This window comes from Acartia tonsa, chromosome 12 (assembly GCF_053477335.1).
Source record: "Acartia tonsa isolate MP-2025a chromosome 12, ASM5347733v1, whole genome shotgun sequence".
In the NCBI taxonomy this organism is placed as follows: Eukaryota; Metazoa; Arthropoda; class Copepoda; order Calanoida; family Acartiidae; genus Acartia; species Acartia tonsa.
In genome coordinates, this window is record NC_137271.1 from 16,273,125 (window position 1) to 16,521,308 (window position 248,184).

Below are 248,184 nucleotides of genomic sequence, written 5' to 3' on the forward strand. Positions count from 1 at the left end.
AAATCAGATTTTATAATATACTTCCATTTGGATAATGCAGCATATACTTCATTAGGTTTAGTGACTTTTGTGGGTATGTTTTTTAAATATTTGCTCAGTTCAGTTGTGTTCACTACTAGACGAACATCTGATGGTTTTAGCTGGTTGGGAGATTTATCCTTTGCTTTCTGTTTCTTTCGTAGAAAACAGGGACTAACATGTTGAATAATCACACCATCTTCTTGTGGAACACCTAGTACACCAGCATTAGTAAGTTCATCACAAACTTCTTGAAGTAAGTAGTTCAGATTTGTATTGTAGTTAGGACAAATCACTTTTCTTGATATAGGTTTCTCTTGATTAGCCCAATTAAGATTGCAATAATGTTTGCCTGATGATTGGTTATATCCACCAGTGAGATCTTTGTTAAAGATTTCTTTGCAGTTTTGAATATTATGCAGAAGTTTAGATTTTTGAGCATTATTCAAGATTTTGTAGTTGATTTCAAGATCCTCAACTTTAAATTGATTTAATCCTTGTGTATCTTGTGACCTCTCATAATCTTCAGAGGGTTTGATGGATGTTGATTGTTCATTAGTAGATATAATTTGCAGCTGATGTTCCTTCCCTTTCAGGTGTACAGGTTTGTTAGACATGTTGTTGATTTCAACTGTGCCATTTTTAACCAAACATAGCTGTGGGGTAGGCCAGTGTTTCATAGAATTTTCTATTCTAGGTTCAACTATTATCTGTTTACCATCTTCAAGTGGAACTTTGACAGATACAGACTGATTTTGCAATAAAACTTGTGGCATGACAGCTGAGACAAGTATGTTATTGATTTGGGAAGGTAACTTGACATTTCTATTAGTTTCAGGTACAACAAATTTATTGTGTACAGTTATAGTTTTGTTTACTATACTCTGTTCTATGTTGTTGTCTTTGAAGAAGTTATTACCACCAATAACATCTGTGTGCAGTTCAGTTATAACTAATGCTCTGTAATTTACTCTCCAGTTGTTTCTACTGAAGGTTTCATTGATCTCTCCAACTGATTTGAGGATAGTCTTATCATCAGCCAACTTGGCTAATTGTGAGTTAGGTAGAATCTTCCATTTCATTTTCTTAACAAATTCTAGTTTTGCACATGATACCCAGCAACCTGAGTCTAGATCTATATGCACAATCTTATTTTCTTGAAAAAGAGTTAATATTTGGGACGGTACTGGGTTTATGTAAGAAATTTTGGAATTAAAAATGACATTTTCCTGAGTAGGTTCATATTCATCAGCTTCAGCTGATTCAGTGCCATAACCATGAAGCATTGCCAACTCTTCAAGATCATCTTTTGGAGTGACAACAGGAGCTAGGCGTCCAATCTTCTGCTCAAGTGCAGTTTTGTCCTTAGATGACAATGATGGACAATCAAGGTCTCCAATTTCATGACTGGTAACTTGGTTTCTTGACTTGCGGGTTAGATGACATAGTCTGCAAAATTTACCTCCTGATTGTTTGTTTTGGCCATAGTTTTGTTTAGTTTTTGCAAATCTGGAAGGATTTTTAGCTTTGTTGAATTGCATCCAACTCAGCTGTGTTTCAACAGATTCCATATCTTCAAGCATTTTAGAAACATTGGTTAAAATGTCTTGCTTAAAGTCCATTAAAAACTTGTTGTCTTCCATACGAGGTCCATAAACTTCTCTAACTTTGAGAGGAAGTCTAGAATCAATCAGTTGCAGAACAGAGAGTAGAATATGGTCTTCAAAAGTAGGAGTTAGTGCTTCCTGTGATTGCATCATGAAGTTATTTTTCCACTTTACTTTAGTTCCTTTTGGCTTAAGGTTCTCCATGATTTTTGACCTGTAGGCATTGTAGACAGATGTAGCACTCATAGTTGAAGCATCAAATCTTATGTCAACTATGTTCAAGAAGTCTTTGCCTACATGAACTATTTGATATATGTTCTTTAGTTCATTAAAGATCCATTCAAAACTGGTAGATTGTTCTATGACAGTCATGTAATGATCTTTGTAACAGCATCCAGCAGTGATGGTAATGAAGTTATTCAACTGTTTTCTTCTCTTTGCAAGATCAAGTTCTGTGTCAGGCAGAACAGCATTAAGAATTCTGTGCTTACTTGTTTCAGAAGCTTCCCAGGTTGAATAGGGACCATCGTCACTGAACTTCTCGAAGTTGTCATCTTGAGAAAGATAATTGAGAAGTTCATTTTTCCAGGTATTCAAATCTATGTCTGTTATACCATCTCTTGGAAGCCTTTCTGGCTTACTGATTTTAATTCTACTCATTTCACTTGTGAAGAGATTGCGTAAATTAATCCTTTCTATTTCTTCGCTGAAGAATAGATGGGGGCTGGTTCAGAGTTTAGTTCGCTGCCACCACGTTATACAGTAGAAATGACTCACCTAAATGAGCTTGTGAAGATTCCTATGTACTAGTTGGCTAAGGGTATTCTGTTCTTGATGTTAGATAGTCAGACCTCGCAAGGTCTCTACTATATACAGTCAATACAGAAGTTCTTAGCATTTATCAGTCAGATCTCGTAAGATCTCTACTGATTAGACTTAAATAACTTTTCAATAACACCGAGCTGATCCGGGACAATATTACGCATATGATATAGGTAGGATGAAGAAGACATCTAAACCCGCTTATGTCATGCTTATCTGAAAGCAGTATTCCTCTTCTTAAGGTTATCTTCCGGGAGTTCTTAATCAACATGATCATGAGAGATTCAGAATATTATTATTTATTATTTTCACTATCACAATAAGGTAAACACATATGCATATTAAGGAATCAATCATGATATATAATTAGGACACCCCGGGGATATTCACAAGAAGAACACTACAAACAGATCCAGGTAGGAAGAATAGAATCTGGGTAGGGACATCAGTTGTCTGATTCAGATTCCTAAAATGATATGTCATTTAAGGAAGTTGTAATCTAACGTAGATAATACCATCTATAAAGAAGCTACTTTTGTTTAATAAGTTTTGTTCTAACTTTTAAAGTAAAAATTTTCAATTTTTACCCGTCCAGGATCTACCTGGATGCCTGCAGTACCTGAACCTGGAGCCCAATTTCAAAATTTTCTTTAAATTAGTTAATACCATCCATAAAGTATCAACTTTTGTTAAATAAGTTTTGTTCTAACTTTAATAGAAAAAAATGTCAGTTTTTACCTGTCCAGGATCCATCTGGAGGCCTGCAGTACCTTGACCTGGAGCCCGATTTCAAAATTTTCTTTAAATTAGTTCCTACCATCCATAAAGAAGCCACTTTTGTTAAATAAGTTTTGTTCTAACTTTTAAAGTAAAAAAAATCAATTTTTACCTGTCCAGGATCTACCTGGAGGCCTGCAGCACCTGAACCTGGAGCCCGATTTCAAAATTTTTTTAAAATTAGTCAATACCATCTATAAAGAAGCTACTTTTGTTAAATAAGTTTTGTTCTAACTTTTAAAGTAAAAATTTTCAATTTTTACCTGTCCAGGATCCACCTGGAGGCCTGCAGTACCTGAACCTGGAGCCCGATTTCAAAATTTTCTTCAAATTAGTTAATACCATCTATAAAGAAGCTACTTTTGTTAGATAAGTTTTGTTCTTACTTTTTAAGTAAAAAATTTCAATTTTTACCTGTCTAGGATCTACCTGGATGCCTGCAGTACCTGAACCTGGAGCCTAATTTCAAAATTTTCTTTAGATTAGTTAATTTTTTTTTTACTTGTCCAGAATCCACCTGGAGGCCTGGAGTACCGGAACCTGGAGGCCGAATCCAAAATTTTTTTAAAAAAAGGAAAACTACATCCGAAAAGGAAACTTTTTTGTCAAATAACCTATCCTCTCACTCCAAAGACAAAGCCTATAATCACTGTTTACGCAAAAGTGTTAGAACTTCCCCCCCCCCCTTGAATAGAAACTTTGAAGACAAATCTTGAATAGTTTGAATAATTCAACTTCTGGTACACCATTCTTGTCCAAACTGGTTCCCGTGAAATCTAAATGTAACTTACAAATATTATAATGATACAGAACAAAAAATGGATCATGGAAAGAAAACGAAGTTGCCGGTTTCATCGTATTTTTTCACAGCAGCTTTTGAAGGGTTATTTTAGGTTAGGTTAGGTTAATTAAATGTCAATGATTGCCCCGCAGGGTTAGAAAATATGCCCCGCAGGGCTAGAGCCCCCCCCACAGGGGCTAGAAATAGGAGAAAGGCTACTGTGAAAAAAACGACGAAACCGGAAACTTCGTTTTTTTCATGATCCCAAAAAATGATACATTTTACTTAATTTTTAAAGATAATACACTAATTATAACACCATGCTCGGAAATTCCGTACACCAAAATGAAAAATCCGTACAATCCGTACAATTTTTTAGCACTTTTTTAAAAATCCGTACATTTCCGTACATTTCCGTACATCCGTACATTGTGGCCACCCTAAGCTTAAAACCACCCAGGAAATTCCCTGAAATGCCCAACCTTCAGACAGATAGACATGTGTACGTACGTACAAGTACTACTTTGTATTACAGAGAGGGATGAGATCATACAAAAATGAAAGCACTAAACAAACAAAAAATAATAAAGAGGTATTTCAATTGTAAAAAATATCACAAAAAATAAATAAAAAACAAGGTAACAGGTACAAAAAGACTAAATAAATCACAAAACAATATTTGTACTGAAAAAAGTAAAAGTAAAGGTAGGTTATGACTAGATCAGAGCAAAATTAATAAATAAATAGGTACAATTGTTTTCAAAGCTCTTAAAATAAAGAAAGTGTTTGTTTTTGGTTGGACTAGGTAAAGGTTAATTTTAAAATAAAGTTTTCTTTTTGTATGCATATTAGCCCATTCCGGATTTGAAAAATTTTGTTAAAATTTTTGCCCCCAGCCAAATTTTGCATGGATCATTTTTTTGCATAAATCAACCATATTTTGGCTGGGGGCAAAAATTTTAACAAAATTTTTCAAATCCGGGACAGGCTAATGTATATATATATATTGAGATTCTTTTCCTATTGTTCAAAAGTAAACAAGGATGACAACATCCATAAAAGCGAAGCACTGAAACGGTAGGACAAACGGACATTATCACTTGTACAGTGTCAGAACTGAATAATCATAATATAAATGTATAAGAGTCAAAGCAAAATTGTAAGTAAATTTGTTGAAAAACTGCTTGATTCAGGATAATGTTTATGGACATACTAACATTTTTAGGACTTGATTATAGAGTTGCTTCGCTGATTATATTATACTTTGTTGTCCCAGGAATCAATATACCAAAAATCAGATCAATCGAATGATTAGATCACATAAAAATTTGTTGTTAAATTTTTTTAAAAATCAACATGTTTAAAATGGACGTACGGACATTTTAGTGATGATTATAGAGTTGCTACGCTTTCTAAATCGTACCAAACTATTAAAGGAATCACCATGCAAAATTTGAAATCGATAGGACAATTCTAACATGCCTAAATTAACGAAAAAAGCTATCCGTTACGGACGTACGGACGGACGGACGGACCGACCCTAATTATAGAAAAGCTTCGCTTTTAAAAAGTATAATAGCAAATAAATAATCTTTGGTTGACAGTAAGAAATCATAAAGAATATACAGAAATTTTTATAGTAGTATTTAAATTTTTTAAAGAGTTTGTTCAATTTTCCTGAGTTAAATATGGTTAAATTTTGAGTGATTTCACATACATGACATGTTGAGCAATGATAACCCCCCCCCCCCCCTTCCCTACCAACCCCCAATTTTGAAATAAAACAGATAATTAGGGGGGATGGAGAAAAGTCCTTCTTTTGTTTGTTTAATACTTAGAGTCTAGTCAGATTAGGCTAGGATACCCTGATACTGCCTCAACACCTGCCCCCTTTCATTTTAGATTTATTTTGGGATGGCTTGTGGGGTTATCAGTGCTCAATAGGCATTTTATATGAAAGTACTGATTTTACTAGTTAGAAATCATAATCTCTGGCAGGGTGATCATGACTGGCTGGAGGTTCATAATACTTGGTCTGTACAGGTTTATTTAGAACAGTCACGTCGTCCTCAGCGGGTAAAATTACCTCCTCTTGCATGACTGCATCCAATAAACTAAAAAGTGAGTTATAGAGCATAAGTTCAGTTCTCAGAACAAAAAAAAAGGAGAGAACATGGAAAAACACTAAGAAAGTCACAAAACCTTTAAAGAATAACATTAACTTATATATTTTGGAGCATGACCGACAGAAATACGGACAAAACTATGTATATATTGGATGCACAATGCGCATATATCATAGGAATCAATGGAAAAGGAAAAAAAATCAGCAGTCTACTTTAATAGCAGCCGAGAAAATCATATTTCCCCCATACCGTTACGGACTGACGGACGGACTTGATTGATATGCAAGAGACTTTTCTTCTACTGCCCCAAAAATGAATTTAAAGGCATTTTCTCTGCAAAGATGATAGCTACTGAGACAAAACTATCTGAAATATGGTTAAGCTCACGAAATATTTTTTTATGCCTAAAAACCATCTAAATTGTTAAACAAACATACATAAACAATTGATAGTGTATCAAAGAAAAGTTTTTTTAGTCCTTAAATAATACAAAATTTATTTTTTTCATTTTGACTTTAGCAACGCCATCAACTTTACCACATTGAAGAGGAGATACTAATTTTGTTCTAAAACACACAATTTTCAGAGTTAAAACATGATTAATACCTTAATCTCTTCCTTTAAACTTGCTTGACAATCGGAAACCTTTAATTCAACACATTTATTAATGTGTAGGAGAACAGCTTTTCACAAGTCATTTTTACCTGGAGGTCGATTGTGGAAAAACCTTGGCCTAATATCAAATTTTTTTTTCATAAATGGAATAGTCCATACTTGGGTAAAATATGGTATCAATGCTAGATTGGAGACGTTATTCTAACTAGTTCTATAACTGATTAATCTGTTTTTAAAAATCTAACTTTCTTTCTTTGCACTTCTTTGTACTTGTTTTTTTTGTCAAAATGATAAAATGTTTTAACAAATATTCTTAAATATATATGGTAATATAAATAGAAAAGGATATACAGGGAGGTTGGCTAAATCTTCCCTTATTACCTCTTGGCAGATGAACTATCCCTTCCTGTTAAACCTACATAAATGGGACACAAAAAAAAAACATTATGCATAAAAACAACTTTACAGTAGCGAAGCAACTTTAAAATTAATTTGTTTAAACCATAGGGTGTGTTTTAGTTAATTATGAGAAAATATATCAACAGTAACGAAAAACTGTTGAGCTGCAAAATATTTATTGATAGCCACAGCCAGCGGCTGGTAGTTTGCAGCTCAACAGTTTTTTGTTACTGTTGATATATTTTCTCATAATTAACCAAAACAAACCCCCCCAAAAAAAACAAGATTACATGTTCAATATTACAAGTTTAGATGAATAATTGCACCAATGGTCAGCCGCCAAACCGCCAAATTAAAAGTTTTGCAGAAGATTTCTAGACTAAACCATAGAATTAAAATTCAGAGCTCTATCTTGTATATGGGCCTCAGAGCACACTGTTACTGTGAAAGTGTACAACCCCCCCCCCCCCTTATTTAAGTTTAATGAAGACTAAGAGTCATTCTAAATGTTTTAAATTACAAATCCACTTATAAATACTGAATTTTGACACTATACTGTTAAATAAAAAAACAAGGTTCACAACATCCAAAGGTAGCGAAGTACAAAATCTATTGTGAAATAGACAAACGGACAAAGTGAGTTATAGAGCTGATTATCTGTTATAAAAAGAAAGAAAAGAAAGAGCAGTCTGACCGCTACAGATGTGTTATACTTAATTATGCTCCATATTTATGTGAATAGCTACAAGAATTTTCAGCCTTCTATCTTTTACAGGAGCTGAGAAAATCACGTTCCCCCACCCCGTTTAGTCTCTAACAGATGGACTGATAGACGGACATTTCGAATTTTAGAGTAGCTTTGCTACTAAAAAATGATACATTGAGAAAATCAGTTGTGAAAAATATAAGCGGCTTAAAAGCAGTCCGACTGCTATGGATGTTTTATACTTAATTATGCTCCATATTGATTGAATGTTTACAAGAAGTTTCTGCCTTCTATCTTTTATAGGAGCTGAGAAAATGATGTTTTCCCCTTTTTGTCTCTAACAGACATTTGAAATTATAGAGTAGCTTCGCTACTAAAAAAATAATACATTGTTAAATTGTATTTAATAAGGATGACAAAATTCTTCAAGCGAAGCCCTTAAAATTAAAAAGAAATTGATTTAAAATCATGGTTGCCGTTTAAGATTTGTAATATTTTCTATACCTCATATTAAACATATAGAGCTGTGAAGCATATCATGGATGCTTATATTCATCACAATCATTAGATCTTCGTTTAGGAAGGCCTAAACAGCTATTTGTTAAATCATTTTATCATTTTGACAAGAAAAACAAGTACAAAGAAGTTCAAAGAAATAAAACTAGATTTTTGAAACAGATTAATCAGTTATAGAACTAGTTAGAATAACGTCTCCAATCTAGAATTGATACCATAATTTACTCAAGTATAGACTATTCCATTTATGAAAAAAAAATTATATTAGGCCATGGGTTTTTTCACAATCAACCTCCAGGTAAAAATTACTTCTGACTAGCTGTACTCCTACACATTAATAAATGTGTTGATTTAAAGGTTTCCGATTGTCAAGCAAGTTTAAAGGAAAAGTTTAAGGTATAAAACTCATGTTAACTCTGGAAATTGTTCAAATGAGAACAAAAATACGATTTTAACATTCTTGTGTTGGCAGCCATGTCTTCACCTAGGTGTATAAGAAAAATAAAAAAATCCCTTTATATTGTTGGAAAAAATATTTTTTTTCAACACACCATCATTTCTTAATGTATTTTTTATAATCTAGGATAGTTTTTAGGCTTTTTCCGTTCATGCGTGATATTTTTGTATAAGGAAGTAAGAAGTGCTCTTCTTGGATTTATAACTTTTAGTGAAATTCTTATAACTTTACTATATCTTTGGTGAAAATACAGAAATATGAAATATTTTCCAGTATGGCTTCGAAACCGATTAATGTCCGCTGGATTAGAAACGGTTCTCAGCCAAACTAGAAAATGTTCAATAAATTTCAAAATAAAAGTCCTAAAATGAACAACATTTTTTTAGCCAAGGCCTTCGGTTTTAATCTTTAAATTTTTCTTTTCAATATCCGCGGAAAGCTGTCTATAATATAATACGATGAATAACTATTTCTGGTCTATTCTGGTCTTAACAATAAATATTAAAAACACTTACCAGTATAAATAAACAAAGAAGGAGATCATTTGCCAAGCCAGGTGCAGAGAAACAAAGATCATGTGGCGCCGCAGTTGACCTAGTAACAATGGATATATTATTACTTGGATGTTTCACCAGAATTTCATGTTATCTAAAAGAGTGAAACTCGCAAATGGCTAAAATAATGCCAACCCTCATCCACCTCATTCCTATCCCCTCCCCTCCTAATGGATGAACGAACTGACAAATAAATGAGTTCCATGTTAACAACATAAATTGACGACAATTTTTCCCCTGTCATAATATCCCCGTATATCCAGTCAGATATTATAAAACTACAATATGCAGCAATGCATCTATGGAGTATTTTAATGAACTAGATAGTAAATATAAGCTTTTCAATACCTGCATTGTGAATTTCAGCGGGATCATATTCACCTAAATAATATTAAGAATTTTATTAATTTTACTATAAAACAATCCTATTGATGTTTCCTGTTTGAAAAAAAATGGATAAAGAGATATTGCTGCAAAAAATACACTTCATCCTAGTTCTATCTAGCTCATAAATTTTTTTTTTTGGGGGGGGTGGGGAGTGAAAGATTAATTAATTAATATTGCACTTTTAATATATATTTGTATTATTAGTTTTAAAACATCTTACCTATGTTTCCTCTCTTGATGAAATGGAATTGTCTAAATTGAAAAATATCATTAAGTTGGATTAGGTAATAATAATAACAAAAGAATTTTTTTCCATATTTTATTATGTAATATACAAATTGCTAATTGAATAAAGGGGACTATCCACGAACAAGAGCAAGTGATTCTAAGTACCTTCCAGCATTGACCAATAGTATTTTTTTTAGTGAATATACTAGGTTTATGTCTAATATTTGGTTTATCGAATAAAAAGTTAGGTTTCACCATGGTTTTATATGAAAAAACTTTGAAATGTAAAGCATTTTAAAAGCAATATAATCGAATGCTTTGTTGAGTTCAAAGGACAAAATAAAATAACTAGGCAGAAAAGCATCAAATGCTCTAAATTACAAAAGTACATTAATTAAACTGTTTACAATATTATAAGTTACAAACCCTTTTTCTAAATATACATATCACAATAATATACTTTTATGTCAAAGCTTTTAAACAACAGTTTGAACTCATCAAAACATTTGATAACATTGCACAAAAAAATGCTTAACATTTCAAAGTTTTTTTCATATAAAACCATGGTAAAACCTAACTTTTTAGTCGATAAAGCAAATATTAAACATAAACCTAGTATATTCACTAAAAAAATACTATTGGTCAATGCTGGAAGGTACTTAGAATCACTTGCTCTTGTTCGTGGATAGTCCCCTATAGCTACATATATTTACATTGGAAATTTCCAAAGAAACTTTTAGAATGATGATTCTATAATAATTTACTAGTGGGGGGGGGGGGGGGAACCCCTAACTTTCAAGAAAAAGGGTTAATTTTTTTCTAGGTGTAATTTATCTTCCCTAAAATAGTTACTAACCTTCCATGGACCTATAAGAAGCTTCATTGAAAGGAGAACCATATCTGTTCTGCGGTTAGCAAAATCCTTTTCGGTAAACACAGACAGAGGTCCTGTTATTTTTCTATAAGGATGTATAGAACAATGTTACCTGACTAACCAAATACAAATGGGAAGATTGAATGCTACAAGACCAATGTGACCTAAAATAAATTTGTTTTATATTGATTTTCATAAGAAAAAACAAGATTCAAATACACTTAAATAATTGAATTTGTGTCTGTCTAAGAGTTACAAGATATATAAAACAACTGAAACTTTGCATTGTTAAAAAGCAATTTTTATGTTTTTCTATCCTCAAAGAAATATGCACTTGTAAGAAAACTTACCATTACAAAAATAAACATCTATTCCGCTTTCCCTGACTAAGGGATGCTTAAACTTTTATAAAATTACCACACCATTTTTTTAAGCTGACAAATACCAGAACGCAAGCTGCTTTTTGGCGGCTTTTGCCTTGGATAGCTTTTGGGGGCTGGATCCACAACAAGATCTTATTTAGTATATCTCTAAACCAAACCTCACTTAATGATGTGCATAGTTAAATGATCAAACGTCCTTGGATTGCACTAATTTTGTCTAGAAGTCCTAACTGAGCATGGTAATGAGTTGCGCCTGTTTTGGACCAAGGCATTTATCTTTATCTAACTATTTATGTGGCGCACCTGACAAAGCAGTAGAAGGAACAATTTTTAACGTCTTTAAGTTAAGATGCGGTGTTGGACCGAGATTCGAACTTATCACCTTCCCGACAACGTATTACACCAAAATACAAAAAAAGACAAGCTGACCTGACAAGACTAACATAATGAAGAGGAGCAGTTGGCTCCATAACTTGGGTATGTTCCAGAAATTCAACCGAGCACAACATTCTTGAGCATTCAGATAGTCACACTCTAAATCTAAATAGATAGATAATTGGATATCATAAATAAATGAATATAAAGATGATAGAAAATAACATGTATAGAAACATAATTATTAAAAGTTCATTAACTTTGTACTTAGTTAAACTCTTAACTAAAATAACAGAGTAAGGTTTTCATGGGGTTATATACTAGCAGCAATAATGTTAATAGCAAGATACCAATATTATTTTTGGTTAGTAGTGGCAATATTACCTCATTTCATTGTTAATCTAACAATGTAATGATAAATCATAAAGTTACTAGTAGCAATTTGATTTCTTTACAGTTACAACTAAACATAAACTCAATCTATCTGCCTATCTATCTATCTATCTATCTATCTATCTATCTATCTATCTATCTATCTATCTATCTATCTATCTATCTATCTATCTATCTATCTATCTATCTATCTATCTATCTATCTATCTATCTATCTATCTATCTATCTATCTATCTATCTATCTATCTATCTATCTATCTATCTATCTATCTATCTATCTATCTATCTATCTATCTATCTATCTATCTATCTATCTATCTATCTATCTATCTATCTATCTATCTATCTATCTATCTATCTATCTATCTATCTATCTATCTATCTATCTATCTATCTATCTATCTATCTATCTATCTATCTATCTATCTATCTATCTATCTATCTATCTATCTATCTATCTATCTATCTATCTATCTATCTATCTATCTATCTATCTATCTATCTATCTATCTATCTAGTATTACCTGACAATGTAATGATAAAGAATACTAGTAGAAAGATGAGTGCTCCAGTAATAACCAAACATAAACTAGTCAAAAACAAAACAAATAAAATCATATTTATGGATATAATTAAATTTTTTAAAAACTTTTTGACCGACACTTTTATCTTACTTTTTTTCGCTGATGGTAAAGTTTAGTATTTTATTTTTATTTATCGCATCGCATTATAGAATAAAGCTTTTCGCGGCTATAAAAAGTAAAAGATTAAAACCAGTTTTGTTAGACATGAGGGGCCAAATGGTTCTAAAATTAATTTGTTTTGTTTTCCTGAATAGAAGAATATCTCCCATTTTGTGCTTTTAAATATTATTTTAGATAAAAAAATATTAAGCTACCATTTTTATCTGAAAATAGAATTCATATTTTTTTTTCTCCATATTTTGTAAGTATATTTAGATCATTAATATTTTATTTTTTTTTATTTTTAGTTATGATTGAAATATTCTTATTAAAATTTGCAAAGGGGGGGGGGGGGGGCGAAAGTGACACTTTTTGAAACCAAAACTAAAAGTCAACAAAGGAACTCAACTAAAAAAAGAGTTACAGGTCTGAGATTTTGCATGGCAGTTGCCTTATAGGGGTAAAATATGGAACTGTGAAGAAACGGCGGCGCAACCGCCGAAAACCGCCGTTTCCTGCCGAATTTTTTTTTGCCTTTTCTTGGCGGTTTTCGGCGGTTGCGACGCCGTTTCTTCACAGTTCCATATTGTACCCCTATAAAGCAACTGCCATGCAAAATGTCAGACCTGTAACTCTTTTTTTAGTTGAGTTCCTTTGACTTTTAGTTTTGGTTTCAAAAAGTGTCACTTTCGCCCCCCCCCTTTATTTCTTACGACGATTTTTCTTTCTTTTATGTAGGCATTGTTCAAAAATACTTGATAAAAATATTGCTACATAATTATATTGCTTTCTTGAAAATAATATTATCAAAATAAAGTTTTCCAGTATGGTTTGGAAACCGATTAATATCCGCTGGATTAGAACCAGTTCTCAATCATACTAAAAAATCATGTAGTGCATCGAATTACAGACAATTTTCCACGAATAATAAAATAAAAACCTTAAAATGGGTACCAGTTTTATAATTCCCGAGTTATAATTTTTCCTTTTAATATCAGCTGAAAGCTGTCTAAAATACGATGCGATAAATAACTATTACAATAGTAAATAAAAAATTCAGGCACTTATTTGAAGCGATTTTTATTACTTACAATATTATATATTAATAATCTTTTATAATTTTTTCATTGTTTTAACCCTTTGTTAACTTTGGCTTAACTCTTTGTCTATCTTATTTTACAAATTGTTCTTTACAATAATACATAATGATTAAAATACATTTTTAATACATTTAAAAATAACTTCGGATTTCTTCCAACTTCAGGGCATCATAAATTTCCTTCCTCTTTATGGAAATAAATTTCAGCCTTATTAGTAGCGAAGCTACTCTATGATTTGAAATGTCCGTCTGTCTGTCCGTCTTAAACGTTTTGTGGGGAAACGTGCTTTTCTCGGCTCCTATTTAAGATAGACAGCTGATTTTTTTAGTGTAGATTCCTAAGACATATGCCCATGTAATCTATACATTGTTTTGTCCATCTGTCTGTTGTTTGGGGTGCTAGATCGATTCCTAGATTTTCAAGTTTTCGTGATTTTCTCAATACCTTTTCAAGATAGAGGGCTGAAATCATCAGGGATTGAATAATAATAGGATCATATTCTACATATTTCCATCAAGTTTCATTGTTTATAAATTGTGGTGCTAGATCGATTCCTAGATTTTTAATTTTTCGTGATTTAAAGGTTGCGTGATTTTAAAATTTTCGTCATTTCCCTATTTAATCAAATATATTGGATTTCATCAAATATATAGTAAATATATTCCTGATAACCATTAATAATTTTTGAGCTTTGCTACTTATGAATGCTGTCATCCTTGTTTTTATATCAAACTGTAATTGCAATAAGAATCTGACCCATAACATTAAAAATTTCAATATGTATAGATGTGGGGCACTTGCTATAACAAACTTTATAATGCTTTTACATAAACCCTTTTCTTGACCATTAAAAAAAATAGTCCTCCCTATTTTTAATTTAATAAAGAATATTTCTAGTTCTTTCGGTACCCTATTCCTTTAGGGTAATTTCCCTTTGGGGTTCTATCCCTGCGAGGCTCGTCTGATCTTAACTTAACTTAACCTAACCTAATCTAAAATAAGCATAAAAAATATGTTTTTACAAAAAAAAATTTGCGGTCAGCAATTTGAGGGGAAACCTCTAACATTATTTAATTATTTATCAGGCTGAACTAACTCCCAGCCCTCGGAACTTCCATTTGATCCAGATGTGTTTACAATCCCTAAAATGTAAAAGAAAAAATCTTCTAAGTGAAACTTTTAAAATCCACCAAAAATATAACAGTAATATTTTTGCAGATAATTACTTTAAGTAATATGTGTTGGGTGTTTTTATTTATTTATAACATAAATTAGGACAAAGAACGAATGAAACCCATTAATATCTCGTAAAATAAATCATATGATATTCCAAACGGTTTCCGAATATTTAGGTCCTTTTTTTAAAAGTGACAATTTAAAATTTTTAACAAGTTTTTAATTTTTCATTGGAATAATTTTTTTAATTTAAATGCATATTTAAACAATTCATATTTATACCTTCATTTGATGTATTTTGTGTTCCATTGTTCTTTTGACTAGATTGATTAACTTCTTTAGCTTTTATATCTAAATGAAAATAGATATTTATCCTATTTTGGTATTATTGATTAAAAAGGAAAATTAAAGAAAGAAAATTCATTAGGTATAAGGTACACTTATAAAGTAAAAGAAGAGAAGGGCCATGCGCTATATGTAAATCTGCTTACAGAGCGGGGACACAGTTCCGATTTTGTATAGTGTCTTTGTAATCAGTAAATAGCGTCGGAAATATAAACACAGTCGAGTTCCTACATATGAACAAAAAGCAATCTGCTCGCAGACCAAAAGGGTCTCTGACATTTGGGCCAGGTAGTTGTCTGGATTATGCATCTATACTTATACATTTAATACGAAACTAAGGGTGCCCTAATTTTTTCTTGTTTATAATACATTTAGAATCCTTACCTATTTCAGTATTGTTAGCACCAATAGTTTCTGATGTATCATTGTCATCATTCTCCACAGAGTCATTGTCATCAGAATCCTCAAAATCCTTTTTGTTTATGTTCTCATAATTATAGACTCTTTGTATGTGTGTAACTATTGTTTCTTAGCGTTTGGACTTATGTACTAATGGAGTCATGGAGTAGGACTAGACACTTAGGTATAGCCACTAGGGCCATCAAGCTCCACGTTCAAGTACACTATGACTGTCTCATGGGAGCTACTCTTTATTTGTAAAATTTAACGCCAATTAACATAGAATTTTTGTTCCTAATTTCAATTCAGTTATCATGTTTCTTTGGCTGATTTGTTGCAATCTCTTTTAAATTAACTTTAAATAAAATGACTTGCTGGCTCAAAAACTTTACCTAGTACTTTTACTTAATTTTGCTTTTTTCCCAATCTAGAATTGTGTAGATTTCAAAAAATAATTTTAAACTACAGATAAGGTAATTTTGTTAATCATCATTGGGGATGTACATACATGAATTTATTTTCCATTGTTCTATCCCTTTAGATCCATGATGAGAACTTTCCTGAAAGCCAGCAGCGTTCATAAGCTCAAGTTCCTCAGCCAGTTCTTCTCTCATGGAGAGAAGGGCTTCTTTTTGATACTTCAGATTGTTGTATTCCTCTAGTCGTTCTAAATATACATTTACTGTGAAAATAAAATAAAAACACTTGAAGCCAAATTATGTGGTCAAAGAAAACCTTTAGTTGAAAATGTAAGAAAAATATTGAAAACTGCCTCAGATCATCCCCTCATTTTTTAAATGGGTTTTAAGAAAAGAGGTGGGTAATTTATTTTTCTAATCCTGGAATTGCGCTACTAAACCTACCTACAGTTTTGTTACCCTACAGCCCACAATGATTTCGAAGGTGCTTTGACTTTTGTGTCAGAACCTAAATTGGGACATAGTGCATTTCATTACCCTAGGTTAGGTAACTTCAATTCACTTTTCAATAAAATCTAAAATGCAGCGGTTTTTGAGAAAATTAGATTTGAAAATTTCAAGTTTAATTTTTATCCCCTAGGAGTTATCGTATAATCATGACAAGAAAAGCAAAGATTATTTATTTAAAATTTTGAACAACTTTGCTTTAATAAAGTTCTTCATAAAACCACTCCTGAAGGGAGTTAATTAATGGCCATTTTTATCAGTTGCTTTGCTAAGGTCACGGAAATTCAGCCTTAAATAAATCATATATAGAGAGGTTTTATGAAAGACTTTATAAAAGCAAAGTTGTTCAAAATTTTAAATAAAAAATCTTTGCTTTTCTTGTCATGATTATGCGATAACTCCTAGGGGATGAAAATTTAACTTGAAATTTTCAAATCTAATTTTCTCAAAATCCGCTGCATTTTAGATTTTATTGAAAAGTGAAATAAAGTTACCAAACCTATGGCAATGAAATGTGTGCAGTCCAATCTAACGGCTGTCCATTTTTAGGTCGAGCCAGAACAGAAGGTTGCTTTCAGTCTACTGCGGCAGATATTATAAATAATCGGTCTGTTCTTTCTTTTTTCCAATCATTCAAAAACAAAACTTTTTTCAGACCGTCTATCTATAATGTCTGCCGGCTCTTAAGAGAAATCTAGGCTGGCACTATCCAATATACAGGTAGAGCTGCCATTTCTCTTTTACTGTACCTTAACCCTTAAAGTATATAAAATACGGGATGGGAAAACTAAGGCTGGTAGCTAGGATAAAGTTTTAGGTTTCAACTGATTTATTAAACATATTAATATTTAATTCTTTCAGCAAACCAACATCAACCTGCCCCCTACTTCCACGACCTTGATACTTGCAGAAACAAATGCCCGGACAACCACAGTGGTAACCCGGGATACTGGAAGACCAGAGGCTGGAAAGAACAGGAAGCAGATTTGAAGAACACACTGTATAAACAGCAGGTACAAAATTTATTCCAGCAAAGTGCCTAGAAGTCTTTGTGTCTGTCTGTTAACAATATCTATCTTAGCCAACAATTTGACTTCGACAAAATGCACTATGTCCCAATTTAGGTTCTGACACAAAAGTCAAAGCACCTTCGAAATCATTGTGAGCCCCTTCCCCCTCTATTCTCATTTTTTTCAAAATAATAGTGGGAGGGGTGGCGGTGCTCAAGTTGTTTAGTGTCCAAACGTTTCATCTACTATGTAATCTACAGAAGGGATAATTTTGTGCATACACATTGTAGACGTGCATCAATTTATCACCCATTGTCTTATCCCTTTAGATCCCTGAAAGAAAAGCTTGACTAACCTGGAGTAATAGTTTCAGTTTCAGCATAGGCAAGTTGTTGCATCAGTTCCTCTTTACATCTTCGCAATTCATCAGCTTCAAGTTTCACATGGAAATATTCTGCTGCCAATCTAATATATCAATAGTTATTAATCACATCGTACGGTATTATAGACAGCCTTACGCGGATATCAAAATGAATGAAAAGTTTTAAGATTAAAAACTAGTTTTGTTATCCTTTGACCCCACGGAGCTTTCAAAACTAGTATTATGATTTTTATTCAAATATTCAAAATTAGAAATTTTAAACCTTAAACATTTTCTAGACATCTAAATTTACAAGATTTTTTTGTTTGGACATTTTCTGTGTTAAAATTATTCCTTGATATGGGAAGTTTTCAAAAGAAGATATTTAAAGACATAAATAACAAATAAATATATGTATTACAAAACCCACATTCAATAGTCATTTGGTAGCTACGCTAATCAAAACACAAACATGATTACCTTCTATGATTTTCAAAGATATTCATTGATTGTGGACAATTTGGTTGGGGCGGGACAGGCCGCAATTCTAAACAAAATTAAATTTACTTGTAGTATAAAGCTTGAACTCTATAATTGGTTAAAAATCAATAGATGTTGTGTAAGGGTATTAGATCCATTTTGAACCATTAAAACTTTTTGTTGTTTACCCAGATGCAATAATGTACTTAACTCAAAAATAAGTAGGTATAATTGTGTTAATTCTAGAAAAACATTTCAAGAATTTACAAGGATAGTCCCTCAAAATAATCTGAAATTAGGAAAGACTTTTCTTTCAGAATTCAATTAGTTATTGCAGTTGGTTACAGATGCATATAACTTTCTAACTATGTTTTGCATAAAAAACGATAGCATTTACATTATTCATATCTAAATATTAAAAACAGCAAAAAGCAACATTGTGTAGGTCTGTATACCTGGATCTAGCAAGTCACAAGCCTGATCCAGCTGACAATCAGCCCTAACCCTGTAAAACTTCTATACCTGGAGCTAGCATGTCACACGCCTGATCCAGCTGGCTGTCAGCACTACCCCTGTAATATCTTCTATACCTGGAGCTAACATGTCACACGCCTGATCCAGCTGGCTGTCAGCCCTACCCCTGTAATATCTTCTATACCTGGAGCTAGCATGTCACACGCCTGATTCAGCTGGCTGTCAGCACTACCCCTGTAATATCTTCTATACCTGGAGCTAACATGTCACACGCCTGATCCAGCTGGCTGTCAGCACTACCCCTGTAATATCTTCTATACCTGGAGCTAACATGTCACACGCCTGATCCAGCTGGCTGTCAGCCCTACCCCTGTAATATCTTCTATACCTGGAGCTAGCATGTCACACGCCTGATCCAGCTGGCTGTCAGCACTACCCCTGTAATATCTTCTATACCTGGAGCTAACATGTCACACGCCTGATCCAGCTGGCTGTCAGCACTACCCCTGTAATATCTTCTATACCTGGAGCTAACATGTCACACGCCTGATCCAGCTGGCTGTCAGCCCTACCCCTGTAATATCTTCTATACCTGGAGCTAGCATGTCACACGCCTGATCCAGCTGGCTGTCAGCACTACCCCTGTAATATCTTCTATACCTGGAGCTAACATGTCACACGCCTGATCCAGCTGGCTGTCAGCACTACCCCTGTAATATCTTCTATACCTGGAGCTAGCATGTCACACCCCTGATCCAGCTGGCTATCAGCCCTGCCCCTGTTATATCTATACCTGGAGCTAGCATGTCACACGCCTGATCTAGCTGGCTATCAGCCCTGCCCCTGTTATATCTATACCTGGAGCTAGCATGTCACACGCCTGATCCAGCTGGCTGTCAGCCCTACCCCTGTAATAAAATTCATCAGAATGTGCTCCACTCAGGTTAGAACAGCTGGCCCCTGTTCTTAACTCATCCTTTAATAAAATTTACACATTATTTTCAGCATTTGAGCACGATCCTTGGGCGGGGAGGGGGGGGGGGTACAATGGACTCTAAATCATACTGGTACTCAAAGTTTCATAAACACGCTCTCTCATTTGTAGACTGTAAAACTTTTGGTACTTTTATTAAATATTGATTAGTGGATTCTTACTTAAAGTATCCACACTTTTTAACTAATAATTTTACACAAGAAGTAATTTTGTTTACCATCATTGGAGAATCTTTAATCCTTTAATTGTGTAAATTCCTGATATCTATTTGCGTGATGTTTATATATTTCTTCGCTTCCATACGAGCTAGATCTTCGATGCCCTTTACAAGTTCAAAATATAAAACACTTTTTAGAATGGTACCTAGGTAATAAAGGTTAAGATACACAAAGAATAGCCTAAACCATGCAGCAAAACCATTAAAAGCTACCCTAAAAATTAGAGCCATCATAGATCAATATAATTATACAAAAAATCTAATTGAGCTAACTTAGAGTGTTTTTATTTCCTTTAGTTTTATTTAATTGTGCAGACGAATGTTCACTTCCCTCACACCCCTCCTGAACAGAAACCAACCTTCCACCCCCCAGATCTGTTGAGTAGGGGCGGTGTGTGGTCCACTCCACCCTTCCCCCACCACCACCACTTTTCTGGGAGCCAGGACTGATGTGCGGCGCGCTTGGTGGCACTAGGATATCATAGTCTTTGTTTGCTATTAACAAGTATTAAAACAAAGTTAAATATTTAAAACTTTTTACTATTTCTTTTTGTTATTACATTAAATCAGAGATTAGTATGCCAGACAGAATTTAAGATACAGCGGATGTGCCCCTAGCACGGGACCTATATAAAGCCCACCTAAAATTGAGATCCCAATCAGTTCAGTAGTTATTGAGAACGTATGCTTCAGACAAAAAAACGCTTAGATACTACTTTATATAATAGGATTATTATTTTTTAAGGGGGGGGGAGGGGCGAATGTGACACTTTTTGAAACCAAAACTAAAAGTCAAAGAAACTCAACTAAAAAAAGAGTTACAGGTCTGACATTTTGCATGGCAGTTGCTTTATAGGGGTACAATATGGAACTGTGAAAAAACGGCGGCGCAACCGCCGAGAAAAGGCAAAAAAAATTCGGCGGAAAACGGCGGTTTTCGGCGGTTGCGCCGCCGTTTCTTCACAGTTCCATATTGTACCCCTACAAAGCAACTGCCATGCAAAATCTCAGACCTGTAACTCTTTTTTTAGTTGAGTTCCTTTGTTGACTTTTAGTCTTGGTTACAAAAAGTGTCACTTTCGCCCCCCCCCCCCCTTTTAATAAATTAAATATCAACTACTTAAAGATCATATTTCCAGACCAAACTCAGCAGTAGAGATTTTTTTTGTGGGCGGCCACAGGGACATTCTATCTTTTAATTTTGAGGGATGGTAATCTGATTACTTTTAACAACTTTTGAATGGGGTAAAACAAGGGGGTTTTAAAGTTTAAGTGGGTAAACATCCCTTTACCCTCACCCTTGAACGTCCATGGAGGGACACAATCATAGAGTAGCTGCACTCAAACAAGAACAATGCCTGCAGAAGCGGGTTGGCTGGTTGGTTGTGAAGAGTAGGGTGAGTGATGCACAACTTGGTGGCGGGGTAAATAATCACCCAGTCCTAGGGCTCCTTAGGTTACACGACAATGGGTTATTTTTCTTTTGAGGCTAAAAAATTGTTAACAGGTGAAGCTACTTTATACCTAATTCAATTTTTCTGTACGTCCGTCCGTAATGCTATTGGGTAAATCAAATGTTGCTGCAATTCAAGATATTCGTTTTTTGTGTAAATTCCCTTAACCAATATGAATTTATTATATAATTGACTTGGTCTGTCAGTCAAGCTAAAAAAAAGGGAAATATAAAACCCATTTATCAAAATCAGAAAGGTTTTGTGGTTTATTAAAATTCTATTCTATTTTATGATTACTGAACATCTGCTCTGTAATTCACTTTGTCCATTTATAACGTCTATAATATAAATACATTTCTTATCTTTACCATGGTAATTTACTAGGATTTAAATAACACATTCTAACCTATATTATTACGAGGTGCAGGACGAGAGTAAATTGGGGTGGCGTTGGGGAAATAATACCCCTCCCCAGGCGGAAGTCCCCCGTACCCATATTGATACTGAGGGGTGTAGTTTCCTCCACCCGCTCCGCCCATAAGGGGTTCATAGTGCCTCTGATTTCTTCCTAAAAGAAGTACATGTTAAATATTAACTTTCAATTAATAGTAAGTTTCTATGCGTAAGTTCATTTTATATTTGTCTATTAATTTTAAGGCAGTAACCCTCATGGAGTCATGTGCTTAGTCGAGCAAAGAAATTTTCCTCCTAAATTTGAAAAAAAAATTTTGAGTTAAGGGGGAGGAGGGTAATTTTGTTTGTTTGTTTATTACTATCATCTAGGTTAGGACCGGCTATATTGGGTACCTGGGCACAGTGGTAAGGCATATGACAAATATCCACCTCATTTTCAAATTATTCAAAAATAAGGGAGAGGGTTTGAGTGCTCGAGAGTAAATTCTTTTGGATGTTGCTACCTTTTACATGTATTCTCACCTTCCCCTCCATACCTTGGAATGGTTCATTTATTTTACTTATACAACTAACCTGCAAAACTCTTATCTTCTTCTGGGTATTGCTGCCTTTTATCAGAATTCTCACCTTCCCCTCCATCCCTTCGTGGAATAGTCCATTTATTTTATTTAGGTATTTTTTAAGTGTTTTTTTGGAGGATTTTATTTTAGGATTTAAGTTTATTACCTAATTACGAATGCTTTCCCTTCACTCAAAAAATACCTCATATCTTTTCCTTGAAATGTTTTCTTCAGATTTGGATTCATTCAAAACTAAAGAGAGTAAACTGTTTGTCTTTTCAGCGATTTATTTTGATTGGAATAATACAAGTTTTGAATAACAAATAGACAGACATAGTACAGTATACGTTACAAAAAATGACCGGTCTTTAAAATGGTCTATCCACCCCTTTAATGAAATTGTAACCCTATTTTTTTCTGTGATCTTTATATGCATGTATGATGGTGTTTGTGTCGGTCAATTAGATCAAAGAACATTTTCCAACTTTCAGCAGGCTATAAGAAGATATTCAAAATGTCAAAATTCCACTGATTCTATATTTTAAGTGAATTTTACTTAAGGCGAAAAATCATAGATTTTGAGTTCTCGAATTCGATACATACTTTTTGGCCTCAAATGAATTGTATGAGAGCTAGGAAGCTGGGTAAGGTGTCTATGGACGCAGAATTTTATGCTGAAGATAAAACTTTGAACAAACCCTGTGCTAAAATCAATTTTATTATGTGATTCTTCGGCTTTAATGTCTTTAAATGTTCTTTGATCTAAATGACCACAACAAACACCATTATACTTGTATATAAAGATCACACAGACAAAAAATCGGGTTACAATTTTATTAGAGTGGGAGATAGACCATAGTATAGACCGGTCATTTTTTGTAACGTATACTGTAAATCTAGATGATTGGCTTCATAATCCATCAAACTTAAAAAAAAGAAATTCTAGCAGACAAACACACAAATGGCCCTTGTGTGCCAATATCTGGACGCAACTTAACCAATAACATGACTCTATTGTTCTTCCACTGTTATACTATTAGCTGATTAAGAGAGCGTGTCTCTAGATTAACTCTATTGCGTAACACTATTAAAACATAAAATATTAATGGACATTCCTTTCCCATAGCCAGTTAGAATCCTCCCCGGCGGGATCATGGTACACTGATCCTATTGGGTTCTAAAATAAAAAATTGTAATAAAATTAAAGTCTAACAACAACAAGGATGACAACATCCATAAATGGCGAACAAGCATGAATTGACAAACGGGCAAAGTGAATAAAGCAAATATTTTAAAAATCGAAGCAAACACACAGCAAGATATGTGTGTTGCCATAGTTTCTTAGTGTTTGGACCTAAGTAGTAAAGATATGTAATATACTGAAATATGCACCATAATAATTGCAATGTTGACAATAAAAGCAGAAGTCTTGCTTTGATAGCAGCTGAGTAAACCTCATTTCCCCCATAGCGTTAAGAACTAATGGACAGACAAAGTGAAAAGTCTTAAAGAGTAGCTTTACTACTGAAAATTAATAATGACATTGAGGATCTAAAGAAGCTTAACTCATAAACCTTGGATAAACAAGGATGACAATATACATAAAATCCAAGCTCCAAAATTCAGTGGTAAGGACGAAAAAACACTTTTGTAGAGTGTTAGAATTTAATAAGCAGAACATTAATTGTAAGTCTAAACAACATTGTATATAAATTTGATGCAAAATTGCGTAAATGAAAGAACATGCTTTCAATTTTAGAATTTGATTATAGAGATGCTTCACTTATAATATTGTACATTATTGTCCCAAAAACTAATATTCCAAAAATCCGATGAATAGGATAATTTTATCATACAAAGAAATGTCAAAAAAGTAAAAAATCAGCAGGTTTTAAATAGACAGAAGGACTTTCTATTAAAAATAAGAAGTTTTGAGAAATATTGATACCTGAAAAGATCTTTGTGCATAGTGAGGGTATCTTCTTGCTTGTGGCGACCTTACAAAAATAAAAATTGTGAAACAAGGAAAATTAGATTAAGTAATAGGACAAGAACGATAAGTTGATATACAACCACAATGATAATAAACAAATCACACCTTCTGCATAATGGTTGTGCACTGCTATAAATGTTTAATAAAAAGTACCCAAAGTTTTTAAGTTAAAAAGAGAAAATGTGTTAATAAATTTTGGGAACTAAAGTACTAGTGTAATTAAGAGTCCAATGTTTCCTTCTACCATGACTTTTTTGTTAAGCTATTGCTTTGAAAATTATCGTTACCAGGTTTTCTTTATTTTAAAATAAGAAATCAATTACATAAACATTCTCTATGGAAGAATCCAAAGGATCTAGAGGGATAAGACAATGGCCGATAAATTGTTGTACATCCCCAATGATGATGCACAAAATTACCCTTCTTTACGTAACAATTAGTGGTTGAAACGTTTAGACGCTCAACTTAATAAACCAACAAATCAAAATTCAATAAAAATCCTCAAAGTTGGTATGCCAACAAAAAGCAAACGGAATAATAAAACTTTAGGGATACAGCTAATGTCCCCGTCCTCCCTGCAGAGTCCTCTTACCTTTGAGGTGACCTGCTGGCCTCTGAAGCATTTGACCCAGCCGCCGACGGCTGCAGAAAACTTCTACCACCTTAAAAGATTATTGATTGTTATTATTTACTCAATAGCGGTGCAATAACATTTCATAAAAATATAATCTGGCCTCTAGGGGAGGGTGGGGAAACTAAGGTAAGAAAAATAGCCTAAACCCCATTCATATAATGCTCCTGTAAATCGTATAAGTACATCATGTTCAAGACAAGAATTTTCCCAGATTAGACAAAAACTTTCTACTTGATATTATGCCAGATGCTTCGCCCCTAGCCTCTAGGGGAAGGCGGGGGAGCTAGGTCAGAAAAAAAACCTAAAGCCACAACAAGACAGGCATTTTCTGAGATCTTTAGCATCAAACCAAAAAAACCTTGGAAACTATGTTATATAATAGGGCTATAGGATTTAAAAGTAACTGGATAGCTCTTACCTGGACTGGAGCCACCTTGCTGGGGGGTTGGAGTGCCTGGTGAATGTTTCTGCAGGGGAGAATTTTGCTTGTTGTTTGTGCAGCTGATTGGTTTAGAGCCAGGGGCACCACTCACCCGAGTACCACGTGTTGTGTAGTTGTCTATATCTCTATAGGATAGGATAATCTTTAATAATGGTAGAGGTGCCGTAGGACGGTACACAATTCTTGGTGCTCTCATACAAAGCGCCTGTCGAGCACTAGACCCCAAATACCCTACCTTACAAATAGAAAATAAAGGAGGGGGGGGGGGGGGATCGAATAAAGAAAAAGAAATTTTTATACACTTTATACACTTTAAAAATAAGATTATCCCTGAAATATTGTCTGCTATATCCGCAGCCACCATAGAAAGACCTTCTAGAAGCCTGGGTTCAAAGAAAATATATTTAAAATCTATCAAATAGATATAAACAACAAATTAAAGACAAAAAAGCTCATATATATATTTCACAACAAGGATGACAACATCCATTTAATCTTTATGCAATTCCCCACAGACACTGTAAAAACCAACTTGTTCTTTCATCTAAAGACACAAAAATCATTTAAACGCAACCTGATGTTTTATACTTGATATGCTCCATAATTAATGTAATGATGACAAAACGTTACGGTCATATATCTTAAATAGGAGCCGAGAAAATCATGTTTCTCCCATTTAACATATTACGGACGGACATTTTTAATTATGATGTAGCTACACTACTAAAAATGCAAACTTCTACTAAAAAGGTTAATACTTGGTATTGTGTTTTATATAGTACAAAATATTTTGAATTCTATGTATGTATAATCTTATCTGCCCCTTCTTGCCGGAAATTAATTCAAGATTTGCATATTTAATTTTCCTGGGATCCAGCATCACTGTGTCCACCTCCCGTCTCAAATATTGGATCAAATTGTCTACAATTTTAGTATATTTACTAAAAAGCAAAAAAGAGAGTGGGTAATTTTCCTCAAATTGTCTTGTCGAGCACAGAAACCCCACCATTATTATTGAATTCGATAATAAGTAAGACAGGGATAGTTTTTCATTTGTTTGTTTATTCAGGTTAGGTCAAGTTATGTTTACATTATATTGGGTACAGGTGTATAGCCTCCCGCAAGGGTTAGGCATAAATAAATCCCCCCCCCCACACAAACTTTCAATTTAATATTTTTTAAGGATGGGAGGAATTCTGTTCTCGTATCATGGGTGATTTTAAATTAAACTTTTACTTTTAAGAGAGAAATTCAAATTTAAAGGATTTTAATTATCATTTGTAATGAAATTGCATTTGCTGGCGCGGGTAAATATATTAAACCTGGCGGGGTCTTCTGAAAGCCTGAGGTTGGACAGGGAGGTGTTGAGGTCCAGGTACTGACCACCCAGCTGTTGTGGAGGATGGGACGAACCTGTAGTCAAGGACGTGTTGTTGCTATTTTTTTAGACGGGGGGGGGGGGGGGGGGGGAGAAGTGGTGGACTGGAATTAAAAATATGACAAGTTAGATTTGTCTTTAGCCATTTTGGAAAGGAACAAAATTACTTTCCAGTTTGGCTTCAAATCATTCCCAATGGATTAGAACCGGTTCTGAGTCATAATGAAAAATCATACCTAGACAAGTTCAAAAAACTTTACAAAAAAAAGATTATTTCCAAGAAAGACATATAATAATGCTTACAAAATAACTGGATAATTTGTAATACAAATTACAGCAAAATAAAAAGTTTAGAACCCCCCCCCCCTCACCCCAATTTAAATAGTAACTACGTCCTTACCTTCAATGACTAGATCTGAGGGAAGACCTGTTAATCAAAGATAAGGATTAACATTCAGATTTGATTTGATTTTAAAATCAAATTGAAACCTTTGTCTGCTCTGCTTGTTGATTTTAAGAAGCAATTTAACAAGACTTAGTTTCTTTAGTTTTTAGTTTGCTAGTAGGACATCATTACTAACTAGTCACAAAAATACCTATAGGGTTAGAATCCAGTAAGAATAGGGACTTTAAGGTGCTAGAAATAAGATTTTAAATATAAAAAGGGGGGGGGGGGTTGTTATTGTGATTGAATCTTTTATTAGAATGTTTATCCTTAATCCCTGGATAAGGTTCAGCCACCAGCATATGGTCTTGAGAATACAGGGTTGGCATATCCCAATGCATAGGTCCTAAGTTTACAGATTAATTTATGTATGTATTAAAAAAAGGTATTTTAAAACAATAATGTAACAAAGAAAGTTGAGAAAGTAAGTGGCATTTTCCTTGTTGCCTTGTTAAAACACAAAAAAAACACTTATCTAATAAAAGCTGACCAATAACGTTATTTCATGCATTTAAAATCCTTGTACAAAATGTCTGTCTTTGTGAAAGATCTTATTAAATGCTTAACCGATAGACTTTCGTTTACAGCGAAGCTTCATATAGACCCAAGGAAAGTTTTAACTATTTTAATAAAACAAGAAAACTCGCATCCAAATCTTATACTATCTTGATGCGTTTTTTTCGGAGAAATCACACAATTTTGTTAACATTAAGTTGACAAATATGTTCATCAATGTGTATTTACCTAGATTGTGACTAGTAGGTAGATAGTGGTGTCCTCCTCCATGTTGATAATTATGCCCTTCGTAACATTCAGGTTATTAAATAAAGTTCGTGGACTTTACAAAAAGTGGTTGGGAGATTTTTACAATTTCAACTTTTTTATTACAATGTTCAGGTAAGGTTAGTTTATATGGCTAAGGGGTCCGATTGCCCGCGGCTTGTCAGCCAAGGGGACCTAAAGCTCCGACCATGCAATATTATCAGCTATTTTGTCCAAGATACCTTTCACAATGAAATTAGCGTCCTCTGCCGATTAAATAGGCAAATTAGAAACATTTTACTTTGTTTTGAGATTTCCAATATTGCAATCAAAATGACAAGTTTAACTTTTTTTTGCAATTTTAAGAATTAATTAGTTGTTATTTTGTAGAATTAAAAATTGTTATAACGTTATACTTTAAAAAGAGTAACAATATAATATCTATCAAACGCTCTTTTTAAATCAAAAAATCTTGCAAAGTTCAGATTAAATATGATTTTGACTTTTAATGGAAAAAATGGTTATACAGGATATTTTGCAAACAAAATAGCATGGCAAATCTATGAATACAATTATATGACCATTATATTAATAACAAAATGCCTGGAAAGCCATCTACAGTATCATGTCCTCCATAGTTACCTCCCCGAGGATTAAGCAGCGCTTCTGATAGTCAAATACACAATTTCATATTACAATACAAGAGGTCATTTTATAAAAGTAAAATTGTGTGTTACCGTTTGGTCAAAAACGGTTATTAAGTCAAATTTCTTAATTATGACCATTTATATATTACAGTTGGTCTTATTTAAGAATAGTTCGACTTAATAAGCACATTTGACTAAAACAGTAACACACAACTTTACGGAAAATACGTGAAAAAAATTACCCACTTTAAAAAGTCAAATAGTAAAATGTATAACTTTACTAAATGGGGAAGGGTAATAAATGCCGATTCTCCGTAAAGTGAGGTAAAACATTCGTAAAATGTGTAAGAAACGGTAGATCAAAAACTTTGGGAACTTTTAATGAATTTTTTATTTGTTGGTTGCAAATTGGTATTTTAAAAATTTGTAAAATTTGTAAATTCCCAAATTTTGATTACCAAGATATGGATGAAAATTATTGGTAGAAAGTTTAAGCAAAGCTAGTTTAAACCAATCAATCAAACAAAAGTACCCAAAGCTTTTAAGCCAATGAATCAGTGAGCGGTATGATTTTCGGCCAAATGTCCCCTCCCACTCTCTCTGAATAGTTTTTTCTTAAATTGTAGTAACCTGGAGCGTGTAGAAGACTGTTGGGGTGCATGTCGGGCAGGTTAAACTGGATTTCGTCCTCGGGGGGTGTAAAATACCCACCTTAATCCACGAACAGGGATAAGGAAACAAGATAAAAACAAGGATGACAAATGCCTAAGTAGCGAAGTACGAAAATAAATCATAAATGGACCTACAGTAGGATAATGTAACTTAAAGAGCATTATCCAGTTGCCATTAAACATTCCACTTATAAGCTTCCAGTCTATAATATCCTTTGTCCGTCGGTCAGTCAGAAAAAGCTTCATAAGACTTATCAATTTTAAAATAGATTTGTTGTGTACACTCCCATCCTTTTTCTTTTTGTTATGACAACTGAACATCTGCTTCATAACTCACTTTGTCCATGAGTCAAACCATGTTTTTGGTGCTTTGCTCCTTATTCATGTTGTCATCCTTGATGGCTTTATTTAGCTTATCAATGAAGATAGAATATACGTGGATATATCGACATGAGAAAGTTTTTTTCGTCAATAGGTATAGCTTGCTAATATAAAATCTCATTCATCGGTTATTTCATTCGGAAGGAAATGAGATAAAAGGTTGTGGATGGGGGGTATCTTATTGAAGCCCGCTACAAGTTTTACTTTATCAGAGTACATGAAAATCTGGTACAACATCCAAGTAATAATATATCGATTATCATATCATTATCCCAGTGCCTGACCTTGACTGCTTTCATCAGCTGTATTGAAGCTAGCTATGCTCTCACTACCAACTGTGTCCTTGTTTCATACAATAATTAACAATAGAATAGAAACATAAGCAAGTATAAGAGATCCTTATAATAAAGTAACAGAATCATTGTCTGTCTGTCTATACCAAAGGCTCTCGCTATCCGCTGAACCGATAAGGTTCTCCTTTACAATGTAGCTTATCATAGGTCTTGGGAAAGTTTTTACCTTTTTTTTTAGAGGAGGGGACCATTACCCTTCTGAGAAAAATCGCCCCTGGAAAAAAATAATGGCGGCGACACTTACTAAACTTCCCTTAAAGAATGTCGAAACTTTTTCTTTATAAAACTAAAATTTTTAGTGGGAGCGTGGTCGACTTCACCATTACCTCATCCACCTTAAGGCCCACTAAAGGCCTCTAGTGGCGTAGTCGCTAGTAAAAATAGAAAATCGCGCATTACCCTGGCAAAACCTGTGCACGCCACTGCTCTTAGCTTGGGGAATCTACAATTTCCTCGTTACATCGCAAAAAAGTAAATACTGTTTGGGACAAACTAGTTAGAAGGCAGCTATGCTGCTAACACCTATAAATCTATTCTATAAATTATTTTATGCCTGGTCAATATCTTTATGTGAATCAAAGATGGGTTCGTCTGCTCCCGGAAAGTAAATTTGTATCGCCGACATTTCTTCCACAATTGTCTGCATTGTAGGTCTACAAATATTAAGATTTTCTTTACTACCGGCTACGCCACAAGAGGCCTCTAAGGGCAAGTAAAGGTTTTTCTTTTAAATCTATGTTAAGATCAGCTGATTACAAAAATATATCCGTTATGCGGCGTTATATCTAGTTATACATTTGAGGATTAGGATGGTTTTATGCTTTTTTCTAATACAGAACCTAAAATCCTAGGGGCGCAACTGCTAGTTACTTTACAAATATATAATTAATGAAAATAACCAACCCAATAATTCTTTTAAAATCTACCTTAAATCTGCCTCCTTCTGCCATGCCATAGTCATAAGCTCGTCCAAAACCGGCGGACAGCCGGCTATAGGAGGCGGCCGTCTGTTCTCGTGTATTGCCCACATCACTCTTAACTCGTTGCCGCCAATTTCTTCAAATGGCAGCCGCCTTGTGTAAACATTTAGTTTATACCTACCTTGTGCTTGTTTTGCCTTCTTAAGTTAAAAATATTTTAACTATGTGATGACCATTTATTAGGTAACAACCTTAAAGTTTTGTAATAAACTAAATATTTTTTTATATGCTTAGCATCTTCTTAAGAATCAGCTTCCCCCACTGACTGAATCAACGCTTTCATTTGAAAAGTGGAAGAGCGCTATTATTATTAGAGTGACTATAAAGTATATATAATTAGAGTATATTAGTGTGATTAATTATCTATTTATGTATGACCGTTTTCGGTCTTGTTTCAAATATCAGGGGAAAATGGCTGTTTTTGGCCAGGCAAGGGCAATTCTCACGCTTCTGACATTGATATCAGCACTAGGCACTATTTGTAACGACTAAAGTTATGACACGTTTGTTAAGCTAATATTCGAACCAATACCTTCCCGACGACGGGTATTAGGTATAAACTGTGTTGCCTTGTAAGCATTTCCCAGAGTATTATCCCCCAACTGAAAACATCACATTTCTCGGTGTATTTGTTACTCTCAAAAACCTAAATAAAAATCTATCCAGATATACCGGGTTTGATAAGAGATAAGACGCTGTGTGATAAACAAAATAACCATTACATAGATACAATGTTTGGTTACAAAGTTTTGAGCCCAGCAAAAAAGTAACCAAAGTTTTTGGCCAACGATTAGGATTATGCAGTTATAAAACTTTGGGTACAATGCAAAGTCCCATCTCTCCCTGGTATAAACACGCGATCCTATTCTATAATTAACTATGTCGGTCCTTCCGTTGGTCCGCAACGCTCAAGGGGAAGAATTTTTACTCAGCTGATTTTTCTTGTCCAAATTCTCATCATTAAAGCGCATAGGTAAAATAAATATGACATCTTCAATTACCTCATACGGGCGGGATTGCAGTCCAGGACCTTATCGACTTGATGTACTGTCCAGGTCCTGGTCCAGCAATCAAGGAGAACTAAGGATGACTGGTACGCACCCTTCTCTGTCCAAACACCCAAGGATATTAGGTTAAGTAACATCCAACAGACAACCAACTCTCTGTGATGCACGACCTTTGTCTGAGAAGTCCCAACTGTGCATGGTAACGAGTTGCGCCTGTTTTGGGCCAAGGCATTCCCCCCCCAAAAAAATATGACATCTATTGCAGTCCGACTGCTTTTAAGCAACTTTTTCGCTTTCCCCCCCTCTTTTTACTGATTTCCAAATATCCTAAAAGGGGGTTATTTTTTTCGCGTATTTTCCGTAAAAGTTGTGTGTCAAATGTTTTCATTAAGTCAAACAATTCCTAATTATGAGCATTTCTTGTATATACATTAGGGCGGGTTTATATCGGAATTAGACAAAGAGGGGATATGCAACAGATAAAATTAGCCTTTAAAACATTTCTTACCAAAAAAGAATTTTAAAAATTGAGTTTTAGAACGCGACCACTAAAAAATATATATGATTACTTATTAATATGCAAAGACGACATTCAAAAAAAATTTTTAATCAGAATTATGGCTTCATGGTGCTCCCTGGAAAGGCCTTGAGGAGCTGAATCAGGAACTTTTGTCCGTTTCAAAATATCTCGTTCCTAGCCTTAGAAATCACTAAAAAAACCACATCTTTAAAGGTTTATTGAGAATTGTCCAATTTGTAGAGGTTTTTTAGATTTTCTCAGGCTAGGAACGAGATTTTTTGAAACGGTCAAAAGTTCCTGATTCTACTCCTCAATGCCTTTCCTGGGAGCACCATGAAGCCATAGTTTTGATTCAATAAATTTTTGACTCCCATTTACAAATAGCTATACAATTGAATGTCTGGTCGTCAGCGGTTTTAAGACTTAGGATAAATTTTAAATCATCCAGAGGTATATTATACTCATACAAATTATTTGCAGATCCCCGCTTTGGCCTCAGAAAAAAATGTCGAAAATCGACCCACCCTAATATACATTTGGTCATAATTAGGTTTGATTTAATAAGCGCATTTGACAAAAGGTTAATATACAACTTTATGGAAAAAACTTGAAAAAAAATGACCATTTTTATTCTGAAAACCCTACCTCTGGAGCCATCCAAGCTGCGCTGCCTCGCATATTTGTCATAATTGTGCTCTTGTCACATGCGGTGCCGAAGTCACAAATTTTCAGTGTCAGCCCTTGGTTTACTAACAGTAGGTTTGGCGGTTTCAGGTCCCTAAAAATATATCCAATTTTTAAAAACACAACTATTTCATCAAGTTCATCATTAATAACGTACTATCTTAATAATTTTTTAAAAAAATTTACACATCTAAATATTGTTCTCTTTTAGTGAAAACAAAATTTAAATGTTACCATTCATTATATTCTAAACATGTACCATGCCAATTCTTTTAATGTACATCCTTTTTCTATTTTTGTGACATAATATTGGTGTAAAACTTGTTTTGTGCTTTAACTAAAGGGAAATGGGTAAGAAAAGAGGGGGGGGGGTGGCCGGGATAGTGGGGAAATTTTCACTCAAAATTATTTGTCAGAATCCTGGTCCTGCCGGTAATAAATAAAATATAAGTGACTAACCTGTGAATTAAAGGTTTAGGTTTGAGTGAATGAAGGTATGTGACTCCCTGGGCACATTGCAGCGCCCAGCTGACCGCATGACCGGCATTGTAGGCTGGCGGAGGCTTCATCTGATGTAACACCTGAAAAAGTCGCATCCAATCAATCTTTATGTGTAAAAGTAACAGGATGTGTGTGTGTGTGAAGCATTGGATCTCGCTAACCACTAAATTTTCTGATATCTCGAGATTCAGACAAAAATCTCCATACTACTTTATATTATAGGATGAGATAATAACTAGCTACTACTGCGCTACTTTGTGGACCTATTAAAATTATGGATCTCGTGCAGTTCACGGTAAAATGTTCCTGGTACTGATTATCTCCAAATTCTCTAAACTTTAATGGCTACTACCGGCCAAACAGCTAAACACAATGCTAGGCGGCTTAAAAACCTATAATAAGTGATCTGGAATAGCCAAAATCAAATAATGCACAGGGAAAGCATCACTGAAGAAAAAAGAGAATTGACAGTTTTGGAATTAATCGATACCAGAAACATTCTAAAATTAACTGCTCTTGATACAAAATATTTAATGTTTTTCCCTATCTACAAAGTAATAAATTACCTTGTATAAAGAGCCACACTCTGCATACTCCATGAGCAGAAGGGCAAATGGTTCCAGACACACATCCTGTTATTTTATTATATGGATAACATACCTTGTATAAAGAGCCACACTCTGCATACTCAATGACCAGAAGTACAAATGGTTCCAGACACACATCCTGTTATCTTATTATAAGGATAATCTACCTCCTTGTATAATGAGCCACACTCTGCATACTCCATGACCAGAAGTACAAATGTTTCCAGACAGACATCCTGTTATCTTATTATAAGGATAACATACCTTGTATAAAGAGCCACACTCTGCATACTCAATGACCAGAAGTACAAATGGTTCCGAACAGACATCCTGTTACTTTATTATAAGGATAATATACCTTGTATAAAGAGCCATACTCTGCATACTCCATGACCAGAAGTACAAATGGTTCCAGACAGACATCCTGTTACTTTATTATAAGGATAACATACCTTGTATAAAGAGCCACACTCTGCATACTCCATAACCAGAAGTACAAATGGTTCCAGACACACTCCATACATGGAGATTATATTCGGATGGTTCACACGGGACAGCTGTTTTCTTTCAACCTATAAAATATGGATTACTGAAAGATGGGACTAGAAAAACCAAGAAGAAAGAGGACAATGGAATGTTTAATTTAGTTTAGCTTAGTTTGGGGTGTACGAACATATATCCATGTAGCGTCCTTTTTCATAAGGCCCATGAAAAAAGGCATAAAAAGGGCAACAAATATCATTTGCTATCTTGTAGATTTTTATCATGTTTTGATTAAGGGGGGGGGGGGGAAATGTGGTGACTCGTGCCACGACATACCAGCAATTTTATTTTGGGTGCTACTCCCTTAGTTTTAGAGATAATTGGGTGAAATCTTTTGGGCTGGGTCACTAATTACCCCAACTAGAGGTATCTTTCAAAAAAAACGGCGGCGGGTCCGCCGCTCCCGCCGTTCGCCGCCATTTTCCGCCGCCGCCAAAAAAAAAATTTTTATTGCATTTCTCGCCGAATTAGGCAATTTGGAATCATTTGAGACCATGTTATTTTTTTCAAAAATTTTTCCCCTTATAACCAACCCTGCGGGGGGACTTAGTCATTTTTTTTCAAATTCTCGTTTATCAAGGTATATCTTAAATTCAGTGCCTCTCCTAAGCTTTTAAAGATATTGAGACAAAACCTTTTGAGGTAGATCAGTAAAAAATATTTGAATAAAAAATGGCGGCGGTACCGCCGCTCCCGCCGTCCACCGCCATTTTCCGCCGCCGCCAAAATTTTTTTTATTGTATTTCTCGCCGAATTAGGCAATTTGGAATCATTTGAGACCATATTATTTTTTTCAAAAATTTTTCCCCTTACAAGCCGTCCTGTGGGCGGCGGAAAATGGCGGTGGATGGCGGGGGTATCGCCGCCATTTTTTATTCAAATATTTTTTTGCTGATCTACCTCAAAAGATTTTGTTTCAATATCTTTAAAAGCTTAGGAGAGGCACTGAATTTAAGATATACCTTAAGAGTCCCCCTGCAGGGTTGGTTATAAGGGGAAAATTTTTTGAAAAAAATAACATGGTCTCAAATGATTCCAAATTGCCTAATTCGGCGAGAAATGCAATAAAAAAAATTTTGGCGGCGGCGGCGGAAAATGGCGGTGGACGGCGGGAGCGGCGGACCCGCCGCCGTTTTTTTTGAAAGATACCTCTAGTTGGGGTAATTAGTGACCCAGCCCAAAAGATTTCACCCAATTATCTCTAAAACTATCTCTAAAAAATGGCGCCGCTCCCGCCGTCCACCGCCATTTTCCGCCGCCGCCGCCAAAATTTTTTTTATTGCATTTCTCGCCGAATTAGGCAATTTGGAATCATTTGAGACCATGTTATTTTTTTCAAAAAATTTTCCCCTTATAACCAACCCTGCAGGGGGACTCTTAAGGTATATCTTAAATTCAGTGCCTCTCCTAAGCTTTTAAAGATATTGAAACAAAATCTTTTGAGGTAGATCAGCAAAAAAATATTTGAATAAAAAATGGCGGCGATACCCCCGCCATCCACCGCCATTTTCCGCCGCCCACAGGACGGCTTGTAAGGGGAAAAATTTTTGAAAAAAATAATATGGTCTCAAATGATTCCAAATTGCCTAATTCGGCGAGAAATACAATAAAAAAAATTTTGGCGGCGGCGGAAAATGGCGGTGGACGGCGGGAGCGGCGGTACCGCCGCCATTTTTTATTCAAATATTTTTTACTGATCTACCTCAAAAGGTTTTGTCTCAATATCTTTAAAAGCTTAGGAGAGGCACTGAATTTAAGATATACCTTGATAAACGAGAATTTGAAAAAAAATGACTAAGTCCCCCCGCAGGGTTGGTTATAAGGGGAAAAATTTTTGAAAAAAATAACATGGTCTCAAATGATTCCAAATTGCCTAATTCGGCGAGAAATGCAATAAAAATTTTTTTTTTGGCGGCGGCGGAAAATGGCGGCGAACGGCGGGAGCGGCGGACCCGCCGCCGTTTTTTTTGAAAGATACCTCTAGTTGGGGTAATTAGTGACCCAGCCCAAAAGATTTCACCCAATTATCTCTAAAACTAAGGGAGTAGCACCCAAAATAAAATTGCTGGTATGTCGTGGCACGAGTCACCACATTTCCCCCCCCCCCCTTTATACAAACTATAGAGCAGTGTCCAAACTTTTCCACCAATAATATAGATCTGCAGATGAGGCAGTTTTACATCAATTCATCATTCTATGTCTTATCCCTTAAGATCCCTGTTGATACACCTCTAGTGGGATATATTCATTTACCTGAAATTCTGCTTTCTCATGTTCAGTTTCAAAATATTTGATAGCGACATCTCTCCTGCCCTCCGGAGAGTGCCAAGTAGCTCTATAACAAGGATAATTAAATATAAAACTATGTCAAATTATGATAAGGTAGGCAAAGGACTTTGCATAGTAAATTGCACTTTAACCCAATGTTTTATAATAGTTATTTCTTTCATCGTATTATAAACCGCTTTCCACGGATATAGAATGTACAACAATTATAGGATTAAAAACCTGTTTTAATCTTATGATTGTACATTTTTATATTCGTAGAAAGCGGTTTTTAATAGGATGCTAGACATAGTTTTTTCGTATGGATGAGAACCGGTTCCTATCCACCGGATTCGAATGAATACGAGAAAAACGATTTATTATTCGCGAATCGTGAGCTTCAAAACTTTGGTTAATTTTTTATTTTGATTGGTAGGTTCCAAACTATTAGTATTCAAATTTTTCAACCAATAACAATCAATAGAAGGATTACTTTTGTTTATCATCATTGAGGATGCATAGAAATTTAGAGATTTGAATGAAGTATGGCTTCGAAACCGATAAATATCCGCTGGATTAGAACCAGTTCTGAGCCATGCTAAAAATTCTTGTAACGTATTTAATTTAGACAATTTATCACGAATAATAAAATGAAAACAGTAACATTAATGCTAGTTTTGTTGACCCTGGACTTAAGGTAATTAATCTTACCATTTATAATTTTACTATCCGCGGAGAGCTGTTTATGAAACCAACCTGAAAACTGTGCCAAAAGATCCCTTGCCAAGAATTTCTCCTCTCTCAATATCTTTGAAATTTATTCTTTCTATAAATTTGCCAGGATCATTGCCACTTACTATGAAACAGGCGCAACAATTATTTTTATTAAATTAATACCTATCTCCTCCAGTTTTGAAAGTATAGTTTTAATTAACTCCTTTTAAAAAAATAAAAGTTCTAGGCTCTATCCCAGTTTTATTGAAGACATGCTTAAACTAAATCATCTTATTCCTTCTTCAAAATTTAGGAAATTGCGAATTCTTTTACATTTAGGCAAAAAAAAACTATGAACCGCTAAAACCAATGGAAATATGTTAAAATCAGGGCTCAGCAGCCGCGACTCAGGTATAAGGTATAACCAACAGCTGAAAAACACGTATAGATTTCGTGATTTTTTTCCCGAATTTATTACGTTATTGGTATAAGCTGGCCGCGACTAAGCCTCAGATGAAAACCAGTTTGTAGGCTTTGGAAGTTTTTGAAAAGAGGGATTGCCATATTTGTGTTAAGTTTAGACTTCAAATTTTTAAAATTGTAAAAGGTTGATTTCAAAGAGGCTTACAGGCGGCTGATGCACGGCTGCCGAGCCCTTATTAAAATAAGATACAAATAAGAACTTATGCGCTTTCCTGTAGTGGACTGAACCATATTGGATTCTTTATATAGGTTACACCCTTAGCAATCACATTTTGAAAATCTGAAAAATTTTATTTATGAAATAGTGAACACAATTTGTAGGATTATTTGTGGATTTTATGCAATATTTACAATGATTTAAAATAAAATTTACAATTAAATGTTTGGCGATATATTAATATTACGAAATGTTTAAACTTTTGATTAATATAATAAGCTCTAAATAATTAAAGGGTGAACACAATTTAAATCATTAAAAACTAACTTGAATATTAAGTTTTAAAATGAACAATAAGGAGAAATTTTTAATAAGTTATGTGCATCAAGTGCAATTTTTAGTATTTTAACACATATAATAAGGTTTGTATCTATATTCTATAATAAAAGACATCATGACATTTTGTTATAATTTTCTTTATAAACTCCAGATGAATAGTATATTGATATAAATTTTCTTTTCAATGTTTCTTTTCAACTGACTTGCCACTGAAAAATAAGAATAATAAAGTACAATACAGTAAAAAAAATCTGGCAATTTATTTCAAAATTCGGGTATAGTCCCTTTCGTAACATCGCCCATTAAGGGGCGTTTCGTCGTATTATTAAAATGACTTTTTTATAGGTTATTTTAGGTTAGGTGATTGCCTCACAGGGTTAGGTAATTGGCCCCGCAGGGTTAGAGCCCCCAGCAGGGGCTAGAAATAGGAGAAAGGCTACTGTGAAAAATACGAAGAATCGCCCCATAAGGTGCGATGTTACGAAAGGGACTATACCCCAAAATTCTTATAGGTAGATAAAAAAATACATGTTTTTGTTTACCTTTAGACCTCCTTCAGGGCCTTCTTTGGCTCTTTGATCTGCCATTTTACTGTACTTTTCAGCCTAATTAATAGATTAATATAAAAAGTCATTGAAATCTATCATATCCAATCCATATATTAGAATGCATTTCGTGGAACTTCCTCTTTAGGAAATATAAAAATAAATAATTTTACACCATTATTAATTTTTTGATGATAATTTTATTTTTGCAGTCTAACCTGTTCCTGTTTTCTTTTCAATGCATCTGGATCTTTTATACCTCTAGCCTACAATATATATTTTATTTATTTTAGTATTCCATTGTTTTTGCACAATGAGTCTATCAATTATCGATTACTAGCGGCTACACCCCTAGCATCTATGGCTCTATTTTCGAAGGGGTAAAGAGGGGATAGAAAAATAGCTTAAATCCATACCATGACTTTTATCTAAAATTAAAATGGACTAAAACCATCAGATGACCTATGTGAAGATTAACTAAAATAGATAATAAAATAGATAATAGCTAATCGGTTGAGTATTTATTGAGAAATTATGCTTCAAACAAAATAAACTTAATACCTACTTTATATAGTAGTATAAGTCCCTTTAAATAGATACTTTATATTATCATTATTTATCTCTTTAATTACCTCTTGGTCTTTTAATCTCTTCTCAGCGGCCTCAGCCTGCAACCTTCTTCTTTCTTCCTGAAAATAAAATAGTCCAGTGTTTTTTTTTCTCGGAGATTTTTATATAAAATTTTCGTTGTATTTGATTTTTTCTTCACTCATTGGGATTTGATCAAGTATTCTAAAAAAGAATAAGGATTACCTAGCAAATAAGCAATTGAACTTATACCAAATTATTTTTCAAAATACTTGTTTTATCCTTTAGGTATAACATCAATAAAACAGCTATATCATAAACATTAAAGTACTAATCTTAAATTTTGAGTAGGTACATATAAAAATTAAGGGCTTATTTTCTGAAAGCTTAATAAATTTAAGTAGTCTTAAAAAATGTAGTAATTCCATTGTAAATTTTGCATTGTAAAGAAAAAAATTAAAGTAAGTTATTAAAAAGTTAATAATGAGCAATAATTTTAATGCAAGTAAAATGATTTCGTTGAGTATGCCAAAGCTAATGTTGTAATCCAAAAGGGTGCTTTAACACAAAGTACCTTGTTGAGCAATGACCACAAAGTGAAAATAAGGAGAGTTTAGTAATGGATTTGTTATTACTTGAATCTTGAACCAGTTTATCATTTAATAAAGTGAAAATTGTAACTTGCTATAACAACGACCCCCCACTCCTCCGTCCACCCCGTTTAACACATCCCCTCCCCTCTTACTGGATGAACAAACTGACTAATTTATATATGATGTCCATGTTAGCAACTAAAATTATAGACAATATTTCTCCTGTCATAATTTCCCCGTATATCCTATATCCATTGATGTAGTAAATCTTACTTTAGTTCATGTGAGGTTTAATTGTTGGACCTTGCAGAGTCTTAACTCCCCACTGGGCTTAGGCATACAAACAAATCCTCCCCTCTTGATTTTCTTTTATTTTAAAATATAAATGCTCAATAGGTACTTTATGAGAGAAAGTCCCAATACTGATTTAAAACTAGCTATTTTATAGAGGAATTATTCATCATCTAATTTGACATACTAAATAATATATTAACCCTACCCTACTTAAAAAAATCATAAAAATAGATAATACCTACATAATATTGATTTTTTCAACAGTTTTGGCATTAGTTAGATATTGAAACTTAATCACAGATTCTATAATTCGTTGGTACAAATTAAATAAGAGTTTGCATTACGGGCGGGTTTCTTTGTGATTCTGAGGCATTTGTAAAATATAATTATCATAACATAATAAAATCATTTAAAAATAAACATAAAAATAATAATTTTATACTAATAAAAATATAGGAAAGTAGGTATTGTTATTTAACAAATTATATTGATTAAATGTTTTTCTGAAGTCAAGCTGTAGTAAAAATACTAAAATCTTGCTGAATTCTATGACAACATTAGATTAAAAATGTAATAAAGTATTATAACTTCAATTAAAGCACAAGATTTATTAGTTTGAGTAAGGCATAAAATAAGCCACAGACAAGTAAGAAGAATTATGAAAAGCAAAATAAATTTAGTTTTAGCTTTAATAAACATTTTTTCAATTCGGAAAATAAAACAAGTTCTTTTGAAAGCTGTATCTGACTAAATAAAGTTAATAAATATTATAAGTATATAAGTTTCTAAGATCTGACTAAGCGTTGCATTATTTGATATAATAATATTAATATAGCATTTGCAATAAGCGAATAATAGTCATTCAGAGCATCGTACTATAGACAGCTTTTCGCGGATTTAAAATAAATTAAAACCAGTTTTGATAGACCCGAGGGTCCGAAGGCATGGGGTAACAAAACTGGTATTATATCAATTTTTTAACTTGTATTTTAAATTCGCGGAAAATTGTCTGTAATACGATGCTATAAATGAGTTTTAAGTACAGCTGAAAACCAGTTTTAATCCAGCGGATATATATCGGATTCGAAGACATACTGGAATATTTATAACTATCGTAGACTAAAAAGCACTTCTATAAAAGGAATAAAGCACATCTAATAAGGGTTGTAAATTTTTGTGTCAAATAGACGGAAATATTTCAAAAGCGTGCCAATTTCGGGGTTTGAAAATTGAGGCAAAATATGCCGTAACATTTTTTTGATTATTTTCCTGTACACGACTCTGCAATCAATCAATCATCATCCTCGTCATCAACATAGAAAAGCTCTGAATGTTCTAGAAACTGGACCATACAAACAGCCAGGTACGCGCCGACACTCATGCCGCAGGCAGACTAAATAATATATATTTATAGATATATATTATGTATACCCATTGATGATAAACAAAATCATCTTGAATGCAGATTAAAATTATTGGTTGAAAATTTTGAATTGTTTTGAAAAGTAACCAAAATTTTATCCAAATGAATAACATTAGGTACTAGGTAAAAAACTTTGGGTACCAGTGTAACTTTAAGTCTAATGTTCTTTTTCTGATTGTATTAAATATAATTTTTTGTTCAACTTACCACTGCAAAAACTTTGAGCAATCCAAAGGAAGTTTTCTGAGGCCTGGGCTGTATTAGTCTTGTGGAAGGATGAAATGAACACAACAAGGACGGGCTCGTGTGCAACAGTCTAAGCAATTCTTTTGTATTATAAAAAATTTATTAAAAGGGTCAAAACTATTGAATATACTAGGTCATAAAGATAAAGGATTAACTGAAAAAAAAACTTTAACCCATCGTAATACTTTGATAGAAGACAAAATAACGGATTCCACATAACCCCCCTCCCCTTTATTTGAAATACTTTTAAAATTAGGGTAGTTGGTTAGTTTCTTATGGGCTTATTGCCCCCAACAGAAAAAAATAACCCTTACTTTAAAATTTTTTAAAAATAAGGTAAGGCGGAGTTCAGTGGTCGCTAGGCAATTTGAGGAAAGCTGATACAATATTTAATTTTACTATCTTGGTTGAAGTGATTAACTGTCAACAAAGAGTATTAAAATTTTTAAAAATCTTAAAAATAGTTTTTTATCTTGATCAAAGACATGCAGCTTAAACTTTTACTGTGCAAAGCAGGTTTATTTTTTTACAGGGTGCTGATCATTCAAAAGAACAGAGATAATGATTCTAAAAAAACTTTGAAATAGCTTATGGGATGTTTAAGGCTATTTTTCCACTTCCCTTTTATTACAATGTCTAAGCTTCCAAAAATTAGTAATATTCTACCTACTGAATCAACCTGCTTTAACTTTAGGCAGAAAGTAAAATAATTCGATAGGAGTTGTAGTTTTTCACAGAATAAAAACTAAGAGGCAAACTAGATATTATTTTCAGTGCTATCTCTCTAACTTGATTAAAATTAAATTGAAAGCATTTTTAGGCAAGGCTCGGCAATGGGCAGCCAAAGCAGAGCAGCAACTCAATTAGGCAGCTGCCAAACATCATATTAAGTTAGCAAGAAAAAATGGTAAACATTTCCAAATTTTTTTTATAGAAAAAATCATCCCTGTTACTTGAAACATTCAATTTACAACATAAAAAGCTTTTTATACAATAAACTTAAACAAAAGGCGCATTCCTATTAGAAATTTTACTAGTCCTCACCAATCTAAATACAGTATTCAACATTTTTTAAATTAAAACTATAAAATCTGAAAAATGAATGAAAAAAAGTAGGATTTATCACAGAATGAGTTATTTTGATTTCACTATTAAAAAAAAACATATTGAGCAATATGTGGGAAAGGGTTGTCTTTAATTAAACCTTGGGCATAGTTATTCTAAACTAAGGGGTGTTTATATTTTGAAAAAGATTAATCTTTTCCCTCGGCTGCTGCAATTTTTTTTGGGAGACATGAAAACATGTTTTCAGTACTCGTTATCCCCACCCCCCTCCCACATATTTGTCTAATTTTTTTCCAAGGAGGGGAAAATAATGAAACGTGTTTTCATTACTCTTTATTTTTGATATTTTCCCCTCTTACGCATATTTATAATTAATTTCCCAAACAAGGAATCGTTATTATAAGACTTTGGGGACTAGTGTAAAAAATACTAAACAGCCCAATATCCCCATCCTCCCTGGCCTTAGAGGCACGTTAATAGTTTAAAAAATCCTTGTATATTCCATCATCATTGCCATTTCACCAAATAATTGTCAATATAGCTTAAAACAGCTGATGTAGAAGCCAAAGAATTGAACAAACGTCTTTCAGACCTGAAATTTAAAAACCACAATGAATGAAAAGTATCAAAATTTTTCACAACTAACTACTTATTGTCTAATGCAAACATACGAGTGCCTAATTTGTGTGCATTTGACTTGAACAAAGCATTTAATAATGAAATAATTGTACTTACTGATTAATTATTTAAATCTAAATGGATAGTTGCACGAAGTGCATTTAACGAGTTGGGGTACTTGGATTAGTAGACCTATAAATTTTTTTGGGAAATATGATAAATTTAGGGTAGCCACGAAGATAATTGAAAAAAAACTTTAGCCGGTGGTTTTTTTTTCAAATCCAAAAATGTCTAAATTCTGTATTCTAGGTTACATTACAAACTGACCCGAAATTATCGTGGAAGTTATTCTCTAGATATAGAGTAGATGCGCTACCGTGATAAAATTCTTACTTTGGTAGTGACTTCTCTAGCATGTATATAAGATGGTGGTGCATGGTATTAAAACTTGTGCCACGGGACAAAGATATATCCACCCAATCTCGAACACACTAGAAAAAGATGTATTTTTTTGTTAGCAAAGCTGCTCTATAATTTACTTTGTCTGTCCGTCACAATCAGTCAGTCCGTAAAATGTGGTTTTCTCGGTTGGTATTAAAGATAGTCAGTTGAAATATTTAGTTAAGATACAATCCTATGAAATATGCGCATCTAATCTATACATTGTTTTGTCCGTCTGTCTGTCGGCCATGCTTTAAAAAGACATAAACGTTATTTTCTTAATGTTTCTTTGAGATTTTGCATATTCTCTCTTTTTGAGAACTGAACATCTGCTTTATAATTCAATTTGTTTGTTTGCCCATTCATGATTTTTTTGTGCTTTGCTATTTATGGATTTATCATATTGTCATCCTTGTTTTCCATATATCTTGAAAAATGAAACTTAAATAGATTTAGAGAAAAGTATGGAGTAAAGGTAAGGATGGAAACAAAATTTTAAGATCAATCATTGTCGGTTTCCCTCAAAGTTCCATGTCGCACTTAAGAACCTTACCCAACTTATTTGAAATGAAGGGTGCCATTCTTTAGTAGCGAAGCTTCTCTAATTGTCAATGTGAGTCTGTCTCAAATGATTTTAGAGGAACTTGATTTCCTTCGATCCTATATATGATAAGCGGCATTTGAGGCCCTTCTAACCTGATCTGGGGTGATATTGTAGCCAGCATACATAGCTGGATTTTCTAGCAAGCCTCTGGCGGCCATAACACCTTGCACTCCAGTTTTCTCACGGACATGGGCTACGTCATCTAAAAATGGATATAGAATATAAGTGAATATTATGACAAGGAGAAAAATTGTCATCAAGTTAGGTTGCTAAAATGGACAATGGGGGTAATTTTTTATTTTAATATCCGTGAAAAGCTGTTTATAATACGATGCGATTTAACTATTAAACTCACCTAATGATTTAATATCACCATTAGCAACCAAAGGAACATCTAAACTTTCTTGAATTGTTTTTATTGCCTACAAAATACAAAAATACTGTTTAAAAGAAGAATGATAACTACAATGACACATTCAGATCAAATAGCAGCCAAGAAAATCACAACCCCCCCCCCCCCCCCCCAAAGGAGGGAGGGGGGACATTGACCTGTTTATATCACAAGTCCCCAAAGTTTCATAATAACGTTTTCTTGTTCGTATAATAACTTTTGGGGACCTACATACATAAATTCCTTTAGTAGATCCCTGAAAAAGTATCGTATACCTGTAAATTAACAGGTTCACCACGCTGGGTTCGGGTTCTACCATGTACTGTTATAAAGCTAACTCCTGCACTCTAAATATAACAAGGATGACAACATCCATATGTAACGAAGTACTATAAATATATGGAAGAACAAACAGACAAAATGAATTAAGTAGGGAGAAGATGTTAAGTTGATAAATATGCAATAATTCCTGAAAAATAATAAAGAAAAATATTTCTAATATCTTTTTATGCATGACCGACAGACTGACGGACAATGCAAATTATACACTTCATGCTTTTGATATTTGGAATCTTCGCCAAAAATTTCAGCCGTCTATCCTCAATAGCAGCTGAGAAAACACCCACCCCCCCAAACAATTCAACTGCATATATCCCACTTTAGCATAAATATGAAATTTTACCCCCCCCCCCCACATCCACCAGGAAAAAAGTAAACTAAGTACCTGAACTTGGCGGCAAAGATCTACAGTACGACGAATATCATCGTGAATTCTTATTTTCACTGACACACTAAATTTGAGGTTGCTGATTTTTCTCCTAAATGAACATTTTTAAAAGTTTTTAAAGGACATTGGCTGTTTATTACACTAGTCCCCAAAGTTTTTTAATGTTTTCTTATTTATTAGCTTAACATTTTGGAAACTTTTATCAAATTTTAATTGATTGGTTCATTAAGTTAAGTGTCCAAACGTTTCAACCACTAATGTAATCTACAGAAGGGGTAATTTTGTGTATTATAATTAGAAATGTGCATCAATTTATCAAGGTCCAACCCAACCCGTAAAAACCCTGGGTTTTTAAGTTTTTTTTTGTTTTTTTTTACATTTAGGAGTTAAATACATTTGATATATTGATAAAATATTAATGTTTATGTTGTTGTAGGTAAAAGGTAAGCAAGATTTCACAATAAACAAGATAGATAATGAAGAAAGCTGGCATTCCGATCAATTATAAACCCTTATTAGCAATGGTGCACAAATATTCTATTAAGGGGGAGGGGAGATTAAAAGCTTCAAAACATAAAACATGAAACCTTCTCCTCTATTCTTAAGCTGTCAACACCACCCCCCCCCCCCCCCTCCCAGAAATTATTAAGGAATTCCCTTTTTTGCATCCTCTTAATAAAACACTCTGCACGCCACTGCAACTATTTCCTTTCATAAATTGTTAGGTTTTAGTTTAAAAAATCAATTATGATTATGTAATTTTGTGTTTTTTTTGTATGCCAACCCTGCAATTTATCGGCTATTATCTTATCCCTTTAGATCCCTGATAATAAAAAATAAAATATATGCTACCTGGTTTGTTTAACTGCATCCGCAACAAATTCTGGATTATCAATCAGACATGCCCCTATTCCCTCCTTAAATTAAACACCACGTCAATTGGTCCTTTATCTTTCTTAAGATATGAATAGAGCAACTAACAATATTGTATTGTAGAAAAAGTGTTAAACAAATTTTGAAGTTTGAAAAAAGCAATTTTGAAATGATTTATATTTTGGTTAGGTTTATTTTATAGATATGTGAACTTGAGAAAAGGGGTAGGGTTCGACATTTTAGTTTCAAAATATATAAATATTACAAGGGGTATTTTCTATTTTTCTTTCAGAGGGAATTTCTCTTGTTAGTTAAGGTACCCTCCCCTAAATTAGCAATAAACCTAGGAAATAAACATACAGGATGTTTGGTTTATAAAAGTATACAGAATTCTATAGTCCCAAAATTTTGGAATCAGCTAAAAAAAATAGAGTTCTCAAAGTTGGCCAATTTACAAGAAAGTAATTTGAGTACCTTCCTCTGACAACCACACAGATATGCCTTAAATGTAGAGAGTTGTGTTTAAAAATGAGTCTAATTTTCAGGAAAGCTCTCTTATTAGTAAAAAAATTATAAAATAGCCTCGGCAGCCGCGACTGTGTCAGTGCCTCAAATTTAAACCCAATTGAATGATTTGAAAATTTTGTTGAAAAGAAATATTCGACTCTGGTTTGGACTTCAAGCCGATTTTTAAAATTATTTCCATTTAGCTTACAAGCAACTGACACGCGTCTGCCGAGCCCTGAAAAAACCTAACCTGGGCAGCCCATTTCTGTGGACATCCACAATTAAGATCCACACCGTCAGCATATTTCTCAACCAGTCGAGCACTTTCTAGAGATAACAATGATGATAAAATCTTTAAGAAGGAAGGACAAACAAACAATGAATCTTGAAATTTGTAAGTCTGAAACATAATTGTACATGGAGTGGCAAAATATATTACAGGATACAGTAAAGGGACATTTCATTTTTTGGATTTGATTATAAAGATGCTTCATTTAATTATAGTATTGTACCTTGTTGTCCAAAGTATCATTATACCAAAAATCAGATTAATAGGAAAATTAAATCATACATAATGTTGTTGTCAAAAAAGGTAAATTAATCAGCATGTTTTGAATGAATGTGCGGACTTTCAGGTAACGACAATAGAGTTGCTACACTTCCTAAATCGTACCACCTGTTTTAGAAATCAGCACGCAAAAATCTACCTGAGAAATATATTGACTCTTTGGCTGCAAACTGGACAACTAGTGGTCGATCGTCCTCAGCTAGAAAAGAAAAGAAATTTATTTTCCAGTATGGCTTTGAAACCGATAAATATTTGCTGGACTAAAACCGTTTCTAAGCCATACTTAAAAATCATGCATAGCAAACAATTTTTCAAGAATATTAAAATAAAATCATAAAAATAATATCACCTTTGGTAAGCCGGGCCTAAAAAGCTGGTTTTAATCTTATATTTTTAACATTTTTAATCAGCGGAAAAGCTGTCTATAGTACAAGATAAATAACTATCATTTACCTGTGACAAATTCGCTGTTCCGAGCTCTTTGTGAGCTGTAAAAAGAATCCGCTAGAATCATTGGAGAGAAGGCAAGATCACAGCCATACTGACGGACCAACACTCTAAACATGACAATTGTATCAAATGACGTCACAGCAAAAAACGCTATTGACATTATTGATTAAAACATCAAAATGCGTATGACTTTTAAGTAAATGTAATGTTTAAACAAAATCTTTTAAAATCGAAGCTTTTCTATAATTAGGGCCAGTCCGTAAGTGAAATATATTTTGCATTAATTTAGGCATGTTAAAATGGTCCCATAGATTTTAAGCTAGACATGGCGATTCCTGTAACAGTTAGGTGTGATTTAGAAAGCAAAGAAACACTATAATTTTCAACAGAGAGCAATACCTTGATTTTCAAAATACCTATTTGTCCGAATTATAGGTATGTTTTGTTAAATAATGATTCCTAGGACAACTAAAATGTTAAAAACGAAGCAGGTCTCAATCAAGTCCCAAAAGTATACGAATGTCATGTGTTTAGGCAATTTTGGAATACATTGTTTGGACTGAATAAGTGTTAATTTTCTGATTTTAGAGCTTAGCTTTTAAAGATGTTATCATACTTTGAGACTGTGACAATGGTGTTTTTTTTGTCAAAGACTAGGCATAAGCTTTGTTGTTACATACATACCTAAACGGAAGCTTCGAATATCTGACCATAGGAGCACAAATTTTGACACAATCCAGATTTTCAAACAGGTCCATTTTTGGTTTATGCTTCTTAGTATCTCACAACCTTGTTTATTGGTTACTGTTCATGTTTGAAGTATATATAAAAATAACAATGTTATATAAAATAACAAGATATTACAATTTTATACACAATAAAAAATACCTCAGAATCACAAACAAAAGACGACATTTAATAAAAAGCGCGCCAATATTGTTGCAAATAAACGCGGCAAATAAATTTAAAACACGTGACTCACAGGATTGGGTGCATCTTCGTCTTTATCACTGCTGCTTCCAAAGCAGTTTCCCATTTTTTTAAATCTGAAAAAAAAAACAATTCTTTTGATTCTTAAAGAAAAAATAACAAGTTTTACAAATGCCATATTCCATACTTAGTCAGTCATAACATACATAAATTTAAGTGTATCACAAAAACGATAAATAAAAAATAATTACAATGAGATATATCAATTTTTTTGATCACAAGTTATGTGTCTGTTGGTCTTTTTAACAGTATTCTGTAAAGCTCAACCCCTCTCACTATTTGCGTAACTATGTAACTTTGTATATAATGCTATTTTTTCAACAATATAGCTCTGTTTGAATCCTCACAAAAAAAAAACATTTAATTTACTTAAAATCTATGAATTCTCTTAATACCTAATTGTTTTTTTCAGGGTTTAATGGGCCGATTTTCTTGCCATTTGTTGGAATTTAAAATACTCCTTTAACGCCCCATTTCCTATCCCCTCTTTTCTGAATATGAATTATTTTTTATTGAAAATGGATTTTGAAAGATAAATTAATGTAAATCGCCGATAATAACAAAAAATACTCCTTATGTAGACTAGGATAATTGGTAGATCAGGTAAGACACTGTTAGCTTGAATTAACAAATGAAAAACTAATTGAAGAACATAAAGATTTTTAGCCAACAAATGGAAAAAGACGTGTTAATAAACTTTGAATACTAGCATAATTAACAGTCAAATGTCCCTTATTGTATGTTTAAACTTTTACTTTTCATGTTATCTTTGCGTGTTATTACCATATGGCTTTTTTTTGTTGCATGTTTGAGCTGTGGCCCCTAAAAAATAACAACATATATTAATAAGTTAAAGTTAAAATATACAGATTTAAATGAATTAAGGGGGGTCATTTTTTGGCGTATTTTCCGTAAAGTTGGGTGTTGTGGTGCATTTGACTAAACCTCAACACCCTTTTCTCTTTACGGAAAATATGAGAAGAAAATGGCCCTCTTTATTTCATTTAAAGAAAGAGTTGCTTGAAATCTGTTTGGAAAGTCAGACAGATACATAGAAGCAGCAATGCCAGTAGAGGGCACTTGAATGAGAAAGGGTACGGGATATCGACCATTCAAATTCGATTTTAGTTTGAAAAGAAGAGGAAAGTAATATTTTCTATGGACGATTTCTCTAAGGAGGGCACCCTTCATTTAAATAGTAACAATCATTCTTTTGACCTAAGAAAAACTTAACTGTAATTAAACTATATTTTTTCAGCAGTTAGTGAGAACCTACGCTGCAGGCAAACAGGCAGACATCCTGTTAATTCTATATCAGGATAAATTATCAAAAGCAAAACATTTTATTTGTAATTTCAAACAATAGCAAACCTTCTAAATTGCAAACCCTCTTCATTTTTATAAAGTTGTTCTCCTTTTTTAACACTAAAAACAAATAAAGTAACAGAAGACATAAAGAATCAAGTATGATCATAACAATAGAATTGCTAACAAATAAATTGAAAATATATAAAAGTTGGGAGTAAATGTTATTAGATGAGAAAAGTTTATCTTATTACATTTTTACAAGGATCTAAAGGAATGAGACAATGGGCGATAAATTGATGTACATCCCAAATGAGGAAACACAGAATTACCAATTCTGTAGATTAAAATTTGTGATGAAAATGTTTGGACGCTCAACTAAATGAACAAATAAAAAATTAATAAAAGTCCCCAAAATTGTTAAGCCAACGAATAAGAAAACGTTATTATAAGACTTTGGGGACTAGTGTACACAGCCCAATGTCCCGTCACTTCCTGCATATACCTAGTACCTATTTTAATTTCTAATAGGCCCAATTTCCAACTGACATTACCTAATTTTGACAACATAGGCAGGTGGCAGGACACATAGTTCTTTCCTGGCCTTTGCCTGCAGGTCGCACCAACAAGGATTCTCACTTCTGCAAAACATTGATAAAATATAATCAACTTAATAATCTATCCTTTTCTGTCCAAACACCCAAGGTATTAGGTTAAGTAGCTTCCAATAGACAACCAACTCTTTGTTTTCACGACCTTTTTCTGGAGGTGCCAACTGTGCATTGTAATAAGTAGCGCCTTTTTGGGACAAGGCATCCCCCCTACTCAAACTATTAATGTCGTGCATCTGAAATAGCAGCAGTAGGAACCCTTTATAACATCTTTAATTATGGTGCGGTGTTCAGCCGAAATTCGAACCTATCACCTCCCCGATGACGAGCAGATGCGCTACGTGTTGAGACACGGTCGCGGGTAACTTAGAGATACAGGGATGGACATAAAATTCAATAGTTTGCAAAAGCAAAATGCCGTAAATAGTTATTCTTATAGTATACGAAGCTTAGTGAAAATAATCAATAGGTACAAACAATAGAGAACAAAAAAGTTTAAATTTCAATTTGATAGATATATTATACATATACACTAAGATATTACTAGGTTTTAAACAGAGGTGCTAAAAGAAAATATTCTCTATTATAATAAGAGATTTGCTTTAATAACAAAAATATGGTATGAAAACAAATAGGAAGGTATATACCTTAGTAAATGTGCTCTATTGATATCTTCATCCTCTGGAATTTCATCATCTTCTAACCTTTCTTCTCCATTGTTATATTCTCCCTCTATGTGAACAAAAAGAAATATATGTCTATAATTGAGAAAATTAATTTGTAAAACAAAAATGCAGCGTTTCAGAGCCGGAGCCAGGAGCAGCAACATTTTTGGTGGAGCTGGAGCCGTATTTTTCGTTAAAAACGGCTCCGGCTCCGGCAGATAAGCTAAAAATGTTTTTTTTAAAGTAATATTATAATTTGGCAACGGTCTATTTCTATATAACAAACTGAAAAACTATTGTTACTTAACAAATAGACACACATCCTTCTACTTTTATATAGCTTTAATCAAATAAAAGCAAAATATTTTATATTATTTAATTTATTTTATCAAATTCAATAATAATAATAATTGATATATTAATTTTAAGGTAGGAGCCGGAGCTGGAGCTAGAGCCGTAGCCGCATCAAAATTATACGGCTCCGAAACGCTGCAAAAATGTAATTGTCAAGTAACAATTAAATCAATTTCATGTTAATAAAGTGCTTTCTAATTTAGAACAGTTTTTATCCCAAACTTAAGATTTCAACTACTTAACTGATTGAGTTCTTCTTTTAAGGGATGTTCCACATCGGGCCAGATTGGTTTTCGGCTATTTTCTGCGCTTTAGTTTTTTGGTATTTGTCCGCAAAGTTTGAGATAGTTCACATGGTCTACATATTGGTTTTAGGATGTTTTATTTAAAGTTTAGCCATTGGATTGTTTTAAGCAAATTAACTGCCAACCTCCCACCCCCCCTTCCCCTAGATGCTAAGTGCGCATCCGTAAGTATAAAATAATTTGAGAATTATTTATTCTAATAACATTACCTGGTCTTAAAACTGGTATAAATGAAACTGTATATAAATCCTAGGAAAAAAAAATCAGCTTACCGCTAGCAAAAATAGTTCAAATAATAATTAGATAAATGTCTTTGTATCTGCTGGACATTAAAGCTGATTATAGGCTTCTAATAGGTTAGGCAAAAAGATACTATTAATACTATTACAGGGGTGTATATTTTCATATTTGACCCTGCTGAGGAGGGGGGGGGGGGGGGGGAATAAAAAATATGTGGTTGGGGGGAAAAAAGTAAAAATTAAGAGAACTGAAAGCATTTTTACCCCCATTTTTCTCACCTTTTTGGTGAAAAAAAACTAATAGAATATGTGGGAGGGGAGATATTATGAAAATAAAGAGTTTTGAAAATATTTTTCCATTTTATTCCCTTCCTTGCTGGAAATGACTAGGAAAAAAAAAAAAAATTGCAGCAGGGGAAAAATTGAATCTTGTGCAGAATATACACCCCTGTACTATTATAAAGATTTAGATTACTAAACCCTACCTTAGTAACGCGTGGTTGAAACCTATTGAACATGTCTACAATAGCCATCCTAAAATTAGTACAGTAAAGAACCCGACAAGGATAGTAACCCGTCCCTTGGTGATAAGGACCAACCCTTATAGCGTTAGAGCCCCATGCGGGGACTAGACAAAATCATGGTAATCTGACAAAGTATATCTTTGTAAATATTTATAAATCTTATTTTTTTATAATATCAAAAAAATATTACGATTTAATGAATTTTTATTTTATAGATTATTGAGTTGCTACTCTTACAAATTTGTTCCTAACCCTTACAGGAATCATCAAACAATGTTTGAAATCGATAGAACGGATCTAGCATGCATAAATTAACAACCAGAGCTATCCTTTACAAATAGACGAACTATCCTAATTTAAGAAAATAGTTGCTTTTAAAATTCACCTCATATGAAGTTTTTGATAAATTGTAAGGTGTATTCCTTTCACATAACTTTTGTCACTTATTCCAACTAATAAACAACCTCCTGAATTAAAAAAAAGTAAAAGTTTCTTATTGAGCAAAGACTTCCTACTGAAATAAGAGGGCGTTTGTGGGGTCAAGCAGATTTTCGGTTTTTTATTACTTTAGGTTGTCTGGTTGGGAGACAAAAAGTCCCTTCCCTTTATTTAAAAAATAAGGATAAAGATGAGTTTAGAGCTCATCAGACACTTTCAGGAAAGCACAAACAAAATCATTCCATTAAAAAGTTTTTGCACGGTTACTTTTTCAAAACTTTAGCTCTTAAAATCTCCGTTGTTAATTTAGGTAAGAAAATTAAAATTTTTATCTGTTCTGGTGTGGGAAAGTATAGAGAACAAGTATTTTTTATACTTTCGATGATAAATTAGGACATACGGCGATTGTAAAGTTAAACCCTTAAAACTAGTTTTAAGGGGTCATGCTGTAGTATAAAGTAGACGCGCTACAAAAATCGTGATAACTTACCATCAGAATTCAAGAATGCATTAAGAACGTTTGAATAGGGCTTTGCAGATCCCTTCTTATGCTGTGGTAACATACTGTCTGTTACAGCTCTAAAAAAACATCAATGGTATAAAAATTGTCATCAAAACAGTTAAAAATAAACATGTTTTAAATGGACTTACGAAAATTCTGGTAAAGATTATAGAGTTGCTTTGCTTTCTATAAAATATTTAACAATTACAGACTATCCATTTCGAAAGAGCCGAACCTAATTATAGAAAAAATCAGAATATAACTTCATTTCCAGGAATAAGGTATAGCCAACAAGCGAAATAAATTTTAAATAATATTTGGGGGGCAGATAAAAAGGACGATGCGTTGACCCAAAAAATCTTTAAAAAAACAGCTGAAATAACCAAATATTTTTTCGAATTAATCCACTAGTTGATTACAGCTGGTATTACAAAACTAAAGTGCCTACCTATGGTTCTTAAACTCTAGACAGGAGCCTTCTGCGCAATCAATTTTGTCTCCCAATCTTAAAATATTAACTTGTTTATCTAGAGGCTTTATAGGAGCCATCTCTAAAATTCACTCCTGTTTTATTTATTGAACAACCAATCCTTAAATTTGTCTGGAACTGTGTAAGTTGAAGAGATGCGCCTGTTTTGGGCCAATGATTTCCCCTACTTTACTATTTATGTCGTGCAACTGACATAGCAGCAGTAGAATCCACTTTGGGTATAGCGCGGTGTTGAACCGAGATTCGAACCTATCACCTTCCCGACAACGAGCGGAAGTACTACGTGTTTCGCCACAATTGCGGGTTATCACCTGAAGGAGGACATTTTATCTATTTGTTCGTAAATATATCTGAAAGAGAATTTATAAATAAATAAGTTTGTTTTTATATCACAATTCTAAATGGTTACAATTCATCATCATTTGGTTTACAAAATTAAAATTTATGGTAAAATCCTTTATAATGCTAGCAGCTAGTGTGACCAGAAATATATACCCCAACCCAGGGGGTGTATATTCTGCACAAGATTCCTTTTTCCATCTGCTTCAATAAAGGGGGGGGGAGGCGGAAGTGACACTTTTTGAAACCAAAACTGAAAGTCAAAGGAACTCAACTAAATAAAGAGTTACAGCTCTGATATTTGACATGGCAGTTGCTTTAAAGAGGTACAATATGGAACTATGGAGAAATGGAGACGGAATCGCCGCTCCCGCCGAAAACCACCGTTTCAAGCCAGTATGATTTTACTAGAAGTATGATGCCGTTCAACATAATTGCACTTGACACTTGCGATTTTTTTCCAATATTGACAATGACATATTTGAAATATTGCAATTGTGAAAATATTAGGGAAATTTTTATTTGGCGAGAAAGACAAAAAAGTTCAGCCGCCGATTCTTCACAGTTCCATATTGTACCTCTTTAAAGCAACTGCCATGCTAAATCTAAGAGCTGAAACTCTTTATTAAGTTTAGTTCCTTTGACTTTTAGTTTTGGTTTCAAAAAGTGTCACTTTCGCCCCCTCCCTTTAAAAAACAAAACTAAAACAAGAAGAAGCAAAACTTGCACTCATTTGAAAATTTCAAAGGTTAAAATACAGAGCGGAGGTCAACTGGCAAAATATTGTATTACTACAATATTTTAAGTGAACAAAATAAAAGATAATTATCTTTTAAGATATTGAGTTACATAAAATAGTCTTAAATTGTTTTCATAATAGATAAAATTTTCATACAATAAAAAAGGCTTTTGGTTGATAAAAACAATGCATTATAATCAGTGATCTTTTATATAGATGAATATTATTGGCGGAAAAGTTTAAACACTAAATCTAAACTCCAAATATTTTCATCCAACAAATGGCAGAACGTCTTAAGAAACTTTTAAAAATCAGTATAAATTCAAGTCCATTGTCCCCTGGTCCATGATTAAAATAGGTAGATATGAGTAAATAAAATAACTTATTCTTAAACATGTCACTGTTCTATAACATCTCTTCGATGTCTCTAAATTACTAATATTCTAAAATTCTAAGCTCCATTTGCTATTTGTTTTTGTATTCTCTTATAAACAATGTGATCAAGCTGTTTTTGTCGCAGGTAAACCATACTCGCACTACAACAACCTAAAAAGAATTTTATAAGGTTATAAAATACTGTTAATGCTAAGAGAAGGAATTTATTAACTATAGGTATATGGCATAAAAATCCATGTGTTCCAATATCCATAAAGTACTTTAGAATGGCGAGTTTCTTAAATCGGTATTAAGGGCTTATTGGGAATCTCGATAAAATATGCACCTTCTTTTAGTTACATTTCAGAGAATTTTGTACTCAGCGAGGGTGAGGTAGTAGAGAGTAGCTCTCATGAGACAGCGGGCCAAGTCATAATGTGCTTAAACGTGGATTTCGGTGGCCCTATACATAAGTGTCTCGTTCGTCCTATGATTACCTATCTATAGTTTGTAATATTTATGAGATGTTATTTTTTTAAGATGTAATTTAAAAGGAAAAGGTGGGGTGGGGGGTTGTAGTAAACCCGCTCTCCTTAACTAAAGATTAACCTACCTAGAAAGAACATGACAGTTTCAAATATCCAAAACCTCCTCTCCTCCACCCAAATAATTTTATCACACGCGCGATAGGTCTCATTACCCGAGGCGCACTTGACGCGCTCCTTAAAACCGCGCGCCGCGCACACGACTGGGCTGTGCGCTGCTATCTCTCCGCTACTACAGTGGTGACAACTTTCAAGAACCTCAAATTTTTCTCTGAAAAATATGAAAAGTTTTGAAAACTATCGAAAAATTGGTCTGCTGCAAGACCACTAATAAATATGTAGCTGGAGTGTAAATATGTTTTAAATGTCTAAAAAGTTTATAGGACGATTGAGAATGAAAACTTCTGTTTTTGAAATATATATATGGCCTGTACAAAGATGTTAGTTTGATAAAGTAGTCTTGGGTTGAGATGGATCAAAAGCTTTTAAAACTATCGAAAAATTGTGTATGTGTGTGTAGGTATATATACTACAGTACACACACATACCTACAATATGAACGTTCTTAAATCATCAGACTTATCAAAACAAGATTTCTAAATTGTTAATGCAGAAAGTCTAGGGTGTCTTTTAAATATAAAAATATCATTAAACGGGTAGACCGAAAATGAAAAAAATTGAACTTTTTGAGATTTGTATGAAAAACTACCTCTGCCAACATTTTTCCTCCGGCTTCATCTTTTCTTTTAATATTGGATCACTAAAAATACAAATGTAAGTCTAAACAAAAATGTACATAAATTTGTTGCAATAGAGGACTATACACAAATGAAAGCAAGTGATTCTAAGCACCTTCCAGCAGTGATTCTAAATGTTTTTTTTAGTGAAATACTAGGGTTATGATTAATATCAATATATCAATTTAAAAAAATAAGTTTTATCATGGTTTTATATGAAAAAAGCTTCAAAATGTTAGAAATTTTTATGACTATAGGTATATCATCGAATGTTTTGTTGAGTTCAAACTGATGTGACACAAAAATAAACTTCTTTAATGCAAAGTGTTAATTAAATTTGGATAAAGGGATGGTAACTTGTAATAATGTTAACAGTTTTATTAGTGTACTTTCGTAATTTACAGCATTTGATTATTTGAACCGTTAAACAAACATTTGATGATAAGTATTTCATAAAAAAATACTTAAAATTTCAAAAAAAAATTTTAATAGAAAATCATGGTAAATCTTTTTTTTTAATTTGATATAACGATATTGAACATAACCCTTGTCAATGTCTATTCACCTAAAAAACATTTACAATCAATGTTGGAAGGTGCTTAAAATCACTTGCTCTCGCTCGTGGATAGTCCCCTTTCGTTAATACAGGAAACAGTTGAAGAACATAACTACATTATAGGATTTGATTATTGATTATGCCTAGCTTATAATATTGTACCTTGTTGTCCTAGGAATTATTTTTCTAAAAATTTTGAAGAATAGGATAATTGTACTATACAAAAAGTTGCTACGCTACTAATCCTGTAGGACCAACCTTTCATGAATATCCACCTGGCTGCTTTCAAGATGACTTGATTCTAGAATTATTATTATCACAGTTGTGGCTCCTACGACCAAGGATTTTCTATTTTTAAGTTACAAAATTAAGGATTAAACTAAATGTTTATGAAAATTAGTCAAGGAATGAATATACACCCAGGGATCTTAATGGACGATACATTGATTACATGCCCCCAATGATAACAAACAAAATGGAACTAACCATTTATAGTTGTTTGAAAGTACACAAATTTTTGAGCCAGCGATTAAGATAAAGTGGTTTTTATAGAACTTTGGGTACCTGAGTAATTTAAGAAGGGGTAGTTTCACGAAATGCATTTGAACTTAATTTAGTGAACCGCATATTTTTTGCTAGTTAATGGGTTAAACTATATTTATATAGCATATATTTGAAAGAATTTTAATTTTCTACCACGTAGTTTTGAAAATATCAAGACTTGAAAATTATCTTTTTTTGTGATATATGCAATTTAAAAAGACGATTTTCAAGTCTTGATATTTTAAAAACTACGTGGTAGAAAATTGAAATTCTTTCAATTATATGCCATATAAATGCAGTTTAACCAATTAACCAGGAAAAAATATGCGGTTCACTAAATTAAGTTCAAATGGATTTCGTGAAACTACCCCTTTAATATCCCCCTTTGGATAAACCAGACTTACTTACTCAGATTAAAATGTACAAAAGTAAAAACTTTCCCAACATACCTACAAATAATGAGAGGATAATGGATGTAGAATATAATTGGATATTATGACAAGGGAAAAATTTTCTTCAATTTAGGTTGCTAACATGGAACTCGTTTATTGGTCAGTTCGTTCGAGCACTCAGAGAGTAGGATGAAATCATTATTATAACCAGCTGCGAGTTTCAATTTATTCGATAACTTGAAAATCTGGTTTAAGATCCAAGAAATAATATATCCACTGAGAGGATATAGTTTATTTTAGCCTTTACAATTCAACAAAGTTGTTTTCAACCATATTGCGTAAAAATCCTTGCCTAGCAAAAAGATAGCGAGCATCATTCGTCTTTTCGAACAACTCTCAATCATTTTCACAGATTTAATGTCTTTTCCTTCTATACTTTTTCGTAGATTTTTGTTTGTTTTGTTTTATGTTTCCATTCTTTTCACTGATTTTTCAAATCTATTAATATTAACAATTTACTGATTTATAAAGAGCATTTTATATAGGCATTGTGACTCTGAAAAGCAATATAACAAATCATTAAACAGTTTCAATTATCCATATTTTTTATCTTAGATAAAATATGAGAAATATGTCCTCGATTAAGATGATAAAAATGAACGGATAATGCCAATTAAACTAGAATAGGCATACGGCACCAAAAAAACTACATTGGCAAAAAAATTGGACTAATAATGGTAACATTTTAAAAATTGTGGATGCAAAAAATTATTTCTTTAGGTGCCATATCACTGCCAGCAATTTAATTATTATATAAAATCACATGATTACATTATACATAGATCACAATAGTAAGACTCATTATTAAAAATGGGAAACATGCGTGGTAATTCACAGATATTGGCGTTTTCCCTAAAAGTTCCTTGTTCAGCCGAACAATAAACATCTTAACCTTTTTTTGAAATAGGGTCGGGTTAAGTTAGGTTGTATTGGGTCATGGATAGTCCCGCAGAGATAGGACACCGCTGGTATAGGCCCTGTAGGGATTAGGTAAAGGGAAAAATTACTAAACCCCCTTATTTACATTATATTTTGAAAATATTAAGGGGGGTTGCAAGTATTTCAGTGCTCAACAAGCATTTTGAGGGAAAGCAACTTCAGATTTTATTAAAGCAAAAGGACAATACACTGACTTTATTTTTTAATGGGATTAATAACAATTATAAAAATGCTCTAGTAATGTCTTTCTTGAAGAGTTTGTGCTGAATCAGAGCTTTAAACAGACGACGGTATTAACATTTTTAAAAAAGTTAAAAAAAGGCATTTTCAAAGAAAATACTTCATTTTTCATTTTTGTTGATATTAGTATCATTAAAAATGAAAATATTTAATGTTTTTACCTATGTATTAAAAGTATAGTTTTTAGAATTAGTTTAAATATAAAAATGGTGAAAACTAACAGACAAGGACGGAAAAACTTATGTAGGAAATACACTGACATTTTAATTTTGAAGGATTAACAAGTAAACTAGAATTGTAGAAATAAGAGTAGTGCATACCAAAATCTAGACAAAACAATTGTCAGGATGAAAGAGGCTAGGGGCGCTGCCGCTAGTTATTATAATTTTAAAGTGACAGTAACAAAAGCAAAGGAATAAAAGGGTAATCTTTGTAAATAAATTAAGAGAGAAAGAATTTGCCTAAAGAAAAAGAATTTATTTAACATTTACAAAGTTGTATAGCTTTATCCCTGTTGATGAAAAATGAGGTCATTTTTTCCCGTATTTTCCATAAAGTTGAGTGTAATCTTTTATTCAAATGCTCTTATTAATTCAAACTATTTTTAACAGGGGTGTATATTCTGCACAAGATTTTTTTTCCCCGGCTAAAATTTTTATATTTCCTCCCCCCCCTAGTTTTTTCTCACCAAGTAGGGGGGAAATGGAAAAATATTTAAAGAACTCTATATTTATTTATTTTATCCCTCCTACAACACATTTTTTTAGTTTTTTTTCACCAAGGAGGGAGGGGGGCGGATGGAAAAAATGGTTTCAGTTTTTTTAATTTTTACATTTTTTTCCCTCCAACCACTTATTTTTTATTTCCCCCCCCCCCTGACCCGGGGATCCCATGTAGAATATACACCCCTGATTTTTAATTATGCCCATTTCATATACATACATTTGGTCATAATTAAGAACAGTTTGACTTAATTAGAGCATCTGACTAAAAAGGATACACCCACCTTTACAGAAAATACGCGAAAAAATTACCCCCTTTATTCAACATTTACATCTTACAAAGTTATATACCTTTTTTTTTATCCCTGATGGTGAAAATTACTGGACTCTATTGTAGAACTAGACCAATCTGCACTGGGGTCATGTCGGGACATCTCCAATTGTAGAAATAGTACTGCAAATTACCATCACCGATTCCGAACTTTAACTTCTCGAGGAATTCCCTAAAAATAAAATTAGTTGATATTATATTAAAGTAAGATATACTACAGAGAATAGATATGGTATTAGCCAGCGTTGTGGAGCCGGAGCCGCCATATTTCGCCGGAGCTGAAGCCGTAATTTTCGTTAAAAAACGGCTTCGACTCCGGGTTAGCTATATAAAGGTGATTTTTTATTAATTATAATTTTTTAACTCTGTTGTGTCGTGTGGAAATGCCCCCTTTAAGTTTTTCAAGTCCATTTTAATCAAAATTTAACTTTTAAAACCTTCAAAAATCAAAAATAGAATTGAACAAAAATATGTTGAGTTTTTCTTGATTTTAGGTCGGAGCCGGAGCCGCACCGAAATCAAACGGCTCCACAACGCTGGGACTAGCTTTATGTAATTATGGACACCACTTAAAGACCTTGTCCCGACTCTTCAATAAGTCTTCAAGATCAGCTGATACAAAAATGTAAACACAGCCGGGTGTCTGCAAATGAACAAAAAGCAAATCGTAAACTTACACTAATATAAATTAGCATTTGACCACAGGGACGTCCAAGCTTTTTATTTTGAGAGGTAAAATGAGTGGTTTAAAGGGTATATGCCTTGAAGATTGATTAAAGTTGATTATTTGAGTATTTTAAAATAAGTTAATGTGTCTTTTTAAAATAATGGTGCGTGATTTTCATCCACTTACTCTTTATTTTGATAGAAATCTGCCCAATTTAATTTACCTCGTACTCCTTCATTTTTTTCTCCTTTTCATATTTCATTTCATTAAAGAGTAGACAATCTCTTCCAGGTTAGGTAGAAGTTTAGCAACAAGTTAAACTTTTTATCCCCTCCCATTGCCATGGTGTCAGGGAGGAGACAGAAAAATCAACTTGTTCCTAAACAGGATGTTTGATTATGTGTAGCGAATGACCTATCTAACTATTGAACCATTATGGTTCTTCTTTACAATGTAGCTTCTTATAGGTTCAGTGAAGATTTTTATCTATTTTTGGGGAGGGAACAACACCTTTTTATGAGAAATTGCCCATAAAAAATCCTTCACTGTTTACCTATAAAAGTAAAATTTAAAGTGAAATTTCTACTTTCTCTTCCCTTAAGCGCCCCTAGAGAACTTTACGGGGCGTAGCCGCTAGTACGACATAAATATAAACTTACAGATTATCCATAAGGTCAAGAGCGTTGAACACATCGAAATCATCCTTCTTGGCAAGGACTAGAGCATCAGCCATCAGATCCACCCAGGTTGTAGAGGTTGCTACGTTGTAGAAGGAATAGGCAGCCTACAAATATTCATTTATAAAATTATAAATGTTGGCGTTTTCACAAATCCCCCCTACCCCTTTTATTAGTAGTATAGTAGTTTTTTGTTTCTTTGTTTATGACTTTAGTCATTTTTTTCTCATAAATTTTTGTTTGTCATTTTGGGTACAAGTTAGGTTAGGTTACTTATATAGGACTAGGCAACAAATCCTCAACTTTATTTACAATTTTTAAAAAATAAGGGTAAGGAGGGTGTGTATGTGTACTGTGTAGCCATTGTTTTAGTGTTTGGATCTTGTATACACTTTTGTATAGTCATTAGGGCTATCAAGCTCAATCAATCAAATAATTCATCAATGAATTAATTACCTTGATATTCTTATGAGTAGGATGGTTCATGACAGTGGATGGTAAACAGTAGAATGACATGAAGTCAGTAATCTTACAATCAATCAATTACCTTGATATTCTTATGTGTAGGATGGTTCATGACAGTGGATGGTAAACAGTAGAATGACGTAAAGTCAGTAATTTTACAATCAATCAATCAATGAATCAATTACCTTGATATTCTTATGAGTAGGATGATTCATGACAGTGGATGGTAAACAGTAGAATGACATGAAGTCAGTTATCTTGCCATCCTTCTCCACCACGTAGCTGTTGATTATGTTTGGCTGAAAAATAAATGTATAAAGTATAGATTTATAACCAGTGTTGGGGACTTTTTTCGTCTGCTGACGAATTGCTTTCTACTGTTTTGTAGCGACTTGGCTGGGTTAATATTTCCGACTCTATTGGCTGATATTCAGAGACCTAATTGAAAGTCGTTACAGGATCCACAAGTGGGGACATACAGTTATTTAACTCCTTCCCCCCTTTACTTATTACTGAAATAAGAATATGTAGGACGTAGGTATACTCAGGAAGGGAGGAGACATTTAATAACTGTGTTTACACTTTGGACCCAATGTTTTATAAGTTAGCTTATTAGTGTCCAAACCTATTATTACCCATTTTTAGATTAGCACAGTAAATAATTTCAATTTATTTTTTATTCAAATTTAAGTTTCGTTCTGTTTTTCCTTTAAAATCATTATTAGTACCTAGCGAAGATACTTTATAATTAAAAATGTCCGTTTGGCCGTCTGCAAGAAACCGCTAAGGACAAACATGAATTTCTCAGCTGATATTCAAGATAATCAAACATTACCTTTGGTGTAAACCAATGTTCAACTTCAGGGCCTGTAAACACAGGACAAAGACTGAACTTACTAAAAGTAAAAAAATATAAAAAAATATTAAAAATACGAAAATTTTATTTATCCTGTCATAAAAGGTAGTACCTAGGTATCCTATTATATATAGTCTCAGGGGAATGAAAAACCGTTCTAATTAGCCATAAGTGCAAGGCCCCCAACTAATCATAAGTTGGTTGAGCTCTCTGGTCGAAATTTCATTCCTTACTCGTCATGAGGTAATGGCGCAATGGGTAGGGTGTTGGCCTGGTAATCTAAGGGTTCCCAGTTCAAGCCCCGCCACGTGCAAAATTAACTCTGATGAATTGAGCCATACTGATGAGCCCTAAAAGGGCGAAACACTGTGTCTATGGATATTATATAAAGTAGTAAGCTTTTTTTTGTCTGTCCCGACGAATCTTGATAATCGCTAAACCGATATTGTTCTCCTTTACAGTGAAGCTTCTTATAGGTTCTGGGAAGGTTTTAAACTATTTTTGGGGAGGGTGTCTTCACCCCCCTCCAACCCCCCCAAAAATATTTTTTTACTCTTTTGAAACTTGAATTAAAATGGGATGAGTTCGACTTTTCCCCATCCTACCTTAAGTGCCCCTAGAGGCTTCTAGGGGCGTAGCCGCTAGTATAATAATATAATACATATATTTCATATTTATGTTTAATCTTACAATTTACTACTTTTAATTATCAGATAGGTAGAACTTTACTTACAGACAACTTTTTTACTCTCATTATTTTTAAAATCAAGGGACTTGAAATTATCTTATCATACATACCTCAAATACTCATTCAATAATTTTGTTACACCTTCGATGTCTTTGGATTCGAAAATTCTCAATCCGCTAACCTAAATAATTCAAATTAGGTAGAGCATTTGTATTGTTTTGGATGATTTTTTATGATAAATGATGATTTATATGATTAATGAGATCGAGGCTCCTATTAAAAGAAACTTTTTGACACGTTGTTTGAAAAATTGTAATTATTATTTTAAAGGCTTTTCTATATTAAGATCCAAACTTCATATATGTAATATTGAAACTTTGAAATAGTACATTACAAAAATTCATGTAAATAACAAAAAAAAATCCTTACATTGCCTTCGTAATCATTTGAGAAATTGGTAGCTTCACATTTATGAATGTTGGCATTCTTGATTCCAAAAAAAACCAGGGGTGTATATTCTGCACAAGATTTATTTTTTTTCCCCGGCTACAAAATTTTTTATTTTTTTTCCCCCCCTAGTTTTTTCTCTCCAAGTAGGGGGGAAAATGAAAAAATATTTAAAGAACTCTATATTTTACTTATTTTATCCCTCATACCACACATTTTTTTAGTTTTTTTCTCCAAGGAGGGGGGGGAAATGGAAAAAATGTTTTCAGTTTTCTTAATTTTTACATTTTTTTTCCCTCCAACCACTAATTTTTTTTTTTTTTTCCCCCCCCCTTAGCCGGGGATCCCATGCAGAATATACACCCCTGAAAAAAACCTTACCTTGGTTTGATCAGGTAGCTTGTAAAGTTTTAAATGCCTTTGCATCGTCATGTTCCTAAATAATAATGGATATATTGAAAGGGGAAAATTTGTCATTTCAGGTTGCTACAATGGTCCTCATTTATTAGTCAGTTCGATCATTCAGTGGGAGGTGAGGGAATGGGGTAAAAGGGGGTTGGGTATCGTTATATTAGCCAGATAGCTGCGAGCAAAACTTTATTAGAGTACATGAAAATCTGGTGCAACATCTAAGTAATAATACATCTGACTCATGGTAGTGATTATTTGTCAGCAGATAAAAATTAGAAGACACTCAAATTTAATTCATTAAATTCACTCAATTCATTATAGGCCGAGGTAAACCCTCCACTTTTACCATTTACGTTCTGCCTCCATATTAGCCAATTTTCATTTTATAGGGACTAAAACCTGATACTCCAGATGTGTTACACTTGACGCCTAAGCCTTGGGTTGGATTCTTTACCTGGATAGATGACTAAACTTGACTTCGATTAGCTTCTTAGGATTTAGAGATCTGTGCCAGTATCTAAAACAAAATTGGGTGTCTCTAAAACTTGTTTTTTAAATTTAAAATAAGCTCAAAGTCCTAGGGTAAAGCGGGGCGATCTCGGTTTTGAGGTGAAGTCGGTATTTTTTTGACCACCTTCATTAAATGACATTTTTCTCCATGTTCTAATCGACTGACAGAAAAAAACTTAAAATCAAATTTGTTCCTTATTAAGTTGCCTACAAAAAAGTATAAAATGAAATTTTTGTGAGATGAATTTTTAGGGTACTTATTGGGTCTTAAAGTCGGACGACAAAAAATTTTTTTTTCGATATTTTTGCTTCGGTCGGAAAAACGGTAAGTTGGACAAAAACTGGTAAGAGCTAGAGCTTAGACGTCTTCAGGGGACTTATTAAGAATCTAATAGGCTATCCATTTCCGTTTAAAACTTTAAAAAAGCTTGTATAGTTTTTTCTTAAATCGACTAAAAGTGAAGCGGGGCGAATTCGGTTTTTTCACTTTTTATACTAACTTTTTCAATTTTATATAAAAAAGTGAAATTTTCGAGAAAAAAAGTCAAATTTCTCGTACTTAGAAAAAAAATATTTTTTTTTGTAGAAAAAATTGTCCGATCTTCATAATTTTTTTGTGAATGCTCTTTATTACATTTAGCAACTTTAACCTTTAGGGCATGCTGTAATTAAATCAATATGTCATAGGTTTTTTGAAGCTGGAAAATCGACCACAGATTTTGCCAAACTTTTCTCTTTTTTTCAACTTGATTTTTTTAGGAAATTTTGCTAATAGAACTAATTTTTTTTTTGGCCAAATCTATTCAAAATTGCCTGAATTTTAAGGATCAGGCCTTTAAAGTCATAAAAAGTTATTTTTTCTAGTAGTATTTTTATGTTTTTAATCAAAAAAATTTTCGAAAAAAAAAGTCAAATTTCGCGTACTTCGGAAAAATTATTTTTTTTTGTAGAAAAAATTGACCTATCTTAATAAAATTTTTTGTGCATACTCTTTATTACATTTAGCAACTTTTACCTTTTGGGCATGCTGTAATAAAATCAATACGTCATCGATTTTTCAAAGCTTGAAAATGCCCTACCGACTTCGCCTCAAGGCGGGGCGAAGTCGGTGCCGTTTTAGAGATCAATTTTGACAAACTTCCCAAAGTCCTAGTTTTACGTCCTTTTAGGACCTGATCGACTTTTCCGAGATCTTTCTACTGGTCTTGGTCCCATTTAAAAAAAAATAATTTTTACGATTTGCAGGTTCAAAAAACCGAAAAAAAGACCGAGTTCGCCCCGCTTTACCCTATCAAAAAGGAAACAAAAAATTCAATAAATCTAACAATAAGCGAGTCTATAAATCTATAATACAAAGAAGTATAATAGTTGTTTGTCCGCCTAAAGCTTAAGGCATCTATCCCCCAACAAAAATTTTGTTGTTAATGTTTTCTCCCTTAGGGACGAAGTCTATAGAGGCGAAGCCACAACAGATTTTGATCATTAATCAATTCCTCAAATATCCATTTTAATCTATAAGTTAATCCATTAATCCAGGCTGGAATCCAAAAATGAATGTAGAGGATCGGGTGAAGGTAATGGATTGGGGTTATCCTTATTTTAGCCAGCTGCGAGCATTTTTTTTGCAAGGTACATGAAAATCTGGTGCAATATCCAAGTAATAATAATATATGGATTACCTGCAAGTGCCAATAGGTTTAGGAAGGACAACACCAGCAGTGTAAACAGCTTGAAATATTCCTAAACAAAATTAAGAATTTTTCTATAAGCGAAGCTTTCTACAATTAGGTCGATCCGTACGTAAGTAATGAATGGCTCTTATTTATAATTTAGGCATGTTAGAACTGTGCTATCGATTTCAAACTTGGTAAGATAATTCATGTAACAGTTAAAAGTAATATTCTGTTTTTTTTTACAAAATTATGATTTTCATTTAAATTTTGGATTGTAGATTGGTTTGACCTTTGTGTAATGTTTGAAATTTAACTGACAAAGATATTCTTTTGGCTCTCGCTTCCTCGTCTCCAAATACTAATATTCAGATTTACAAACATCATATTACTTTCTAATTCAATCAGGGGTGTATATTCTACATGGGATCCCCGGCTCAAGGGGGGGGGGGGGTGGGGGGTGAATAAAAAATAAGTGGTTGGAGGGGAAAAAATGTAAAAATTAAGAAAACTGAAAACATTTTTTCCATTTCCCCCCCTCCTTGGTGAAAAAAAACTAAAAAAATGTGTGGTAGGAGGGAAAAAATAAATAAAATATAGAGTTCTTTAAATATTTTTTTCATTTTTCCCCCTACTTGGTGAGAAAAAACTAGGGGGGGGGGGGGGGGGGGGGGGAAATAAAAAAAATTGTCGCCGGGGAAAAAAATAAATCTTGTGCAGAATATACACCCCTGAATTCAATGGATATGACTAAAATAATGTTACCTTTCATATTAACTCTCCTTGTAATTTCCTTAATTAGCACTGGAGCAAGCCTCTTAGATCTTAGTTTCTGTAGGTACACAATTATTGTTTACTTTTACATATTTTATTATTATTATTATTCACTTTTGAAACCTCTCCCATTTCCAACGTAATTATTTTTTATTTTGTTAAGGTTTCTTAACTCAGGGTAGGAGTGCACATTATAAAGTGTTCATACATTTCCTCCAATAATTTATATCACCTTATCCCTGTGCAACAAAATGTTAGTAGCTAATTTTTTTACGGAAGTCCGTTTGTTTATACACGCTTCCTGTGAATCTTATTTCCTTAAAAGTTAAAACCCATAGGTAAGAACTTTAATTCCTTTACAGAATTTCTCATTTTTTATAAAAATAATTTTAAAATAAACTTTAATTTCCTTGTGAACACACAAAAAGTTGATTTCCACCATTTCTGAAAAAGAATAAAATTCTTCAAATGCAAAATGGATGGAAAAAGAAATTTTGGGAATAAATATTTAATTTTTACTGTGACTTTGTAGAGATTCAATAATATGCAAAGTTTTTTTTAGTTTAATTGTATTCAAATAATGGTAATGAAGCTACTTTATCATTCACTTTGTCTGCCCGTCCGTCAGTCCCTTAAGCAATGGGAGAAATGTAATTTTCTCAGCAGCTATTTAAGATAGACAGCAATTTTTTAGTGAAGATTCTCTGTACCAATGAACAATAACATCCTGTACATAATGTATTAGGTCAGTTGTTATGTCTGTTATGCTACAAAAATACAAACATAAAAACCTATTTCAAACTGTAAACATCTGAGGGGTTTTGTGATTTTCTAAAAATTTACTTTTATTGTAAACATCTGCTGTATAATAAGAGATATAAGTTTTCCGGAATTTTAATGTAGGGAGTAGATTTGAAATCTGCATCAAATTTTAAGGATTTTTTATAAAATTCGTTTTTTGTAAAATTCTTTATCTAAAAGCGGAAATACATTTTAAGTTAATTAATTTTGACCAATAGGATAGGTGGATTTTAAACTACCTGCGCTCTAATTGGTTGAATGATGTACGACATCCAATCAGAGCGCAGATTTTTTAAATCCACCAATCACAGATGCCAAAATTAATTAACTTTATTTGTATTTCCGCTTTTAGATAAAGAATTATACAAAAAACGAATTTTATAAAAAATCCTTAAAATTTGATGCAGATTTCAAATCTACTCCCTACATTACAATTCCGGAAAACTTATATCTCTTACTGTATAACTCACTTGGTCATTTCTAGATTTTTTTGCGCTTCGCTACATATGGATGTTATCATCCTTTATTTAAGGCCTTATATTGATCTTATTCGAAACCTTACTTTTGGTTTTTTCATCCAGGCCGTCAGGAGTTTCAGCCGTTATTCTTATGTGTGCAGGCACGGCGGATATAAAACCAACCAGCTTGTTGGATTTAGACACCCTACAAAACAAATTAGAATTTAGAAAATAAAGCTTGGTATTTCATAATTGACAGAGATAGATGTCATAGCTAATTATTTTATTTGGACAATCCTTACCAAATAATAAATGTATGATTATTTTGATGTTAGAACTAAAGGTCAGACCTCAGTCCAAACACCCGGGGTATTCGGTTAAGTAACATCCACCAGACAACCAACATTTTGATTGCACGATCTTTGTCTGGAAGTCCTAACAGTGCATGGGAATTAGTTGCACCTGTTTTGGGCCAAGGTATTCTCCCTTCTCTAACTATTGATATTGCGCATTTGACTTGACATAGCAGCAGTGAAACCATTTTTAACGTCTTTAGTTATTGCGATGTGTTAAGTCGAGATTCGAACCTATCACCTCCCCGACAACAAGCGAATACGATACGTTATTCAAAACCTCATACAAAGGCAATAAATATCAAAATTAAAAAGCGAAACAAATGTGCTCATTTAATAGACAAACAAACGCACATCCATTTTATATAACTAAAGATATATCCTACCTGACTCCACAATGCCATTCCTTGAACCATCCGGGAGGTTGTAATGCCCAGTTTATAAATTCAGGACTAAAAAATATTTTTATTACATCTAACTTTTCCACTAGTCATATTTACCTTTATAAAATAAGATTGTTTCTCAAATATTAATTTAATTTTTCACAATAATGATCATTTTTAAAAGGAGAAAGCAGTAGTTTATTGGTTTAGTCTCAAAAAGTATCTCATTAAAATACATGCATCATTTTTATGCTTTAATTATCAATAAATACAAAGAAGAAGGATGGCTGTCTGTCTGTCCGTTTTAAAATAGGTGGGGCTTCCATGGAATATTATATAGATACTGGTCATGTGGTGGTTTTCAGCTATTTTCTTTGACATTAACAAATATGGAAGACCCCCACAACACCCTGGGGTAAAAATGAAAAAATATACCCCTGTAAATATTTAAACCTAAGTACTAAAGCATAGTGGTTTTTAATCGTCTGATACTATATTATTTTCTACTGATGAAAAGAGTGTAGATTATCTATAATTTACCTGTAATCAAATCTAAACATGTTGTCATCATCCTCCACGTAGTTCTCATTTAACAACACATACACCTTTGATTAAATCATTTACTTTATAATTATACAGTAAGTGTTATCCTTTTTAAAAGTAGTGAGGGTTTTGTAAATGTATTATAGTGGTTTTGGACTTTTTACCTGACCTCCCCTGCATTCCCCTGGAGGCTAGGGACAAAGTAACTAGTTTGATAGGTATATAAAATAAATAGTGGAATTTCGTAACATTCCTTTTTAAGTTGAACGAATTTTTGCATCTATTTGACCATTAAAACTAAAGAGCCATGTAGATTCGTAGAACAAACTTTTCATGCTCATAATTAAAAAGAAATACCTCTTTTAGAACCAGAGGGTCGTCCAAGACTAAGGTGTCCCATTTAAATCCATCAGGCAACGTGTAAGGTTCACTGCGAATCTATTAATCAGAAATATCATAGTATTAATCTCAATCACATGCTTTTAAATTGTAGAATTCACTTGGGTAATATAATTTATTATTCAGTATTTTTATTACTTATAATAAAAATTGGAGGTTTTATCTAACAATGAATAAATATATTGCTCGATCCATCAATCAGATGAATCTATTTATGAATAACTTAATATTTATTCATCGCATCGTATAATAGACAGCTTTCTGCGAATATTAAACTAAAAAAATTCTAAGATTAAAACCAGTTTTGTTAGCCGAAGGCCCGGACTAACAAAGCTGGTTTTAATTTTATAATATCTATTCTAACATTCGTGTAAAATTGTCTTAATACGATGCTATACATGATTTTTCAGTGTGGCTGATATTAGTCGGTTACGAAGTCATTCTGAATTTATTTACCTTGTCTAAAGGCGGATCTGGATTGATGGCTTCGTTTGTAGTTATCACCTAAACAATAAACATATCACATTTTATTTTGTTTCTAACCCAGGGGTGTATATTCTGCACAAGATTTTTTTTCCCCTGCTACAAAATTTTTTTATCTTCCCCCCCCCCTAGTTTTTTCTCACCAAGTAGGGGGAAAATGGAAAAATATTTAAAGAACTCTATATTTTATTTATTTTATCCCTCCTACCACACATTTTTAAAAGTTTTTTTCACCAAGGAGGGGGGGGAGGGGAAATGGAAAAAATGTTTTCAGTTTTCTTAATTTTTACCCCTCCAACCACTTATTTTTTTATTCCCCCCCCGAGCAGGGGATCCCATGTATAATATACACCCCTGTCTGACCAATAATAATTTTCAAGACAATGCTGTTTTAGAGATCTTAATGAGGCAAAAATAAATATTTTCAAGAAAAAGGTTTCAGAATATGTGATTTTGGTAGAGACATTAAAAAATCCTAAAATTCGAGATTAAAGAATTTTTCTCATGTTAGTAGCCTGGCTTGATTTCTCTTGGTATATTTTGACACAAAATGTTTACCTCATTAAGTTTAGGAACTGGTTGAGTTGACCAGAATTTGTATTCACTCGGTGGCTTCTCTTGTGCACCTAAATGCAGTCGAAGATATAGAATTATAGGAGACTGTGAAATAACGAGAGGAGGGGGGTAGACTTAGGTGATTTTTCCATTAGAATTAGGTATATCATAATGGTAAAACTAAACATTGAGGGAGTGGATTTTTCTGGTCGGAGCAGGGGTGTTTAATCAGCACAAGATTCATATTTTCCCCGGTTGCAATGAAATATTATTTACCCCCCACTTCCCTATTTATTCCCACAAGGTGAATAAATGGAAACATGTTTTTCATAGTTTTTTCCCCTCAAGGATGGAGAAAAAGGACATATATTTAACCTTTACCCCCCCCCCCCCCTCTTTAGTTGGAATATGCAACTAAATCACCTCGTAGTCGGGATTTATTTCATTTGCATATACCTGACTGAGTATTTAATAGTTGCATGGTTTTCCTAAGGTTCTCCATCTGTTCTGGAGTCAAGGAGGGTACTGGCATAACTGCACCACCCTGAAACAATATTCAACATTTAAAAGAATAAAAAGTAGATTGGAGTTAGAAAGGTATCAGATGATAAATATTCCTATTATATAAAGTAATAAGGTTTTTATGTCCTTCCTCATTTTTTAGAAGCAATATCTCTAAATACTAGGGGTACAGCTACTAGTTTAACGAGATACATAGTGCTTATGGCCCCTCTATTCTTCACTTTAATCAAAGACCTACCTCTGATTTTCCCTTCTTGGCAACCTTTTTGCCCTTGCCCTTAGCGGCTCCGTCTGTAATATCACCATTTTTGTGCTCGTCCTCAGACATTTTCCAGTCTGAAATTTTCGCGGTTTTTTTGCATTGTTTTGGCAAGTATATTCAAGAATATTAATGGAATTATAATATACGTGGATATATTGACTGAACCTCATTTATTTATCAGTTAGTTCAGGAGGCGAGGGAATGGGGTAAAGGGGATGGATGTGGAGTATCGTTATCTTAGCCAGCTACGAGTTTCACTTTATTAGAGAACATAAAAATCTGGACATTAGACTGTAAAGTACTACTTTATCTTATTTGTATGCTCAAAATTCTTCGGTTCTTTTTATTGGTGGGTTTCAAACTTGAAACTTATCAAAAAATAAGTAATTTTTATCTTAAGAAGCTTAATTTTCTTAATCATCATTGGGGATGTAAATCAAATAATCCGATATGATTCTCCTCTACTGTGTAGCTTTTCAAGTTTTGAATTATTTTCTTATTGTTCTGTAATTCCCAGGAATATATCTGGATGATAACTCTTTACATGTTCTTTTAGGTTTTCTTCGGATTTTACTGTAACTTTGCAATTCAAACATCTGAAAAAAATTCTTCAATCAATAAAATCTGGAATAATAAAAATATTGAAATCATAAGCATATTTTACCACTGCACTTAAATTCCTTTCAACCCTACTTTTTCTGTCCGTCTGTAACGAAGGATCATGCTAACCGGGTGGCCGATATGGCTTTCATAAGGCCTTGAAAGGTTTATGGCTATTTTGGGGGCAGGTACCACAACCCTTCGAGGAGAAATTTTTTGTTTACTTTTTGCAACTAAAACTTTTGCAACCTTCCTACCTCCCCCCTACTTCCAAGTGCCCCTAGAGGCATTTAGTGGCTTTGCCGCTAGTGACATATTATATAGTTTAATTAAATTTCGAAACAGGTACTAAGTTTATTTAAAACATTTACCTTATTTCTCTTGAAGTTTTCTCGAATTCTTCCGTATTAGAATTCAGAGATACCTAAAAGAATAATTAACATTAGTGGTTCAAGTAACGATTTATATTGTTACTTATTAGTCCAATCATTAATAACAACTAACTTTATTGAAACATGACATCCTCTTATCTTATTTAGTTCATATGTCTTTAAAATAAATACAACACTTACCCTATGAACCGTTAGCAAGTGTCTCTTCATATAATAGGTAGAAACAAATTGTTTACTGCATAAATTACACTTAAATTCTTTGCTGGATTCATGGTTAATTTTAACATGCTTCTTCATATTTGATCTCTATTAGGACAGATAGCTATTAGTAATCTATTAAGTACCTAGATTTATTTAGATAAAAACTAAAATCTAATTTGAAAACTAATTTTGAATCAATAAACATTTCCCCATGTTTATCCTTCCAAATCTCCCTATCTTACCAACCAACTTTATCCTAATATAAAAGTAACAGGAAGTCTGTTTGTCTTTAACGATGAACCTTTGTTGCCAAGTTAGCTTCATTTAGTTCATCTAGTAAGAGTGTAGGGTATGAGGTACAGGGGGTTGAAGGGGAGGATTGTTTTTTTTAGCCCGCTGCGTTTATCACTTTATTAGAGAACATGAAAATCTGGTGTAAGATCGAAGTAATAATATATCCATTGCTATCTGTGCCTGGGTAAAAGTTTGCTCACAATGGGTACATTTGAATGGCTTCTCCCCAGAGTGAGATCTAAGATGTTCTTGTAACACACTCTTATATCCAAAGGTTTTATTGCAAATCCTGAAAAGCAGAAAATTGTAGGTAGGTAAACTCAGGTATAAGGTATAACCAACAAGTGAAATAAATCTTAAATAATATTTGGGGGGCATATGGAGAAGTCGTAAATTTTACTATGTGTTTCCCCCCAACGACAGCTAAAACCACCTATATACTTCGTGATTTTTTCTCGAATTAATTTCGTTATTGGTAGAAGCTGAGGTAAACCTAGGTATTTCTTTAAAATTTTAGCCTAGGAATCCTGTTAGGTGGGAAATTCATATCTTAACAATATTTTGACAGGATAAAAGGTGATAAACAAAATCAACCCTTCCTTGTAATAAAATTATTGGTTGAATAGGTATACATTACTAGTTTAAAATCAATCAATCAAAATTCAATAAAAGTATCCAAAGTTCAAAGCCAACAAATAATATAATTTGGCTATATAAGTTTTGTTTTTCAATTTTTATAATATAGGTATTATAAGGATTTTATACCGGCATTCAAAATCTCTTTGCTTCTGGTGTTGAATTCTAGTATGACGTAGCAACATTGCCAACTGCCTAAATAAAAAATTCATGGACTGAATACAATTCTTGTTTATTTTAAGTTGGATGAAATGACTAAAAATGACGTTGGAGTACAAGAATAGGTATTTTTTATAAGTAGCACATCTACAAGCTACTAATAAAAAGAAAAGTACCTACCTACCTAAAGTGAAATTAAGCAATGATACCAGGGGTGTATATTCTGCACAAGATTTATTTTTTTTCCCCGGCTACAAATTTCTTTATTTCACCGCCCCCCCCCCCTAGATATACCACACTTTTCTGGGATCTTGCTGAGTCAAGTATCAACTGTTGGGAATATCAAAGGATGACTCCATGCAAAATTTGAGCCGGATCCGGCCAAAACCGGCCGTGAATTTTATGAAAAACCGGTTTTTTCCGGTTTTTAGGGGGTATCTGTAAATCGATTCAGCTGGAGCAAAACCGGTTAGAGGTACAAAAATTTTTACTTCACATGAAATTTAGCCAATGCAATTGCCTACAAAAATGTACTTCATCATCAACTTGATTGGACAACTCTTTCCCCTCCTAAATGTCCATTAAAACCTCGAAAACGGCAAAAATCGCCAAAAATCACGCCTTCGGCGGCAAATAACGGCTAAACGGTCAGCCGGAGGCGAATGAAACATAAATAAAGAAATGTCTGCCTCAAAAAGTTGTTCAACCACGGCTGGTTTTTTATTAAATGAATAAGTTAGGGTACAATGTTTGGCACTTTCGATATAAGTAAATGATAATAACAAAGCCACAGAATACGATAATACCTTCAGAAAAATCGATGAAAATAGTTTTCATACTAAATTTTGGTTTTTTATATTTTTTCTAAAATGTCATGACAGAAGATGTAAAATGTCGTCTTAGTTTTTTGAAAGGATTAATCTCCTCTGAAATCTAAATTATCAAAATATTTTTTTTGGTAAATGATTATACGATATATGTCAAACATTTTATCAAAAAGAAATATTTAAAATTGTGAAGTAGAAACCTGAATAATTTTTCTTGTGGAAATAGCTTTCTGCAAATGTTGATAAACATATGTCTGCTAGCATTAAGATGTTTGTACTGTCAATACACGTTGGGTTTTATTTAAAGAATTTCTTTAAAATGTTGTTTTTACCTTGTATACCAATAACGCAATATTTGCTATCAGAAAACCCCCATACCCCCCAATCAACTAAGACTCGCCTACGGCCCGATCTTTTAGGATTGCTTTGTAATTCGCATTTTTGAAAGTCTTTCAACAGTATACACAGCAAGTTCTCTCTTTTTTAACTAACTTTCCGAATCATATACCTAAAGCATTTGAATTGACAAAGGTTATGCTAATATTTTTACCATTCAAGTTTATTTAATATTCTAATAAATAGCGCAACCCTCCAAGTTATGGCTACTTTTCATGAACATATGATCTAAAGAATAAGCTCTGACGCAATGTCATATAAGGATATTATAATATTCATTAAAAAAATTGTTATTTTTGCATATATGTTACATTTTACAGTGTTTTGTGGCTCAAAAGAAAGACAACTAAATTTTATTTCATATTATATAGTTTAAATTGCATAAGATAACCTAGAAATTGTAAAAAAGTCCCTTTCTTTTTTTGTCGTAAAACAGAAATTAACAAAGATTTTTATTAAAAAACACCTTAGTGTAAAAATTGAAAATTTTAAATATGGTCACAAAAAGATTCAATTAGTTTATTAAATGTTTCATTTTCAGCAAATGACGATTAATCTCTATTACAAAGAATAAAGTGTAAAAAGATATTCTCGTTTTAATTTTAAGCAACTTAAAATGCATTTTAATACCTTTTAATGATTTATTTTTTAAAACATCATTTTATAAAATGTTATTGATTTTTAAAGTTATATATTAGAATGTTTTTAAATTTTGTTAACATTTTGTTTTAAATGTAGAAAATTGGTAATTCTAAACATTCAAAAAATGATTTTATTAAATTTTCATCACTTAAATTGCATGTTTGATGAAATTTTCAACTGATAATTCAAGAAAAATCGTTTAAGTTTTATTATATTTTACTTTGAAATGTTAAAAAATATAATTATTGTCAAAAATGTGGAAGTTATACTTTCCTCAAAAAAAGACCTAAAACATGCAAATTAACACGTGTAATGAGATTTTTTTTCTTTCAGGTTTAATTTTAAGTAATTATTGATATTTTTTGTAAAAAGGATTTTATATAAAAAGTTTTAAAACTCGAGTTATGTAGTGGTTCTAAAAAAGGTTGCGAATTTATGCAATTTTCTTGCAAAAAAAATTTTCTAGGATTTTAAAAATAGCAAAGGGTGTTATTAGACGTACTTACAGATACAATTGCTAAGTCATTTTGGCCAAACACTAAAATAAAGTTTTGACATCTGAGGGCCTAACCGTGCAACATCAAAGAGATGCTTGAAGTCTCTAAAACGACTCCTTCCCCTCCTTTAAGGGGAAAAACTGAAAAAACGTGATTTTCAAAAGTATGCCCACTTCGTGGGTGTGGGGGGCACTGAACCCGTCACCCCAGGGTCACCAAATATAAAGTCTAGGCGGCCCACAATGCTGAATTTTCACCAAGTGAAAGTCTTGTGTCATTATCTCTTATGAGAAAAAAGTTATTAATTAATTAAAATTTCAAATTGTGATTTTTTGATGGATTTCTTTGATGAAATGACAGGCTGGTCAATTTTTAGGCCATTTTTTGCGGTTTTTGGGCCGTCACGCTTAAACGGTTTGAGATAATCTCACGGGACCTTTAGCCCGACCTAAGCCTGGTTATTTGTAAGGTCTAAGAAAAAAAAAATCCTGGATTGGATGAAGCACGACATCGCTGCGTGCCGTCAAAAATCGCTGGTCGGCTCATTTTGCCCCCTCAAACCCTCACCTCGTGCCATTTTTCTGTGTAAAGATTATAATTATAATCTTTTGCGTAAGTCTGTTTTTTTTCCCTAGACCTCACAAATAACCAGACTTAGGTTGGGCAAAAGGTCCCGTGAGATTATCTCAAACCGTTTGGGCGTGACGGCCCAAAAACCGCAAAAAATGGCCTAAAAATTGACCAGCCTGTCATTTCATCAAAGAAATCCATCAAAAAATCACAATTTGAAATTTTAATTAATTAATAACTTTTTTCTCATAAGAGATAATGACACAAGACTTTCACTTGGTAAAAATTCAGCATTGTGGGCCGCCTAGACTTTATATTTGGTGACCCTGGGGTGACGGGTTCAGTGCCCCCCACACCCACGAAGTGGGCATACTTTTGAAAATCACGTTTTTTCAGTTTTTCCCCTTAAAGGAGGGGAAGGAGTCGTTTTAGAGACTTCAAGCATCTCTTTGATGTTGAACAACTTTTTGAGGCAGACATTTCTTTATTTATGTTTCATTTGCCTCCGGCTGACCGTTTAGCCGTTATTTGCCGTCGAAGGCGTGATTTTTGGCGATTTTTGCCGTTTTCGAGGTTTTAATGGACATTTAGGAGGGGAAAGAGTTGTCCAATCAAGTTGATGATGAAGTACATTTTTGTAGGCAATTGCATTGGCTAAATTTCATGTGAAGTAAAAATTTTTGTACCTCTAACCGGTTTTGCTCCAGCTGAATCGATTTACAGATACCCCCTAAAAACCGGAAAAAACCGGTTTTTCATAAAATTCACGGCCGGTTTTGGCCGGATCCGGCTCAAATTTTGCATGGAGTCATCCTTTGATATTCCCAACAGTTGATACTTGACTCGGCAAGATCCCAGAAAAGTGTGGTATATCTACCCCCCCCCCCCCCCACCCTAGTTTTTTCTCACCAAGTAGGGGGGAAAATGGAAAAATATTTAAAGAACTCTATATTTTATCCCTCCTACCACACATTCTTTTAGTTTTTTTTACCAAGGAAGGGGGAAATGGAAAAAATGTTTTCAGTTTTCTTAATTTTTACATTTTTTCCCCCTCCAACCACTAGTTTTTTTATTTTTTTCCCCCCCCTCCTGGGCCGGGGATCCCATGTAGAATATACACCCCTGAATGATACATAAAATTATTCACCTAAAAGATTCCCCACATTCCGTACATTGAAAAGGTTTCTCGTTCTGATGTATTCTCATATGGTTATCCAAGTCACCTTATTATTAGAAAATTTCGTTATTTTCAGATATGAATATCCTATTCATTTGATTTTTGGAAAATTGATACCTAGGACAAAAATGTACAATATTTTCAGCAAAAGCATCTCTATAACCAAATCCTACGAATGAAAGTTTGTCCTTTAACAGCATCCTGTAATTAAGCAATTTTGCAACAAATTCATGCACAATTTTGTCTGGACTTACAAATTAATGTTTTGCTTATCAAGTTCTGACTTTACAAGTATTGATGTTCTTTTGTCCTTAATTCTGATTTTAGAGATTCGCTCTTATGGATGTTTACACAGCAATGGAGCTTAAGTCCAAAAGTAGGTAACTATGATATAATACTTTTAATGTAACTTTAAACATGAATTAAACCCAAACCATGTTTAAAACTAAAATTACCTTTACGAAAGAATTGTCGTTTACAAATATCACAGGAGATTGAAACAGGTTTGATCACAGCAGATTGTATGCACTTTATTTCAGTTTTCATTGCTTTTACATTCTTGTTTTCTCGTAATTTTTCGTGTAATGTATCTTCTAATTTTTGCTTTTCTTTATTTTGATTTAATCTAAAATATACATTTGGAGTAAATGAAAAATCAAAATAGAACACATTGGTAAATAGAACTTGACCCCCCCCCCCCTTTGTAAAGAATTGTGTTCCTATTATATTAGTAGTACTAGTAAGGTTTTTAATGTCTGTAGCTTGAGATTTAGATTACTATTGTACTGATTGTTAATTTTGAGCTTCTAGGTTTGTTTTCAGAATTTAGTCTGGAAATGGTGTAGGGCTATTTTTCTGCCCTTCTCCGCTTCTTTAAATATAAATAGATGTTAAGGCGGTAGCATTTTAACAAAAAGATTATTTATACCTGTCAGAACAGCTTGTATTTTCATCTATCAATTCTTCTAGGTGATTTAGTTCATCATAATTAACAAGATTAAGACTAGCTAGATTATTCAAAATTTTCTTTAGTGTATCACAAATGTTGAATATTGCATCACTGAAAAACAAAATAATAAATGTCAAATCAGCAGTAAGACATCCAATTACGCTTGAAAAATATTTATGACTTTGAAACCTATTAATATCCGCTGGATTAGTATCGGTTATTAGTAATACTGAAAAATCATGTATAGCTTCGTATTACAGACAATATTTCACGAATAATGAAATAGAAATCACAAAGTTAATACCAGTTTTGATAGTTATGGCTTGTTTTTAATCTTAATAGTTTTAATTTTGATATGCAAATAACGAGAAAGCAGCAACATTTTTTTTATTGGTGGAAAAAGTGAAGAATGTTTAGGTACTAGAGTCATAAAAAAATGGTCAAAGTTTCGGAATTATATATATATATTGTTGTAGTCGAATTGACACTGAAAGTATCAATCCCCTTTTTACCCTTATTTTGTAGTGAAAACATCTGACTGCATTATTTGCTCTTATTTGACATATATGTGTTATTATATTATATGTTTTGTATGAACACTGTCATATTAATTTACCCTTTTTCAAATAAGCTCAAACTAGATTTTGTGTTTAGATTCTGGTTTTTACAACCCTTTCTTCTTCAAAGTTTAAAAGTACAAATTTTCTTGTTTCTTCAAACTTGTTTTGTTCCAACTCATTTGTATTTGACTACCAGTCCCCCCCCCCCCCCTCCTTTTCTTTGTTACATTGTAATATTTCTATTCAATATTATTTCATTCAATTGTTCAGTTGTCTCTTAACAATTAATGTATCAACTTCAAATAATTCAGTGATTTTAGTTTAATTCTCTTTATTTAAGTTAATATTAATTTATTTATAAATAATTCAAAGTTTACTTTACTTTCATTTTGTTTCTTCTTTTAAAGTAAAAGCAAATATTTTCTTTTTATTTAAGAGTCAACTATGTGTTTCAGATCTTTGTTAGTTATGTTCTAGTTATGCTTTACTTGTGATCCTAAAGGACAAAGCTATGGTGACGTCCCCGGAGTATCAACCCTTTTTGATGGTCTTTCCTTTGGCTAATCTGGCCTCTTTCTGGTCTAATGCCATAACCTTCATGAGGAATTCGATATTTAAGATCCTATGCTTTGTGCCTTTCAACCCATGATGTCTGAAGTAAGAAACTTTTTATAAGAAACTTCTATAAGAGTTTTAGTAATCTAGTCAATTTAATTTTTAATTGTAAAATTTAAATGATTTTAGTTTTTTAAATTTAGTTCTTAAATTTTCATTTTTTATATATAATTTACCTTTTACTAATTGTAATGTTTTTTAGGTAAATTATATTACCGTTCAAATAACGTGTAATGATTTGCAGAAAAAGATGTCTTCCATTTTCATTCCACAGATAGCTGTTCAAAGTGCCCCCCCCCCTTTATAGTTCAAAATACTGGCCCTCTTGATTCTGGCCTAGTACAGTAATATAAGGGGGGTTTTTTTAATGCAACCATCTCGTAATCAGTGAGCAAATGGCACTTAGAATTCGAATTTCGAGCTGAAATTTTGCATGAGTAATCCTTGATAGGTCTATTTTCCCTAAATTGAACAAAAAGTTGGAAAAGTAACGGCTGGCGGCTGGCAGCTCAGCCGTTTAGCCGTTTTTTGCCTATTTTTAGGGCAAATTCATCATTAATTACGTAGGAATCAACTTTTTAAAACATATTTCTGGTTTAATTCATGTTAAATGATAATAATAACCATTTTTTAAAAAATTTTTAGTACCAGCTGCTAAACGGCTATAACCGGCTGAAAACGGCTGGGAGCCGCCAAGAGTATAAAGGGTAGATAGGGCTTGTGACATGTCTAGGGGTAGGTTTCTATGGGTGCTGAGCTCAAAAATGCTACTAAAAATAGTGACGGCCAATCCATATGGCAGCTGCAGCTCAGCTGGGAGCGGCCAAGAGTAGAATGAGTAGATTGGGCTTGTGACGTGTCTAGGGGTAGGTTTTTATAGGTGCTGAGCTCAAAAATGCTAACAAAAATAGTGGAGGCCCATCCACATGGCAGCTGGGTAATCGACGCAGCTCAGCTGGGTAATGGCCGCAGCTCAGACGAGATAGGCCAAGAGTAGAATGAGTACATGAGGCATGTGACGTGTCCAGGATTAGGTTTTTATGGGTGCTGAACTCAAAAATGCTTCTAAAAATAGTTTCGGCCAATCCCTATGGCAGTTAAGTAATAGCTGCTGCTCATTTGCGAGCGGCTAAGAGTAGAATGATTAGATAGGGCTTGTGACGTGTCTAGAGGTAGGTTTTTATGGGTGCTGAGCTCAAAAATGCTACCAAAAATAGTAACAGCCCATCCATATGGCAGCTGGGTAACGGCCGAAGCTCAGCTGGTAGAGGCCAAGAGTAGAATGAGTACATAGGGCATGTGACATGTCTAGGGGTAGGTTTTCATGGGTGCTGAGCTCAAAAATGCTACCAAAAATAGTAGCGACCCATCCATATGGCAGCTGAGTAACAGCTGCAGCTCAGCTGCGAGTGGCCAAGAGTAGAATGAGTAGATAAGGCTTGTGATGTGTCTAGGGGTAGGTTTTCATGGGTGCTGAGCTCAAAAATGGTACCAAAAATAGTGGCGACCCATCCACATTGCAGCTGGGTAACAGCTGCAGCTCAGCTGCGCGCCACCAAGAGTATAATGAGTAGATAGAGCTTGTGACGTGTCTCAGGGTAGGTTTTTATAGGTGTTGAGCTCAAATATGCTACTAAAAATAGTGGAGACCAATCCATATACAGGGCGACCACTGCATACTATATATACTATATAGGATGAATTTGGATACTATATCATACTATATGACAAAAATTTACTATATATACTATATATTATTACCTTTATTTGACCAAAATTTACTATATATACTATATAATATTATATTTTTATAACAAAAAACGGATTTTGTGACAACACCTCTTTAGTGTTTTGTCTTATTTTCACAGTAGGTTTTCTAGGCCCTGCGGGGCAATCATTAACCTTTATCTTACCTAACCTAACCTATCAAAAGCTACTGTGATATGATGAAGCTTCCATTAATCTTACCATATTACGAAATTGCCAATTATGACCAATAAGGGGGGTAAAAAAATTTGCGGCGCGCTTCGCGCGCCATTTTATCCCCTCCAAAACCAAATTATCCCCCCTTAAATTTTTTTACCCCCCCCCCTCAAATGAATAAGCTTGGACGCCCCTGAGCATATAAATATATATCACATGATGTTCAGTAAAGTTTATCATTTTTTTGTGTATACTTCCTTAACTAAAAGACACCAATATTTTTGTATAAAGGGGGTGTAAAATTTTCTAGGAGCGTTTCACGCACCGCCCTAACAAATCCTTGCAAACACCTCTTTAAACAAGGATGACAACATCTATAAAAGCGAAGCTCTAAAACGTTATGACAGACGAACATTAACTTTTGTTGAGTGTCAGAACTGAATATACAAAATATGAAAAAATAAGGTTTGACAAAATTATACGTAAACTTGTTGCAAAACTTCTTAAATACAGAATTCTCTTTAAGGACATACTGACATTTTAATACTTGATTATAGAGGTGCTTCGCTCATAATATTGTACCTTATTGTTATAGGAATCAGTAAACAAAAAAACAGATCAATCGGATGCTTTTATCACATAAAAAATTGTTATTAAAAAAGTAAAAAAAATCAACATGTTTAAAATGGACGTACGGACATTCTGGTAACGATTATAGAGTTGCTTTCTAAATCGTACCTAACTACTACAGGAATCACCATGCAAAGTTTGAAATCGATAGGACAATTCTAACATGCCTAAATTAATGATTAAAGGCTAACTATCTCGGACGGACGGACCTACCCTAATTATAAAAAAGCTTCGCTTTTAAAAAGTGTCAAATTTTTTATGTGCCATTTAAAAGGGTGGGATATGGTGATATAACTTTTGGCATTATCATCTTGGTAATATTTTTTTTCACTTTTGAAGATTTTTATCCCCCCCTCCGCTCGGTTCCCTTGCCTATAACCTAACCTAACCTAAAATAGTTGTTCTCTTTTTTTTGCAAGATGTCTTTAAGCTCCAAGTCATTGCAGGGTGGGGAGAAGGGATGGTGATGAAGAGATGGGGGAATGGAAAGGGATCAAGTAATCCCACCCCCTTAAAACGCCCTTATTTAAAATTGGTATATATGATTACCCCCCCCCCCTAAAGCTATGTGCCTCCGAGGGGCGCGGGGGGGGGGGGGGGCAATATGTTAAAACTGCCCCCTCCCCCCTCAAGACAAAGTGCTTGGCACGCCACTGCTACAGTAAGAACGAGATGGAGAAAATCCCTTAAAATATATTATTGTTTGTAATTATAATTTAAATATCAGTTATTTTTCATAGATTTAGCTTAATTATATGTGAGATTGCTTTGATTACAACATTGCTTTGAGGTATTATTGATTAAGTATATACTATGATTTACTTAATAATTCAAAGTCCGATACTATATCATACTATATGAGTAAAAAAAATATACTATATATACTATATGGGAGGAAAAAATATACTATAAATATACTATATTTTTTTGGTTTTGGAGTGGTCGCCCTGCATATATAGCAGCTGAGTAACAGCTACAGCTCAGCTAGGAGCGTCCAAGAGTAGAATGAGTAGATAGGGCTTGTGATGTGTCTTAGGGAAGGTTTTATGAGTGCTGAGCTCAAAATGCTACCAAAAATAGTGGTGACCATCCATGTGGCAGCTGGGTAACGGCGGCAGCCAGCTGGGAGCGGCCGAAAGTAGAATGAGTACATAGGGCTTGTGACGTGTCCAGGGGTAGGTATTTATGAGTGCTGAGCTCAAAATACTACCAATAATAGTGGTGGCTCATCCATATGGCAGCTGGGTAACAGCTACAGCCTACAAGCCCTATCTACTCATTCTACTCTTAGCCTCCCCCAGCTGAGCTGCAGCCGTTACCCAGCTGCCATATGGATGGGTCACCACTATTTTTGGGAGCATTTTTGAGCTCATTCCCCATAAAAACTTACCCCAAGACACGTCACAAGCCCTATGTACTCATTTTACTCTTGGCCGCTCCCATCTGAGCTGCAGCTGTTGCTCAGATGCCATATAGATTGGCCGCCACTATTTTTGGTACCATTTTTGAGCTCAGCACCCATTAAAACCTACCCCTAGACACGTCATAAGCCCTATCTACACATTCTACTCTTGGCCTCTCACAGCTGAGCTGCGGCCGTTACCCAGCTGCCATATGGATGGACCGCCACTATTTTTGGTACCATTTTTGAGCTCAGCACCCATAAAAACCTACCCCTAGACACGTCATAAGCCCCATCTCCTCATTCTACTCTTGACCGCTCGCAGCTGAGCAGCAGCTGTTACCCAGCTGCCATATGTATTGGCCGCCACTATTTTTGGTACCTTTTTTGAGCTCAGCACCCATAAAAAACCTACCCCTAGACACGTCACAAGCCCTATCTACTCATTCTACTCTTGGCCGCTCGCAGCTGAGCAGCAGCTATTACTCAACTGCCAAATGGATTGGCCATTACTATTTTTGGTAGTATTTTTGAGCTCAGCACCCATAAAAACCTAACCCTGGACATGTCACATGCCCTATGTACTCATTCTACTCTTGGTCTCTCCCAGCTGAGCTGCCGCCGTTACCCAGCTGCCACATGGATGGGCCGCCACTATTTTTGGTACCATTTTTGAGCTCAGCACCCATAAAAACCTACCCCTAGACACGTCACAAGCCCTATCTACTCATTCTACTCTTGGCCGCTCGCAGCTGAGCTGCAGCTGTTACCCAGCTGCCATATGGATTGGCCGTCACTATTTTTAGTAGTATTTTTGAGCTCAGCACCCATAAAAACCTACCCCTAGACATGTCACAAGCCCTATCTACTCTTCATACTCTTGGCCGCTCCTAGCCGATTTCAGCCGGTTCTAGCCGTTTAGCAGCTGGTACTAGAAATTTTAAAAATGGTTATTGCTATCATTAAATATGAATTAAACCAAAACTATGTTTTTAAAAGTTGATTCCTACGTAAATAATGATGAATTTGCCCTAAAAATAGGCCAAAAACGGCTAAACGGCTGAGCTGCAGCCGCCAGCCGTTACTTTTCCAACTTTTTGTTCGATTTAGGGAAAATAGACCTACCAAGGATTACCCATGCAAAATTTCAGCTCGAAATTCGAATTCTAAGTGCCATTTGCTCACTGATTACGAGATGGTTGCATTAAAAACCCCCCCCTTTACTTCAGACATCATGGGTTGAAAGGCACAAAGCATAGGATCTTAAATATCGAATTCCTCATGAAGGTTATGGCATTAGACCAGAAAGAGGCCAGATTAGCCAAAGGAAAGACCATCAAAAAGGGTTGATACTCCGGGGACGTCACCATAGCTTTGTCCTTATCATTACACGTTATTTGAACGGTAATATAATTTACCTAAAAAAACATTACAATTAGTAAAAGGTAAATTATATATAAAAAATGAAAAATTTAAGAATTAAATTTAAATAACTAAAATAATTTTAACTTTACAATGAAAATTAAATTGACTAGATTACTAATACTCTTTTAGAGGGTTTCTTATGTAAAAGTTTCTTACTTCAGACATCATGGGTTGAAAGGCACAAAGCATAGGATCTTAAGTATCGAATTCCTCATGAAGGTTATGGCATTAGACCAGAAAGAGGCCAGATTAGCCAAAGGAAAGACCATCAAAAAGGGTTGATACTCCGGGGACGTCACCATAGCTTTGTCCTTTAGGATCACAAGTAAAGCATAACTAGAACATAACTAACAAAGATCTGAAACACATAGTTGACTCTTAAATAAAAAGAAAATATTTGCTTTTACTTTAAAAGAAGAAACAAAATGAAAGTAAAGTAAACTTTGAATTATTTATAAATAAATTAATATTAACTTAAATAAAGAGAATTAAACTAAAATCACTGAATTATTTGAAGTTGATACATTAATTGTTAAGAGACAACTGAACAATTGAATGAAATAATATTGAATAGAAATATTACAATGTAACAAAGAAAAGGAGGGGGGGGGGGGGGGGGACTGGTAGTCAAATACAAATGAGTTGGAACAAAACAAGTTTGAAGAAACAAGAAAATTTGTACTTTTAAACTTTGAAGAAGAAAGGGTTGTAAAAACCAGAATCTAAACACAAAATCTAGTTTGAGCTTATTTGAAAAAGGGTAAATTAATATGACAGTGTTCATACAAAACATATAATATAATAACACATATATGTCAAATAAGAGCAAATAATGCAGTCAGATGTTTTCACTACAAAATAAGGGTAAAAAGGGGATTGATACTTTCAGTGTCAATTCGACTACAACATATATGAAAGAGTCATATTAGTCAAATTTTGCCCTTTCTATAATTCCCTGATACCTACCTCTCTTGTGGCATAATGATGTCGATTTCTTGTTGATCATTTTCAATATCTTTTAATCTTAAATAAAGACATACAACCATTTTATGAGAATATCTGAAATTATACCAATCTATTATTTTTATATTTTTTTTAAAAACAGGATATTAATACAATTTGAATTGCAAAATAACAATGAGGAGCTTGCCTATTTTTTTGAACAAAATTTGTGTCCCTTATTATGTACTATGTAGGTAGGTATTGGTATTTTAACATTAAAATAAAACCAATGAGTTACCGACTTCACAATTAACAAAATCAAACGTATATTCATTACATAAAAAATCACTTTTTAGATGATATTCTTGGTTCCCATAATTCTGTCGGGATGCCTAATTTCTTTTCTTGTACCTCTGCAGTTCTGTGAGTTCCATCACAAAATGGACGTTTATCTGCATATTGTAATTTGTATAATAGAAACATAGTATATCCATAACATCCTTAAGTAGCCAAGCACCCAAAAAAATCTTGGATGGACAGTGAGTAGTAAAGCAGATGTTCATTGGTCATAAAAATGGAGACAATGTGATTATTAAATAATTGAAAATCGCCAAACCTTTGAAAATAAATGTTGTCTTTTGTGAAATGACGATCAGACCGACGACACAAGTTGGTTAAATCCTGGATGTTCATTAATAATGGCATCTTTTTTTTAAATTGAAGCCTTTATTAAATAGCAGCAGAGAAAATCACATTTTCCCCATAGCATTAGAGACTGACCGAAGGAAAATTAAAAATTAACGGTGAATTATTATAATATCTTAAAGATCGGAGAGAATGACTTGGGTGGAACAAAAACAAGTGTAGATCTTTTAGTATGGAACATTGTTGGAAATTTAATCTTTCATATCAATTAAGATTTAAAGCCAAGGAATTTTATGTAGATACTAATTCAACTTATAACAAACGGCTAACACAGAAGCAGTGAGTAACAGTTAAACTGTGTTGTATGACGTGATAAAAAGATATTTCAAATATACAAATATTTTTGTTAACTTATGCTAAAGGTTATAGATACGTTTTATACTAAGTTTTAATACAATTATACATTCCTGACTGTTTACAATTACAAAACCAAACATCTTTAGTTTCTGGAGCTACATATCTTACAGGTCCACCTGCAGTTTCAATTTGTGTGTGATATTACAACTAGGGATAGGCCAATAACAGATAATTTAATCTTTTCAAGAAGAAACTTTATTCAACTAATAATTATGACAGGAAAAATAAAATAAAAATAATAGTAGGTAGTCAAAAACAACTTTAAAATCCAGGGATCTAAAGGGTTAAGATAATGGCTGATAAATTGATTTCATTCCCTATGATGAAGCACAAAATTACCCTTTCTTTAGATTACAATTAGTGGTTGAAACCTTTTGGGCTCTCAAATTAATGAACCAATAAATTAAAATTAAATAAAAAGACCCAAAAGTTGTTAAGCCAACAAATAAGAACGAATACGTTATTATAAAACTTTGGGGACTAGTATAATAAACAGCCCAATGTACCCTCCCTCCATGAAAAAAAAACCTTAAATTTTTCATTAAAATGTAATAATAGCTTGCTGCGCTACTAAGAAATGGACAATACAATGAATTTATAACACACTTTCCTTTAATTATTCGTTTTAACCAAGGGTTTTCACAAGATCTGATTATCATTAAAGCTTATGTTTATTGTTAATTAAAACAAAAAATTACAATCAACTTTTCCAAACTTAAAAAAAAAACACGGGATGTTTTAGTACCATAAAATGACACAAAAATATAAACATGCAGGCACCCTACACATAAATGAATGGATCAAGAACGAACTGTGTATTGTTTAAATACTTATTGCTTCTATTAAGATATTTAGCTCAGGAATCATCCCAACTCATTTATTAATAATGAAGTCATTTGCCTGACATTGCAGTAGAATGCATAAAAGTAATATTTAAGTAAAATAAACATAAACATAAAACTTTCTTATCACAGAATGGTTGGCAAGTTTTACCATACCCACAGCCACACCAGTGGTATTCATTATATTTTTCTACACGAATTTTCATTGGTTTCTTATCGTGAATTAATCCCTTTTCTGGATATACCTGAACATAAAACAAACTTTTAAAAAAAAGTTCCAAAAGTGCAGTAATATCAAACCAACAATGTATACAGTTCAATATTTGGACTAACAAAGGATGCCTCCCCCAAAATGTTATAATCCTTTAAACTTTAAAGGATCTGTGAGAAGCTACATTGTAAAGGAGAACCATATCGGTTCAGCGGTTAGTGAGATACTTCGGTATACATGGACAAAAATAAAATAATTAAGTACAATGGACATTATAACTTGGATGTTGCACCAGTTTTTTGTTTACTCTTATAGTGATGCTCGCAGCTGGCTAAAATAAAGACACTCCTCTTCCACTCCCTTTACCCTATCCCGTCCCCGTATGCTATATGAACGAACTGACCAATTTATGAGGTTCTTATTAGTAACCTTAATCGACCACAAATTTTCCCCTGTCAATATATTTACACATGATTTTATCCTATTTTTGTTTAAGGACATACTTGAATTTGAAATGATTATATAGCAGATGCACAAAGTACAAGTGAAAATATGTAAAATATTAAGTATATCAACCTTCATGCCAGCCACCTCTCTCACTGGATTATGAAATTCAGATTCATATTCTTTAGCATATTTATCCTTCCACCTTCGAGCCAAGACTATATTACTCGTGGAAAATCTACAAACACCAAGTTGGACAGGTATACACTTAATGTTTTGTAATAATAACATTTTTTTGTCTGAAAAAAATAACAATTTCATATCACAGATTTTAAAAATGTTTAATAAAATATTGGAAGAATATACCTATGGCGTTTGATGTTAATTTTTTGTAGGTAAAATATCATGATATTTTTTTACGCCTCAATTTCATTATCTTTTGATTTCTTTTTAGACTTCTTCTTTTTCTTTGTAATATTTGCATTATCATTGGTAGGAGCATTTTCAACTACAGGAGTTTCTTCTTCTAAATTTTCCTTTTCTTTCTTATCCTTCTTTTTCTTCTTTTTAGCAGGTTGTTCTAAATTTTCTAGAGGCTCACCAATAATATCAGTTATATTTTCTAAATCTTTAGTTTTGTCTTTTTTATCCTTCTTTCTCTTTTTAGTAGGAAGTTCTTCACTAATAGGTTGCAAGTCTTCTGCTACATTTGAATCTGAAAGAACTTTTTCCTTTTTATCCTTTTTTCTCTTTTTAGAAACCGGTTCTTCTTCACTAGAAGGTTCAGTTCTTGTGTCTTCGTCAATTTTATCACTTTTACTCTTTTTCTTCTTTTTATTTGTTGTTTCGATATTTTCCAGCTGTTCTTCAGATTTAACTTTCAGCTCTTTGGATTCATTCTAAATAAGATAAAAATTATATTTTAATAATAAACATTAAAAATCATTATTGTAGAAAATGGAATGGGTGGTTTTATGCTATAAAAATAAAAAGGGCAGCAAAATACAACCTAAAAAAATATTCTGCTGATCATATATTTATACCTTTTTTTGTTTGTCAGTTTCTTTTTGTTGCATAGAGGCTATAAAAGCCGCTTCAGCTGCTTCCAGCCGAAGCTGTTTAGCAGACATCTTGTGGCCGTGACGAGCGCCTGAAATAAATACAATTTTAATTGATAAAACGGCAAAAATATTACATACTTACAATTTTTATGATGTATCCTACGATTTAAGGGTTTATTGCTTACCTTTATGGGCTGTTCTTCCACCACAAGCTTTAATAAGATCATCATCTGACAACGTCTTAATCTTTCCTGTACAAAAAAAATATTTTTTATGTATAACTATCCAATACTTGCAATTAAGAATGTCTTAACCTCTTTTCGAGGAAGCTTTGTGTTTATCAAGTTCGAAATTAATTCCTTATCATTATCCTAGAATTAAGCGCAAATGTCGTCTTTTTTGACTTTCCTTTCATAAAGTGATGCGGCATGGATTGTTTATATATTTTGATGCGCACGTTCGTTACTTTTGAATGAGATATGAGTGTGTGAAGATTTCGGAGAACAAAATTGGGCCTATCATTGGTCTCATAGTGCGTGAACGACCCTAGTATACCAGGGATTTGAAACCATAAGAACTTCAGGTAGAATTTGTTAATTTTATTAAGAAGAATGGTGTATAGGACGATTATATGTAGTTTTAAAAAAAGGCTTTAGCCAGCTAAACATGAAACTTAATAATGATTAATATATGTTTTAGTATTTTTTTATGTGCCTTTATTTTGCATTTAACAATGATTTATTAAACCAAATAATTTTCCTTTAAAGCCAAATTTTCCAAAGATTCTTAACCGTAGAGAAAAATGATTTTTAAAAAGCAATTAAGATTACGTGGTTATAAATAACTGGAATTATGAACTAATTGATTTTGTAATTTCAGGACTTTGAAATAATTTCATCAATAAATCTATATTCAAACCTGCTGTTGAAACTTGATGGTTCCTGGTATTGGGGGTTTGTATGTTCGCCAACAGATCTCGAGAACTTCCCGCTAATTCGGAAGTCATACTCAACCAGAGTGTCATGGTTGAGACAATTTCAAAGTATCTGATGAATAGGCGTTAGCATTCATCAAGAGATCAATAGCATCCAGTGATTTTTGATGCAATAAACTGTGACAATTTTTTCTGTGAAATAAGTACCTAGTGAATCAATATGCCACTAACCAAAAAGCAGAAAATTGAGCGAGCTATCGCTATTGGCAGTGAAAGGCTAGAGGTGTTTGACGAACAGTTAAAAGTGTTTTATGACAATCTAAAAGCCTGCCAAAGTTTTAGTTCATGTGAAAATGTGAATGTAAAATCAATTCGTGACATTTTTAGTGAGGTCAAGGACCAATCTGACCTAATAAAAAGTCTAAAACCTGCCGTGGAGACTAGTGAGCTGCGCGAGTTCAAGCGTGATTTGGATGAAGCTAGTGAGCAGAAAACTGTTGCAGATAAAGTCTATGCGTCGTTGGAGCAGTGTACAAAAATTCTGTACTGGCTTGACAATGATTCAGACGACGCGAGGTCAAGCACTGTCGCCAGGAACCTCGACGTCATTGAGAAGGTGAAGATGGACATGGGAGTGCTTAAAATTTCCGTGGAGTTGCGCTAAGAAGTACGTGATATGTACCGAAGGCTTAGAGAGATGGAAAGTCGTTCATCTAACTTGGATGAGAGTGGGACACCTGCCATGCTCTCCAGAAGTATGTCTGCCGTGGATATTCGGAGTTCCAACCCGCAGTATGGGCGCTGGGACAACAGTTTGCTGCCGTCCTTCGACGGTACTGACACGGATTACCCAAACTTTAAACAGGTCTTTAAGGATCTATGCTCTGGTTACGGATTTGCTGACCAGAGGTTAAGTCTGATGTTGTGTATGGAGAAGGTGATAACCAACCCGGAACTACGCAAGCAAGTGTCAGCGATTAGAGATCATAATGAACAATGGTCGTTTCTTGATCAGATGTTTTTATCAAACACTCGCCGGTTCATGAGGATTTTAACTAAGCTGAACAAGATGAAACCTGTAGATAAACCTGTGGACGTGGTTAGTGCAATTGCTACCTTCAAGAGCATGATGCAGGAAGTAGAAGCCATCGTTGGTTCTGCAGCTAAGGATTACAACCACCTAACTCTTATTCATATCTTTAAAGACAAGTGCCCTGAAAATTTGAGAGAGAAAATTATGATGGAGCTAGGTAGCATGAACCAACCAAACATCCAGAAGATTGTAGAACTGCTGGAGAGGACCAGGGGAGCCATGTTGGCCGGTGATATGTCCTATGACACTAGCGCCGGCAAGAGAAATCGTGACAGAGCTGCCGCCGCGCAAGTATCTGGCCGCAGCGACAATAAGAATGGAAAGGCTGGAAAGGACAAGGCTTCCAAGTGGAACAGTGCATGTCCGGTGGAGAGCTGCAAGGAGAAACACCCGATTTTCCGTTGCCTCACGTTTAAGAAGATGGATGTGGTTGACCGAAAGAAAGTTGTCCAGCAGAAGAAGTTATGTGAACTCTGCCTGTGTGACGGCCATGCTGCTGACAAGTGTAATAAATCGGATAAGCTTGGTGTTTGTGGCACCAATAATTGCGACAGATATCATTCTAGATTGCTCCATGAGGCTAGTGCTGGTGTGAATACAGTCTACAAGTCAAGTTCTGCACCCAGCCCCTGTACCTTCTTACTTCAGTTAGTTCCTGTTGTAGCACCTGGCGGCGGCACCTGCCACGCCACTGTAATGTTTGACTCTGGTGCAAATTTGCCACTTGTGTCTGAGAAGTTATCCAACAAGTTGAAGCTGAAATCTACCGGCAGATATACAACTATTTCTGTAGCTGACGGCAGTGAGTCTTCCTGCCGCAATGTTGTGTTTTATCTGAAGGATAGGGACGGCAATTTGAGGGAGTTTGAGGCAGCTGTCATGCCTACCCTCGGAGGGGCCAACGAGATGCGCTCGGTCCACCCAGAAACTGCCGCCGAGATATTTAAAATGCCGCCAGAAAGATTTACATATATTAGTGGAGGCTTAGATATCATCATTGGAAATACACATCCTGACGTGTTTCCATCAACCTACCAGAAAGTGGGCCAGTCTATGTTGTGGCGAACCATTTTTGGTAGTGGTTTTATCTGTACGAGTGCTGACGGTGGAGCTGGAGATCAAAAGTCGGCATATAAGGCTGTCAGTGTCAGTGGAGGCACCTTACCAGACTTTCTGACGTCTGAATCGTTTGGCGTACAGCCGCAGGCACTTTGTCCAGGATGTACTGCCTGTCAAGAGTGCAAGGCTATGGCCGACGGCACTACCTGGGACCAGCATGAGAGGCAGAGGATAATTGAGGCAGGTTTAACACTAGACTTGCAGTCCAACAAGTGGACAGGTCAATATGCTTATATTGAAGATCCTCACACCTTACCCTACAATGAGAGTTTAGCCCGCAAAATTGCTGAAAAGGATCGTGCCAAGATGGTCAAGGAAGGTACCTATGGAATGTATGTGGAGGTATTCAACGACGCCATATCTAGAGGCGTGTTTAAAAAAGCCACGCCTGAAGAATTGCAGTATGAAGGGCCTAAGTCTTGTTCATCAATAGTGGTTGCGTTCAAGGAGGATTCAAGTTCCACACCCATGAGATTGTGTGCAAATAGTTCTCTGACGTTCAAGGGTACCAGTTTTAATAACATAATGCTGGGAGGACCGCCGCCAATGCAGAAGATTTTTTATCATTTGTTGCTCTTCCGCGGTTACAAGGTTGGTATAACCGCGGATATTTCCAAGTTTTATAACTCCATCCTGGCCACAGAGTTCGACAGCCAGATGAAGAGAGTTTTATTTTCCCCGACGCCAGACGGTCCACTTGAAATTTACCTGACTAAAGTTGTGAATTTTGGCGAGTTGGCTGCGGGAAACTTGGCAGTTACAGCCCTGAAGTTGACGTCCCGCCTGTTCGGCGGAAAGAGTGAAGCAGAGGTCAAGGAGATGTATGGAGAGGGGCAGATAAACGGTAGTGAAATTGTTGCTAAACCTGAATTATGGAAGGAGCCACAGATACCTACCTACCCTGATGAGGATTTCAAGTTACCTCAGATTCCAGTTGCAGTCAAGCTTGAGAAGCACAGCTTCATAGATGACGTTATTTCGGGAGCAGGATCGAAGCCAGAAGCCAAGGAGATGATGAAAGAGGCCGACAGAATTATCGGCAAAGGTAGTTTTTCCTTCAAACAAGTCATTTATTCTGGAGATGATTGCCAACCAACCAAGGTTCTTGGGCTGATATGGAAGCCAGCCACTGATGTGTTATCCATCGCCACAAGAGTAAACCAAGATGGTAAAGTCAAGGGAAAGAAGGTGAAAGAGGATGCTGATTTGTACAACCTCCAGGACGCCTTGGACGAGAATCTGACAAAGAAGATGGTCCACAGGTTTGCCGCCCAGACCTTCGACCCGATCGGGCTTTGCAGCCCTATTCTGTTGAGAATTAAACTTGTCCTGCGGAAAACATGTTTGCTGAATTTGGGCTGGCAAGATTTCATTCCAAAAAGTCTACGGGATGAACTTGTTAAGTCACTGGAGGACAGAGCTGAGGTCGCTAAATTGGAGTTTGACCGTTGTGTGGTCCCGGAGGAACCAACTGGCCTTCCATCCTTGATGATGTTTTCGGATGGGTCATCAGAGGCTTATGCATGTATGGCATATTTGAGGTGGCCAACTAGACAAGGATTTGAAACGTTTCTGCTAGCCACCAAGTCAAGAGTTGCGCCGGTCAAGTGTGAATCAATTCCACGCCTTGAATTGATGGGTTGCCAGATGTCCACAAGGTTGTCAAAGTCCATCAGAGATGCCCTGCCCTTTGATGTTATCAGAGTGATGTACTTTACTGATTCATCGTGTGTTTTATCACAAATAGTTTCCAACAGTGCTATGTTGAACACATTTAATTCTCATCGCATTGGAGAAATTCAATCTGCAACCAACAAGGATGACTGGAGGTGGGTCCCGGGGACACACAATGTTGCAGATTTGGGCACCAGAAGCACCTGCAAGGTATCAGATTTGGGACCAGGTTCCAGGTACAGATTGGGCCCAGAATGGTTGCGCCAGGATGAAAGTGCGTGGCCGGTGAAAACTGCCGAACAAGTCAAGCAGGATTTACCACCAGAGGAGTTGAATACCAAAATGGTTAAGTTATGTTCAATGAAAGTTGCCGGAGAAGCCGCTGAAGATGTCTTTAGGTTTAAGCACAGGAGATCATTTGGACAGGCCAAACGTATTATGGCAGCTGTCCTGCAAGTAGCGAACACCTGGTTGAAGAAGCTAAAGAGCAGACAAGAAGGTAAGACTACAGCCGCTGGTAGTCATGTAGCAGCCGCAGATTCTGTGTACAAGCCGTCTTTGTACAATTTTATGGCGGCGGCGGAACTTTTCATTGTGTCACGTAGCCAACAGGATGAGTGGATAAATGACGCTAAAGGCAATTATGCGTCATTGAATCCATTAGTGCATGAAGTATCATTGACCTGGCCTGTCATTGGTCCCGGAGGAAATTATGTGACCAGGGAGATGAGAATTCTTAAAATGGTTGGTCGTGGAGAGCCCGTCATTGACGCCATTACTGGTGGCCGTAAAATGATATTTGAAGATATGCCAGGTTTAATAATTTTGGAGCCTGGTAATTAGTTAGCTGCTGTTTTTATGAGAGAAGCGCATGTTGAGCTTCACTCTGGTGTCCGTGGAACTTTAGCTGAGAGCCGCCGTTGGTGCTGGATTGTGAAGGCAAGGAGGTTGTCCATCATGGAAGTGAAGAAGTGTTGGCCCTGCAGTGTTGAGAGGGCCAAGGAATGTCGTACTACCATGAAGGATGTGTTACCTGACAAGTTAGTTCCGAGCAGGCCTTTTGAAGCTGTGCAAGTCGACCTGATGGGTCCGCTGGTTACGAGGAGAGCTGCCGCCAAAACGAGGAGTCAGACAGCAACTAAGAAGGTGTGGGTGTTCGTGGTGGTCTGCAGGTTCTCAGGGGCGTTATGGTTAGATGCCTTGGAAAAGTATGATACCAGCAGTATCCTGTTGTCCCTGCGCAAGTTGGAGGCTGTTCATTGTCTGCCGAAGGTCATAGTAAGCGACATGGGCACACAATTATCCGGTGCTCGCAAGGTTTTAGAGCAGAAGTTGGGCAGCCAGGTAGAGTTTTCTTGGTCTCAGATCCCGGCCCGAGCCCACCATTTTATTGGGCAAGCTGAGAAAATGGTGGGATTAACCAAGAGATTGCTGTCCAAGAAGTTGGTAAATAGTTCTGTTAATTTTAATGAGCTCCTGGTGCTGTTGGCAGAGGTTAGCAAATTAATGAATAGCAGACCATTGACGATAGAAGCTGCGAACGACATGGAGAATTGGCGGCTGATTACCCCTGGCCAGCTGCTGGGAAATGTTGACCGCCAGCCGTTGTGCAATGTGGCGATGAAACCGGAGGACCAAATTTCCTCCAGGTTGAAGTTGTTAGAAGATTTGTCTGCCTAGTTTTGGACTGCCTACCGCCAGGAGATTCTACCGAAGATATTATGGATGTCCAAGTGGAAGGATGAGATGGCGGAGCCACTAGCCGACGGAGATATAGTTCTGGTTACGAGTACCAATCCGCTGATGAGATGTTTGCGGATGGGCCGAGTGACGAGGATTGAGGATGGGAGAAAGACTGCAAGAGTCTTGTTCAGGCTGTCAGATAAATCTCCCCTGGAAGAACATGCTGTATCAGTCAGGCAGTTGTTAAAAATTATGATTAATAATTGATTCTTATTTTATGGAAATTGAGATTTTTTTTAGTAAAAAAAAGCCACATTTTTCATATGCCTATTTTTATGCCTAAAATAAGAATCAAATGAAATGCGATTAAATTTTATTCTATTTCATATGCTCAAATTTAATTTTATTGAGTTTAATTTCTTTTCAAAAGTACAATTCATTATAAAACTTACCTGAAAAGTTTACCAAAAAGAATAAATGTGTCGAGGTTGCGTGATTCGATATTTATTCTAAGAAAAAAATCAAGTATTTTTTTAGCAGATTTTTTTTAAAAAAATTATATATGAATTTCAATCAAGTAAAACATTTTATTCAGATCAAGGAATGATTGAAAATTCATATTTAAAGTCTCATATTTTTTTTACAAAGAAAAATTGGTATTTTTTTTCATAATTCCGATGAAAATTCTAACGAAGATATTATTATTTTGCTATTCTTTAAGTATTAAAAAGTTTTATTGTTGATTAAGATAGTACAGTTCTTATTCATTAAGTTTGAAAAACTTTCTGCCCAAGGATTTTAAAATATTTTTTCTTACTACTCTTTTTGATGCTTAACAAATTTAATTTTAAGTACCTATAAATCTTAATTTTCTTGTCTAAGATTTATTTCGTTTTATTTTACCATTATTGTTTACATTTCAACCTGATTTCGTAGGTACTTATTGATTTATTAATAATGATTTATTACCTATTGATTATGAAATGATTATTATTTAGTATAAGTTGTTATATTTACAACATCATGATTAATAGGATTATCCATTTTAGGATTTGTGTATGTGATCTTGTGAGTGTCATGTGCATGGAATATTGTATGGTACAAACCAATCCCCATCCTTCTATCCTAAATGTGAGGTATTATGAGTCCTAGTGAGGAGTATAATATTGTATATGCATTTCACGGAGTTTCATTTAGTTAGGAGCAAAAATTGTCACGGTTTTTGGGATGTGGCCATTCTCATGTGATTATGGTGAGTTGAGTTTAGTGAGAAATGTTGCTAGTGATCAGCGCAAAAAAAACCTTGAATCTCGTTAAGGAAGTTAATTTGACTTTCAAACGGGGGGTGTGTCTTAACCTCTTTTCGAGGAAGCTTTGTGTTTATCAAGTTCGAAATTAATTCCACATCATTATCCTAGAATTAAGCGCAAATGTCGTCTTTTTTGACTTTCCTTTCATAAAGTGACGCGGCATGGATTGTTTATATATTTTGATGCGCACGTTCGTTACTTTTGAATGAGATATGAGTGTGTGAAGATTTCGGAGAACAAAATTGGGCCTATCATTGGTCTCATAGTGCGTGAACGACCCTAGTATACCAGGGATTTGAAACCATAAGAACTTCAGGTAGAATTTGTTAATTTTATTAAGAAGAATGGTGTATAGGACGATTATATGTAGTTTTAAAAAAAGGCTTTAGCCAGCTAAACATGAAACTTAATAATGATTAATATATGTTTTAGTATTTTTTTATGTGCCTTTATTTTGCATTTAACAATGATTTATTAAACCAAATAATTTTCCTTTAAAGCCGTTTCCAAAGATTCTTAACCGTAGAGAAAAATGATTTTTAAAAAGCAATTAAGATTACGTGGTTATAAATAACTGGAATTATGAACTAATTGATTTTGTAATTTCAGGACTTTGAAATAATTTCATCAATAAATCTATATTCAAACCTGCTGTTGAAACTTGATGGTTCCTGGTATTGGGGGTTTGTATGTTCGCCAACAGATCTCGAGAACTTCCCGCTAATTCGGAAGTCATACTCAACCAGAGTGTCATGGTTGAGACAAAGAACATAAATAAATTAATAACTTAGGCATATATGGTTATACTTACCTAAATCTTCAACTTGAGTTACAACATCTTCTTTTGTCTCCTCGGAAATCAGAGTTTCACCTAAATATAAGAAACATTTAGAAAATCATTAAACAGAAATCTAGCTTTTAAATGGTTCAATGTTAGCCATGGTATCTTAATTTATTTCAGCTTTTTTTCTCTTTAAAAAAGCATAAAAATGTTATTAACCAACCTTTTAAAGTTCCAGATTTAACAAATCTTGAATAGAGTTGATTTTTCATTTCTTTCTGCATCTTCCGTCTCAACTTCTTAGCAGATCTTTCTGACTTGTCTGCTATGAATGAAACAGTGATCTCTCCTTCCTCTCCGGGTTCGTTGACAGTGACACCTTTGGCCGCTGAGTTAAACAGATGGTCCCACCAATGAAACTCAAACTCTTCGGATCTGAACGAAAAATATGTAGATAACAACTTTTTAGTGCAACTATTCTATATTCTAGAATTATCCTTATGAAAGACTATAGAATGTTTACATTTTTGCGTGGAATATTATCAAAACAATAACATATGTTGTATATATATGTATATAAACCGTACCCAATAAATAACATAGTCACAAAACTTGACTTCTTTGCGTTGAGTGTCAACTTATCTTGTTAGCGCAATATTTTAATAGTTTAATCATTATCAGACATCTACTTGACATATATGATAATAACATACCTATCGTGGCCAAGTCCATGTGAATCAAACTTAAGCTTAGGTTTGATTGCTGTTTTTCTTCCTTGTCTATTCTTACCAAGCCCATCGCCATCACTCCATCCCTATAAATATAAATATCATACCTGTAAATTTTTTCTTCTGTTAGTTATAAGTATTGATGAACCTATCATTTGCTTTCTGACTTTAAGAGTTTTACTTTTGAATAAAAGAAAAGATTTGCCAGTCACAAAAATTGGATATAATCATCAAATTAATCAACTTTTCTTCTGAAGTTGATTTCTTTTTGTCGTATATATTTATAAGGGTCACACTAGTTATAAAAATTTGTATCAATATTTTACCCAAAGTACCCTTTTCCTGCTATATATTAATATTACAGACTGAATCTACGCGGTACAGGAATTCTGAATTAACTTTTCATTTTAAGCTTATACTCAAATCTTATAAAGCAACAAAACATTTTAAGAATAAAGAACCAGGGATCTAAAGGGGGATAAGAGTAAGACTATGGCCGATAATTTATAAATGTACATGCATCCCCAATGATAAAACTCAAATTTACACCTTTTGTAGATCACAATAAGTGGTTGAAACGTTTGAACACTCAACATAATGGAACAACCAATCAAAAAGTTTAATAGAAGTTCCAAAGGTAATCAAGACAACTAATAAAAAAACAACATTGGTATGAAACTCTGGGGACTAGTGTAATAAACAGCAAGAGACCCCTCCCTCCATGATAAATACCTGCGCTTTCATCATACTCCACGCAAAAGCGGACCCTATTCCAGCCAAAGTAGCAGCCGTTCCCATTTTTAAGCCTGAAAAAAATCACAAAATTCAATATTTCTCACTTTTTGTAAAAAAAAGATCATTTAAGATTAATATTCAGCTTCATAAATATGATTTTATGAACCATAATGGAGAAATAAATCAAAATTTTAATAATAAATCTGTACAAATCGATAAATTATTAAGGAAAAATTGGTTTATTTTCGTCATGAAATGTGTAATGCGCGGTATTTTAATAATGCCGCAATATTTTATTTACGAAAGTTTACTAATTCAAAGGACTGTACAATTGGAAATTTTAAATAATATTAATATTTTCCACTTAGTTCTTTCTACAGGGCGGTAATACGATTTCTATTTAAAAAAAAAACATTTTTGCAAAATAAATTTTAAAAAATTTACTTCAAATTTTAACATACGCACTTTTTAATAATTTCAACCAATAAGAGGAAAGACCATGTTTTAATTGTAGCCAATAGAAATGAAGTAAGTAATGATATCAGAGCCAACAAAAATGCGGGAATAATTATTTCAACCAATAAAAACTTCCAATTTCTGTCTGCTGCAAAATTTAATTTGAAACGAATAAAAATCTGGGAAAAATAGATTGGCAAATAAAAGTTCTGTATTCATAATTTTGACCAATCCGATAAAAGGATATTTAATAGTAACCAATTAAAATGTATTATGATTGTCTACTGCTAGGGGGTAAACATGTAAACATTCGAAAGAAATAGCGACTTGTATTACATTTACGTTGAATGTTGTGTGCTTGGAAAAATATTTATATTTACTTAATTAAAGCAATTAAAAGAATTGATTAAAAGTTACTAATTTATACTGGAATTTCTTTTCTCATGCTGTCAATTGTGAACCTATAGATATGTCTTTTTTCTTCAAAATCTAAAAAGTGAAAACGATTATCCGGGTTAAGTATTAATTATATAAGAAATAAAATATGTTGGACCTGTGGTAATTTTTCTATTCAAAAGACTGTAATTGTATTTTAAGTCTTTTAATATAATCTCTTTTCATTATTTATAAAGCACAGTTCAAGCAGTCTATGTTAAATTGTTGCATTTTGTATATTTCACTAATTTAAAATCGTGTTTTAAACCTATATAATTTAATGTATAATAACACTTGTTGTACTGTACACATATATTTATTATATTCACAGAGTTTTACTGTTGTAGTAATCGATTTGTGTTATTTTGACGGCATATAAAGTTTTTTTTATCAGTGCACGTCGTTATCTATCGTGTCATAAAAAAATCGTCCGATTTTCATACTGGTTATATTTTGGTTCGTTGATATGAATAGTTATTGAAATGTTTGTTGTTAGGTCCACGTCCTGGTACAGTTGTAGATGTCATCTGTATTCTTTATTAGGTTCTGGGCATACAACTAAAAAAATATCAAATGTGTCTGGTCTTAATGACATTGAAATGATGGAATCAGTGTATCCATAATTTATTTCTGTTGTCGGAAGATTACTTATCTTTCCTAAGAACTCTGACTAGCAACGTACCGTTCTAACTAGGTACACGCCCATTGTATTTGACTGTTCGAAAGGTTATTACTCGTTAATCCATTTTTTGTGGTAATTTTACTTTTTTTTCAGATAAAATCTTGAATAGAACAGCATTTTTACATTTACAGATATAGTCAATAGATTGTGAATGTAGAATGAAAATAAATCTCGAGAACTGTCCAAAGCGTAACAATGCTAATACAAATACAGCGAGAACACTTGCAATTTCTTGCTCTGTTGCTATGGTAGGATTTTTAGAAGAGAGGCTGCTAGCTCTATGAATTGCAATGTGCGTCTGTATGTATTTCCGTATTTCTGAAACGTTTTGAGGGAAACTTAATTTTATCGGCTCCTATAAAAACATTGAAGGCTGAAACTTCTTGTTTCTTTATTTATAAGATTTTTAGCAATGTAGCTACTCTGTTACTTGGATATTTCGTTTAGTCTAATTGTCACGATTGTTGATGCTTCGCTTGGCATGGACACAGAAACCCTTGTTTTATGTAGTAAAGTTACTTAAAAAAAATATTGATGTCTGAAAGTCTTTGTTAGAAACGTTTCAGTGGAAATATCTTATTCTTGTTTGCGTTATAAGATAAATTATTTTTGTTTACGTTCTTTACCTATTCGGTTATAATTTTGAAATGTTGAATTATTTATTTTAGTGTTCCTGCTCAATTGTTCCTAACGAGTTATATGGGGAGCAATGAAGCTTCAAGAACGTATGCCATCAGTAAACTTGTCGGACAGCTCAAGTAAGGAATATAATTAAAAGTAGCTAAAAACCTGCCTAAATGCAGTCCGACCGACATGGGTGTTTTATACTTAATTTGCTCCATATTAATGGGAATTTTGACAAGAAGTTTTAGCATTCTATCTTTTATATAGGAGCCCCAAAACGTTTTAGACAGACGGAGATTACGAATTATAGAATAGCTTTGATACTAATAAATATATTATAGAGTCAGGGGTGTATATTAAGAGATATAAGTTTTCCAGAATTGTAATGTAGGGAGTAGATTTGAAATCTGCATCAAATTTTAAGGATTTTTTATAAAATTCGTTTTTTGTATAATTCTTTATCTAAAAGCGGAAATACATATTAAGTTAATTAATTTTGGCATCCGTGATTGGTGGATTTAAAAAATCTGCGCTCTGATTGGATGTCGTACATCATTCAACCAATTAGAGCGCAGGTAGTTTAAAATCCACCTATCCTATTGGTCAAAATTAATTAACTTAAAATGTATTTCCGCTTTTAGATAAAGAATTTTACAAAAAACGAATTTTATAAAAAATCCTTAAAATTTGATGCAGATTTCAAATCTACTCCCTACATTAAAATTCCGGAAAACTTATATCTCTTAGTGTATATTCTGCACAACATTTTTTTTTTCCCCCTGCTACAAAATCTTTTATTTTTCCCCCCCTAGTTTTTTCTCACCAAGTAGGGGCGAAAATGGAAAAATATTTAAACAACTCTATAATTTATTTACCACACATTTTTTTTAGTTTTTTTTACCAAGGAGGGGGGGGGGGGGGAAATGGAAAAAATGTTTTCAGTTTTCTTAATTTTTACATTTTTTTTCCTCCAACCACTTATTTTTTATTTCCCCCCCCCCCCTGAGCAGGGGATCCCATGTAGAATATACACCCCTGTATAGAGTACTATAACTTGTTACTACATGAATGGTCATTATTTGCTTATTAACTTTTTATCCTAATTTAAATTGCAAGTCAAAGTCAAATTTTTTTTGCAGTGAGTTACGAGAATCTTGGTTACGTATTGATAGTTGGAAGGTAAGATTTACTTAGTACAAGTTTGTTTATTTCTCATTGCTTAATTTAAAAATCAAAATTATTCACTTACAAATGTATTTTAATTACAATCAATTAGGTATGTTTTATTTTAGTCTTGGTGCACAGACAAGTTACGAGAGGGCTTAGAATACAATTTTGGGCTTAGGTTTCAAAGTTATACACCAGATGGGGAGGTAAGTCATATTTATTAAATTCACTAGACTGAAATGGTCTTAAATTTAGAATTATATTTCGGTGAATATACCACTCTTTTTTGAATTTTTTTTTATAGACATAATGTTTACTCAAATTAAATCAGGATACATTTTGATCTTTGAACTATAAACAAATGAATATTTTTTATAGGATCCAAACGGAGAATGTCCGGCAAAAGAAGTATTCAAGTATCGGGATGAAAATGGACATTTTGGACAAAGTCCTGAACCAAGGTAAGTAGTAATATTGTTGTAGTAATAGGCTGTGCTTTATTTGAAAGTTTCATAAAAGTCCTGGGCATACTTGAGACAATTTTGCATCTTAGAGAATATCAAAATGTACAATCTATGTAGTACAATTATTCTGCAATTCAAAGTAAAATGTTCAGAAAGTACATTGCTCAACTTTATTTCTATTAAATATGAAGTAATATCTTAAATATTTTTTTAGGGACACTAGACCACCAAATGTCAAATACAGAGTGGGGCAAGTTATTAAGCATTTAAGGTGATATTATGTAAAAGTTATTAGTGGTATTTGTCTACCACAAAACGTAGGTGTAATAGTTATTTATCGCATCGTTTATAGAAAGCTTTCCGCGGATAATAAAATGAAGAATAGAAAACTAGAAGACTAGATCCAGTTTTGTTAGACCTAAAATTCACAAAAAAACTCAAGTTCAAATCGATTTATTTTGAGAATAGATAGAAATTTTGCCATGATTTGAAATTGTTCACTAAAAGATGTACAACTTGATCACTAAAAAGTAGTTTTGAGTGGTTTACAACCTTTATTTCTTAATGTATCATCAAAAGTATTCTATTTTCTTGTGCTCAGTAGAGTTTTACACCAGAACCATGAAATAAATTGAAATTTAAGAATGAATCAACAGATATTTTTATGCCAAAGCTTCTAAAGAGCTTTTGAGAATTTTGTTTTAATTTTCTTTTTCAAACTTAAATTAAAATGGGGGGGGGGGGGAGGGGTGACGTTTCCCCCTCCTACCTTAAGTGCCCTAAAAAGCTTCTAGGAGGGGCGTATCAGTTAGTACAATAAATATGCTATCATAATCATTTTTAATTTTAGATTTGGTTACAGAGGAGTGATAATTGGTTGGGATGAAACAGCTCGGGCTCCAGAGGCTTGGATTCAAGAAATGCACAAAAATCACAAGTAAATCATATTGTTGCTGTTTCCAAGATCTAAATTTAAAGTAAATTAAAACTTAATATAAACTTATATAACTTTTTTAACCCATAAAGGCAGTATTTTATACCAAGAACTAAGAGGACAATGGGCTGTTATTATACTTGTCCCCAAAATTTTATATCAACGTTTTCATACTCATTGGCTTAACAACTTTGGAGACTTTTATTGAATTTTGATTAGATGGATCAATAAATGGAGTGTCTAAAAATTTCAGCCACCAATTGTATTTAACAGAAGGAAATTTTTTTTGCATCATTGGGGATGTAAATCAATTTATCGGCCATTGTCTCATCCCTAAAGAATGATCCCTGACTTTACCCTGCATTTAAGTTGGGACAACAAGATTGATATATAGTCCATTTTGCTATCCCTGTATCTCTGACTAAAACAGTTTAATTAAAATTATTTCTACCTAGAGAGTGGAGCAGACAACCAAACTATGCAATTTTGGTAGACACACGGGACAGAGCAATTCCTCAGATAACCTACGTACCTCAGGTATAGTTACTTTGTTAAGAAGAACAGCTTGCTCTTCTATACTAATTTACCTATACTTTTTATCCCTGTGTAGGTAAAAAACATTCTATACATCACTCTATATGATTCTCCTTTACAGTTAAGCTTCTCAAAGGTTCTTAGAACACGGTTGGACCCTCAGATGTCAAAACTTTATTTTAGTGTTTGGCCAAAATGACTTAGCAATTGTATTTGTAAGTACGTCTAATAACACCCTTTGCTATTTTTAAAATCCTAGAAAATTGTTTTTGCAAGAAAATTGCATAAATTCGCAACCTTTTTTAGAACCACTACTTAACTCGAGTTTTAAAACTTTTTATATAAAATCCTTTTTACAAAAAATATCAATAATTACTTAAAATTAAACCTGAAACAAAAAAATTCTCATTACACGTGTTAATTTTCATGTTTTAGGTCTTTTTTTGAGGAAAACATAACTTCTCCTTTTTTGACAATAATATATTTTTTTAACAATTCAAAGTAAAATATAATAAAACTTAAACGATTTTTCTTGAATTATCAGTTGAAAATTTCATCAAACATGCAATTTAAGTGATGAAAATTTAATAAAATCATTTTTTGAATGTTTAGAATTACCAATTTTCTACATTTAAAACAAAATGTTAACAAAATTTAAAAACATTCTAACATATAACTTCAAAAATCAATAACATTTTATAAAAAGATGTTTCAAAAAATAAATCATTAAAAGGTATTAAAATGCATTTCAAATTACTTAAAATTAAAACGAGAACATCTTTTTACACTGTATTCTGTGTAGAAGAGTTTAAATGACATGATTAGTGAATGAAATATTTCCTAAACTCATTAAGCCTTTTTGTGACTATATTAAAAATAATTTATTTTGTTTTATATCGTTTTTTTATTCAAATATTTGACAAAATTTTCCCTACGTCAATAAAATAAAGTCAGTTTTTTACTGTTTCCAGGTTTTTCTTTATAATTATAACAATTAAATATAATATAAATCTTCATTATCTTTTATTTGAATTATCATACACATTAAAATGTGAAGTATAAGCTAGAATAGCACTTTTTTCAACGAATATTTTAATGACATTATATCAAAATAATTCCTCTTAAATATCACACAACATCTGATTGGGAAGTATAGCCATTTCCTGGAGGTATAATATTTACAAAAATACCATTAATTCTGTTTTTATCAGAAGTTAATAAAATTGAACAATTCTAAAACAATGGTTGGCTGTCTAGATATTGAGTACACTAAGACTACGGCTCTGTTCTATTGAAATAACGTTGCAAAAAGAGGGGGTCTGAAAGTAATCTACCTAATTTTTTTTAAAGAACCAACAAGTACTGTCAGTATCTTTTTTCTTGTAATCTAGCAGACAATCAAATCATAACACAATTTTCATGATAAAATATTCAGGTTTCTACTTCACATTTTAAAAAATATACTGATCAATAAAATGTTCAAAATTTTACGTTGTACTAATTGAAAAAATATGTTGTAATTCTTATTTTAAAGTTACATTTTTATCCCTGACAAAATCATAGACGACTTTTAAAGGCATCTTATCTAAACTTTCTGAAGAAAAACTTAAAAACGTTAATTAAGTATGAAAACTATTTTCTTCGATTTTTCTGAAGTTATTATCGCATTCTATGGGTTTTTTATTATCATTTACTTATATCGAAAGTGCCAAACATTGTACCCCAACTTATTCATTTAATAAAAAACGAAGCGTGAGAAGTTTTAAAACTATTTTGGGGAGGTTTCGTAGCACCACCCTCGTAAGAGAAATTGCCCTAAGAAAAAAGGATAAATCCCCCAAAATAATTTTTTAATTAAGAATTAAAAGTAAAGAGGCCTCTAGGGGCATAGGCGATAATAAAATCATAAAATGGAACTCATAAACATAAAATGATTTTGTTACAGGAAAACTTGGAAGTAATGCATCACACCAAGGTTTTGCATCCCTCCGTAGAGGATTATTTTGAGAATTTTGATGGATCTCAGTATTTACCAAGGCCCTGGCTTAGGTAGGTTAACATTGTTATTTTGTTCTTTAAATATACCGTGAATATTAACACAGCCAAGTCGCTACAAAGGAGCAATTTGCAAGGGGGCGAAAACGGTCCCCAAGACAGGGGCAAGGTAGTTGTCTGGGTTATACAATATACATCAATACTTATTACATTTCTTTTGATTACTTACGTGAACGTTATGTTTGCTATACATTAGTTTTTCACATTTTTTTAACTAAATAAGTATATGAAAATTTGTAAGCGTGATGCAATTAATCGTAACTTAATTTAATCGTAATGTATAGTATAATCATTTCAAATGGTTACTTTTCTGTTCTTTTAGTCTTCAGCTATTTGTTTCAGATTTCCAATTTTGTTTAATTTTGACAGAATTTTTTTTATTTTTGTGGGGTGTTTTTATTGAGGGGCAAATAGCTTAACCTTTCTCTGGACCAAAACTCAACTTGACTAAAGATATTTTATTTATCTATTCGTTTACAAAATCTTTACATATGAGTGCCACATCATAAGCAACTATTCTACAAGTTTGGTAGTTATTTAGGCATAGATGGGAAGTATTATCTCTTATTCATCCAGAACTAACTAAAATATGTTGTATTTACTATTTAGGTCAATTTACATCCGAGATTGATTTTGTGAAATTGAATTATGGAGAGAGGAATCTTCCAGAACAATATCAACAATTTACACCACTCACCATATGTGATACAAAATTTATTTTTACAAAGGTAGTTCTTACAGTTGTTTAGTTTGGAAGTATTACATATAAAGGGATGGTTCTATTCTAACATATAATGTAGAAATAGGCAACAGGGTTTTAGGCTGTATTAATGCCTCGCCCTTAAACCTTTGTCCTACTTATATTTTGTTAACTGTGTTATATATTAGTTCACTATAGAGACAAAAGCATTAGAGTAAACTTTTACTACTTATCTAGTTTCTGAGAAACTAAGCAAACTAAAGGATGAAAATATTATGAATATGTACCTAGTTACCTATATAATGTGATTTTAAAGTTTCTACTATAGAAAAGTTATAAAAGGTTATACACGGTATCTAGTTCTTTTTGTATAGGTATTTAGCCAAGAAAATGTATCTTACCAGTAACATGGTTTATTTCTTCTCCATGGAACTATCCCTGTTGTTTTAATTCCATAATTCCATCTTTACCTAACGACTTTAATAACAACCTTTTGTTGTGAGATATTATTAAAGTTAAATGAGAGAACGTTATTTTTTTCTGCACTTTTAAGGAACATTTTTTAGGTTGTATTTATTATTGTAAATATAAATATCTAAGCCATTTTTACAAAAAGTCTGAATTATAAATTTCCACATAGATTAATTAATTTCATAATCAAGATTAATAGCCAAGATGTATTAAATATAAATTAATATACTGTGAAAACTTTATTAGGTACCTACTTTTGTAATACATTGATTACTGTGATATGTAAAGTTTGTTTGGATCTAGAGCAGTTCAAGGTAAAATATTCCGATTATCTCCAAAATTAAGGAGCACAGAATTTTCGAGATAATCGATCCCTGAAACATTTTACCATAAACTGCACTAGATCCGTTTGTTTTGATAGATATGTTACCCTACAAGATAAAATTTTAGATTATCTAGACAGGCATTTTGTTTACTTATTTCTCAAGGCAAAAGTATGTGATTATAAATATTATTTTAGATGTCAGTGCTTTAAAAAGGGTTTATTTTTAATTCGTTTAATATAAAAAATATTTGAAAAGATATTTTTATAGTTTGCATATTATTGTATTGTTTAATATATGTATTTTTTTCCTATATCTTATTTCAGATATTAAATTCTAGATATAATGATTAAAATGGTCAATAAATAAATAATTTTTAAATTTTCCAAAATTGAGTGATTGTCAAAAGCTTTAACTTATATTGTGAATCATATAAAAGGCAAATTATTTGTAGAAATCAGTTTGTAAAAGTTAATTTTGATGTTAATTACTCTGACATAATTGCCTTTTAAGAGTGAATTTGTCCATAAAGTTTTTACAAAACAAGGATGACAACATCCATAAAAGCGAAGCTCTGAAACGATATGACAGACGAACATTAACTTTTGTTGAGTGTCAGAACTGAATATACAAAATATGAAAATAAAAGGTTTGACAAAATTATACGTAAATTTGTTGCAAAACTTCATAAATACAGAATTCTGTTTAAGGACATACTGACATTTTTAATACTTTAATATAGAGATGCTTCGCTCATAATATTGTACCTTATTGTAATAGGAATTAGTAATCAAAAAATCAGATCGATCGGATGATTTTATCACATAAAATATTGTTATAAAAAAAGTACAAAAATCAACATGTTTAAAATGGACGTACGGACAGTCTGATAACGATTATAGAGTTGCTACGCTTTCTAAGTCGTACCTAACTACTACAGTAATCACCATGCAAAGTTTAAAATCGATAGGACAATTTTAACATGCCTAAAATAACGAATAAAAGCTTACTATCTCGGACGGACGAACCGACCCTAATTATAGAAAAGCTTCGCTTTTAAAAATCCCCTATTCATTACAGAGCAAGTCAGCCGCGCAGAAGTCTTAAATTGAAACCCGTTTGGATGCCTTAAATTTTTTTTTAAAAGAGGGATTGCCACATTTTGTTCAGGTTTGGACTACCAGCCGATCTTTATGGTAAAAGATTGATTTTCGTTGAGGCTTACAGACGGCTGAAGCGCGACTGCCGAGCCAACATTTACTGTTTTGTAACTTTTAACTTTTCAAACCTACATTCAAAATTCTCCTCTTCATACTAGAACCCACCAATCGATATATTTGAAAAAGGATTCTTACCTTTAGAATAGAAAATATTAAAGAGACCACGATTTTGATTATTTAGATACGTTTTATATGTTTTAATTAGACAATAATAGAATATTATGATGTGAACATTAACTTTAGCTAATTCGACATTAAGATTGTTCTAAAAGAATGCTTTAAGGAGTCTGAAAGTATAATAAATCAGTAATAATTAAATATTATACAATCCTTAAAAGCATAAAGATCACAAAGTAAATTACTAATCACAATAAGAACATATTTATAATCATTACAATTCAGCTATAGACCTTTCACATTAGAACTCAGATGACAATTGAATGTATGTAAATGTGAACAAAGATCAGCTGATGGAAAAACATGGTACGTGTACATAAATATAAAGTCAAATGTCGTCTTTTGTGTTGGAATAACATTATAATGAATTATTAAATTAAACAAATATAATTTTGTTACACTCCCGCAACAAAGATTTCAACACAATAGCGTACATTCCCTTTAAGCAGTTAGGTTATTTAATAAAACCCATACTGTTAATAACACAAATTATAAATATGTACTTTTACAGTTAGGTTATCATAAAACCTCTACTGAAAATAAAATTTGTCATAATTATGTTACTTAGTTAGGTTGTAATAAAACCTGTACTATAATAACATTAAATAACTCATTTTTGCAGTTAGATTTAAAATAAAACCTCTACTGACAAATAGATAGAAATACATTTTTATGGTTATATTGTTTGAAAAAACCTGTACCATAATAATAATAGTGTGAATAACTTAGGAGATTTTCAGTTAGGTATGGAATTCTACCTCTACTGATAAAATTCTCTCAAAATTGTTGAAATACTCTCTGTATCAATCCTCACAATTCATAAAAATAGAATTTTTTAAATAAGGTAATCCTCACAAAATATTTAATGAAACCGTTAACACAATAATTGAATATTATTACAATGAAATTAAAATCACAAAATATAAGTTGATAGGTATTGAAATAAAGTAGATATTTTTTGCAGAATGCAACCAGATGGTGATAAACAAGACATTAATCATCTTGATTCTTGAAATTTTTCCATAGAAACTCTCTGTCCTACACGAGGTTTAAATCCAGGAATGTATATTTCCAAACCTTTTAGGATTTCAGAGTCTGGTGGTTTTCCATGTGAATTGGTTAGACAAAACAATACAGAATAACATGGTCTTTCAGGATTAATCTTATTCATAGATTTACACCCTTTGCATAATAAAATCTTTGGAACAGATTTTATATTTATACATTTACCACCATGACATGAGAGAGATGATTGGAGACAAACAGCACAATGTTTATATATGAAATCCTTCCTATGCTTAACTCTTTCCTGTGTTGAAAGATTGAGGAATTTGGAACACTCATTTACACTGTGATTGTGTCCAGAAATAACACAAGGAAATGATCTCTCACCAGCAATTGGCTGCTTTGGTATGTTAACAGACTTTATCCTTTTGTGATAGGAGATACATGACTCCTCGTCACAATTAGAATACTTTGAAGCAGAATTATCATGCTTTAAAATACGATCATGAATTTTGAACTGAAATCTTACTGTATTCCACAGAACATTAAATGCTATTCTGCCTTTAACATGAATAGAATCCTCTTTAATCATATCCATCTGCTTAAAGAATTTTTTCTTTGCATCAAGAGGCATAAGTTGTAAGAGTTTAAGAAGAAACTCATGTGAGAATATACACATCTCAAAATCCTTTAAAAATTCAGAAGTAGAATCTAGGTATGAATTTATTGTTTCAAGAACTGCTTGAAACTTCCTGTAGTATATAACTGAAACAGCAGGATTAGCATGACTGTCAGGTAAATTTAGATCATGTAAAGGTTGGACAAGATTCATCAAAATAGGTTTAGGATCTCCATATTTGTGAATCATGTAAGATTTGATAGCTTTATAATCATGCCTGTATCTTGTGACTTCTTCTTGATGAGTTTTAACAAGATACTTGGAATACAAAAAGTCAGCTTTTTCAGCAGAATAATCAAAGTCAAAAGTTAAAGCCTCAAATTCATGAAAGAATCTATAAATGTCAATATTAGGATCTGTAGAGAATTTACTCAAATTACCATACAATTTTTGGCATTGAGATTTCTTGAAGAGTTCCTTAGACATGAAGAGATGTCTAATATCAATAGTCCAATCAATTGCATTCTTTACTACTTCAGCAGCAGATAGAGCTAACTTAGCATCATGAAATTTGAAAGTGATGTAGTCTCTAAGAGAATGCTGCAGTGAAGATATTTGCCTATCTACAACAGGAACATGGCCATTGTGCAAATAGACCAAATAAGAATGAGACAAATCCTTACTAGGAGTAGCAATTAAAATCTTGGAAAGAGAATGCATCTCATCATTCAGAACTTTATCAACAATATCAACCTTCTTTCTTTCATTATCCAGAGTTGGATTGTCAGTTGGAATGATGTTTTCAATATGACCAGAACAAGAACTATTGTCTACAGAGAATGAAGACTGATCCTGAACTTTAGGTATAGAATAAGAAACATTACTGCAAGAAATTACAGAATCCAAACCTTCAAACTTAGCAATATAATCATGAAGCTCATGTGAGTTTTGTATTATGTTGGTGGGAATGACATTTACCTCTAAGGAATCAACTGCATTACTGCTATCACTGTCAGCTGAAACATCCAGTTGAGTGTTCTTAGTAAGATAGAGAAAAAGAGTATTAGGACAGCTAACAAGCCACTCAAGTTTACTTTCCTCAGTCTGAAGAATCAATGCACAACATTTTTTAATATGTGCAATGGATTTCATATTAAATGCTAATGCTTGAGCTAAATGTAACCTTACATTTAAATCTTGGTAGCACAGAAAATGGCTATTCAAATGAGAAGAATTTGAATAAACACTGCCATATATTTCTAGTCTAGAAATCAGTTTTTTAGCATTGGCAAGAAACAAGTCCAATTCAGTAATAGTACAATTATCATTCAAGTCTGGAAGTGAAAGGTCAGAACTTGAAGCACCTGAATTACTCAATGAACATGTGCTGCTATAACCTGATTCAGATTCTTCAGGTATTAAGGGTAAAAAACTCAAATTTTTATATGACAACATGATTCAGTTATGATTATGCTTGAATAGGCAATTATTGAGAATGAAGATTCAGAATTAAATATTCAACAAAAACTGAACAAAGTATTTGATTAGGTAGTACAAGACTCCTTTATCAAAATACTTTGTGCCACAAAATTTCTTGCAATATAATTGTAATCTGTACTGATAAAACAGAACTCTCCTTAAAAAGACAAGGAAAACAAGAAAAGAAAGTTTTGTATCTGATACACACAAACTTTAACTCAATACAAAATAGTTAATCATACACACCAATAGTGTACGCTTAAATTATGATAGTGAATGATTTTAGGAATATATGTAATAACTTGGTAAGAAAAATGAGTATGAATGGATTTTTCCTTTCTCAGATATTCTTTATGTCAGAAATTACAATGACAAGGATGACAACATCCATAAGTAGTATGAAAGTAAATGTTTAAAAGTAAACAATTACAATATTTCAATAGTTTTTATTACATCAATTAAACTGTGAACTTCAATCACATAGCTAATTCTTGTAAACATACAAGTCAGAAAATATTTCAGCCTTTGATTTTGTCACAACAATTGAATAGGGAGACACGCCCGTTATAAGAAGGCTCCACCCCTAGAAATTAGGTAAGTAGACTTGAAGAACTCCACACTTAAGAAATAAAGAGGGAGAAGAAATGCTATGCCTTTTATCTATATTGGGTTGGAGATTTTATGAATATGATATTACCAAACTATTTGGTCTTTGCCTAACAAAGCAAATAATAAATAATTTGGGAGGTACTTTAAACCATGTATTTTCCACTATGAAGTAGAAGATAATAACAATAATAATGATTACAAACTATCTTACACAAACCATTAAATCATATGATAGTTAAATTTATGAATAATAATTGGAAAAGATATATTTCCCCTATTATATATTCAATACTTAAAACTATGTTTCGGATAAATCAATAACTATATATAAGCTATAATGTAATATTTCCTTGACTCCACCTATAAGTGAAAAGAAAAGTGGAGGGGAAATAAAGAGAAGTGTGTTACCACAATTAGCTCCGCCTATTTATGTTAAAGAGGGTAGGAGAATGTGAAAAGGGGGTACAAACCCTTTTAAATGAAATACCTTTTTTTTATTAAAGGGGAGGAGTAGTAAACCCCTTGGAGTATGTTACTAAGTAACGATGTAACAAAATGAGCACACAGAACCAGATAGCAACAAGGGTATACCTGTGCCTAAAGTACAAGATTGAGTAACTAACCTTGTTACCCTGTTATCAACAATTGAACAGGGAGGAACATCAAGAGTTGGAATATTTATTTAGAGTATGAAAAATTATTCTTTGAAAGAATTTTTATCTATGAAAGATAAAAGTTTCATAAATGAGGACACAAGAGCCCTGATAAATACTCTGAAATCACAAATAGTCTTCCTTTTGATAAGTAAAAGGAAGAAGGTTGTATTCTACACTTTAAGGTAGAGATATTTACAAAGAAAAACAGTATATATTTAAAGTGTACAAAACCTTTCAATAGATTATCCCTTTTCTATAACACAAAAAGGGGATGAAAGGGAGGCAGGAATGGGTTGTAATAAAACCCCTTTCCGAAAGAAATTAACTTCCACCCTGAGAAGGAAGGGGAAGAGGAGAAATGGATTAAGACTAACCCTTTTCTTTGAATTTTAATCCCTAAGTTACTACACTATAATAACTGTAGTAGGGATTAGAGGTACTCTAATGAGCTTTGAAAGTTTGGTGGTTTTATTAACAATGGATTTATGTACTACAGTACTATTAACACTAACCTGATATGTTATGTAACAAGTAACATAAGAACTCACCACTGTATAACAACACCAATTAGCAGTACATTTTAATTCACTTGTTGAAAAAATTAAGTTGAAATTAAATGCCTTGCCTTTGAAAGAAAAAATTGAATTAACGTAAACAACACGCAAACGTTTTTTAATGAAAATCGCTAATAAAATCTTTTAGAACTGAAAAAGGATTCTTACCTTTAGAATAGAAAATATTAAAGAGACCACGATTTTGATTATTTAGATACGTTTTATATGTTTTAATTAGACAATAATAGAATATTATGATGTGAACATTAACTTTAGCTAATTCGACATTAAGATTGTTCTAAAAGAATGCTTTAAGGAGTCTGAAAGTATAATAAATCAGTAATAATTAAATATTATACAATCCTTAAAAGCATAAAGATCACAAAGTAAATTACTAATCACAATAAGAACATATTTATAATCATTACAATTCAGCTATAGACCTTTCACATTAGAACTCAGATGACAATTGAATGTATGTAAATGTGAACAAAGATCAGCTGATGGAAAAACATGGTACGTGTACATAAATATAAAGTCAAATGTCGTCTTTTGTGTTGGAATAACATTATAATGAATTATTAAATTAAACAAATATAATTTTGTTACAATATTATTACTTGGATGTTGCACCAGATTTTCATTTACTCTGACAAAGGAATGCTCACAGCTGGCTAATAAAACTTTCCTCCCTTTACCCTTATTCCCTGAATGAACATACCAATAAATGAGGTCCATATCAGCAGCAAGCTAAATTGATGATAAGTTTTCCCTGTCATGATATCCTAAAACCATTTACCCACATACCCTTGATGTAAACTAAATAACACTTTTATTCAAGTAGAAATTTCAAATCTTAGTATTTGATGAAATGGGAGCATTACGTCAAAAATAAGCATTTCCTCGTTTTAAAGCTTAAATTTCAGTACATATCACAAATAATTTATCACAAGAAGAAAGAGAAATAATGTCAAGTTTCACACGAGTGTCTAGTCCCGGCAGTAACTACAGCCGTGTCAAGAGTCCACTGCCGATGCCAGCAACTACAAGGTAAATGTTTCGAAAAAGAAAGGAAAAATTCCTACGGTTTACGAATCGATATATAATTACATTAGGATGTTGCACCAGATTTTCAAAGTGATATTCACAGCTGGATAAAAAACGATATCCATTCTAAACACAAAATGAAACAGATTTTGACCATTAAGGATGTTGAAAAGTAAGTACCTACTAACCTACGATTTTTATGCCTTAGGTATGGATGTACGTCTGCTGCCAACAAATTCTACAAGTACGTCCGTCGTATTTTCCTGTTCAAACAAATGGACTTTGAATTTGCACTGTGGCAACAAGTAAACCTGTTCTACAAGCCTCAACAAGTCTACAGAAATTTTCAGGCATTAAATGAAAAAGAATTTAAAACGTGAAAAACCTTTAAAAAGTACATAAGGAACAAAGTGTCAGACATTTCATTGGGTTAATGGATTTTTTTTCGCTTCTACCCTCTTACCCTGGTATTCTACGCCCCTAGAGGCCTCTAGGGCATTTCAGGGAAGAGAAGGGAGGAGTTGTAAGTCAGCCCTCCATTTTCAATAAGATTTTTGGGTGAGTAGTTTTTTCAATGGGCGATTTCACAAAGGAGGGTAAAGGTACCCAGACCGAAAATAGTTATGAATGTTGTAGTATAACCGAAGGTTAAAGTGATAATAAAATAGCATTTTTATTTGATGATTGTGTCAGTACCGCAAAGAGACCAAATCTCAGTTTGCCCGAGATGATCCCGCATTCCTGATCCTGCTGGCCGCATGGCTCATTGTCTCTTCCGCAGGATTTTCCATCTCTCTGGGAATCAACTTTATAGGTAAAATTCAAGGAAGGAGGGGACATTGAGCTGTTTATTCCACTAGTCCCCAAAGTTTTATAAAAACGATTTTTTATTCGTTGGCTTAACAACTCGAGAGACTATATTGAATTTTGATTGGATTTTTCATTAAATTGTGTGTCCAAACATTTTAACCACTAATTGTAATCTACAGAAGGCGTAATTTTGTGTATCATCATTAGGGATGTTCATCAATTCATCATTGTCTTATCCCTTCAGATCCCTGAAATACTAACCTACGACAAGAAAGCTTGAAGTGTAATGACCCAATGCGTTCTCTAGGTGTTTGGCTTGTGGCTTATTGTGCTATATTAGATTAAAGACTTTGTAGTGCTTGACATTAAAACATATATACTAATAGCTCATTAAAGGAAGCCTGCAAGAAATACCACGCTTTAACTGCTGAAAGACTGCCACAAGTAGACCAAATACCCCAAATTTGAAGCCTTCAGCTTCTATAACAAAAAAGTTCTAGGCATTTTAAAATGACATTTTATGTACAATGAAAATTTTGAAAGAATTTCAAAGCTTATGTTAAAAACTTTGAAATTAAACTATGTGGTCTAGAAACAAAATTATAAGCTTATTTTTGTCATAAATTTAGGTTTCCAGTAACTAATTATATCTTTACAATAAAAATACCCATTTTTATAGTCAAAATCATTTTAAAAAATTAAGTTTTACTTGCGTTGTACCGAATATACTGTAGCCAATCAGAAGGCTGAATCAGCTTAACAACCAATCACAGCTAAGCTTGTATTAGTTTACCCCTTTGTTTCCGCTATGATTTTCGTTTAAAAATGCAATTTAAATCGAATTTTTTTCATAGATTTTGACTATGAAATGTGGTGTTTTTATTGTAAAAATGTAATCAGTTACAGGCAATCTAAGTTTCTGACAAAGATAAGGTTATAATTTTGTGTCTAGGCGACGTAATTTAATATTGTTTTTTCTTTTATGAGCATTGGAAATCTTTCAAAAATTCCATTGTACAGAAAATGCTATTTTGAAATGCCTAGAACTTTTTTAATATTGAAGCTGAAGGCTTTAAATTTGGGGTATTGGGTCTTCTTGTGGCAGTCTTTCAGAAGTTAAAGCGTGTTATTTCTTGCAGGCGTCCTTTAACAAGCGCAATTGATTTTTTTATTTTTAGACATAGGAAATATTAGGTACAATTGTGGTAAAGATTATTGTTTATCTGCCATTGATCTATCACTGTATGTAATATGTATCCTTTGTTGTTCTAATGCTTAGGGTATTAATCAGTAGAAATTATTTTTGTACCTTTGGTGCAGATAAAGAAGGAAAAAAATACTTTGCTAGAGAATGTTTTTTTAGGGTACCTAAAGTTTCTGATCTATGTGATATTTGTTGATTTAATTGGAGTTGGAATGGTCATTTCTACAATCCTCTGGTATATCAGTAACAGGAAAGAATATAATATTTATGGACTAAAAATATAGAAAATTATGAAAATGTAAGCAAAGTAAATTAAACAGTTACTATTCTTAATATTTTTTGTCTAGTTTTTTTATGCTTTTATTTAATTAGGTACCTATCCTTTTTAATTTTCTCTTTCACATAAAATTCAGGGGTGTATATTCTGCATGGGATCCCCGGCTCAGAGGGGGGGGGGGGGGGGGTGGGAAATAAAAAATAAGTGGTTGGAGGGAAAAAAAATGTAAAAATTAAGAAAACTGAAAACATTTTTTCCATTTCGCCCCCCTCCTTGGTTAAAAAAACTAAAAAAATGTGTGGTAGGAGGGATAAAATAAATAAAATATAGAGTTCTTAAAATATTTTTCTATTTTCCCCCAACTTTTTAAGAAAAATCTAGGGGGGAAAAAAAATAAAAAATTTTGTAGCAGGGGAAAAAAAATAAATCTTGTGCAGAATATACACCCCTGATAAAATTTAAAAAATTAGGTATTGATTTTAATTCATTTACTAATATAAGATGAATATTACTATTGCAAATGACTGGATTTATTACTGCTTGGATCTTAGTCCAGATTATTAAGTTCGCTAATAACGTGAAACTTGTAGCGGGCTAAAATAACTATAGGAAATTTTCCCCTCTCATAATATTCACGTATATTCTACATCTATTTTAAAATATAAACATTATTTTGTTCATAAATATTATATGCTCAACCCAGGTTTCTACTTAAGCCAGCCTTCAAGGACAGAGATGTTGAATGGGGCTTCAGTTTTGATGTTCATCTCAACGCCTTTCTACCCCTCCTCATTATTCTACACTTTTTACAGGGATATATTTTCATTTTTTTGATGATGAAGCTAAGCAATCCATTTAGTTAGTGGACATTAGGCTGTTTATTACGCTGTCCCCAAAGTCTTATCATAACGTTTTCTTATTCGTTGGCTTAACAACCTTGGGAACTTTGATTTTGTATTTTGATTGGTTGGTTTATTTAGTTGAGCGTTAAAACGTTTTAATCACTAATTTTAATCTACAGAAGGGATATTTTGTGTATCATCATAAGGGATGTACATCAATTTATCAGCTATTGTCTATCCTTTTGATTCCTCACTACAATACCTCCTCACATCCTCTCCCCCGAGTAATGGTTGTGCTTTGTTGTCCCATCAAAAATAATGTATATTGGCATTTACAGATTTTTATCTACCACATCTTCATAGAGCGAGACTGGTTTGTATCTACCTGGTTTGGTAATACTCTATGGTTGATTGCTCTGGGATATTATATCTACATCACTTTTCTAGGCATACAGTATTAAATATTAGATTTATAACAAGAATGGTTACATCCAATAAAAGCTAAAATATTTATTAATAATTCAAGCTTTCAAAACTATGGAAGTACCTATGCAATGGATTTAAAAAAAAACACAGTTAAAGTAAAAAGTGTGTATTTTTCTGTATCTATTTAAAATGAAAGGTTAAAAAGAGCTAGGATTTATATGATAGACTTGTAGAATAGCTACGCTGGTACAGATTTACTAAAAAGAAGGAAGAACTATTTTGTAGTTGAAATTAAAGGAAGCGTGTAGGAATTATAGCGCTATAAGTGTTGAAAGACTGCCACAAGTAGATTCAATACCCCAAATTTCAAATTTGAAGCCCAGTTTTAATAACAAAAAGTTATAAGTATCTTCAAATGACAACATGACAAAGTTTAGATTAATTAGGAAATCAGAATTTTTTTTTCCATATTTAAATACTTGACTGTCGGATATAGTTGAAAGATTTAACAAAAGATTTTTTTGCCTTTTTAAAAAAAGTATCTTGTGTTCACTTCTTCCACTAATTCAAAAGTATTTTTCAATGCTTTCTCGTCATTTCTAATTTAAATTTTGCATAATCACACTCTATTACAATGATAATTTTTTGTCTAAGAAAGTTAGGGTAAAACAGTAATTTTCAGTCAAATCAGTAAGCCTAACTAAACACTTACCTCTCTTTAATACTAATGCTTACTATTGTATGACGCTAGGATACAAATCCTTGGATATCCTGCAGCGGACCCACGTGTTCTTGTATCCTCTCACTGTCCTCGCCATTTTCTACATATTCACCCTCGCATTCAACTGGAACCTGTCCCGCAGCCTCATGTTCTTCTACAAGAACAGGGTTTTGTAATGCGCCAAAGTGTATTTGTATCTTCCTTGTTTTTAACCAAAAGTTAATTGCTTTAAAGGGGTCTACTCACGAATGAGATGCTAGGAGTTTGTTACTTTCTTTAGTTAATTCATAAATACATAATTTACCTCTTACAATTTTATGTAAGATATTACCTATTAAGGGAACTGTAAAAGTTTTTATTTGTTTTTTAATTAGCTTAGCTGTTCATGAATAGTCCTCTTTAAAAGCATCCAATTAATCATTTTAAAAATACTTCTTAAAATGTATTTTAATGAAAATTTGTTAAGTTATGCAATATTATTTTGTTAGTTAACCAATATAATATCTTTTAACATAATGTATTTTAATTACATTTACCTAGATCAAGTCATAAATGCAAAAAAGGTAAATTTTTCTTTAAAAATGAAGGCCGGTAGCTTACCTCACAGGCTATAATTACACAGAATAGGGCCTATAAATAATCTAGAATAGTTAAGACTCAGTAAAGTTAATAAAGTGCGCAGTTCAACTAAAGATACAACAAGACTTTCGCGCGTTTTCCTTAGCCGTGTGTTGATAATTTGTCAGGGGCGTCGAAAATAAGATTTTTCTTCATATTTAAGACTTGATCCACTGCTATGTAAAACTATAAATAATGTGATAATCAATAAATGGTAATGTAAATTATTCTCATATAATATGATTGGTTAATAGTGTGCTCATTTTAGTTTATTTAACAACTTTCATATTATTTTTTACGAGAAAAAAATAGGTATAAATTTTGGTCCTCAGTTATTTTAAGCTTCTACTTACGTTGAATGTAAAATTTCAATCCAGTTTTTAAATTTTTCAAAGTTTGCAATAAGATTGAAAGATGTTTTTTTGGTTTATTCAGTTTGGTTTATGTTTCATTTCTTATTGTTCCAAACCTACAAATATACTTATAATAAAGTAACATGATTTGCGTGTTTGCACTTAAGGATCTCGCTAACCAATAAACCGATATGGTTCTCCTTTACAGGGTAGCTTCTCATAGATTCTGGGAATGTTTATAACTAGAAATCGTCCCTAGAAAAAAATACCCCCAAAAAATATTTTTTTTTAACTTTTTCTTTTAAAACTACAATTAAAATTTGGGGGGAAGCGATTCCCCCCTCCCCCTTTAAAGGGCCTTTATAGGCCTATTGGGGCAAGGCCGCTAGAATCCTTTTCAGTATTAAATTGACTAAATCAAAATAAAAACATAAACCTAACTGTAGAAACTAGGGTTAGCAATCAGTCTAATTTTTGGACAGGATTCAGATTCTTACAATAATCCGTCCAAAAATGAAACGGATTCTTATTTTTTGACGGATTCAGGATTCTAGATTCAAATTCTATTTTAAAAGGCTTTTATAAAAAATAAATTAAGGGATTAAATTTTGCCGGTTATTGGGAAAACTCTAAAGCTGCGTTTTTTCATATTTTAAAAAAACCCAAGACGCTAATTTTAGCCTTACAATTAAGAATCCGAATCCGCTATTAAAAAACAGATTCGGATTCTGGATTCCAAAATTGGGCGGATTCCGGATTCGGATTGCCAACCTTAGTAGAAACTGTTGTCATGTAAGATTCACACAGGTTTATTTTGTTTATAATTTCAGCACTGTTTATTATTTATGTGATAAAGTATGATTATTGATATTAATAAGTTAATTTTCTGGACTAGATGAATTTAAATCCATTTGAAGAATAGAACAGGCAAATAGTCCCACATTTTTAATCATTAGGTTATATTTTTACGATTGGTTACATACCTATAGCATGAGCTATATGAACATGTCTTGGACCCTTTTCCGATTTTGTATTTGGTCTTAAAAATTAGTAATAGCATTGGAGATATATAAAGAAAACAATTTGCTAGGAAATGAAAAGGGTCTTCAGCACTTGGGAAAGGTAGTTGTCTGGATTATAACCTATACTTATCTATTTATTGGTCAGACATCAAACTTTGTTTGTTCTGTTCTATAACATGTTTATCAGATTACACATCTATGTCCTTTATATTTTAGTTACAGAATATATTCATAAATACCTACATATGTAATATTAATAAACTAGTGCTACCTCTTTTTTTCATTAGTTAAGTTTTCAACTTAAAAGCTTTTAAATATCTGTAGTTATTCGAATTTTTATAAAATTTTGGTGGAGGTTTTGAAGGTAAAAGGGAGTTTTTGGGGTGTGTATATTTCATTTAAGTATTAAGAATACCGTTATTCGTGTACAAAATAGGAAGATCCAATTGTAAAAGGTAGGTACATACATACTTAGATAATTGTAATATTTGTATTTTAACTAAAAATGGTTTCAGATAAGTGCTCTTGTAGATTTGAAGATGGCAGATGATTACCATGATGTTGAGATAGATTATGATGATCTAATAAATTCATGTCTGAAGTATGTGAAAAATGATTTTAGTAGGGAGACGGCTGAACAGGTTTGTTCGAGATTTTAAATCAATTTAAACTCCCATTCTTCGGTGTGTAAATATATACAATTTATTTAAATGATAAAAAGTGGGAGAGGAGGGGGTGGGGTAGTGCTCGACAGGTTCTTTTTTTTTGGCGAAAGCACCAATATTTTTTAAGAACTCATGACTAGATAACAGTAACAGTAACAAGCCCTTTTCACTCCGCAGGGGTAGCATAGGCCGCTGACAATTTGTCAGTGTTTCTGTAACAATGTGGCTTTTTTATGGATGTGGGATAGAGTTGTCAGCCCTAAGCCCTATGATTGCGGTGTAAAGCGTCCATTTGCCCATCAGACAACCAACCCTTTGATTGCACGACTTTTGTCTGAGAAGTTCTAACTGCATGGAAGTGAGTTGCGCCTTTTTTGGGCCAAGGCATTCCCTCTACTCTAACTATTTATGTCGAGCACCTGACATAGCAGCAGTAGGAACCACTTTTAACGTCTTTAGTTATGACGCGGTGTCGGACCGAGATTCGAACCAATCACCTTCCCGACGACGAGCGGATGCGCTACGTATTGTGCCACGGTCGCGGGTAGATAGATAGATATAATTCTTTTCAATCTCATATATTAGATGTCTCATTCATATAAATGTGAACATTCTAGTCCAATCACCGATAGGGATTGAATTTATGCGGGGAAGGTAGTTTTTTCTTTTCTTTTTCTTATCATTAACAGAATGTCCGTACGTCCAATTTAAACATGTCGATTTTTTACTTTTTTAACAACAAATTTTCATGTGATCTAATCATCTGATTGATCTGATTTTTGGGATGTTAATTCCTGGGACAACAAAGTATAATGTTATAAGCGAAGCAACTCTATAATCAAGTCCTAAAAATGTAAGTATGTCCATAAACATTATCCTGTATCCAGCAGTTTTTCAACAAATTTACTTACAGTTTTGGTTCGACTCTTATACATTTATATTCTGATTATTCAGTTCTGACACTATACAAATGTTAATGTCCGTTTGTCCTACCGTTTCAGTGCTTCGCTTTTATGGATGTTGTCACCCTTTCCATTAAAACTTAGAATATTTTTTTTTAGTTTTAGAAATTTAGTTATTTGATATTTGGTTCGAAAATAACAAGGATGACAGCAGCGATAAATAGCGAAATTTACAACCATTAACATCAGACTGACAGACAAAACAACATTACACTACATACAGCCAAAATCATATAACATCATTTTTGTACGGTATATATAATATAGGTTTCTAGTAATACCATTCAATGTGGTATATAAATATCATGTTAAAACATTTTATAACAATTGACGACTTAAAAATTTTGGAATTCAATAGGAAAATTATTTGAAAAAGAATTACTTTCATATTAAATTTTGCGAATTTTCAAACGAGGATTAAAAACAATGGATCTATTCTAACTAGGGTTGGCAATCCGGATCCGGAATCCAGAATCCGGAATCTGCCCAATTTTTGGGCCAATTTTGGAATCCGAATCCGGATCCAGAATTTGTTTTTTAATAGCGGATTCCGGATTCTTAATTGGTAGGCTAAAATTAGCGTCTTGAGTTTTTTCTTTCAACTCCAAGAGCTCAGATTGGACAGTCAACGATCACGTGATGAGCTTGTACTCCACTCATTGTCAACTAAGCCCTGTACAGTGGTCACATCACATCAAAATATATTTATTTTCATTTCACAGCTTTTCATGCTTCATTTATTTTTTTTAAAGCCTTTTAAAATTTTGCTAGAATCCGGAATCCGCCAAAAATAAGAATTTGGAATCCGCAAAGAATCCGCTACTTTTTTTGACGGTTTCTTTTAAGAATCCGGAATCCAAATCCGGCCCAAAAATTCGACGGATTGCCATCACTAATTCTAACACACATATATTTAAAGTTCATGCTCCCCGATGGTTTCTTTAAAAAAGTTTACTTACAATTTTGTTTCGTTCGACTTTTATAGGTACATTTATTTTCTGATTATTCAGTTCTGACACTTTTCAAGTGTTAATGTTCGTTTGTTCTAACGTTTCAGAACTTTGCTTTTATAGATGTTGTCATCCATGTTTTCTATTGATTTGAAAGTAAGAGGAGGTGGGTTATTATTCTATAACAAGGTATCTTTAATAGCGCCATTTTATCTTTTTCTACCCTATCCTACTTTTATTGTAAAATGTTTGAAGGTACTTAGTGGGATTATTCCAATATTGAAAGAGGATGACGAGTATGGAAACTTCAGCAAAGCCATCTCTAGGATTGTTCTCAAATATTACCTAATAAAACTACATGAAGAAATATAAAATACTAGCGGCTTCGCCCATAGCCTTTAGGAGCGTCGCCCCAAGAGATATTGGGAAGTCTCCCAACCCCGCTTATTTGTTTTAGTGCACAAAATAAAAAAAGATTTTTGGGGATTTTTTTTTGGGGGGGGGGGATGTCCAACACCAATAAGTAAATAACTAAAATCACCTCAGGACCATTAGGTAAATTTTCTGAAGAGTAGAACCCATCGATTATCAGGACCTTAAGCTTCAGACTGACATCGTTCTACTTTGTATTATAGATATGGGGACTTTTATTGAATTCTGATTGGTTGTCATTTGGTTCAGTATCCAAACGTTTCAACCACTAATTGTAATCTACAGAGGCTAATTCTTGGGGATTTTGACTACATTTTTTTATATATAATTTTCCTAGGTATACATCTGATTTTTGGAATAGTGATTCTTAGAACTAAAAGGTACAAAATTATAAGCGAAGCATCTATAAAATAAAGTTATAAACATGTCAGTAAGTCCTCTAACAAAATTCTGAATTTACAAAATTTTACAAGTTAATAGGTATACTTTTGTTGGTACCTTTAAATTAATGTTCTTATTTTTAAGTTTACTAAAGTTATTGTTCGTTTGTCCTTCATCTGATTTTAGAGCTTCGCTTTTATGGATGTTGTCATCCTTGTTTAAATACACCTATGATAATGGGAACAATCTTATAGTGTTTACACAAAAACAAATGGAAGCATGACTAAATGTGTTCGGTATTATGGAGAAGAAATAATCAAAGTTGGCAGTTCCCTTCTACATGTGGCAACAAATCTTATACAGGTTAATATAAATATTAAGAGAGATGAAGAGTATGTTTTGTCATATTGTACTTCGCCCCCTTGAGGCTACTAGGGACACTTGAGGTGTGTGTGTTTGGGGGGCGGGGGTAGTTAACCCTCTTCACTTTCTATTTTTTTTAGGGCAATTTTTTCTGGGTTCATTTCTCTTGGGAGGTTGGTGATACCCTCACCCAAAATAGATATAAACATTACCAAACCCTATGCTAATCTACACTGTAAAGGAGAACCTTATCGGTTCAGCGGTAAGAAAGATCCTTCGATACAAACAGACAGACATGCTGTAAATTAGTTTTCTAATATAGACTACTGAAATTTGTTTTTGAAGATTCCCTTTTCCTTAGATCAATTTGAAATATATTAAATATGAGATAGAAGGTAGTTTTTTTCTTTCCATTGTTAAGGCCTTAACCCTTTTGGGCCTATGTCTGCGTTGCCCTAATCCATGCTGCCAGCTGAAGACTACCCCTACTAATTAAAAAAAAAATTCAATTAAGAGAAACGGGCGGTGTCCTTTAATCATCCTAAATTTTGTATTTAGATGTATAACAACAAGATAAAACTAGGTGAAGATTTCGCAAACTTGAGCAAGATTTGTATGGTTCATGATTGTATAAATCCATTTCATTCTCAAGTAAGATCCAGGCCAACATCAAGTGTCAGTAACTGCTCAGAATCTCCAAGGAATGAAAAGGTATGCTTATTCAATTTTTCAGGGCTCGGCAGCCGTACGTTTGCCGCAAATAAGCCTTAATTTTAAACCTATTTTGATTCCTTGAAATTTTTTTCGAAAGCAGAGATTGTCATGTTTGTTTCAGGTTTAGACTTCCCGCTAATATTTAAAATTGTAAAGAGTTTATTTCCCTAAGGTTTGCTGGCGGATGACGCACGGCTACCGAGCTCTGTAATTTTTATCAATTTAGCTTGCTAACACGAACCTCATTTTGGTCAGCTTGTTCATCTAGAAGAAAGGGGGTCTGGGATGGGGGGTGGGGGTAAAGGGGAAATCCAGCTTCGAGTATTACTTTTAAGAGTACATGAAAATTGGTGCAACATCCATGAAATAATATATCGATTATTATACCTGATAATATACCTAATTGTCCTGATGTTTCAGCTTATTTTGAAGCGGAGAAAGAGTGAGGATTGGGTTATAAAACCTGCACAGAAAAAGAGTAGATCCAACAGTACTGAAAGTAGAGCCTCATCCAGGAATTTATTTACATATATTAGAAGATTTTTAAAGATGTTTTAGAAGATTTTTTCATTTTTAAGTCCCCCTACCCAAAAAAAATATTTAAGAAAAACAACAAAAGGACCCATTTCCCTCTTATTGCCAAGCTCTTCAGGTAAGAGGCGAAGCCACTAGATGTTTTTAAAAAAAATTTTTGCTTTCTTAATAATACAGTACTCAAAGATATAGGTACCATAGCCAATATGGAAAACTAAAGGTTAAAAACATATTTTGTAAGTAAAAATATTTTTGATAGTGTTTCATTTTCTACTGCCTTTAAAACAATTGGTAATATGTGCTCCGAAGAAGCCTCAAATAATGCCACAATTAATACCAGTAGTTCTCCGATGAATAATAGTAGTTCTGAATCTCCACAAACTGAAAAGAAAACTATCAGAAATGAGGTATTTTATTCTAGACTTTTCATTGCGGATATGGGATATATTGGCAGGGGAGAATTTGTCGTCAATTTAGCTTGCTCTTACGGACCTTATTTATTGGTCCCTGTTCATCCAGTAGGAGAGGATGGGATGGTGTAAAGGAAGTGAATAGGGAGTATTGTTATTTTAGCCAGCTACGAGCATCACTTTATCAGAGTACATGAAAATCTGGTGAAATATCCAAGTAATAATACCTATAGGTATCGATTCTTTTCATACAAGTTGTGTGATTACTCCAAATAATTTTCTAATTTGTTAAATGTAATTCATGTACCTATTGAAAATTTGAATAAAAGAATAGGCCCGTAAGTAATGTATTAATCATTGTGTTTTATTACATTTTTAAGACTATTTCTATAGAATGCAACTTTATTTTTCATGAAAATAAGAAATTCTCTACCTATCTTAAAAATTGATTTAGAATGATTCCTGGAATATCCCAAGCATGTATAAAAAAGACCAATACCTAAATGTCAAATTTGTGACAAAGAGTGGCAAGACTGTTAAGACGAATAGGTAAGCAATTAATCTGTTGTTTTTTTTAATTGACATCAATCATATCATAATGTTTAACAAATTCTACATCCTTATATAAAAGTAACAGGATTCTCATAGGTCATGGGAAGGTTAATAAATATTTTGGGGGAGGATATCACCACCTTCCCAAGAGATCGCCCGTGGAATAGAATAACCTTCCCTCCCACCCCCCCCAAAAAAAAAAATCTCAACTAACTCCTCAAGTACCCCTTGAGGCTTCTTGGGGGGCGTAACCCTAGTATATTATATTTTAAATTGAGGTAATGTTTCCTCTACTATAAACAAAAAAAAATTAAAAATTTTTAGCAATTTCCTTGAAGATAAAATAAATCTTCGAGCAAGAAAGAAAAAAATCCTCCAATAATGTTAATGCATTCTATTTTTCTGTGTCAAAATGTTTTTTTTTTAGTTTGATTGCTGGATTTGCTTTCAAATGTCTATCTACAGTTGATCAGGTTTATTATATTTATTGTATTAAAAATTTATTTCCTATTATCTAAGTAGTAATATCATAATTAGACAAACTAAAAATTGAAAAGCTGACGAACTTTTTCAGCTACAGTTAATGAAAGAAAAATAATAAAACTTTTTTATTTTAGTTACAATGATTTCAAACCTTTATTTTCTTAGACTTCAAATTAGGTACACTTTTCTAAGAAAGATAACTAACTCTACTTGACTTATATTCGAGGAAAGAAAAAAAAATTGCTTTTAGAAATATTTGAAATTATCTTTTTTTTTTAGATAATTGGAAGGGATATTATAGTACCTGACTATACTGTAGAGGAGCTTAAAAGCCTTTTTGAGTCAATTGCTAGTAAGTAACCTTTTCCATGTTTTATGTTTTCTAGATGTATTAGATTCTGAAGAAATAAGTATATCAGAGCAAAGCTATTCATAATGACGGATTAATTAAGCTTCTATAAGCCAAAACCTTTTTCTATAATCTCAGTAAATTTCAATAAAAATTGATCTTTAATTTTCCTGTTATCATTTCTGTATTGCAATGCTTGTTTTAATAAGTGACCCTTTTTTTAACTAAATATTTTTTCTAAATTATCTGAAAAATAATATTGGAAAATTGATTTAGAATCTCTTGAAGGAAATAGACCTTCCAAACAACCTGACATCAATAATGATACAACACCTGATATCAACGACGATTCAATGTCTCCTGTCTCTCCTACAGAGTTTACCAAAATAACCAAAGAGTCCTCAAATTATGTACCTTTTGAGCTGAATGGGTGAGTCCTTTTAAAGATATAGATAAAATTTTTTTTAATGACTTATTTTTGATGTCTGCTTACTTGTCCTAGTTTTGACAAGGATTTTATTCAGGAGCTTCACTGGATTTTTGCCTGAAGAAGAGGCAGGTTCAAAAGAAATTTCAAGACCAGAATCACTGATTGAAAATACTCAAATGGTAGATTATCCAAGGTAGATTTGCAAATTTTTTACTTTAACTTTGAAATACCTATCATGAATCATTAAAAATACTCAGAAAGTAACGGGATATTGAACTTCAAATTAAACATAACCCCAAAGGTTTAGGAACACGCTCTGATTCGTTTCCTTAAAAATAGAGCTTTACTTAGATTATTATTTGGGTTATACAAACTAAGAGTCTCCTAACTCTTCCACAATATTTTTGTTTGAGCTCATCAACTGAGATTGTACTAAATGATTATGGCTTGTTCATGTGATAAATATTTTGTTTCTTCCATTTTTTAGCTACTTCAATATTTATTTTTATTTTAGTATTAGATGGTGCAAAATCTGCTCTAAGAAACAGACTAGTTCAATGCAATTTTTTCATCATCCTGTAAGTTTTTTCTTATTACATTTAATTCTTTCATTTCAAAACATTGATCTTCTATAAGTTCAAAATTTTAAATGGATTTAGATTGGCGTTGCTATAATGATTATCTATGATACAAAATAGAATGATGTCTGTCTGTCCGTCCGTCCATCCGCCTGTCTCGGTAACCACTGAACCTATTTGATTCTACTCTTCAGGGAATATACCTACTGGTCCTATGATGTTTTAAGGCTATTTGCTTGGGGGGTAGGACACCCCCAACCTCCACAAAAACAAAAAAATCTCTTCTAATTTCTTTTACAAAGGGATAGTTCTACGAAGTGTATTTAAAGAGTTATGGTACTTAGAGTAGTGAACTTTTATATGTCTTAGTAGAATATATTAAGCATTGGATAGATATGATTATATGTTAAAGAAATTTTAACATTGACCAGACCAAACTTTTTTTATTTGACAATATCTAAAAAGTTAAAGTGATTTGCCACATAAATTACATGAGAATGGTCTATTTTTCCCCAAATATGTATAGCTAAAACACAAATATCAGAGAATCTTTTTCCACATATTTCACAAGAGTTATAAAAAAAAATTGAACAGGGGTTCCCCTTGGGACAAGTTACTTAAAAAACATAAAAAATTACGTCCGGTTCATTATAGGACAGGTTTTCTATAGATTCTTTTTTAAAAATAAAGAAAACCGTCCGGTTTACTTACAATATACACATTATCTCACGCGGAAATACCAACTATCCATACAACATATATATGTATATATATATAAAGACCATTCTCATGTAATTTATGTTGCAAATCACTAACTTTTTTAGATATTGTCAAATAAAAAAAGTTCGGTCAGGTCAATGTTAAAATTCTTTATCACAATCATATCTATCCAATGCCTAATATATTGTACTAAGACATATAAAAAGATCACTACTCTAAGTACTATATTGAATATTTTATTGGTCATTCTTTGTTGTATAAAAAGTTTGAAGTTCTTTTAACTAGTAAATGCTAGGTATCTAAAGTTGTATTTATGACAAAAAAGTTTTTGCCATATATAACAAACAACGAAGTTGAAAATAAAAATGAAAAACTCATTTTTTTTAGGAAAATCCCTGGTCAAATCTTTTAATTTTAATCAATAACTTTATATTATGCACTACAATGTTATTTAAAATAGAAAAAACTTACAGTTCACTATTTTTTTTAAATGCACTTCGTGAAACTATCCCTTTAAATTTTTGTGTATAAAGCAAACAACATCATTTTAATTTAATTTGCTACATTTTGCCAAATTATTAGTTTTTTTTGCACTGCTATAAATTGTTTAAGATAAATTTTACTGAAAGTTAGAAAGTTTTATTTTTTTAGTGCATGTATGATGGAGAGCCAAACACCTGTAGAATCTGCAAGAAAACCCTTCGCGGGCCCAAATTCGGCCGCCACTTGATAGATAATCTTTCCTGCAAAAAGGAGCTATTTGAAAGCTACTACTCTGAACCGTTGAAGATGAAATGTTCATCAACACCAGAACTCAAAAACAAAAACAAATTCAAAGATACAAAATTTAAGTGCTCTAAATGTAATATGACATATAAAGGATATGTAGACTATTTCCAGCATGGGGTAAGATTTGCTTTACACCTAAAATCAAAGAAAACTTTCGATTTTCCACTAAGTGCCTCGTCTAGCACAGAAGCCCCCTTCCTCATATTTTGAAATATATTGAAGGTGGAGGCCCGAGGGTAGTTTGTAGTATATTACTTTGTTTATTTGTTTATACTTTGTAGCCCTACAGAGAAAGGGCAATAGAGGTTTAGGTTCTACAGGGTTAGGGTGCCCTGCAGGAGGAAGGCATAGGGAAAAAATACCCCTCTCTTTATTTTAATCTATTAAAAAATAAGGGGGTGGGGGTTTCAGTGCTCTATAGGCACTTTGAGGGAAAACACAACATTTTCTTTTTGCTAATGTTTAATTTTTTTATTATTTTAGTGTCAGATTGAGAATACTTCTCAGTGCAGAATTTGTTCCAAAATTATGGTTGAGAAAAAGGAACATTTTGAATTTAGCAAATCGTGTCGTATACAACTTTTCAGACTTGCAGCCAAGAAATTCAAAACTTCGGAGTTCGATCCATTTCTGAAAGTTGAAATAGCTAACAAAGTAGATGATACTTTTAAGAAGCCAAACAATGATGAATCTGTTAGTCCGATAAAAAGATCTGTGAATAGGGTAGAATGTTCTAAGTGTAAGAAAAATTTCAAAGGATATGCATCTTTTTTTCATCATAAGGTAATATTTATTTATTTCTTCATGTACAAAAAAATTTTATTTAATGAAACAAAATTAAGAATTTGTATCCCTCCCCTAACATAAAAAAATAAAGTAATAAAACCTACACACACAAAAAACAGGTTTGTTTAAAACATTCCCTAGACAAAAATTGGGGTTTTTACATCCAAAACACTTCATTGTTTAAGTATTATTTAGTTATCTTTTGTACTTAAAAAAAACTTGCAGGTTGTCAAAATACGAAATTCTTAAATATTTGTACCACCAAAATATCTTTGACTTTATTTTAGTGTCAAGTTGAAGATGTTACAAGTTGCAGGTTTTGTCATAAGAAATTTGAGAATCCAGTACAGAAAGCTAAACATTTTCACAGGACTCTGTCTTGCAAAATAAAGCTTAAGGAAATGGCAAAACAAAAATTAAGGTTTTCAACAAAAGATTCTTCATTAAGAGTGGAAATAAATTCAGAAAACTCAATATTCACTGTAACAAATCAAACATTAAGTCATGTCAACACAGAAGTAAATATAAAGAGTAGAAAGAAAAAGTGTTCCAAATGCAGAAAATTTTTTAGAGGCATTGCTTCCTATTTCCACCATGAGGTGTGTATTTTTAATTATATCTTTTAATGTTTTTAAAGCTTTTACCTTCCACAAATTAAAATTTTTATATGTGCTTCTCGACAGTTTATTGCAATAGGAACCTGCAGTTCATTAGTCGATCTAAATTTTGTATTTTTAGTGTCAGGTTAGTAACAGTTCCAAATGCAGATTTTGTGGAACTGAGTTTGCTGATATGTCAAAGAAATCTCACCATTTTACACATGGAAAAAGTTGTACATTGAAACTTAAACAATTGGCCAAGAATACCAATCCTATTCTACAATCCAATAAATCAAAGCCTTCAACAAATATTATTTCGAAGAAAATTATTTGCACCAAATGTCATGAGACATATAATGGAAAGGCACCATTTTTTCAACATAAGGTAATCACTATTTCACTACATACATAGATAGTTACTTAATTAAGGTTTTAATAGTTTTTACTGTATTTTTACATTTGCTGTAAGTATGAAATGAACAATTTCTTTTATTTTAAAAAGGCATATAGTTTTCACTTTTTTCCACTGTAATCGTCTAACAAAGCATAATCAATCTAGGACTCAATGGACGAATGTCTTCTGTATCAGTTTTCAAGAAAAAACGTTTTATTAATTCTATTAATCACCAAATATTTTAGTGTCAATGGGAAAATGAAGGATCTTGTAGATTCTGCAATAAAAATCTTGATGAGGATAATAAGTCAAGACATTTCGCATATAACAAAAACTGTCTTGCATCTTTAAAAAAGTTAGCAACAGAAAAGCTCCGAATTTGCTCATTCAATCCTAACTATAAAGAAGATATTCCATGTCCTTCAACTGAAACAAATTTTTCATCGCCGCCAATTGAAAAGATTAGTGTACCGTCAAGTCTCCATAGCGGTAAGATTATTTGATATTTAGAATTGTATTATTTTGTAAAAATTATATTTTTTTCAAGTCTTTATTATTATATATTATATTATTCCCTTTTATAAATGTTTTACTTTTAAGAGAGTAATAGTTTTTTTTGTGTGTTCACTGTTCATTGATAACCTCCTTCAACATAGCCTCTCTTATTATCTTGTTTTATTATACACAATTTACAAAAAAAAATTACGACCCCTAATCTTTGCAATAAATTAAAATCAGCTAATATTCAAATTACTTAGTTTTAAACTTCATTAGATTCAAATTTAGCCGACACAACACCTAAAAGAAGCAGTATTCTATGTGAAAAATGTGACACAAGATTTACTGGAGCTGTACCTTATTATCACCATAAGGTAAGTTAAAGTTTAAAACTAATTTCTCTGTTGAAAAAAATTTGTTAAAGGGGTAGATAGAAATTCATTTAAACTTTAATTTAGTGAACTGCATATTTTTTTCCTGTTCAATGGTTGCAAGAATTTTAATTTTCTACGAATTATTTTTTTAAATAATTAGACTTGAAAATCATATTCTTGTGAAAAGTTGTGATATATCCAATTATATTGCTGGTTTATTTTCCCAAAAACAGCATGACGACTAATTTAGTGAAGACTAGGAGGGGAGTTCTGACACTTTTGCGTGAGAGGATAGGTTATTTCACAGAAAAGTTTACATTTTGGGTGTTGTTTCCCTAAAAGTATTGGATTTGGCCTCCAGGTTGTCTCTGGACAGGTAAAAATAAAATAAAAATATGGAAGAGTTAGAGGTCAACTTATAAAACAAAATATGCATCTTTTTTGAATGTTATTTACATATTTGAAGATAAAAGATGCATACTTTGTTTTATAAGTTAAACTATAACTCTTCAAAAAAAAAAAAAAAATTTTACATTTTTACATGTCCAGAGACAACCTGGAGGCCTGAACCTGGAACCCAAATCTCATTTAAAAAAACAAACAAAAAAAACAGGGAAACTACATCCCTAAAGGAAACTTTTGGGAAATAAACTATCCTCTCACTCAAAACTCCAAAGCCGCTAATCACTGTTTACGCAAAAATGTCAGAACTCCCCCTCTCCCCTTGTTTGTTATATATTTTAATGCAAAATTATATAATTTTGATGGTAAACTTGTAACTTATGCTTGAAATCAGTTTTCTGAAATGCTCTTCATGCAACTATCCCTTTATCATTCTCAATATTTTTTTGCAGAAAGGTTTATTGCCTTTAACCTTTATCCATTAAAGTTTTATTTGAAAATATAAGTGAATAATAAAAATCATACATATGTAGTGCAAATGGGAACATGGAAATAAGTGTAGAATTTGCAAAAAGGATCTGCCATTAAAGAGGTCAAAACATTTTGACAAATCAAAATGTGGAATCGCATTGAAGAAAATTGTTGCTAAAGAGTTGAAACCCTGCACAAACATTCCATTCCTACTGAAAGAGCATGCTTCAAGTGACAAAGAATGTAAAGTTGATAAAGCCAAAGAGAATTCTGTTAAGTGTTCACGGTGCAATTCCAAATACAATTCATATGCTGAATATTTTCAGCACAAGGTAGTTTCATTTATTTCAAACTATTAATTTTTTAACAAAAAGATCGAATTCCTATAGATGAGTCCTAGAGTTTCAAATTCTTTAGTATCGTAGGATCTTTCTTTATTGTTTTTGACTATCCCCAATAACTTACTGGTTAGATAAAACAAGAGGCAATAAAGGTCTGTTGTTGTACTTTCAAGGTGACCGATTTTTCTCGTAGCGATGTCACTTTCGCTTTTCTAGTGGTAGCTGGATGAAAGATAGACCCTAAGATTTACAGAGTTTTCTCTTTGATATCATATGCCAATAGATTTCTATGGACATCTTAACATACAAGATAGAAAGATTGGTCAACTGTAGCTCCCCTGGTGACCCGGAAGAGTCAAAACTTGTTTTTAGCGCCCAGTCAGCTTGAAAGAATCCCACTGTAGTTTTGTGACGGATCTTTAAAAAGTAATATATTTTTTTAGTGCTTATGGAATGGACAAGAACTAGAATGCCGACATTGTGCAAAACTCTTTGATTCCTCCTTATTATTTCTCAAACATTTCTCTCAAGCTGAGACTGGTAAATGTAGAACTGCTCTTCAATACATGATTAAAGAAGAGTTTAATAATTCAACAAAAAAGGAACATGGATAATATATTTAAAAGTCTAAGAAAGTAACTCTTATATTGCATTCTATTCTATAAAGGGGACTATGAACGGACGAGAGCAAGTGATGTTAAGTATTTTTTGGTGAATGCACTATGTTTTTGTTTAATAAAGTAACTAAAAAAAAATAAGTTTTGCAATGATTTAATAATAACTTATGACACTACTGGAAGAACACTTGCTCTCGTTCGGACATATTCCCCTTCCATTTATAACCTTTCTCATCAGAGTAAAAAAAACGAAAATTGAATGATTGAATTTATTGAATGATAATTTGAATAGGTAATTTACTACCTACTGCTCTAAGTCTCACTTTTGTTATCCATGTCATCACTCAGGATTGTGAAAACGCCAATACAGATATTCTCGAAAAAGTCATCAACAATTATGAAGAATTTGTTGCAAAAGCTACTGAAGCAAATTGTTCTATCAAAATAATTAAAATGAATAAGACCCTGGTCAAAGAAAAGTACAAAGAGTATGAAATAAGCAAAGATAGCAAAACATCTGAAGCAAACAATGAGATTAAAAAGAAGAAAAAAAATAAAAGTAATATCAAATCGGAGATTAAATCAGAAATTATGGAAGAGGTATGAATTTTATGAGATTTAATTTTTTATTGAAAACTACAAATTTAAAGAATATTCGGGTATAGTCCCTTTATCGCAACGCCTTTTAAGGGGCGTTCCGTCGTATTTTCACAGTAGCTTTTCCCCTATTTCTAGCCCCTGCGGGGGGTCAAACCCTGCGGGCCCAATTGCCTAACTATGCCGGGCAATCGCCTAACCTAACTTAAACTAAAATAACCTATCAAAAGCTACTGTGAAAATATGACGAAACGCCCATCAAGAGGCGTTGCTACAAAAGGTACTAAACCCAAATATTCCATTATGGAGGATTAAATGGATTTATTATTATTTTGTTTAGGATTTGCAAGTTCCTAGTTTAGATGAGGAAGGGATGGATCATTCCATTTATATTGACAATGGAGGAAAGTGTGTTGAACGTTTATTGATAAAAGACGACTTTTTTCAAATATCAAATTCTTTATAAAAATTGTTTTGAAGGTTTATTTTTAGAAAGTTTTACCCAATCTTTAAGTTGTCTTACCATAAATTTCCTCATTCATTAAATAAAATCATGTTTCAGACAAAGAATCAATTTTGAGACACCTAGGTACCACATCATATTTTATTATCACAGAATTTTTATAAAGGGGATAATTATTTTACTAAAATTGCCATTTCATTGAACATGTTGAACACACTAACTTTGTTAATGTAGAGGAAGACATGGAGGAAGAACGCTCATACAATAACATGGCTTATGAAGGTATATACAATATATAATATATATGGCTTTTACTCTATAATTATATCTGGAATATTAAAGTAAAAGCATAGAGGAGACAGGGGATAAATGACTTTTATTCACGGGGTGGGGACCCTCTTCTGACTTTTAATTGGGTCTTTGAATATCAGTCAAGTCGCTACAAAAGAGCAGAAAGCAATTTGCTAGCAGATGTATAAGGTCTCCACCACTGGAATCAGGTACTTGTGTGGGTTTTACATCTATACTTATACATTTATTTGTGAAACAGTTTTTATATTAAGTTTTCAGTCCAATTTTCTGAATGTAGCTTACAAGATTTTTTTTGGTTTCATGTCGCATGGGTTTAAAATGAGTTTCAGTTGTAGGACCTTACTAAGAAATTCATAGAGTAGATATAATAAAATAACAAAATAAGGCTGTCAAAACATCGTATTTTCTAGTTTTTAAAATTTAAATAATATTTCATTATTTAATTTAGATGATTCTGAAGAGAGTAATGCATATGGCAACTCAATTTCTTATGGAGGTACTGGTACATAAAGAACATATTTTCTATGTATCATTTTTTTATCGTTGTTAGAAAGATGGTAAGTTTGAATCTGCGTCATAACTAAAGACTTTAAAAAATGGTTCCTACTACTGCTATGTCAGGTGCCCGATATTAATAGTTAGGGAAGGGGAAGGCCTTGGCCAAAAAACGGCGTAACCCATTACCATGCCCAGCTAGGACTACCAGATAAATATGTGCAATAAACGAATTTGTTGTCTGAAGGACGTTTGACCATATAACAATTCACATTATAAAGCAAGGTTTTGATAATAGATACTCTAGAATAAGATCTCGTAGTGTATCCCTATCTTATAGTCTATCAGAGGCTACATTCATCTCTTTCTAGGTGAAGAAGATGGAGTGGCTGACAATAAGCATCATGATGGTACAAACGACCAAATTGAAATACAAGAAAATAGTTTTCACATTAAACCTTGCATAGTAAGTTTCATTTAACTGTTTTTATTTTTCAATTTGTGGTAAATTTTAGGGAGGGAGGGGACATTGTATGTAAATTACACCGGTACCAATAGTTATATAACCACCTCATCTTATTTGTGGGCTAAAAAACTTTGTATACTTTCATTGAATTTTGATTGGTAGTTTTAAAACTAGCAGAGTATACCTAAGCTTTTTAACCAATATTTTTAATTTACAAAAGATATATTTTTTTTATCATCATTGGGAATTTATATCAATTTATAGCATATTGTCTTATTTATTAAGATTAAGGGTAAATTAAAAATATGATATACAATATGAATATACACTGACACAGACACCAGAACTAACAAAAGAAAAGAAAAATTCTTGATTTACCATTAATTTTCTATAATGATGTAGGACGAAAATGATCATGAATATGAGGAGAAGATAAACATAGAAAATGAATATGAGAGAAACAAGTTAACTGATGATTTACTCCAAGATAGTGACAGTGAACAGAACAGCTTTGAACAGGATATAGAAGAAAATAGCAACGATGTTACTGATAAAGAAATTAATGAGGAAGAAAATGGTGACATTGAAAATGAAGAAAAAGAAGATGAACTTTGTGAAGTTCATCTTGGGAACCTTTCAATTTACAAAAATGGAGTCCAATTGAAGAATTATTACAGAAAATTTGAGGTAACACAGCCACATTAATTAATATGTCCAAAGACATGATTTAGATTCAGATAAAAGATAAGATTTAAATCATTCCAAAGTGAAAAAGGCAAAAAAAAGAATAATGATGTTAAAGGATCTGATATGTACTTGTTGTGTTTAATGTTTTTGCATAGTTAAGATTATTTTCAGATATTCTAAAAATTTTAGAATTATACTCTAAGCTCAACAAGATTCTATTACAAGATAATGTTAAAGGAAATGATATGCATCTAATTGTGTTTAATGTCAGAAATGGAGAGAACATTCGATACTTTACCCAGAGTTAACTAAACACGTTTTCTCATTGGATGGTTTAACAACTTACATCTATTGAATTTTTTTTGGACAAAGGCTAGATTAACCTATCATAGGCACCAGGGATAGGCACATTGCACAATAAGGCCGGCCTGAAATTAATTTTTAAAGCCAATAATAAATCACGCACAGGAAGCCACAAAGCACCTAAGCTTGATAAAAGATAATAATTTATTATTAACAATATATAAATTAAGGTTAGTTTTGATTTTATCATCCATAAAAATATTTTAGATTGAGATCTTCAATATTAATGTTCTAAGTGATGATGAATACTCAGTAATTGATGAATTAGTTTTCCAGATAAGCATACAACTCTTGCAATTCTGTTTATTTTCAGGGATATGGAAAAAAATTTACTTGCGGCGTTTTCCTTCCAACTGCCAACTCAAGCACAGAAACCCCCTCCAATTTTGAAATAAATTAAAAATAAGGGGGCGGGGGCTTATTTTTTCATTTTTTGTTTATTACTTTTGGTTAGTTTATTTTGGGTACTGGATATCTATTGAACATTGAACTGTAAAAAAAACCCGTTTTATAAGCCCGTTATTTTATTCGTTGGCTAAAAAAATTAGGTACTTGGTTGGTTCCAAACTATTACTGTACAAAAAATTTCAGGTTATGTAAGGGGGGAGGGGGGGGGGGGGGGGTAATGCAACCATCTCGTTATCAATGTGTAAATGGCACTTAGAATTCGAATTTCGATCTGAAATCTGAGCAGTTAGCCGTTACTTTTTCAATTTTTTGTTCGATTTAGGGAAAATAGACCTACCAAGGATTACTTATGCAAAATTTCAGATCGAGATTCGAATTCTAAGTGCCATTTACACATTGATTACGAGATGGTTGCATTACCCCCCCCCCCCCGGCCCCCCCCCCCCTTGTGTTAATTACTTTGCACAATCACATCAATTTAGGATTTATCTCTATTGTCTTATCCTTTAAGATCCCTAAATAATCAAGCATTTTTTCCAGTATGGCTTCGAAACCGATTAATATCCGCTGGATTAGAATACTGAATACTCGCCAATACTGAAAAATCATGTTAAGCATCGTATTCCAGACAATTTTCAACGAATATCAAATTTAAAATCAAAAAATTAAAACCATGTTTTGTTAGCACAGGCATTCGTCCCCTCGGGGTTAACAAAACTGGTTTTAATCCTAAAATTTTTACTTAAATATCAGCAGAAAGCTTTCCATAATACGATGCGATAAAGAACTATTCTTTAGGTGAGCCCTGAGGACAAGATGAAGATCCAAAAGCACAATATCAAACCAGATATTGACTGTGAGCTTCTCTTCCCTGATGATTAATTACATAAATAAGACAAAAACTGAACTCACCCGGTCATTATAAAAAGATTGATCTGAAAGCAGCATCTCCATAATACTTCAGTTTATACATCCAATAGTCAAATAAGAGACAGCCTGATATGTAGGTTTTGTGTGCTTCTTATTTGCAGATAGGCTTTGTGAGTCTTTGTAAAGGTTTCGTGACTTATTAATATATTAGCCATTTATTGTTTGTTTGACTTTCACGAGGCCTTTGATGGTTCTTCTGGGTTATCCAAAACAAGAGAGCATTGCTGATTAGCTTTGATCTGTAGTGTAGATGAGCTTAATCCTCTTCTATAAAGTAGTAAGGTTTGTTAATAAAATTGTCTGTAGCTTGAAATCTTGCATATTAAAAAAAGACCTCTAAAGGCCGCTAGCGGCCATAAGGATGACTGTAATACATGTTATCTTTGTACATTATTGTAAAAAAAAACAAATAAAAATCTGCAATAGCCAAGACTCAAAAATGCTCAGCTTAGTTATCCTGCAGCAAATATAAATGCTCAAAAAAGACTTGTTTTATCTTTGTTTTCTTTTACGTGTACACTGCATGATAGTAAACTGCCAATTTTATTAAAATACTTTATTCTCTACCAAAATACTTAACTTAAATGTAAGAATTACCTAAATAATTATGTTTAAAAGCCTAGGTAGTGCTTCTTTAAATATACATATGTCTAAACAAACCTCATTTTATACGTTTATTTTGTATACTCTTGTATATGTCAAACACCTTGCCTTATGGTAGAAAATATTACCTCGAAAAAAAGAATCTAAGAAATTACATTTAACCAAATATACCTATTAAAGTAATTTAAATTTATATTCTTGATATTTTTATATAATAGAATTTTTTTTTATGAAAATATGAAGTTTTTTTCCATGTTAAAAGAGACTATGCATGAATGAGAGAAAGTGTTCGTTGTACCTTTCAGCATTAAATTAAACATTTTAGGTCCATATACAAAGATTTTCAGTCAAACTCCATTACTAACTGAATCATTGAAAATTTGAAACCAAATCATTGAAAATTATTATTAAATTCTATAAAAGGCAAAAGTACATAAACTAAACGGGTTATGTACAATAAAAATTAGTTTAGTACTGCTATTGAATAATAATATAGCCTTTTCTGTTATTTATCATACTTAATATAAACAAGTATTTAAGACCCCAAAAATTTAAATTATTGCTGTAATGATCGATATATTACTACTTGGATTTTCCACCCCCTTTACCCCATCCCTGCCCCTCATAGTGGATGAACGAACTGACCATTAATTAAGGTCCGTTTCCCCCTGTCAATCTATCCATGTTTATCCATTGCTGTTATATAATAATATCACTTGCTCTTGTTCGTGCATATTTTTGACAAGTTTTCAATAAATCTGAGAGTCTTTTAAACTTTGAAGTTTTAGAATCTGAAATATTAAAATGTTTAATCTCTGAATTATTTCTTAAAATCTCGTACTAATTTTTACATTTTTAAGATCTGATTAATATTAATATAACTGTTAAATATATTAAACTTAATTTGCCTCAAAATAAAAAGACTTAAATACTATTAAATTCATCTTTATTTAATTTATAAATACTTTATTTAATAAGAATTCTCTATAAATATACCTATAACATTGTTTTAGTTTTTCATCCCAATTGTGTACCTAATCAAATACAAATTGTGATTTTTATGTTAAGAAAAAATGTGAAATTCATGATCTTCCAATTTGTTAAACTTAACTACTTAATATATTTTTGTACCAGATGTTGAAAGAATTATCTTGTTATTAAATTATAGAAATAAAAATGCAATAACTTGTGTCAATTGTATTTCAGTTTTAAATTTTTTTAAAGGACAAATATTGAAAAATTTAAAAAATACCTAATAAATAGGAAAATGTTTCTTGATTCAAATCTTTTTTGTTCAATTTTATTTATTTTTTTTTGTCAAGTTTTCATGTTATAGTTTTTAAAATACATGTCCATGCTTCAGATATTTAATATTTTTAATACAAAGTTTATGAAAACGAATCTTTTATACCTAAAGCTTTTTTATATGTAATTTCAGAATCGACAATGATAGATAGATAAATAAACTAAAATGGTTAATTTGAATGAATTGCCTAACGGCCTTAGTAGGTTTGTATTTATTTGTTAAAGATTATGCCTAGGTAGGTATACAAAAGAAGAAATAGAAATAGCTGGATTTGATATACATTTATAGATTGACAGGGGTAAATTTTTAGCATTCTAATATGGAAATCATTTATTGGACAGTTTGTTCATCCAGTAAGAGTGGATGTGGTAAAGGTGTTGGACGTGGTGTATCGTTATTTTAGCCAGCTGCGATAATTACTTTATCAGAGCTGGATCTTTAAATCATTTCAATAGTGCGCCAAATCAGGGTGAGCCAACTTTCCACCAATGAGAGCACAGCATTTTACGAAATGCCGCGCTGTGATTGGCTGAAATTCAGCGCACCCCGATTTGGCGCACCATTGAAATGATTTAAAGATCCAGCTCAGAGTTCTTGAAAATCTGGTGCAAAATAGTAATAATATAGGTATTGATTAAATTAGGGAAGCAACTTTCACAAAAGACACTGGATTTGATTCAAATCAAACTTATGTCAAACGACACCAGGAACGCCCAAGCTTTTTATTTTGATGGTGGTAAAATGAGAGGTTTCAAAGGTTTTAGGGGGACATCAAATGTATTTTTTGAAATTTTGAAGGGGTAAAATAGTGGTTTTAAAATTTGAGTGGGGGTAAACACTAAACAAACCTAACCCTTAGACATCTATGTATGACACCGTTACGATATTATAGCCCTGTAATGCAAGAACAGATACTTTTACGTATGGAATAGTAAGCTAAACACAAGGGCAAACATAAAGGGATAGTGAAAGAATAGATATTTAAAGCATGGCAATATTGATAGCTTTTCACGGGTATCAAAATTTTTAAACAGATTAAAACCAGTTTTGCTAGACCAGAGGGGCCAAAACCAAACTGGTATTAATTTCACGAGTTTTAGTAGCGAAGCTACTCTATAATTCGAAATGTCCGTCCGTCCGTCTCCGTCAAGACAGAATAGGGGAAACGTGATTTTCTCGGCTACTGTTTAAGATAGATACACTTTAAATCTACTTGTACACATTCCTATCTACGATTTTTTATGCTTCGCTACTTATGGATGTTGTCATCCTTGTTATTTTATTATTCGTGTACCTAACTCCAGCAGATTTAAAATCATCCTGATATTAAGGTTGCGGAGACATTCTGAAATCAAGAATGAATCTGATAATAAAGATAAGGTAAATAAAATTTGTCAGGAAAAAATTTATTTGATATTTAACAATGATGACAACATAAAAGCAAAGCTCTAAAATAAGAAATCAGGAAACAATAACTCTTGTAGAGTGTCAGAACTCAATAAGCAGAACATTCATTTGTAAGTCTTAACAAAATTATACACAAATTTGTTGCTAAATACCATTTTAAGTAATCATTTTCAATTAGATCATCTGAATATAATCTATGTATATAATTGTACAGGAAAAAAGTTTATAAAAGTTTGTACCTAGTCTAAAACAAGCTAATATTGCTTGATTCACTTTTACAAGAGATGCGATTGATAATAAAGATTTTTTTCTTTGAAATATATTTCGTTATGAAGCAGCAGTAGTTACTAATTTATAAATGTTATGGTTGAGAGAGATTTATAACTGTTAAAAGTGTTTTGTAGGTATCTCCAAAGCGAGCAAGGGTGCATGAAGTTTGGAGTGTTAACAAAGATGTATCCAGGTAATTTTTAAATTAAATATTCTCTACATTTTCGTTTGAGATGTCGCTTAACAAAAATATTTAATACATTACTAAGGAAAAACCGCGATGGGTTTCTAAATTAAAACTATTATGTTGACATTTAGCAAGAAAGATTAAGAATAAAGGGGGCATGAGCTATATGTAACTCTGCCCAAGGAGTGGAGACTCTTGTCTCGATTTTGTATTGGGTCTTTGAAATCAGATAATATCGTCGGAACACAGTCAAGTCCCTACAAAAGAATAGAAAGCAATTTGCTAGCAGACAAAAGGGTCTCCACAACTTGGGCCAGGTAGTTGTCTGGATTATACGTCTATCCTTACTTATTCATTTATTCATAAGAGTGTAACAAAATCACAATCAAATTGTTAGCAACCAACACATGTATTATTAGATGTAAAAGTTTTTATTTCTTAAAATAAAATGTTTGATTTTAGTCCCAAAAGTTCTTGTTATGGGCAAACTGTTAATGGAACAGAAGAACAAAAATTTATGGAAAAAGTGCCATTTTCATCTGAAAAGAAGCTTATTAACAAGGTTCTTTTAGTTATCTTATTTTATTTATTTACCTATATTTTAAAAATAAATTGAAATTAAATTAAACTGTTTCTTCACAGTTCCATATTGTACCTCTTTAAAGCAACTGCCATGCCAAATCTCAGAGCTGTAACTTATTATTTAGTTGAGTTCCTCTGACTTTTAGTTTTGGTTTCAAATAGTGTCACTACCGCCCCCCTCTCTTTATGTAAATGTAACTTTAGAATCACTGTGATCTTGAGACCAAATTTGAAATGCGAACTTTCTTCATGGATGAGGCTTATTGGAATGTTACCCTACATTGTAAAGCGGGAGAACAAATGCAAACAAACAGGTTAGAAAATTCGGGTATAGTCCTTTCGTGGCAACGCCTCTTAAGGGGCGATTCGTCGTAGTTTCACAGTAGCTTTTCCCCCATTTCTAGCCCCTGGGGGACCATCACCTAACACAACTGAACCTAAAATAACCTATAGAAAGCTACTGTGAAAATACGACGAAACGCCCCCTATTAGGCGTTGCCACGAAAGGGACTTTATCCGAAAATTCTTTTATTAACTATTAGGGATTGTAAAAAAAGACGATTTAAATTGAAAATCAGCGACAATAAAGATAATAAAGATAATTTTTAATGTTGCTGTGACGGTATTTGTTCCCTTTAATAGCAGGGAACGTTGTTAAGCAAATTATTTTTTTAAAATTGTTGAAAATTAGGATATTTTCGTGGCGTAATGTTGGTGTAAAACTTGTTTGTGATGTAAACAAATGGAAGTGGGTTAAAAGGGCGGTGGGAAGAAATTGGGTTGTGGAGAAATTTTCATTTAGAATTGTTTGTCAGAATCCTGGTCCCTTGTCCCTGCTTTAATAAATAGTATTTTATTCTTATAGTATGGTAGTAGGCCTTGCTTTTCCAGAATTGTCTACAGTTGATCAGGTAATTCAATTCATTTAGGTAATTATTTTATAACAATGTATATAGGTATAATATTATTACTTGGATCTTACAGCAGATTTTCATGTTCTCTAAAATAATAATTCCCCTCTGCTGGATGCACGAACTCTCCAACAAATGAGTTCCATGTCAGCAAGCTAAAACTACGAATATTTTTCCCCTGTTAGTATATCCACGTATATTTTATGTACATTTTTACAACAATATATCAGCAGTATCTGAACTTAGTATTTTCCTAATAGCTACTTCTATTGATTTACTTTTAGATAATTGGCAGAGACATTATTTTGCCAGATTTTTCTGGGGATCAAATAAGAAGATTGCTCAATGATATTATAGGTAATATTCATTGATATCACTTTACTAATTCTAATGACAAAAGTTATGTTATAAATTATCGTGTGATACCTAGTACAATAGTACAAGTTTAACGAGTTGAAAACATAAACCATCCTATGTTTTGCCATGTTATTTTATTTTACACGTTGAACTTAACAAAATATTTGACGATATTTCTTTAAAGATTTCGTTTAACATTTCAAATAATTTTTTTTCATATAAAACCATAGTGAAAAAATTTTTTAGTTGATATAACAACTAGGTATGTTAAATAGAAGCCTCGTCTAATCACTAAAAAAATACTAAAAACTACTGTTGGAACGTGCTTAAATTACTTGCTTCTTGTTCTTCTTCTTTAAGTACTTCTTAAGATAAGACTTGTATAACAAATGACATTTTGATTTAAGATATGTTTCACTGGTCAATCTTTCAACTTTCCATTTACCTTGGTTATTCTCTTGGTTTCTTTTCAATACATTCTCGTTCCAAATATATTCATAATGGGTTTATTTATTAAAGAATGTATCGGATCTGGTGACGAAGAGAATGATTATGATGAAGTAATAGAGCTTAATGATGCATCTATCAAAGTTAATAAACTTTGTAACATATCAAAGGAGTTTGTTCCTTTTGAAGATGAATCAAATGGGTAAGTTTTTAAAGTTATGTTTGTTGTTTATTTACATTTTTGAAGTAACATGTTTTCTAGCAAGCACTGGAATCTCCCTCCCCCCCCCCCCCCCTTCTTACTTATTTTTTAAATGAACTGAAAATATGGAAAAGTGTTTTTTCTCTTGCCAAGTACCCAATAAAAGCCAATTTAACCTGGCCTAAAGTAATACAAACACATATAAAAAATATTTTTAATAATGGGGGTGGGGTTTCTGTGCTCTAGATGGCACTTTTAGGTAAACCGCCGAAAACTACATTTATAACATTTTACCATGAGAATGTTTAAAAGGCCCATTGAAAGGACTTTGGTGAATTTTTAATCTCATTAAACTACTTATACATATATTTAAGGGAGTTTTCTGGATTTTTGTCAGAAAGTGAAGCTAAGCTGAAACAAAAAGTTTTGTGGTCTTCAAATTCACCCTCAACCAAAAAGTAACCATTTTTTACATAATTATACAATTTCAGTTTTAGAAGAATCTTGTACTGAGAAATGTAAGTTGATGTAAATGTTAAAAGTGTTATTGCATTGTCTTCAAAGAATACTCTAACACCATTACAAACTTCAGATTAAATGTTAGAGATTAATGGCTCTACTCTATTTTTCAAAATACTATTAAATTATTACTATTTTACCAAGCAATTTTTTTTATAAACAATAGGTAAGAAAAATATATGTAAAATGTTTCTTTATTTAGATTGAATCCATATTGTCAAACGTGTCATAAGAGGTCAACTCTTATGCAATATTTTCATCATTCAGTAAGTTTTACTTAAACTTTATATGTGGATATTTTTATCCAATGTGATAATCCTTATATAAAATAACATTATGCCTGTATGTTTGTAATGAAGGATGACTCTAACTGCAGGACCGATATGGTTCTTCATTACAGTTGATAAAGATTCTTATAGGTCCATGAAAGGTGTATAACTATTTTGAAGTTGGTTTCCTGTATCCTTCTAATAGAAATCGCCCCTTGAAAAAATCTTACTTTACCTTTTCTATTACTTAATAAACCAACCAATCAAAGTTCAGTAAAAGTCCCCAAGTTGTAAAGCCAACGAATAAGAAAACGTTATTATAAAACTTTGGGGACTATAGTAATTAACAGCCCATTGTCCCCTCTCTTACTAATTGAAATGCTATTATGAGACTACTAAAAATACACACAAATCAATATAAACAACATTAAGTTGTTTAATATTGATAACAAAAACTTTATAATTATTATTTAGTGCAAGTATTCTGGTAAAGCCAACACCTGCAGAATTTGCAAGAACACCATGGAGACATCCAAGTTTAACAATCACTTGAGAGGAAGCAAAAAATGCCTTTCAAGACTCAGAAAAATGTATTTTGATGAGAAAAATACAGCTGTCCCATTTGTATTTGGCAAGAAAGGAAATGTTCCAACTTTTAACTGTAATAAATGTGGAAAAATCTACAAGGGAAAGTCATCCTTTTTGCACCACAAGGTTTATACAACAAAATATTCTCAATAAAATTTGGACAATATTACAACAATGCACTCATAGTCAAAATAGTATTTTTGTTTTGTAGGGTACTTAAATATCCACGATTTCCCCATTGTCAGAATCCCCAATAGTCTTGAGGATAGGATACATCACAAGATCTTATTTTAGTGTATCTCTAAGCCAAACCTTGCTTAATGCTGTGAATGGTTGTAAGGCCATTCGTCCTTCAGATAACCAACCCTTTGATTGCACGACCTTTTTATGGAAAGACTTAACTGTGAATGGTTATGCGTTGTGCTTGTTTGGGGCCAAGGCATTACCCGCCATTGCCCCAGTTGGAACCATTTTAACTGATTCGAACATATCGCCTTCCCAACAATCTGATTCAGATTGTACAAAAATCAATCCAATATTTTTGTATATTATCTAAATAGTGCTACTGTGCCGACCCGTTCAGCTGCAGATTTTGTGGGAAAAAGTTTGAAAATAATCAAAATAAGTCCCAACATTTTAGAAGCGAGTCAAGTTGCAACAAAAAATTAAAAACTTTTGATTTTTCACTTCTAAAAGAAATACCTCACGAAAACAATGGAAATTTCTCTCAACCTATTTCAAATTTACCCGCCAAAAAATTACTAAATGGCAATGCTGCAATGAAAACTGAAGAAATGTGTCCAAACAAGAATAAAAAACCAGCAAAACAACCATCACTAAATTCTAAACCAGGGATAAGAACAAGATTATTTTTGTTTAGGTTAAAATCAGGGATATAGCTATGGGAGTCCAATAGCATACAAACATTAACGCTTATAGAGTGTCAGAACAGCATAAGCAAAATATTAATGCATTAGTCTAGACTAAATTGTAAGTTATTTTGTTGCAACACTGCTTAAATACATGATACTGTTTAAGGACGTAATTACATTTTTAGGACTTGATTATAGAGATGTTCCGTTTTTAACATTGTACCCTGTTGTGATAGGAATCAGTATCCTAAAATTCATATTAATCAGATAATTTTAACATACAAAAATTTGTTGTCAAAAAAAAGTAAAATACCATAGAGTTGCTGCGCTTTCTAAGTTGTAACTAACTGTTATAGGAATCATCATGCAAAGTTTGAAAATTAAATTAACGAAAAGACCTAACCGTAACGGAAGGACGGACCTACCCTAATTATAGGAAAGCTTCTCTTAAAAAAATAATACTTGATCAGAACATGAATCAGAACTGCCACGTCCTCCCACTCCAATATCTCATGCAGTTCCAAGTTTCCAGTGCCAGATTTGTAATACAAAGTTTCAAGGAAAGGCTGCGTTCACTCATCATGAGGTACTTCATTTTAAGGACAAATCAGCTAGAGAAATTAAGAATAATACGTTATTTTTTAAATAGAATATATTGTCTTTTACATTTTGAAAATATTGCACATTGGTGTATGGTATGTAGCTCTACATATTTTTTTTTATAATTATAAAAATATTTTGGTATTTTTCCTCTCTGTGCCTAGTCTAGCACGGAAAACCCAGTCTGTGTTTTATTTTAGGTGAGGTTAGGTTAGTTTATATTCCCTAAAGATTAGAGCCAATCGGTTCAGTGGTTACTGAGAACTTAAGCTTGTCTTAACCTCTTTTCGAGGAAGCTTTGTGTTTATCAAGATCGAAATTAATTCCTTATTCATTATCCCAAATTAAGCGCAAATGTCGTCTTTGTTTGATTTTCCTTTTCTAAAGAGACGCGGCATGGTGTTGTTTATGTTTTGATGCGTCCACGTTCTTTACTTTTGAATAATATGTGAGTGGGTGAAGATTTCGGAGAATAAAGTTGGGCCTATCATTGGTCTCATAGTGCGTGAACGACCCTAGTATACCAGGGGCTTTAAACCATAAGAACTTCAGATAGAATTTGTTCATTTTATTTAAATTGAATGGCGTATAGGACGATTTTATCAAGTTTAAAAGGCTTTAGCCAGCTAAACATGAAACTTTATTATGATTAAATTATTATGTTTTAGTAATTTTTTATGTGCCTTATTTTTGCATTTAACAATGATTTATTAAACCAAATAATTTTCCTTTAAAGCCAAAGTAACCAAAGATTCTTAACCGTAGAAAAAAAGATTTTAAAAAGCAAATAAGATTACGTGGTTATAAAAACTGGAATTTTGTATTAATTGATTTTGTAATTTCAGGACTTTGAAATAGTTTGCCTCAATAAATCTATAATCAAACCTGCTGTTGAAACTTGATGGTTCCTGGTATTGGGGGTTTGTGTGTACGTCAAACAAGATCTCTAGAACTTCCCGCTAATTCGGAAGTCACACTCAACCAAAGTGTCATGGTTGAGACAAAGCTTTAGACAGACAGACATCGTTCTACTTTGTATTAGATATAGCAGAGTTAGAGCACAGAAGTACAGGTCCCACAGGTTTCCAAGCTTTCTAGGTACTTTAAGGGAAAATATTAAAATATTTTTTTCTGCTTTGAAAATATTACTAAGAATATTTTGTTTCAGTGTTACTGTGCTGATCCAACAAGATGTAGATTTTGCCATCAAGAATTTCAAAGTTTAACCAAGAAATCAAATCATTTTAGAAATACTGTGCATTGTAACAAGCAACTAAAATTGTTTGACATCACACAGATGAAACAAGTATCTAAAACACCAAAAGTGCATTTGCTTGTGCCAAAACAAGAACAAACCAATGGAAAGTTAGCAGATGCAACAAAAGTATTGGATCTAAGCTGTGGCCTGTGCAGGGATAAGTTTTCTGGATATATTTCTTTCTATCAACATAAGGTTAGATAATTTTATTTTATTTCCTAATTGATAAATTTATTATTTGTTAACAGAATAGGCCATTAGGTGTTATTTTTGTCTATCATTGAACCAAATTTTGCTAATAAAATGAATGATTACACGGAAAACCAACACTTTGATTGCATGACCTTTATCTGGAAGTCCTAACTGTGCATGGTTATGAATTGTGCCAAAGCATTCCTCTACTCTAATTATTAAATTCACGTTCCTAACATAGCGGATGAGTGTTACGCCACAGCCGCGGATTATTTTTTTTATCTGTTATCTTTTTTGTTGTATTGTATACCTAGGTACTTTAATTTTATTCTTCAGTTACTGTCTCTTCATTATAGAGTTTTTCTACTTCCCTACTTCAGGATGTTATTATTCTTTTTAGTCCTCATAATTCACGTTTTCAGTGTAAATACAAGGGAACTAAAACTGAATGCAGAATTTGCCGCGAAATATTTGAAGACACGCAGATATTCCTTAAACTTTTGCCAACACCACGTGGCAGAAAATGTAAACAAAAGTTGGAATTATTAAAGAAAGATTACCCGGCAGGGAAGGGATAAGAATTTATAACATAGAATTAAAAGTAATATGTATGAAATGTTTTTTACCCTCGCTTGCTTTTGTTTTTTATTGCATTTTTCAACCTTCCTCACACTTTTCTGTGTTACAGCTAATAAATTACATACAACATAAAGCTCCAAAGAAAAGAGCGGTTCTATTGGTATATGCATGTTATTTTTCTATCTTTAACACAAGCTGCACAATTCGTGTTTTAAATGTTTTCTGTAATCTCGGTTGACTTTATATGTAAATCTTTGTCCTTGTTGGACAATAGTTGTTGGAAATGATTATGATGATCTGAATGATGAGAAACATGATACAATGAGTGAAATAGAATATGATAAATATGCCACTAAGGAAGGTTTAAAATTATAAATATATATTGTAACAATTTATATTTACACTATTTTTGGCATGATTATATAATATACTAGCGGCTACGTCCCTAGAGGCCTCTAGGGACATTTGGGGAGGGGGAAATTGAATTGGATAACCCAATTTCTTATTTTATATTTTGAAAGAAAATTTTTTTTTGGGGGGGGTATACATATATCTCATGCCCACTTTATTATTTTACTTTAATTTTTAACCGCTAATGAAGGCTATGACACTACAGTGCCAAGTTAATATGGAAAAAAGTGTACCAAAGCAAAAAATTGACGAATGCATAGTCAATATTCTTAAGGGAAAACTAATAATTTTACTTATTTAGAGAAAGATTAAATCACTTGAAGAATAACCCTTCTACTTTTATTAATCTCATTTGTTATAACGATAAATCATTAATTAAAAGGGCTTACAATAACAAAATAATGTAATTTTTTTATAATAATCAATGTTAAATACTCGTTCATGATATAGAAAATATTGAGTTATTTAAAAGCCACATCTTTTTGAAAAAATAAATCATTAGTTTTCAATTAAAAAGAATAAACCAGTGAAACCAAGGATAAACAACACCAAAGAAGCAGGGAAATATGTGCATATAAAGAAAGAAAAGATCCAGTTTGACCAAACCCTGAGAACTGATGACTCGGGGCGAAATCACATTATTGAAATTGACTTCTCTGAAGGAATAAATGTGTATTATTCTATACTAATATATATGTTAAGTAGTAGGATGCTTGTCTGTCTATTAGAATAATAGGATCTTCTAGCACTCTTTTTATTCTAGGATAGCATTATCCGTATAAAAAAGTTACATGTTTGTGTGTCTGTAGCCTAAGATCTCACTAACCGTTGGACTGATACGGTTCTCCTTTTAAGTGTTGCTTTTAAATGTTCAGGTTAGGTTTTATTCCATTCAAAGAGAAATTGCATCTGAAAAAACTACCACCCCGATTTTTAAAATCAAAAGTGGAGGGTCGTCTTTTTACCCAAAGATTGAAATAAGTGAGTGGGTGTAGTTTTTCGTTTGGTTGTTAATTATTTTAGATTAGGTTACGCTATATAGAGGTACTCCGACTGGTTAGCCAGGTAGGGTTAGGAAGGACACCGCAGGTATAGACCACGCGGGGTTTGGTATTGAAAAAAATCGCCCTCTCAACCTCTTATTTTAATTTATTTTAAAAATAGGGAGGGAGTGTAATTGTGCTCAACAGGCACAATAGTGAAAGAACCATATATCTATAATACAAAGTAGAACGATGTCTGACCGTCTGTCCGTCTGTCTGTCCGTCCCTTAAGATCTCAGTAACCACTGAACCGATCGGATTCTACGCTTCAGGGAATATACCTACTGGTCCTGTGGTGGTTTTAAGCTATTTTCTTGGGGGGTTGGACACCCCGAACCCCCCCAAAAATAAAAATTCCCCCCCCCCCGAAAAAATAATTTTCTTGAGAACACATTAGACTATGAGCAGCACCAGTAGTACTTTAATTTTTTTTTCTCAATTATCTCTTGGGGCAAAGCCCCTAGAGGCTAGGGGCGAAGCTGCTAGTTCTATTATATAAAGTAGTAAGCGTTTTTTGTCTGTCCCGAAGGATCTCGCTAACCGCTGAACCTATATTGTTCTCCTTAAAAGGACTCTCCACAGAAAAATCAACTTTGGATTTTTGAAAATCTAACCTGAAACTATTATTCTCTGATCAATTTTAGGCATTTTTTGTTTTTGTGGCATCGCGATCGAAGCCCTTTGAAAATTTTGTCCGCCGCCTATTTGTACTGCAGCTATAACAATATATACTACACTTTCCTCCACTCAATATATGTTTGCCGCTAAAGAACATTTGCTCCATTGCAACCGGCCGCTCTACGGTTTATCCTCTTCCTTGACTGGACAATCCTGCCGCCTCCATTTTGTGTTCGCCTCCACCAAATATAACCATCTTTTGCCGCAGTTGCCGCATTCATCGCCCTTCTCCGCCGCTACTCCGCTATACATTGCTTACGTCGCTATACACAACACCCCCAGCCTCCATTTAATTTCTGAACAAGGGAGAGGGGAGCATGTATTGAACCGCGACATACAGCAATGAATAGCGGAGTAGCGGCGGAGAAGGGCGATGAATGCGGCAACATAGAAGCTAAAAATCACTAAAGCAGCACAAATTGAATGGCGGGAGGATTCACTTAAAGGCGGTTAAAAATTTCAAAGGGCTTCAATCGCGATGCCACAAAAACAAAAAATGCCTAAAATTGAACAGAGAATAATAATTTCAGGTTAGATTTTCAAAAATCCAAAGTTGATTTTTCTGTGGAGAGTCCTTTTAACAGTGAAGCTTATTATAGGTCCTGGGAAGGTTTTGAACTATTTTTGGGGAGGGTGTCTTTACCCCCCTCCCCCCCCAAAAAATATTTTAAACACAAATTTAAAATGGGATGAGGTCAACTTTTCCCCCCTCCTACCTTAGGTGCCCCTAGAGGCTTCTAGGGGGCGTAGCCGCTAGTTTATATTATATAATATAAGATTATAATACACATTTTTAAGTAGATGATGATATTGGTCCAAGGGTTAATAGAGGATCTTACACGGGGGCATTAGGTATTTGGTTTATTTTTAAAGAAACTATTCAGTAGCAGAAACAAGGATGACAACATCTATAAGTAGCTAAGCACAAATAATGTATGGATGGACAAACCAAAAATTGTGTCATTAGAAGCATGACCTAGAGACCGATGGACCAAGTAAAGTATATAAATACTAAATTCTCATTTGTACTGGGAATCTTAATAAAAATATTCAGATGTCTATCTTTAATAGCAGCCGAGAAAATCATGATTTTCCATTTACGGGACTTGACAGACAAAGTTAATTATAGAGAAGCTTTTTCTTCTTTGTATTATTTTATTTCTATAAAAATGTTTAATTGGATTATTTTTACACAACCATAATGATATTATTTCTAGGACATAATTTATCTGCTGTGACTGTTAAGACTGAAAAGAATGTTGAAATTGTTAATGATGAACAAAACATGTTTATTGATGATGATTTGGTTATTAAACAGGTATAATGACCATTACCCACTCCCATTACCCCATCCCCTCCCCTCGTATTGGATCAATGAACTGACCAATAAAATTTTTCCCCTGTCATAATTTCCACGTATATTCTACAATTACATCTATTGGATTTTTATTTATATTTCGGTGGTTTGTTGTGAAAAGAAAAAATCCCCTCCCCCATTAATAGATTACAATAACCCCCTATTCATTTCTATTACCTACTTTTGTGTTTTATGTCACAAATTAATCTTTCAATTTTAATTTAATAATTTGTCAATGCACAAAAAATATATTTTAATTTAAATCAGAGAGAGATGGGACAATGGGCTGTTAATTACACTGGTTCCCTAAGTTTTACAGTAACGTTTTCTTATTCGTTGGCTTTTAGGACTTCTACTGAATTTTTATTGGTTGGTTTATTAAGTTGAATGTTTAAACGTTTCAACCACTATTTAATCTACAGAAGGGGTAATTTTGTGTGTCATCATTGGGGATGAACATTAATTTATCGGCCATTGTCTCATTCCTTAAGATCCTTAGATTTACATGGTATATTTTTATTTAGGAAAAGATTGTATTCAACGAAGAGATGACTGAAAATATTCCAAACCATAAAGAAACCGCCCCTGCTAATATTATACCAGAAAATAAGACAAAAGAAAAGCTTGACAAAGATAAAGAAAATACCTCAGAAAAACATCATTTTATTCAAATACATGATTTGTCTATTTATATGAATGGAGTTCCCCTCAGAAAATTCTACAGTAATCATGGGGTAACATTTTATTTATTTTCTTTTCATTCTTATGATAAAGTAACATGATATCTATGTGTGTGTGTGTGTCAGTCTGTAACGGAGGATCTCGTGACCTATATGGTTCTCTTTTATAATATTGCTTCTCATAGGTTCTGGTGACGATCTTTTGGGAGTGTACCACCATCTTCCTAAGATAAATTGCCACTAGAAAAATACCTCCGCACCCCTCAAAAAAAAATTTAAAATTTGACTTTTAAACTAAATTAAAAAACGGGGGCTAGTTGACTTCCTCACTTCAAGTGCCATTAGAGGCCTCTAGGGGAGTATCCGCTAGTTTGATGAAACCCCGAACTTTTCTATCACGCTAAGTACCTTGTTGGGTGCAACCAACCCTCCTCTGAATTATTTACTTGATTTAGATTGAAATACATAATATTAAACAGCTGTGGTCAGATGACTATTCAGTACATAACATTCAATTCGAGGTAATGTTTATAAAGAAAGAAAGGGAGATTGCGTCCAATAGTAGCGAAACTGTTTGAAATAATAAGCATAACATTCATGCAAACTTTAAGAGAGTAAAAAATAACTAGATATCTGATTTAAACCTCCTTAAACCATTAGTTCATTTCAGACAAAAAAAAACAGACATACTGATACACACATATATATGTAAAGAAGCTTACCTACATGAAATCTACTATCAATGTTTCTAAACACTGAGGTTTAGTACCAAAACTATACATTATGTATAATACGTCCGTCTAGGTATCTCTTTTTAATTTGTAACACAATTTTAGCTTTAGGGAGAATCCATGCAATTGAACATTTAGGTTTTATAGCTTGTTTTTAGATTATTTCAGGGGTGTATATTTTGCTTGGGATTCTCTGCTAACGGGGTTGGGGGAGGAGGGGGAAGATGAGAAAATAAAATGAATCTGTCATCAAGTTTACACATTGACACAATTGACAGAGAGAGGAAAAGAAAAGCTGGTTTTCTCTCCAAACTTTTCAATAATGAAAGAGCTTAGCTAGCTATTTACTAAGGTAAAAAATGCAAAGGTAGCGCGAAACTTGTTTTTTTTGTAGCTGGGAAAAAATATCTTGTGCAAAATATACACCCCTGGATTATTTTCATAGAATTTTTGTGTTTTTCAGGTGAGCTTGAAAGATAAAGAGAAGATAATGGCAGAAGATATTAAACCACATGAAGAAAATTTTATTGTTATTCCATAATTTATAATAATCGGAAGACTTAAATAAGACAAAAAACATTTCTTGTTTACAATCCAAACTTAATAAGTAAACTATGTACATCAAGCTTTTTAGCTTAATAAGCATAAACTATAAATAGTGATACTTCTATAAAAATTTACAGCATGCCTTTTACATTTATACTTATATTTTTTTTAAAATCGTTTTAGTATCTACATAATTTTCAGCTTATTTATTTTTTAAATGCTATTAATATATAGCTTATTGCTTATTAATAGAAAAAAGTAAAATAATCGAGGGGGGGCAGACTCTACATAAAACTATGTTCATGGGATGAGAACCCTACGCCGACTTTGGTTTCTGAATATCAGCCATTAGAGTCGGAAATATTAACACAGCCAAGTCGCTACAAAAGAGCAGAAAGCAATTTTCTAGCATACGAAAAAGGTCTTGACCTCTGGAACCAGGTAGTTGTCTGGGTTATATGTACTCTACATCTATACTTAAGTATCCATTTATTATTTAAAGTTAAACCCCACCTCTTCATTTTAGTTTTAAATACATTTATGATTATATAAATGGATAAAAATGTATTTCCATTTTGACCTACTTCTTCATAAATATGAAACACTTAATTTTCATTTCTAAGGTTTTGAATCCATACAAATTTTTCTAGTTTCTGCTCTTAAAATATTATAATAGTACAAATATAAGAATATAAAACATTTAATTAACATTGGTACAAAATGGATAATTCCATGAAGGAAATTTAATTGAAAAGTTAGCACTTTCATTTGATCTTGAGCTAGTTAATTTATCTATAACCATATAGTTTTCAAAGTTTGAATCTTGTTTAGAATAAGAAATACAAACGTAATTTGTTATCTAAACACTGATTTTTCAATTGCCCTAAAATAATAATAAATGATTAAAAGGAAATGTAACTTTGAACTTTTAGTTAATGTTCCATTTTATATGAGATGAAGAGGTTGAAATAAGATTTTTAAAATAAGAATATAGCTCTAAATTTTGTTAATGTGAATTTTGAATATGTTTGCAGCCAATAAAAAATATAATTCTATTTTTTTTGTATTTTTTTCAGATGATAGCAACTAGATATTTATAGTTGTGAGGTATCAACAAGAATAAAAATGAGCGAATCAAGTGAGATCAGACACACAGATAAAGACCTCCAGAGGTATTTGTACATTTTCATTTTCTCAAAAAATAAAAGAAAGATTTCATCTAACATAATTGATTGAAAAGTCTTTAATATTAACTATTTTAATCTATGTATAATTACGTGAATGTTGCACCAGATTTTCACCTACCCTAAAAAAAATCATATTCCCAGCTGGCTAAAATAACGATAGCCTCCTATCCACCTCATCTACTCCATCCCCTTTTCTCCTACTGGATGAACGAACTGACCAATAAATATTCCATATTAGCAACCTAAATTTCCCCTGTCAATACATCCACGTAAACTATATCCCTTCAAATATTAGATACAAATTTAGGACAAACAATAGTTGAATTTCTAAGAAGAACGTACTGAGACATGAAATACTCTCACTTTACAGTTTCTTAATAACTTTAGGTCTGTAGTTCGTTTGTTCTACCTTGTTTATTTATTAGATTGGAGGAATTAGCCCGAGATGCAGCTGTTGGTTCTACTATGTATGACAAGAGATGGGTTATTGAAAACATTTTGGAGGTTGGGAGACATTTTCAAAGGTAACATCAATGGATTTACTATTACTTTGATCTTACACCAGATTTTTATATTCTCTAGTAAAGTGAAACACCCAACGGGCTGGAAAAAATCGATTTACCACTTCCACTCTCTTGAGTCTTCACCCATCCCATTCCCTCCTACTGAGTGAACGAACTGAATTTTATATATATGTAATATGTATATATTGAATTCAAAATTCAATTAATTTTTGTAAAATAATTTTCAGCACATCATATGTTCAAGAGGATGGATTCAGAGAATTAGATGAAAATATTGAGGTACCTAAATATATTTTTGGGGGGTTTAATAGCGCCGCTACTCTATGATCATTAGTAAGTCTGTGATCTCCTTACTGTCAAAGCACTAAATAAGGTAAATTTCTTAAAGAAATTTTATAATCTTAAATATATTTTTTTATCTTAATAAAAAAAACATTGAAGAACAAGTTGGTCTCGTATCGTAGCTATGGAAGCAAGCTTGGAGCTTCTATTGACAATGGTAGTCTGATTCAAAAGGGAGGTGTATCCCCCTAGCAAAATAAGAGAGGTAGATATAACACCCTGCTACAAGGGACTATACACCCTTTAAAGAGCCAAGATTAGTGTCAAGGTAAAAAAGACACTCACTATTTGAAAAAATCGGAGAGGGGAGGTAAACAAAATTTTGGGTGCAACCCCCTGGCAAAACCCTGTGCACACCACTAATCTGATTCATATATTTAAGGAGAAAATGATGACACTATGGGACATATCAGTTGAGGAGGATGTCAGGTAAATCACCCTCAATTTTAAGACAGGCCGTACAGGGTGTAACTTTTTAGTCAAATGATCTTATTAAATCAAACTGTTTTTATTATGACCATTTCATATATATACATTTGGTCATAATTAAGAACAGTTTAAAAAGAGCATTTGATTCAAAGGTTACACCCAACCTTATGGAAAATACATGAAACAAATTTCCCCCTTCATGGAGGATATCCCCAATGTTAATACACAAAATTGCCACTTTTGTAGATTACAATTAGTTGTTTAAACGTTTAGACACCCAACCAATGAACCAACCAACCAAAATGCAGTAAAAGTCAATTAAAGTCCTCAAAGTTGAAAAAGAAAACGTTAATAATAAAGAGGCAATAGAATCTTTCAAAGTAGAAAAATGCAGCTTGTATTGTAAGCCTTCTTTTAAACTAATATAAATTGTTTTTAGTAAATTCTATCTTGAGTATGGAGTTCTGGATTTCTTCGTGGAGCTCTTCAGCAATCCAAATTTAAGGTAATTCATTTTGTTTCTTTCAGCCGTGAGAATGTAATATCTAAACGTGGAACTCTTATAATCATAAATCAGTCAAATTGCTTCGTCGTATTGGTTACTTGACCCCATAAAACTAATTTTAAGTTTCTGTTTGGAATCTAGAATAAACGTGGATATTGTGACGAGGGGGAAATCGTCGTCAATTTTGGTTGCTAATATGGACATCACTTCTTTGTCATTTAGTTCATCCAGTATGTACTACAGCCCACTAGTTAGAGATGTAGCAGTGCGGCAGGTGTCCCAGAATGAACAGCTGCCAGTAAAACAATCAAAGAAGCTTTCAATACTCGTTTATTCAGGTAGAATACAGCGGTTTTAAACAACCTAAAATAAAATCACAGAATTAGGTTGTTATAAATGAACTACAAATAAAACAATTAAGTATAATACAGAATTAAAATACTAAAATTTGCATTGCTTTGTTAGTTTCTTTTTAAAGTCTTTTTTTCGATTTCGGGCTTTTCAGAATAGTGCATATCATTAAAACAATCCAAATGGTTCATTAGTTAAGGAATGTAAAACTTACTTCTCGAATCCAGCTCTTTCCACTTAATAATTTTCAGAACTACAGGCTTATCAGATCATCTCATCAACATAAACAACAGCAAATATCCACGGCAGTACTCAATACAGAACAATTCCACGGCAGTCAAGGACTTAAGACTTCAGACCACAGGCCAGATTTGGGGATAAATCCATATGAATCAGTGTTACAGTGGCAGAAGTCAGTCTAAAAACATCAATCATATATTTTATGTTAGAAGAAGCGCCATTTATAGAATAATCAAGGGTAACTCTGTGTTTTTTAGCTTTGGCTTTGAGGCTTTCTAATTAATTTGAAGGAATTAATATAAAGGTGAGTATTTTGTACCTTAATTTTAGCAAAGGATCTCCTTTTTCGCTATTGGTTCCAAGTTCTTCGTTCCACTTGGTGAATCCTGTAACGAAAAACCATAATTAGGTGATATTTGGATAGGCAGCAATCTACACTATAACTTTGATTCCAAATTTCATTAGGTAGTTATTCAATCAACAACATTTTACCTATGGTTCTTCGTGCTCAAGCTTTCCCTCTGATCCGTCACGAGGGGCACCAACAAAATTCTCCACTAGAGATAAAGAGGGCAGATCCACTCTCCACAGGCTCAGCTAATTCCAGGCCTTAATAATATCATATTAAGCCCAAACTTTTAATGGACTACAATGCTTTTAAAGTTTAACTTGGAGGCCGTTACGGTACTCATTTATTGGTCCTTTACAATTAAATAGGAACAGTGTATTCAATGGAATCATATCTTCAACTTTGGTTTAAATGAAATCTTTGCATATGCGGCTTCGCTGGGTGAATGAATTGACTATTTTAATATTTGTTTTACCTTGTATCTCAGCAGAGACAGTTTTATGTTACATTTTGAGAACTTCTTCACTCGTTAGCACTTTCTGAAATGGATTAGCCCATATTATTTGATGTAGATATAGGTTTCTTTATCACTTTTACATATAAATATATATAATACAATTTAACGATAGTTAATTTAACCAATTTTTGCTTAAAAGAAACAAAATAAGTTGGTAAAAACTATTAAAATTGGAAGTAAAAAGCTCAAATTAATTTTATAAATGCTTTGAATTGATTTAAATGTGTATTTTGTACCAAAAAATAACAATTTTCTTTAAACTTTTAGATAGACAATTTTCCCTTGCTTTTAGTAAGATGGCTGACGTTAGACTGGTACAACGAATATGGAGAGTTGAACGCTTGCGCGTCATAGATTAATCACATACATAGATTGGACAATATTTCATATTTTTGTACAAAATTAAATATTCTTTGCTAGAAATGAATTTAAAAATAAAAATGGCTTTTGCATTAAACAATTACAATTTAATATAAATTTAAGTTTTGTAAGTAATTAACATTATTTCCGATACATATCTTTTGCTCTATGGTGAAGAAATAGGTTACGTGAGTTTACTTTAACATATTTTAAATTACTAAACTTTGGTCTTGTTAGGGAAGCCTTCTCTCAGTCTTCGTGGGGTGATTTGACTGGATTCCTTCTAAATATAAAACACAGTAGGAGGGGAGGAGATGGGGTACAAGGGGGGGGGGGGGGTGGATGGTTGATATCGTAATTTTAACCAGCTGCGTTCATCACTTTTTCAGAGAACATATTGTAACATCCAAGTAAAATATATCTTTGTTTAGAGTGAAGGAGATATCCATAGAGGGATAGTATCTGACATGGTGTACTATAATATATCCTTGTTTAGAGGAAAGGAGATATCCATAGAGGGATAGTATCTAACATGGTGTACTATAATATATCTTTGTTTAGAGAGAAGGAGATATCCATAGGGATAGTATCTAACATGGTGTATATCCTTGTTTAGAGTGAAGGAGATATCCATCACTTTTTCAGAGAACATATTGTAACATCCAAGTAAAATATATCTTTGTTTAGAGTGAAGGAGATATCCATAGAGGGATAGTATCTAACATGGTGTATATCCTTGTTTAGAGTGAAGGAGATATCCATAGGGATAGTATCTAACATGGTGTACTATAATATATCCTTGTTTAGAGTGAAGGAGATATCCATAGAGGGATAGTATCTAACATGGTGTACTATAATATATCCTTGTTTAGAGTGAAGGAGATATCCATAGGGATAGTATCTAACATGGTGTACCATACTATATCCTTGTTTAGAGTGAAGGAGATATCCATAGAGGGATAGTATCTAACATGGTGTACTATAATATATCTTTGTTTAGAGAGAAGGAGATATCCATAGAGGGATAGTATCTAACATGGTGTACTATAATATATCTTTGTTTAGAGTGAAGGAGATATCCATTATCCATAGGGATAGTATCTAACATGGTGTACTATAATATATCTTTGTTTAGAGTGAAGGAGATATCCATAGGGATAGTGTCTAACATGGTGTACTATAATATATCCTTGTTTAGAGTGAAGGAGATATCCATAGGGATAGTATCTAACATGGTGCACCATAATATATCCTTGTTTAGAGTGAAGGAGATGTCCATAGGGATAGTATCTAACATGGTGTACTATAATATATCTTTGTTTAGAGTGAAGGAGATATCCATAGGGATAGTATCTAACATGGTGTACCATAATATATCCTTGTTTTAGAGTGAAGGAGATATCCATAGGGATAGTATCTAACATAGTGTACCATAATATATCTTTGTTTAGAGTGAAGGAGATATCCATAGGGATAGTATCTAACATGGTGTACTATAATATATCTTTGTTTAGAGTGAAGGAGATATCCATAGGGATAGTATCTAACATGGTGTACTATACTATATCTTTGTTTAGAGTGAAGGAGATATCCATAGAGGGATAGTATCTAACATGGTGTACTATAATATATCCTTGTTTAGAGTAAAGGAGATATCCATTATCCATAGGGATAGTATCTAACATGGTGTACCATAATATATCTTTGTTTAGAGTGAAGGAGATATCCATAGGGATATTATCTAACATGGTGTACTATAATATATCTTTGTTTAGAGTGAAGGAGATATCCATAGAGGGATAGTATCTAACATGGTGTACTATAATATATCCTTGTTTAGAGTGAAGGAGATATCCATAGGGATAGTATCTAACATGGTGTACTATAATATATCCTTGTTTAGAGTGAAGGAGATATCCATAGAGGGATAGTATCTAACATGGTGTACCATAATATATCCTTGTTTAGAGTGAAGGAGATATCCATAGGGATAGTATCTAACATGGTGTACTATAATATATCTTTGTTTAGAGTGAAGGAGATATCCATAGGGATAGTATCTAACATGGTGTACCATAATATATCCTTGTTTAGAGTGAAGGAGATATCCATAGGGATAGTATCTAACATGGTGTACCATAATATATCTTTGTTTAGAGTGAAGGAGATATACATAGGGATAGTATCTAACATGGTGTACTATAATTGTCCTTGTTTAGAGTAAAGGAGATATCCATAGGGATAGTATCTAACATGGTGTACCATAATATATCTTTGTTTAGAGTGAAGGAGATATCCATAGGGATAGTATCTAACATGGTTTACTCTAATATATCCTTGTTTAGAGTAAAGGAGATATCCATAGGGATAGTATCTAACATGGTGTACCATAATATATCCTTATTTAGAGTGAAGGAGATATCCATAGGGATAGTATCTAACATGGTGTACCATAATATATCTTTGTTTAGAGAGAAGGAGATATCCATAGGGATAGTATCTAACATGGTGTACTATAATATATCTTTGTTTAGAGTAAAGGAGATATCCATAGGGATAGTATCTAACATGGTACTATAATATATCTTTGTTTAGAGTGAAGGAGATATCCATAGGGATAGTATCTAACATGGTGTACTATAATATATCTTTGTTTAGAGTGAAGGAGATATCCATAGAGGGATAGTATCTAACATGGTGTACCATAATATATCTTTGTTTAGAATGAAGGAGATATCCATAGGGATAGTATCTAACATGGTGTACCATAATATATCCTTGTTTAGAGTGAAGGAGATATCCATAGGGATAGTATCTAACATAGTGTACCATAATATATCTTTGTTTAGAGTGAAGGAGATATCCATGGGGATAGTATCTAACATGGTGTACTATAATATATCTTTGTTTAGAGTGAAGGAGATATCCATAGAGGGATAGTATCTAACATGGTGTACTATAATATATCCTTGTTTAGAGGAAAGGAGATATCCATTATCCATAGGGATAGTATCTAACATGGTGTACCATAATATATCTTTGTTTAGAGTGAAGGAGATATCCATAGGGATAGTATCTAACATGGTGTACTATAATATATCTTTGTTTAGAGTAAAGGAGATATCCATAGGGATAGTATCTAACATGGTGTACCATAATATATCTTTGTTTAGAGTGAAGGAGATATCCATAGGGATAGTATCTAACATGGTGTACCATAATATATCCTTGTTTAGAGTGAAGGAGATATCCATAGGGATAGTATCGAACATGGTGTACCACGAGGCATCATTTGTCAGTATCATGGACAAGGACGTTTGTTTAGGTAAGTTGCAAAGGAGCGTAGCTACTCTTTAGGAAATATATTTCATATTTTTCACAGTAGCTTTTCTCCTATTTCTAGTCTTTGCGGGAGGCTCTAACCCTGCTGCGAAGCCAATTGCCTAACCCTGCTGCGGGGCAATCACCTAACCCAATATAACCTAACCTAAAATAACCTATCAAAAGCCATTTTAAAAATACGACGAATCGCCCCGAAAGGTTCTATACCCGAATGTTTTAAATAATTTCTTGTGTCAGTTATAGCTGTTTCATATTTATAATGGTAAATCATTAGTTGAAAAGTTTGGACATTGCTAGTTTGGAATCAACCAATCAGAATTCTATAACCAAAGTTTCTAATCCAATGAATAAGATAACGTAATTTTAAAACTGTGGGTACCAGTGTAATTTACAGTCCATAGTCAACTTCCTCCCTGATAGCAGCTTTAATAGTTATTTCTCGCATCGTATTATAAACGGCTTTCCGCGGATATAGAAAGTACAATCATTATGATTGTATATTTCTATATTTGTAGAAAGCTGGATATAATACGATCCTAGACATAGTTTTTTCGTATGGATAAGAACCGTTTCCTATCCACCGGATTGGAATGAATACGAGAAAAGTTTTTACATTTTTTTGTATTTTTTATAACTTCTATTTTTGGTATTTTTCATCGTTATTTAAAAATGAATAATGATTTTTATTTGTATAGAATCAAAGACTAGACCCCTCATGTTTTTTTTTTATCAATTATAAAATATTTTTAAAAATTCAAATAAATGAGATTTAAAAAAAATTATTTTATAAATCTACGTAGGTAACAAAGGGGGATATATGGATAATCATTCTTTAATATTATTGCTATTGCTATTCTAATAAGTATTGCAAACTATGCATCGCATCGAATCATAGACAACTTTTCACAGATATCAAAATTAAAAAAGGGGGGGGGGGAAATGCAACCATCTCGTAATCAATGTATAAATGGCACTTAGAATTCGAATTTCGATCTGAAATTTTGCATGAGTAATCCTTGGTAGGTCTATTTTCCCTAAATCTAACAAAAAGTTGGAAAAGTAACGGCTAATGGCTGGTGGCTCAGCAAAATAAACGGCTATACAGCTGAGCCGTTACTTTTCCAACTTTTTGTTCGATTTAGGGAAAATAGACCTACCAAGGATTACTCATGCAAAATTTCAGATCGAAATTCGAATTCTTAGTGCCATTTATACATTGATTACGAGATGGTTGCATTAAAAACTCCCCCTTTATATGATTATATTCAATATTGTTAACCCCGAGGGTCCAAAGGCCCATGCTATCAAAACTATGTATCAATTTTATGATATTTATATTGATATTCGTAGAAAATTGCTGTAATACGATGCTGAACATGATTTTTCAGCGTGGCTGAGAACTGAGGTAGATTCTTAAAAAAAATTTGCCCCACTGATCGCTTAGTGGGGCAAAATTGTTTTCGTGAAAAATCCACCAAAATCACATTAAAAATCTACAAAAATTAAACAAAATCATAGAAGGGTTATTGACATAAGATTTTATACCTATAATTTTTGTAGATTTTTTATGTGATTTTGGAGGATTTTTCACGAAAACAATTTTACCCCACTAAGCGATTAGTGGGGCAATTTTATTTTAAGAATCCACCCATGGTTGTTAGCCAGTGAATATCGAAGCAACACTGAAAACAAACAAAAAATCTTAACACCTAAATGTTTCGGAAAAAATGATTCATGATTTATATTTATGTACATTGCCCTCTTATCTTTTAAATACTTAAATCTTTGGATGTTTTCATAATTTCCTTTTTTACAGATTTTTATTCTCTTCCACTGATCCTATACAAAAATCGATGCTTTCCCTCATCTTTCAAGCTCTAAAACCCCACTCTTTGTTTTCAAAATAAAATGAAAATTAGGGGGGGGGGGTATCTTTGTCATACACCTGCTGGGTCCTCAGCCCTGCTGGGATACCTAATACACATTACAACCTAAGTTCCTTGATCTAAAGTGACAAACGAACATAACTAACCCCTGCTCTTATTTTTAATCAATCAATCAATCAATTCAAAAAAATGTAAGGGAATTGGGGGTTCTGTTCTCTTCTAGGCACTTTCAGTGAAACCTTCCAAATCTCTCTCTCTTTCTCCCTGGCCTAATTCTTTTGTGTTTTATTATTTGAAAGAAGAAATATTTGGTCCCGAGAATTTGAAACCTTTTGTTTTTCATCTCGTAGGAGACAGAACAGGGATGTTTATGATCATTAAAAGCGAAACATGGGTAAATTAATACTGTTAAAATATCCCCTTCAACTAGCGGTAGCCCCGCCGGGTTAAGGCAAAGGAAAAAAACTACCCTTTTCCCTCCCTTTTTTCCAATTTATTTCAGAATAAGAGGGGAGGGGTTTATTGTTCGACAGCCTACCGTGAGGTAAAGCGCCGCTTATCCTATATTCTAATGTCTGTCGGTTTGGTCTGAGGAAATATGCCCACGAGTAAAAAACATAATCCAACTCCCCCCCAAAAAAAGTTTAACAGGGGCCTCTAGAGACAAGAGGCGAGGTAGCTAGTAAAAATTCCTCCCAAATATTGGATAAACTTAATATAATATACTAGAATTCATAAAAACAATGTACTAATGATTATTTTTTAATTGATTTCTACGGAACTAACTCTTCTTGCCATTTGAGTTGTGTTGTTCCACGTCCTTATGAAATGAAACAAACCAATGATAAGGATCAGTAAAATAGATGCGCTATATAAAGAGATAGATAGATATTTCTTTGCTGTTTAATTCTTTTAGTTAAGTACTTTTTACACTGGAAGGAAATTCAATTAAAATATTTGAGAAGAGAAAAAAAATGTAACCCAATGTAACTTAACTTAACATGAACTAAAGTAATAAACAAACAAAACGAAAATTACCCTTCTTTCCTTTATTTTCAACTAGCGGCTACGCCCCTAGAAGCCTCTAGGGGCACTGGTAGGAGGGGGAAAAGTCGTCCTCATCACATTTTAAATTTGAGTTTCAAAAGAGTTAAAATATTTTGGGGGGAGGAGGTTGAAGACACCTTTTCCAAAAATAGTTTAAAACCTTCCCAGCACCTATAAGAAGCTTCATTGTAAAGGAGAACAATATCGGTTCAGCGGTTAGCGAGATCCTTCGGGACAGACAAAAAACCCTTACTATTTTATATAATAGGATTTAATTAAAAATATGTGGTAGGGGTTATTTTTGCTTAACAAAGCACTATGAGGAAAAGCTCCTTATCATCTTGATAATCGTTGTTTAATGGAGGCAAACAAAAGTTTATCCTTATAAGAATTATCTAAAGTATTATTATGTTATTAATTAACCTTATTTTTAGAAAGAACGTTGAAGTTAATAGAAGAAAAGGACTCGCCAACTCTTTTAATTGTTTTCAGGCATTTACATTTTATTTTCCATAAGGAAATAGTATTTAAATAAAATGACTAATATAAATTGACAATATTAAAATTAAATTTGTAAAAAAAGCATAATTTTTTTTGCAATATTCCGAAAATTTGGATGCAAGCTTCCAGTCAAATGCGCTTATTAGGTCAAATGCATAGTATAATTAAACAAATAAATAAGAACAGTTTGACCTAATAAGCGCATTTAACTTGAAGCTATCAATCAATTTCACGGAATATTGCTAAAAGTTGTAAAGTTGTATATTAAAGATATTGAATTTAAAATGTAAAATGCAGGTGTCTTCATTCCTATGGATATAATCTATTCAATCTTATTCACAGGTAAACATTTTTTCCAGTATGGCTTTGAAACCGATTCATATCCGCTGGATTAGAACCGGTTCTCGGCAATACTATCAAAACATGTATAGATCATCGTATTGCAGACAATTTTCCACGGAAATTCTATTAAATAATCATCTCATAATAAATGATTAAATCTGAATTTCGTTACGAAACTTGGCATGAGTAATCCTTGATAGGTCTTTTTTCCCTAATTTGAACAAAAAGTTGGAAAAGTACCAGCTAACGGCTGTCGGCTCAGCCGTTTAGCCATTTTTTAGCTATTTTTATGGCAAATCCGTCACAAAACATATCTCCACATAATACTCTTTGCTGCTCCAAAACGTTTTCAAACGGTTCTAGTCGGTAGTTTCTGGTACTAGAAATTTAAAAAAAATAGTTTTTGGTATCATTTCACATGATTTAAAGCAAAAGTATGCAATAGTATAGGGGCATAGTTGGGAAAAAGCCTAATGTGTTTTTTGGGACGCCTTTTATTTATTTATTAAAGAAAATAGAAATTTTCACATGAAAGATTATTTGTATACATATTTATCAAAAGATAAAAGCACTTGGAAATCTTTTATAAAAATCTTTAAAAGTACAAATTTCTATGAATGAATATTACAATATATAAGATTTGAATAATAATAGACATTCGATAGAATCCCATTTTAACCAGTAGACCAACCATTTTTTTTTTAGAAGCGAAGCTACCCTATAATTCACTTTTCTGTCCGTCATCAGTCAGTCCATAACGCTATATGAATATATGACTTTCTCGGCTATTTAAGGTAGACAGCTGAAATTTTCAGTGAAGATTCCTATATTGACATGCACATTTATTTTTAATTTTTATTGTGCTTCAGTACTTATTGATTTTGTCATTCTTGTTTTTGTATTTTAAAGATTATTCAATTATTCAGAGCCTTCTTGGAAATTTTAAGAATTAAGGATCCATTATATTCTTATTAGTTAGTTATTGATATTTTTTTTGCAATAACGAGCAAAGCTAAAATACAAATTTCTTTTCTCTGTATGATACGACGAATTGTCTTTTTTTCTCTCTGCTTTTTTATTATCCCTTATGTTTTTCGCGCGCATTTTTCATCATTGTTTGTCTTCGTCCTTGTTTTGTTGAATACATTTCCCTTAATCCCTGTTGATAGCTGAATCTTTTGTTTGTTAAGATCATCAGATACTTCAACCAAAGAGGAATCCAGAAATATCTTGGAAAAGTTTTTGATATTTTTATCTGTACCATCGGTTGTTCAAAATATTGGTAAGTACTTTAGGGGCACTTGAATAAAGGGAAGAGAGTTAAAAGTTATGAAACCTCGCTGTAACTATGATGATATGTAAAATATATAAAATCATATCGCTAGATCATTAGCTAGATCCTTCGCTATAGCACAAACACATAAACGTAACAAAGCTAAACATCGTATTACTTTTATAAATGGATTAGCAGTTCAACCCTACAAGTATAATGAATGTCAGTTTGTATATCTGTTGATTAACTTTATTTTTCATTTTGTTAGGTACAACTAGGTAAAGTTCAGACTGGCCAGAGTGTACGTTTTGTACGTTTTGTACGTTACGCATCGAATCTGTGTACGTTCTGGACGTTATTTTGATATGTGTACGTAACGTATTTTGAAATTTGTATTTTTGTACGTTTTACGTTTTTTAAAAAAATAATAAGAATCAAATATTAGCAGAAAAGTAATTTGTATGTTTTGTACGAAAATTTTAACAAAAACTATAGGTGTATTATATTAAATAAATTCAATATTATCTTAATTTTCTTTTAAATTTAAGTGAATCGGTGGTGCAGGCACAACCTAAAAATTATATTCTAAGTTATCTCACTTCTGAATATTAACCCTATTCTTCCATTGACATATCCCCGACTATTAACCTTTTTTTCTTCCATTGACCTATCCCCGACTATTAACCTTTTTTTCTTCCATTGACCTATCCCCGACTATTAACCTTTTTTTCTTCCATTGACCTATCCCCGACTATTAACCTTTTTTTCTTCCATTGAGCTATCCCCGACTATTAACCTTTTTTTCTTCCATTGACCTATCCCCGACTATTAATAATTTTTCTTTTTTATTGACCTATCCCTGACTATTAACCTTTTTTTCTTCCATTGACCTATCCCCGACTATTAATTTTCTTTTCTTCCATTGATCTATCCTTGACTATTAACTTTTTTTCTTTCATTGACCTATCCCCGACTATTAATTTTTTTTCTTCCATTGACCTATCCCTGACTATTAACCTTTTTTCTTCCATCGACCTATCCCCGACTATTAACCTTTTTTCTTCCATTGACCTATCCCCGACTATTAATCATTTTTCTTCCATTGACCTATCCCTGACTATTAACTTTTTTTTCTTCCATTGACCTATCCCCGACTATTAATTTTTTTTCTTCCATTGACCTATCCCTGACTATTAACCTTTTTTCTTCCATTGACCTATCCCCGACTATTAATCATTTTTCTTCCATTGACCTATCCCTGACTATTAACTTTTTTTTCTTCCATTGACCTATCCCTGACTATTAATTTTTTTCTTCCATTGACCTTTCCCCGACTATTAATCATTTTCTTCCATTGACCTATCCCCGACTATTAATCTTATTTCTTCCATTGACCTATCCCTCAATTTATCTCTCTCTCCGAACCATACTATAAATCTAGTTACTACAAATCAAGTTACTCATAAAGATTACTACGAATTTTATAGTTTCGTTTATTCATCACTTTTTAAAGATTTAATGTCCCTCTCTCTCACTTATATTATTTTATTTAAAACCGTATTTATAATTTTGTCTCTCTTTCTTTAAAATATTTTAGGATCCCAATGTTTTTTGTTTAAAATTATCGTCCTGAAAGGGTTAAACTATTTAGCTAAATGTTAAATTTTAGTTTAATATCTGAACACATTCGGGCGCGTCGCTAGTATCATATTACATTAAAACTTAGTTTTCCTTGATTTACGATATTATAAACTTAAATTTTCTATTTTATAAATATAAAGGGGGGGGGGGGGGCGAAAGTGACACTTCTTGTAACCAAAACTAAAAGTCAACAAAGGAATTCAACTAAAAAAAGAGTTACAGGTCTGAGATTTTGCATGGCAGTTGCTTTATAGGGGTACAATATGGAACTGTGAAGAAACGGCGGCGCAACCGCCGAAAACCGCCGTTTCCCGCCGAAATTTTTTTGCCTTTTCTCGGCGGTTTTCGGCGGTTGCGCCGCCGTTTTTCACAGTTCCATATTGTACCCCTATAAAGCAACTGCCATGCAAAATGTCAGACCTGTAACTCTTTTTTTAGTTGAGTTCCTTTGACTTTTAGTTTTGGTTTCAAAAAGTGTCACTTTCGCCCCCCCCCCCCCTTTAATACTTTAATATAATTTGAATAGCAACATAAAATAAAAAAATTAATTTATTCTTCATAGAGTAAAATAATGGGTCTTATCATTCTGGTCATTGAGAGTTTATTATTGATTATTGAACCAGTATGAGTTTTTAACATCTGACCTTTGGAAAACTTGAGCTCATTTATAGACATTTATTTCCTATATAGATCTGTCATGGATCTTGATGCAATACAGCAGGCCGTTTTGTAAATGTTAAAAATTGGAAGATTTCATTAAATAAAAGTAATCGCAAATATAAGTATTAGGTTTATTACTTTGGACAAAATCTTTTTGCTATACTGTTATTTATTTGATTTTCGTTAATTTTTCGATCTTTCTTAAAATTCTAACTAGAGCTTATCACTTCTTGTCAGAAAACTTTAGTATATTACTTTGGACAAAATCGTTTAGCTACACTTGTTTTTGTAATAACATGTTTGAAAATTCATTTGTTATTTTTTTCAGATGGAAATATTAGATAATCTATAAATTTTATTATAATTCAAAAATGATTTAGAAAATCAGTTGAAGTTTGTTTCGGTAGTAGTAAGTGTTACACCTTAAATTCTGTATTATACTAACTTTTATTATTAAAATTATAATAAGAGTGTACCTATTGTTTATTTACTTAACATCTCACTAAACATACCTTTAGTATACAACATATAGATATTAATGTATTAATATAGATAACTAGAAGAAAATATACATTATGTGTTTTTATTATGTACGTTTTTTGTACGTTTTTTTGTACGTTTTTTGATTTTTTTTATGTACGTAACGTATTTTTTTGTGTACGTTTTGTACGTTTTTTATTTTCAAAATTCACTGGCCAGTCTGAAAGTTATTCATTTGTTTTTTTAAGATTCTTTGTTCTACTAAATTATAAAAGATACTCTATAAAATGTTTTTATTGTACAAATAAAATCAAAAGTAGAGCATCGACTACCCCTATTAACTTAGATGTCCCTAGAGTCCTCCTGGGGCGTAGCCGCTAGTTTACATTAAAAAAAAAATATACAAATCTCTATCATTCTATTTATATTTTCTGTGTTATATCAAAAGATAAGAAAAATAACTTATTTGAACATAAAGAATATTTTATTTTAAATATTTTTTTCCTTTTAAGGTTTTGTTTTGGCTGGTTGTAAGAATAGAACAGGTAAAAATATTATCTCAAATAATCAAATAATGGATGTATTATTACTTGGATCTTACACCAGATTTTCATGCTCTCTAATGAAATGTAACGGGCTAAAATAACGATTCCCTCCTTCCACTCATTTACCTTATCCCTTCGCCTGTATAAACGAACTGACCAATAAGTGAGTTCCAAATTATCAACCTAAATTGACGACAAATTTTCCCCTGTCAATATGTATTATGCATCCATTTTTCCGAAGCAAGGGAGGCGAAGCCTCCTAAAACACCTTTTGCCTCTGGTTTTATTTGAGAATAATATTTTAGTTTTACAAAACTGTGCCAGATTTTTAAGCATTTTATCTGAGCTGTGGGATTTTACTGAAGAAAGAAAGAAAATGTGTCAGTATTATACAGGTAACAAATACAGGGATCTAAAGGGATAAGACAATGGACGATAAATTGATAACATTCTCAGTTTAATACACAAAATTACCCCTTCTGTAGATTACAATTAGTGGTTGAAACGTTTGGACGACATTCAACCTAATAAACCAACCATTCAAAATTCACTGTAGTCCCCAAAGTTGTTTAGCTAACGAATAAGAAAACATTATTAAAAAACTTTGGGGACTAGTGTGTTAAAAAGCCCATTGTCTCCTCTCTCTCTGCCATTGACGTCAACTGGTGGGGGTAAAGGAGTGTTTGTTTAACCACCTCAAAATTTATATAAAAAATGTGTTATATTTTCCCCTTCAAACCTTTGAAACCCCTTATAAACTGATTTTTATTTCATTATAAATAAATTTAATTAAAAGTTCGGTTTTATAACAAATTCGGAAAGCGCAGCTACCCATTAAAAGTGTATGCTCGTCCGTATGATTGTCCGTCAAACACCAAAACATAAATGTTCTTCTATTGTGGCCTATACTCTGCATTAATTTCGAACTACATTATCATAATCCTTATACAGTTGTTTTACAATCAGAGAGAAGTTTTAGAACCACGTTGTCTTATTTGTTGGCTCAAAACTTTGGATACTACTGATTTGTGATTTGTTGGTTCAATGATAGTAGTGCTGGAAACTTCTCAACCATTAATTTTAATTTACCGAAGGGTTAATTTTGTTTATTACCATTAGGGATATATATATTTATTCACCCCTTGCTTATCGCTTGAGATCCCTAGCTTTTAGCTTCATGCTGCTGCGCTACTTATCTATAAAATCGTCCCTGTTAATTAAATAGAATATGATTTAACAAGATCTAAATTAATAAACATGACGTACATTTAATAATCCGGATTCTAGATATCCCGCTGTTTACATAGATATTAAACAAGGATGTCAACATCCATAAGTAAAGAAGCACACACATATCATAAAAAAGTGAGTTATATGTAGGATATGTGATTATTCATTGGTAATAAAAAAAGAAGGAGGGAATATGTATTATCTATAATACAAAGTAGAACGATGTCTGTCCGTCTGTCCGTCTGACCGTCTGTCCGTCTGTCTGTCCGTCCGTCCCTTAAGATCTCGGTAACCACTGAACCGATCGGATTCTACTCTTGAGGGTATATACCTATTGGTCCTGTGGTGGTTTTAAGCTATTTTCTTGGGGGGTGGGACACCCTCAACCCCCCCAAAAACAAAAAAATCCCCCCCATTTTTTTTTTTTTTTTTTTTTTTTTTTTTGAAGAAGAAGAATTCTTTTGTAGAAATATTCTTTTGTAGAAGAATTCTTTTGTAGAAGAATTCTTTTGTAGAAGATTTCTTTTGTAGAAAATTTCTTTTGTAGAAGATTTCTTTAGTTCTTCTTATTTTTTTTTTTGAATTTTTTTTGTTGTCATCTCTTGGGGCAAAGCCCCTAGAGGCTAGGGGCGAAGCCGCTAGTCAAACAATAAATCACTAAACCTATAAAAATCAATATAGACTAAACATATCTTTTGTAACATTGCCGACAGACCTATTGACCGACCAAGTAAGTTGGGATATAGTCCCTTTTGTGGCAACGGCTATTAAGGTGCGTTTCGTCGTAATTCACAGTAGTTTTTCCCCTATTTCTAGCACCTGCGGGGGGGCTCTAACCCTGCAGGGCTAACAGCCTAACCCTGTGGGGTAATCACCTAACCTAACCTAAAATCAAAGGTACTGCAAAAATACGAAGAAACGCCTCTTAAGAGGCGTTGCCACGAAAGGGACTATACCCATAAGTTGTATGCTGGATGCTATTTGGTAAGTGATATCTTTACCAAAAATTCAGCAGTCTATCCTAAATTGAAGTGTATTGGAGCCGGAGCAGCAATTTTTTTGGTGGAGCCGGATCCGGAGCCGTATTTTTCGTTAAAAACGGCTCCGGCTCCAGATTAGCTAAAAATGATTTTTTAAGTAATATTAAAATTTGGTAACAGTCTATTTCCATATAGTAAACTGAAAAACTATTGTTACTTAACAAATAAACACACATCCTTCTAATTTTATATAGCTTTAATCAAATAAAAGCAAAATATTTTCTATTATTTCTTTTATTTTATCAATTTCAATAATGAACAAAAATTGATATATTAATTTTAAGGTAGGAGCCGGAGCCGTATTTCCAGATACGGCTCCGCGGAGCCGGTGCCGCATCAAAATTAAACGGCTTCGACACCCTGCTAAATTGCATCCTAATAGCGTTGCGGACGGACTGACTGACAGACAAAGTGAAGTAACGTATAACAATATTTCTTTGACAAAAAAAAGAACAACAAACATGAAACAGTAAAAATTATTAAAATTATGTGGATAGGAACCGGTTCTCATCCATACGAAAAAACTATGTCTAGCATCGTATTATAAACAGCTTTCTACATTGGACTATAATAGTTATTTCACGCATCCTATTTTAAACAGCTTTACGCGGATATAAAAATGTACAATCATAAGAGTAAAACCAGTTTTTTTTAGCCCGTGCCTTCGGCACCTCGGGGCTAAAAAACTGGTTTTAATAATATAATTGTACATTCTATATCCGCGGAAAGCTGTTTATAATACGATGCGAGAAATAACTATTATAGTCCAATGTCCCATTCCTCCATGGTCAGTTTTGAACTTAGTTGTCCTTGTTAAAAAAACGAGTTTTTAACCTTTATTTAAAATTAATCTAAAATCATGTTTTGTTAAAAAAATTTATAAAGAATTAATCAACAAGTTAACAAAAGATATATTGTTATAAACCACAAAAAAATCTATTCATAGAGAAGTCTTTTGTTTAATATTTTGTAATTTACAAGAATAGTGACAAATATTCGGATAAACAAGCCAGTAGTTGGACCAAAAGTGGACATTGGGCTTTAAATTTATTATACTGGTACCCTGAGTTCCCTTTGCTCTACTAAGCATTTTTTAATTCATGTACCTCATATTATCCAGTATGTCTTCCAAACCGATTAGTATCCGCTGGATTAAAACCAGTTCTCATTCAAACTGAAATAGTTATTTCTCGTATCGTATTATAAACGGCTTTCCGCGGATATAGAATGTACAATTATAATATTAAAACTAGTTTTTTTTAGCCCCGTGGTGCCGGAGGCACCGGCTAAAAAAACTAGTTTTAATCTTATGATTGTACATTTCTATATTCGTAGAAAACTGGATATAATACGATGCTAGACATAGTTTTTTCGTATGGATGAGAAGTTCCGGTTCCTATCCACCGGATTCGAATGAATACGAGAAAATCTTTTATAGCATTTTATTACAGATAATTTTCCACGAACAAAAAAAAACCATAATATTAATACCAGTTTTATTAGACCGGGCCTCCAGCCACTGTCTACAATACGATGCGATAAATAACTATTGTTGTATTTTAGAAGAACAGTTCTTACAATGTGCTCTGGAGGGAGTAAGGGTAAGAAGAATTTATTCTTGTCGTGTGTCATCTCTCTCGCAAACTCTTTCTTATTCATAATAGCCACATATTAGGAAAATTCCCATAAAGTGCTTTGTTATGCACTGAAACCCCTCCTCTTATTTTTAGAAATAAATTGAAAATAGGGGGGAGAGAGGGGAAGAAGTTATTCGTTGTTTTATACGGAGTTTTGCTGTTAAATTAATAAAACGTTGTGATAAATTTAAAAATCTTTTTTGTTTTATTGTTTACTTAAAATTTAAAGATTTTTTCGTACAGTGATTTTACATTGGAAGACAAAAATTTGCCTGGTTATTATTTTTCTCTACTTTCAAATTACCGTCAATTCTAAAAATTATTATTTTAAAAACTTTTTTACTAGGAAAGTATTGGAGAGGACAAAACTGAGAAGCATTTTATGGTTTTCCTGTATTTAATTTTTGAAAGAGATCTAGGAATTGACTTAATTACATTTTAATTGATATATAGAGAAACCAAAAAACTCGGGGAGGAATGGGACATTAGTCTGTTCATTACACTAGTCCCCAAATTTTTATTTTAAGTTGGCTTAACAACTTTGGTGATTTTTATTAAATTTTGATTGATTGGTTTATTAGGTTGGGTGTACTGTCCCAACGTTTCAACCACTAACTGTAATCTAATGGGATGGGATAACAGATCTATAGTAGTGTTTTACTCTAATGAAGGGATAATTTTTGTAAAAACTTCATTTAACAAGAGCAATGTTACTCGTCATTTATCTTTATCTTACAAGGGTGTCACTAGGCAGGGGGGGGGGTATTGGGGGTTGAATATAGCCCCCATCTACTATCGTACTTTTACATGTCTCAACGTTTTAGATAAATTAAAACAAATAGGTAATAACGAATTTCATTATGTTGTTGTTAAAATGTAAGGAAAATCACTTGTCCATTATTTTTTTGTTACTTAACGAAAGTAATTATGAACAATTTTTAGAAAAGGATTTGTATTCTTCCATTTCAACACAGGTAAATTTTTTTTATCCAATTTTCCGCTTGATAAGAACCAGTTCTGAGCCATACTGAAAAATTATTTATTGTATTGTGTTGTATTGTAGACTATTTTTCACGAGTGATGAAATGAAAATCATAAAAATATTACTAGCTCTTTTGTTGGACCTGTCCTGCGGCCCCTAGTGGCCAAGAAAACTAGAATCAATATAATTTTTCATATTACTATCCACGTAAAGCTGTCTATAGTTGCGATAAATCACTATTTTACAGCTGCTGTATTATTAATGTCTGTATGTCCATACCATTTATTGTCTTTATCAATAATTTAAAGAGAATCGCCTAAATGATATAAAATTTTTAAATTGAAGAATTTCACAATAGCAAGAAAATACAATATGTATCTGATGTTTATTAAGTGGATGTTGTGAGAAATTCTCGCATTACATTTAAAAATGTCTCTCCTCACTGACCATGGAGAAACTTATTAACCAATATCTGAGGACTACATTAGCAATCTAAATTGATGATAAAAATTCCCCTGGCACAATATCCACGTATTCTTTATCCATTTATTTATGTATTATACCATTATTCTTGGGGAATTTCCTTTAAAATATTTGAAGATTATTTTAAAATTTCTTATTAAGTTTAATAAGAAGTGTATTTGTACTTTATAATTTAGATGATTAAATTGTGTGGAAAACTATTAGAAGAACATATTTTGGAATACAGCTCTATTGATGAAAATGATTTAGGTAAATTTTAATTAAAAGAATAATCAGCATTTTCCCTCTGAGTGCCTTATTGAGCACAGAATTCACCCCCCCCCCCCTCATTAAAAAATATATGTATAAGTATTGATGTATAATCAAGACAACTACCTGGCCCAAGTGGTGGAGACCCTTTTCGTATGCTAACAATAGGAACATGGCTGTGTTTTGGCTATTAGCTGATTTCAAAGACCCAATTTCTTTTATTTGTTTATTATGAGGTTAGGTTAGGTTTAATTGGTTACTTGATGGCCCCACAGGGTTAGGGTAATATTTCAAAAATAAGAATTAGAGGGGGGGGAGGGGTTTAGTGCTCGACAGGTATTTTAATAGAAAACACTAAATAAACTATAATGTTATAAGCTTAGATTCTCTTTAAATATTATATTTATTTCAACCTCCACTTTTTGAAGAAGAAAACTTTTGTAAGTAGGTAGGTATCTCTCTTTTTTTCAAAAGAAGTTTTTTTAAACATAACCACGAAAAAAAAGTTATATGTGAGGCTTCCTTAAATATTTTAATTTCTTTGTCTGTTCGTTATTTCAACTCAAGGAACAAATACAGAAATGGATATAGAATATACGTGGATATTATGACAGGGGAAATATTGTAGTCAATTTAGGTTGCTAACATGGTCAGTTCTTTCATCTAGTAGGAGGGGATGGGGTAAAGGGGGGTGGATGGGTGATCGTTTTTTAGAGAACATGGAAATCTGTTGTAAAGTCCAAGTAATTATACATCCATTACTTTTTTAGTATATTTGTTTAGAATTTCTGTTCAACATAAGTTACGTGATGAAAAGTTGCCTGGACAGTGGGGAGTATTCAGAGTTGCCGACAAATATTCTAACTATTTCTAAAGGTAAACCAAAATAGTGGATAGTTGGGAGTATTTAGAGTTGCCGACAAATATTCTAACTATTTTTAAAGGTAAACCAAAATAGTGGATAGTGGCAAGTATTTAGAGATGCCGACAAATATTCTAACTATTTCTAAAGGTAAATCAAAATAGTGGATAGTGGCAAGTATTCAGAGTTGCTGACAAATATTCTAACTATTTCTAAAGGTAAACCAAAATAGTGGATAGTGGGGGGTATTCAGAGTTGCCGACAAATATTCTAACTATTTTTAAAGGTAAACCAAAATAGTGGATAGTGGCAAGTATTCAGAGTTGCCGACAAATATTCTAACTATTTCTAAAGGTAAACCAAAATAGTGGATAGTGGGGGGTATTCAGAGTTGCCGACAAATATTCTAACTATTTCTAAAGGTAAACCAAAATTCAATAAGGAAAATTATGTTCATGTAATTTTTTTTAAAACTAAAACTTCTTCTAAAGTATTAAAAATTAATGTTAGTACAACTGCTTTTTAGAGAGCTGCTTTTATATTTGACAACCGATTTCCACCAAAGAATTGCTAATAAAATTATCAAAAATAAGTTTTTCCAGTCGGTTCAAGTAATTTTTGAGTCTATAGATGAAAAGACAAGTTTCTTTTATTTTTTGTTGTTTTTGTTCCATTTTCAAAATTTAGTGGGATTTTAGTAACTTAGGTTAACAGACATATATTAACTTACTTTTTTTGCTTCGCTTCGAACGGATGTTATCATCCCTGCTTTATGAAGTTTTAATTTAAAATGTTTCAGATGCAAGAGTACAATTGGAGAAAGCTGAAATTGACGAAGATCACCTTGATAACAAGGAATTTTATCAAAAAAAATTTTTATTTCGGATTTGAAAATCCGCCAATGAAAATTTTAAAAAACTGCTAATGAAAATTTTAAAAATCCGCCAATGAATAGTGTCACGAATCATACTTACTTTATGACTGTCAGATACAACCTAGTTATAGATTCACTACTTATTAAAATTTAATCTCATTAATTGACATATTATTACTTGGATGTTGCACATAATTTTTATTTACTCTCATAAATTAATGGTCGCAGCTGGCTAAAATAACGATACCCCCAATCCATTCCCTTTCCTCCTACTAGATGAATGAACTGACCAATAAATAAGGTCCACATTAGCAATCTGTATTAACTACAAATTTTCCCTGCTAATATATCCACTTATCTCCTATATCCATTATCTAGAATATTATGAAAAATAATTGGTTATTTTTGTTTTAAAAAGAGAAGATTAAAAATGAAACTCATTGTTACATGATGAAAAACACATTTTTTTCAGCCACTAATTGGATTATTTTTTTTAAACGAGGTTGTTTCTTAGAATTTTATCTTATTTGGGTAACTTAAGAATTGTCGTCAATCTGTTATTTGATTTTTATAAGCAGAGTATTTTTTAATTTATGATTCTTATCGTTTGTCTGCTTGCACGTGAATCCTTTGTAAAGGTATGGGGAAAATGGGATTTTTAGGTACGTTGCTGTTTTCACTGAATATCAGCAAATTCATTCAGGGAGGGAGGGGACATTGGGCTGTTTATTACACTAGTCCCCATAGTTGTATAATGACGTTTTTTTATTTGTTTGTTTTCAGACTTTGGAGACTTTTTGAATTTGCAATACTTGAGTTTTTAAGTTCAGTGTCCAAACGTTTAAAACACTAATTGTAATCTACAAAAGGGATAATTTTGTGTATTTTCATTGGGGATGTTCATTTATAGGCCATTGTCTTATCTCTTTAGATCCCTGAAATTCGTGAATTATTTTGTTGTCCTTGATTTTGATAAAATAAAATGGCAGGTGTCCATACTGGCGATGATCTCCAAAATTATTGAATACCTGGAAAGTTGTTCTCAGGTAATCTTTGCTTTCATTACATTTGTCTACGGGCTTTGCATAGCTTTTTTTTACAGGAAGGGAGGGGACATAGGGCTGATTATTAAACTTTTCCATAAAGTTTATAATAACGTTTTCTTATTCGTTGCTTAACAACTTTGGGGACTATTGTTGAATTTTGATTAGTTGTTTCATTAAGTTGAGTGCCCAATCGTTTCAACAACCAATTGCAATCTAAAAAGAGGTAATTTTGTGTATCATTATTGGAGATGTACATCAAGTTATCGGCCATTGTCTCTTCCATTTGAACCCTGACTTTTTATCTGGATTTTACGTGATTAATATTTTGAAATATTTATTGTGCTTATCATTTTTATGTTAATTTTACTAAAACAAAATTTATTTAAGTGGAGGGGCGGGGGGGGGGGGCGTTATAAATTCTCCCTAAAACAAGTTTTCGTGTGCAGTAGTAACCTCCAAAACTTTTAAAACTATATTAGACCCCCATCCCCCCAAATCAAAATTTTGTCATAACTACTTTTCAAAAGCGTTGAAACCCCTCAAAAATCAGGTATTTTAAAAAATTGTAAATTTTTCTTTTTAGAATGGTGAATGTTTACAAGACCGACCATGTGGTCACACACCAAGACACAATTCTTCACAAGCTAGGGTAGGTTTTTTAGTAGTGACTTCTTTTTATCTGTCCGTAAGTCTGTAACGCTATGTAACGCGATTTTCTGGCTGTATTTTCTTTTTTTTTTGAGAAGATAACTCTTTCCCGTTCCGTCGCTCTGTAGGTTAGGTGAAAAAAGATAGATGCTTACTTTTTCCAAAGGTTTTTTTGATTTTTAATTTTTTTTTCACACTCTTCTTTTCTACCTCTTTTTTTTACCAATATGAACAAATACTGTAAGGTTGGAACTCTTTTTCTCGTATTCATTCGAAGCCGTTTATAATACGATGAAAGAAATGACTATTCTTTGTTTGAAAAAAAAATGATAAACTAATCACCCACCTCTTTATTTTTAATTTTATCTAAATAATGGAATGAAGGGTTTAGTGCTCTACTGTGTACTTCGAGGGAAACTGCCTTTATTTATTTTTTTCCCTTAAAAATATAATGTTTCTATTTGATTTGTAATAAAATCTTATTTAATTATGACCAAAGGTACACCTGTATCAGCGATTTAACAATAAATGTATAAGTATTGATGTATAACCCAGACAATTACCTGACCCAATTGTTGGGGATCTTTTTCGTCTGCTAGCAAATTGCTTTCTGCTCTTTTGTAGCGACTTGGCTGTGTTAAAAAATTCGGACGCTATCGGCTGATATTCAAAGACACAATTGAAAGTTGGCACAGGGTCCCCACCCTGTCGGTAGAGTTACATATAGCTCGTGCCCTCTCTTTTCTTGATGATATTTAATGTAATATTTTAATTAAGGATTCTTCTCCATATTTCCGGACTCCTAGAGATACACCAAGGTAAACTAATCAAATGGATATATTATTACTTGGATGTTGCACCAGATTTTCATGTACTCTGATAAAGCATTGCTCGCAGCTGGCTAAAATAATGAAACTATACATCCAACTTTACCCCATCCCCTCCCCTCCTACTGGATTAACGAACTGACCAATAAGTGAGGTCCATATTATAAGCAAGCTTAATTGACGATAAATTTTCCTCTGTCAATATATCCACATATATTCTACATCCATTTTTAATCAAATTGCAGGATGGACACAGATTTAAGTTTTAAATTTTGTAATGCTATTTTTTAAAAATAAATAAAATAAAATAAAAATAAATTTTTTCTAGGTATTCAATAATTTTTATCGAAAAATCTAACAAAAACAAAATACTATAAGATTCAAAAATATTTAATTTTTTTTTTGGAATTTGTGATATTTTTAATATTTACTGCCAAATAAAATTGTTTGCAAGAATTACTTAATACATTCAAAATATGAAATTATAACATAGGTATCATATTTTTAAATTTGAGCCTCAACAGTATTGTTTTTCTTCAAATTTGGTCTGAAGTAGAGATTAATTTTAAATTTTCTATATTTACAGTTTGCTGAATTATGTCAGATATTGTAGACAAGACACTTTAATCCCCTTCTAACTTAATTCCAAAAGTTAATAGGGGGGGTATTTTTCTGGGTGAAAGTCAGTATTTACTGTGGAAAAACAAATCATCCCCAATTTGCATTTTTGATAGTTGCTCCATGCAGGCGTGCACTTTTTGACGGGTTAGTTTAACTTCCCTCCATAATAGTTTACAACTGTTTGATGTAGGTCTGTTCGAGATACCCCTGGAAGGTCTCCAGGGAGGTGGTCAGCACGCTCTCCAGCCTCCAGAACTCCAGGTGCTATTATTATTTCTGATTCAGGGGGGGGGGGGGAGATAAAAATACTTTTTTTTCACTTTTACGAGTGGCTTCTAATCAGTCCAGATCGGTTCAAACGGATAGTTTGACAGACATCGTTCACTAGTAGGGACCCAAGTTTATGAACACGCTCTTTCATTCTTGAATTAGAAAAATTTTACTTTTGTGAAATCTTGATTGGTTGGTTCATAATAGAAGTGTCCAAAATTTTCAACCAATGAGGGTTGGCTATAGAAGGGAAATTTTATTAAACACAATTTTTTATGTACATCGATATATTTCCTACTGTCTTATCCCTTAAGATCCCTGAATCGTTTTATTATTAATTATAAAAGATATGTCTGTTCCTCCTTACCCTCACTTATAACCAGGGATCACTAGGGATAAGATAATGGCATATATATTGATTTACATCTCTTATGATGATACATAAAAATACTCCTTCTGCAGATTACAATCAGAGGTTGAACTGCTTAGACACTCAACTATGAACTTAATGAAACAACCAATCAAAATTTACTTAAGTCCCCAAAGTGTAAAAGCCACAAAGAAGGAAACGTTATTTTAAAAATTTGGGGACTGATGTTATAAACATCCCATTGACCCCTCTCTCTCTCTCTCTCTCTCTGAATAACAACACACATTATTGCAGGTGCTAGTACACCACCCTGGAGAACTCCAAGATAACAAAATATCAACACCTCCAGTTGCCCTGGGTATAAGATCATTTCCAGTATGCCGTCGGATCTCATAAATATCCGCTAGATTTGAACCGATTCCCTGCCATACTGAAAAATTATGTATGGCATCATATTATATCCAGTTTTCTAATAATATAAAAATGTACAATCATTTGGCATTTTATAATTTTATATTTTTATATCCAAGGAAAGCTGATCATAAAACGATGCGATAAGTAACTATTTAACAACTATAAAGACCATTTATTAACACAGAAATTAATTTTTTTCAAATAAAAATAAAAGCTTTTCAAATTAATTTATTTTTTGTTTAAGTCTAAAAATCCGTTGCTCTGGCATTATTAGTAAACTTAAGAATATATTAAAATTGTAATATTAAGTTCTTTTTACCTATATATTTTAGAGCAAAAATCAAAGACTTTTCTATACTAATAAAACATATGCAAAAAGTAGTATTACATTTTTCAGTTTTACGGTGTTAAAATATTGTGATCTCAATAATTTTATATTGTATTTTTTTATGTTTTCTAATATTATGTTATGATTCCATGTTATTTCATACAAATTAATATTAGTAAAAAAAAGTATAGGTATCAAACAAAATGCCGGTTGAGCTCTGAAATTTTTTTATGTTTTTCATAATTCTGTGAGGATTTAATTGCCCTATCTTGCAGCAAAAGATAAAATCTATTACTTTATACATTTCTTTTAGTCAAAAATAATCATAAATGAGACAAAATGTCATAATATACAGCAACATTTGAATAATGAAAATCCATTAAAAACTGTTAAGATAAAAACTTATTTGTTACTGATTTGTAAATAATCAAGGCGAAATAGTTTTGTCTGCTATAATATTCTTCTGTACAATTAAGTAAATATTATCATTTGATTAAGTTAAGCGGCATTAAATTGTAATCTTATTACCAATCTATGCAAGTCAAAGTATTATGTTCACAGGTTTGGACAAGTATACTTAAAAACAAATTATGAATCTACACTACAAGTAAGAAGTATTAGTTGTCAGTCTCTTGTCATTTTCAATCAGGGACATTGGGTTGTAGATAACACTGGCACCCATAGTTTTATAACTGCGTTATCTTAATTCGTTGGCTCAAAAACTTTGAGTTTTTATTATTGAATTTGATTGATTGGTTCAAAATTAATGGTATCCAAGCTTTCAACCAACTATTGGGATCAACTGTAGGGGTAATTTTGTATGTCATCATTGGGGGTGTATTGTATACCTATCAATTTATTACTTTTTATGATATCCCTAGGAATCCATGAAAGAAAATACATTTTTATTCTAAATTTTTTTTGGACATTTTCATTGTTACAGGGGGGGGGGAAGGATTCATTGTTCGTCGAGCGCTTTAGGAGAAAGCATTGAATATGAATCATATTTTTCTATTTATGTTAGTTACTCCTAAAATCAATAATTATAAAGATTTGACATGTAATCTTTTTCTCAATGATATTACCGTAATCTTTATTAATAAGTTTTTTTTATGAATATTGATTTTGTTAGGTATATTCCCCCAAATTTTTATTAAAGAATATGTATACTTCCCTTTCATTAAATATCTCATATTTACCCTCCGAAAATTAATTATTAAATATAGAATATAAACTTCTAGAACTAGTTTTTAGCTTTAAAATTCGTAAGCATCACGGTAAAATGTTCGTGGTATCGATTATCTATAAAAAAAACGATAAACTTCAAACTTTGTGATTAGACATTCCTCATTTTAATAATGCACAGTTACAATTAAATGCGAGAAAATACTTTTATTGTGTTTTCGTCTTTCAAGCTTTCCCCGGACGACATTAGATATTGGCTATTCCAGATTATTTATAGGGCTTCTCGTGCTGCATGTTGCGATGTGCAGGAACAACATGGACGAGTAGCCGTTGTGGAGCTAGCAGCCTTTAAAGATCGATTTTTGGAGATCTGAATACTAAGATTACGAGGTAGATACCAAATGTATCCGAGCAAAATTTTCTGAAGATGATTTTAATTTTCAAAATTTGAAGAAATATATATATTTTCATTAATTTTTTTTCTAAAGATTTTATAAGGTTTTATGAATAGAATTTTTTATGAAGAAAAGGGGAGATAAATAAAGAGAAGAGTAATGGATGTATAATATACATGGATATTATAACTGGCGAAAATTTGCGTCAATTAAGGTTGCTAACATGGTTGCTAGTTCATTCATCCAGGGTAGGGGGTAAAGGGAGAGGTTTTAGTAGAATTATTAAAATATATTAGAAATTCATTTAAACTGATAAATTACATACATGGTTAAGATTGTCGTAAAAAAATATAGTTAAATTAGAATAAATTGAATAAATTAACCCGAAAAAGATCGAAATTAGAAATCTTAATAAAAATAAAACTCAAGATAGTATGGGTGGAACTTTTTACAACCCGCTTCTCTCTCCCCCCCTCCTCCCCCAATTTATTAGTTCTTTTATTACAGGAGATTCAGGCGATAAAAACCGCCGAAAGTCGCAAAAGCGCTGCCTTTTCAAATTAAAACCCATTGAATCCTGACTACTCCCACTGTTATCTATTATCTCTGTTATTTTTCTTCATTTTTTTTATCTGAATATTAATCAAATATGTAGGTATACCGAGCTTGTATTTAAAAAATCTTAATTATTAGTTGAAAAAAATATGTGTTAGGTGAAATAGAAAATGCGCAATTTATTTAGGAGTAAAATAAATATTAACATCTTTACCTGCTTAACTTAATTTTGGGGTAAGATTGATCTATCTGCATTGCCTAAGATGTACAGATAAATATATGCAAATGGGGAGGTAGGTTGTGCTAAAATTCAAGAGAGGTGTGAGTTTTAAATCTTAAAAAACAGTAGTAGAACGATAATATTCATTAAATATATATTTTTTAAATTTTGGTCTATAGTTCTTTTCAATAAGTATTACAATATATCTAGTTAATATTATCGTTCTACTACTGTTTTTAAGCCTTAAAACTCACACCTTCACGGAATTTTAGCACAACCTACCTCCCCTTTGCTAATTTTGCACTTAAAATGAAGGCTTTGAATCCGATTTATGTCAAATGAATTGATGCCTGTTTTTAGCCATACTTAAAGTTCATGTATCGTATCATAAACAATTTTCAATAAAAAATGCTATACAAATCATAAGGTTAATCCTACATTTGTAGTCACAGGCCTATGGCCCCTCGGGGCCAACAAATCTGGAATAATTTCATAATTTTTTATTTTACTATTTGCGGAAACCTGTTTATAGCAATATAAGAAATACTAATTATTTTTTACTCTGGTGGCTAATTACTGATACCCCTGATTAAATCTCTTTTCAATAGATTTTATATTAATCAGGTTTTTTTTATATTAACAATAATGAGATTAGAAAATTAAAATTTGAAACTAAATATAAAAGATTTATCGCTGAAAAACACAGTATGACATTTTTTAGATTATTAGGATTTGAATTAATTAATTTTAGTATAGTTACTGAACCACACCGTGTCATACTAGAGATGTTAATGAATTAATTGATTTTAGTATAGTTACTGAACCACACCGTGTCATACTAGAGATGTTAATGAATTAATTGATTTTAGTATAGTTACTGAACCACACCGTGTCATACTAGAGATGTTAATGAATTAATTGATTTTAGTATAGTTACTGAACCACACCGTGTCATACTAGAGATGTTAATGAATTAATTGATTTTAGTATAGTTACTGAACCACACCGTGTCATACTAGAGATGTTAATGAATTAATTGATTTTAGTATAGTTACTGAACCACACCGTGTCATACTAGAGATGTTAATGAATTAATTGATTTTAGTATAGTTACTGAACCACACCGTGTCATACTAGAGATGTTAATGAATTAATTGATTTTAGTATAGTTACTGAACCACACCGTGTCTTTCTGGAGATGTTTAAAATTATACCTTCAGCTACTATGTCTGGCACGTGACACTAGTAGTTAGAGCAGGTGGAATGCCTGGGCCCATAAACAGGCGTAACTTTAACCATACACAGTGAGGACTTCCAGACAAAGTTTGTGCAATCAATAGGTTGGTAGTCTGCTATTTAACCTAAAAGCCCTTACAAGGTAATAGGTAATAGTAATTACTTGGATGTTACACCATATTTTCATGTTCTCTAATAAAATTAAACCTGCATCCACCCCCTTTACCCCATCCCTCCCCCTCCTACTGGATAAACAAACAGAACAATAAATGAGTTTAATGTTAGCAACCTAAATTGTCGGCAATTTTACCCCTGTAATAATATCCACGTATATTCTATATCCATTGTTCCTATTTTTAATACTAGCGGCTACGCCCCCTAGAAGCCTCTAGGGGAACTTAAGGTAGAAGGGGGCAAAGTCGACATCATCCCATTTTAAATTTGAGTTTCAAAAGAGTAAAAAAAAATGTTGGGGGGGAGGGGGGTGAAGACACCCTCCCAAAAAATAGTTTAAAACCTTCCCAAGACCTATAAGAAGCTTCACTGTAAAGGAGAACAATATCGGTTCAGCGGTTAGCGAGATCCTTCGGGACAGACAAAAAACGCTTACTACTTTATATAATAGGATTAGAGGCTGCATCCCTAGATGTTTAGTTCTTGTCAGCTGTGCACATTTTCAATTTTAAAATATTTTTTTCCACAGACGCAATGTACCCAATAAATAATGCTCTTAGTAAAGTCCAAGAATTAATTATTGATAGAAAAATTCTGATATTCACTAATTTTAATTAAATTCCTTTCAACTCTCTTTAATTATTTTAATTCTCTTTTGATTTAAAAGATTTTTTTATACAAAAATAGTTCTTATTTATCAAAAATTGATACATTTCTAAAAAACAAATTAACGAGAAGTTCTTTTCAGTAAGGCTTTGTATTAAATTTAAAAAAAACACTGGATTAAAACTAGTTAAACTATTTAAAAACTCATGTATAGCATTGTATTACAGACAATTTCCACGGACATTAAGATAAAATATATATAACTAATACCAGTTTCGTTACCCTGGGCCTTCGGCCCCTCGGGTAAAACAAAACTGGTTTTAATTTTTAAATTTTAGTATCTGAGGAAAGCTGTCTATAATACGATTCGATAAATAACTACTGTAAAACAGTTGAGATTAAAATAACTAATTTTTGTGTTTGTTAAATTTGGGTACTTATATTAAACCTTGATAAGTTGGTAAAATTTTATCAGTGTCCAAACATTACCACCAATAATTCTTTTAATTTCTGTTTTTAACTAATACTTGTCCTTGTAAATGTGTATTTAATTATGAAAATTAATATTGAAATTCTTAAGCCTTTTGATTTCAGATTTATTGAAAATGTTGAATAGATTATTAATCCGCTCACAAATTAATTTTAATTTTAAAAGGTAAGATGTATCTGTGAAGTATCCTTTATTTTCTATTTGAGACAACTTTTTTAGCCCAATCAAGCCATTTTAGTTTTATTTAACTCGGAGCATGGAAAGAAAACGAAGTAGTGGGTATTGTCGTATGTCACAGTAGACTTCCTCCTGTTTATAGCCCCTGCAGGGGGCTCTAACCCTAAGGGACCAATTTTCTAACCCTGCGTGGCAATCATTAACATTTACCCAAAGATACTGTGATAATGCGACGAATCCAACTGCTTCGTTTTCTTTCAATGATTCTTTAACTCTAGCGACCATGCCCTTGAAGATCCCCAGGGTTAATTCACAGAATTCGATTGGGAAAGTCAACCCGACACCTGAAATATTGATTACGGTTCTTTTTGTTTCTTGGGACCATTTTTCTTTGGTGGGTGATGGTACCCTTCCCCAAAACACCTTTCCGGGACCTTAAAAGAAGACATATACAGGGTGACCACTATGTACGTTATGTTCAATATGTTCATATTGAACACCATTTTTAGGTTTTTTGGTACGTTTTTGTTCGTTATTGATTATTGTGTACAATATGAACATTTCAGTATACGTTATTGTACGTTTTTCTGTAATGTATGGTTAGTATTAGTAATCATTAATGTTATTGCTTTACATAAAAACAATTTTTTAAAAATTTCTGCGCGCTTCGCGCGCCATTTTACCAATTTATCTAGGGATCTATGACGTCTTTGTGAAGCTTCCGTAAAATAAAAAAACTCAACTCAATTAAGTATTTCACTAAATATCAAAAAAAAATTCCTCTAAACTAATTGTAATTACAAACCTTACCAGGACATATGAGAAGTTACACTTTCAAGGAGTATCACATTTGTTCATCAGTTAGCGAGATCATTTTTAGTTGATTTTTATGTTTTCATGTACTTATAGGAATGAGATACTACTTTCTATAATACAAAGTAAACAATGTATGTCTTAATCTCAAGATCTCGGCAACCGATGAACCGATTGGGTTCTGCTTTTCAGGTAATATACCTACTGGTCCTGTTGTGGTTTTAGGCTATTTATTTTGGGGTTGAGACAACCCCAATCCCCCTAAAAAAAATTCCCCCTTAAAATTTTTATTTTTATTTTTGTAAAATATAACAAGTAAACTCCCTTTAAAAAAACTCACTAATTAAAAGCGAAGCTTTTCTATAATTAGGGTCCGTCCGTCCGTAACGGATAGCTTTTTTTCATTAATTTAGGCATGTTAGAATTGTCCTATCGATTTCAAATTTTGCATGGTGAAACAAATTTTTATGTGAACTAATCATCTGATTGATCTGATTTTTGGTATATTGATTCCTGGGACAACAAAGTATAATGTAATAAGCGAAGCAACTCTATAATTAAGTCCTTAAAATGTAAGTATGTCCATAAACAATATCCTGTATCAAGCAGTTTTTTAACAAATTTACTTACAATTTTGCTTTGACCCTTATGAATTTATATTATGATTATTCAGTTCTGACACTATTCAAGTGTTAATGTCCGTTTTTCCTACCGTTTCAGTGCTTCGCTTTTTTGGATGTTGTCATCCTTGTTTTTTTCTTTTTTTACATGATTAAATTGGAGTAAATTTTCTATGGGGAGGTAGTTATAAACCTTCCCATGACCTATGAGAAGCTACCCTGTTAAGGAGAACCCGATCGGTTCAGCGGTGAGCAATATCCTTCGTTACAAACAAACAGACAGACAGATATTGTTTTACTTTGTATTATAGACTAGCGACTCCTCCCCTAGCATCTAGAGGCTCTATATTGGAAGGAATTTAGAGGACATAAATATAGCCTAAAACCCGGGCTCTATAAAATGTAATAGCCTAAAGCCATCTAGGGACCTATAAGAAGCTTCCATATAAAGGAGGACCACATCGGTTCAGCGGTTAGGGAGATCCTTTCCTACAAAAAAAAATCTTACTACTTTATACAATAGGATATCAATTCCCTGAAGAGTAGATCCCAATCAGTTCATCGCTTACCGAGATCTTAAGCTTCAGACAGACCGAAAGACATTGTTCTACTTTGTATTATAGATATATGTATATTGTATATGTGGTTTATGGTACGTTATTGTACGTTATTTTTTTTAAAAAATGTACGTTATTGTGTTCATTGTAATTTTTTTGTAGTACGTTATTTTCAATATTAATATCAAAAAGGCGGTGGTCGCCGTGATAGCCAAATCGGTTCAGTGGTTACGATATCTTTTGGAAGAAGTACACAGATACACTCACAGATGAAATATACAATATACATACATATGTATTTTTATGTAGAGAAAACCTATAAAAATGACATTCTCATTAATTTTCCCCTCAAAAATATGAAATTTGCAAATAAAAATTGATGTTTTTAATTATAAGCTTTAAACTACTTAGGTAGTACTCAATCCCTTAATTTCAGAAAATGTTTATTCCACTTTAAATTATTTAAGCCACTTTAGAAAATTTTAATTCCACTCAAATTATTACTAATCTACTTATATTGTTTGGATTATTTTAATTTCCTTATTTAAATTTCATAAGTTAACTATTGGCTGCTCCCCTATGATCTAGCAGCTGTCTATTCTAAGGGAAAGTGAATGGACAGAAAAAAATGCCTATAGCCCTCCCAAGACATAAAATAATATATCCCAAGTCATTTAGGGACCTATGTGAAGCTTTTCTAAAAGGCTCTGTAATTGTAGGAGAAGAGAGGGGAATTTTGATTAATAACCTGACTTATTTAAAGTTTCCCTGAAATTTAAAGTTCAATCGTAATATTGATTAACAAAGATATCAATAAAAATCTACAATTTATAATAGGATTATTTTTTAGCAGCAGAGTTTTAATAGTTATTTCTTTCATCGTATTATAAACCGCTTTCCGCGGATATAGAATGTACAATTATAAGATTAAAACTAGTTTTTTTTAGCCCCGAGTTGCCGAAGGCACGGGCTAAAAAAAACTAGTTTTAATCTTATGATTGTACATTTCTATATTCGTAGAAAGCTGGATATAATACGATGATAGACATAGTTTTTTCGTATGGATGAGAACCGGTTCCTATCCACCGGATTCGAATGAATACGAGAAAATAATTTAGGCTATAACATCACTCTGTCCGACACTTACAGATAAATATTTTATTAATAACTAGATCTTACTCCAGATTTTCATATTTTTTAATAAAGTGAAACCTGTAGTTGTCTAAAATAATGATTCCATCCCTTCAATCCTCCTGACCAAATCCCCTCCCTTCCTACTGGATGAAGGAACTGACCAATATGTGATGTCCATTTTAGCAACCTTAATTAAAGAACATTTTTCCCCTGACATATTTTCTACATCCATACCTTTAAATTAATTCATTTTAAAAAAATTTTATTCAGATATTGTCAAAACCGAGCCAAAGCTGATTATATACAGGTATTATACATACATACTCTACAATGCTTACTTACATACATATGTCTTTAAGTATAGGACTCACCACTAGTAATATTTTAGATTACGCTTTAACTACAAGTTAAGGCGGTTTCTCTCAAAGTGCCTCGTGATCCCTTGTTGAAATAAGAATAATATAAGGGGGGGGGGGGACTTTTTGTTTATTTGTTACTTTAGAATAGGCTAGTAAGGTTGGTCATATTGGGTACTTGGTAGCCTAGCAGGATTTGGTCCCCCCACAAGGGTTAGGAATTGGAAAAAATACCTTCCTTATTTTTTACGTATTTAAATTATAAGGAGGGAAAGAGGAGGTTTCATTGCTTGATAGGCACCTTGATGGAAAGCCTTGAAGAAAGAACATTGCAGTATGTAACTGGATAATATAAATTTAAAATCATTTTCCACGAATATTAAAATAATATTCATAAAATCAATGCAAGTTTTGAAAGCCCGGGCCTAACAAAAATGGCCTTAATTTGTTTTTATTTTAATATCCATGGAAAGCTGTCTATAATACGATGCGATAGATAACTATTCTTTGATTTAGGGACAGTCACCTTCACCAGGGATTAGAGAATATTTTTTCTATGTGGACCATAATGGTATGCTTTTTCAGGTATTATATGATTAAAGTAAACAACAGCAGATGCTTTAATCCATTAATGGAATTAATGCTTCTTAGACTGAGGTGAATTCTTAAAAAAAACTTTTGCCTCACTAAAATTTTAGTAAGGCAAAATTATCCCCTCTAAATTTTTGGCGATCCTCACTGATTTAAGTGGAGCAAACTGATTTCAGTGAGGTAAATTTTAAAAAAAGAATTCACCTCTGTAATTGCATGAGAATTGACAATTTAAAATGCATCTCTGTGTTTCAAGCATTTCATATCCTTATACTAAAGTAACAGGATGTCTGTTTGTCTGTGTGTTTGTGTGTTTGTATGTTTGTGTGTTTGTGTGTCTGTGTGTCTGTACCGAAGGATCTCGCTAACCGCTGAACCGATCGGGTTCTCCTTAACAGGGTAGCTTCTCATAGGTCCCGTGAAGGTTTATAACTATTTTCTTGGGGGGTGGGACACACCCAACCCCGCCAAAAAATGAAAACCCCCCCCCCGAAAAAAAAATTTTAAAATTTTTTTACTAAAATTAAAAATGAGGGGGGGCACCCCCCACTAGTCGCCGGAAGGAAAAAGCAGTTTTTTGAAACAGGCTCTCTGAGATTATTACAGATTCTGATATATACATATATAGACTAATGAAAAATGCAAAAAACGAAATCAAAAGCGTTCCTTCTTGGGAGAAAATCCGGGAAAAAGATTTTAGCTATTTTTAACCTAAAATTCACATTGTCGAGCCTGCAAAGAAATATACAGACCCCCCCCAAAAAAATAAAAAAAATTCGCCCCCCCCCTAAAAATTTTTTTTTTTAAATTTTTCTTTTAAAATCTAAAATAAGAAATTTGGTTATTAAATTCGACTCTCTCCTCCTCAAGTGCCCCCTAGAGGCCTCTAGGGGCGTAGCCGCTAGTACTTAAAATAAAGTAACAGGTTTTCTCTGTGTTTGTCTGTGTGTGTATGTGTGTGTGTACTGAAGAATCATATTAACCACTGAACCGATATGGTTTTACGTTACAGTAACGCATCTCAAAGGGCCTGGGAAGGTTAATAACTATTTTGGGGGTGGGTAAGCAAGCCCCCTAAGGGAAATTGCACTTAGAAAAAAATGTTGCCCCCTCTAAACAAGTTTTTATTTTGAAACGAAAAATATAGAAAGGAGGTGGTCGACTCGAATTTTTATAAATGCATGTTCAGGATGATTCAAAGATGAAACATTTTACAGCTGCATTAAAGGTTATTATGTTTTAAGTATTTTTTTTTACATTTTATAGGGTTTAAATGATAAAAAGTTTATTATAAACTCATAATTACAGTAATTACAGTCAAATTTTATCTTACTTTACGTTGGTTAATTATTTTACTTTTTGTATTTCAAATCAATTACCTACAATTCATTTTAAAATCTTTGCATTTTTCCATTACAAAACATCATCTTTCAGTTAATTGATCTTAATTAGAATTCAATTTTCTCACAACGTACTAATTAAAAAATTTAACAATCTACTTAAAACTTTATTGGAACAGTTATTTGGGTTATAGATAATAGTTATTTATTGAATAGTTTTATAGACAGCTTACCGCGGAAAGTAAATGAAAAAAAAATAAAGGGGGGGGGGGAGGGGTTTGATGCAACCATCTCGTAATGAATGATTAAATGGCACTTAGAACTCAAATTTCGATCTGAAATTTTGCATGAATAATCCTTGGTAGGTCTATTTTCCCTAAATCAAACAAAAAGTTGGAAAAGTAACGTCTAACGGCTGGCGGCTTAGCCGTTTTGCCATTTTTTGGTATCCTTATAGCAAATTAGTCACGAAACCTAATAATAATAATAATAATGTTTATTTGGTGCTGCTAGGTACCCCCTAGCTTAGGAGATAGCACATACAATACTCTAAATTGCTGCTATCTATCGACAATTTAGAGTTTACATTATGATGTTTAGTCTCATACAAAAATAAAAATAATATATACTAAGAGTTTAATTATTAATTAACTAAATATAAATTGGTGGAAAAGAAGGATAATTTTCAGGATATGCACCAGGAGCTACAGGAGTACTATCTTGACCAAAATGGGGATAGTGTATTTGATTCCTGAAGCCCCTTTTTAAGGAAGACGAAAAGAAAAAAAAGAACATAAAAAAATTAAATGTTAAAGGGAAAATTGAAACTTTAATTTAGTTAAATTGAGTTGTGAGGATGGTAAAAAAAGAGAAAAAAACACAAATAAACATTTATATTATGTTAGAGAAATCAGTAAATAATAAGAAGAATGAAAAAAATAGATAAAGGATTTTAGAGAAAAATAAAACAAAATAAATCAATTATGAAAGCAAAGATAGTATAAAAGGAAAAATTATAAGATAGATCATAATTTTAATACCATATTTTAAGTTTTAAAATTTCATTGAATATTAATAAGTAAAGTTTTTATTTAAAAAGAAAGGAGAAAGAAAAAAGCACATGAAAAGGAAAAAAAAGCAATACTTCAAGACTTTGTCATTCTATTATTTTATTATTTTTCAAAAACAGAAAGGGAGAGGTCATTTTCTAGTAAATCCCGTAAAGGTGTGTGTTATAAGGCCTAAAAATAGTAGTAGAACGATAAGGTGCTCTAGATATATGTATTCCCTATTGAATAGAACAATAGGGAAATTTTTTTTTTTTTTTGATAACCGTACCTGGATTATCTAAAAAAAATACGAAATTTCTATCAAACGCTTTGTTTGGCTCAAACTGACAAAAATTTAAAAAAAATATAATTATAATAATAATGTTTTCTATAGGTACAAGGTAAAGGTTAAGAACAATCTATACCATTAAACAAAGGAAGAAGTCATTCTTTACAGGTTGATTTATTATAATTATATTTTTTTTTATTTGTGTCAGTTTGAGCCAAACAAAGCGTTTGATAGAAATTTCAGATATTCCAGGTACAGTTATCAAAAAAAAAAAAAAAAAATTTCTTCCCTATTGTTCTATTCAATAGGAAATACAAATATATAGAGCACCTTATCGTTCTACTACTATTTTTAGGCCTTATAACACACACCTTTACGGGATTTACTAGAAAATGACCTCTCCCTTTCTCAATTCAAAATAATATCTTTTTATAGAATGCCACTTTGATCGTTGCCCTATATTCAACCCTCCCCTCCCCGCCAAAAAAAAAAAAAAAAAAAAGCAACACATTATAATCCTTTTTGTCGCTCAGAAACCTTATCAAACGGTTCTAGCCGGTAGCTGTTGGCACTAGAAATTTTAAAAATGGTTATTGCTATCATTTAACATGAATTAAACCAAAAATATGTTTTAAAAAGTTGATTCCTACGTAATTCATGATGGATTTGCCCTGTAAATAGGCAAAAAACGGCTAAACGGCTGAGCCGCCAGCCGTTACTTTTCTAACTTTTTGTTCGATTTAGGGAAATAGACCTACTAAGGATTACTCATGAAAAAATTCAGATCGAAATTCGAATTCTAAGTGCCATTTAATCATTGATTACGAGATGGTTGCATTACCCCCCCCCCCCTTAAATGAAGATTTTTTGGCTCCTAGTGACCGAAGTTCTAGGCTAACAAAACTTATTTTATGATTTTTATTTTACTATTCGTTGAAAGTTTTCTGTATAGCTCAGAACCGGTTCTAATCAACCGGATATTAATCGGTTTCAAAGCCATACTGAAATGCATACTTAAACAATTATCCTTAACTAGGAAAAGAAATTGTTGTATAATTTCTTCAAAAGACTGAGGTATAATGAGACAGGAAGGTACAGTGAAGAATTCAAGTATATTTCTTTATGTGGAAGGTATTCATTTTTATTATGCTTTCACACAAAGTGCCAGTTGAGCACTGACCCCCCCTCCCCCTTTCCCGACATAAATTGAGAATAAGGGCGGGTATATGTATGTAATTCCTAGGGATGGCAATCCGTATCCGTAATCCGCCCAATTTTTGGCCAATTTTGGAATCCGGATCCGGAATCCGTTTTTTAATAGCGGATTCCGGATTCTTATTTGGTAGGCTAAAATTATCGTCTTGAGTTTTTCTTTCAACTACCCTTTTTAAAGCCAAAGATTTTCATCATTATATATAATATCTTTTAAAATCTGGTTCGATTCTCGGAAGTAAATTATAGAGAACACCAGAAACATTGATTTTTAGGACATATGTAGCACTTAATTTTAAATTTAAAAAAAAAATCCTTTTAAAATATTGCTAGAATCCGGAATCCGCAAGGAATCCGCCACTTTTTTTGACAGATTCTTTAAGAATCCGGAATCCGAATCCGGCCCAAAAATTTGACGGATTGCCATCACTAGTAATTCCTATGATTAACCACTGCAGGACCCTTTAACCCTGCGGAGTTACCCTGTATCCATTATAATCAAATAAAATCTATTTGAAAATAATAACAAACAACAAAAAACACCCCCTTTTTTAAATTAGAAAAAATACAGGGGTGTATATTCTACATGGAATCCCCTGCTCAGGGGGGGGGGAAATAAAAAATAAGTGGTTGGAGGGGAAAAAAATGTAAAAATTAAGAAAACTGAAAACAATTTTTTCTTTCCCCCCCCCCCCCCTCCTTGGTGAAAAAAACTAAAAAAATGTGTGGTAGGAGGGATAAAATAAATAAAATATAGAGTTCTTTAAATATTTTTCCATTTCCCCCCCCCCCCCCCCCCTACTTGGTTAGAAAAAACTAGGGGGGGAAAAATAAAAAAATTTGTAGCCGGGGAAAAAAAATATTTCTTGTGCAGAATATACACCTCTGAAAAATTAAAGAGGTGTGAGAGGGGTTTTCAGTGTTCAACAGAGTACAGAGTGTGAATGAGTTCTTTTTATAATAAAATGCTCACATTTATGATTTTTTCTGTAATCCAATATTTACCTCAAGTTACCAAATACAGAATTTCAAACATAATAGCGAGGGAAAGATTATTTGTCAACTACTTTGTTTTAGTCAAAAATGCACAAATTCATATCGTTTGGTTATTTATAAAAGACAAAAGTAACTTTTATCATTAGCACAGACAATAATCGAATCTCGACTCATTTAATTAAAATCACTCATAGCGCTTAAAGGTGCCGTTTCATGTCTTTTATAAATCGATACTTACCCGTCAACTAGAGTTAACTTATTTTTATTTTGTAGGGAAAGAAATTTTGTGAGATGTTTGGATAGACCAATAGTTTTTACTCATGTTGACAAATTATTAAAGAAGTAAGAAATTAATATTAACCAAGAACATGTATATCCATAGTAGTGTTAATCATTATGGTCAATGGTCAATGTCATGCTATTAATATTAGTTGAATGTTTTCCTTTAATGACTATTCTCATTTTTATAACCCAAATCAAAGTCAAATAAAATTTCACCTTACATAAAATTGCTTATTCCTTGTACATTATCATGAGAAAAATTCACAAAAATTGTATTGTTAAAACATTGTAGGTATTCAAAGTCCGGATGAAACGTAGATAAACGGATTTTTAAATGGTTTGGTCTAAAAATTAACAGATTCTGAGTAAAAGTCTTTGCTTCTAAAAGTGATTTAATAACCATATTTATGCAATTCAAGTATTCTTTGGCTGCCGGCTAAAGGTTTGGGCATTTTTTTCTTCCAGATTATACCCTATATAGTATATACTAATATACTTGGAGTGTCCCCAGGGAAGAAGAGGACATTTGGCTGTTTATTTTTACCATTACCTCATAAGGGCGGGATTCTCCTTCGGTTTAAGTGATCATCTAGAGAATCCAGAGCATCATCCACGTGTAATGGGATGCGATACTCTAACACCCAAGGATATTAGGTTAAGTAACATCCATCAGACAACCAACCCTTTAATTGCATGACCTTTGTCTGAGAAGTCCTAACTGTGCATGGTAGTGAGTTGTACCTGTTTATGGGCATTCCTCCTACTCTTGCTATTTATATCCCACACCTGACATAGCAGCAGCAGGAACCATTTTTAACGTCTTTAGTTATGATGCAGTGTCGGCAAGAGATTCGAAATTATCACCACCCCGGCAACGAGCGGATGTCCTACGTGTTGAGCCACGAACGCGGGTGGCTGTTTAATACACTAGTCTCCAAAGTTTTAAAATAAAGATTTCTTATTTGCTAGTTTAACAACTTTGGAGACTTTTATTGAATTTTTATTTGTTGGTTCGTTATAATGAATGTCCAAACCTTTATATACATTAATTTATTGGCCATTGTCTTATACCTTTAGATCCCTGCAATTGCATTGTCCCATATGTATCTTAGAATATAAGACACACACACAAAAATAAATTTTTTAGTGGAAAAGAAGAATGGTACTTATTTCACAATTGGGCCGGAGATTTGTTGGTACAACCTTTCATACCTGAACATATTTGTATGGTTCCAGAAACAGGTGCCAGCTATTTGACGCATCTTTTTAAAGACAGCTTTCCGCAGTTATTAGAATTAGATTCACTAAATTTGTCAGCCTCGTGTGGCCGAAGAAGTGGGTAACAAAACTGGTATTAATTTTATAATTAGTATTTTTATAAAATTGTGGAAATTTGTCTTTAATATAATGCTAAACTTGATTTTTCAGTGTGGCTGAGAACCATACTTAATTTAGCGGAAATTAACGGTTTCGAAGCCATACTGGAAAATGTTTTCTTCATTCTATTGATCTTTGTTTGCTCTGTTCATGATTATCTCCTTTCATATAAAAAAATAACAGTCTTTGTCCTTAAAGTGCCTTGGTGAGCAAAGAAACACCCACAGCCTCTTACTTATTTTGAAAGGTTAAGTTAGGTTGAATTGGGTAGTAAGCTATAAAAATTGGAAAGAATTTTAATGAATATAATAGATTTGAAATCTGCATAAAATTTTAAGGATTTTTTATAAAATTCGTTTTATAAATAATTCATTATTTAAAAGCGCAAATCCAATTTAAGTTAATAAATTTTGACCAATAGGATAGGTGGATTGGAAACTACCTGCGCTCTAATTGGTTGAATGATGTACGTCACTTAAGCTTCTCCGATCAGGGCGCAGATAGTTTTCAATCCACCAATCACAGATGTCAAAATTATTTAACTTAATTTGTATTTGCGCTTATAGATAAAGAATTATACAAAAAACGAATTTTATAAAAATTCCTTAAAATTTTATGCAGATTTTAAATCTATTATATTCATTAAAATTCTTTCCAATTTTTATAGCTTATTGGGTAGCCCTGAATGTTTAGAGCAACGTAGTGTTCAACGGGCACTTTCAGGTGAAGCATCAAATTAACAATACAACAGAATTTTAAACCAGAAATTTTTATACAAAATGTACCACTTTTTAAAAAGTTCAAGAATACATATTTTTAAAGAGTTTGCTCAAAAACACTTAAAATAATAACATTGCTTTTCAACAGAAAAAAAGTATGATAACATCCATGAGAAGCACCAAATGATTATGGATAAAAACAAACGGATAAAGTGAGCTTTAGAGCAGGTGTTCAGTGGTCATAAAAAGTTAAAGAAATTCATGTAATTTATATTTGTGTTTTGTAACATGACTGACGGACAAAAGAATATACGTGGATATTATGACAGGGGAACTATTGAGGTCAATTTAGGTTGTTATCATGGATATTATTTATTGGTTAGTTTGTTCATCCAGTAGGAAGGGAGGAGATGGAGAAAAGGGGGTAGATGGCGGGATTATTATTTTAGCCAGCTACAAGTTTCACTTTATTAGAGTACATGATAGTCTGGTGTAAGTTCCAAGTATAATCAATTCATTACTAGATGATCTTTAGTATTATCACCGTAAAATCAGCAGTTATTTGTAAATTGCAGCTGGGAAAATCCCATTGGCGTTACGAACGGACAGACAGACAATATAAATTAAAGGCAAGCTTCGCATCATAATTAATTGAAAACTAAACAAAGTTAGAACAGACTCTCATAAAAAAAAAGCCAACAAGCGAACTAAATCTAAAATAATATGTGGTGGGCAGATAAAAAGGTCCTTTTTACGACAATCTGTTCAGGAAGAGTTTACCATCCGGGGCCGCCGTTAGTTGGTGGAATTGGTCTGATAACTGATAAACTAGCAATGCTGTGGACAGATCAACAAAGATTTAGGTACAAAGATGGTGTACCAAATATTTTTTTTAAGTAAAAGTGTCAAGTGCAAAAATTTAAGGTTTTTTGAGATAAAAAATAAGTTTGTCTCAAAGATTTAAAATTGTCTAAGGGAAAGGTAGGTAGCGGGTAAAATCCGTAAAGGTTGTGTGTTTTAAGTTAAAAACAGTAGTAGAACGATAAAAATTTATGTTAACCTTAAAAAAAAATTTTGTCTAAGTTCTTTTCAATAAGAAATACACATATTTAGTGAATATTATCGTTCTACTACTATTTTTAAGCCTTAAACACACACTTTTACGGATTTTACCGGGACCTACCTTTCCCTTTGTCGATCGATAGCATACAAAACACTTTCGGGTTATAGGGGATTTCGTTTCTGCCGATTCTTTCAGGGATCTACAGGGATAAGACATCAGTTGATAAATTGATGTGTATTCCCAATGATGATAAGAAAAATTACCCTTTTTGTAGATTACAATTATTGGTTAAAACGCTTAAACACTCAACAAAATGAACCAACCAATTCTCAAGGTTGTTAACCCAACGTATAATAAAATGCTATTAACTTTTTTGCCTTTTAAAAGTTAATTTAAGTATGATTATTTTACAGATTTGGTAATGGCGAAGAAAATCCACCAACTGAATTTTTTTGGGAAGATAATGTTTTTAAACTAGGTAAGGAATAAAGTTAGTTTTTAAAGGGTAGCTAATCTAATATCTAATTTGCTTTGCTGCGCCCTAGCATCTAGGGCCTTTGTTTTTGAGAGGTAATTATGCTTTGTATAATAGACTATCTGTCTGATTTTACTACATTCATTGAATATTTTATTTGAGATATGCTACATTCCTATTTTTATATTTCAGAAAATGGTTTATTGGATCTAATGACACCAGAAGAGAGAGGATTACAGAATACTGATTAAATTTTTTTGGTTAAATTGCTGAGCTGTAAATGATATAGATCATAATATATATAAAAACATTTATTCACATTTAACCATTGTAAATTACAATTCCATTAATTAAGATAAATACATAATTTCTTTATAATGTAGTAATCACTTTTAAAATAAAATAACTATTTTATCCCAGTTACTCTATGACTAATAAAAAATATAAATATCAACACTCCAGCCCATTTCATTGCAATAGAATGTTTTTTTGAGATTATTTAATTGGTTGCTGTGAAGATTCTCATAAGATGTGGATTATTGAAAGTTTTTGGTTGCTGTATTATTTTATTGGCAAATCAAAAGGCAAAGTCTTATTGTGCAAGTATTGAATATGTTAGAAGTTTCTCTAATCCTTTATAGCATCTAAATTAATCTTGCTAATTTTAAATTAAATAAATACTGTATTTTTATACCATTTTATAAAAATTAAATGTAAGGCATTACCTACATAATTAAAAACAAAGACAAATATAACAAGTAGTTGAAAGTTTTCATACAAATTCTAAATTAGTTTATCTTTAAAATTTGATTATAATTTTTAGGACATGGCAATTTGATTAGATTAAATAAGATTTATTATTCTTGGGTGTACAGTACATACATAAAAAGAACAACAATAATGAATTAATTTGTTAAAAATAATGAATGAGTTTTGGTCTAAATTAATTATTTTATAACAACAGTACAGATTTTACCAATTAATTATTGCACAACACAAATTTTTAAGAAACAATTATCCTAGGCATGGCTGCACCAAGTCACTATACAAGTTCAATCAGGAATAGTCCTTTTCGTAACGTAAGGTGCGATTTGTCATATTTTTAAAATGACTTTTTATAGGTTATTTTAGGTTAGGTTGCCCCACAGGGTTAGGTAATTGGCCCCGCAAGGTTAGAGCCCCCCGCAGGGGCTAGAAATAGGAGAAAAGCTACTGTGAAAATTACGAAGAATCGCCCCATAAGGTGCGATGTTACAAAAGGGACTATACCCGTACAATCAAGATATTTGAGGTGTGTTTTTGAGTCATTTACACATTAAACTATGCTTTTTTAAAAATTTTGAGGGGGTTAGAAAGAAATTTTTTAAAAGTTTTGAGGGTGGTGGAATAAATACTTATTTGCCCCCTATCTTAGACATCCTTGCTAACCCATAACTAATAAAAGTATAATCAAGATTTCTGTGGTGTGTTTTTCATATATTCATTCTATATAATTATCACAAACAGAAACATCCAAGATTTTTCCAAAATTTTGAAAAGGGGATTAATGAGAGTTTTCAAAGTTTGAGGGGTGGATTATTACCCCCACCTAAGTCGTCTATGCTCACCTATAACTTTTACCAACTTCAGGCAATGTAATATAATTGGACTGGACATAGCTGACAGTGACATGATACCTAAATAGATCTTTATCTTAGGGTAACAAAAACAGTATCAGATCTTTTAATTAGAACACAATTGGAAAAATATTCTGACCAAATAATGTTATGATGACAGTCATAAATATTCAATTAGAGTCCAATTATTTAAATATATTTATAGCCATTATATAAATAATTATTTTAATGGGATGAAATATATTATTTATATTACCAGCAATTAAATATAACTGCTATCTGATAAATCTTGTGTGACACATAATTTCTAATAAATTCATGATTCATAATCCATAGAACAGGAAGCAGATAAATATAAAACCTATACAGCAGAGTTAAGAAGAATATCAAAATTGTCTTTCTCAATTCATCCTCAACTTTGATAATTCCCCAGAAGACTCCAACCTGGAGGATAACGCAGGTTGCCTGTATAGTAGTAAGGGATATAGGAATTAGGTAATAGGTTGTCTAAGAATTAATTCTTAGAATGTAAATTTTTAAAATATTACTCTTGTCTAAAAATTAATTTTTAGAATATAATAGAACAAGTAAATAGTATTTGCATTAAGATAAATCTGTGTTGAACTAAAATAACTTTCTAGTCAGTAGCAATCCATGATGTCATGTTTCCAGTCATTTCTATCTTATGCATTTGGAAATCAAATAAGATATATGTTATTTTCTAACATTCCATATGAAATCTGAAGACAGAACCTTGTATATTGAATGAATAGTCAATTATTCAAGAAAATGAAACTTTCATGCAAGATCCACTTGAACTATGAGAATTTGTTATTTACAAAAACAAACCTGAGAAGCTATTCATTAAGCTGCATGGATGCCAAAAATTGAAAACAAACTACTTATTGATGTAGATAAGAAAATGGAAAGAAATTATATGTGAAACTATTATGGGATCAGAGATTAATCACTTTTTCCTATATCCTTTCCTGTACAAGAGTGTAATTGTATGAGGTTTGACTGGGAGTTAGACTTACAATAGAAGTTGTTTTGGTTTTAGAAATTTTGCTTTTCTGATTTGTTTCTGTTTGCTTTTCCAATGGCCTTTCTTCATCAGGAAAAGAGGGTTCTTCAAAAATGCTTTCACACTTCAATTCAGCTTCAGTTTGTCCATTAGTTACATGTGATACACTGTCCACAGATTTCAATGCAGGGGCAATTTTGTCCACCCTAAAGAAAACTTTTCTTGTTTGTCTTTTCAACTTTCTTACCCTTCTTGTGATTGATACAAACAGCTGTAACCCTAGTTCAATCATGAAAGTCAGAAACAGGGTAAGAGATATAATTGGAAATGAAACGTTCCAAGTTGTTATTTCTTTTTCATTCAAATCATATCCTTTTAAGTCATAGATGTATTTAAATGTTATCAGAAATACTTTTCCATTACATGTTTTGCCATTAGCGATTATGTGTATGAAAATGTAAATAACACACAGAAAACAGTGAATGAGACAAAACTGTTTTGTTCTGGGTTCATTGATGGCAATAAATTTTGTTGGGGAAACAACCAATATAATTTTCAATGCAATAACTTGTGTCATTGAGACATACATTGGAATATTCCAATTGCTTCCATCTGTTATTGTACAAGCAAAGGCTGGTTCTCTGTCAAACCAATCAGATATGACTGGATCTCCAAAGATATAGAAGAGCATGGTTATAGTAGCTGTGCGGAATAATGGTAGGGACAGGCCTAGTATGCTAAGCTTAGTAGTGTAGACTAGGATAGTTTGTTTGGATGATGGTAACTTGTCATAATATTGGTAGAGGAAAAACTGACAGATAGCTGTAATTCCTGAAGTTGAACTTACATTAGTAATCTTAACAATTATGCATCTAACTTAATTGTATACTATATCAATTTAACTAGCGGATGAGTCCCTAGCATTTAGAGACTCTGTAATTTAAAGGGGAAGAAAGAAACAAAACCTAAACCATCCTAAGACTTTAATCTGAGAATAAAACAGTCTCAAACCACCAAAAAACTTATAGAAATCTTCCTTCAAATAAAGGACTCATTCGATACAGTAGTTTTCGAAATCTTAAGCTACAGACGAAAAACAACTTTAGTACTTTATACATTAGGAGGATACACAAAAAATCAAAATATCAGAATGTTAAGTAAAACATAATCAAACCTGTAACCATGACTGCAATTATAACCCAGCCAATATTTTTCAGTCTATTCGGGAAAGAAAAGACCAGAATAGAGTAAACTAATAGTAATAACTTAATTTTCATCTTCATATCTGAAATATAATTTATTCATTATTATCAACTAATAGATGCTCTAATGGCCTTAAGGCCCAAAACTAACAGAGGAATTGTAGTACCTAAAACCCTCCAATTCTTCTAATATAATCACAATAAATATCTCAAGGTACTGACATAATATTTTTTCTGTAAAATATATTGAAATATGACCAGCTCAAATATTTAGCAATACTGAATAATTTATTTTTGTATTGTTTTAAAGGGATTTGCATTACAGATAATGCCAAGTATAATGAATTGAGGATTAAAGAGTAAAGATTTTTTGAATAATTGCTCTTTCATTTTATTTGATTAAAGGAAATCTAGCCTAAAATAACTCGTCTAAAGAGCAAATCTTAACATTTTCTCATTCTTATTACATAGTAACCTCTTATATTTGGCCCTTTGAGAATGTTGGGGGCAAATTTATCTCAATATTACCTATGGATTTAATATAACAACCTTTTTATTTTTTGTTAGATTGTAAAAATACATTTTTTAAAATTATTAACCCTATTTCCATTTTTGTAATCTTCAGAATTCCTAGGAGGGAATGGACTAAGAAAATTAATTAAATATTTAGATTTAATTATACTCAAATTGCTAAATTGAGAGCAAAATGGTAAATTCAAAACCTTTTCTTTGGTCTTTCTTGTTTCTAACACAAATTAGATATTATATTAAATTGGTTATAATTCTGTTAACTAGGGGAGAGAAGCTTGTAATATAAGATCTTCCATCAAGTTTCCTATTTCTGATTTGTTTTGATTCCTAGGTATACTTCTACTGTTAATCCCATTATTTTATTTTATTCTTGTTAAATTAAATGACTGTTCACTTTCCAATAGTTTTAAACATACTAAAAATTTTCATGAACATAAGTACTCATACAAATTATTAAAATTAAAATAATACTTAAAGGATAATCCTTCAACTAAACAAGGGTAATTGTAAAAATCTCTTTTGTGACCTTCTTATTTATTAAACAATAGTTTTTCGTCTGTTGATTACTTTAGCTTTGATCAGATTAGTTTTAAAGGTAAATGGCTAGTACTAGCCCCGCGTGTTTAGGGAACTGCAGGTATAGGCCCTGCAGAATTAGGAGTTTTTTTTTTTGAGGGGGGGGGGGTGGGTCTAACCGGGATAGAAGGCATAGAAGTAGAAAAAAAATTATTTAAATAAAAAAATAAAGGGAATGTGGCTTCCAGGGCTTGACAGGCACTTTGAAGTATATCAAAAGGGACTATGCTCAAACAAGAGCAAGTGATTCTAAATGTTTTTTTTTTGTGTATATACTGGTGTTATGTTTAATATCTTTATATCAATTTAAAAAATTTAGTTTCATCATGGTTTTACACCAAAGATATGGGGGAAATGTGAAAAATATTTAAAATTAGCCAAAAACCTTCTAAAAAGCAGTCCGACCGCCATATATGTTTTATAGCTCCTTAATGATGGGAATTTTATCACAAAGTTTCAGCCTTATATCTTTTATAGGGGCTCAGAAAATCCCATTTCCCCCATAGCATTACGGACAGAAGGACTGATGGACAAAATGAATTATAAAGTAGCTTCGCTAATAAAAACTATGGTAGTCTGACTGCTTTTAAGCAGCTTTTAGCTACTTTTCTTTTTACAACTTGAAAATAAAAAGACCTTTTTTTAAGGTTTTGTGATTTTAAGTTTTTGCATATTCTCTCTCTTTCTTTTATTTGTTATGATAACAGATAATCTGCTCTATAACTCGCTTTGTCCGTTAGTCTATTTCACAAATTTTGGCTTTGCTACTTATGGGTGTTGTCATCCTTGTTTTTCTGTTATTAAAAAACAATGTTATCATTCTGATTAAAATTCTTTAAAAATATGTGTACTTGACCCTTTTAAAAAGTGGAAAATTTTGTGGTTTATAATCATTTTCTACTGTAAAGGGGACTATGCATGAACAAGAGCAAATGATTCTAAGCACATTCCAGCAGTACCATTTTTATATTTTATTTTTGGCTATTTTTTTATTTTTCATATTTCTCCCATATCTTTGGTGTTTATTTTCCAATTTAAATTTTTTTTAGTTAAGGAATAAGGATATCAAAATTTAATTTCCTATTATTGAAAGAAAACAACAATGGCAGTTAGATTGCCTTTTAGCAGGGTTTTGGCTATTTTTGTATTTTTCACCTTTTTCCCTAAATCTTTGGTGTTTATGGTCCAATTTTAAATTTTTTTAAAAAATTAAATTCTTGTCGTTTAAATAGAACTTTCATGGTGGTAAGACTACCTTTTAGCAGGTTTTGGGCTATTTTCATATATATATCCCCATAAGTTTGGTGTTTTTGATCCAGTTTTTAAAAGTTTTTGTGCATAATAGTATCAAAGTTAAATATCCAGTTGTTCTAAGCATCCAGTATGTAATTTATTTTGAGTATCACGTATCATACAAAGTGTAAATATTAAAATATATAAGAATTCATAAGAGAAGTCTTGTGATTTTTTTCTTAAACAAATACTATTTAAATCTCATTGTCCGTATTCTTAGTCATGATTGTTGGCAAAAAGTTTCAGCCATGCATCTTTTATTGGAGCCAAAAAAAATATGTTATAAAAAGTAAAAGCTGCTTAACAGCAGTCTGATCGCTACGGATGTTTTATATTGAATTATGCTCCATATTTATGGGAATAGTGACAAGAATTTTCATCCTTCTATCTCTTACAGGAGCCAAGAAAATCAGTTGGGAAAATAAAAGCACTCCGATCGCTACGGATGTATTATACCTAATTTTGCTTCGTTTTGATGGGAATGTTGACAAACAGTTTCAGTCTTCTATCTTTTGTAGGAGATGAGAAAATCACGTTTCCCTCTAAACGTTTCAGACATACAGACAGACATTTTAAATTATAGAGTAGCTTCGCTACGTAAAAGTAAGACATCATCAATAAGAAGCGAAACACTAAATAATCATGGATTGACAAACAGACAAAGTAGGCTATAAAGCAGTTCATACAAAAATATATTATGAAACCTTTAAAATTTATGTTTGTAACATTTCTGACAGACCAAGTAAGATGCTTTGTGGTAAGGGGTATCATTACAATAAAAACCGGCAGTCAATCTTAAATTGCAGCTGATAAAATCATATTAGCGTTACAGACGGACAGACTGACAATGTGAATTTGCTCACTGATTACAAGATAGTTGCATTAAACCCCCCCCCCCCCCCCTTTAATTAAATATTTAGATTTAATTATACTCAAATGGCTAAATTGATAGCAAAATGGTAAATTCAAAACCTTTTCTTTAGTCTTTCTTGGTACTAACACAAATTATATATTATATTAAATTGGTTATAATTCTGTTAACTAGGGGAGATAAGCTTGAAATATAAGATCTTCCATCAAGTTTCCTATTTCTGATTTGTTTTGATTCCTATACTTCTACTGTTAATCCTATTATTTTATTACTTAATCTTATTCTTGTTAAATTAAATGACTGTTCACTTTTCAATAGTTTTAAACATACTAAAAATTTTCATGAACATAAGTACTCATATTATTAAAATTAAAATAATACTAAAAAGGATAATCCTTCAACTTAACAAGGGTGATTATAATCTCTTATTAAAATTTGACTAAAAAGGTATCAAAATATGACCTATGAGAAGCTACATTGTAAAGGTTAGTTTTTCGTCTGTTGATTACTTTAGCTTTGATCAGATTAGTTTTAATGGTAAATGACTAGTACTAGCCCCGCATGTTTAGGGAACTGCAGGTATAGGCCCTGCAGAATTAGGAGGGTTTTTTTTTTTGGGGGGGGGGGGGGTCTAACCGGGATAGAAGGCATAGAAGTAAAACAAAAATTATTTAAATTAAAAAATAAAGGGAATGTGGCTTCCAGGGCTTGACAGGCACTTTGTAGTATATCAAAAGGGAAAAGGCTCAAAGAAGAGCAAGTGATTCAAAGCACCTTCCAGCAGCCATTCTAAATGTTTTTTTGTGTATATACTGGTGTTATGTTTAATGTCTTTATATCAATTTTAAAAAATTTAGTTTCAAAATGGTTTTATATGAATAAAACTTTAAAATATTATACATTTTTTGATAAATATCATCAAATGTTTTGTAGAGTTCAAACGGCTATGACAGAAAAGTAAACTTTTTTTGATAAAATGTTAATTTAGAAAAGGGAGGGTAACTTATAAAATTGTAAACAGTTTTATTAGTATACTTTCATTATTTATAGCATTTGAATTAGTTTTGGCGTATTATTTTATATAAACTTTGAACTCAACAAATTATTTGATGATATTTTAAAAAAAAAATGCTTAACATTATAACTATATTAAACGTAACCCTAGTATATTCACGTAAAAAATATTTAGAAACACTGCTGGAATGTGCTTAGAATCACTTGGTCTTGTTCATGCATAGTCCCCTTTACAATATAACATGATTATATACCACAAAATTTTCCACTTTTTAAAAAGTTCAAGTACACAGAGTTTTAAAGAATTTTAATTAGAATGATAACATTGTTTTTTAATAACAGAAAAACAAGGATGACAACATCCATAAGCAGCGAAGCAAAAATTTATATAGACAAACAGACAAAGCAAGTTATAGAGCAGATTATCTGTTATCATAACAAAAGAGAGAGAATATGCAAAAACTTAAAATCACGAAACCTTAAGAAAAGGTCTTTTTATTTTCAAGTTGTGAAAAGAAAAGCAGCTAAAAGCTGCTTCAAAGCAGTCAGACTACCATAGTTTTTAGTAGCGAAGCTACTTTATAATTCATTTTGTCCATTAGTCCTTCTCTCCGTAATGCTATGGGGGAAATGGGATTTTCTGAGCCTCTATAAAAGATATAAGGCTGAAACTTTGTGATAAAATTCCCATCATTAAGGAGCTTTATAAACTATATAACATATATGGCGGTCAGACTGCTTTTTAGAAGGTTTTTGGCTATTTTTATATTTTTCACAATTCCCCCATATCTTTGGTGTTTAAGGTCCAATTTAAATTTTTTTAGTTAAGGAATAAGGATATTAATATTTAATTTCCTATTGTTTGAAGAAAACAACAATGGCAGTCATATTGCCTTCTAGCAGGTTATTGGCTATTTTTATATTTTTCATATTTCTCCCATATCTTTGGTGTTTATGGTCCAATTTAAATTTTTTTTTACTTAAGGAATAAGGATATCAAAATTTAATTTCCTATTATTGAAATAAAACAACAATGGCAGTTAGATTGCCTTTTAGCAGGGTTTTGGCTATTTTTATATTTTTCACATTTTTCTCTAAATCTTTGGTGATTATGGTCCAATTTAAAATTTTTTTAGTTAAGGGTATAAAAATTAAATTTTTTGTCGTTTAAATAGAACTTTCATGGTGGTAAGACTACCTTTTAGCAGGTTTTGGGCTATTTTCATATATATATCCCCATAAGTTTGGTGTTTTTGGTCCAGTTTTTCAAAGTTTTTGTGCATAATAGTATTAAAGTTAAATTTCCCATTGCTCTAAGCATCCAGTATGTAATTTATTTTTACCGTCACACATCATACTAAACATAAATATTAAAAAATATAAGAATTCATAAGAGAGGTCTTGTGATTTTTTCTTTAACAAATACTATTTAAATCTCATTGTCCATATTCTTAGTCATGATTAGTCATTAGGAATGTTGACAAAAAGTTTCAGCCATGCTTTTTTTTGTTGGAACAAAAAAATATGTTGTTAAAAGTAAAAGCTGCTTAACAGCTGTCCGACTGCTATGGATGTTTTATATTTAATTATGCTCCATATTAATGGGAATAAGAATTTTCAGCCTTCTATCTTTTACAGGAGCCGAGAAAATCAGTTGGGAAAAATAAAAGCACTCTGAACGCTACGGATGTATTATACCTAACAGATGAACATACATATCATGCCCGCACACTGTTTTAAGCGGCATAAGAAGGCCTACAAATAATCTGGAATAGCCAAGATCCAATGATGCACAGGGAAAGCTTCACTGAAGAAAAAACGCATAAAATAGTTTTTTTTTGCGCATTTCTCTGCACTGCAAGATAATTATGCATTATTGATTTATGGCTATTCCAGATTATTTCTAGGCCTTCTTATGCCGCTTAAAACAGTGTGGGGGCATGATCTGTATGTTTGGCCATTTGGCAGCTAGCAGCCTTTAAAATTCATAGATTTTTGGAAATATTCATTACCAGGAATATTTTACCATGAACTGCAGTTGAAAATCACAGGACCATTAGGTATATTTCCTGAAGAGTACAGCACAATCAGTTCAGTGGTTTACGCTTCAGACAGACAGACAGATAGCATTCTACTTTGTATTATAGATGACAAATTTTCAAAAGGACCACTTTTTATATTCCTAGAATTACCAACTTAATATAATCATTGGTCATCAAAAGTTCTTAGGATATGGATGGACGTACAGGCATCATTCTACTATGTAGTACAGACAATCTGCCAGGTTTTTGCAATTGCTATTACATTTATTGAATATATTATTGGACTCGTGCAGAATTCATACATTTATATTTCATAAAATGTTTTATTGGATCTAATGACACCAGAAGAGAGAGGATTGGAGAATAATCATTAGCATGAAATCATTAATTTTTTTGGTTGAATTGTTAAGCTGAAAATAACATAAATCAAAATATATATAAAACATTTATTCCTATTTAACCTTTATATATTACAATTTAATTTTATAAAATAGATACATCATTTCTTGATAATAAAATAATCACTATATTCAAAAAAAGCTACTCAGCTACTTTATAACTATTACTAGCGGCTACGCCCCTAGAGGCCTCTAGGGGCACTTGAAGAGGAGAGAGTCTAATTTAATAATTCAATTTCTTATTTTAGATTTTAAAAGAAAAAGTAAAAAAAAATTACGTTTGATGTTTGTTTTTCGTTGAACTCTCTTTCTAAAATTGAGAATTTTTAAAAAAAATTTAATTTCTCTAGGGAGGGTGGTGGTACCCTCCCCCAAAATAGTTATAAACCTTCCCGGGACATATGAGAATCTACCCTGTTAAGGAGAACCCGATCGGTTCAGCGGTTAACCAGATCCTTCGCTACAAACAGACAGACAAACACACACACAAACAGACAGACATCGTTCTACTTTGTATTATAGATAAACTAAAAATGTTCAAACTCAAGACCATTTGATTGCCATAGAATGATTTCTTGAATATAATTAAATCAATGCAGTTGTGAAATTTTTTTGTGAATATTATTTTTCCTGAATCAGTGGCATGCAAAGCGATTCACCAGGGGGTGTTAATCATTGGGGGTGAAAAGAAGAATGCAGATCTTCTCAATTATAAGGGGGTTGTTGAAATCCTTCCACACTCACTCCTCCACGCCACTGTTTTGAATATTGTTTGTTTGTGCTCAATTTGGTAGCTGTATCATTTTTTGGCAAATCAAAAAGCAAAGTCTTATTGTGCTACTATTAAATATTTTGGCTTTGGTATAATAAAAAAAACAAAATTAACATTGACATATTAATTATTTAATTTTACTTATAATAAAAATCCTCTGGCATTTAAATTGTTTTTTTTTTCGGAAGTCCTGAAATGACATGTATAAAAAATTAAGCTTTTCTAATCCTTTTTAGAATTTACATTAATTTTAGTAACATAAAATTAAACATATGTATGTGTAATATATACTCTACTTTTATAACATTTTATAAGAATTAAAGTTTATGCAAGAACAATTCATAACATGTTTAAATACAAAGACACATATTACAATTAGTTGAAATTTTCCATGGAAATTCTAAACTATTTCATATTTTGATTCTAAAGGGGACTATGCACGCACGAGAGCAAGTGATTTTAATCACCTACCAGCAGAGAACCTGAGTATTTTAATGAAGAATACACTATGTTTTTGCCTAATGTAGTTATATCGAGTAAACACCATGGTTTCAAATTTAAAAAAAAACTTTATAATGTTGAGCATTTAGTGATGAAATATCGTCAAATGTTTTGTTGAGTTAAAACTGTTGTTTTAACAAAAGTTTGCTATTACTAAGAAAACTGTACAGGTTGTTTCAAGAGAAACGTTTTTTAAGATCATAATTATGCACAGAAAATAAAACAATTGTATAAAATGCTTTATATATTTGGAAAAACTGTACTAGGACATCTATGTTTTAAATATTTTAAAACATTATCAAGTTTTTGGAAATAAAGTACTACATTTGGGCTATTTGTGGTTTAGGAGCTACGTTGAAAATGTGAGAAAGGTTGAAAAGTTTTAAGTTTGAACATTTTACCACTTAGCTCCTATACAATATAGCACAGGAATGAACAGGTCTTTTAAACTTGTGCCTGCACAGTGCATAGTCTCTTTTTGGTATTATACTGTAATCAGGACATGACAATTTTATAAAAGAATAAATAATATTTACTTCAAATTTAATTATTTTATTACAATAGTACAATTCTTACCATTAAAATGATAACACCTAGTCACAATAAAAGTACAATCAAGATCTTTGAGGTGTGTTTTTTTAGTCTTTCATATATATGTTGACTTTCTATATTATTATCACTCACAGAAACATCCGCTTTTCAAAATTATGATGGGGTATAATGAAGGTTTTTTAAGTTTGAAGGGGGTATAATTAATTACCCCTTTACTTAGACGTCTCACTCATAACTCTAACTTCAGGAAATGTATTATAATTGGATGTGGCTGACATTGACTTAATGCTTTAATAGTTTCATATCTTAGACTAACAGAAGCCCTAATAAATCTTTTAATTTAAACATGAAGGAAAAATATTCTGACAAAATAATGTTATGTTGATAATAATTTATATTCAATTAAAGTCTAATAAACTCAAATATTATCAGAGCCATTAGGTATGAAATTTATTATTTATATTACCAGCAATTAAATATAACTGCTACCTGATAAATCTTGTGTGACACATAATTTCTAATTAATTCATGATTCATAATCCATAGAACAGGAAGCAGATAAATATAAAACCTATACAGCAGAGTAAAACAGAATATCAAAATTGTCTTTCTCAATTCATCCTCAACTTTGATAATTCCCCAGAAGACTCCAACCTGGAGGATTACGCAGGTTGCCTGTATAGTAGTAAGGGATATAGGAATTAGGTGATGGATCATATATTATTTTTTATCCATGTAAATTGTGGGAAAATAATGTTCAATTAAAGTTGTTTTTGCTTTATGCATTGCATAATATTTTAGTAAATATTATTGCCAATTTATGGGTTTGTGGTCTTGGAAATAATTTTTAGAATGCAATGAAAGAAGTAAACAGTATTTGCATTAAGATAAATCTGTGTTGAACCAAAATAATTTTCTAGCAAGTAGCAATCTATGAGGTCATGTTTCCAGTCATTTCCATCTTATTCATTTGGACATCAAATTAGATAACATATTCTATTTTCTAAAATTCCGTCATGAAATTTGAAGACAGAACCTTGTATGATTATTTGATTATTAAAGAAAATAAAACTTTCATGCAAGAACCATTTGAACTATGAGTATTAGGTTATTTACAAAAAAAAAACAAACCTGAGAAGCTATTCATTAAGCTGCATGGATGCTAAAAATTGTAAACAAATTACTTACTCATGTAGATAAGAAAATGGATGGAAATTATATGTGAAAATATTATGCTATCAGAGATTAATCACTTTTTCCGATATCCTTTCCTGTACAAGAGTGTAATTGTATGAGGTTTGACTGGGAGTTAGACTTACAATAGAAGTTGTTTTGGTTTTAGAAATTTTGCTTAACTGATCTGTTTCTGTTTGCTTTTCCAATGGCCTTTCTTCATCAGGAAAAGAGGGTTCTTCAACAATGCTTTTACACTTCAATTCATCTTCAGTTTGTCCATTAGTTACATGTGATACACTGTCCACAGATTTCAATGCAGGGGCAATTTTGTCCACCCTAAAGAAAACTTTTCTTGTTTGTCTTTTCATGTTTCTTACCCTTCTTGTGATTGATACAAACAGCTGTAACCCTAGTTCAATCATGAAAGTCAGAAACAGGGCAAGAGTTACTATTGGAAATGAAACGTTCCAAGTTGTTATTTCTTTTTCATTCAAATCATATCCTTTCAAGTCATAGATATATTTAAATGTTATCAGGAATAATTTTCCATTACATGTTTTGCCATTACCAATTATGTGTAGGAAAGTAAAAATAAAACACAGAAGACAGTGAATGAGACAAAACTGTTTTGTTCTGGGTTCATTGATGGCAATAAATTTTGTGGGGGAAACAACCAATATAATCTTCAATGCAATAACTTGTGTCATTGAGACATACATTGGAATATTCCAATTGCTTCCATCTGTAATTGTACAAGCCAAGGCTGGCTTTCTATCAAACCAATCAGATATGACTGAATCCTCAAAGATATTGAAGAGCATTGTAAAAGCAGCTGTGCGGAATAATGGTAGCGAAAGGCCTAGTATGCTAAGCTTAGTAGTGTAGACTAGAATAGTTTGTTTGGATGATGGTAACTTGTCATAATATTGGTAGAGGAAAAATTGACACATAGCTGTAATTCCTGAAGTGGAATTTACATCAGTAATATCTTAACAATTATGCTTCAAACTCATGCATATTAATCTAATAAACAATAAATTAAAATATCAGAATGTTACATTAAACTTAAACCAACCTGTAACCATGACTGCAATTATAACCCATCCTATACTTTTCAGTCTATTTGGGAAAGAAAAGACCAGAATTGAGTATACTAATAGTAGCAACTTAGTTTTCATCTTCATATCTGAAAGATAATCAATAGTCATTGTTATCAACCAATAGATGCTCCGATGGCCTCCAGACCTGAACCTCTTAACAGAGGGAAGGGAATACTTACTAACCTCCTATTCTGATTATAGAATGACCAAAATATATCAATTTACTGATTTTGTCTGTAAGATATATTGAAATATGAAGACATATAGGTCTCATCTATTATCTGAAACTTATTGTACAACACAAATATTTAGCAATTTGAGTAAAATGCACTGAATGATTTATTTCAGTCTGGTTTTTAAAGGGATTTGCATTACAGAGATCAAACAAATTATGATAATTTAAGGATTAAAGAGTAAAGCCATTTTGAATATTTGTTCTTTTATTTTAGTTGGTTAAAGGGACTGTGAAGCTAAAATAACAAATCTAAAGAGCAAACCTTAATATTTTCTCATTCTTATTTTATAATAACCTCTTATATTTGGCCCTTTGAGAATGTTGGGGTTAAATTATTTTAATAATATGTATTTAAGATAACACCCATTCAAAGTTTATAAAGAAAATAATTTTAAAAATATTAACACCCATTCTATTTTTTATCGTTCAAATTTTCTATGATGGAGAGGACAAAAAATATTTAGTATAAAATATACTCATATCACAAAATTATGAGACCAAAGTGGTAAATTAAAAATCTTTTCAAACATCTTCTTGTTACTATTTCAATTAATGCAAATTTTATATAATAGTTCATAGCTCAATTGGTAGACTGTTTAAAATAATGTTATTGGTCAAGATTATGATAAGTAGGAGAAAAAAGTAAAGAGGAATAGGTGAAAAAATAGGTGTTTCCTATTTAAGATTTTAAGGATAATATCTTGTTGAATTAAATGAATGTTCACTTTTCAATTGTATTGAACATACTAAAAATATTTATGATCAAATTCTCTCCTGAAGTACTCATATATTTAAATTTAGAATAATATTAAATGGACTATTTTTCAACAGAATAAGGGTCAGTACAGTAAGACCATTAAAAAGTATTTTTATGGTATACAGCCTTTATTTCTTAATGTAAAGTAGTATATGTCCTTGTCTCTAAATATTTCCACATAAGAACATATACAAATTTTATTTTACTTACATAAACAATGGAGATTTTTAGAGTTAAAGTTTAAAAAAAAGTGACTGAGCTAAAAGTTACTTTAACTTTAGCAAAATTAAAGTAGAAATCCTTTAATTTTTGTTACTAGCAGAAACTTTATACAAAAATAAAAATTCAGGTTTTAAGTTAAAAGCATTTTTTTACACATATTTTTGGAGTCTATTTAGATTAATGATTTTTTGAAAAACTTACCAAATAGGCAAAATTGCTTTACATAAAAATTAATAATAATGAATATGGCAAGAAAATTGATTTTTTGTCATAAAATAATTTTTTTTTTTAAATAGCATTATTAATCCCCTTCTAATTGATTGAAATGTGAAAAAAAATAATAATTGATTAACAAGAGTAAGAAAATAACCTGAAACTTGCAAATTATCAATTCATTCAGTAGTATTTTTTGTCTATAAAAATTGATATTTTTTGGTGGAATAAAAAATAAATTTCATTTAAACTTGTTATTTTTTGTAGAATATTCTTCAGTTAGCAGAAAGACATTATATATCCATCAAAAAAATATGAAAATTCTTTATCTGGTGTAAAATTGTATAGAGATCAAGAACAAATGGTACTCATGGGGATACATTAAGAAAAATAGCTGTAAACCCCCCCCCCCCAAAAAAAAATACTTTTTTATGGATCTTACTGTATAATCTTGTATTAAAATTTGACTATTTAAAGTTGTCAATATTATGGTTGAAATTTATTTATTCCTGTAAAAAATTGTAATATTGTCAACACTTCAATTTTCTTCTTTATTAAAATTTGACTATTTAAAGTTGTCAATATTATGGTTAAAATAAATTTATAATTTTTTTGTAAAAAGGGAGAGGTCATTTTCTAGTAAATCCCGTAAAGGTGTGTGTTATAAGGCCTAAAAATATTAGTAGAACGATAAGGTGCTCTATATATTTGTATTTCCTATTGAATAGAACAATAGGGAAGAAATTTTTTTTTTTTTTTTTTTGATAACCGTACCTGGAATATCTGAAATTTCTATCAAACGCTTTGTTTGGCTCAAACTGACACAAATAAAAAAAAATATAATTATAATAAATCAACCTGTAAAGAATGACTTCTTCCTTTGTTTAATGGTATAGATTGTTCTTAACCTTTACCTTGTACCTATAGAAAACATTATTATTATAATTATATTTTTTTTTAATTTTTGTCAGTTTGAGCCAAACAAAGCGTTTGATAGAAATTTCGTATTTTTTTTAGATAATCCAGGTACGGTTATCAAAAAAAAAAAAAAAATTTCCCTATTGTTCTATTCAATAGGGAATACATATATCTAGAGCACCTTATCGATCTACTACTATTTTTAGGCCTTATAACACACACCTTTACGGGATTTACTAGAAAATGACCTCTCCCTTTTTAACATAGTAAATACTTCAATTATTTTGGTATAAAACACAGCAGTCTTGGATTGAATTAAGACAAGTTATTTATTAATGAATATAATATCAAAAAAAAACTTGTTTATCTAAATACTTAATCCTATTTAGGTTTTAATATGAAGCAATTTTTTAATAGTTTTTTTTATTGCATTGTACTATAAACAGCTTTATTATAATATTTCAGTATGGCTGAGATTCTGTTCTAATCTTCTGGATATTAATTGGTAGCGATACTGGAAAAGCTTTCCCAGTATTGCTTAGAAACCGCGCGAATAATCAGGGCTAACAAAACTAGAATTAATCATATAGCTTTTGATTTTATTATCTACAGAAAGTTGTCTATAATACAATGGGTTAAAACTATTCTTAATTTGCTTAATGGGTAAAGTTTTTTTCTCTATGTCTAACACTTGCAGGACTACCAAGTACCCATTATAACTTAACCAGACCTAATGTAAAAGACTACCACAAAGGAAGGTAGGAAGGAAGAAGGGTCCTTAGATACGCCATACTTGTCAGTGTTACCCTTGCTGGATAAAGGGGCGCCGTGGCTCAGTGGTAGCACACTGAACTACGGTGATGAGAGTTTGAGTTCAATTCTCCATGTGTTAGCTAATAATCACGCAACTTCCCCTGGTTGTGTAAGAAGGGGATTATTGAGTAAGTTTGGATGCTCAATAGTCACGTACATAATATCAGTTACCCTTATCCCAAGCTCCTCTGCGGAGAGCGTCATTCATTATGGTGACTTAATATGCTTGAACGTGGAGCTTGAAAGCCCTAGTGGCTATACAAAAGTGTCTCAGCCTACTCCATGAATACTTAAGTCCAAACCATAAGAAACTATGGCAAATCAATCAATAATAGACCTTACTAAAAATTCCCCCCCCCCCCTTATTTTAATTTATTAAAAAATAAGTAGGTGGGGGGGGGGGGGGGGTTATCAATGTTAAACTTCAATAAATTAAAATATCTATTTTTTTATAACCAGGAGTAATATTTTAAGCAAAGCATCTCTAATACACATTAGGTCCTAAAATTTAAGTATGTCCGTAGAAAAGTATCCTGTATTTAAGCAATTCATCACATTTAATGCACCTGTTAATGTTTGTATGTCCTACCGGCTGATTTTAGAGCTTAGCTTATATTGATGATATCATTCTGATGGGATGTAGTAGCTTGATGGTAACACACTCAGGTACTGTGGTGAGAGTTTGAGTTCAAGTCCCTATTGTGAAACTTGAATTTCTCAGGCATAATATATTCATGCAACTTCCTTTTCATTGTGTAAGAAGTAGTTTTGATACTTGATAGTAATGTACATAATATCAGTACAACCCTTATCCCAAGACCCTCTGCAGAGGACGTCATTTATTTGAGGCACTTGCCATACTCGGCGAGGGTCAGGTAATGAAGGGTAGCTTTCATGTGACGGCTGGTCAAGTCATAATTTACTTCCACGTGGAGCTAGAGCTGGCCCTAGTAGCTATTCAAAAGTGTCTCGTCCTAGTCAACACACACTCACATCCTTGTTTGATCTTGGTCTTGATTAGTATTACTCAGCTTTTTCTTAATCTATTTTAGGATAAGCGTAGCTTCAATTACTTTTTTAAATATCAAAAACATGACGTAAAATGATGTTTGCTTGTCTGTCCGGTTGTTCGTCCTTTAAGATCTGTTTGTTCAAATTAGTTTGTGCTTTTTTAGCTGGCCACATAAAACTTTTTTGGGGTATAGTCCCCCTTCGTGGCAACGCTCCTTTAGGGGCGATTCTTCGTTTTTGTCACAGTAGCTTTTCTTCTATTTCTAGCCCCTGTGGAGGGGGGGGGGGGCTCTAACCATGTGGGGCAATCACCTAACCTACAATAAACTATCTAACGCCATTTTAAAACCTCCCTACGAAAACTTCAGTAACACCCCCTCCCCCTAAGTAATAATAAAGAAATAAATAATAAAATTGAATAATAAATTTATATTAAATATAAATCCATTGTTCATATTTTTTCTGTTTTTCCCTATTTACTATTATTAAAATGCAAATAAAAACATACTTGAATGATTTGTTTAAGGAAAAACTTAAAATTAAATCTAAAAAATTGCTTTTAGGACGAAATATTAAAGTGGAGCGCCTGTATGAACAAGGATGACATCATCCATAAAAGCGAAGCACTGAAACGGTAGGACAAACGGACATTAACATGTATAGTATCTGAACTGAATAATCAGAATTTAAAAGTATAAGAGTCGAAGCAAAATTGTAAATAAATTTGTTGAAAAACTGCTTGGAGCAGAATAATGTTTATGGACATACTTACATTTTTGGACTTGATTATAGAGTTGCTTCGCTAATAATATTGTTCTTTGTTGTCCCAGGAATCAATATACCAAAAATCAGATAAAACGGATAATTAGAACACTTAAAAATTTGTTGTTAAAAAAGTAGAAAAATCAACATGTTTAAATGGACATACGGACATTCTGGTAATGATTATAGAGTTGCTACGCTTTCTAAATCGTACCCAACTACTACAGGAATCATCATCAAAGTTTGAAATCGATAGGACAATTCTAACATGCCTAAATTAACGAATAAAAGCTATCTATCTCGGACGTACGGACGGACCGACCCTAATTATAGAAAAGCTTTGCTTTTAAAAATTTTACAGCTGTGCTTTACAGGGGGATATGATTCCTTATAAGGGTGAATGGTGAATAAAAGAGAAGGCAATGCTATCATATTTCAATCTTATTAAACTTCCAATTTTTGATTTTATTATGCATGGAAAGCTGTACGTAATGCGATAAATAATTATTTCTAAATATATGATCGTACATATTGGCAACCGCGTTTCTTATGAATGTCAGGGTAGACAACTTCCATATTAGCGAAGCAAAAATTTTATATAAGTATATCAATAGACAGCAAAAGTGCATCACATAATCAAATTATTTTAAATACGGGTATCTAAAGGGATTAGACAACGGCCTTTAAATTGATATACAAACCCAATGATGATACACAAAGGTAAGTGTTTTTATGGAAGGATTGTAAGCCCTACCCAAACCTCCAACTTGGAGTGCCTGGCTTAACCCTTGGATTGCGACCTCCATTCAAACCATAGACATCCAAGGTGTTTATCCCCTCAAACTTTAAAACCTCTAATTTTACCCCTCTTAAAAATATTTACAAAAATACTTAAGATTACCCCCCTAAAACCTTAAAAACTCTCATTTTAAAAATAAAAAAGCTTGGTTGTCCCTGATTCAAACTTTTTGAGATTGCAAATAGTCATTCCTCAGCTCTACAGTAGGGGTAATTTTGTTTCTCGTATTCATTCTAATCCGGTGGATAGGAACCGGTTCTCATCCATACGAAAAAACTATGTCTCGCATCGTATTATAAACGGCTTTCCGCGGATATAGAATGTACAATGATAAGCCCGTGCCTTTGGCACCTCGGGGCTAAAAAAATAGTTTTAATCTTATAATTGTACATTCTATATCCGCGGAAAGCCGTTTATAATACGATGCGAGAAATAACTATTATTATATTGAGAAGATTTATCCCCTATGGTCTTATTCCTGCACATTTCTAAATCTGTACATTTTGTAATATCAGGGTGGGAAAAATAAACTATAAAACTAGACCAAAAAATATAAATAAACCCAGGAGGCTATGGGAAAAACATTTAGCCTACCCTAATTATTTATATAATAATATGTATTATTTTGTCCGTTTATATTAGATTCTTTGGGAATAGTCCTTTTCGTGACATCGCTTCTTATGGGGCGATTTGTCGTATTTTTAAAATGGCTTCTTATAGGTTAGGTTAGGTTATATTGGGTTAGGGGATTGCCCCACAGATTTAGGTAATTGACCCCGCAGGGTTAGAGCCCCCCGCAGGGGCTAGAAATAGGAGAAAATCTACTGTGAAAAATACGACAAATCGCCCCATATGAAGCGATGTCACGAAAGGGACTATACCCGATTCTTTTCCTATCTAGGGATCTAAAGAGATAAGGCTATTGGTGGAAAAGTTTGGACACTGCTGTTTTGTTTGTACAGCCCTTTCCAGATTTGATAAAAACCATCGAAAAAGCGAGAATTTTTATAAAACGCTGGGGCAAAGGTGTTCTTTATTACCCCCCATCAAAATAAACAGCTAGGACGACCCTGCTTGGGGATCAGTATAATTAACACTCGAATGTCCCCTCCCTCCCTAAATTTTTTAGAACATTGTTACTGAAAATGTAACCTGAAATGTTTGTTTCCACTGTTTAAGAAACGTAAGAATTAGGTTGAGATGAACTATAAGGTCCAATTATTAAAAAAGACAGGTGGAAGATGTTATTTTATGCATCGAGGGAGTGGACATTTGACTGTTTAATCTACTAGTCCGCAAAGTTTTTTAATGACTTTTTCTTATTCGTCGGCTTAACAACTTTAGCTCCTTTAATTGAATTTTAAATTGGTTAGTTTATTAAGTTAGATCAAGGGGTATTTTCTTTTTTTATGTGTTGGAGGGAGGGGTTTCCACATTCTCAAGAGAAATAGCATTTAGAAAAACTTCCATCTCTCCCCCCCCTTCCAAAAAAAAGAAAGCATGCGCCTTAATGTCATTCAAGAACTCTTTTTTAACGTAAATAAACATACTATTTTAATCATATTCCCCTATAAAATATTTATTAAGGATCCAACTCTTGGGGGAACTGCAATTGACAAGCTCCCAAGTGTCAATAAGTGTGAGTGGTTAAATAGTCGGGTTACCACACAAAACTGTTAAAATTGTTGCTACACTGTCGATTCACATTTTTGATTTTTCATTCTTAGTTAGATAATGGTCGATAAATTAATGTATATTCCCAATGTTGATACACAAAATTATCCATTCAATTAATGGTTGAAACGTTTGGACACTTAACCTAATGAAATAACAAATCAAAATTCAATATTAGTCCCCAAAATTGTAAAGGCAATGAAAACATCGTTATAAAACTTTGGGGACTAGTGCAATAAACAGCCCAATGTCCACTCAATTGCTTAGTTCAAGTATTAAAGTGTTCATGGCTGACATATTAGTGACACACTGAAAACTTAAATTTACCCGTAGTCGACTATTTAGCATAGCATAAAATTGCATTTTAATTTAAGAAGAAAAGGTAAAAATGAATCAGGGGGTTCATTTTTTTCTGGGGGCGAAGGTGGTTGCACCCCCCCCCCCCCCCCCCAACGTAATTATAAAACCTTCACAAGGACCCAAGATATGCTACACCTGTAAAGGAGAACTTTATAGGTTCAGCAGTTAGCGAGATACACACAAACACACACATCCTGTTACATTTATATAAGAATAAACATATTTTTGCAGATGTGTAGAAACGTTTAAATAAATGGTTTACATCTTAGGAGGGGGGAGATACAGAGTATATACTTTTCAATTTACACTTACTAAATATCAGGGATATAAAGGGATAAGACACGATAATTTCATGTACAATTTCAATGATGATAAACAAAATTAACCCCTTCATTAGGTTAAAATTATTGGTTGAAAAGTAATTACATAGCAAGTTTCAAATAACAAACAAGTACCCAAAGTACAGCGAACGAACGTATTGAAACTTTGGGTACCAGAATAATTAACAGTTAATTGTACCCTCCTCCTTGCTAAACACTAAAGAAATAGGATGAATATCTGTTAGTGTGTATGTCACTAAAAAATCTTCGATCGATATGTCAACAATTTTTGAGGAAGTTCAAGGGCAGGTTTTAGGCTATTCAGATACATTTCTCTAATAATTTTTAAAGCACTAGTACCCTCTATAGCACCTTTACTTCTTATAAAGACTATAAGAAAGACACTCTGAAAAAGGATGAGTTCAATTAAGATTAAAGACTATAAATTGAATTTTTAGATTTTAAAGACCTAATACAAAATGAAGGAGTTACATGTAGCTCATGCCCCTTTTTTTACTTTTTTGACATTAAGTTAAAGCCCTTCTGAAATAAGTTCAATTATATATTAGAAACACGGCTACTCTATAACTAACGTATGTCCATCTAAAATCTGTATATTTGCTTTGATCTTTCCCCCAGTAATTTTGTGACAAAAAGGCATTTAAAAAAACGTTGCAATTTTTACTAATAAAACAAAAGAAAAAATAATTTTTTTCAACTGCATTTTTGAAACAAAAGGTGTATCCAAATAATATTCATTAATGTTTTATTCGCTAATCTTACTCCCAATTCTCCCCCCTTCATGTTGCAACAGATTTTCAAAGGATACTAAATTTTTTAGGGACATTGTACTTGGAACCAATGTAAACTTTTACGATTCAAAACCAATGATCTAAAAGGATTAGACAACGAACGATAAATTTATTTACATTTCTAATGATGATAAATCAAATTACCCCATCTGTAGATTACAATTAGTGGTTAAAATCAAATCAAAATTCTATTAAGATACAAAAGTTGTTAACCAACGAATAATTAAACGTTATTATTAAACTTTGGAGATTATTGTAACAAACAGTCCATTGTCCCTTCTCGCCCAGAAAATGTTCAACATACATTTCATTAAAATATAAAACTAGCAAAAATTAGTTAGCAAGTAGTTTCCCTTGAAATCATGAATTTAAAAACGCCCCCCACCCTCATTACACCAGAAGCTTAATGACACACGCCCCTTTCAGTATTCCCCCCATACATTTTCACCCCTCCTTCCGACCCCAATGGTTATTTGAGAATCCGGAAATAAAAGGGCGGGGACATTTTTGTATCATTCCATGTAAATACAATTATGTAGAGGGTTCGAATCCAAGTAATTTATTATTGACTTACATTTACATTGACCCACTAATGTAGAGATAATAGTAAGACAATGGACGATAATTTGATTTATATTCCTAATGATTATAAAGATACCCATTAAGATTATTGGATCAAAAATGAAGATTCTTACCTAACTAATGAGATGTTGTTAACTCCCTCTTTGCTTATTTGTAAGGATGAATAATATTCCTATTACATCATGGTATATATCTACAAGCGAAGCATCTCTAAAATCCAACCATAAAAATGTAAGTATGTCCTTAAACAATATCCTGTATTTAAACAGTTTTGCAAAAAATATACTTTCTGATTATTCAGTTCTGGCACTCTACAAGTGTCAATGTTCGTTTGTCCTACAGTTCTAGAGCTTCGCTTTTATGTTTGTTATAATCCTTGTTATTAGTTGAAGCAATACCTGTCAGACTACTAACATTTTTTATTACACAAGTTCCCTATTATAATGTTTTCTTATTTGTTGGCTTAATAACTTTTGACACTTTAGTAAATTTTGATTGGTTGATTCATCAAGTTGAGTGTTAAAACGTTTCAACCAATAATTTCAATCTACAGAGTGGTTAATTTTGTGTATCATCATTGGAGATTTTATATCAATTTATAAGCCATTGTCTTATCTCTTTTGATCCCTAATAGGCTAATTCTCAACCTCTCCCCCCCCCCACTCCTCCATTCTTGTTTTTGTATATCTAAGATGGGTACTACTGACGTTATCCAGGGTAAATTATTAATAGCTAGATGATAGATAGATAGAAATCTGTATTTAAACTAAATATTTCCACTCTAAAGATATTATAAATCTCTTAATTACGACCATGTTATGTAAATTCGCGACCAATATTATCGTGTTATTTGAACTTTACAAGATACCATTAATTAAGGAATCAATATTCCAAAAATGGAACAGGTTAAATCATCAAATCTATCATATATTAAAATTAGGTTTAAAATGTACCTACTGACTTAATGAAAATGATTATGAAGTTGCCACGCTTTCTAAAGTGTACCTAACAATTATCATGCTAAGTTTGAATTCAAAAGGAATAAACTAACATACGATTGTTTTAATCTAATTTAACGATTCAAGCTATCAATTACGAACGGTCTGACACAAAATATAGAAAAGCTTCGCTTTTAAAAATAAGACATATTTTTTGTTAATTTACTGTGTATTTCAAGGAAAGAAATAGAAAAATTACACAAAATTTAAGCCAAATTTAACACCCGACAGAAACATCCATTTCATGCATTATTTTCAAACAAGAGTCAAGAGCACGAGAAGAGGTTTGGATTAGACCTACATCGCAGCAGCAGCTACTCTTTTTATTCTAAAATTTAAAGGGATAATGCAAAGGCCAAAAAATTGATGTACACATCCAATAATGATGCACAAAACTAACCCTTCTTTAGATTACAATTAGTGGCTAAAACGTTTGTACACTCAACTTAATGAACCAACCAAACAAATTTAAGTCTCCAAGTTGATAAGAAAACGTAAGAAAACTTTGGGGACTAGTGAAATAAACAGGCTAATGTCCCCTCCCTCCCTGATGTAGAATGTATCCATGTAAAAACCAAGAATTATATCGATCCTTATTCCCATAAAGATTAAAGACATAATAACTAACAGAGAGAAAAATAAAGAGAGAGAGAGAGAGATAGGAAATAGAGAGAAACAAGAATGATTTTTACCTTAAGTAGCGAAGCATTAGAAATATGTCAAAAGAGAGTAAAATGTTATACGGTATATGTAGAAAAAATCTTTTGAGCCACTATGTTTCTCATTATGAATAAGAATCTATTTGGGACACACTGTATATCTATGTAAAATTTTTACTCTTTATTTTGGACACCCTGTATCTATATATTTGTATAGAAACTTTGAATTTATCTCTGCATAGTTTATTGCGGTTTTGGTACACCCTGTATCTCTTTGTGTAGACTATTTGTACTTTATTTGGAACACTTTTATATCTTTGTGTAAAGTCTCTACTTTTAAATTGTTTTTTTTTATGTTAAATCCTGTATTTCTATTTGCTTAATTTCTACTTGTTATTTTAGACACCCTGTTTACCTTTGAGTAGATTCTTTACTCTTTATTTATGACTCTCTGTATGTCTCTATCTGTATTCTTTATTTGGGGCACTATTTAACTCTCTTCGTAGTTTTTTGGTCTTTATTTCGAACCACCTGGAACTCTGTATCTGTATAGAATCTTTAGATTTCTCTTTGCTTAATTTTTGCTTGTTATTTTGGACACCCTCTATAATTTTAAGTATAATCTTTACTGTTTAATTGAAACACCCCCTGACTCTCTGGATAGTTTCTTTGGTTCTTATTTGGAACACCCTGTAAATATATAAATAAAATATATTTACGGACGGACTTACAGAGATATCCTAATATTAGAGTAGCTGTGCTTCTAAAAAGGGAGAGATAGTATAAAGAAGGATTATTTAACATGCTATTATTATTATTATAAGCTTTTCATAATATATATTTACATACTAGAAAACTATAACATTATTAGAAGCAAAGCTATTTATTTGTGTTTGTGTCAGTTTGTCCGTTATATACATTCCACATGGAAAAGTGCAAATAAAGCATTTATTTGCATAGCTCCAATATCAAGCGATCAAATAAAGAAAAAAATTACATTTTTAGTATATTCAGTAAAAATATTTCATTCTAAAGCAAGATAATACCATCTATTTAATTTAAAATAAACACACAATATAAAGCCTTAAAATCTAAAATTAACTCTATAAAAAAACTTTTAGAGCTAACGTTAGATATCAAATAAATAGCCTAGATCATTTCAAATTTAATTCTTTTCAGTACTGGAATAAAAACAAAAACAAAAAACGTATGACCTGTTAAACTCGATGACATTTTTTGACTTACAAAGTCAATGGTTTGTGCGGAATATTAGAGAAATAGATTTTAGATATAACGGTGGTTTACCTCATAGTGCCTAGTCGACCAAGAGAACCAACTCTTTTTAAATAAAGAAAACAACCCCCTTCAATTATTTTCAATTTATTTAATAATAATGTGGCGGGGTTCTGTGCTCTAAAGGCGCTTTTTAGGGAAAGCAACAATCATAATATCGACAACCCATATTTTTCTTTATTTACCTCATCGACTATATCAATGGTATAAAGTAAATTAACCATATACTCTAATAATATGTTGCTCTCAGCTGGCTAAAATAACGTTACCCCTCATCCACATCCTTTACTCCATCCCCTCCCCTCTTAATGGATGAACGAACTGACCAATATGTGGGGTCCATGTTAGCAACCTACTAAATTGACGACACATTTTCCCCTGTCAATGTAAATCCAGTAATAAATTATATCAATTCTGATGTTAAATGAAAAAAGAAAAATGATTTTATAAATGTAAACGAAATTTTTCCACATAAAATATTCGATTTGTAATACGGCATAAAGAAGAATTCTACTTGTGAGGGGATTACATTTTTAATTGAGTTTTTATTGCTGTACCAACATAGGGATATATTGTCCTTGTTGTTTTTTAGATGATTTTTGGAGCCACCCTTTAGTTTGCCTTGTCCGCCCTTTTTACAAAATCATGCAAAAAATTTTATTTGTTAGTCAAATTGTCATAAAATTATTTAGTTGATTTTTAGATCTCCGAGGTGATTTATGTTGTTCATTGTAAAGCATTTTTGACTATAATTTTTAAGAAGGAGCAGGAATTTTGAAATTAAAATAAAAAATATTTTTTTTAGTAAAAGAATAATAGTTCTTTTTTTTACTACTATTTTCTTTATTTACAACAAATAAGCATGCTATTCCAGATTTTTATCTAAGTAATTAAAGTAAATTCATGTCAGGCATCCTGTATTAAAGCAATTTTGGGTGCTTTCCTTCAAACTTATCTTAAAGAAAACCAATATTTCGAAGTTTTTTCAAAGAAAGGGAGAGACTGTTTCTGTGTTCTACTAGGCACTTGGGGGATAAAGCCCAAGTTTGTGGAAAATTTTGTAATTATATCAAATATTTAAAAATATATTCTAATGTTTTTATAAAAAAAAACTTTTGTAAATTGCTTTCAGCTAAACTAAAACGTGTTTTTAGTAATAGTTAAAAGTTTTTTTTAAAGTTTAAAGAATCATGAGATAAGTTCAGCCATTCCAAACATTAAATTTTGTAATCTTTGTTTGAAAAATGATTTTTGTTTAGATTATATAATCTTAAAATTCAACCAACCTTTAAATTAACCAGGAAGGAAGAGGATATTGGACTGTAAATTATACTGGTACCCAAACATTTATTAACACGTTCTCACTTCTGTTAGCTTTAATTAGATCTTGATTGGTAGTTCAAAACTAGCAGTTCCCAAACTTTCATAATCAAAAATATTATCTACAGAATGGTTAATGTTGGTTTTCTTAATTGAAGGTATAAATCAATTTATCATCCATTGTCTTATCCCTGAAACTACCATTCTATGCAATTTTTCTTTCATAATATATTAAGGGAAGGGGATATTGCACAAGGAGAAAAATATTTTGCTGCAATTTTATCGAGAGAGGGGGGGGGGGGGTGGGTCTCCTGTTATCTCAGCTCCTGTTAGAGCAAGAGGGCTAAATCAGTTTGTGCATATCCCAGGTTTGATAAACAAAATTTCCGACTATCTGTCGGTCCTATTCAAATTATGCATCCACCACCATTTTATTTAAAACCTTTGTTTCTAGGTCCTTTTTTACTCAAAAATTTAGAACTGCTTTGATTTTTAAAAAAAAATTCAGCAAAAGATTTTTTTCATGTAAAATTAAAATTTTCAAAACAACAGCGGTGGCAGCGGTTTATTTTATTTATATTCATAAACTTCTGGGATATATCTGCAGAGTAGATTTGCTTCAACTAATGTTTGTTGATTAAAAATATCCAATTAGAGTTTTGTATTTCCAATTAATTACAAACATTATAATGAAAATATTGACAAACAGATCATATGTCATTCTATCTCCATTTTTCTCGGTACTTTTCTCTCTCTTTCTTTTTATTTCGTTATTTTTATGTCTTCTTTCTTTCTCATTCTTTCTCTTTCTTTTATTGCATCTTTCTCTACAGCTAGGCTATCTTATTTCTCTCTCGATCTTTCTTCATTCTGAAATTATGTTATTTTATATTTTTACCTTACTATTTCCTCTCTCTCTATCTCTCTCCCTCTCTCTTTTTCTGTTCTCTATTTTTCTATTTCATGTTTATTCTTATTTTTGGAAGGGGACATATAATTATTTTATTAAGATTCAAATAATAAAAAAAATGTAAAATACGCCCTGGCTCTCTCTCTCTCTCTTTCTCTCTCTCTCTCTCTCTCTCTCTCTCTCTCTCTATCTCATTATCTCTCTTTCTTCCTCTCTCTCTCTCTCTCTCTCTCTCTCTCTCTCTCTCTCTCTCTCTCTCTCTATTTATCTCTTTCTCTATCTCTCTCTCCGTCTCTCTCTCTCTCTTTCTGTCTCCGTTAAATCAGTGTTCCGTGAACAAATAGGGTGGATCAAAATTTAATTTGAAAATGATTCATTTAAATTATTTGAAAAGGAAGCAACTATTAGTGCCTCATAAAAATGATGTCATACAATACAAATAACCAATGATAGGCCAGTATTATTTTTATAAGAAATGGACTGTGGTAATCATGAATTTCCCAGCTGCTATTTAGGCAGTTATGGTATTACTCCGCTTTTTTTTATTACCACTGAACATCTGCTCTGTAACTCACTTTGTCCGTTTTCTTATCAGTAATTTGAGACACCCTATTGGTCCGACACTACAGTGATTGGCGGCAGAGTTACTCTCAGAGATCTATCTATCTATTCTCAAAAAAACTATCCATCCAGCTATCCTCCGAGTTACTATCCATCTATCTATTCTCCGATAAACTATCCATCTATCTAATCTCAGGGAAACTATCCATCTATCTATTCTCAAAGAAACTATCCATATATCTAATCTCAGGGAAACTATCCAGCTATCTATTCCCAGAGAAACTATCCATCTATCTATCCTCAGAGAAACTATCTATCTATCTAATCTCCGATAAACTATCCATCTATCTAATCTCAGAGAAACTATCCAGCTATCTACTCTTAGGGAAACTATCCATCTATCTATTCTCAGAGAAACTATCCATCTATCTATTCTCAAAGAAACTATCTATCTATCAATTCTCAGAGAAACTATCTATCTATCAATCCTCAGAGAAACTTTCCATCTATCTACTCTCAGAGAAACTATCTATCTATTATTAAACAAACTATCTATCTATGCTCAGAGAAACTATCTATCTATTATTAGAGAAACTATCCATCTACCTTTTCTCAGTAAAACTATCCATCTATCTACTCTAAGATAAACTATCCATCTATCTATTCTCAGAGAAACTCTCCATCTATCTATTCTCAGAGAAAATCTCCATCTATCTACTCTCAGAGAAACTATCCATGTATCTATTCTCAGAGAAACTCTCCATGTATCTACTCTCAGAGAAACTATCCATTTATCTACTCTCAGAGAAACTCTCCATCTACCTATTCTCAGAGAAACTCTCCATCTATCTACTTTCAGAGAAACTCTCCATGTATCTATTCTCAGAGTAACTATCCATCTATCTATTATCAGAGAAACTATCCAATCCATCTATCTATTCTCAGAGAAAAGTAGCTATCTACTCTCAGAGTAACTATCCATCTAAACTGCGAACTAAAAAAATAGGCAAATCTGAATTTGCAGAATAGCAGCTTTAATATTCATTTAGGATGATTTTACTGTAAATATAAAATGTAGATGCAGCTTTTGGTTACAAGTTTCCACCGTTAATTTTTTATTAATTGGCACCAATGAAGCACAAGATCTCAAAAACAGCATTTTGAGTAAAAATTGGTGAACCTAAAAGATATGTAAATCCAAAACAAATCAATGGAAAAACGATTTTTTTGCACTTTTCTCCTGTTTTAAAGATTGATTCAGATAAATTAACAATTTTTAAAGAGATTTATGCATTAATTATTACAAAATGTAGTATAAGATAGAAATTAATGATTTTTTGAAATAAGAAATATTAGAAAAAAAAGAAATTCGACCCCTATCACTTTAGAGGACAGCTGCTGACCTAAAGTCTTATGGATGAAGCTAAATACATGTTAAAGATAAAAATTACTCCCAAAAGTATACAAAAATGATTTTTAATGTGTTAAAAAAATCCATTTTAAAATCTTGATTTTGATGATGATGGCTTTTAAGATGCTCCTATGGGTAGTGATGGTGAGCCAAATGTTATCAAAGTGCATGACCATGATGACAACTTATATATTGAACTATGGTCCAATTTTTGTATTCATAGTAGCTTCCAGCCAAGCAGTATTAAAAAAGAAAAAAATTGTAATTTTAATTACTCCAATTCATAAGGTAAATACTGTCATTTTCAGACATTTTATATTTCTTGTCGGTTGGCTCCATTGGATATTGCTATGACTACAAAAAATGGTACATAGGTTGATAGACAAGTAATAGGCATGTACTTAGAAAGCATTTGGCTCACCATCATCACCAATAGAAGCATCTGAAAGGTCATCATCCTCAAAATCAAGATTTTAAAATGTCATTTTTTTATGGAATTAAAAAGCATTTTTGTATACTTTTCAGGTTAATTTTAATCTTTAACATGTATTAGGCTACATCCATTAGACTGGAGGCCAGCAGCTGACCTCTAAAGTGATAGGGGTAAAATTTTTTTTTCTTCTAATATTTCTTATTTTAAAAAATCATTAATTTCTACCTTATACTATATTTCATAATAATTAATGCATAAATCCCTTTTAAAATTGTTAATTTATCATAATCAATCTTTAAAACAGGAGAAAAGTTTTTCCATTGATTTGTTTTGGATTTGCATATCTTTTTGGTTCACCAGTTTTTACTCAAAATGCTATTTTTGAGATCTTGTGCTTCATTGGTGCTGACTAATAAAAAAATAACGGTGAAAACTTGTAACCAAAAGCTGCATCTACATTTTATACTTACAGTAAAATCATCCTAAATGAATATCAAAGCTACTATTCTGCAAATTCAGATTTGCCTATTTTTTTGGTTCACAGTTTATCTATTCTCAGAGAAAAGTAGCTATCTACTCTTAAAGAAACTATCCATCTATCTATTCTCAGAGAAAAGTAGCTATCTACTCTTAAAGAAACTATCCATCTATCTATTCTCAGAGAAAAGTAGCTATCTACTCTTAAAGAAACTATCCATCTATCTATTCTCAGAGAAACTATCCATCTATCTACTCTTAAAGAAACTATCCATCTATCTATTCTCAGAGAAAAGTAGCTATCTACTCTTAAAGAAACTATCCATCTATCTATTCTCAGAGAAAAGTAGCTATCTACTCTTAAAGAAACTATCCATCTATCTATTCTCAGAGAAACTATCCATCTATCTACTCTTAAAGAAACTATTCATCTATCTATTCTCAGAGAAAAGTAGCTATCTACTCTTAAAGAAACTATCCATCTATCTATTCTCAGAGAAAAGTAGCTATCTACTCTTAAAGAAACTATCCATCTATCTATTCTCAGATAAAAGTAGCTATCTACTCCCAAAGAAATTATCCATCTATCTATTCTCAGAGAAACTATCCATCTATCTACTCTTAAAGAAACTATCCATCTATCTATTCTCAGAGAAAAGTAGCTATCTACTCTTAAATAAACTATCTATCAATTTTAGAGAAATTATCTTTCTATCTATCCTCAAAGAAACTATTCATCTATCAATTCTCAGAGAAACTATCCATCTATCTATTCTTAAAGAAACTAATAATTCTTTTATACTCTATAAAATGTATAAGGACAAGTTATCTAAAAGATAAAAAGTATAATGGAAAAATGTATATGTGGTTATATTGATTTTAGTTGAGAAAATGTTCCTCATTTATTGGTCAGTTCGTTTATCCAGGTGAGGAGGAGAGGGGATAGGATAAAGGGGGTGGATGTGGGGAGGGAAGGTATCGTTATTTTTGCCAGCTGCGAGTATAATTTTATTCGGATTTTATACAAAAGACAAAAATTTTAATTTTCCCTACATTTAATTAATCCTTCGCAAAGCATTACTGAGAAATCTTCACGAAAAAACGTATATTTTACTTATAGTTGCCGTTCATTAGTCAGAGCTAATAGTTCATTAGTTAGTTCTAATAGTAGCTAGTTCATTTGACCCTTTAATTTAGCTTATGGAAAGGTGGACACTTGAAATTTTAGAATAGCTCCACTACCATTGAAAAAAGATTTTACAATCACTTTTTTTCTTGTTATTACGTTTCCATGTCTCAGAGCTCTTAATACGTTCTCTTTCCCTTTGTGTCAATGTTGCCCCCCCCCCCTCCCCACTCTTAAAATCAACGCACACCTGTAAAAGGTAAATATCGATCTAGAACCACCTTAATCCCCACTAACACCTCTCCAGGCCCTCCCCCATCGCATAAAAAATCTGGGGATGGTTTCTTCTTAGATGGGATACCAGCTGGATAATAATTGTAAAAAAGAAATAATAGAAATAATTTATCCCATCGCATTTTAGAAAGCTTTCCGCGAAAATTAAAATAAAAATTTAAAAATAAAGATAAAAAACAGTTTTATTGTCCCGACGAGGAGACGAAGGCCCGGGCAAACAAAACTAATGTTAATTATATGATTTCTATTTTGATTTTCATGAAAAATTGTTTGTAATGCGATGTTATGCATAATTTTTCATACTGGAATTAAACAAATAAAACTAGCTTTATAACTTAACTACTTTACATAAAAGGATTCATCAAATATTACGGATTTTAAGATTATATTATTAATTGGTATAAACGTCTGAAAAATATCGTATTCTGTGATTTATTTACATTATCTGTTAAAATTGGATACATTGTCCGTCTATTAGAATTATTTTTTATGTTTTACATTTAATTTTTTTTGCAGATTTTATTCAATAATATTTATCCTTATCTCTTACTCTTTCTCCGATGATCGGAGTTGAAAGGGAAGGGGGGGGGGGGTTGGACTTTAATAGAGGAGGGGGAGGGGGAAATGTGAGAAAATAAAATGTCTCCGATCAGAGCCATTTGCCATTCATGACATCCTTTTGATGGTCTAAAGCGGCGGTGAAGAGGTAGGGGGGAGGGGGGGTTAACCCGCAGGGTCCTAAGGTTAGGTATGGGGTTAAATCTGATATGACAGATCTTGGGGGGGGGGGGGGGTGGTGGTGGTTTATGTTGAGAGTAAATTAAGATGGAATAATAGAGTTATTCAGGTTTTTAAGACCATCAAAATTTTAAGCAAAGATATATGGAACTAGCGGCTGGCCACTAAAGGCACCTGGATTGTAGTAAAAGGTGGGTGGAAGTCAACCCCTACTTTCAATTTTAGTTTAAAAAAGAAAATGTAAACAAAAGTAATATTTCTCTAGGGGCACTTTTTCTTGGGAGGTTAATGAAAACCTCCCCTAAAATATTTATAAAACTTTACCTGGGAAATCAGTAAAAGTGTCGAACTATGACGTCAGAAAAAAATAACAATTAACCAATGAGAGGCCGCTATATATTTTACCACAGAGAATACTGGCTTCTTATTGGTTAATTGTTAATTTTTCTGACGTCATAGTTCGACACTTTTACTGTTTTCTTTACCTGGAAATAAAAGAACCATATTACTAAGGCAATGTCTCCAATGTTACATTAAAATTTAGTCAATTTTTTACTGGTCTATGCCAATTTTTCCCAATTAGACCAGGTGTATTGTGAATATACATATATCCTCTTTATTTATCACTCTTTCTCCTATTTTCTCTCTCTCTCTCCCTCTTACTCCCTCTCTCTCTATCTATCTCTCTTAGAAAAATCTCAATGAACTTAAATCGCTTTTTTTGACAGAGACGTTGAAAGAGTAAAATTGAGAGAGAGAGGGGAATTTTGTCAAGTAAATGAGAGTTTTTATGGTTTGTTACAGGACGTATTAACCCCCCTCCCCCACCCCCTAACCAAATATCCCGGGAACCAAAATTCTCCCGGGGGGGGGGGGGGGGCAATTTACATTGAATAAGGATTAAAAAAGGGGACGTGTGGGTAGAGAGTAGAGGGAAAAAAAAGATGATAAGGATTTTGTGACAGATTTTATTTGAGTATTCTACTAAATATTCGCCATATATTAACATAGCAAGACTTATTAGTGATTTATATTCATTTTTTTCAACTGTACTTAAGGTAATACAAACTTTAAATTTCCAGTTTGGCTTCAAAACCGTTTAATATCCGCTGGATTATAACCGTTTTTCAGTCATTCTGAAAGATCTTGCATAGCATCTTATTACAGACAATTTTCAATCAACAAATATTAAAAAGCCTAAATTAATGCCAGTCAGTAGGGGGTTAACAAAACTGGTTATAATTTAATTATATTTTATTTTCATATCCGCGGAAAGCTGGATATAAAACTATGTCTGCGATATATAACTATTATAGGTCCTTTAAGATCTTGCTTGCCACTAGTCCTTACTTTTTGTATAAATGGTTGTAGGGATAGCCTCTAGAGGCAAAGCCAAAAGTTAAGGAGAAGAAATCAAGCAAAATTACAACAAATCCTATTACATAAAGTAGTAATGATTAATTGCTTGTCCGTAAAGAACCCATTAGCCTACGAACAATTCGAGTTTCAATTTTAAGGGATTTTCACCTAGGTCCTGCAATGGTTTTAGGCTATTTTATTCTGAAATAAAAGTCTAGGGAAGGTTTTCTTAACCCTCCTAACCCCTTAGAATAAAGAGTTATAGACGGTAGGAGCGAAGCGAAGTCATTTTATTTAAAAAATCAACATATTCAAAAATACTGATAATAGTTATTTAGCGCATCGCAGTTTAAATAACTATCCTCGGACATTAAAATGAAATATTAAAATCAGATTTGTTAGCCACTAGGTGCCTAAGTAAAATTGTCTGTAATGCCATACTATACACGCTTTTTCAGTATGGCTCAGAACCGAATATCCTATTTTGCGAATATTAGTCGGTTTTTAAGCCTTGGTTACAGGAAAAACCTTCACAGAGCATATAAGTAGGTATTGGTGTATCGGTCAAATGCTTTGTTGAAATCACAAAAATTGAAATTAAAGCAATAAATCTAACTTTTCTTTAATTGAACAAAGATTAGGTCATGACTTAAAATTGCAAAATTATTCTTCAATACTAAAGTATTTCATTTTTTCCTTTAAAATTTTTTTTCCATACTGCTTTGCGGGTGTTTTAATAAAAATATTGACAAAAGTTTCCCCCCCAATTGAATTTTGTAGAAACCTACTTATCAGTAAATATAAATACTCCTTCCATCCACCCTTCACTTTTAGATTTATATATTTGCAAGATTTTCATACACAAATTTTATTGAAATGTACTTTTTTTCTGTGAGGAAAGGGGCTAACCACAGCCCTAAGAAATAAAATTTGGAAGGTCTAACCGCTTTGTTAACAAACTCTTTCCCCTTGCCCTCATAAATCTGTGCATACACCTACTTTAAAGTTTATTTTATATCATACCACCCAAGAAAATAGCTTAAAACCATTGTAGGACTTGTAGCTCTATTCTCAAAAAAGTAGTAACCAATATCGGTTCAGCGGTTACTGAGACCTTAAGCTTCAGACAGAAAAACAGATGAAAATCCTTCTACTTTGTATCAAAACATAATTATATTGTAAGCTTAATCGTAGGGTCTTAGGGATAAGACAATGAAAGTCAGATTGACATACATCCAAAGCAAAATTAATCTGTGGATTAAGATTATTGGTTGAAAAATCTTGACGCTAGTGGTTTAAAAACAACCAATGAAAATACAAGAAGAGAACACTAGATTTTTGAGCCAACAAATAAGATAACGACGTTGTAAAACTTTGGGTAACAGTGGGTAACGGTCTAAAGGTCCCACCCTCCCTCGGGGTAATTACACTAGAGGAACAGGCACAAAAACAGTTTTCTTTAGTGTACACATTAGTAAAATATTCTTGGTGGCAACCTTTTTGGAAAAGTTAATCTGGAAAATAAATTTTCAATATTCCGTAGAAATTGGATAAATTTGGTACAGGACTAGGGTCAGTCACCAATAGTTATTTGCTGCATCGTATTATAGACAGCTTTCCGCGGATATTTAAATGATATTCTGTTATTTGGTTTTCGAATGATGAGAACTTGTTCTAATCTAGCGGATATTAATCGACCCTAGCATCTGGGAAATGAGTTCTAATTTTATTTGTTATATCCTTGTAATTATTTACAAAAGTTAAAGCCCCAGTTCTATTTTGATTTTAAACATTCGAGCAAGAAATAGACAAAGATTCTTCCAGTTTGGCTTATTATCATCCGCTGGATTAGAACCGGTTCTCAACCATACGGAAAAATTATGTATCCTATTATAGAGAATTTTCCACCTAATATTTTTTTTAAAAATCATAAGATTAATCCAATTTTTCATTTCAATATCCGCTAAAAGCTGTCTATAATATGATACTATAAATGACTATTTTAACCTTAATTTTACATATAATGCTTATAACTATCTTATTTCGCTTTTAAGTTTACTAAACGGAATATGTAAACCTCTATGATTTTTCTCCAAAATATTCTTTAGTTAGTTATTGAACTAAAAAGCCACCCTTTAATGCTTTGACGTCCAAGGGTGGGGGTAAAGAGTGTTTACCTCCTTTCAAACATTAAACCCATCATTGTACCCCATTTAAAATTTAAAACAAAATACATTAAATTAATCCCCTCCAACTTTTAAACCACTCATTTTATCCACCTCAAAAAAAGCTTGTACGTCCCTGCTTGAATGTAAATTATTATGCTTGTTTGCAATGCAATAAAATGGTGGACAAATTCACTTGTACATTTGATAAAAAGAGCAGTAGTAAAGATAATTATATTATTGACTTAAGTTGTATTGTTCCGTTTTAGTGAGTAACCAATTCTTCAGTATGGCTTTGAAATAGATTATATCCAGCCCAGCGAAACTTTAAAAAAAGGTAGCATGGTACGTTGTTTGATATCTCAAATAGTAGCTTATGAATTACCACCTAATTTTTTGGAAATAAACGTTGGAAAAATCAGCCTTTCAAGCAAAAGGTAGCATGCGAGTTCGCAATCAATATATAGCAGAGTATGGGGCAAAGTAGCACAATAGTAGCATAAATTAAAGTAATGCTGCTCTCTATTCGGTTCTTTCTAAAGTATAAAAGTCTCTCAGCTCTTTATTCTCACTTTTTCTAATTTTATCCTCTCTCTCTCTCTCTTTTAATTTATGCTACTATTGTGCTACTTCGCCTCATACTCTGCTATGATATTGATTGCGAACTCGCATGCTACCTTTTGCTTGAAAGGCCGTTTATCGCCAAAAAATTAGGTGTTAATTCATGGCGAATGGGATTTGAGGTAGCATAGGAATCGATTCATATATTGCACGAGCTTGAAGGTGACTCTATGGCAAAATATCTTGCTGGGAGTGGATTAGAACTGGTCCTCAGCCATACTGAAAAATGATGTATAGCATCGTAATACAGACAATTTTTTTACTAGTAATAAAATAAAAAACACTAAATTTATACCAGGTTTGTTAGCCCGGCCCCTCGGGTCTTATTTTTCTTTTTTAGATCCACTGAAAGCTGTCTATAATACGATGCGATAAATAACTATTCCAAAGTTTGCTCACACAGCTACTCTGTAACCATACCATGACTGTCTTTCTAACCTTACAAAAACCTGCAAAAACATCTTATTTAGGGATTTCTTTTTGCTTTTTTGTAGGTATTATTAAAAATATTACTACAGCGTATATTTGTCTTTTACTATTTAAAAAAATATCTATTATTTATGGAATTATGAGTTATTGGTTATCTAATATTAATACTCTATTCTAAAACCTGAATTATTAGAGTTAATGTTACATCACTGGGTTACTGTAAGGTTACCTAATATTAATACTCTATTCTAAAACCTGAATTATTATAGTTATTGTTGCATCACTAGGTTACTATAATGTTACCTAATATTAATACTCTATTCTATATCCTGAATTATTAGAGTTATTGTTGCATCACTTGGTTACTGTAAGGTTACCTAATATTAATACTCTATTCTAAAACCTGAATTATTAGAGTTATTGTTGCATCACTTGGTTACTGTAAGGTTACCTAATATTAATACTCTATTCTAAAACCTGAATTATTAGAGTTATTGTTGCATCAGTGGGTTACTATAAGGTTACCTAATATTAATACTCTATTCTAAAACCTGAATTATTAGAGTTATTGTTGCATCACTGGATTACTGTAATGTTATCTAATATTAATACTCTATTCTAAAACCTGAATTATTAGAGTTATTGTTGCATCACTGGGTTACTATAAGGTTACCTAATATTAATACTCTATTCTAAAACCTGAATTATTATAGTTATTGTTGCATCACTGGATTACTGGACTGTATCAGTGTATCCTTTAAAGGACACTATTTAATTAATTTAGTTTAATAGAAAAGTTTTAAATGGGATGTTTGTCTGTTTGTCTTGTTTCCAGAAAATAATCCCCCCCCCCCTCCGGGAAGGACTATAACTTTTTTTATAGAGAGAACCTCTACCCTCCCACATAGACATAATGTTACTTTTATCAAAGATTTACCAAAGACATGACTAAAAGTAATTATCAAATAAGAGAATATCTTTTAATAGTAAACAACAGGGTTAAAAAGTATATTGTAATTGGATAAAAATGTGAAATAGTAAATAAATAGTATTTTGTGCTATTGTAAATAATTAACTTTTTAAAATTAATGCATAAAATATTTTATATCCATATCCCTTTAATTTAAAACCATTGCAGTTCAAAACCTTGCTAAAAGTATAAAAAAGGGGATTCATTAAAAACATAGAAGGTGACATATTTTTGTTCAGCAGTTAGCGAGATCCTTTGGTACAAACAAACAGACAGACAGATATCCTGTTACTTTATTATAAGGATTTTAATCAATATTTTACCATTTTGTAGCTAGAAATTTTGAAGTAAAATTTCGGCTTGCTCGAAATTGAAATTAATAAAAATTATCATTTCAGTTGCAATTTGGTATTTGAAAGAATAAGTTGTTATATAATATTTTTTGGTATTTAAAGTAATTTAACATTTTTACTATCAAATTTTTGTTGTTGAAAAATCATCTTAGTTTTTCTTTCTCTTAATTACTTCATCTTGCTTTAACATATTTTCCAGTTTGGTTACAAAACCGATTAGTATTCCCTGGATTAGAACCGGTTTTCAGCTGTATTGAAAAATTACAGACAATTTTCTACGAATATTACCAAATTACGAGTTTAATACCAGTTTTATTTGCCCGGGCCTTTGGCCCCTCGGGTATAACAAAACTGGTTTTAATATTATAATTTTTTTTATTTTAATATCCGTGGAAAGCTGGGTATGCGATTAATAACAATTATCGTTCCTCTCTCTCTTTCTCTCCCTCCCTTTCTTTATCTCTTTTTCTTTATCTCTCTCTCCTTCGCTCTTTTTCTCTCTCTTTATTCTGTCTCTCTGCGTCACTGTCTCTCTCTCTCTCTCTCTCTCTCTCTCTCTCTCTCTCTCTCTCTCTGTCTCTCTCTCTGTCTCTCTGTCTCTGTCTCTTTCTCTCTTTCCTTCTCTCTCTCTCTATCTCTTTTTAAAAGCGAAGCTTTTCTATAATTAGGGTCGGTCCGTCCGTCCGTCCTTACGTCCGTCCGTACGTCCGTCCGTCCGTCCGTCCGAGATAGTTAGCTTTTATTCGTTAATTTAGGCATGTTAGAATTGTCATATCGATTTCAAACTTTGCATGGTGATTCCTTTAGTAGTTAGGTACGATTTAGAAAGCGTAGCAACTCTATAATCATTATTAAAATGTCCGTACGTCCATTTTAAACATGTTGATTTTTTTACTTTTTTAAATAGTTTTTTTTCCCGTAAATTTAGACATGTTAGAATTGTCCTATCGATTTCAAATTTTGCATGGTGATTCCTGTAATAGTAGCTACTCTATAATCATTACCAGAATGTCCGTACGTCCATTTTAAACATGTTGATTTTTTTTACATTTTTAACAACAAATTTGTATGTTACCTAATTATTTGATTGGTCTGATTTTTGGTATACTGATTCCTGGGACAACAAAGTACAATATTATAAGCGAAGCAACTCTATAATCAAGTCCTAAAAATGTAAGTATGTCCATAATCATTATCCTGTATCAAGCAGTTTTTCAACAAATTTACTTACAATTTTGCTTTGACTCTTATACATTCGCATTCTGATTATTCAGTTCTGACATGACACAAGTGTTAATGTCCGTTTGTCCTACCGTTTCAGAGCTTCGCTTTTGTGGATGTTGTCATCCTTGTTTACTCTATATCTATTTTTACCTTCTCTTTAATTTTTCTATTTCCACTTTCTTTCTCGTATTTAGACAAATTCTGCTCTTATTTCCCTATCTCTCTTTTAATTTCTCCTTAAAACCAAATTGGAATTTGAAGGTGGTTTGTTTTATTTCAATATTGTCACACCCCTCTGCATACATTAGGTTTAGTTACAATTAGAATATGCTACACTATACTTAGTTTTATTTCAATATTGTCACACCCCTCTGCATACA

The 248,184-nt window shown here is 32.4% G+C and overlaps 18 protein-coding genes and 5 long non-coding RNA genes across 50 annotated transcripts; 11 read left to right on the forward strand and 12 right to left on the reverse strand.

The window, feature by feature from the left end:
• Window positions 1-5,557: 5,557 nt before the first annotated feature.
• On the reverse strand, window positions 5,558-12,929 carry cnir (cornichon-like protein). Of its 5 annotated transcripts, none has more exons than XM_080180325.1 (9): window positions 12,850-12,928; window positions 12,544-12,608; window positions 11,680-11,790; window positions 10,980-11,031; window positions 9,986-10,017; window positions 9,727-9,759; window positions 9,340-9,418; window positions 5,978-6,119; window positions 5,558-5,682 (listed from the first exon to the last, which is right to left on the reverse strand). In XM_080180325.1, the coding sequence occupies exons 1-8, from the start codon at window positions 12,870-12,872 to the stop codon at window positions 5,981-5,983; spliced, it is 534 nt and encodes a 177-aa protein (XP_080036451.1). In that variant the 5' UTR covers window positions 12,873-12,928; the 3' UTR covers window positions 5,558-5,682; window positions 5,978-5,980. The 5 variants fall into 5 exon arrangements, with proteins under 5 accessions (XP_080036451.1, XP_080036450.1, XP_080036452.1 ...); XM_080180324.1 differs by having other exon boundaries at window positions 5,567-5,682; window positions 5,969-6,119; XM_080180326.1 differs by lacking the exon at window positions 5,558-5,682 and having other exon boundaries at window positions 5,755-6,119; window positions 12,544-12,611; window positions 12,853-12,929.
• A 1,667-nt stretch (window positions 12,930-14,596) lies between these two features.
• LOC145334735 (uncharacterized) lies at window positions 14,597-39,295 on the reverse strand. Its single transcript, XM_080180328.1, has 34 exons — window positions 38,815-39,295; window positions 38,162-38,261; window positions 37,394-37,475; window positions 35,050-35,169; window positions 33,969-34,090; window positions 33,471-33,603; window positions 31,868-31,944; window positions 31,245-31,391; window positions 30,872-30,971; window positions 30,250-30,307; window positions 29,544-29,624; window positions 28,870-28,932; window positions 28,249-28,305; window positions 27,781-27,850; window positions 27,460-27,485; window positions 27,004-27,094; window positions 26,547-26,602; window positions 26,012-26,063; window positions 25,658-25,806; window positions 25,198-25,267; window positions 24,561-24,609; window positions 23,727-23,789; window positions 22,626-22,692; window positions 22,045-22,206; window positions 21,543-21,635; window positions 20,475-20,655; window positions 20,223-20,288; window positions 19,832-19,947; window positions 18,500-18,566; window positions 18,014-18,123; window positions 16,281-16,389; window positions 15,708-15,793; window positions 15,261-15,329; window positions 14,597-14,944 (listed from the first exon to the last, which is right to left on the reverse strand). The coding sequence occupies exons 1-34, from the start codon at window positions 38,831-38,833 to the stop codon at window positions 14,877-14,879; spliced, it is 2,979 nt and encodes a 992-aa protein (XP_080036454.1). The 5' UTR covers window positions 38,834-39,295; the 3' UTR covers window positions 14,597-14,876.
• A 1,100-nt stretch (window positions 39,296-40,395) lies between these two features.
• Window positions 40,396-43,936, reverse strand: LOC145334742 (essential MCU regulator, mitochondrial-like). Of its 3 annotated transcripts, none has more exons than XR_013884937.1 (4): window positions 43,806-43,936; window positions 42,749-42,857; window positions 42,137-42,511; window positions 40,396-42,003 (listed from the first exon to the last, which is right to left on the reverse strand). XR_013884937.1 is itself a non-coding variant. In XM_080180338.1 (3 exons), exons 1-3 carry the CDS (start codon window positions 43,853-43,855, stop codon window positions 42,410-42,412), a joined length of 261 nt encoding a protein of 86 aa, XP_080036464.1. In that variant the 5' UTR covers window positions 43,856-43,936; the 3' UTR covers window positions 40,396-42,409. The 3 variants fall into 3 exon arrangements, 1 of the variants encoding a protein (XP_080036464.1); XR_013884936.1 differs by having other exon boundaries at window positions 40,396-41,621; window positions 41,916-42,511; XM_080180338.1 differs by having other exon boundaries at window positions 40,396-42,511.
• LOC145334739 (tRNA-dihydrouridine(20a/20b) synthase [NAD(P)+]-like) lies at window positions 43,878-50,079 on the reverse strand. Of its 2 annotated transcripts, none has more exons than XM_080180333.1 (12): window positions 50,014-50,079; window positions 49,716-49,820; window positions 49,035-49,138; window positions 48,721-48,780; window positions 48,264-48,340; window positions 47,486-47,550; window positions 46,631-46,724; window positions 46,182-46,253; window positions 45,871-45,937; window positions 45,608-45,717; window positions 44,864-44,961; window positions 43,878-44,444 (listed from the first exon to the last, which is right to left on the reverse strand). In XM_080180333.1, exons 2-12 carry the CDS (start codon window positions 49,787-49,789, stop codon window positions 44,360-44,362), a joined length of 906 nt encoding a protein of 301 aa, XP_080036459.1. In that variant the 5' UTR covers window positions 49,790-49,820; window positions 50,014-50,079; the 3' UTR covers window positions 43,878-44,359. The 2 variants fall into 2 exon arrangements, with proteins under 2 accessions (XP_080036459.1, XP_080036460.1); XM_080180334.1 differs by having other exon boundaries at window positions 49,716-49,835; window positions 50,014-50,076.
• A 2-nt stretch (window positions 50,080-50,081) lies between these two features.
• On the reverse strand, window positions 50,082-55,814 carry LOC145334740 (uncharacterized). Of its 2 annotated transcripts, XM_080180335.1 has the most exons (10): window positions 55,766-55,814; window positions 55,413-55,469; window positions 54,953-55,041; window positions 54,410-54,491; window positions 53,986-54,034; window positions 53,471-53,510; window positions 52,585-52,669; window positions 51,881-51,967; window positions 51,393-51,446; window positions 50,082-50,843 (listed from the first exon to the last, which is right to left on the reverse strand). In XM_080180335.1, the coding sequence occupies exons 1-10, from the start codon at window positions 55,777-55,779 to the stop codon at window positions 50,801-50,803; spliced, it is 600 nt and encodes a 199-aa protein (XP_080036461.1). In that variant the 5' UTR covers window positions 55,780-55,814; the 3' UTR covers window positions 50,082-50,800. The 2 variants fall into 2 exon arrangements, with proteins under 2 accessions (XP_080036461.1, XP_080036462.1); XM_080180336.1 differs by lacking the exon at window positions 51,393-51,446.
• On the reverse strand, window positions 55,804-60,171 carry JTBR (jumping translocation breakpoint protein JTBR). Its single transcript, XM_080180337.1, has 5 exons — window positions 60,033-60,171; window positions 59,004-59,076; window positions 58,162-58,212; window positions 57,521-57,723; window positions 55,804-57,078 (listed from the first exon to the last, which is right to left on the reverse strand). The coding sequence occupies exons 1-5, from the start codon at window positions 60,082-60,084 to the stop codon at window positions 56,984-56,986; spliced, it is 474 nt and encodes a 157-aa protein (XP_080036463.1). The 5' UTR covers window positions 60,085-60,171; the 3' UTR covers window positions 55,804-56,983.
• Window positions 60,172-60,235: 64 nt separating this feature from the next.
• Window positions 60,236-73,985, reverse strand: Nmt (N-myristoyl transferase). Of its 8 annotated transcripts, none has more exons than XR_013884933.1 (20): window positions 73,873-73,985; window positions 73,569-73,656; window positions 73,116-73,183; window positions 72,531-72,578; window positions 72,033-72,113; window positions 71,673-71,737; window positions 71,136-71,201; window positions 70,501-70,601; window positions 69,547-69,581; window positions 69,129-69,195; window positions 68,373-68,433; window positions 66,638-66,700; window positions 66,154-66,208; window positions 65,436-65,506; window positions 64,617-64,677; window positions 63,967-64,080; window positions 63,299-63,423; window positions 61,993-62,144; window positions 60,815-60,953; window positions 60,236-60,592 (listed from the first exon to the last, which is right to left on the reverse strand). XR_013884933.1 is itself a non-coding variant. In XM_080180330.1 (19 exons), exons 1-18 carry the CDS (start codon window positions 73,960-73,962, stop codon window positions 62,030-62,032), a joined length of 1,374 nt encoding a protein of 457 aa, XP_080036456.1. In that variant the 5' UTR covers window positions 73,963-73,985; the 3' UTR covers window positions 60,236-60,592; window positions 61,993-62,029. The 8 variants fall into 8 exon arrangements, 2 of the variants coding, with proteins under 2 accessions (XP_080036456.1, XP_080036455.1); XR_013884931.1 differs by lacking the exon at window positions 60,815-60,953 and adding an exon at window positions 61,081-61,380; XR_013884930.1 differs by lacking the exon at window positions 60,815-60,953 and adding an exon at window positions 61,081-61,430 and having other exon boundaries at window positions 61,974-62,144.
• A 367-nt stretch (window positions 73,986-74,352) lies between these two features.
• On the reverse strand, window positions 74,353-88,866 carry LOC145334738 (uncharacterized). Its single transcript, XM_080180332.1, has 9 exons — window positions 88,758-88,866; window positions 81,216-81,347; window positions 80,743-80,912; window positions 80,258-80,333; window positions 76,149-76,214; window positions 75,564-75,672; window positions 75,069-75,194; window positions 74,868-74,920; window positions 74,353-74,492 (listed from the first exon to the last, which is right to left on the reverse strand). The coding sequence occupies exons 1-9, from the start codon at window positions 88,835-88,837 to the stop codon at window positions 74,393-74,395; spliced, it is 912 nt and encodes a 303-aa protein (XP_080036458.1). The 5' UTR covers window positions 88,838-88,866; the 3' UTR covers window positions 74,353-74,392.
• Window positions 88,865-91,692, reverse strand: LOC145333210 (uncharacterized). Its single transcript, XM_080178355.1, has 5 exons — window positions 91,425-91,692; window positions 90,761-90,882; window positions 90,155-90,443; window positions 89,846-89,924; window positions 88,865-89,185 (listed from the first exon to the last, which is right to left on the reverse strand). The coding sequence occupies exons 1-5, from the start codon at window positions 91,611-91,613 to the stop codon at window positions 89,079-89,081; spliced, it is 786 nt and encodes a 261-aa protein (XP_080034481.1). The 5' UTR covers window positions 91,614-91,692; the 3' UTR covers window positions 88,865-89,078.
• A 9-nt stretch (window positions 91,693-91,701) lies between these two features.
• Window positions 91,702-102,570, reverse strand: LOC145334737 (G patch domain-containing protein 4-like). Its single transcript, XM_080180331.1, has 7 exons — window positions 102,408-102,570; window positions 101,661-101,761; window positions 101,171-101,382; window positions 100,978-101,037; window positions 92,539-92,604; window positions 92,336-92,442; window positions 91,702-92,191 (listed from the first exon to the last, which is right to left on the reverse strand). The coding sequence occupies exons 1-7, from the start codon at window positions 102,471-102,473 to the stop codon at window positions 91,709-91,711; spliced, it is 1,095 nt and encodes a 364-aa protein (XP_080036457.1). The 5' UTR covers window positions 102,474-102,570; the 3' UTR covers window positions 91,702-91,708.
• Window positions 102,571-104,050: 1,480 nt separating this feature from the next.
• Window positions 104,051-111,582, forward strand: LOC145334744 (uncharacterized). Of its 8 annotated transcripts, none has more exons than XR_013884941.1 (12): window positions 104,051-104,231; window positions 104,652-104,741; window positions 105,747-105,786; window positions 105,900-105,980; window positions 106,153-106,235; window positions 106,453-106,509; window positions 107,089-107,175; window positions 107,628-107,709; window positions 109,652-109,755; window positions 110,371-110,489; window positions 110,965-111,246; window positions 111,336-111,582. XR_013884941.1 is itself a non-coding variant. In XM_080180342.1 (10 exons), exons 1-10 carry the CDS (start codon window positions 104,179-104,181, stop codon window positions 110,390-110,392), a joined length of 699 nt encoding a protein of 232 aa, XP_080036468.1. In that variant the 5' UTR covers window positions 104,051-104,178; the 3' UTR covers window positions 110,393-111,582. The 8 variants fall into 8 exon arrangements, 1 of the variants encoding a protein (XP_080036468.1); XR_013884943.1 differs by having other exon boundaries at window positions 111,179-111,246; XR_013884944.1 differs by having other exon boundaries at window positions 111,179-111,246; window positions 111,354-111,582.
• Unc50 (Unc50 RNA binding protein) lies at window positions 111,579-125,410 on the forward strand. Of its 2 annotated transcripts, none has more exons than XM_080180340.1 (8): window positions 111,579-111,694; window positions 118,531-118,624; window positions 118,830-118,971; window positions 119,315-119,435; window positions 120,795-120,882; window positions 121,613-121,717; window positions 122,086-122,201; window positions 122,932-125,410. In XM_080180340.1, the coding sequence occupies exons 2-8, from the start codon at window positions 118,542-118,544 to the stop codon at window positions 123,075-123,077; spliced, it is 801 nt and encodes a 266-aa protein (XP_080036466.1). In that variant the 5' UTR covers window positions 111,579-111,694; window positions 118,531-118,541; the 3' UTR covers window positions 123,078-125,410. The 2 variants fall into 2 exon arrangements, with proteins under 2 accessions (XP_080036466.1, XP_080036467.1); XM_080180341.1 differs by having other exon boundaries at window positions 111,580-111,694; window positions 118,528-118,624.
• Window positions 125,411-125,413: 3 nt separating this feature from the next.
• Window positions 125,414-127,958, forward strand: LOC145334746 (uncharacterized). The gene is made up of 2 exons (XR_013884945.1): window positions 125,414-125,535; window positions 127,727-127,958. It is a non-coding gene; the product is annotated as an uncharacterized LOC145334746 (long non-coding RNA).
• Window positions 127,959-128,231: 273 nt separating this feature from the next.
• On the forward strand, window positions 128,232-138,685 carry LOC145333211 (uncharacterized). Its single transcript, XM_080178356.1, has 19 exons — window positions 128,232-128,283; window positions 128,539-128,647; window positions 129,206-129,358; window positions 129,782-129,874; window positions 130,153-130,302; window positions 130,760-130,854; window positions 131,285-131,330; window positions 131,620-131,692; window positions 131,966-132,119; window positions 132,214-132,312; window positions 132,634-132,697; window positions 134,069-134,323; window positions 134,690-134,989; window positions 135,280-135,591; window positions 135,731-135,976; window positions 136,231-136,474; window positions 136,760-136,857; window positions 137,793-138,062; window positions 138,515-138,685. The coding sequence occupies exons 2-19, from the start codon at window positions 128,564-128,566 to the stop codon at window positions 138,683-138,685; spliced, it is 2,907 nt and encodes a 968-aa protein (XP_080034482.1). The 5' UTR covers window positions 128,232-128,283; window positions 128,539-128,563.
• A 355-nt stretch (window positions 138,686-139,040) lies between these two features.
• Window positions 139,041-139,751, forward strand: LOC145333212 (uncharacterized). Its single transcript, XR_013884476.1, has 2 exons — window positions 139,041-139,288; window positions 139,626-139,751. It is a non-coding gene; the product is annotated as an uncharacterized LOC145333212 (long non-coding RNA).
• A 197-nt stretch (window positions 139,752-139,948) lies between these two features.
• LOC145334747 (uncharacterized) lies at window positions 139,949-145,478 on the forward strand. 2 transcript variants are annotated; one of them, XM_080180343.1, is made up of 6 exons: window positions 139,949-140,030; window positions 140,509-140,556; window positions 140,927-141,021; window positions 141,424-141,708; window positions 142,279-142,345; window positions 143,276-145,478. In XM_080180343.1, the coding sequence occupies exons 1-6, from the start codon at window positions 139,991-139,993 to the stop codon at window positions 143,359-143,361; spliced, it is 621 nt and encodes a 206-aa protein (XP_080036469.1). In that variant the 5' UTR covers window positions 139,949-139,990; the 3' UTR covers window positions 143,362-145,478. The 2 variants fall into 2 exon arrangements, with proteins under 2 accessions (XP_080036469.1, XP_080036471.1); XM_080180345.1 differs by lacking the exon at window positions 142,279-142,345 and having other exon boundaries at window positions 143,278-145,478.
• On the forward strand, window positions 145,449-151,956 carry LOC145333213 (uncharacterized). Its single transcript, XM_080178357.1, has 12 exons — window positions 145,449-145,521; window positions 146,650-146,698; window positions 147,130-147,188; window positions 147,645-147,744; window positions 147,969-148,078; window positions 148,630-148,675; window positions 148,960-149,032; window positions 149,552-149,681; window positions 150,056-150,139; window positions 150,403-150,466; window positions 150,944-151,183; window positions 151,618-151,956. Exons 1-12 carry the CDS (start codon window positions 145,484-145,486, stop codon window positions 151,954-151,956), a joined length of 1,332 nt encoding a protein of 443 aa, XP_080034483.1. The 5' UTR covers window positions 145,449-145,483.
• A 408-nt stretch (window positions 151,957-152,364) lies between these two features.
• LOC145334292 (uncharacterized) lies at window positions 152,365-154,546 on the forward strand. The gene is made up of 3 exons (XR_013884796.1): window positions 152,365-152,515; window positions 153,698-153,982; window positions 154,402-154,546. It is a non-coding gene; the product is annotated as an uncharacterized LOC145334292 (long non-coding RNA).
• A 247-nt stretch (window positions 154,547-154,793) lies between these two features.
• Window positions 154,794-161,086, forward strand: LOC145334749 (uncharacterized). Of its 2 annotated transcripts, none has more exons than XM_080180347.1 (8): window positions 154,794-154,912; window positions 155,157-155,240; window positions 155,484-155,629; window positions 157,490-157,542; window positions 157,908-158,008; window positions 158,572-158,781; window positions 159,183-159,248; window positions 159,922-161,086. In XM_080180347.1, exons 1-8 carry the CDS (start codon window positions 154,880-154,882, stop codon window positions 159,997-159,999), a joined length of 771 nt encoding a protein of 256 aa, XP_080036473.1. In that variant the 5' UTR covers window positions 154,794-154,879; the 3' UTR covers window positions 160,000-161,086. The 2 variants fall into 2 exon arrangements, with proteins under 2 accessions (XP_080036473.1, XP_080036474.1); XM_080180348.1 differs by having other exon boundaries at window positions 154,823-154,919; window positions 155,160-155,240.
• On the forward strand, window positions 161,079-193,208 carry LOC145334748 (protein saal1). Of its 3 annotated transcripts, none has more exons than XR_013884946.1 (23): window positions 161,079-161,176; window positions 161,617-161,715; window positions 161,943-161,994; window positions 162,440-162,486; window positions 162,926-162,991; window positions 168,045-168,133; window positions 171,518-171,575; window positions 171,882-171,926; window positions 173,117-173,208; window positions 176,493-176,525; window positions 176,831-176,920; window positions 180,359-180,396; window positions 180,779-180,848; window positions 181,372-181,406; window positions 182,074-182,146; window positions 182,930-183,022; window positions 183,808-183,861; window positions 184,870-184,928; window positions 185,512-185,577; window positions 186,354-186,394; window positions 187,215-187,285; window positions 187,959-188,967; window positions 193,116-193,208. XR_013884946.1 is itself a non-coding variant. In XM_080180346.1 (22 exons), exons 1-22 carry the CDS (start codon window positions 161,130-161,132, stop codon window positions 187,991-187,993), a joined length of 1,353 nt encoding a protein of 450 aa, XP_080036472.1. In that variant the 5' UTR covers window positions 161,079-161,129; the 3' UTR covers window positions 187,994-193,208. The 3 variants fall into 3 exon arrangements, 1 of the variants encoding a protein (XP_080036472.1); XR_013884947.1 differs by having other exon boundaries at window positions 187,959-188,106; window positions 188,224-193,208; XM_080180346.1 differs by having other exon boundaries at window positions 187,959-193,208.
• LOC145334751 (uncharacterized) lies at window positions 163,305-164,491 on the reverse strand. Its single transcript, XR_013884948.1, has 5 exons — window positions 164,407-164,491; window positions 164,075-164,191; window positions 163,902-163,968; window positions 163,557-163,760; window positions 163,305-163,354 (listed from the first exon to the last, which is right to left on the reverse strand). It is a non-coding gene; the product is annotated as an uncharacterized LOC145334751 (long non-coding RNA).
• On the reverse strand, window positions 173,898-176,095 carry LOC145334249 (uncharacterized). Its single transcript, XR_013884778.1, has 2 exons — window positions 174,235-176,095; window positions 173,898-174,089 (listed from the first exon to the last, which is right to left on the reverse strand). It is a non-coding gene; the product is annotated as an uncharacterized LOC145334249 (long non-coding RNA).
• A 157-nt stretch (window positions 193,209-193,365) lies between the features above and the next one.
• Window positions 193,366-206,631, forward strand: LOC145334750 (UPF0598 protein CG30010). Its single transcript, XM_080180349.1, has 10 exons — window positions 193,366-193,432; window positions 196,839-196,875; window positions 197,441-197,509; window positions 198,705-198,743; window positions 201,230-201,324; window positions 202,675-202,743; window positions 203,831-203,925; window positions 205,549-205,642; window positions 206,256-206,320; window positions 206,510-206,631. The coding sequence occupies exons 1-10, from the start codon at window positions 193,383-193,385 to the stop codon at window positions 206,566-206,568; spliced, it is 672 nt and encodes a 223-aa protein (XP_080036475.1). The 5' UTR covers window positions 193,366-193,382; the 3' UTR covers window positions 206,569-206,631.
• Window positions 206,632-248,184: the final 41,553 nt, after the last annotated feature.

Coding starts and splice junctions, on each gene's coding strand:
- LOC145333213 (XM_080178357.1), top strand. CDS start 145,484: ATGGTTAATTTGAATGAATTGCCTAACGGCCTTAGTAG. Junction 147,189..147,644: donor GTTAACAAAGATGTATCCAG/GTAATTTTTAAA, acceptor GTTTGATTTTAG/TCCCAAAAGTTCTTGTTATG. Junction 147,745..147,968: donor AAAAGAAGCTTATTAACAAG/GTTCTTTTAGTT, acceptor ATGTAACTTTAG/AATCACTGTGATCTTGAGAC.
- LOC145333211 (XM_080178356.1), top strand. CDS start 128,564: ATGACTAAATGTGTTCGGTATTATGGAGAAGAAATAATCAAAGTTGGC. Junction 132,120..132,213: donor GTACCTTTTGAGCTGAATGG/GTGAGTCCTTTT, acceptor GATTTTATTCAG/GAGCTTCACTGGATTTTTGC. Junction 138,063..138,514: donor CTGAATATTTTCAGCACAAG/GTAGTTTCATTT, acceptor ATATTTTTTTAG/TGCTTATGGAATGGACAAGA.
- Unc50 (XM_080180340.1), top strand. CDS start 118,542: ATGTCAAGTTTCACACGAGTGTCTAGTCCCGGCAGTAACTACAGCCGT. Junction 119,436..120,794: donor TCTGGGAATCAACTTTATAG/GTAAAATTCAAG, acceptor ATGTTTTTTTAG/GGTACCTAAAGTTTCTGATC. Junction 121,718..122,085: donor CTCCTCATTATTCTACACTT/TTTACAGGGATA, acceptor TGTATATTGGCA/TTTACAGATTTTTATCTACC.
- LOC145334742 (XM_080180338.1), bottom strand. CDS start 43,855: ATGTTGAATACTGTATTTAGATTGGTGAGGACTAGTAAAATTTCTAAT. Junction 42,858..43,805: donor ACTAGTAAAATTTCTAATAG/GAATGCGCCTTT, acceptor AGAATTGCTTAG/ACTGTTGCACACGAGCCCGT. Junction 42,512..42,748: donor TGCTCAAAGTTTTTGCAGTG/GTAAGTTGAACA, acceptor TATATTATTTAG/TCTGCCTGCGGCATGAGTGT.
- Nmt (XM_080180330.1), bottom strand. CDS start 73,962: ATGTCTGAGGACGAGCACAAAAATGGTGATATTACAGACGGAGCCGCT. Junction 73,184..73,568: donor ACTATTAAATACTCAGTCAG/GTATATGCAAAT, acceptor GACTGCATTTAG/GTGCACAAGAGAAGCCACCG. Junction 69,196..69,546: donor ACTTTTTGTGTGTTCACAAG/GAAATTAAAGTT, acceptor GTGTACCTACAG/AAACTAAGATCTAAGAGGCT.
- LOC145334735 (XM_080180328.1), bottom strand. Junction 24,610..25,197: donor GCCAGCAGGTCACCTCAAAG/GTAAGAGGACTC, acceptor TATTTTTGTAAG/GTCGCCACAAGCAAGAAGAT. Junction 20,289..20,474: donor CAATTAAATAAAACTAAAGG/AAATAAAAACAC, acceptor AACTTGTAAAGG/GCATCGAAGATCTAGCTCGT.
- LOC145334738 (XM_080180332.1), bottom strand. CDS start 88,837: ATGGTTGTATGTCTTTATTTAAGATTAAAAGATATTGAAAATGATCAA. Junction 76,215..80,257: donor GAATGTGGGGAATCTTTTAG/GTGAATAATTTT, acceptor TTTTTTATTTAG/GCAGTTGGCAATGTTGCTAC. Junction 75,195..75,563: donor GTGAGCAAACTTTTACCCAG/GCACAGATAGCA, acceptor CTGTCCTAATAG/AGATCAAATATGAAGAAGCA.
- LOC145334748 (XM_080180346.1), top strand. CDS start 161,130: ATGAGCGAATCAAGTGAGATCAGACACACAGATAAAGACCTCCAGAG. Junction 180,397..180,778: donor GTGCTCTGGAGGGAGTAAGG/GTAAGAAGAATT, acceptor CTTTTTTACTAG/GAAAGTATTGGAGAGGACAA. Junction 183,023..183,807: donor TATTCTAACTATTTCTAAAG/GTAAACCAAAAT, acceptor AAAATGTTTCAG/ATGCAAGAGTACAATTGGAG.
- LOC145334749 (XM_080180347.1), top strand. CDS start 154,880: ATGAGTGAAATAGAATATGATAAATATGCCACT. Junction 155,241..155,483: donor AATGCATAGTCAATATTCTT/AAGGGAAAACTA, acceptor TTTTCAATTAAA/AAGAATAAACCAGTGAAACC. Junction 159,249..159,921: donor TACATAACATTCAATTCGAG/GTAATGTTTATA, acceptor TGTGTTTTTCAG/GTGAGCTTGAAAGATAAAGA.
- LOC145334740 (XM_080180335.1), bottom strand. Junction 55,042..55,412: donor CTAGAGTTTAAGAACCATAG/GTAGGCACTTTA, acceptor ATGTTTTTTTAG/AGCTGTAACAGACAGTATGT. Junction 51,447..51,880: donor GCCTATGTTGTCAAAATTAG/GTAATGTCAGTT, acceptor ATTTGTTTTTAG/TGTTAAAAAAGGAGAACAAC.
- LOC145334739 (XM_080180333.1), bottom strand. CDS start 49,789: ATGGACCTGTTTGAAAATCTGGATTGTGTCAAAATTTGTGCTCCTATG. Junction 49,139..49,715: donor TATTCGAAGCTTCCGTTTAG/GTATGTATGTAA, acceptor TGTCATGTTTAG/AGTGTTGGTCCGTCAGTATG. Junction 44,962..45,607: donor ACAATATCACCCCAGATCAG/GTTAGAAGGGCC, acceptor ATCTTTTTCTAG/TGTGTTCGAGATTGGGTGGA.
- LOC145334737 (XM_080180331.1), bottom strand. CDS start 102,473: ATGGGAACGGCTGCTACTTTGGCTGGAATAGGGTCCGCTTTTGCGTGG. Junction 101,762..102,407: donor GGAGTATGATGAAAGCGCAG/GTATTTATCATG, acceptor TTATATTTATAG/GGATGGAGTGATGGCGATGG. Junction 101,038..101,170: donor TAAATCTGGAACTTTAAAAG/GTTGGTTAATAA, acceptor TCTTATATTTAG/GTGAAACTCTGATTTCCGAG.
- JTBR (XM_080180337.1), bottom strand. CDS start 60,084: ATGATTGAGAGTTGTTCGAAAAGACGAATGATGCTCGCTATCTTTTTG. Junction 59,077..60,032: donor GCTCGCTATCTTTTTGCTAG/GCAAGGATTTTT, acceptor CCTTGGTCGTAG/GAGCCACAACTGTGATAATA. Junction 58,213..59,003: donor CAGGTGGATATTCATGAAAG/GTTGGTCCTACA, acceptor TTGTATTTTTAG/TGATCCAATATTAAAAGAAA.
- cnir (XM_080180325.1), bottom strand. CDS start 12,872: ATGGGAGATATTCTTCTATTCAG. Junction 12,609..12,849: donor GGAGATATTCTTCTATTCAG/GAAAACAAAACA, acceptor GTTTTTGACTAG/TTTATGTTTGGTTATTACTG. Junction 11,791..12,543: donor CTTTATCATTACATTGTCAG/GTAATACTAGAT, acceptor CTATCTATTTAG/ATTTAGAGTGTGACTATCTG.
- LOC145334750 (XM_080180349.1), top strand. CDS start 193,383: ATGTTGAATAGATTATTAATCCGCTCACAAATTAATTTTAATTTTAAA. Junction 193,433..196,838: donor ATTAATTTTAATTTTAAAAG/GTAAGATGTATC, acceptor AATTTTATTCAG/ATATTGTCAAAACCGAGCCA. Junction 202,744..203,830: donor GTTGACAAATTATTAAAGAA/GTAAGAAATTAA, acceptor TAAATTTTTTAG/TGGAAAAGAAGAATGGTACT.
- LOC145333210 (XM_080178355.1), bottom strand. CDS start 91,613: ATGAAATTGTTATTTTTTTCAGACAAAAAAATGTTATTATTACAAAAC. Junction 90,444..90,760: donor TGCCAACCATTCTGTGATAA/GAAAGTTTTATG, acceptor AATGATAATCAG/ATCTTGTGAAAACCCTTGGT. Junction 89,186..89,845: donor TTGTAATTGTAAACAGTCAG/GAATGTATAATT, acceptor TACAATATGCAG/ATAAACGTCCATTTTGTGAT.
- LOC145334744 (XM_080180342.1), top strand. CDS start 104,179: ATGCTAATACAAATACAGCGAGAACACTTGCAATTTCTTGCTCTGTTG. Junction 104,232..104,651: donor TTTCTTGCTCTGTTGCTATG/GTAGGATTTTTA, acceptor TATTTATTTTAG/TGTTCCTGCTCAATTGTTCC. Junction 104,742..105,746: donor AAACTTGTCGGACAGCTCAA/GTAAGGAATATA, acceptor TTTTTTTTGCAG/TGAGTTACGAGAATCTTGGT.
- LOC145334747 (XM_080180343.1), top strand. CDS start 139,991: ATGGAGGAAGAACGCTCATACAATAACATGGCTTATGAAG. Junction 140,557..140,926: donor CAACTCAATTTCTTATGGAG/GTACTGGTACAT, acceptor ATCTCTTTCTAG/GTGAAGAAGATGGAGTGGCT. Junction 141,022..141,423: donor TTCACATTAAACCTTGCATA/GTAAGTTTCATT, acceptor ATAATGATGTAG/GACGAAAATGATCATGAATA.